The sequence below is a fragment of the Marmota monax genome, unplaced genomic scaffold (genome assembly GCF_021218885.2).
Source record: "Marmota monax isolate L192 unplaced genomic scaffold, Marmota_monax_Labrador192_F-V1.1 WCK01_AAM20220418_F8-fsc00008, whole genome shotgun sequence".
In the NCBI taxonomy this organism is placed as follows: Eukaryota; Metazoa; Chordata; class Mammalia; order Rodentia; family Sciuridae; genus Marmota; species Marmota monax.
This window is the reverse complement of record NW_026694432.1, coordinates 19,587,974-19,801,727: the sequence shown is the minus strand read 5'-3', so window position 1 is coordinate 19,801,727 and position 213,754 is coordinate 19,587,974. Positions and strand designations below refer to the sequence as shown.

The window sequence follows — 213,754 nt, the reverse complement described above, 5'->3', positions numbered from 1 at the left end:
CAACAACAACAATAAAAAAAAAATCCAATGGCTCATCTGGTGGGTACATATAACTGGTGCTAAACTGGCGGTATGTACCACCTCCTGTGACGACTCTGAAGTATAGATAGATTGTCATTGTGAAGAATCCTTCATCTTCACAGATGTTTAAGCTACATTCAATCAAGAGGTCAGCAAACTAGGAGCCAAATATGGTCCCACCTGTTTTTGCATAGCCCACGGACTAAGAATGGTTTTGTCTTTTCTTTTTTGGTTCTGGAGATTGAGCCCAGGGCTGTGCGTGCTGAGCACGTGCTCTACCACTAAGCTACAGCCCCAGCCCTGGGTTTTTACATTTTTTAATGGTTCAACAAAATCAAAGGAAGGATAATATTTCATGACATAAGAAAATTATGTTAAATCCAAATTTCAATGTCCATAAACAAAGTTGCATTGGAACCCAGCCAAGCTCCATTTATGTACCGAGCATGGCTGCTTCGTGTTACCATGACAGAAATGAGGAGCTGCGACCAAGACCGTATGGCAGGCAAAGCCAAAAATATTTACTTTCTGGTCTTTTACAGAAAAAGTTTGCCAAGCCCTGCTGTAGACTTAAGTTTCAGCTCTAAGAGATAAGGGTTTGGGGGAGAAGATAAAAACACTGAGGGAACCATCAGACCCATCTACAGTGGGGAGCACTCTATAAAACAACTGGCTTAGTCAATTTCTTTTCTTTTCTTTTTTTTTTTTTTTTTTTTGTTGGTGGTACTAGGGATTGAACCCAGGGTGCTCTACCACTGAGCTATAGCTCCAGCCCTTTTTATTTTTCATCTTGAGACAGGATCTTACTGAATTGCCCAGGCTGCCCTTAAACTTGTGGTTTTCCTACGTCAGCCTCCTTGCTTGGAATTGTAAGGCAATGCCTACCTGACCTGGTCACTCTAAAAGTAATTGTCATTAAAAAAAAAAAAGGCAGGTGTGGGCGAATGTTTTATATCATAAGAGACATCAAAGAGGCATCAGCACCAAAAGTAATGTGTAAATCTTGATTAGATTGTTTTTGAAAAATCTGGGTGCTGTGGTGCATACCCATAATCTCAGTTATTTAAGAGGCTGAGGCAGGAGGATCACAAGTTCGAGGCCAGCCTTAGAAAATTAGCGAGGCCCTAAGCAATTTAGCAACACCCTGTCTCAAAATAAAAAATAAAAGGGCTGGGATCTAGCAGAGTGTAGAGCATCCCTGGTGCCAAAATGAAAAAAGAAAAAAAAGCAAGACTTTTTTTGGAAAAACACTTAGCTATCATTGTGTATCTTGCTCGTTGTGTTTTTCTTTTCTTTTTCTTTTTTGGTGCTGAGGCTGGGAATGGAACCCAGGGCCTCAAGTATGTTAAACACATGCTGTACCACTGAGCTACACCCCAGCCCCTGTTGATCCATTTTTCTCTCTCCCTCCATGACTAAAAGCTCTACTTCAGCAGTTGTTGTTGTTGTTGTTGTTGTTGTTTTGGTTTTTTGTGGGGGTACCTGGGATTGAACTTAGGGCACTCCACCACTGAACCATATCCCCAGCCCTATTTTGTATTTTATTTAAAGACAGACTCTCACTGAGTTGCTTAGCACCTCACTTTTGCTGAGGTTGGCTTTGAACTCATGATCCTCCTGCCTCAGCCTCCCCAGCCGTTGGGATTACAGGCCACCATGCCTGGAAAGGGCAGGGGTTTTGTTCACGTAACTTACTATAGTTTAACTGTAACTTACAAGAGTCTGACCCTCATGAGGTGTTTGATGAATGTTGAGTGAAAACAGGAAATGAAGGAAGAAAGGCATTTTGTTGGGTTGGGGGACTCCCTTCCCAGAGGAGGGCATATCTAAGTTGATTCTGAAGAACAAATAGCAGGCTCCCCCAGGTGAGATTCAGCTCAGTGGTTCCAATGCCAGGGACAGCACTCATTTTAGGGAGCTCGAGATAGCAGAACTCTGACCAGGAGTGCAGTTTCAAGCAGGCAGACTCTCATCTTAGGAGCAAGCAGAGATCAGTACAGCATGGCTGGTCTCAGGAGATGCCCGGGTGAGCCAGCAAATGGGGACTGACCCATGTATGGTCAAGAAAGGGCCTCCATGGTCATTCACACCATAATGATTTCACCACCAAGCCTTACCCCAAGTCTTCCCACCTGCTGGCCTATCTTTTTGTCCAGATCAGCAATTTGCGGGCAGGAAATATTAAGTATTTTCTCTCTTCCGTAAACCTTGAGCTTTTTTTGGTCTCTGTCACCAGGGGCCCTTTGGTTCCATGTGCCTTTTATGGCCAGGCAACTTTTTTACGCTGGTAAGAGGCAGGATCTCTGACAGACTGTGTAATCTTGAGTGTTTGCCTGTCTCTGAGCCTCTGTTTCTGGATCTATACGAAAACAGGGTGGGAGAGGATGCCTCATGAGAACTTTCCGCCTCTGGATGTCTTGCCTGGAGTGTGGTCCTCTGAACTTCCATAGCACTGAGGAGTTCAAGGGGATGCAGATGGTAATTTAGGCCACTGTCAAAACCCCATGAAAATCTCCCTGGCTCATCACCCAGCAATGCAGAGGGACATGGTGACACTCTTTCCTCCCTCCTTGCCAGAGGCAGCATTGTTCAAATTTGGGGCCCACAAGTTACTAGCTGTGTTACCTTAGGCAAGTGACTTAACCCTGGGCTTTTCTTTCCATATTAATAAAACTAGAACAGCTGGGTACAGTGGTGCACGCCTGTAATCCCAGCCACTTGCGAGGCTGAGGCAGGAGGATCACTAGTTCAAAGCCGGCCTCAGCAACTTAGTGAGGCCCTAAGCAACTTGGTGAGACACTATCTCTAAATAAAATACAAAATAGGGCTGGGGATATGGCTCAGTGGTTAAGCACCCCTGAGTTCAATCGCTGGTACCCCAAAACAAACAAAAACTAGACAATTCCTAAAAGAGAAGTAAAGGAAATGAGGACTTTGAAAATATTTGTGTATAAAAAATTGTACAAAAGGGCTGGGGTTGGGGCTCAGTGGTAGAGAGCTTGCCTAGCATGTGTGAGGCCCTGGGTTAGATTCTCAGCACCACACGTAAGCAAATAAATACATAAAGGTCTATCAATAACTAACAAAAATATTTTTTTTAAAAAAAGTATACAAAAGACTGTCAGGAGCCAGGGCTTAAGGTCTGATCAGAGTTTTGGAATCTCTCCAACATGCCCCAGTTGTAATCACTCTGTTGTCATAAGCTGAAGAATGCAAGAAGAAATAGATTTATGTCTATATCTAAAGCAGGCTAAGTACATAGTAAGTGCTCAATAAACTATCTGTTGAATGAAAGATTCCTTTTATAACTATTATCTCACTTGAGTCTTGAAGAGATACTGACACGGGGAAAGATAAAGGTTATTACCTCTATTTCAAAGGCAAAGCCATTGTGGCTCAGAGAGGGAAAGCAACTTGTTCAAGATAACACAGTAGAGCAAGGCCTGAAACTCAGCTTCTTCCAGTTGCAGAACTCCTCATTAGGACCCCCACCTTTGCCGACCCCTTATAGACAGGGACTTCCTAGGCTGGACCTACACTCTCCTCATATAAGGAAGTGGCCCAGTTGGTGGCACTTTGCCAAACATAAACCTTGGAGATAAGCTCCCCTAGCATGTTCTAGGGGCCCAACTCTGTTCCTAGATGATATAAAGCCCCTTTTGGGTCACTGTGATCCTTGACCAGAGGCAGCTTGACCTTGGTCTGGCTGTCCTTCTCTCTATCAGTAGACCCACTAAGACACAGGGACACAGGACAGTTGACTCAGAGCTACATCACGGGGAACCTGGGCCGGTGCTGGGGCTGAGCCTGTGGGACTGCCTCTGGGGAGTTGACCCAGCCTGGGGGGCCCATGGCAAGAGGGTCTGGCGGGTCAGGAGTGTGCCATGACCCAGAGCCTGGTGCTGTCTACTTTTGGTGATGACTATTGTATTTCTGGTCAGTGGAGCTCTTAGCCCCGGATGAGGGAGGTTTCCTGCGGGGTGGGCTCTGCTTGGCTGAGAGTGCTCTGGGGAAATCTGGGGCCACGTCACAGCCTCATCCCACCAGGAGTGCATGTGTTCCCCCACTAGGCCACCCAAGAGCCCTTGGAGGCCTAGGAAGACATGAAAACCAGCAGGAACTGGATCGGGTACACGTAGGACAGGACTTGGAGTGCATCCTCTCCTCAGGGCAGGACAGGACGTTACAGAAATGTTTGAATATCAGAATGGAGGCAGGATACTGGGAAACAGCTGGAGAATGTTCACAGGGGATGGGTGCGTGGAGCGCTACAATGGGAGTGAGGCCTGAAGTATTAAAGTGAGGTGCAAAGTGTAATGGCGTATTTCAGGGGGACTGGAGTGTTAAAGTTGGAGGAAGCCAGGCGCCATGGTGCACATCAGTAATCCCAGTGACCTGGGAGACTGAGGCAGGAGGATCTCAAGTTCAAAGCAATTGAGAGAGACCCTGTCTCAAAATAAAAAATAAAAAGAGCTATAGCTCAGTGTTAAGTGCCCCTGGGTTCTATCCCCAGTACTGCAAAATAATAAAGTCGGAGAAAATATTTCAAGTTTGAAGCTAGAGTTTTAACAATGGGTATTCTGGCAGGGGCTGGAATACTTCAGAGATGATTAAAGAGTACTGTACTGTGGGGGGCTAAAGAATTCCACTGAAGGCTGTTTTGTTTCAGAAGGTTCTAGAATATTCTGGGGAGTGAGTATTTTAGAAGGAGGCTGGAATATCATAGGGAAATCTGGAGTCTTCCAGGGGTGTCTGGATTACTTCAGAGGGAACAAGAATACTTTGGAGGCACCTGGAGTATGTCACAGGGTGGTCTGGGATGTTTGAGGGGTAAGTGGGAATGCCGGAGGCCTGGCGTATGACCTCAGAGGCTGGGGAGCCCCCTTTAGCCCCGAGTCTGCAGGTCAAGGTCTCTGGAGGTCCCTGGGAGTCCAGATCTGGGCTCTCTCTTGTCCCACAGGATAGGTCAGGCCTGAACCCGTCAGTTCAGTCACAGCAGTCCTTCAGCATGGGCTACAAGGTAATGCCAGTGGCCATGGCCTTGGGGACCAATGTCTGCTGTTGCCTTCAAGTCAGGAAGTCCCCCTGAAAACCAGGAAGCAGCAAGTCCCAGAGCAGAGCATCCTCCTTGAGCTCTGGGGCTTCCTGGAGGATCAATTTGGCCATTATCTACCTCTGGGCAGATTTCCTTTCCCTTCCCCAGAGGTCTCTCCCAAGAGTGGGACATGCAGTGAAGCAGGGTGCATCCCTGGGTCGGCCTGGAGCTGAGTGCAGTCCTCCTGTTTGGTGAGGGCTCACTTACTTCCTGTGGGGGGGAACTCTGTTGGACTTAAAGAGCCTACCTTACCCCACCACAGTGACCACAGTGACCTCCTGCAGCCTGTGAAGACAGGCCCTGGGGGCCAAGAGTGCAATAGAGGGTATCAGTGGGTGGCAGGCGGAGGAGGTGTGAGTTAGCTGTCAGTGGTAGCAGGCCCCTTGGGGACAATCCTGTCCTTTATGCCACATGCAGCTTCAACTATATATTGGGCTCCCTTTCCAACATGTTCCAGCTAAACTGGGTGCAGTGGCGTACACCCATGATCCCAGTGGCTCGGGAGGCTGAGTTAGGAGGATCACAAGTTCGAGGCCAGCCTCAGCAACTTAGCAAGACCCTGTCTCAAAACAAAAAGGGCTGGAGATGGGGCTCAGTGGCAATGTGCCCTTTTTTTCAATTCCTAGTACCAAAACAAACGAACGTTCCAGCTGGACTGGGTCAACTTCTCTAGCTGCTGTCCACACCGTGACATGCCCCCCTCCCTCAGGGTGAGGGGCCCCAGCAGCTTACTCTCCACCAGGATGAGCCCCTTCCTTCCAGATCACCCACCCCTGTGTCCACACACCCAGACAAACACCCTGCAATGAGGCGGCTCAATACTGTGGTTTCTCAGTTCGCATCTGACCCGGGATCAGCCTCCCCGCTCTCAGAGGGGCTGTGAATCCATCAGCAGGAAGACCCTCTCCCCACACCCCAGCAGAGACCCTGCGTGAAAGTGGGAAGCAGGGACTCTCTGCAGCCCCTCTAGGCTTTATCAGCATGGGAGAAGGGAAGACAGTATTGCCAGTGAGACAGCCGGGTCAACTTGGCACCTATCCAGGCCGGGAGTCTAGCAGGGGAGTGAAAGAAGGAAGGGAGGAGGGACATCCTTGTGGAGCACATCCTGTTCTAGGCATTGAACATGAGCATTCTCTCCCTATGAGACAGAATCAGAAAATGAGACCAGAGAGCTCCGGAGACTTGCTCAAGGTCACACAGCTAGCGAAAGTGAAAAGCGGGCTTGGTCCAGGCTCTGATGGAACTAACATTGCCTCTTCTCCATAGCCCTTAAATGGCCTTCTGGACAAATCCTCACTCCTCCTCCTACTGTCAAGACGACATTGCATGAGCTGCTTAAATGAGTTTAAGCCCCTGTCTTCTCACCTGTAAAATGGGCATAGTAATAAAGCCTTATGATCAGTGATGAACTGAGCTGATGCATGGAGAGCGCCTGGTAGATAAGGCGCAGGAACCTTTGATAATACCAACATCTGGAACGATCATGAAGGGACATAGTCCTGCCTCCAATTTAAAGAGATAAAGCTCTGCCTTAAGGGATCCCCCAGTCTGAAGGAGAGATCAAGCTGAGAGGCCAAAATCCTCCCACTTATCATTCACCAGGGCCAGGAGCAAGGGGATCACTATGGAGGGGACCCGAAACTGGAGGATAGGACAGGTCATTTTTGAAAGACTCTCCTGTGGAGTCCAATGCATTGTTCATTTTACAGATGGAGAAACTGAGGTCCAGGGAGACAGAGTGACCCTCGCTAGAAGGTAATGACTCAGCGCCTGGGCAGGTCAAGGCCCTGCACTGGCCATGCAGTCCCCACTGGCTCAGAGTGGAAAGATGCTATTTTGGGCTGCTTTTGTGCCTCCACTCCAGGATGCACTTTGCACAGAAGTCCTCAGCCTGAGGTGCAGAACTGTGTCCCAGAGGACCCTGTGACAGACTTCTCCAGATGCCTGGCCCTCAGCCTCCTGGGGCACTATTACCAGAGCTAAGCAGCAAAGAGGATCTGGGGCTGTCCCGGAAGAGTTTACTCCACAGCTTCCCAGCCCAAGACGGGCCTGGTGGGGCTGACGCTGCTCCTGCACCTATGGGTTTGCCATCTGTCCTCCTCCAGCCTCCCCACATCTTCCCTGCTGCCCATTGTGAGGATCCTCACCATTCAGAGGAAGAAACTGAGGTTCAGAGTGGGGAAGGGCTCACCCAAAGTCACGCTGAGAGAACTCAGCAGAGGCAAATTGGGAAGCAGGGCCAGCTGACTTGAGCCCAAGTCCTTAGTCCTACCCCGCCTTATTTTTAGGCATTAGTCCTCGTCCCAACTCCTGTCTTCTCCCTGGTGAGACCAAAGAGGCTGTGCCTTCCCTGGGGTCACCAGCAGAGCACCAGGCAAGAGCAAGACCTAGGGGCGCTGCCTTGCACATAGGGATGCTTCTGAAGAAGGAGGAGGTTGTCAAGGTTACAGGTGTCAACCCTCCCCTTGCGCAGGTTCATGAGCTCCTACAACTATGCCTGGCTCCCACCACCTAATGGACAGCCCCTGGGAGCTGGCAGCCCTACAGGGCCTGCTAAGGTCCTCTAGACTGGCCAAAGGCAAACCTTTCCTGCCCTGCAGCTGGCCAGCCTGGCTCTGCCCAGAACCCCACACTGGAGACCCCACCATGAGTGCTTACCTCCCCAGCCCCTGGGAACCGACAAAAGATGACATGACTAAAATGAGTGCAGCTGCTGTGAGAGGCCCAGGGAGCTAAGGGAAAACATTCTTCATTTCAGCAAGTATAATTTCAGTTAGATTGCAGAAGGGACTTACTGACAGAAAGGGAGAACTAGCCAGAGGGGAAATTCTTTACCAGAGTCAATAAATGACATAGTGGTCCCTGTAGGCAACTCCACAGGCCGAACCCTGGGAAAGGGGGAAGCCAGGGTGAGGTGGAACCGAGTTTCCCATAGCTCCTGCACAGGGAAACCATTGTCTAATGGAGGAGACTTGTCACACCCTCAGGTCAGCAGCCAAATGTAAAGGTCACTTGGAAAGGAGAGGGGAGAGTCAAGAGAGAAAGGGCCGGACCCCTGAGCGAGGGAGCCAGGCGGTCACGGTCACGTGGGGGGGTACCCCTGGGCGGGCGGTGCTGAGGAGTTGAGGCAGTGTCCCAGGAAGTCTCCTGTGTGCTGAGCGCAAGGCGTCTGAGTCCCCTGCACTAGTTCAACAAATGTTCATTGACTGTGCCAGGCTGCACGCGGGACCAAGGATAGGGCTGTGGACAGACACACACGCCCCGCCCTCTGGGAACGCCAGTGGGAGGGGCCATCAACAGAGGCGCAGGTGGGGTGAGGCAGGCTCAGAGGAAAGCAGGGAAGGGGCTGGAAAGTGTGGGTGGAATCCAGGCTTGGGTTAGTCATCTTTGTCACGGAGACAAAATAGCTGAGAAAATCAACTTGCAGGAGGAAACATTGATTTTGGCTCAGGGTTTTGGAGGTTTCACTTGGCTCTGTTGTTCCTGGGCCTGCGGGGAGGCAGGACATCATGGCCAGGAGCACATGTCCCTCATGGTGGCCCGGAAGGGAAGAGAGGAGGGGAAGACCGAAGGGGAAAAGGAAGAGAGACCCCCACCTCTGAACACTACTGCCTTGGGGACAAACCTTCAACATATGGGCTTCTGGGGGAACATTTCAGATCCAAGCTATAATTTGCTAAGAAATCTTTTTAGGTAAAATATCACCTGCAGAGGTGATATTTAGCCGAGACCTGAATGAGGTGAGGAACAGGCAGTGCAAAGGCCCTGGGGTGCAGGGAGTAGGCCTGTGTGGCCTCTGTGGCTGGAAGAGAATGAGAGGGGAAATGAGCTGAAAGCAACTGGGAGAGGGATGTCCACATCTGGTGAACCTTGTCACAGTAGGGATATTCAATTTTTTTATAAATGGGACAGGAACCACCGGAGGGTTTCTGGGTAGGAAAGTAATACGATATGTGCTTTTAAATAATTTAATTTTTTAATAGATGATACATTCATATGGCTCAAAAAAGAAAAATATTTTTTAAAAAAAGTCTGGAAAATGCAAGGGCTCTGTGAAGTCTTGCTCCCACTTCTCTCTCTCATCTCCTTATTCCCTTCACTTTTCAATCACATCTATTCGTTTCTTGGTTGTGCCTGCAGATTTCTCTATATAAATACAGACATACATTTAACATTTATAGAGCACTTACTGTCAGACCTTGTTCTTTTAAAACACTAACTCATTTAATCTTCATAACCCAACCCTATGAGGTAGGTACTATATCTCTATTTTGCAGATGAGGAAACTGGAGCACAGAAAGGCTCAGTAACTTGGCCAAGACTGCAGAGCTTCCAAGTGGCTTATTAGTTGCCTAGGGCTTCTACAATAAATTATCACAAACTGGGTGACTTACAACAACAGAAATCGATTCGCAGTTCTAGAAGGGAGCAATGCACAATCCAGGCAATGCAAAGCTCATTCTTCTAGAGGCTCCGCGGAGACTGGTCCACGCCTCTCTCCTAGCTTCAGGTAGTGCTGGCAGTCTTGAATGTTCCTTGGCTTGTGGACACTTGACCCCAATCGCTGCTCTTGTCTTCCCATGACATTCTTCACTGTGTCTGCCTCTGGGTCCAAATTTTCTTCTTTACAAGGACATATATATGACGTTGGATTTAGGGCTTACCCTAATCAGGTGTGAGTTCATCTTGACTACACTTGCAAAGACCCTATTTCTAAATTAATGTGACATCCTCAGGTTCTAGATGGATGTGAATTTTGGTGGGACACTATCCAACCCAGTACAGTAGCATGACTCGTATTTGAACTCAACTGAGTTCAAATGTTTATTGACTGTGCCAGGCTGCATGCTGGGACCAAGGACAGGGCTGAGAAGTTAACTCACCCCCTTTACAGATGATGAACCAAGGCTCCAGGAAGGAAAGGAAGCCACTCAGGGTCACGCAGCAAATAAGCAGTTCAGCCAAGCATATCTGTACACTTAATCATTGGCTATGTTTGCTTCAGTCAAAACATGAATATCTATATTTACATGTATATTTTCACACACATATAAATTTCCCCTTCCTTTTCTCAAAAAGATGGAATATTCTGTAAGCATGCTGGGAATCCAGTCCTACCTATGACACATGCACCTGGGTCCAACTTGCTCTGAGGATAAAGCAAGTTCTGATGTGTGGAAAAGGATTAAATGTTTTTGTTTTCTGGGGGGGAAGTGGGATATTTTATATGCTCTTCTGTGCTTTGACTTTTGTGTGTGTGTGTGTGTGTGTGTGTTTTTGTGTGTGTTACTGGGGATGGAACACAGGCCTTGCACATACTAAGGCAAGCTCTCTATCAAAGAGCTGCATCCTCAGTCCTGTGCTTTGACTTTTAAAGTTAATACCCCTTACAGAACTTTCCCTATGGGGACATACAGGTCTCCCTCAATCTTTTTTCACAGCTGCATAGTATCTCATTGTATGGATTTCCTCTGCTCTGTTTAATCTAGCCCCTTACTAATGGAGAGTCTGGTTGTTTCCCAGTCTTTCTCTATTGTAAATAGTGCTGTGGAGAATAACTTTTTATATATAACATTTCCAACTCATGGGAGAATATCTGAAGGATAAATTCCAAGAAGCAGGATATCTGGATACATCTGTAATTTTTTAATACCTTTATTTTATTTATTTTTTTATGTGGTGCTGAGGATTGAGCCCAGTACCCCAGATGTGCTAGGCAAGTGCTTTACCACTGAGCTAAAACCCCAGCCCTACATCTGTAATTTTGATAGATTTTGCCAAATGCCCTTTTGGAAACGTTTACCAATTCATAGTCATACATGTGAGAGAACTCTGTGAGAACATGTGTGAGAGTACTGTTTTCTTACCAAAATGCTCAAACAGAAAATTTTATGACACTTTTATAATTTTTTGCTAGACTAATAAGGAATAAGACCCCGGTGAGTTGGCCTGGTTTGCCTCTCTTTCTTTTTGGTACTGAAGATTAAGCCCAGGGCCTCATGCATGCCAAGCAAGCACTCTAACCACTGAGCCACACCCCATTGGTTTGCATTTTTTTTTTTAATGATTTTTAGGTTCTGTTCATATGTTTAAAGCCATTTGTATTTACATTTCTGGAAACTGTCAGCTCATAGCTTATGCCCACATTTTAGTAGGCTGCTGGTCCTTATTTTTTTTCCCCAGTACTGGGGATTGAATCCAGAGCTGAAGCAAGTTAGGCAAACGCTCTACCACTGAGTGCATCCCCAGACCTTTTTTAAATTTTGAAACAGGGTCTCCTCAAGTTGCCCAGGCTGGCCTTGAATTTTCCATCCTCCTGCCTCAGCCTCCCAAGTATCTGCAATTACACATGTGCATCACTGAGCCCAGCAGTTATTGGGCCTTTTAATCAATTTCCAGGAATTCTTTATAAATTAGACAAATGACCCTTCGACTGTGATCTGAGTTGCAAATGCTTCCCCTAGTTTTTCATTTGCCTTGCGATTTGATTCATAGTGTTTTCCCATGCAGAAGTTTTTGATTTTTACGTCGTTAACCTTATCAATCTTTTTTATGGCTTTTTGATTTTTTGAGTCGTGGTTAGACTTTTCCTACTATGAGCTTGTAAATTCTCCCGTGTTTTCCTCTAGCGCTTTTATGGTTTTATTTTGAGTTTTCCAGCACTTAAATCTTTGATCTCTTTGGAGGTGCTCTGTGTGAGCCCAGATCTATTTTTTCCACCCGGTGGCCACCTAGCTGTCCCAACACCATGTATTAAAAGAGTCCATTCTCTACTTTGAGATGCCACCTTTATCAACGACCAAATTCCCATGTGCAATCGGGTCTATTTCTGGACCTTCTATTCTAGTCTGTTAGTCTGCCTGTCTCTCCTGAACCCAAACCAAGTTATTTTAATTATTGAGACTTTGTTTGTTTGCTCGTAATGCTGGGGACCTCTCACATGCTAGGCAAGCACTCCACACAGAGCCACACCTCCGGCCCTCGACTTTAAATACTGTTATCTAGTATTAGTAGATACTAGAAATAGTAAGATTATCTAGAAATAGTAAGATTAGTGTTGTCAATTTTTTTTTCTCAGAATTTCTGTGGTATTCTTTTCTCTGTCTCGTGGAGGGATGGGGAATCACAGGAGATTTCATGGGGCTTATTCTTCTGTAGGGAAACAGAAAATAATCAATTATATGTCATTTGGGAGTGCTAAGGAAAAAAAAATAAAGCAGGTGAATGGACAGAGGCAACTAAAGAATGGTACCCGGATGAGAAGCGGGGGAAGGCCCTGGATGAGGGGGGAGACCAACTGAGCGAGGGAGGATGGCCGTGTGGATACCTGGGGGAAGGCGGTCTGGCAGGAACAAGGGCAAATTCGAAGGCCCGAGGCAGGAGCATGCTTGGCATGTTGAAAAACAGCCGGTGCAGCTGGAATGAGGTGATCAGAGGGGACAGTGGGAGGCGATGAGGTAGCGCATGCAGGGCCTTGTAGGTCACAGCAAGGACGTTGGCTTTTCCTCTGACACCAGGAGCCATGAGAGGGGGTTGGCAGAAGAGTGACATGTTCTGACCTTCATTTTCACAGGATGGCTGTGGCTGCTGCGTGGAGCCTGTAGGGTGAGGGCAGGGAGAGGGAGGACGATGGGATAGGGGACAGGGGAGTGAACTGCACCTTGGTTTTCTTGTCCAGCTACCCCCACTGAGCTGTGAGCTTTTCAGGGATCGGCACCAAGTTTATTCTGCTTTGTAGGCCCAGGGCAGGGCACAGCGTGGACATGGATACACATTTGTTCAAGGGAGAAGGAAAGGGGGGGCAGATGAGATAGTCCCCTGGGAAATGACTCCACGAAGCCCACAGAAAGCACAATGCGCACACGTGGTGAGAGAGCCCGTTCCCAGTGAGCACCAAGTCCAGAGGGGCTGAAGCTTGGGGGTTGGGCCCCCAACCAAGTGCTTGCTCATCCTAGGAGCTGGGATCCCCTCAAGAACCAGGCTACAGCTGGATGAAGTGACACACACCTGTCATCCCAGTGGCTCAGGAGGCTGAGGCAGGAGGATCAAAAGTTCAAAGCCAGCCTCGGCAACAGCGAGGTGCTAAGCAACCCAGTGAGACCCTGTCTCTAGAGAAAATATTAAAAAGGGCTGGGGGTGTGGCTCAGTGGTCAGGTGCCCCTGAGTTCAATCCCCAGTACCACAAAAAAATAAAAAGAACCAGTCTAGGTGGAGTTTCTGCTGGTGTTGTGACAACGAAGGGGCCCCACGGGAGGGCTCTGTACCCCAAAGTGAGGGCTCAAGGGTGAGCAGCCTTGGGAGCGAGAGGGCAGCTCTGGAATGCTGGCACACTGAGGCCCCACGAGAGGTTAACTCACCCCCTTTACAGGAAGGAAAGGAAGCCACTCAGGGTCACGCAGCAAATAAGCAGTTCAGCCAAGCATCAGGGGCCTGTCACTACAAGTCAGCTCCTTGGCCTCTGCCTAATTTGGCCTGGATCCCTCTGCAGTTTTGGGGAGTGACCAAGTGCAGAAGAAGGGATGACTTCTGGTGGTCAGCCAGCCCCTAGCTGCTGCCAAGGCACAGCTGTCGAATCCTCACCAGGGGTGGGACCCAGCTGAGGGAAACAGGAGCCATGAAACCCTTTAGGATCTGATGATGGTTCAGGCAGAAGGGGCCTGGGAGCAGGGCAGGTAGACAAGAGGCACTAAGCTGAGGGAGCAGAGAGGTCACACTTTTGTTGTTGCATTGCTGGGTTCTAACCCAGGGCCTTATACATGCTAGGCCAGCTCTCTACCACTGAGCTACATCCCAGCCCTTTTCATTTTATTTTGAGATAAGTTCTCACTAAATTGCCCAGATTGGTCTTGAATTTGAAATCCTCCTACCTGAGTCTTCCAGGTAAAGAGAAGTCCTTAAGTGTGCTGCCATACCTGACCTGAGGTCATGCTTTCAAGTTAGGCCTGGCTTCACCACTGTCTCACCATGTGTAACTTTAGGCAAGTAGCACCCATCTAGGAACCTCAGTTTTTGCATCTGTAAAACGGGAATGATGTCTTCTGCCTTAAAGGGTAGGCATGGGCATTGGATGAGGCCAGAGAAGTCCAGTGATATTTGAAAGAGCTTCTTCCTGGCCTTCCCACTGCTACGCTGGGGACCTGGTATCTCTTTCTCCAACAGATACTGATCTGTTGCCCATGGAAGAAAAGAAAATTGGCTGTAATGGTATCTCAAGCCCCAGGCATACAAATGAATCCAGATTGTGAAGAATCTAGCCACTGTTGTCATCTATGAACCCTATTAGGCCCAGGTAGTCCTATATATATCCTCAGGACTAGTAAATAGACCCTGGTTCTATACCACATACCCCAGACAAGAGGTATTCCCTCTGTGCCTTAGCTCCAAGGAAATCTTTTTGGGCTTTGGGTGGGGTGAGGAGGAACTGGAGGCCTTCTAACAAGCAAATGGAGTGGGCTGCTTCAAAAATAGTGAGCTCCTCCAGGCATGGTTGTGTGGGCCTGTAATTCCAGCTACTTGGGAGGCTGAGACAGAAGGATCACAAATTTAAAGGTAGCCTGGGCCACTTTATGAAACTCTCTCAAAATAAAAATAAAAAGGACTGGGGATGTAGCTCAGAGGTAAAACACCTCTGGATTTAATCCCAATTAAAAAAAAAAAGCTTTCTTGCCTCTGGAGGTATGTAAACTGAAACTAGACAAACACAATAGAGACTCATTCATTCAATAAGCATCTATTGAGAATTTACTTGGCCTGTGCACATTTTTACAGACCCTGTGCACATCATTGAAATTGGGGGATACAGTCACAAATAAGTTACCTTCCTGTAAGTTAAATTCTAATAGGGGAGAAAGGCATGAAATCGTGTCAAAATAATGTATTCTGGGGCTGGGGACATAGCTCCGTTCGTAGAGTGCTTGCCTTGTATGCACAAGGCCCTGGGTTCAATCCCCACCACCACACACACACACACACACACACACACACAAAAGTGTATGCTGGATAAGTGGTAGAGGCTGGACATGGAGCCCCTCCCTCCCATCCCCAAGGGAAGTGATTTTTTTTTTTTTTTTGGTGCCAGGAATTGAACCCAGGGACCGATAACCACTGAGCCATATCTCCAGTCCTTTTTATTTTTATTTATTTATTTTAATTTTTTTAGTTGTCAATGAACCTTTTTTTAAAATTATATGTGGTGCTAGGAATTGAACCCCATGCCTCACACATGCCAGGCAAGCGCTCTGTCACTACTCCAGACCCTTTTTTATTTTATTTTATTTATTTATTTTTTAATATTTATTTTTTTTAGTTTTCGGCGGACACAACATCTTTGTATGTGGTGCTGAGGAACCCGGCCGCAAGCATGGCAGGCGAGCGCGCTACCGCTTGAGCCACATCCCCAGCCCCCCTTTTTTATTTTTTATTTTGAGACAGGGTTTCTTGCTAAGTTGCTTAGGGCCTTGCTAAGTTGCTGAAGCTGATTTTGAACTTGTGATCTTCCTGCTTCAGCTTCCTCAGCTGCTGGGATTACAGGCTTATGCCTCATTAGTGGAAGTGATTTTTAAACTAAGTTTTGAAGGCAAGTACAAATTAAATAGGGAAGGGAAGATTGTTTAGGTTTGAGAGAACCGCAGGGGGAAAAGCCCAGAGACAAGAGAGAGTCAGGTATTTTTCAGGGAGCTGGAAGATCAGAAGGCCAGAGGGGAGGAGCAAGAAGAAGAGAGGCTGCACTGGGTGAGGACAGGAATTATTCACCAGTTCTCCAGGGAACAGGGGCCCTTAGGGGTCATCCTGTCCCCTGATGGTCAAGGAGGAGGCAGGTGAAAGGTGAAGGGATGATCCCTGCAGAGGGAAACGTGTGTGCAAATACCTAGAAGAGAGAAAAAAAAGCTGAAAGCAGCTCAATCTGGTCACAGCCTGACTGGGAAAGCAAGAGAGAGAGGAGGGGCTTGGCTGAGAGTGGAGAACCAGGCTGGCCTAGTTGGTCTTGCTGAGTGGCCTAAGGGCACAATAGGGAGCCACAGGAGGGCGTGATCCAACCTCAGTAGAAACAAGGAGAAAAGATGCGGTGGAACGGGTCGTTGAGGTCCCTGCAGACCCTAAGATCTCCAAGAACCTTGGGGAGCCCAACCCTCTTACACACAATCTCGTTAGAGTCATCTCAGGAAGGATGAGGAAACTTATTAGTAAGAGGAACCTCAAAGAACTCAAATGACAAGACTAGGGGTTGGGGGCTGGGGTTGGGGCTCAGTGATAGAACGCTTGCCTAGCAAGCGTGAGGCACTGGGTTCTATCCTCAGCACCTCAAATAAATAAAAGGTATTGTACCTGTTTACAACTAAAAAAAAAAAAAAAGACTAGGGGTTGTAGTGTGGGCAAGGGTGAGGGTTCATGATAGGAGAAAACACGCGGCTCCGCCACAAGGAGGCCAGCTACTCTCAGCTCACCCACAATGACTCCAGAGGTCTTAGCTCCCAGGACCTGGGAATTGGAAGGACCATTTCCCATTCTAGAATGGGAGAAGCGAGTCCCCCACAAGTGAAATTGCACTGTCACAGGCAACAGGATCAGGAAGAAAAACTATTATCTACTGAGCATTTAGTATGTGCAAGGCCAGTGCGGGGTGCTTTGTAAATGACATCCATTAATAAGGTGTTGCTTCATTCATTGTACAGATGACCAGGCTGAGGTCCAGAAGGTGTGCCTCTTGTTCAGGGTCACACACAATTAGCGCTGAGAAAAGGTCTACAGACGCTGGCTACCCTGCTCTTTTGGGACGGAGTTCTGGGTGGGAGGAGAGGCGGTGCGCGTCAGAGATGGGGAGGGTGTGGCTGTGTTTCTGGGACTTTCCTGGTTGAGGTCAGAGCCCCTGAAATAGCGGGCTGCGGTGAGCGCCCGGAGGACTGATCACACTCGCCTCCCCGCCCGTAGCGAGGAGCGGTCCAGCCGCATCGCCAGTCCCCTCCTCTGTCCTATTTTCTCCCAGAACGCGGTGAGCCTCTCGAACCCTTCGGCCCTCACTCTCCACCTCTCGGGCTACTTGATCGTGCCCGGGAGTAACACCAACGCGCTGGGCGCGCTTCCGCTGCACCACCTAGTGCCTCTGCGCTGACGCCTCGCCGCACTCCTCCGCTTCCACCGCAGGGCTCGGACCGCCGCAGCGGTGAGAGGGTCGGTGCCCGCCAATCAGGAAGCAGAGGCTGGTTCTGGGCACGCCCTCTCTGACGTCATACAGCCAGTCCCGGAAGCCCCGCCCAGTGGCCTTGCCTGGGAAAAGAGATGCTGGCCCTGGTGCGAATTTTCCGAGGGTGAAAATAACTCTCAAGTAAATCGCTCGCATTGTAGCTGTCCTAAGAAATATGGGCAGGGAAAATCGGCTCCTTTGCGTGTGTGTGGTACCGGGAAGTGAACCCAGGGGTCCTTTACCACCGAGCTATATACCCAGTTCTTTTTTATTTGGGGGGATGGTCTCACAAAGTTGCTCAGGCTGGTGTCACTTTCCATCCTCCTGCCCTAGCTTCCTGAGTCGCTGAGGTTACAGGCGTGCGCTCCTGCGCCAGGCAAATAGGCTCCTAATTTTAAAAAATGTATTATTCAGCTGGGTGTGGTGGCGCAGTCCTGTAATCTCAGCAACTCGGGAAGCTGAGGCAGAATTGCCAAAGTTGAAGTCAGTTTAAACAACTTAGTGAGGCCCTAAGCAACTGAGCGAGACTCTACTCAAAATTAAAAAAAAAAAAAAAAAAAAAAATTAAAAGGGCTGGGGACTTAATTCAGTGGTAAAGCACCTCCAGGTTCAATCACCAGTACAAAAAAATTTACATGTCTATATATAAGTCTGTGTATGTATAAATATATATACATATAGATATATATGTATATTACTTCTCATCTAATCATTCATCCATGTATCTGTCCATTCACTCAAAGTTATTGGCGGCAGGAGGGGGTGTGTGCTCCTGTGAGCTGTACTAAGTGCTGGAGATAAATAGGAGTCTTGTGTTCTTCAGGGTGCTCATAGGCTGCCAGGAAGCCTGACACCAATTTTTAAAAAAAATTACTTTCATGATCGATTCTAGAAAAGTAAGGTACAGACTGCTGCAATAATGGGGTGTATAATTTAGACTGGGGCTCAGGTCCCTGGAGAAGTTACTTTGAACTGATTTCCTGAAGCATCAACTGTTCCATGCATAAGGAAGAGCTTGTGCAGAGGCATTGAGGTAGGCAGGCACTCAGAGGGAGGGCTCGGGAAGGAAACAGAGGCAATAAAAGAGTTAAGGAAAAGGAACCAAGGTGAGATGAAGCTCTGGAGGTTTGGGAGAGATCACTCAAAATCTTGAAGGTCGTACTAAGGACTTAGGATTTTATTCTAAGTTTGATGGGCAGCCACTGGGTACTTTGTGTTTTAAGTTCTTTCTAGCTCTGGAAAATAGATAAGAATGAGACAGGGGAGCAAGAGTGAACACTGGGAGACCTATTAGGAAGACCTTGTAGTTGCCCTCCAGGCCTGAGGGTAGTGAGCTAGAGGAGAGGGGGACCACATGGGTGGAGAGATTTGAACAGATGCAAGAAGTAATTAGAGGCTACAATCTACAGGCTGGCTGGTTGATGGATTGAATGAGCCAGGTGGGTGAGGTATTGGGAAGTTAATATTAAGTCATCCATTCATTGGACAATTATTTATAGAGTCTGCTGTTGTTGCTAGGCACTGTGCTAAAGAAGCAGACCCTCTGGGATCAAATCTTGGCCCTGTCACTGGCTAGAGGTTTGCCTTAAGGAAGTTATGTAACTTCTGTGTCCCTTGATTTCTTTATCTGTAAAATGGGGATCCTAAGAATGCCCAAGAGGGAAGTTGTAAGGGTTAAATGAGTTAATATATGTAAAACCTTGCATCTGGGCACTGGGAGCTGGATTCTGAGGCTGGGGATTTGAACTTGGGTACTTGGGCTCTGTGCTTAGGTCTTCTTCTTGGAGTATCCAAGGCTTCCATTCTTTCTTCTCTCTCTCTCTCTCTCTCTCTCTCTCTCTCTCTCTCTCTCTCTCTCTCTCTTTAAAGAGAGAGAGTATTTTTTAATATTTATTTTTTAGTTTTCGGCGGACACAACATCTTTGTTTTTTGTATGTGGTGCTGAGGATCGAACCCGGGCCGCACGCATGCCAGGCGAGCACGCTACCGCTTGAGCCACATCCCCAGCCCCTCTTTCTTCTCTCTTTATCTTTTTTTTTTCTTTTTTCTTTCTTTTGGTACTGGGGATTGAACTCAGGGGCACTCAACCACTAAACCACATCCCCAGCCCTATTTTATATTTTATTTAGAGACAGGTCTCACTAAGTTGTTTAGTACCTTGTCTGTTGCTAAAGCTGGCTTTTTGAACTCGGGATTCTCCTGTCTCAGCCTCCTGAGCCACTGGGATTACTACTGCACCCAGACTCGCTGTCTCTTTCTTGTAGAGAAACACTTTATTCATATATAATAAAATACTAGAACATAGCCCCACTTTCTTTCAAACTTGTGTATGAAATTGCACGTAGTAGATGTTTACATAGTGCTCTTTAAATGAGCAAGTTCTCCATTGTAGCCTAATAGAGAATTCAGATAATGATCCAAATGGAATGTTCCAGTGACAAATTAGAAGTACACATATTAGAAGCATCTCTCCATAAAACCTTCACTTGTTGCTTGACCATTATTTATATTGAATTTGCAAAGAGACAGACTCTAACAAGGGATACCATTTCTTTTCTACCCTAATACTAAAACAGGGTGATATGCCAAAGTAGTGGTTTCCACAACTGTCTGCACATTAAAATCACCTGAAGCTTTTTAAATTTAAATTTATTTTCAAAGCTGGGGCTGCACCCAAGAACAATTAGATCACAATCGTTTTTTTTTTTTCTTTTTGGGGGGAGTGGGGAGGGGGATTGAGCCCAGGGTGGTTTACCACTGAGCCACATCCGCAGCCCTTTTATTTTGAAACAGGGTCTCACTAAAGTTGCTTAGGGCCTCACTAAGTTGTTGAGACTAGCCTTGAACTTGCATAGGTCATAATCTTTATGGGCAGTCACAGGTATCAGTATTTTTTGAAACCCCCAGGTGATGTGATTCCATGTGCAGATGTTTGGGAAACACTATGTGGTGAGAAATAAGGAGCCTGCTTTAAAGTAGGTGGTCAGGGAGGACTTCTCTGAGGCAGTGACATTTGAATGGGAACAAAAGAGTGAAGAAAGAGCCATCATTTGGAAATCCTGGGGGAGCCGGGCACAGTGTACATGCCTGTAATTCCAGTGGTTCAGGAGGCTGAGGCAGGAGGATTGCGAGTTCAAAGCCAGCCTCAGCAAAGATGAGGCACTAAGCAATTCAGTGAGATCCTGTCTCTAAATAAAATACAAAATAGGGCTGGGGATGTGGCTCAGTGGTCGAATGAGCCAGTCCCTGGTACCAAAAAAAAGAAAAAAGAAAAAGAAAATCCTGGGGGGAGCCTTTGGGAAGGCATTTAGCCTGGGCCCCTGCATTCCTGAAGGAAACTTTGTTTTAAATGGGGAAGATTGAGAAAGGAAAAGGCTTGGGTTTGTAGTTTCCAAGACCTTGAGTGCATGATCATGACTGAGGGGAGACCCTCTGAACCATGCCACACTCCTGGGAGCAATGAGTGCTGGGAGGTGAACTGTACTGTTCGTTAAGAATTCATGATCACATGGGCTGGAGTTGTAGTGCAGTGGTAGAGCACTTGCCTAGCAGGTGCGAGGCACTGGGTTAGATTCTCAGCATCACATATAAATAAATAAAATAATTTTTAAAAAAATTCATGACTAAGGGCTGGGGCTGGGGCTCAGTGGAAGAGTACTTGCCTAGCATGTGTGAGGCACTGGGCTCAATTCTCAGCACCATGTAAAATAAATAGAAATAAATAAATAAAGGTCCATTGACAACTAAAAAATAAATAATTCATGATCACAGCTGGGCATGGTGGCTCATGTCTGTAATCCCATCAACTCTGGAGGCTAAGGTAAGAGGATAGTATGTTTGAAGCCGGCCTCAGCAATTTAGCAAGGCTGTAAGCAACCTAGTGAGACTCTGTCTAAAAATAAAAATAAAAAATAAAAAGAGCTGGATGTGGCTCTGTGGTTAAGCCCTTGGGTTCAATATCCCCAGTAAAATTCATGATCACATCCATACTCCCAGCAATTTGGGAGGCTGAGGCAAGAGGATCTCAACTTCAAGGCCAGCCTGGGTCTCTTAATGAGAATGTGTCTATAAATAAATAAACAAACAAATAAATAATAAGGCTGGGATGTAGCCCAGTAGGTTCAATCCCCAGTACCCAAACAAAACAATACAATTCACGGTCACCACTTGGAGTACCAGTGGCTACGTCCTTATGTCCATCAAGACATCACCACCACTGCCACTTGCCCCATCCTGCTGTGACCTGTAACTGAGCGGCTCTGGCAGGTATTCTTGCCCACCACTAAGACTTCCTCCTCCTCCTCACACCTGCCTTTTGAGAGAGGCAGGCAAGGGCTGACCACTAGCCAGACAGTGACAGACTTGCTTAGAGTCGTGTAGCAATGCTAAGGGGTAACAGGCCCCACAGCAAGCTCCTGCTTCTCTGTCTGGGGCTGGTTTCAGAATGCTTCGCTGTCTCTGATCCTCCTACTTCTGACCCTACCCTGGAGATGTGGTTCTCCACTGTATGGGACATGGGTCTGTGGAGGCTGGACACCAACCTGGGCAAGCAATTGTGTATGGTTAGACTAAAAACAGTAAAAATTACCCCAGTTTGGGTTTTGTGTTTATTTGCATGGCTGGCCTGGCATTTCCCTTGGTGTTGGCTACAGGGAAAGAGTCAGTCCAGTAAATACATGCTGGGAGAATGATTGGGGACAAGCTGTCCTATGGGGCCATTTGCTCACACAGATAAAGAACCACTGGGCCCCTGCCAACCTCTGACTGGGCACTAGATCCTCCACTGGGAGCTCAAAACTGGGGGTTGGGTTTGGGGGCTTGGTTTTTAAAGGGGGGGGGTATTTATGGATAGGTGCATGGCTTGGTATTTTTTTTCCCCCCTTCCATTTCTGGGGGCTGAACCCAGGGCCTCCTCCATGCTAGGCAAGAGCTCTACCACTGAGCTACACCCCAGCCCTTACGCCTTGCTTTTGGAGTAGCCAAGGCTCCTTTTCTTTACTGATCTATACAGCTGAACCTGTTGCCTGCCCTGACTCTTTTGTGGTTTCATAGCACATGGCTTCACGTGCTTGACCCTGCCTGTCTTCATTGTCTGCTCTGTGGAGATGTCAGAGGGGAAAGGAAAGAGAAAGCTTCTCTTTCTGCATCTCTTCATGGGGCCTTCCTGACACCCCCTTTCTCTCCCCCTAATCTTCCACCCCTCCCCCCAGCCATCTGCTTAAAGGAAGTGGCTCCTCAGTTCTTCACAGGAAATCGCAGGCCTCCTCTGCTTCAGCAACCTCCAGCTGCTGCTGGCCCAGGTCCTCTGCTGGCCCAAGCCCCATTTTAGGCTGGGCCTAGGGACACCCTGTTCCTAGTATCACCCTCTGCTGCCCAGCCAAGAAGAAATATGTGTGTGGAGTGCTCCTGTCATTTCCTTTAAATTCTTCTGACTCAATCTTGGAGCACAGGCTGTGGGGCCTGGAAATGAGACCTGATTGTAGAGAATCCTAAATGCCGTGCTCAGGAGTTTGGCGATTCCTGAATTGTAGGACTCAGGGCCTGGAAGGGAGAGGAAGGGCAGGCTCTGCAGGGATCCTGGGGATGGATTGCTCCTAAGCTTCAGGATCTCCTGCTGCAGAGCAGGGGCCCAGGCAATTCATTTCAGTCCCAGGTGGAGGCTGCCCCAGGGAGGGCTGTTGGTAAATGTGGAGCTGCTCAAGGATAATGAGGGGTGAAGATTCCAGCCTGGGGCTGGACTGCCACCTGGTGGTGATACAAATACATAGCACTGTGAAGTTGTGGGAGCCGTTGAAGAGAGCAGACTTTCAAGGGTATGGGGGCCGGGAAGGCCTTTAAAAGATGAGGAAACTCTCTAGATAAATAATATTTTTGATGTTGGGAATTGAATCCAGGGGTGCTTTAACACTGAGCTGCATCACCAGTCCTTTTAATTTTCTTTTCTTTTTTTTTTTTTTGAGAGAGGGTCTCACTAAGTGGCTTAGGGCCTTGCTGAGATGCTGAGGCTGGCCTTGAACTTGCCATCCTCTTGCCTCAGCTTCCTGAGTTGCTGGGATTACAGATGTGTGATAGATAAAAAATATTTTATTAAAGATCTAAGATCTAGACACCTTTAAGCCAGGCGTGGTGGTGTCTGCCTATAGTCCTAACTATTCAGGAGGTAGAGGCAGCAAGATTGAGACTTAAGTTCTGGCCTGGGAACATAACAAGATCCCACCCCCAATCCCAACCCCAAATAAAAAAGAAAGAAAAGAAAGAGAGAAAGAAAGATATATCTCTAAACTAAGAATTTGGGAAATACATTCTAGATGAGAGAAAAACTCCTTCTGTCCTCCATTTTACAGACCAAGAGACAGATTCAGAGAGATCAGTGAGTGCAGAGGACCTCAATATTGTCATACAGCAAAGCAATCAAAAATGGGGTCTATTTTATTTGGCACTGGGGATCAAACCCAGTGCCACACATGGGAAGCATGTACTCCACCACTGCGCTACACCCCAGCCCTAGGATCTGTTTTTGGATTCATCTTCAGGTATGGTCCCAGAGGGAGGAGCTCCTCTGCTAGTTTCTAGTCAATGCCATTTGTGACCAAACATGGCATCTCTCAGCACCATCACCCACTTTAGTCACCAAAGTTGGCATTACAAGGTGGCTTTTGGCTGCTTCCAAAAATAAAACCCACACTGAGAGGGCCAGGAACCGAGAGGGCTGAGGCAATGCAGAAGTGCGTGCTTCATGCTCAGTAAATGTTTTCAGAGCAGGAAGCTGGAGATGATGGTATTCTACCCCCTGGCTTTAAAGACAGGGGAGCCAGGATTCAAGAGAGCAAGTAACTTGACTAAGGCAACCCAACCTGCAGCTGGGCCAGGGCTCACTGTGTCTCTCTCTAGGGCTGTTGCCAAGCAGGAGTCTATAAGTGTGCTCAGCATCTTTTTTTTTTTTTTTTTTTTGTACCGGAGATTAAACTCAGAAGCATTTGACCACTGAGCCACATCTCCAACCCTATTTTGTATTTTATTTAGAGACAGGGTCTCACTGAGTTGCTTAGCCCCTCACTGTTGCTGAGGCTGGCTTTGAACTCGTATTCCTCCTGCCTCAGCCTCCTGAGCTGCTGGGATTACAAGTGTACACCACTGTGCCCGGCTGTGCTGAGCATATTTTGACCTGCTGTGTTACTCAGTTCTGGTGTGTGTTCCCCATGCTGCCTCATGCTTTGTGGATGGAATGGCTGTGGCCCATGAAGGCTGACAAGGGAGAACATAGATGAAAAGAGATGAGGGTAAGAGGTGGTGACAGGAGGGAGAAGAGGAGTCATGGATGGGCTTTGAACTTCAAGCAGCTAGGGATTGGGTCTCTTTCACTGTGGTGTCCTTCGCAGCTGGCACAGTGCCTGGCACAGATTGGGTGTCCAGTAAATGCCTGTGGAATGAAGGCAAAGAGTTACTCTGCACAGGCCCCAAGGGATCCTGGGGGTGGGTGGAGTCTCCCCTTAAAGGACTGGTCATTTTCAGTGTCATTTAGCCAGAGGACTGCTGAGGCCTGGCATCTACAATGCTGGGGGAAAGAGTTGTCCGTCTCACTTTGGCCTGGATGTGGTCCAAAGGGAATAAAGGGGGGGGGGGCGGAATCCTGAAGGATGGAGCCCTAATTTGGTAGTCACCTTCAGGAGAAAGGAAGAACAAAGATTGTGAGCTCCAGAGAGCAAACCCTGGCTTCAAAGTTAGATTGTCTAATTCCTGGTTGTCCTTTGGCTATTTGGTCTTTGTTATATGCAAGTCCTTAATCACAATGATAACTGACATTTAATAAGTGCTTGCTACGTGCCAGGCACCATGCTAAGCCCTTTCCATGCGGTGCCTCTATGCCTCTGCATGTCTGCCACAAACAATGCTTCTCTAGGGGCCTGGGGCAAACCAGCTGAGGCAAACAATTGCCATCTGCAGAGGCGGCATTGGAACAGGGGACAGGAGCAAGCAGAGTGGGATGAAGAATTACTGGATCAGAAGAGGGACTGGGTTAGGGGAGGCCTGAGGGCACCTGGCTTGGAGTTCCTCCTCACTGAGGTATTCCAGGCCTCTTATAGCTCTTTTGTGACCAGCCTCTTTGATTCACAGACAGCCACCTCCCGGGAGTGCAGGTCTGTCTCCTGAGCAGACCAGACTTGCAGTGAGCCTGGTACGCCCACTCACAGGCCAGGAAGAATCATGATTCTCCTTAGTGCTGAAACCGGTGCCACCTTTGTTGCCATCTTGATCTCCCAGGCCTCTTTGCCCTTCTCCTTCCTTGGTCTAGGCACAGGGGTTCCCCTGAACAGGCCTCCCAAGCTTTAAATCTCCCCAGCAGAGGTTGGATTGTCAGGGCCTTCATATGCACACTATCCATCCATTCCTTAGAGTTCAAAGATGAAAGAGAGGCCTTTGTCAACCCCTCAAAAAAGCCACTTTACACCCTTTCCCCAGGGCAAGGCTCCACCTGAGGGAGTAACTCCAGTGCTTCCTCACAGAGTGGAGTCCTGGCTTCTCCATATTTGCCTAACCAGAGAGAACAACCTGAGCTCTCCCTGCCCCCCTGCCCCCAGCGCTTGAAGTCAAGCCTGGGCATTCCTTGCTCTGACAGGAGGAGGCTCTGCTGGGAAGGAGCCTCAGGGGAGGGGATGTCTGAGCTGGGTTCAGAAGGACAAAAGGGAGTTTTTCAGGCAGGTGAGCTTCAGGGAGACATTCCAGGCAGAGAACATCCTGTGCTACTGAAACAAAATCAACTGGTTTTGTTCCCCGAGCTGTGGTTGACTTGGGAAAATGAGGGTGGGGGTGGCGGGTGTGGATGAGGCAGGCCAGAGCCAGGTCTTATTGGGCTTCTCATTGCAAGGGTGATTCACAGGACAAAGTGTTTTCTGGGAGAAGTTATTCTGTTTTCTCATGTAGGTCATTGGGGAGAGTGACAGAGGAAGTTCTGGATTCCAACTGGAAGAGGGAGGGCAAGGAGGAAGGAGGGAATTCCTGGGAACTTTGGCTAGTCCTCATCCTGGCCTATTCCCCTGGTGGTTTCAAGGTGCATGCAGATGGAGTAGTCCTTGAGGACAAGGCTGCCACCAGCCCTATAAAACAAAGTCACTGGGGCCCAAGCACCAGGCCAGGGAATACAAATGTCTGGAAATCATTGGTCGAGTCCAGCCCTCTGAGTTCCAGATGGAGAAGCAGAGGCCCTGAGAGGGGATGGGACTTTGGCAAAGTGAATCCTATTTCCCTGTGTTACCATCCCAAGTCGAAGATGTGTGTCAAAGATAAAGAAGACAAAAATAATGGTTCCCTCTCTTTATGTCTTGCAATAAAAATGCCATGATATTAATAATGCTAACAACAGCCAACTCTGTGGAGACCTCCCTGTGTGGACTGGGGGTTCACAGTGAGGCATCATTTCAACCTGTCACAGCCCTGTAATGTGGGAAAGGACACCCACCATCTTATAGAACAGGAATGTCCCTAGCCTTGAAATGTCTGGACATTTCACCTCCCACTGTAGGGGCATGGTCCTTCTCTGTCTGCCCACCTGCTCCCTCTGAGAAGAATCCTATCTATCTATGTATTTATTTATGTATTTATTTGTATGTTTTAGTTGTAGATGGACGCGATACTCTTATTTATTTATTTTTATGTGGTGCTGAGGTTGGACCCCAGTTCCTCACACATGTTAAGCAAAGACTCTACCACTGAGCCACAACCCCAGCTCTGAAGAACTCTTTCTTTGGGGCTGATTATTTGGATTTTTGCTGTCCAGATCAAGAGAGGAGGGAGGGATCAAAAACGTCGAATGGGCTGTGCAGGATGCTGTGCACCTGTAGTCACAGCTATTCAGGAGGCTGAGACAGGAGGGGGGACCAGCATTCTTGTAACACAGCAAAACCCTGTCTCAAAAACAAACAAAAACAGAGAGGAGGGGCAGAAGGGGAAGTTTGTTAATTGTGGGTTTTCTCCAGAATTTTGGAGGAAAGAGAGAGAAAAAAAATTTTTTAGATGAGTCACTTTGAGCTCTGTATCTACCCCCTTTGTGGTGCTTTGTGGTACAAAGAAGACCAGGATTGGTGTGGGATTGCTTTGGGGTGCTCACATTTGTTTTCCACTGTCATTTTCTGACATCGCACAGATTCAAACAATATTGCGCTAAGGGTGATCATCCTTATCCACAAATAAAGGAATTGACGTTTGTTGTGATTTGGCCAAAGCATCTGTGGGGCACCTGAGAGGCTAATAGCACGGCTTCTGACATCACATCTACTGGGTTTGAATCCTGCCTCTGGTTCTAAACTAGGTGGGAAAACTTGAGTAAATTACTTAATTCCTCAGTTCTACAGTTTCTCAGTTTCTTATGATGGAAATAATAAGGATACCCACCCCATAGAGTTGAGGTAGGCTGTGAAAATGGCTCCGAAGAGCAAAGAGGACCACCTGGTCTTCACTGCTCTTGCAGATGCTCTTCAGAGTGGCCACAAGTGTGTGGATGCCCCATTCAGCACAGGCAGTCACAGAGCTGGCTGTGATGTTCCTGCCTGAGAATCCTAGTCATGAGCCCTGTTGAAGGGACAGTGCTGAGGGAGAACCCATCCCAGGGACCCCCTTCACCTGCTAAAGCTCTCTACCCTGCAGACCACTTCCTCCATGCAGGCCTGGCACTCCAGAACCCTGAAAACCATCTCTGAGTTTTCTCCTGCCTGTGGCACAGGAGAGAATGCCGAGTGTGTGAGGGGTTCCCTACTTTATGTCTGATACTCAGGAACACTCCCAGAGCGGCGGGGGGGGCACCCCTCTCATTTTTTTTTTCTCAGTATCTCACAACTTTTCACAGGCAACGTGCCTGGCACAAAATAGGCATTGAATAAATTTCAGTAGCATGGAGGAATTGCCAAGAGCAGGGATTTGAACCCTAGACCCTGGCTATAGCAACCCTACGCTGTCTGTTGTTATATCTCCACTAGTGCAGAAGCGGGTCTGGGTCTCTAAAGCAAGGATCCTGAACTCTTCTTTATCCCCTAGGATCCTTACCTGCCTCCACGTCACGCAGGTGGAGTACCAGGTATCACAAGAGCGATACCGCCTTCTGCCGCACGGTGGCGCGCCGCGCGCAAACTGTCGCGGAACCCCGGGATGGAGAGAAGGAGCCTCCCCAGGGCCTTTTTGGAGCCACATCATCTGGGTTGTCTCCTTTTCAGATTTAGAATGAGTCAGTGGGGGGGGGGGGGAAGCGAGGTGCGGTGGGCTGAGGCCAGAACCCCTATCAGGAGCCGCAGGAATTCCGTGTCCTCTCGGCACCCATGGCAGTGGTACTCTGCCCCACCTGGTGGTTGTGAGACTTAAGTGGTACAGGTGCCTGGCACAGGATGACAGCGGTCCATTAGTTTCTGTTAGTGTCATTACCGTGTTTTTCTTTCTCTTGTGATCACTGGCTAAGGGACCTTGGGCAGGATAATGAAATACTTTTCTTCTCTGGGACTCAATTAAGTTTCCCCCAAAATTGGGATATTAATAGAGCCTTTCAGAAGATGGCTATGAATTTAGAAACTGTTGGGCTCTGCATCCTTACCAGTTAGAACAATGTCTGACACATAGAATCTGCTTTACAATATATTTTTTAAAAATACAATTATTTATTTTTTTTGAAGCTGATCATCGAACCTGGGACCTGGAGTATTTTAAGCACATGTTCTACCACCAAGCTACACCCCCAGCCCAAATAAACTTATTCTTACAATGCTTTGAATATCTACAGGAACCACACATTGGCCTCACATCAATTTCCTTTTTCAGAAAGCAAGAACAGAAGGTTAAAGGAGCTTGCCCAAGGTCACACAGCAAACCGGGTAGCCTAGATACATATTCAAGCCTATGAGAATTCAAAACCTGAGCTAGAAATGTAACTCAGTAGAGTGCTTGCAAAGGCCCTGAGTATAACCCCCAGCATCACACACACACACACACACACACACACAATTAAAAACCTAAAAACCTACAGCTGGGGCTGTAGCTCAGTGGCAGAGCGCTTGCCTAGCATATGTGAGGCACTGGGTTCGATCCTCAGCGCCATATAAAAAATAAACAAATAAAATAAAGGCACTCTGTTCATCTACAACTACAAAAAATTAAAAAAAAAAACAACTAAAAACGGAACTCTTTCCCTTATGCCACAAAATAGGAAAGTACATATGTCGCCCAACTCACCTCAAATGTGATCTTTGTCAGCTCAATGTTAATTCTTTGAATTAAAAACAAACAAGCCGGGCTCGGTGGTGCATGCCTGTAATCCCAGCAGGTTGGGAGGATACGAGTTAGGAGGATCACGAGTTCAAAACCAGCCTCAGCAATGACGAGGCACTAAGCAACTCAATGAGACCCTGTCTCTAAATAAAATACAAAAAAGGGCTGGGGATGTAGCTCAGTGGTCAGGTACCCCTGAGCTCAATCCCCTGTAACCCCCAAACAACAAACAAATAAAAACCTTCCACATATGGAGCATTTAGCATTTTATGGCACAAGGTCACTTATACTCATAAAATAGGTACCATTGTTATAAACCATATATTATATATAAGGAAATTGAGATTCTGAAAGACTGGATAATATTCCCAAGGCTGCACAGACAGAAAATGGTAGAGTCAGGATTTAAACCCACAATTGACTGATGTGCATGACCACACTTTCAGCCACCCCTCCAGACGGTTTCATCTATCCTCAAAGATAAGCTCACTATCCAATTAGATCCGACAATAAAGGAGCTTCAGAAATCATCCAGACCTTTTGGGATGTAAGTGGTTTAATCTCTATTTTACAGAGGAAGTAACTGAGATGAAGAGAAGTGACAGGGTTGAGGCCACAGAGAACTGTTGTGACACCTATGAGCTAGGTCTCATGCCTCTTGGAGTTTTGTATTCCATCTCCCTAAAAGCCTCTACCCATCCCTTTAGTTCCAGCTCAGGGAACTAAAGGGACCCAAGGGTGCTGCCTCACTAGTGGTCATCCTGGCTCATAGGGGATGGGGCTCACAGGCAGGCAGCGTGGCTGAGGGTGTTATCTCAGCACCCACACTTCATAGCTGCTGGGTTTACCTTGGAGGAGAGATGAGAAGCCATCTTCCTGCCTGGAGCCCGCTGATACAGGGGCATAGCAGCGAGGAAGCCGCTCTCTGGCTTAAGGCTGGTTTTTTATAATCACATTTGGATCGCCTCCACCCCGCCCTAGGCAGCCAATCCCTGTCAGAGTTTCCATTTCCTGGACTCTGCAGAGTTTTCTGGTCTCCTGTCTTCCAGCTCTGCTCAGTGGCAGCATCTGCGCACTGCCTGCTGGCAGAAAACTGTAATTCAAGCCAGAGACTTTCAGAACAGCCAAGACGATTCAAAGCATGTCACGCCACTGTGGGAGCCACGGCCCTCCTGGGCTTAGTGAACTTGGCCACCAGTTTCCCTTGGGGTAGAGAGGCCTTTTACAATCCAATCCAATTTATACAATTTATACTGATACATACCATTGATTGAGCACATGCTGAACGCCAGGGCCTGCAACGTGCCCTTTGTACATGAGCTCTTTCCAATCCCACAGTGGTCTTGTGATGTACCGTATACTGTTTATAATCCCCATAAAGCTTTGGAAACGAAGTCCTTCCATTCCATTGTTCTCTCAGACTGGCTGCTTGCTTCTGGGTGATGGTCATATGGTAAGAACAGGGAAGCCCATATTCATGTGGCCGTCATCAGACTTTTTTTTTTTGGCCTTAAAGTGGGTCCCCTGGCCCTGGGTAATAGATGGAGCATTTTTTAAAGCCTTTGGATGGTGATACTTGTAGAAGCACCATGGGTAAGCAATGCAACCGCTATTTGGAAAACAGCAGTTCTAGTAGGGATGAAGGGGTCTGATGGAATTGACCTGCCACCAGGGGGCTGGCTGCTCTCTCTGAGCCTATTGCTGCCTCCTTCTGGCAGGTCGGCTATTTGTTGGCAGTTGCTAGATCAGCCTGGATGAGAGGGAGCCCAGGTCATTGGGCCCATTCATAGTCCCCGTTGCTGCCGCCATGGATACTCTTTATTAGGTCTATTGCAAAGCAATAGGGGAGCGAAGTTTAGATGCTGGCTGACATCCACAGGTTGGGACAGCCTGACCATCTGGCTACAGAACCTCCTCTGCAGATGATCTCTGGGTCAGTATCAGTGTGAGACACAGAGATCTACAGGCCTTGTGCCCATTCCTATAGGTCCATCCATATGTCCCCTACCCAGACCTGTGTCTCTCTGATCTTCCAATCTTGCTATTGCCATGTCCTTGACCATCTAGCCAAGCCATTTGCCATTTATTATGTATTTGTGTATGTCTGTACTTAGTCCATCTCTCTCTGCATACAAAGGGGATGACAGTGTATATACTGCTCATAGTTCTACCCCAGGAGGATTTGCCACTGTCCTTCAGCCCCACTGGGGCTGTAATAGAGTAGTCCATTTCCAGCTGGTGTCAAAATATTATATTGACTTATCTGTGAATTGGGTTCAGCTCCTTACCTCCTTTGTCAAAGGTGTGGTGTCAGATCAACAGGTGCCATAGGAATCTAAGACCCCTGTTCACTTGATTTACTCATGCCTTTTTGGATCTCTTTGGTCCAACCATAAATGTACCACTTCCATTGTGTATTGGATTGCGATTGTTATACCCTTCTAATAATATCTAGCTTAAGGGTCGGGGGTGTAGCTCAGTGGTACAGTGCTGGTCTAGTATGTGCAAGGTCCTGGGTTTGATTCCACCCATAGCAGGAGCGTGCGCGCGCACACACACACAATCTAGCTTAATACACATAACCAGCCACTTGGCATACAATAGTCAGATGTTTAGTCACTACTGGGGCCCAGTGATACAGCAGGACCTTTTGGATCACAGTGAGCATAGCCTAACTCCAGAATTCTAGGAGTCTTCATTGCAAACCTCCTCTTTGGACTTTCAGAGACTTCTCACAGATACCCTCCGCAGCAGGATCCTATGATCCCAAGTGACAGATAACTTGTTTTGTGGCCTGAACCTGCTGGACAGCCTTCTCTTGCTCTGGGCACTACTTAAAATTGGCAGCCTCCCAGGCCACCCACTAAAGGACTGGAGAAAGCCAGGTGCAGTGGCACATGCCTGTGATCCCAGCCATTTGGGAAGTTAAAGCAGGTTTGAAGCTGGCATTGGCAACTTAATGAGACACTGTCTCAAAATAAAAAGGACTGAAGATGTAGCTCAGTGGCAAGATGCTTCTGGGTTCAAACCCCAGTACCAAAAAAAAAAAAAAAAGACTGTAAAAATATTTCTACATGTATAAATTCTGCCTCTAAGATTTAAAGAGACCCGCTGCTGGGGATATAGCTGAGTGGTAGAGCATTTGCATTGCATATGCAAGGCCAAAAAAATCCTGAAAAATTAATAAATAGAATTGCTAAAGAGACTCACCAAACACTGTGACCTTTCTAAATGGAGGATATATGAGGTGAGAGAACTTGTAGTTGGCATGCCCTAAATCACTGAACTCCTAAAAATGTTACCAATGTGTTAGGACCATGATTTTTTTTTTTAATGATACCAGGGATTGAACTCAGGGGCACTCAACCACTGAGCCACATCCCCAGCCCTATTTTGTATTTTATTTAGAGACAGGGTCTCACTGAGTTGCTTAGCGCCTCACTTTTTGTTAAGGCTGGCTTGGAACTCATGATTCTCTTGTCTCAGCCTTCCAAGCTGCTGGGATTACAGGCGTGCACCACCACTCCCAGAAGGACCATGACTCTTTATGTAATTTATCTCCCACTCTCTGGAAAACATTGTGCTTACCATTTCCTGTGTTTGTGCAAACAGCATGATGTCATCAATATAGTGGATCAACATGTTATTCAGTAGAATGTCAAGGAGATCAAGGTCTCTGAAGACCACATTGTAACAGAGAAAGTTAGCAATGCCTTGAGAGGAGAGAGTGAAGGTGCTATTGTTGCAATAGTGTGATATAAAAAAGCAAACTGCCTTTGGTCATCTCTTTTTTTGAGGGGAGTGATTGAATCTAGGAGCACTTAACCACTGAGCCACATCCCTGGCCCTTTTATTTTTTATTTCAGACAGGGTCTCACTAAGGTGCTTAGGGCCTTGCTAAGTTGCTGAGGCTAGCTTTGAACTCGTGATCTTCCTACCTCAGCTTCCCAAGCTGCTGGGGTTATATGTGCACCCAGCTGGTCATCTCTTCTTAAACATATTGAACAGAAAATCTTCACCAAACCAATACTGACACCCAGCACTTGAGTGCATGTGATATGTTCCAGTGAAGATACCACATCTAGTAAAGCAGCTTTGATGATTGGGGCTCCCACATGGATAAATTTACAGTTGCCCATCCATCATTCACCATGATCCACCATGATTCAGAGGGCAGTGAATTGAATGGGTATATGTTAGGGAATACAACCACAGCCAAAATACTATGTTAGAAATAGCACTGCAGCCAGGCACAGTGGCACACTCCTATAATTCCAGTGCTCAGGAGGATCGTAAGTTCAAAGCTAGCCTCAGCAACTTAGCAAGGCACTAAGAAACTTAGCAAGAACTTGTCTCAAAATAAAAATAAAATAAAAAGGGCTGGGGATGTGGCTCAGTGTTAAGTGCCCCTGGGTTCAATCCCTGCTTAAAAAAAAAAAAAAAAACTATAAAAAATAAATTGGTAGGGTAGTGTGCTGGTTGATTTCATGTGTTAACTTGACTAGGCCACAGTACCCAGATATTTGATCAAATACCAGTCTAGATGTTGTTGTAAATTATTAACTTATTTATTGCAGTGTTAGGAATGGAACCTGGGGCCTTACATGTGCTAGGCAAGCATTCTTCCACTGTGCTACACCCCCAGCCCTGAAGATTGTTTTTAGATGAGATTAACATTTAAGTCAGTAGGCTCTGAGTAAATGAGGTTATCCTCCATAATGTGAGTGGGCCTCATCCAATCAGTTGAAGGCCTTAAAAGAAAAAAGACTCCCCCAGGAAGAGGGAATTCTGCCAGCAGACGGCCTTTGGACTCAAGCTGCAACATCAACTCTTCCCTGTGTCCCCAGCCTGCCAACCTATGCTGCAAATTTTGGACTTGCCAGCCTCCACAATCGCATGAGCCAATTCCTTAAAATAAACCTTTCTCTTTTTTCTATCTATACATATGTGCGTGTGTGTGTGTGTGTATACACGCATACATATACATTCTATCAGTTCTGTTTCTTTGGAGAAACTAATACAGGCAGTTTCAGAAGCCCTTGCTTGGTTCTTCCTATCATAAGAGCCTTTCCTTCACAAGTCATGAAGTCAATAGAAATTCTCTCAGCGTCTACGAGACCCACTGTACTTAGGCTACATACCATCTGTCTCCTGGCCTCCTTTATCTCCTGTTCTAACTAGGAAACTATGAAGGTCCTTTGTCTCCTAGTTTCCATATCAGCTCAGACTCCAACATTTTAACAGCCTTTGAAGATTCTGAATATTCTTCTTTTCCAATGCACAATTACCCTGGCACACAGCAGCAGATCATCCCTTTTGGGAGGGATTAGAGAGAGGAATATTTATTATATATAATTGTGTTGTCATTGCATAGTTGTTTCCATAAGGGGGCGTGGTTTAGGCTGTAGTTAAGAGGTTAAGTTCTCTGAATTTAGATATATGATCTGGATGGGGAAGTGTGATTTCCCACTATGGTAGCTTATGTCAGTCTTCTGCTTTCCAGCTCTTGACTTTTTAAAATAGAAAAAATCAAAGATCATTTAATCAGCTGTCCATCCATCCCATCCTTATAATGAATCTGCCACAGATTTATCACTGACCAAAGCACCCTCATGGTCTCTCTGGCCTTGGTGGGTATGACAATAATTACATTCACCTGGCCTTGAAGGCCACCTTGGCCATTCTGGAATCCCAATACTTTGATTTTACAGATCCCCAATTCCATGGCAGCATCTCTTTTTCTTAATCTCAGCCTGTTGCAGACAGACATCATCGACTATGCAAAGATGTTGGTGTCCTCTTTATCTGTGAACTCCTTATTGCCCTAGTGGAGAGAAACTTCTGGGCTCTCTGACAGAACCTCCTCTCTGGTCTTTCTTACTTCACTTTAAATACCCTGTCATGTAAGTTCTAGCATTTGACCTCATTTATTGTAGGCCATAATCCTGCCAAGGCTTTAAGAAACCATCCTTGGGCCTAGTTCTGTGGCTCAGGAGGCTGAGGTAGGAGGATCACAAGTTCAAAGCCAGCCTCAGCAAAAGTGAAGGGCTAAGCAACTCAGTGAGACCCTGTTTCTAAATAAAATTCAAAATAGGGTTGGGGATGTGACTCAGTGGTTGAGTGCCTCTGAGTTCAATCCCTGGTACCCCCCCAAAAAAAAAAAATAAAAAAGAAAGAAAAGAAAAAGAAACCATCCTTGCAAACTATCAGACCATATTTTAATAATATATTGCTGAATAAATAAATGGCCCAAACTTACAGACTTATAACAACAGCCTTTTATTTCTCACAATTCTGCAATCTGGGCGAGGCTCAGTTGGGTGTTTGCAACAGCTGAAATGTCCAAGATGTCTTTCTCGCTTCCATAAATGGCAGCTCAGCTGGGATGGAAGCAACACCTGGGGGCTGCTCATGCATCTCTCTTTCGCAACATGGTGTCTCCACATGGCTAGCTCCCACTTCCTCACAGTATGGTGTCTCAGTGTGATTGGATTTCTTCCATGGTGGCTAACATCCAAGAGGGAGGAAATGGAAGCTGCCAGTCTTCTTAAAGGCTAGTCTGGAATTGGGACAGAATGGCTTCTCCCACATTCTGTTGGTTAGGGCAAGTCACAGTCCAGTGCAAAATTAAGGACAGGAGGAAATAGAATCAATCTCTCTCTCTCTCTCTCTCTCTCTCTCTCTCTCTCTCTCTCTCTCTCTCTCTCCTTCTTCTTTTTTTTCCCCAATACTGGGGATTGAACCCGAGGGCACTCTACCACTGAGACTTTTTATTTTGAGACTAAGTCTTGTTAAGCTGCCCAGGTCGGCCTCAAACTTGTGATCCTTCTGTCTCAGCCTCCCAAATAGCTGGGATTACAGGCGTGGGCCACTGTGCTTGGCTAGACTCCATCTTTTGATATGAGGAGTGGCATGTACATTAAGAGAAGGACTTGATTATGACCATCTTTGGAAGCTATCTACCAGACACTAGCTCCAGGCATCCTTGCAAGAATATCAAAGCCTGAGTCACTGAAGAATGGTCTGTTGTCAATGCAGTCTCCCTTAGCTAGTTTTATCTTCTGCCCTGACAGCTCCCCTGCCCTTCCCTGCCATGTCTAAAATCCCCCAGATCACTCCCACATATATCAGCCAGGTCTTTCATTCCTTTGAAGTATAGTGTATTGTTCCCAGGTCAGGACTCAAATTCCCCCCTTCAGGATTTACTAGGAACTGATCCCAGTTTCTTGAGGGAGTGGTGGAAACACTCCCCTTTTTTTTTTTTTTTCATTTGTCTGAAGGAGAACAAATGCCATATTATGAGGCATTTCTTTCTCAGGATTTCATAGTCTCAAGGAAAGAGGAAACTGTTCTTCTGCCATCTAGGAAAACCCAGGAGAATTTGTAAAATAAAGATTCTTATGATTGTCTCCCCTGATATTTCTAGGTTTGTTTCCCCAATCAATGTCCCTGTTCTTGGGATCCTACCAGGGCTTTGATTTGGAATAGGAGACCTACTGATACTGTGTTTTTAGAGTCCTCTTCAACTCTGCTCCTTGTAACCCAATACTGGATTTGATTTTCCACAGAGTCTTTCCTTCACCACAAGTAAAACATTTAACAATTGTGGTGCTCATTGAAGGCCAGGACTATTATCATGCTGCTTACCATCAGCAATGGAGTCCCTATTGCCTTCACTTAGGTGAGAAATTCAACTCCCAAATTATACCCTGAAGATTGCTTTTGATACGAAATGTCAGCCTGTGTTCCCTAGGAAGTACAGGCTGAATCAAAGGTTGGATGCTAATGCTTTCTTGGGGGTTGCAATCCTAAGGTAGCAAAAGTCTGCACTTTGGGATTGTGTTAACTCATTCCACTGAGCTGTTGCTGGGGAAACCAGAGCCTCATAGGTCCAGCTGGGTCAAACTAGAGTATTGAAGCTGCTGCAGTCCCCACTATCATAGGCTTAATAGAGTTCCTGTCAAGACTAGCACTTGCCTCCCAGTGAGGCTGAGGCAGCCAATAATGCTTGATGAGGTTATGTTGGATGCTGGGCCCTTCCACTGGGAAGCATCTATACTGAGTCTGGCACAGTCTGAGTGAGGACTTTGGCATTTACTTAGAATGATATGGGAAGCTACTGGAAGGATTTGAGCAGAGGGAAGACATGTCTGGCGAATTTTAACAGGATTGCTCTATCTGGCCAGCAGAACAGTTAGGAGTCCATTGCCATGACCCAGATGTATTGATCAGGGTTCTATCAGAGAAGCAGGAGCACTAGAAGTCATATAGAATAGGGATTATTATAGAGATTTGACCTAATGCAGTTATGGATGCTGGTTAAACTGTTTATGAACAGCTGTTTTTTGTGCATCTGGTGCCAGAGCTGAAAGAAAACAGGACAAGCAACTGGAAAGGAACAAGGGCTGTGTAGGTGGGGAGGGCAAGGTCAAAATGGAGCAAATGACGATGAACTGGAATCCACCAGAACAAACTAGATCTCCCAAGAGTCTCTCCCCAACTCCAAGCCTCCAATTTATTTATATTTATTTATTTATCCGCAGTGCTGGGGATTGAATCCAGAGCTTTGCACATACTGAGCATGGGCCCTGCTGCTTGGGCACACCCTAGCAGCAAGATGAGCTGCATCCCCAGTCCTCCAAGTCTCAGTTTTGATGATGACCTGCTTCATCAACACGTCCCTAGCCCAGGAATTTGACAGGAATTTGAGAGGCTGAGGCAGAGTTGGGACCACAGCCATTCCAGAGGGTGCTGGGATGACTGTGGGCCCAACTGCTGCCTCACAGCAGCAAGGGAAGCCAGTGGATCAGTGAAAACATGCATGAGGGGCAGCTGTACCTGAACCTGTGCTGGCCTTCCAAGTGTAAATATGCCTATAGCCTCACTTCTGCTTTCTAAATCCTGCCGAATCTCCTTTGAAAAATTATCTCCCCAAAGTACACAGGAAAGGAAATTCTGGGAATAAAAGTTCTAGCTTAATTAAGTTGACACAACATCAAGCATCCCATACCAGGTGAGAAATTAAGATGACTTGGACAAGAGTATTGGCAAAGGGGGTGTGAAAAATACTTTAATTCTGGAGGTATCTTAAATATCACTCACTATCTGAATCTATTTTGTCCCTGGGTTTGGACGGTGAAGTTTTTTTTTTTTTTTCCTCTTCCTGTGGTATTAGGGATTAAAGGCAGGACCTAGAACAGCTAAATAAGTGCTCTACCACTGAGCTACATCCACAGCCTTTTTTGTGTGTGTGTGTGTGAGAGAGAGAGGGTCTCATTAAGTTGTTTAGTCCAACCTCAAACTTGTCATCCTCCTGCCTCAGCCTCCCAAGTAGCTGGGATTACAGGTGTGCACCACCACGCCTGGTTTAGTCAGTAGGTTTTATTGTGATCAGCAGATATGTCAAATTTTGAATTAGTGGAATGAGGAACAGGTGAGCTATATCATAAATAACCCCACATGAAGGGCAAATTTTAAGTAGGCCAAAGGTGATGGTGGACAACTGGGTTTTAAGCGACTTACATCAAGTCTAAAAATGGATGCCAATGTGGCAACTATATTTAACAAGTTTATAGCAAAACCTAATCCCCAGTGGGATATATTAAGAAGTGGGGCCAGCTGCACACAGTGGCACTTGCCTATAATACCAGCTACTCCGGAGGCTGAAGCAGGAGAACCACAAGTTCAAGGCCAGCCTGGGCAACTTAGTAAGAACCTGTCTCAAAATTAAAAAAATAAATGAATAAATTAAAAGGGCTGGGGATGTAGCTCAGTGAATTCAATCCCCAGTAACAAAAAAGAAAAAGTGGCGGAAACTTGGGAGGTGGTTAGGTTATGAGTGAGGAGCTTCATAAACAGGACTAAATGCTCTTATAAAAGCAATCTCAGAATAGCCTCACCCAGTCCCCTGAGAGGTTACAGTGAAAAGCTGCCATCTGTGAGGAAGTGGGCCCTTACCAAAACCATATCTGCTTGTACCTTAAGGTTGGACTTGCTATACTTCAAAATTGTGAGAGATAAATTTTTATTGTTTACAAGCTACCCAATTTATAGTGGTTTGGGGCGAGGGGTGGTAAGTACCAGGGATTGAACTCAGGGACACTCAACCATTGAGCCACACCCCCAGCCCTATTTTGTATTATATTTAGAGACAGGGTCTTACTGAGTTGCTTAGTGCCTCAAAGTTGCTGAGGCTGGCTTTGAACTCACAATCCTCCTGCCTCAGCCTCCTGAGCCGCTGGGATTACAGGTGTATGCCACTGTGCCTCGTTATAGTGTTTTTGGTATAGCAGCCTGAATGGACTATGACAATGAAAGTCTAGCAAAATGATTCACTTTAATGATCATCCTACATAGCTAAGTGTTTTGTGGGTAGGCAAGAAATATTTAAATGAGAAATAAAGTATGTACATAAATAATAAATTATTATATATGTCCCTATAAGAAAAAAAAAAGAAAAGAAAAGAAAAGCAGCCCTGACTTTGAAAGGCACTCACAGGTAGTCCACACTATGAACATAAATGATCTTAGAGAACACCAGTCTCAGAAAAACTCACCCTGAGACCATGAAAAATGAGACAAGGGCCACTTTATATTTTGTCTAAGCACAAATAAGGCCAATGTGCCACCCACAAAATATCAAACACACCCACTCCCTGAGCTCAAATAAATGACTGCTACATACACTACCCTCATGTGAGTCTCCTCTCCCTAAGGGTAAGATTTATTGAGATACTCAGACACAGAATTGCCCCTGCTTTCTGCCATTAAATCTAGAGTGATCCTGTGCATTCTCTGAATCACTCTACCCAAGCCCACATGCTAACAGGTTTATTCTGAGACCCTCTGTGATATCTTATGTGTATTCTCCCTCAGGAAAATGCATAATAAATCCAACTTGTTAACTCCAGGTGTTTTTCTGGCAGTCTTTGGCTATAGAGCATTGACACCAAGAATGCATTTTTCTTGACGGGTTTCAGCAAAATCACTAATATATCATTATAACTGAAATTTTGCACCATTTGTGGTGTGGGTTTTGTTATTGTTATTGTTGTTGTTGTTTTGACAGTAACAATCTAAAGCAGCTGTTGACAAACTATAGCCCTGGGCCAAATCAGAATGGCTGCCTGTTTTGTAAATAAAGTTTTATTGTAACATAGCCACACTCATTCTTTTATATATTCCTATGGCTGCCTTTGACCTGCAATGGGAAACATTCGCTACAAAGAACAAAACAGACTGCAAAGCCTAAAATATTTATTATCTGATCCTTTACAGAAAAAATTTGTCAACTGGGCATAAAATGGCTCATGCCTGTAATCCCAGAGACTCTGGAGTCTAGGCAAGAGGATCACAAGTTGGAGACTAGCCTCAGTAATGTAGCGAGACTCTGTCTCAAAACTAAGAAATTGAAAGGGCTGATGATGTGGCTTAGTGGTAGAGCACCCCTGGGTTTAAACCCCAGTACCAAAAAGAAAAGAAAAGTTTGCCAATCCTTGGCAAAAGAATGAACTCCCAAGTTGGGCATGGTGGTGCACACCTATGTCACAGATATCTGGGAGACTGAGGCAGGAAGTATGCAAGTTTGAGGCCAGCCTCAGCAACTTAGTGAGACACTAAGTCCCCAGTGACACATAAATAAATTAATTAATAAATAGGGCTGGGGATGTAGTTCAATAACAGAGCACTTGTTTAGCTTGCAACAGACCCTAGGTTCTATCCCCAGCACCAGCAAAAAAAAAAAAGCACTAAGAGGCTGAGTGGGGTTTGGGGGTATAGCTCAGTGGTAGAGCAACATAATTAGCATGTATGAAGCCCAGGTTGGATTCCCAGCACCAAAGCCAAAAAAAAAAAAAAAAAAAAAAAACCATGAAAGTGTAATTGTTTTCAAAGTAGACAAAATATGAATATATTTTGGTTAAAAATAAAAACTTAAAATGTTAATTTTGGGTGGGGGGGTACTAGGAATTGAACCTAGGGGTGCTCTACCACTAAGCTGCATCCCCAGTCTTTTTTTAATCTTTTATTTTGAGACAGGGTCTTGGTAAGTTGCTGAGGCTGGCCTCCAACTTTTGATCCTCCTGCCTCAACCTCCTTAGTTGCTGGGATTGCAGGTATATGCCACTGAACCTGACTAAGATTTTAATTTTTTTTTAAGTATCAGGGATTGAACTCAGAGGCACTTGACCACTGAGCCACATCCCCAGCCTTATTTTATAGAGACAGGGTCTCATTGGGTTGCTTAGCACCTCGCCTTTTGCTAAGGCTAACTTTGAACTCGGAATCCTCCTGTCTCAACCCCCTGAGCCACTGGGATTACAGGCGTGTGTCATCGTGTCCAGCTAGGATGTTAAATATTTTTAAAAATTACTCCAAACTATGTAAGATTATCTATTAAAAATAAAGTAAGGGGCTGGGGTTGTGGCTCAGTGGTACAGCGCTTGCCTAGCACATGTGAGTCACTGGGTTTAATCCTCAACACCACATAGAATATAATTAAATTAAATAAAGTTAAAAAAATAAAAAACAAAGCAAGCTAGACCAGGCACAATAGAGCATGCCTGTAATCCCAGCAATCTGGGAGTCTGAGGCAAGAAGAATACAAGTTAGAGACCAATCTGGACAGCTTAGTGAGACCCTGTCTCAAAATAAAAATCAAAAAGGGCTAGGGGGAGCTCAGGGATAGAACATGTACTCAGTATGTGAAAGGGCCTGGGTTCAACTCCAGGACCAAAAATAAAAAGTTCTTAAAACTGACATAGTTTTTTTTTTTTTAGTTGTAGTTGGACACAATATGTTTTATATTTATTTTATATGTGGTACTGAGGATCGAACCCAGGGCCTCACACTTGTTAGGCAAGCACTCTACCACTGAGCCACCCCAGCCCTTGCTTTGTTTTTTAAATTTAATAAAATCCTATTTTTAAAACAAAAATTTCTGACATTTTAGTGTTCAATATCCATCTAAATGCCAATAGAAAGAATTGGTGCCACGCTCCATGTGCTTTACTTCTAGATTTGTACATACACGGATGAGTAATAAGACTTGTTCAGTTGGAAAACATCTCTCAGCAGCCATGTGGACCTGTTGTAAATGCCAAGGTAATCTGTGAATACCTCCAGTTTGGAATACTAATGAAACTGGAAGAGAAGCAAGAAAATGGACCCTGGGCACTACTTGGAAATGATATTTTTGTTATATAAGAAATACTTTCATGTGTGCTATCAGAAAAGGAGGACTTGGCAAGCCAATTAATTTGTCTTTTTCTCTTACCTAAGCTGTCTCGCCTCAGTCTTCCCCAGTCTCCAAAGCAGTGTCTGTCTCTGATGTTGGCAGCGACACAATCTGTAAACCTTTATAAGCCACTGGCACAGTCCACTATTGTTTCCAGGACACAGGGCAAGAAATTTTAGAAGCATTCCCTGGAGCCTGAATGGTCCTGGTCCTAGGGTGGATGTTTATGATTCCTGGTTGTCCTAGACCATAGCAGGCTGCAAGTTCTTAGCAACAGAAGCACTTTCACGATTTATTTATTTATTTTTGGTACGTGTTGTGTTTGTGATATGTAGAGTCCTCTAACACAGAGCCTAAATACTGAAAGATATTTCAAAATTTTTATCTTCATTGCTTTGTTTCTGACTTTGGAAGAAAAGAGTTAAAAAAGTGAGGGCTGTGGGGCTGGGGTGGTGGCTCAGTGATAGAGCGCTTGCCTAGCGCTGGGTTCTATTCTCAGCACCACATATAAATAAATTATTAAATAAAATAAAGGTTCATCGACAATTTAAAAAAATATTACCACCCGTAATCTCGGTGGTTTGGGAGGCTGAGGCAGGAGAATCACGAGTTCAAAGCCAGCCTCAACAACTTCGAGGCACTAAGCAACTCAGTGAGACCCTGTTTCTAAATAAAATACAAAAAAGGGCTGAGGATGTGGCTCAGAGGTTGAGTACCCCCGAGTTCAATCCCCAGTACCAATAATAATAATAATAAATAAATAAATAATTTAAAATATTGAGGGAAGCCTGGCGTTGTGGCTCAGCAGTGGAGTGCTGGTGTGTATGGGGTGCTGGGTTCAATCCTAAGTACCACATAAATAAATAAATAAATAAATAAAATAAAGGTATTGTGTCCAACTACATTTGAAAAAGAAAAATAGTGAGGGATACCTGGTCTTTTGCTAATAGAACCAATAGCACTTACTGACAGACTAGATGTGGAATATGAAGGGAAAAAAAGAGAAGTTAATGATGATACCAAGCTTTCTGCATGATCACCTGGAAAAGTAGAACTGTCATTACTGAAGGAGAGAGGACTACAGAAGAGCTGGGCATTTTTGGACTTATCAAGATTATTTATTTATTTATTTATTTTGCAGTACCGGGGATAGAGGCAGGAGTAGGGTTACTCTACCATAGAGCTACACCCTCAGCCCTTTTACTTTTGACACAGAGTCTTGCTAAATTGATTGCCCAGGCTGGCCCAGAACTTGCAATCCTCCTATCTCAGCCTCCTGAGTGGCTGGGATTACATGTACTTATACTGTGTACCTGGCTGGACTTGTCAAGGTTAAGAGAGTTTCTTGACATCCAAAGAGAGATGTCGAGTTCAGGAGAAGAGTTCAAAATTATCAGTGGTTGAAAACTAAGAACTAAGTGAGATCACCTAGGATGAGGAGAGATAGAGAGAGAAGTCCAAGAGCTTTCTACTTTTTCTCCCAACTGGAGCCCACAGGAACAAGCCTCAAACATTCAGACTGTGAACAAATCAATGGAAGGCTCCTGGTTGCCAGCATGCTTACATGGAGTACAGCCACCAGCTGACCTGAAACACTGGCTCTTAGGCCATTCTACAAGACAAAAAAGTAAAATTGTACTGTTGAAGCCACTGAGTGGTTGTTCATTCTCTTTGTTATAGGAGTCTAGTCTTACCCCAGGTGGCAAAACTCGTGGAAGTTCATTCCCAACAGTGTCCAGGAAGAGAAGAGATGGAACGGTTGTAGAGTGGGATTCCTATGTTTGAGGGGGGCACAGGGAAAAATGTGGAATTGTTTTCTGTAATGGCTTCAGCAAAGCAGGTATGGCAAACAGGAAGAGACCTTGTCCAGATGAGGAGGACCCAGCAGCAAGCCACCTGATTGATGATTGACAATAGATGGAGAAAAAAAAATGTCAATATGGACAGATGATAAAGACCAAATACTCCACACCCTGCTCCATTCCACTTGCTTTTAGTCTAAGAATTCTCAGAACTGAAGCACGACATTAAGAGTGTCAGGGGATCCCCTAAATTATCCTAGCTCAGCCGGGCGCAGGGGCGCATGCCTGTAATCCCGGCGACTTGGGAGGCTGAGGCAGGAGGATTACGAGTTCAAAGTCAGCTTCAGCAGAAGTGAGGGGCTAAGCAACTCAGTGAGACCCTGTCTCCAAATAAAATTCAAAACAGGACTGGAGATGTAACTCAGTGGTTGGGTGCCCCTGAGTTCAATCCCTGGTATATATATATAAATTATCCCTGCTCCTCCTGTTCAAGACCAACTTTCCATTTGTACACTGGGTTCCATCTTCACCCAACTACTGAAAGACTTTTCTCCTGTGAAATTTCTCCTCTTTATCTTGCTTCATCAATTTCTCCCTTTATTTCTGCTTCCCATTGCTATGACCTGATCTACTTTCCTCTACCATTTCCTTTTATCATGATGTTCTTCCTCATCTTGAGCCCAGAGCATTGGAGTGGGCCAACCATGGACTGAACCTCTGAAACTGTGACCCAACATAAAATTTTCCTCAAGTTAAAAAAAAAAAAACTCCCTTACTGTGACAACCTTCATTAAAAAAAGAAAGAAAGAAAGAAAAAAGAAAAACAAACCTTCTTCTGACCCTCACACTCCTTCAACTGTTGTCCGATTATTAGAAAAAAAATACTCTAAATCCTCTATACTCACTGGCTCTACTTCCATACTTTCTATTATCTTTCTTTTTTTCCCCTCTCCTATCTAAGTAGAATTAAATTAGAATTAAAACCTATTCCAACCAGGCTTTTCCTCCTGCCAACTCAGTGAAACCACTCTTATCAAGGTCACCAAACACATCTATCCTGCCAAAGCTCTAAACAGCCTTTAACACAGCCAATAATTTCTTTCTTGAACCCCTTCCTTCTCTTGGCTTCTCAGATCCCAAACTCTCCTAGTTTTTTCCTCTCTCACTGACTATACCTTCTTAGTCTCATATGCTAGATTACTGCCCCTCCCTCTGCCACACTATCCTCATTCCCCAACCTCTTAGTGTCGGGAGTTCCAGCTCTGTCTTTAAAACTCTTCTCCTTTTCTCTCTCCCCCACCTTTTGTTATCCATCCTTCCCTCTGTTTCTTTTCCTTCTCCTCCTTTCCTTCCTCCCTTTCTTTATGAGATAGGGTCTATGTTGCCCTAGCTAATCTCAATCTAATGGACTCAAGCAATCCTCCCATCTCAGCTTCCTGTGTGCACTCTACCACGCCCAACTTGGAACTCTTTCTGCACTCACCCTCCAGGTAATCTCAAGGTTTTTAAATCCATCTATTCATTCATGACTCTAAACTATACTTCCAGCTCTGGCTGCTTTTCTGTATCCCAGGCTTATATCTCTAACTGCTACTAGCTCACAATCATCAAAAAATTATCATGGTCAAAACAGAAGCCTTGTGTTCCCTTCCAAATCAGCTTTACTACTCTTCACATGTCAGTAAACCTCATCGCTGTTTACCTAGCCGCTTATGACAAAAATTTAGGCTGCTTCCTTGATTCCTCTCAGTTGCTCATCCCTCAGCCAGTCATGTAAATTCTAGTCTCAAAATTTTGTCCATCTTCATGATCTTGGATTTGGAAATGGTTTCTTAAACGTTACACACAAAAAACAATGCTAGACATGGTGGTACACACCTGTAATCCCAGCAATTTGGGAGATTGAGGCAGGAGGATCACAAATTCAAGGCCAGTCTCAGCAACTTAGTGAGACTCTGTCTCAAAATAAAATATAAAAAAGGCTAGGGAAGTGGCTCACTGCTAGAGTGCCCCTGGGTTCAATTCCAGTAGCAAAATTAAAAAAGACACCCAAAGCACAGGCAATAAAATAAAATAAACAGGACTCCATAAAAATATAAAATTTTGTGTATTGAAAGAATGAAAAGTCAATTTACAGCCTAGGAGAAAATATCTGCAAATCATCTATCTGATAGTGGATTAATATCCAGAATATATAAAGAACTAATGTAACTCAACAACAAAACTCAAATAGTGTACTTTTAAAAATGGGCAAAGAGCCAGGTGCAGTGGCAGACACCTGTAATCCCAGCTACTCAGGAGGCTGAAGCAGGGACATCAAAAGTTCAAGGTCAGCCTTGGCAACTTAGATAGACTTTGTCTCAAAATTAAATATAATAATAATAATAATAATAATAATAATAATAGGCTGTGGATGTAGTTTAGTGATAAAATGCCCCAGGTTCAGTTAAAAAAGAAAAAAAAATGTGTGTGTGTGTGTGTAGAACTTGAAAAAATTTTTTTCCAAAGAAGATATACAAATTACCAATAAGCCCCCACAAAAAATACCCATCATTATCACTAGGGAATTGTAAATAAAAACCACAATGATATACTACTACACACTAGGATGACTATTATAAAGCAAAACAAAACATCAACAAAAATGAAAAATAAATGCTGGAGAGGATGTGAAGAACTTGGAACCCTCATGTACTCTGATGGCAGCACAAAATGGTACAGTTACTGTGGAAAACAGTCTGCCAGTTTCTCAAGAAGGCAAACGTAGATGGGGCTGGGGCTCAGCGGTAGAGCACTTGCCTCGAGTGTGAGATGCACTGGGTTCGAATCCCAGCACCACATAAAAATAAATAAACAAAGGTAATTTTAAAAAGGAAGAAGAAGAAGGCAAACGTAGAATCACCATATGACCCAGCAATTCTGTTCCTAGGCATATATCCAAAAGAACTGAAAATAAGCCAGGCATGGTGGTGTGAGCCTATAGTCCAGGAGGCAGAAGCAAGAAGATCTCTTGAGCCTTAGAACAAGTGGCATTGTTCACAATAGCCAAAAGGGGGTATTATAGTTTGAATGTGTTCCCTCCAACACTCAGGTGTTTAAGCTTATTGGTCAATGTGATAGTATTAAGAGGCAATTAGGCCAGGTGTGGTGGCATACCTGTAATCCCAGAGGCAGGAGGATTACAAGTTCAAAGCCAGCCTTAGCAAAGTCGAGGTGCTAAGCCATTCAGTGAGACCCTCGACTTTGCTAAGGCTGGCTTTTTCTAAATAAAATATAAAATAGGGCTGGGGATGTGGTTCAGTGATTGAGTGCCCTCAATTTCAATATTATCCGCCCCCCCTTTTTTTCTGTGTTGGGGATAGAACCCGGGGCTTCCACATGCTAGGCAAGCACTCTCTCACTGAGTTACATCTCCAGCCCCTAGACCATTTCTCTTGATGGAAATCAAGACCCTTATAAAAGAGTCTTCAGTTCTCTCTTGCTCTTTAGCCTTCCTCCATGTAAGGACACAGTATTCTTCCCCACCAAAGGATTAACATCAAGGTGCCGTCTTGGAAGCAGAGAACAGCCCTCACTAGACATCCAAACCTGCCAGTGCCTTGATTTCAGACTTCTCAGCCTCCAAAACTGTGAGAAATAAATATTTTTTCTTTATAAATGACTCAGTCTCAGGTATTTTTTATAGCAGCACAAAATGGATGAAAACAGGTAGAAACAATCCAAATAGACATTAACAGATAAATGGATAAAAAAATATGGTATATACCTACAATGGAATATTATTCCAACATAAAAAGTAGTGAAGGTCTGGTTCATGCTACATGGGTGAACTTTGAAAACATTATGTTTAGTGAAATAAGGAGACACAAAAGGACAAATATTAGTGCCTGTTGTTTGAGCTATCTAGAACAGGCAAATTCACAGAGACAGAAAATAAAATAAAGATTATCAGGGGAGCCCAGTGCAGTGGCGCACACCTATAATCCCAATGGCTAGGAAGGATGAGGCAGGAGAATCGCAAGTTCAAAGCCAGCCTCAGCAATGGCAAGGTGCTAAGCAACTCAGTGAGACTCTGTCTCTAAATAAAATTCAAAATAGGGCTGGGGATGTGGCTTGGTGGTTGAGTGCCCTTGGGTTTAATTCCCAGTACCAAAAAATAAAAATAAAAAAGATTATCAGGGGAATAGAGGCAATGTGGAGTTATTGCTAAATGGGTACAGAGTTTCTGTTTGGGATGATGAAAACATTCTGGAAATAGTGATAATGGTTTCACAACATCGTGAATATATTTAATGCACTGAATTATAATAATTAATAATTTAAATTAAATAATAATTTAAAATTATTATCCAATTCCAAGGACTGAAAGCATACTGTTTACTGATCCCAAAGAAAGAACTTTGAGGACTCAACAGAGGGATTTTGGACATTTTGTTTCTCACACATGCCTTGGTGGTGCAGACCAGGATACAATGAAAGGCCACAGCATGCCTACAAGCGGGGGGAATATGTGGACAGGTTTCATGCCCACTGCACAGGTGGATTTCTCCAAATGTTTTATGAGTATAGTCTTTTACTTTACAGCCAAGTTCACTCTGTTTTGAACTTCACCTAAAGATGAGAGATAAGGGAAGTGGCCAGTTTCCCTCTGCATTTCCTTTGTTATTATTCTTTAGAGCCCTTTTTATCACCCTACAAGATTTCCTAGGCACTAATTAACATTTAGCCCAACAATAGCTAAAGTGACAAATTATACATATTTTACTACAGTAAAAGGAATGAGCAGGGGCGCTGGGGTTGTGGCTCAGTGGCAGAGCACTTGCCAAGCAAGTGAGAGGTACTGGGTTTGATCCTCAGCACCACATAAAAATCAATAAATAAAATCAAGGTATTGTGTCCATCTACAACTAAAAAAATTAAAAATAAATAAATAAATAAAAGAAATGAGGGGCTGGGATTGTGGCTCAATGGTAAAGCGCTTGCCTAGCACATGTGAGGCTCTGGGTTTGAACCTCGGCACCACATAAAAATAAAATAAAGATGTTGTGTCCACCGAAAACTAAAAATAAATATTAAAAAATTCTCTCTCTTTAAAAAAATAAAATAAAATAAAATAAAGATTATTGTGTACACCTACAACCCAGAAGCCAGTTATAATTTTAAAAAGAAAGAAGGAAAGAAATGAAAGGGGAGAAAAAAAAGACCTTCTCTCAAATCTGACCACGTTCACCATCTCTACTTTCTCCCAAGTTTCACCCACCATCACATCTGGCTATGTAAATGGTCTTCCTGCTTCTCTTCTCACCTATTTCTTCACTACCCTCCAATTACTTCCTATCATCCTCAGAACAAAATCCTAACTTACCATGGACCACAAAGCTCTGGAGGATTTGTCTTCTGGCTTCTCTAACCTGTCTCCTATCACTGGTCCATTCACTGCTCTAGGCTGCCTACACTGCTCTTGTTACTAAAATGCCTATCTCTGCCAGTCTCAGGCCATTTGTACTTACTATTCCCTCCAACTGGAATATTCTTCCCCATATCTTCATGTGATTGACTCCTTCACTTCATTTATGTGCCACCTTCTCAGGGAAGTCTTCCCTGAACATTCTATCTGACATAGAATCTCTCTCATCAGTCTCCATTCCTTTTCCTTGCTTTATTATTTACTTATTTATTGGGTACTGAGGATTGAACTCAGGGGCACTCAACCACTGAGCCACATCCCCAGCCCTATTTTGTATTTTATTTAGAGACAGGGTCTCACTGAGTTGCTTAGCACCTCACTTTTGCTGAGGCTGGCTTTGAACTTGAGATCCTCCTGCCTCAGCCTCCGGAGCTGCTGGGATTACAGGTGTATGCCATTGCTCCCAGCCTTGCTTTATTTTGTGACTGAGCATTTTGCATTACCTTATTGTATTATACATTGGTTTTCACAGGTATAATTTTCCTCTCCCATTCCTAGAATGGAAGCTGAATGGCAGGGTCTTGGTCACAAACACTTGCTGTACTTAGAGGGCCTAGCAATGTGCCTGATACTTACTAGATGTTACGTGCATATATTTAACTTTTTTTTTTTCAGTGCTGGGGTGCATTATCACTGAACTACATCCCAAACTTGTTTTGTTTTATTTTGGGACACAGTTTCACTAGGATGCCCAGGCTGGACTTGAACTTGCAATTCTCCTGCCTCAGCCTCTTGAGTAGCTGGGGTTAAAGGCATGCACTACTGCACCTAGCTCAATGCATGCTTGTTGAATACATAAATTGGAAACTAAATTCAGGTTTTCAAAATTGTATTTTATTTTCTTATTTCTATGTACTGGGGATTGAACCTAGGACACTTAACCACTAAGCTACATCCTCAGCCCTTTATATTTTTTATTTTGAGACAGGATCTTGCTAAGCTGTTTAGGGCCTCACTAAGTTGCTGAGGCTGGCCTTGACCTTGGCAATCCTCCTGCCTGAGCCTCGTGAGTCACTGGAATTACAGGCATGTGCCACTGTGCCCAGTCTAAATTCAGTTTAAAAAAATTTTTATTGTTGAATTCGTGGACTGAGAATACCTATTTGCAGCAGAAGCCAGTTATAATTTTATATATACACATTTTAGTTGTAGGTGGACACAATACTTTTATATTATTTTTATGTGGTGTTGAGGATTAAACCCAGTAGGTAGGCTCTCTGCCACTGAGCTAAAATCCCAACCCAGAAGCCAGTTATAATTTCTATCAACTCCCTCTTCTTCACTTTGGACCTGTGCTGTCCTCCTTAACGTGAAGATTTTCTGGAGACTGTAAACAAGAAAGGAAAGCAATCACACTTTGAAAGAGGTGACCCTATCGAAGATAAGGGTCCCACTCTGAACTTTCATGATACTCTACACAGCACAATTTATTTGTCCATTATTCTCTCAATGGACAGTTATTTCTTTTTTTTTTTAACATTTTCTTGTGCTACTATGAACAAAATTGCTTTAGAAATACTCTTTTCTCACTGTTCCCTCAGGAGTATGTCTAACTGCAACTGCTAAAGACACTGGAAAGGAAGGACAAGTTTTGACAGGGTACACATGCAGCAAACACAGGAATAAGTTCAGGTCAGTTCAGGAAATAGCAGTTACTGTCCTCGCTTTAGTTCTCCATAGCTGATGACTTTTGTTTGTGTGTGGTACTGAGGATCAAACCCAGGGCCTTGAATGTGCTAGGCAAATGGTCTTCCATTGAGCTACATATCTAATATCTAATATCTCTTGCTTTATTCTTGGACTCTCTGAAACCACTCTTTCCTCTGCATTTTCTTGCTCATAGCCTCTCTGCAGGCAGCCCCTCGACTGGACCTCTAAATTCTGAGTTTCTCTTGCTTCAGGAAGAACATTGCCCTCTCTTCTCTAGGCCTTCAAGATAACATTATCCAGACTCAGGGCATTGAAATTCACATGTATGTTGATAATCCCCTGCTGATATATGCTGATAGATTAAACTCTATCTTTTCTGGGTGCAGTGGTGCATACCTGTGGTCCCAGCCACTTGAAAGCAGGAGGATTGTTTGAGCCCAGGAGTTTGAGCCCAGCCTGGGCAACATAGCAAGATCTCATCTCTGGAAAAAAAGTTTTAAAAACTCACAAAAACCAAACTCTAGCTTCAACCCAGATCTCTAAGAGATATGGAGTTACCTAAATGATGTGTGTCCCTCAGGATGTCCCAGAGGTGTCTGGAACTTAACATGTCAAATAAAACTCTTTTGTCTCTGAAACCTGTCCTACTATTCTTCCCTTTTGCTGGATATGCCACCATGTACACAGCTTTCTTCTTTCCCCTTATCACCTCCCAAATCTAATTCATCCCTACATCCTGTTGATTCCACCTCCAAAATACATTTTGCTTCTGTCCACTTCTCTCCACTGCAACCTTTTAAGCACCACCTCTCATGTAGATGACTGTAATACCCTCCTGAGTGATCCCTCTGCATTTTCTCTGGTCATGGGCAGTCTATTCTTCTCCTAGCAGACAGCCAATCTTTAAAACATATATAAATCTAATCATGTTACTTGCCTGCTTAAAAACTACCTGTGGTTTCTTTCCCATTTCACTTTGAAAAAATCCATATCCAGGGCTGGGGCCATAGCTTAGTGGTAGAGTGCTTGCCTGGCACATGTGAGGCACTGAGTTCGATCCTCAGCACCACATAAAATAAAAATATTGTGTCCATCTACAACTAAAAAAATATTTTAAAAATCCATATCCATATCAGGGTTTACAGGTTAGGCAAATCTGGTCCCTGCCATTCCTGCCGACAACTCTACTTGCCCTCTGGCCCAGCCAGCTAAACTGGATTCTCTGTCTTTCCCTCTCCTCTCTCTCTCTCTCCTCTCTCTCTCTCTTTCATACTGGAGATTAAGCCCAGGGGCACTCTACAACTTGGTCACATCCCCCAATCCTTTTTATTTTTTTTTCTGAGATGGGGTCTAAATTGCCCAAATTGGACTTGAACTTGCAATCCTTTTGCTTCAGCCTCTCAAGTTGCTAGGATAGCAGGTGTATGCCACCATGTTGGGTTTCTCTCTGTTTCTTGACCATTCCAAACTCCACAGCACCTGAAGTTCTTCCCCTTTCCCTCTGCCCAGAATGTTCTTGGTTGTATCACATGGCTAAGTCCTTCTTGACCTTCAGGTTTTGGCACTGTCTCTAAGTGTTTTTCTCTTTCTACCTAAGTGACTCTGACTTCCTCTACCTTCTCCCGTCCACATAGTTGTCTATCCTTGTAGTGTGTTTTTTTTGTGTGTGCTAAAGTTGAACCCAGGGCTTGCAAGTGCTATACCATTAGCCACTTCCCCAGCCCTTTTAAGATTTTAATTTGAGTGGCCGGAAAAGGTGGTGCACTCCTATAATCCCAGTGTCTCAGGAGGCTGAGACAGGAAAATCATGAGTTCAAAGCCAGCCTTAGGAACTCAGTGAGGCCCTAAGCAACTCAGCTAGACCCTGTCTCTAAATAAAATACAAAAAATAAAAAAATAAAAAAGGGCTGAGGATGTGGCTCAGTGGTTAAATGTCCCTGAATTCAATCCCACCCCCCATCAAAAACATAAAAATAAAAATAATAAAGAAAATTAAAAAAAAATTTGAGGCAAAGTCTGGCTAAGTTGCCCCAGGCTGGCCTTGAACTTGCAATCCTCTGCCTCAGCCTCTGGAGTTGCTAGGATTACAGGTGTTTTCCACCTTGCCCAGCCTAGACCATATCTTTTAATGGCTGGGATCAGACTGTCTGTTGTACTCCGGTGTACAACCAGCACCTAAACCAAAGTCAGGCACAGAATAAATACTAAATATTTACTGAGTAAATGGATTAATTAGCCTTGTACTGGGTAAAAGGGATACAGAGGTGACCCATTTACAAGGGAGGATGTATTTACATGACCCAGGACACCAGAATCTTCCTAGAAGAAATGTAGTTTCTTCTAATAACTAACATTTATTAGTACACCAAGTTCAAGATCCATTTGTGTGTGTGTGTGTATATATATATACATACATATATATATTTTTTAAGATGGGGTCTTGTTATATAAGTTACTCAGGCTGGTCTTGAGTTTGTGGGCTTCCCAAGTAGCTGAATTTTCAGGTGTGCACCACCACACTGGGCTTTGTTTTTTTTTGTTGTGGTAGTTGGGAGATGGATCTAAGGTCCTCATGCATGCTAGGTAAGTGCTTTAGCACTGGGCTATACCCCCAACCATCATTTTGTTTTTAATGTGCCCAAAGTCATACAGTTTCTATAAGTGGTAAAGCTGAGATCCAAAATCAGGCAATCTTCCTTCAGAGCCCGAACTTATTTTTTGGGTAGGAGGGATTGAACCTAGGGGCACTTAACCACTGAGCCACATCCCCATCCCCTTTTTTATACTTTATTTAGGGACAAGACTTTGCTAACTTGCTGAGGCTGGCTTTGAACTTGCAATCCTCCTGCCTCAGCCTTCCAGCCGCTGGGATTACAGCTGTGTGATACGGCATCAGGGCTGAGCCTGCACTCTTTTAAAAATAATTTGAGGTGAAAGACACATAACACAAAATTAACCATTTTATCAGGTGTGTGTGTTTGTCGTACTAGAGAATAAACTCAGTCCCTACTGAAAGCTAGGCAAGTGCTCACTAAGCTACCCCCAGATAAAAATTAGCCATTTTATTTTTTATAAAAATATTTTTAGATGTAGATGGTAACAATACGTTTATTTACTTATTTTTCTGTGGTGCTGTGAATCACCACTGAGCCACAACCCCATCCCTTATTTTTAATATTTTTATAGTAGATGAACACAATACCTTTACTTTATTTTTATCTGGTGCTGAGAATCAAACCCAATGCCTCACACGTACTAGGCAAGTGCTCTACCAACTGAGCTATAACCCCAGTTCATCCAAAGTTAGCCATTCTAAATTGAACATTTCAGCAGCAGTTAGCACATCAATATTGTGCAACCATCACCTCTATCTAGTTCCAAAATATTTCCATCAACTCCAAAGCAAAACTCCTACCCCTTAAGCAATTTCCCCCTTCTCTTCTCCATGCACTTTTTGATCTTCACAATAACCCAACTGTATGATTGAGAAAAAGAGGTAAGAGTTTAGTGATAGTTCCAAGGTCACACTGCTAGTAGATATGGAAAAGTGATTCTGACTCCAGTGCCTACACTTTTGGAAGAAACCACAAGGAGGGGGGCTAAATTTCTGTTGGGGCAGGGACCTAGAACTAAGTGCGCCCTCAAGTGTAAAAAGCGCCCTCAAGTGTTGAGGTAAAACTGCAACTAGGACTGTACAGGCGATTGGCAGAGCCAAAAGTAATGCAAGCCTTAGAGCAGTTACAGGTCAGGAATTAGAAATGTCAGCACTGCAGGAAACATTGCAAACACCTCAAGAACAAGTCTGTCACTCTTTGGGCAGCTTCAATAGGCTCCAGTCTGTGAGTCAGAAGAGGCACAGCTAGGTGGGCGTGTTTTGCCTTCATGGGGTCAGGCCCTCCCCGGAAACCCCAGGTGAGTTGCCAGGGTGTATAGATCCCAGAAAAGAGGAGGAAGGAGATCTGAGTCAACAGCATCCCACTCTGAGGGGGGCCTCCAGGACACGGGAACTCCTTGGTATCTGTCTTATACTTCTTGGAGGAGCTGTCATCTCTAGTATCCCTTTCCCGCAACACAGGGGCGCTTTCTGGGGCTCCTCTCGCTCCCCGCCCCTCTCTAGCGATCTCAGATATGAGGCACTTTTCTGAGTTATATTCAGTTTCCTCTTCTCCTTTGAGAGGGCTGGGCGGGCCCATCCTGCTCCGATGAGAAGGCTTCTTTCGCAAGCTCTCTACTTTTTTTCTGACCAGGGTAGTAGCCGAGTTCTAATCAACAATGCCCGGCGCTCAGCCCAATTCCGCCCCAGGTGTTGCCAGAGGCAGCTCCATGGAAACTAAAACATCACAACTTCACGAAAGTATCGCGAGAAGGGCGGTTGCGCCCGCGGCCCAGAAGAGGCGGAGCGAGGGCGGGAACGCTGAGTGAAGGGGGAGGAGCCTGAGCGCTTCCGAGGTCCTGGTCGCGAGACTGTCTCTCCCTAGGCAGCGCCCCCGCGTGACTGCGCTTTACATAATCGCGGCCTCGCGCGTCACAGTGGCGTACTCCAGTTCAGATCGAATCAGAGTGGTGTAAAGCTTCTCATTTCGCCCCCTCCTGCTTGATCGACGTCGAAGTGAACCAGTGAACGGGCGTTCAGCGCCGTGGTGCCCGCCCCGGTTCGCCCAGGCCCGCCCGCGCCGGCCCGCGCCAACCCGCCCTACTGCCGCAGCTAGCAGCCTGCCGCCACCGCCAGGTTGTGCCCCAGACTGTCAGATAAAGCAGCGGGCCGGGCCCGCGGGGCGGTGAGCACGGCCCGGGCCGGACATGGCGGCGCTCTACGCCTGCACCAAGTGCCACCAGCGCTTCCCCTTCGAGGCGCTGTCTCAGGGGCAGCAGCTGTGCAAGGTGCGCGGGCTGGGGCGGCGGCCGGGAACTGGGGACGCAGCAGGCGCGGCCCGGAACTCTCGGTTGTGCGGGACGCCCGGCGAGGTCCCTGAGGCTGGGTGTGGCAGGCCCGCCTAGCTGAGGAGACGCTCCCTCCCCTCAGGGGGCCGGCGGGGCACGTGGGGGAGTCCCAGGCCCAGTCCAGGCCCCCCGCGGCTGGCGTGTCCCGGTGCTTAGCAACCGCGGGGGATTGTTTTCCGAACCCGCGAGGTCGGGGGAGGGGGACGGCGGATCCCCTACTTGCCCCTGACCAACCACTCCGGGGATTCCTTTGGGCTGCCTTCCCCGCCCACGCGGTCCGCCCTGGTTGCCTACTCAGGGACCCCCTGCTCCGCCTGGGTTAAACTTGAGAGTTGGGTGCTGCCAGGGAGGAGTGTCTAGAACTCGGACACCTCACGGGCACTCTTCATCCGGTCTGAGTCGAAGGTGGCAAGGCTCTGTTTAAAAAAGAAAAAAGTCCCCAATGAGGCGCACGAATCAGGATGACTTTTAAACATCTAGTTGATGGCCTTCGGTCCTCGCTTTAACCAGTTTTTACCCCTAAAGTCACGGTGTCTCTAAATTTGCTTCATTCACTGTGCCTATGTCAATGAATAGAAGTGCTGCAGAGCAACAATAAAAGTTACCAAGCCCACTGAAGAGTGATGTTGAGATATCCTTAGATAATCCAGAGTTTGTGTCTCTGATTGGAGTAAGTCACAGTTGTATGTCAAGATTGCCTCAGATGGCCTTGTTTACCAAATCTGAGAGAAGGCAAGCGCTTGAGTGCCCTTTTTAGCCTAAAAATTACATATGATTTAAGGAAGTTTTAAATACATAAATAAAAATGATTTTAATCTAGCACCTTCATTTCACAAGTAAACCTGCTCAAAATCACACAGTAGCACAAGAATCAGAACTAGAATCTAGGATTTCAGATTCTCACTCTGGGTCTTATTCATATATGTTTGTTTTGCAATTTATGACCAGTACCATACAAATTCTTACTCCCACATCAACAGCACAACAGTGATGCAAATATTACAGAGGAGGAAAATAAGGCCCAGAAAGTTAAGTGACTCACTCAAGCATAGTGGCTGTGCTAGGAATAGTGCCCAGGTCTTCTTCCTACTGAAGGCTGTTTCCATTTGTGAGTGCCTTTTAAAATTATATCCTCATTTCATTTCAGGAATGTCGGATTGCACACCCAGTTGTGAAGTGCACCTACTGCAGGACTGAGTACCAGCAGGAGAGGTAGAGTTCTGGTTGACCATGAAAGATGTTATTAGGCTCTTCCCTCTTAAAAAACTGTGTTTGTATTTCATGTGCAGATATGTAATTAATTTCATTGTAATATACAGATCAGTAGTGAATTACATTATTTACAGATTCAACAGTTTCCTGATACATTGAAGGGTGTATAATACATACATTATATCCTAAATTTTATCCATTGATTGCTTTTTTTATTTTTTTCTGTACTAGGAATTGAACCCTTGAACATGCTAGGCAGTGCTGTACCACTAAGCTACATCCCCACCCCTCTAATTCAATTTAATTTTTTAAAATATATATTTATTTTTTAGTTGTAGTTGAACACAATATCTTTATTTATTTATTTTATGTGGTGCTTAAAGATAGAACCCAGGGCCTCACACGTGTGCTAGGCAAGCACTATATGGCTGAGCCACAACCCCAGCCCCCCAATTTAATTTTTATTCTGAGATGGAAGTCTCACTAAGTTGCATAGGCTGTCCTCAATATACAGTCCTCCTGCTTCCGCCTCCCAAATAGCTGGGATTATAGGTATGTACTGCCCTGCCTGGCCATTCCTTTAATTTTTAATTTTTATTTACTTATTTATTTTCTGTGGTGTTGAGGATCAAACCCAGAACCACATACATGCTAGGCAAGCACTCTACCACTGAGCTACATCCCTGATTGCTTACATTTTTAAAGTTACTTAGTTTTCAGGTCCTTGATCATTTTATATAGGGGTTATAATCTTGCAGCCCTAAAGAAACCAACCCCATAGCAGTAAAACATGAGCCTCAAGTTCCAGTATGTATATATACAGAGGATGAAAAATTTATAAGGTCAAAGAAGATACTTTTAGAAATATGACAATCCTGATAAAAGGTTTGTTAGCCCTAGCCACATTTGAAACTCATTTTACACTTTCCTGAATCAATCTCTGCCTGCGCTCTCCTTTTGGTACTAGGATTGAGCCCTAACCCTAAACCCCCCAGCCCTTTTAATTTTTTTGAGACAGATTTTGCTCTCTTGCTAAATTACTGAGGACCTCGCTAAATTGTTGAGGCTGGCCTTGAACTTGAACTTGTGATCCTCCTATCTTTTCCTCCTGAGTTGCTATGATTACTGGCTTGTATCACCACACCTGGCAAAATGCTCAAATCTTAAGTACTTCATTCAAAGAATTTTACAAATAGTAACCCCTAAACCTACAGAATGTTACCCCCATTCCTTTCAGTCCTGTCATGCCTCCTCCTAGTCAATCCTCAACACTCCTTGTTTTCCGTGGGCAACCACTATTCTGTTGATTTCCATTTCTATGATCAATTAACTTTTCCTATTGAACTTCTTATTAATGGATCATACGGATCATACTTAGAGCTGTGTTTTACCTTTCTCATTTAGGCCAATAATTCATCGTGAATTAATTTTTGTGTAATGGTGAGATATGAGCTTTGATCCTTAATTAATCCAAGATCATGAAAAGACATTTTTCTTTTTTTTTAAAAATATTTTTTATTAGTTATTGATAGACCTTTATTTATTTACTTACTTATATGTGGTACTGAGAATAGAGAGCCAGTGACTCACACATGCTAGGCAAGCTCTCTACCACTGAGCCACAACCCTAGCCTAAGGTCATTTTTCTTTGTGTGTGTGTGTGTGTGTGTGTGTGGTTTTTTTTTTTGGGGGGGGGGTACTAGGGATTAAACCCAAGGATCCTTAACCACTGAACCACATCCCCAGCCCTTTTTTACATTTTATCTGGAGACATGGTCTCACTGAGTTGCTTAGTGTCTCTCTAAGTTGCTGAGGCTGACTTTGAATTTGTAATCTTCCTGCCTCAGCCTCTAGAGCTGCAGGGATTGTAGGTATGTGCCACCACACCCATGCATTGTGCTGCTTCACTAATGCTAAGCAAATACTCTACCACTGAACTACATCCCCAGCACCTGCACTTCAATTCTTTACTGTTTTTCTTTTTGGGTGGTACTGGGGATGGAGCCTTGTGCATGCGAGGAAAGTACTTTGCCACTGAGTTACATCCCCAACCTTTTTAATTTTTATTTTGAGACAGGGTCTAAGTTTTCTAAGTTTTCAGCCTCTTAATTAACTGGGATGACATGTGTGTACCACAACACTCAGCTTGAACTGCCTTCTTTAAGTAGCAGAAAATTGCCCTGCCCTGGAAAGTATTTTGTTTGAGTATCTTATTTATTTATTTATTTATTTTCATTTTTGTCAATGCTTATCTCAGAGAAATCAGATTATTTTTTTTTTTAGTACTGGGGATTGAACTCAATTTTGAAACAGAATCTTGCTAAGTTGCTTAGGACTTTGCTAAGTTGCTGAGGCTGGCCTTGGATTTTCTTTTTCTTTTTTTTTAATATTTATTTTTTAGCTGGACACAATATCTTTATTTATTTATTTTTATTTGGTGCTGAGGATTGAACCCAGGGCCTCGCATGTGCTAGGTGAGTGCTCTACCACTGAGCCACAACCCCAGCCCCTGGCCTTGAATTTTCAATCTTCCTGCCTCAGCCTCCCAAGTCACTGATATTATAGGTGTGTGCTAGTGTGCCTGATGAGAAATCAGAAATTTTGATGAAATATTTGGTTTTAAAGTCTATTTCCCCACCTCTGGGATTTTCATATGCTTTTACTTACAGAGGACCTTAGTCTGTCTAAGGTCACCATTGAATAGCAAACACCCAATCACTAAGCTATATTCCCAGCACTCTGAGTTTATTTTCTAAATCCAAATACTTTATTCCTTATCTTAAATTTGTCAGTTATTCATCTGAATTAAAGAGAATTAATTTATTTTCTGCTAGTCCATTTTATTCTAACATAATTTTTTTTATATTGGGGATTAAACCCAGGGGTGCTTAATAACCACTGAGCTACATCCCCAAGTTTTTTTTTATTTTGAGACAAAGTCTTGCTGAGTTGTTGAGGGTCTTGCTAAGTGCTGAGGCTTGCTTCAAACTTGCTATCCTCCTGCCTCAGCCTCCTGAATTGCTAGGATTACAGGCATGTGCCATTGCACCCAGATCTAACATATTTTGAAGGTCTTTTCCATATCTGATAGTTTTATTTATATGGTACTTAAAGATGTCATAATCAGAAATAACTCACTCTTCATATTAAGTGAAGACTTATTTTATTTGAGATGACAAAATTAATAACCACATAATAATTCAAAGAGCTATTGGCCAGATAGATACTTGAAAGTCAGTTAATTAAGTATCCAGACCATATTTTACCTTGCCCTTGAGCAATGAGCAAATAAATTCCTTAGACTTAAGGAGGAATTCATTTACAGATGATCTAAGAAAAACTTGTCTTCTTTTTTCTTTAATAGCAAAACCAATACAATTTGCAAGAAATGTGCTCAGAATGTGCAGTTGTATGGAACGGTAAGTAAGATTTCTCTGTTCCTAACAGTGAGTACCTGGTTCTTTTGGAAATTTTTCTTCTGTAGACTATGAATGTCATTATAACTTTTTTATTAAAACTAGTTATATTAATATATCTAGTATGTCATTTTTGAATCTATTTAATACTTACTATAATGGACTTCTGTGTTTATAGTTACTCTGTCAGGATTGATTATAATTTTCCTTGAGTGGCATTGGTGATCAGTATGAAAAGATGAGGTGAAAGATGAATCCTGTGTCTTGACTTCTTTGTTAATAGTTGACTATTTTGAATAATTATCTTTTTTTTTCTTCTTAATGTTAGTGTTCAGAATACTATTTCTAAGCTAGGTATAGTGGCTCATGCCTGTTATTCCAGAGAATCAGGAGTCTTAAAGCCGGAGGTTGGCAAATTCCAAGCCAGCTTGAGAAACTTAGTGAGACTTCTGTCTCAAAATAAAAAATTAAAAAGGGCTAGGGGTGTTGCTAAGTAGTAAAGTGCCCCTGGGTTCAATCTGCAGTAACCTCCCCACCCCTACAAAAAAAAAGAACATTATCTGTGCAGGCATTCTCCTGATATGTTTATACACTGATGATGGTAAAGTGGCCTTTTCAGAAATTTGGAAGCACTTGCTGGTTTCTCCAAAGAGCTGGTTCTGTTGCATTTCTCATAGAAATCTCATCATACGTACTAATGAGTTTTTGTCATTTGTTCATTTATTTAAGAAATAGTCTTGTGAAGAAAAATGTTTGTATTAAAAATGAGCTTTGGGGACTGGGGTTGTGGCTCAGTGGTAGAGCGCTTACCTAGAATGTGTGAGGCTCTGGGTTTTAATTCTCAGCACGACATATACATAAGTGAATTAAATAAAGGTCCATCAACATCTTTAAAAAAAAAAAAAGAGCAGCATGAGTTCAAAGTCAGCCTCAGCAAAATCGAGGCGCTAAGCAACTCAGTGAGACTCTGTCTCTAATTAAATACAAAATAGGGCTGAGGATGTGGCTCAGTGGTCGAGTGCCCCTGAGTTCAATTCCCAGTACCTCCCCCGCAAATGAGCTTCATTTGATCAACTTAAAAGCAAATTTATAAAGTTGGGAATATATTTTTACTTACTCTGAAGGAATTATTGCTTTACAAAAATGTACTGGTATTTTATCACATGTTTATTTGATGCATTTTTCCCCCTCTTTAAGCCCAAACCTTGTCAGTATTGCAACATAATTGCAGCATTTATTGGCAATAAATGCCAGCGTTGCACAAATTCAGAGAAGAAGTATGGACCACCATATTCTTGTGAGCAGTGCAAGCAGCAGTGTGCGTTTGACAGGAAAGATGATAGAAAGAAGGTAAATATGTATTTTTCTTGATTTTTTTTTCTTTAAGAGAAATTAAAGTGGGCCAATTATATTAAAAAGACATATAACAGTGCTCTATATGTGTAATGTGAAATGAAATGCATTCTGCCATCATGTATAACATATTAGAATAAATAAATAATAAAAAAACTTTAAAAAAGACATATAACAGAGAATTCCTTTCTTGGTTCTCTTCTTGGCCTTGAAGAAGATAATTAGACTGTTTAATTTATCAGATGTAAGCCATTATATTCCAACATTTTACAAGAATCCAAATTACAGGGATCAATATCCCTGTAATTGGAAATATTGTATTCTAGGTAGTAATTGGCAGAAGTCTATAGTAAATTCTGTAGGAAGAGGTTGTGACTTAAAATAGTGCTATTACTAGTATTAATATCTGATATCTGGTTCTTTAATTTAATTTTTTTTTTTTTTGGTATTGGGGATTAGACTCAAGGGTACTTGACCACTGAGCCACATCCCCGTCCCTGTTTTGTATTTTATTTAGAGACAGGGTCTCACTGAGTTGCTTAGCGCCTTGCTGTTTGCTGAGGCTGGCTTTGAACTCGCAATCCTCCTGCCTCGGCCTCCTGAGCTGCTGGGATTACAGGCATGGATCACCGAGCCCAGCTCTTTAAATGTTTTTATATGTTGAAGTTAAAAATCACAAGAAGCAGGGCTGAGTTTGTGGCTCAGCAGTGGAGTGCTTGTCTAGCATATGTGAGGCCCTGGGTTCAATTCTGAGCACCACATAAAAATAAATAAATAAAATGGAGGTGTTGTGTCCAACTACAACTAAAAAAAAATAAGATATTAAAAAAAAATCACAAGAAGCCGGATACGGTGGCACATGTGTGTAATTCCAGCAGCTCAGGAGGCTGAGGCAGGAGGATCAAAGAGTTCAAAGCCAGCCTCAGCAATGTCATGATGCTAAGCAACTCAGTGAAAACCTGTCTCAATAAAAAATACAAAATAGGGCTGGGAATGTGGCTTAGTGATTGAGTGCCCCTGAGTTCAAACCCTGATAACCCCTTCTCCCCCATCAAAAAAAATCACAAGAACATAGTTATTTAGTGTCCTGTTTAAAAATCTCCCATGGTTTCTGGTTATGCTTGAACTAAAACTCAAACTCCTTCCTTACTTGCAAGTCCTGTACCCAGCAGTCAGTCTCATCTTCCGTCATGCTTCCAGTCTCTTCCCTTCTTCCATTCCTACTGGCTGCCTTTCAGTCCTTCAGACATGTTAGTCTCATTTCCTCAACACTGCCACCTTTAAGCTGGCTGTTCTTTTGCCCGATGTGCCCTCTCCACAGTGTTTCAACCCAGATGCTACCTCCTCACAGAGACCTTCTTTTACTACACTCCCACAATTACTCCTTATATCCAATTACTTTCTGTTATTGTCTTCATAGCATGTAACATTGTGAAAAATGATCTTGCTTATAAATAAGTATTTGTCCATTCCTGCTAAAAATTAGCTTTTTTTCCCATCTTATTGTTCCAACTATATATTTCCAAAGGCCTGGCATATGGTATGTAATAAAATAATATTTGTTGACTAGAAGAATATAGTATAGAAATTCTTTTTCAGTGGTCAAAGGTAATTTTCAGAGATGCTTAAGCTTTCAAGAGCTGACTATTGCTAACCAAACATGTTCATTTATTATGAAAGGATATAACTTTCAGTGACCAGAGTACTCCTGCCAACTAGGGTACCTTTCTCTGAGTCAAGATACTGGAGAAGCTGAATTAGTAATCAAGAGGTAGCTTATAACTGTATGCTGCCCAGGTCTAGGCAATACTGCAAGTTTTGCAGTCCCCCACATCTGAGTCCCTTCTTACTCCTGGAGCTAGCTAAATGAACCTGGGAAATTTATTCTAATTATGCATCAATTTCTTTATTTTTTTCAACAGGAATAAAAGTAGATACTTCACTAGGGGCATGGAGATATTTAATGAGATAGTTATATAAAACAATTTTGAGCTGACACGTAATATAACTCAATAAATGGTACCTGTATTAATATTAATTAGTATAGCTAATTTTAAAAATCTGTTTATACTAGAGTTCCTTAAGTTTTTACTTGTTACAATCCTAAGCGTTTGGGATATTTTTAGACATACTCATAAACTTTTGAGACATCTACTGGGCATCATGGCATGGCCTAAGATGGAAACTAAGACTGGAAAATCACAAGCTTAAGAACAGCCTGGGAAACATAGTGAGAACCTATTTCAAAAAAAAAAAAAAGAAAAAATAGAGAAGGCTAAACTCAGGGATTAAGAGAGGGTGCTTTGTGGCTGGGGATGTGATCTATTGATAGAGTACTTGCCTAGCATGCACAAGGCTCTGGGTTTGATCCTCAGCAACACATACACATACAACCACAGAATGGATCATTCAGATTCAGAATGCATTTTGTATTTATTTAGAGACAGGGTCTCACAATTTGTTATATGAAATTGGACAGTTTAATCTATTCGTGCTCCAGTTTTCTTATCTGTAAATGCAGATGATCAGACCTCAGTGGTGTTGGAAAGGATGCATTATTATGTCTGAGTCCCTTAATGGAATCTGATACAGAATTAAGTGCTCAATCAGTGTTTTATATATGTATATTTAGGTGCTGGGAATTGACCCCAGGACCTAGCATATGCTAAGTCAGTGCTCACTGAACTACATCCACAGCCCTTTTCATTTTTTTATTTTGAGACAAAGTCTGGCTAAGTTTCCTAGGCTGTCTTCAAACTTGTTTTTTTTTTTAAGTTTTTTTTTTTTTAAATATTTATTTTTTAATTTTCGGCAGACACAACATCTTTATTTGTATGTGGTGCTGAGGATCGAACCCAGGCCGCACTCATGGCAGGCGAGCGCGCTACCGCTTGAGCCACATCCCCAGCCCTGTCTTCAAACTTGTAATCCTTCTACCTCAACCTCCCAAGTAGCTGGGATTACAGGCATGCACCACCACACCTGACAATAATTTGTTTTTGATATTTTAATTCTCAAGATTATCTTTTATGTTTAAAGTTTAGTTTATTTACTTATTTATTTTGGGGATGCCAGGGCTTGAACTCAGGATCACTTGGCCACCGAGCCACATCCCCAGCCCTATTTTGTATTTTATTTAGAGACAGGATCTCACTGAGTTGCTTAGCGCCTTGCTGTTGCTGAGGCTGGCTTTGAACTCTCAATCCTCCTGTCTCAACCTCTTGAGCTGCTGGGATTATAGGCATGCATCACCATGCCTGGCTTTAAGTTTATTTTTATTTTTTTAATTTTTTTTAAAAAAGAGAGTGAGAGAGAGAGAGAATTTTAATATTTATTTTTTAGTATTTGGCGGACACAATATCTTTGTTTGTATGTGGTGCTGAGGATTGAACCCGGGCAGCATGCTTGCCAGGCGAGCACGCTACCGCTTGAGCCACATCCCCAGCCCCTAAGTTTATTTTTAAAGGAAAGATTTATCTTTGGTTCTCTGTGCAGTTTCTTGTTCAATACTTATTTTCTTTCAGTGGAATTGCATTTTTTTTTTTAATCCTTTGTTGAGGGGGTAGGGTCGTGGCTCAGTGGTAGAGTGTTTGCCTTGCATGTGTGAGGCACTAGGTTCGATCCTCAGTACTACATAAAAATAAATAAAGATATTGTGTCCATCTACAACTAAAATAAAAATTTAAAAAATAATCCTTTGTTAAATTCTTTCCTGGCCAGAGTCTTCTATTGTGTTTTAAAATCAGGCTTTCAGATCATGTCCCATAACTATGGCATAAACTAGATTGAAGTTTTTTTCAAAGTGCATTTGTATATTTATAAACAAATAATTAAATACCTATCATCTACCAGACTCAATTCTAGGTATTGGAAATATACTAATGAACTAAATAAATAAGACCTTATTCTCACAGACTTTATATTCTTTTTTTTAAAGTTTATTTATTTATTTTAGATATAGACGGACACAATACCTTTATTTTATTTTTATGTGGTGCTGAGGATCAAACCCAGTGCTTCATGCATGCTAGCACTCCACTTCTGCGCCACAGACTTTATATTCTTGTGTATCAGAGAGAGATGGATGAAGATAAAGAAGGACATAAATAAACACAAATTTTAGAGTACCTGGTAGAAAGTCAGTGAGGTTTCCACCTAAATTGGGCAATCAGGAGATGACATTTGAGTTGAAACTAAAATGATGAGAAGACAGTAGGCACTCTTGATGCTCTGGAGGGCAAAGGTTCCTGGAAGAGACACCAACTGTGCAAAGACCTTAAAGCAAAAATGAACTTGGCACATGGGGAGAACAGAAGGCAGAGTGAATAAGGGGAAGAAAAGAAAATGAAGTTATTATAGACTAGGTAGAGGCTGCATTTAAATCATATTAGCCATGGTAAAGTTTGGATTTTATAATAGACGAGAAAATCTTGGATTTTAAGGAAAGAGTATGCAGTCACATTTACATTAATGAAGCCCTCATCGGCTGCTATGAAGAAATAGTTCACAAGGCCCCAGGAATAAGAAGTAGGGTGGTCCTTTGGATGGCTCTTGAAATAGTGACAGATGAGAATGGTGTAAAATGGAAGTAGTGGAGTTAGAAGGAAGAGGATAGTTTCAGACTGATGAACTTGCTGATGAGTTAGAGAACAGTGATGTAACAAACCCTTGTTTGAGATGGTGCATATGATCTAATTTTAGCAATTGTAAATGCAGGCTATAAAATTCTATAAAATATCAGCAACCTGAGTAATTACACCCAGCTCTCCACAAAGGGTTTTGCATTCCAAATGCTCCACAAAGGCACCCCAGCTTCAGAGGGTTGTGGAAGTCATTCTGCTTTCCTAGTTTGTGTCTGGCTCTCTGGTGCACAGCTGCTTCTGTTTAAAGGAATCAACATTATCTAGTTTAGACTATGCAATGGAAGGCTGCCACCAGGGACTAGTGTCTGGAAGCTACACATCCATTCGTCTTTCTCTGGGGAAATTATTTCCATCTCAGAGAAGGTATCCAGATGCCATTTTGTGAGCCATTATATAATGTATTAAAACTGAAGTATGGGAGAGTTTGGGTACATGATAGTCTAAGGTTATAAAATTTCATTTAGGGAGAATAAGTTTAAGAGATGTATTGTACAATATGGTGAGTATAGTTAATAATGAGTTGTATTCTTGAAGATTGCTAAGAGAGATTTTTTAGTTTTTGTTTGTGTTTGTCTTTGGTACTGGAGATTGAAACCAGGGGTGCTTTACCACTGAGATACAACCCTAGCCCTTTTTATTTTCTGAGACAGGGCCTCATTAAGTTGCTAAGGGCCATGCTAAGTATCTGAGGCTGGACTTGAACTTTCAATCCTCTTGCCTCAGTCTTCCAACTCATTAGGATTATAGGCATGCGCTACCATGTCCTGCTAGATGTAAGTGTTCTCACACACACGCACACACAAAATGTAAGGTAGCTGGGAGCAGTGGTGCATATCTATAATCCCAGCAGGTTGGGAAGTTGAGACAGGAGGATCTAGAGTTCAAAGCCAGCCTCAGTAAAAGTGAGGCGCTAAGTAATTCAACGAGACTCTGTCTCTAAATAAAATACAAAATTGGGCTGGGGTGTGGCTCAGTTCAATCCCTGGTATGCCCCACACACACACCAAAAAAAAAAAAAGGTAAGGTAAGTCCTGTTAATTAGTTTGATGTAGCCATTTCACAATTTCTGTACATTTCAAGACTATATGTTGGGGCTAGGGATATAGCTCAATTGGTAGAGTGCTTGCCTTGCATGCACAAGGCCTTGCTTCGATCCCCAATATCACAAAAAAAAAAAAAAACTACATGTTATACATTAAAATACATAAAATTTTTATTTGTCCATTTAAAAAGTGAAGTATAAACTTTGTTTCATCTTCTACCTTCTCCCTGCTGAGTTTTCCATAATGAGCACCATGGAAACATCTGTCTTTTGAAGTTCTTGTGGGACCTTTGCTCTGGTCTGTGTTTGCTAAGATGAAGAAAAACAAAATAAGCACGAATAAAATAGAGGCTGTTTTTACTAAACAACTTTTATGTTGGCACCATGCTAAGTGTTTTATGTACATTATGTTACTAAATCCTTGTAGCAGCCCTCTGTGACTTGCCCAAAGTTACACAGCTGACAAGTGGGAGAGCTGGAACTTAACCCAGGGGTTCTAATTCCTAGTGCCCATATTCTCAGTCACTGCACTACATTTCCTGTTCTTTATCTTTGTCTCCTTGTCTTTCAGGTAGATGGGAAATTGCTATGCTGGCTGTGCACACTTTCATACAAACGTGTTCTCCAGAAGACCAAAGAGCAAAGGAAGCACCTGAGCAGCTCTTCTCGTGCAGGCCACCAGGAGAAGGAACATTACAGCCGCCTGAGTGGTGGTAGCCATTATAACAGGTAACCCCAGGTAACCCTTGCAAGAGATAGGACTAAAAGTGCTAGGTAGGTGAGATGTTGGGCAGTCAGGGAAGATATTGTATAAGTTTTCCCATTTTCTCTTTGGTGACAAGCCTGTAGGAAGAATCCCATTTGTCATATTTTATAATTTATAATGTCAATTTTATAATTCCTGTATCTTCCAAGAGCCATGGAGATTGATTGATTTCTTTTTTTCTTTTTTTTTTTTAAAAACAAAAAAAACACTGGCTGGGGATGTGGCTCAAGCGGTAGCACGCTCGCCTGGCATGCGTGTGGCCCGGGTTCGATCTTCAACACCACATACAAACAATGTCCGCCGAAAACTAAAAAATAAATATTAAACATTTTCTCTCTCTCTCTTAAAAACAAAAAACACTAGGGATTGAACCCAGAGCTTCTCTACCACTGAGTTACATCTCCAGCCCTTTTTATATATTTATTGTTTAAGACAGGATCTCGCTGAGTTATCCAGGTTGGCCTTAAAACCTGCAGTCCTCTTGCTTCAGCCTCCTGAGTAGCTAAGATTACAGGTGTGTCCCACTGCATTTGGTGCACTTTAAGGTGTCAGAATTTTCTGACTTTGTATTGTGTCTTAAAGTTTTGTGGAACTTACTCCATGTGTAGTGTTCTTGTCATCCTTTCAATGTTTTTTTTTTTTCTTTAAAAGACATTTCACTTCCTGAGGGACACAGCTTTTAAAATGTGTATTTGGCCAGGAGAGTGATAGATATTCTAGATTTGTTAGAGTGAAATCCAGTCAAAAAAATGTTCTTCCATTGATGCCTTAACCTTCCTGTCAGAGTATCTGTAGTTGTGTTAAGATCTGTGGCTCTGGATTGAATCCTGGCTCTGCCAAGTTTTCTATGGGTATCTTGGGCAAGTTTTCTCATCTGTAAAATAAAAGAAATAATAGTATTACCTCATGGGGTTGTTGTAAAGATAAATTATATAGTGCATGCACAGTGATTAGTTTTATAACTGGCACATAGGAAGTATTCAATATATTTTAGTTATTTTTTATTATTACCATCATGACTTTGTTTATTCAGCAGACATTAAGTACTCTAATGGACCAGGGGTTCTACTGGGCATATAGAGGTGAACAAAAGAGTCATGCTGCTCTCCAAGAGTATGCAGTCTGGTAGAGAAGACAGACTTGTAATCAAATCATTGAAGCCTAATGTGAAGGGCACCACAGTGGGAACATATCAAGATACAAGTATGGGAGGCAGTAATAATTAACCATCTCAGGAAACAAGGCATGGCACGCTTAGAGAAGAGCTGTTAGGTAACTGGATCTCGGGATGAGCTGGATCATCAGATAAGACTGGGCAGTGGCATCCTAGGCTAAAGGAATAGCATTTGCAAAGAATTTGAAGTCCTTTTACTCTGCTGGAGCTTGTGATTGAGAGTTGGGGAATGAAGGAAAAAGGATCATGCAGACCTGATAAAGGAGTGTGAAGTTGGGTTAGTAGGAAGCCACTGAAGGGATCTGTGCATGGGAGAGACTAAATCTGCATTAAAAACAACCTTGATTGGTGGAGAAGCATCAGAAGTAAAAAGGTCTGGGGGCTACTTAAGAAGCTTTTTTGTAAGAGTTAAGATAAGAACCTTATCTGAGCCATGTTGGCACTTGCCTGCAATCCCAGTTACTCTAGAGGATGAAGCAGAATTGCAAGTTCAAGGACAGCCTGGGAATCTTAGGGAGACCTTGTTTCTTTTCTCTTCTTTTGTTTTTGTTTTTGGTACTAGGGATTAAACCCAGGAGTGCTTACTGAACCATATCCCCAGCCCTCTTTTTTTTTTTTTTTTTGAGAGTCTTGTTCAGTTGCTTAGGGTCTCACTTGGCTCATTTGGTTGCTGAGACTTGGCTTAAACTTGTGATCTTCCTGCCTCAACTTCCTGAGGTGCTGAGACTACAGGTGTGCACCATTGGGCCAACTAGGAGACTGTTTCAAAATAAAAGAAGGATCAGGGTTGTAGCTTAATGATAGAGTACTTGCCCAGCATATATGAGGCCTTTGGTTCAATCCCAGAAAGAAAGAAAAAAAAAAGGAAAGAAAGAAAAAGAAAATAAGGTCTTGCACAGAAAAGCTACTATCTTATATTGGTTCAATAGACAGACTTTCATTGTGGTATCTTGTTAATCTTTGATTTCTAACATGTATTTCTCTATTTTTGCCATTAAAAGCCAGAAAACACTTTCTACATCTTCAATTCAAAATGAAATCCCAAAGAAAAAATCCAAGTTTGATTCAATCACAACAAATGGAGACAGGTGAGCCAGTTGGAGTATGTGTGCACACACAATTGAAATGCATACACAGTTCCTAAAACTAGAATATGTTTTAGGTTGTACCTTGGAGCTAGTCTACAGCTGTCAATGAACCATTGAGGGATTAGCTACTTGATAGCTGATATATTTAACAGTACTTATAAACAGCAGTACTGATAACAGTCAAATCTTATTTAAGCATAAGAATGTGTAACTTGTAACTGGATTTAATAGCAGTTGAATTCTGCAGTTCACTAACTAACTGTCCTACACTGATAAACACTGAATGTTTTTCATTGTGGTCTGTGCCTGTAGCCTCCTCTAGGCAGGGTAGGAGTTGGTTTTCAGAGGTAGAGCAGAGACAGGTGGGGTTAACGCAGTGTTGTGTGAGGGGTATTCCATACTTTCATAGCATTCAGAAAGCCAGCCCAGTGCAGATACTGGATCAGAAGAGAATGAGATGCATTTAAATATTTTTGTTTTATTTCCAGCCTGTCTAAATGCATAATTTTATTCCTCACTTTCCTCTCTCCTTCTCAGCGATGCTTCCTCTTACGAGCTGCTTTGTCCTAATATCCAGAGTGCCCCGTCCGTGTTGGTGCAGTGGGCCACTTCCCAACAGAGTCTTGGGGCCAACCATTTTCCTGTTCCTCCAGGCCTGGGCATCTTGAAGTGAGATCACCTGACACAGTCCCTAAGTCCTTGGAATCATCTCCAGTCTGAAAATGTCTCCCATTCACAGTTCTCCCTCCCATTCAGTGGTGGATACAGGAACAGACCCTCAAATAGACTTACCAGGGCTGAATTTATTCATCAGAGTATAAAACATCTGTGAAAATTTACTCTTTCCCACTGTCTTTTTCATTAAATTTATTTCAGACCCTACCAAGATAGTGTCTTTTTACAACTAGTTTAATTGATGTTAAACTTCTTGAATTAAACCTTCTGGAAACATGTAATTAAATGTTCAGATTACATGAGGGAAGGAACCATGAAGACCATCTTTGTGACCAATTTTTCTATTCTCTGAGCAGTCAGCCTGGCCATTCTGAAAGCATGTGAGGCAGATAGTCTATCATCTCTGTCATTGTGCATGACCCTTCAAAAACTACTTAAAGGAATGAAGTTTTCTTTGTTTTTTAGGACACAGGGTCTCACTACATTGCCCAGGCCCAAATGATCCTCTCACCTCTATATATAGAAGCAGGGCATTCAAGCCAAGACCTATACCTGTATTTATTTATTTTTTTTCTTTTTCTAGGTTTTTTTTTTTTTTTTCTTTTTAAAGACCTATACCTTTAGAGTTTTCATTTCTGTTTGTGCTCATTTATAACCCAGGTTGGATTGAATGACCTTGATAAAGCTCTTTCATGTCCTCTAGTTTAATCAAGTAGTCTTTAAGTTTATCATTTAGTAGTTTATTCTGTTCTTGAGATATTGCACTGTTTTTGCTGTCCATTGCCATGGATACACAAAACTAAAAACTCCATCTCTCTGTTCAGACTATTTTATTGCATCTCAGAGTTCAGTCACCAGCAGTGACTGTATTCCTCATGTAGGATGCTGATTCTTGAGGTCTTTTATCCATAGAAGATACTAAAAGATCATTTTCTCCTTAGATGAACATACTGATTGTTTAAAGTATAATTTAATCTCAAAATTGGAAATCTGGAAAAATTTTTTACATACATAAGTTCTATTTGAATATCCTATATTACCAGTCTTAACATTTTATTCCCCTTATTTTTATTTAAAAAAAATTTTTTTGTAGATGTAGATGGTCAGAATGCCTTTTTATTTTACTTATAATTTTTTATGTGGTGCTAAGGACTGAATCCAGTGCTAGGCAAGCACTCTGCCACTGAGCTATAGCCCTAGCCCCCTTATTTGTATTTTTAAAAAAACATTCATAACACAGGATAAATTACATTTTGCTATCCTGTTTACTATTTGTGGGTTTTCTCCTGCTTTTAATTTATTTTTAAAAATAAATGAGAAATGCTGCTTTTAAAAATAAAGGAGAAATGCTGCTTTTAATTTATTTTTAAAATAAATTCTTAGAGGCTGGGATTGTGGCTCAGTGGTGGAGCACTTGCCTTGCAAGTGTGAGGCACTGGGTTTGATTCTCAGCACTGCAAATAAATAAATAAAATAAAGGTCCTTCAACAACTAAAAAAGTTAAAAAAAAAAAAAAAACATTATGAGCTGGGTACAGTTTGCACTCCTGTAACTCAGTAGAATGAGGCAGGAGAATCTCAAGTTTGAGGCCAACTTTAACCCTGTTTCAAAAGATAAGAAGAGGTAGGGATATAACTCAGTGGTAGAATGCCTCTGGGTTCAATCCTTAGTACACAAACAAACAAACAAACCTGAAGCATTCCAATAGTGCTTTGTTTTTTTAAGACTTTTTTAAATCACACAGACTAAAAAATTTTAAATGCATACCTATGTACCAAGTATTATCAGTCAAAATGTCTATTATTTACCTTCCTCTCACTTTTTAATTAATCACAAACCACTTTCCTGTCCCCACCTTTAAAATATTCATATACTTTTAAATTTATGCTCTTACTCTTTAATATTTATTCTTTATGCCTTCTGCAAGTTTGCTCCTTAACTTTTCAATGATCTTTCTATACTGCCACATTCTCCTCTCCTATTTATTTAGTACCAAGGCATATTTTTTTCTTCTCTTATTCTTTATCCATTAGCTTCCTATATTGTACAGACAGAACACATTATCTTAACTTTCTATAATAGTTTCATAATCATAAGACTTGGTCTTTTCTGTTTTTCAAAAATTACAGCCTCACTATTTTTAATTTGTTAAAGTTGTAACAAAACTTTTTAACTTAAGGAAAATCTGAGATAATGGTTATCATTCATTCCTTCCTTGAGAAAATGTACCAGCTACTTTTTGACCATATTTATTTATTATTCCATAGGAAATTTTTAAAAAGCAGTTTTGGGTAGTGAGTGGCATTGAGGCAGGCCTTGTGGCTTATTGTTTCTTAAGATCCTTCTTTTCCTTGTAATTTCATTTTATTCTCCCTCCTGAAAGATAGGACTTCTGTGTGGCATTTGAGGACCAATGTGCAGGGTTATAGGGAGGCAGGTTTGGGTTCAACTTAAGGAAGATTATTATATTAACAGCTTTTGGGAGAGACAAGTTTCATGGATAAGTAATGAGCTCCCTGTCATTGAAGGTATTTGAAAAAAGACTGGCTTTTCTGTCTTGCTAACCTAATCCTCTTTTTTCATTTCCGGCGGTTCTTATTGGACGAAGAGTTAGAGAGTCAGAGAGATAAGCCCCTAACACAGGATAGACAGAACTGATTTTGTCACAATTTATTGGTAGGAGAGGAATCTTCTCTCAAGAAACAGAGGAGAGCATTAGGACCCTTGAGGACAATGATGAGTTACTTATACTACTAGCTCATTACTCTGTCTCATTCATTTCTGTATTTGTGTGTTTATATAGTCTGTTAGGTTGAGAAAAGACAGGTCCTTGGTAGTACTGAAATACATGTAAAGCTGCAGATATAAGGGTACTTCACATTTGAAACTGGGAGAGATTGTCATATGTCTTTTGCATTTACTTTTTGTTATCCAATAATTCTGTACAAGGATCAGTTTGTGAAAGTAATCTGTTCATTCTTCCTCCGACATTCTTCTTACATGCTTCATGTAGACTAGAGTGGGGGACAATGTTCTCATCAATGAAATGTGTCTTCCAATTCTAACCATAGAAATGTTTGGCTTGGTAACTATGAGGAAGTATGTGCTGTGGTCAAGCTAGCTGTTTGGAGTTTCTTCCCATGTAGAGAAGATGGGATGTGATTTAAGATATAAGAAGGAGCTAGGTACAGTATTGCATGCCTGTAATCCTGGCTATTCAGTAGACTGAAGCGGAGGATCTCAGAGTTCAAGGCTAGCCTGGACAACTTAATGAGATCCTGTCTCAAAATAAAATTTTAAAAAAGAGATGAAGATGTAGCTCAGTGGGAGAGCACTTGCTTAGCATGCATGAGGCCTTCCCTGTGTTCGAACCCCAGCACTGAAAACAAAACAAAAAACAGGAAGAACCAACCACAAAGAGAGCTACAAATTCTTACTCTATTGTCATAGCAAGTTGATTTGTTTTACTTTATTTTTTAAGTTATTATTTATTTATTTGGTACTGTGGTTTGAACCAAGGGATGCTTTACCATGGAGCCACATCCCCAACCCTTTGTATTTTTTATTTTGAGACAAGAACTCTCTAAGTTCCTGAGGCTTGTATTAAATTTGTAATTCTCCTGCCTCAGTCTCCCCAGTTTTGTGATTATAGCCATGTAGTACCATGTCCAACCCCTTCCTATTAGTTTTTCACAAAAAGAACTGGTATGAAATGCAGCATCTTCTCAGAAGCCACATCTCTTCATAATATATGCACTTATAATCTATCATCTATCCAGAATTCTAGGGACGTTTTGTAATCACAGATGTTATAGCTCTTTCCGAGGTTCATCTTGGGGACCTTTAGTGAACCTGAAGTAGTATCTGAGGCTCTTAGAATATAGCATTTACTTTAATCCTGAATTTGAGAGAAAATGCTACAGGATGCCACTGTGTTATGGTTTGGGTTGGTGTCATTCTGAGGATCACCTAACCTGTGTAGTTCCAGTTCAGCAAATGCTGTTGAGTCTGTGTATATGAAGCAATGTTCTCAATACTAGTAATTCAAATAGTTACTCCTGCCCTTGAGGAGTTCATAGTCAAGTGGCCTAGGATGCATCCTGAGATAGAGAAAAGTATATATCCATCCAAGTTATGATTTTTCCCCCTCCATTTTTCTATTCAGCTTTTCCCCAGACCTGGCTCTGGATTCACCTGGCACTGACCACTTTGTCATCATTGCTCAGCTGAAAGAAGAGGTAGCTACTCTGAAGAAGATGTTGCATCAAAAGGATCAAATGATCTTAGAGAAAGAAAAAAAGGTATGGTTAGTTAACACTTTTCAGACCAGAATGATGCAAGGGTAAGGTATATGGAACATGATGATAACTCTATTTGAAATTTATTGAGTAATTACTATTGATGCTTTTAGAGAGATCCCATGGCAAGGTGGGATGTCCTAGGGAGAGGCTAACCATTTGCCAGTACTACTCATGGGATGACATTACCTAGATCAATTACCTTAGCCCAGTGGGTTCAAAAAGCTGAGTTTTCTTAGCATTAAGAAGGGAGTTCCATGGCTGGGGTTGTGGCTCAGTGGTAGAGTAGCATGTGTGAGGCCCTGGGTTCGATTCTCAGAACCACATAAAAATAAAGGTATTGTGCCCAACTACAACTAAAACAAAATATTTTAAAAATATATTTTAAAGAAAAAAGGGAGTTCTACTTTTTAGGCAGGACATTTGTTAACCAAGGTAACAGAGATAATGTATAAAACCACAGTGTCTACTTCTTAATTCACAGTGGGACATACAATAGCATTCTACTATTCTCAGCATGAATTACCTTGGATGATTGTAGTCAGAAGATGCTGAATAACCATGGAGTTGGAATAAGAAATAGTGTTTATGTAATTGGAATGTTTAATGCTGTCAGGCTAAAAGAATCTGTTGTCTCCATTTCTGTTATGGGGATGGCTGTATCCATGGTCCAGTAATACTCAGAGTATGAGGCCAAGGCTCCCCACTCCCTGGACAGTGTTCAGGTGAGCCCCTCTCCATGACTCTTGCATCACTTGCTTTGTGTCATTGCTACAGCTCCTTTACTAAGTGACCCACTATAAATACATAAATACCTTATTAATATTTTAAGTGTTAACATTCTATCTGCACATTAGAATATTTTCTATATTCTTATATTTCTAGTATATTTACATTAATATCTTTAGAATGAGACCAGTTTTATTTTGGTCTAAGAGTCATCTGCTTCTTCTCCCTGCCCCCCTTGATACTGGAGATTCAACCCAGGGGTACTTTACACTGAGCTACATTTTGAGCCCTTATATTTTTTTTATTTTGAGACAGGGTCTTGCTAAGTTGCTGAGGCTGATCTTGAACTTGCAATTCTTTTGCCTCAGCCTCCTGAGTCACTGGGATTACATGCATGCACCATCTCCCTCTCTCTTAGATGGAGGGGAGCTTTTGACATTCTTGTTCTAATTTGTTGTTTATTATTATTTTCTTTCTGGGTTCTTAGTATCTCATTTTGTGGGGTTGGGGCAGGAGTACTAAGGAATCAAACCAGGGCCTCATGCATAATAGGCAAGAGCTCTACCACTGAACTACATACCCATACCCTTTTTATATTATTTTGAGACATGGTCTCCATAAGTTGCCCAGGCTGGCCTTGAACTTGCATTTCTCCTGCCTCGGCCTCCTGTGTTGCTGGAATTATAGGCATGTGCCTTTGCACCTGGCTAAGAGTATCTCATTTTTGCCTTCATAACAAAAACTTTTATTGCTGACTTTGTGCCTAGTTCTACTCTAAATGCCTTTATGTATTAACCACCCATATAACAAGTTTTTGAGGCAAAAATTATTATCATAATTTCATATATATATATATATATATATATATATATGTTGTAGATGGACACAATACTTTATTTTGTTCATTTATTTTTATATAGTGCTGAGGATTGAACCCAGTGCCTCACGTGTGCAAAGCAAGTGCTCTACCACTGAGCCACAACCTCAGCCCCTGTTATCATAATTTTATAGGTGAAGAATATCTCTGCTGTTTTTCTTTTAGGGCTCCAGTTACCTCCCTTATGTCTGTTCCTCCCTCCATGGCTATATGTTGTCTTATACCACATTCAGAATGCTGTGATTCATTCTAAGTGACTCACAGACATTTACAATGTTAAATTATCTTTTGCTTTTCCTTTTTTTTTTTTTTTTTTTGAGATGAAGTCTGTTGCCCAGACTGGCCTTGAATTCCTGGGCTTAAGCAATTCTCCTGCCTCCCAAGTACTGAAACTATAGGCATGCACCACTGCATGCATTATTTTCATCTGATTTCTATCTCATTTTATAGATGGGGAGATAGACCTAAAGAGGGTAAATAGTGTGTCATCACACAGCTAGTAAATGGCAGAACAAGGTTATGAATTTATTACCCATTCTGACTCTCTTGTACTTTCTACTGTGTTGGGCTATATCCTGCCAGTAGAGAAGGCACCATCCTGCCAGGTGGATTCATGGGGGGACACCCATATTCTTTCAACTTTACAATGTGACTGACAGATGAAAGTAGACCCAAGTATATTCTCTTCATGGACCAGATCAGAATGGCACATAACAGAACATTTGCAAAACAGACAAACACTTGTTTTTACTGCTTTGCAGAACTGGAGTTTTGAAAGGAGCAAAAACAAATAGACTGTTTCATATAGATTTCAGGATTAAGGACACATTCCCTGGCTTGGGACAAGCTGTTCTGCATCATGCCAGCCTTTTTATTGGTCGGGGATTAAGCCCAGGGGCATTTAACCACTGAGTCACATCCCCAGCCCTTTTTATTTTTTATTTGGCAGAGGGTCTTTCTGAGTTGCTGAGGCTGGCCTTAACTTGCAGTCTTCCTGCCTTAGCCTCCAAGTCCCTGGGATTATGGGCAAGCACCACCATGCCTGGCCTGCCTGCCTTTCTTTAGCCTCCTCTCCTGCCACTATCCAAGTTATCATTCATTCAAATAATCTCTCAATTATCTCACATCTCTCTGCCTGTGTCCACACCATTGCCTTTGCTTAGATATCATTCTTAATTTATGTGCCTCTGTTGCTCCTGTGCCTCTCAAACTCAAAATAATCTTTCTGACTTACATGTCCCTTCTTTGTGCTCCTTGAATAACATTTCAAAATAAAAAGGGCTGGGGATGTAGCTCAGTGATATAGCACTGTCTAGCATGCATGAAGCCCTGGGTTCATTCCCCAGCAGAGCGGGGCAAAACATGAAATCTTAAAAACCTGCTAGTGGTTAATTAACAGAAATACTAATTCAAAGCAGGGCACGGTGACACATACCTATAGTCGCAGCATTCAGGAGACTGAGGCAGGAAGATCATTTCATCTCACTTAAGGGACATCCTGAGGAACAGTGAGAAATCTGTCTCTTAAAAAAGAAAGAAAAGAAATGTTAGTTCGGGATTTTTTATAATTTTCAGGGAAGCTTTAGAAAAAAGTAGGATACTCCCTGGCTTTGACATAGGTATGGATCTGCAGGTCAGCCCTGGATTTGTTAATTTGTTGGACCGCTTAGCTGTCTGATACCAAAACAGTTCTCATTACATAGAAATTTCTTATGGTCACTCTGCCTTTTTTCCTTCAGATTACCGAGTTGAAGGCTGATTTTCAGTACCAGGAATCTCAGATGAGGGCAAAAATGAACCAAATGGAGAAAACGCACAAAGAAGTCACAGAACAATTGCAGGTGACTGCTTATTATGTGGTAACTAGAATACTTGGCTGAGTGTATTTTAATTCATTTTCTCTTAGATTTTTTTTTCTTAAGTATTGACATATTACTAATGTAATATTACATATTACTAATGTAATTACATATTACTAATTAGTCTCCCTTTTGGATACCTTTTGTTTTACTCTTGGATATGTTCTGATCTTTTCCTCTCAGAAAATTTGTAAATGGTTCCTTGATTTTGGAATGTGCCAGATGTGATTCCAGGTGTCTGAATTATGGATTCTGTTTAACTTGCTCATTAAGGCACTGCATAGTTTGTATTACATGGAACATCCTTTTGTAATAGTGGATGCCAAGAGATTAGCAAATACTTTTTTCCTTAAACCAAATCTCAAGCCCTAGAGTTTTCTATTATTTGTTTTTACCTCTAGAATGGTTCATCTCTTCCTGACCCTCTACATTATCTGCCTTCACATCTGCTTGGAAAACTTATCCCATTATTAATTATTATTGTCTATTAATAATTACTCTGCATGGAAAACATATTCTTTCCTGGGCAAACATCCTCTCACACTGATTTATTTGTTTATTTAATTTATAGGCCAAAAATCGAGAACTCCTGAAGCAGGCAGCTGCCTTGTCCAAGAGCAAGAAGTCCGAAAAGTCAGGAGCTATTACCTCTCCATGACAGACTTCAGGAGGCTCTTCAGCAACAGAAGATGGGGTCATCCTGGGTTATGGTTGGAGACCTGGCTGTTCTCTGGGAATTGCAAACTTTCTTAAGAATCTCTATTTTATTACAGTTATCCTTCTTTGTGTGATTGCAGTGAGCTGAATGGAAACATCTAGTTTGTGCTGTGTTATGACTGCATGCTTGAGTGTTTGGGATTTCAGGTTCAATCTCCTCTTTCTCTCACACTACTCCTTCTATGCTTTTCTTCCTCTTCTACCATCTCTTCCTCTTTTCTTCTCTCTCTTCCCTTTTCTTCCTTCTATCCCTTTCTTCCCTTTCCTATTTCTCTATGTATTTTGGTTCTACTCTTTGTTCTTTTGTGGTGGTCACTGCTCAGTGTTATGTGCAGAATGATTTTTTATGTCCATCCTTGCATCCTGCCATACCCATGAGCAAATAGTTTGGCATTAATTGTATATCACTGCCACCCTCTAACTTTAAAAACTGCCACCTTAAGACTTGGTACAATGAGAGAGGCTTTCTCTCTCCAATAAATCTTTTGCTTCAGGGTATACTCTTGGGTTTTTTTCCAGGTATATTATGTATGAACTTTGTACTATGTATAGCCAGAGTTTTATTTATTTTTTAAAAAAAAGAAACTTTTTCTTGATAAAAGAATAATGGTAGCCTAGCTAGTTGTTCTTGTAAAAGCGATGCCTCTTGGGGGAAAAAAAAGTCCTATTCTCTAGCTTTTAGAAAATGCATCAGATATTTTCTTTCTTGTTAACTTTAGAGTCTTAAAAACCGATTACCAAGGTAAAATAATTTCAATGTACATGTATGGAGTTAAGTGCCTTTTAGAGGATTTCTTGGAAGATCATTTAAGGAGATACTTAAGGGAGGTTGCAAAGATTTTGAACAGTCTGTCTTTTTAAGTAAGGGCAGAAAGAAAGGTTGTCCAGGTTGTACTGGACATTTCCCTCCCCCACTTCCTTTATTCTTTTAGGTAATTGATTTTAAATTCTCATACTGCCACTTCTTTTAAAAAAAAAAATACCCTTTACCTATATAAGTTGTTATACTGGGCTATTATTGTCAGAAAACATTTATTATTATTATTTTTTTTTATTAAACGGAGCAGATTCAAAATGGTTCAACTATAGGACATTCTGGGATCAGTACAAACTGCTCAAGTATGGACTATTAGTCCAAATGGGAGAAATAATATCATTGTACTTTCTTCCTATTTCTCTTCACCCACCCCAGCCTGTATACTCCCTGCTTTTAATGGAAAGGTATTGAATACATGTGCTTCTCAGAAGCAGTTTGGCGTCAGCCAGAGATATGTGTGGCCTGTCTTCCCTTCTTATCCCAATAGGCACATGGATTCACTTTTCTAGGAAAGGGATAGACATGTATTTCTAGCTGTACTCTCAGGTACTCTATGTGGTCTTTTTAAAGAAGTTGGGGATGTGTGTAGTATATGCTGTGAAGTAACAAAATCAACAACCCTGGAATTATTAATGCAGGGGGGTACTAGAGTTAAAGGTAATGGTGAGGGCAGATGACATTTGTAGTCTCAGTCTACCAAAATTGTAGCAGTAAATTTAGCTTGTTAAAAGCAGATGTTCTATAATTTGTGATAGCATTCTCACAAGTGGAGCCATGCACATAATTGGACAGAAATGTGGAAAGGGTGGCTTCCTTCTGCTAAGAGATACAGTGGACCATGTGGCTTAGATATCGCCCTGGTAGGGGATGTAATTTTCCCTTCTAAGCAAGGGGAACAGCAGTGCTAAATAGTTTTGTAACTTTTTGAATGAGAAGCTTTTAGGTAAACTGTCAGATAATATTTTTTAGATGTATTTGCATTGGCTATGGGGAAAAGATTGAGAAAAATGACAGTCATTTTTTTTTTAAATTTTAAAGACTGAGAAACTCTGTTATCTGAAGTATGATAATATAAAAACATTTAGTTTTATACTAAATCTTTTTTTAAGGTCTTGGCATTTAATATAAAGCAAACCCACACATTTTCTAACTTTCCATAAGTTCTTAAAAGGGAAAGAAGAATCCTTAGTCTTGAAATTTTAATTTTTAAAAATCATGACACTGTTTTGCCATGAAATTGAGTAGCTAACTTTTGGTAACACCTTTTGTTTCTTTGTATGTTTGTAATAATGGACATTTTAAAACACAGGAATGTTTTGGTTTGTACAGACTTTGACAAATGTGTGTTAATAAAAATTCATATTGACTCAAGTACAATTATTAGTTTTTGTTTCTCGTCCTCTCATCTTCTTCCCCTTTTTCTTCTCCTTCCTCCTTCTCCTCTTCTCCTCTTCTCCTCCTCCTCCTTTCCTTTTTCTTCCCTTTTCTCCTTTTTTCTTCTTTCTCCTCCTCCTCTTTTTTTTTAATCCCTGGCCCTTGAGTTTATTTTTTGCCAGTTCACCATTATCCCCTTCAACCCTGAAAACAGAGTGTCTTGCTTATAGACTAATAGGGAATTTAATATCCATCAGAGGATAAAATCATTCTCTTCTGTGATTTCATTTATATAGCTTAAGTGCTTGCATTACACTATGCAAGGCAACAAGAGTAGCAGTAGCAAAACCAACGAAGTTATTGTCCTCAGGGATTTTACTCAAGTGGAAAATTGGACAACATCACACCATTGTTCCTTGATTTTAACATTTATCATTATTATCCAAAATATAGCTCAGGATAAATTTTCATAAGGCACAAGTCAAAGCTTTTTGAGTTGCCATCTCAAAAGAATGTATCAGTTTGAAGCTCTAGTGTTAATATGTCTTTATATTAGAAGCACCTTTCAGGCATTGTCACTGTCACACTTTGGTTATCTCTACAAATGTATAATTTGTTTTCTCTAAATAGATTGAAAATCATTATATGTGAAATAATTTAACCATTTACTCAGTCTTAAAAACTACTGAAGGGGCTGGGGATGTGGCTCAAGCGGTAGCACACTCGCCTGGCATGCGTGCGGCCCAGGTTCGATCCTCAGCACCACATACAAACAAAGATGTTGTGTCCGCCGAAAACTAAAAAATAAATATTAAAAAAATTCTCTCTCTCTCTCTCTCTCTCTCTCTCTCTCTCTCTCTCTCTCTCTCTCTCTAAAAAAAAAAAACTACTGAAGGTGGAGAATATGGCACAATAAACAAGATATCATCTAGTCCTTTGGAAAGGCCTCAAGAGTAATTTAGCAGGCTTTGACTTAATCCTCTTCAGTTTAAGATCATATGTCGGGCTGAGGATGTGGCTCAGGTAGAGTACTTATATGCACAAAGCCCTGGATTTGACCTCCAGCACCATTTAAAAACAAAGAACCATATGTTACCTGTAGTCTATGCATTTTCATCTGATGGCCTGCTCAAGTGCCTTGGAGGAGAGGCCATTGTCTAGAAGGCTAGAACTGTTAGGAGTCACAGACTGTGCTGGTTAATATCACGGCGGAACAAATTATCCCCAATAAATCCCCAATAATGACTTCGAACAACAATCTTAACATGCCTACAAACCCTGTTTAGTCAAAAAAAACTGGTCAGGGCACTGTGAGGATCTTATCTATTCCACAAAATTGGGTTCTGAGCTTGGAAGATTAAGAAAATGAGGGACACAGGCAAGTGGTGCAGGCCTATAATTCCAGTGGCTGAGGCAGGAGGGTGGCAAGTACAAAGACAGCATCAGCAACTTAGTGAGACCCTGTCTCAAAAAAAAAAAAAAAAAAGGCTGGGGATGTTGCTCAGTGGTTAAGTGCCCCTGTCTTCAATCCCTGGCACCAAAAACAAAAGCTGAGGGACACATGAACAGGGCTAGAATTCCCTCTGAAGGCTTGTTTACTTTTGAAACAGTTTAGTGCTTGGGATGAGTGAAAGTCTAGTGCTGACTAGAGAGCACTTATGTGACCTCTCCATATAGTTTAGCCTTTCCCACCAAGGTAATCAGACCTCTTAGGTGTTGCCAAGAAGTACACGCCCAAGCATAAGGGTCCCAGTGAACAAAGTTGAAGCTGCATTACATCTGACCTGTCCTCAAGGATCACATAACCTGACTTCCACCATACTCTGTTGGTTGAAGCAGTGAGAAGCCCACCTAGACTTAAGGAGAGGACACAAAGATCCTTTCTCTTGATGTCAGGGTAACAAAGTAGTAGTGGGATGGAAGCTATTGTTACCCTTTTATCAAAACAATCTGCATCCCAGGGAGTAGCTTTTGGAACAAAATCAGATCCAAGAAAGCAAGACAGAAGCTGTAATGTCTTTTATGTCCTATCTTCAGACATCACCTTCTATCATTTCTGCAAAAATTTTATTGGTTTTAGAGGTAAAATTACTAATACTATTCAATGTGGGAAGGGATCACCCAGATGTGTTCATTCAAGGAGGCAAGAATCATTGATAGGCATCTTTGTGGCTGGGCTGCCACATTGACCTTTGATTTTTTTTTTTTTTTTTTTTTTTTGGTGGTGCTGGGGATTGAACCTAGGGCCTTGTGCATGCAAGGCAAGCACTCTACCAACTGAGCTACATCCAGCCCGAACACCTGGATTTTGAAGCAGCAATGAAATTACCTTTTTGAGGAAAGTAATTCACATTCCGTAGCAATTATTGGAATAGTGATTACTCTGCCCACAATGAATGGGAATCTCTCTGCAATGCAGTATCAACCATGCTTGAAAAGTGAGATTGCATGTGCCCTAAAATCAGATTGCCCAGCATTGAAATCCTGTCCCCATTTACACTTAGGGTTGTTTTAAGGATTAAACACATGCAGAGGCTTTTAGGATAATGCTTGGCACATAGTAGGCACTTGATTTTGTAAACTATTGTTATCCGTGATTTCTATAGAAGCAACATTTTCTGTTTCTTGAGATGGGAGGTGATAGAGGGATAAATTAGAATGAATGTGTGTTCATTTGTTTTTTTGCTTTACGAGGTCATTTTATTCCAAGATTGCTTTTAGGCCACCAGAACATTCACACAACACAAGTTTTATGCCTCTTTTACAACTCCATATTACCCATCTCATGCATGTCACTTTATTGTACTGATTCCTAAAGTGCTATTTTTTTTTTTAAGTTTATTAATGTAAACCGGCATACTGGGGTTAGGTATGTGGCTTAGTGGTAGAGCACTTGCATAACCATGCTGAGGCCCTGGGTTCAATCCAAGCACCACAAAACCAAACCAAACCTGGGATATAAAATGTATCCATTTTAGGAACAGATAATTGAGTTTTTGATGATTGTATAATCATCACCACAATCAAAATATAGAACATTCTGCCATCCCCAATTGTTCCCTTGTGCCCCTTGGTAATCAATTTTCTTCTCACTCCAGTCCCTAGCAACTGTCAGTCTAATTTCTATTCCTATAGCTTTTCCTTTCCCAGGATGTCATGTATATGGAATCATACCGTATGTAGCCTTTTGTGTCTGACTTCATTCACTTAGTTATATGCTTGTAGTTCATATTGTTGCATGCCTCAGTAATTTATTGCATGTTTTAATAGTTTCTTTTTATAGTTGAATAGTTTTCACCATGCAAATGTACCACAACTTGTTTATTCAGCAGCTGATGGACACTCAATCTGTTTCTAGTTTTGCGTTATTATGAGTAAATCTACCTTCAACATTTGCATACAGGTTTTTTGGAGACACATGTTTTCATTCTTCCTGGGTAAATAACTAGGAGTGGGATTGCTGGGTTGTCTGGTAAATGTATATTGAGCTTAAAAAGAGACTGTCAACCTGCTTTCCCAAGTGACTGGACCTTTTTGCATACTATAAGCATTGTACAATAAGTACTAATTTCTGTGCAGTCTTATTTGCAATCTAAATTAATTTCTTCATTGACCCTTCCCTACCATTCTCCAAGAAGCTTACCATATTGGTGATAATGACACTTCATCTTTAAAATATGAAATTTTTTACTGAAGTATAGCACACATACAGAAGGGGGCACACATCACAAATATAGGACTTGATGAATTTTCACAAAGTAAGCACACCAGTATAATCACTACCCTGAATAAGAAATATTACCCTGGGCTGAGGTTGCAGCTCAGTGGTAGAGAACTTGCCTAGCACATGTGAAACACTGGGTTTGCTCCCCCACACCACATAAATAAATGAACAAGATAAATGTAGAAAAATAAAATATTCCTTAAAAAAATTTTTTAGTTGTTGATGGACCTTTATTTTATTTATTTATATGTGGTGCTGAGAATCTAACCCAGTGCCTCACATGTGCTAGGCAAGTGCTCCATCACTGAATCACAACCCCAGCTCTCAAAGAAAATAGTCTCAAAAAAAGAAAAGAAAAAAGAAAAAGAGGGGCTGGGATTGTGGCTCAGTGGTAGAGTGCTCGCCTAGCATGCATAAAACACGGGGTTCAATCCTCAGAACCACATAAATGTAAAATAAAGATATTGTGTTCACCTAAAACTAAAAAATAAATATTAAAAAAATATATCCTATAGGTTCATCCTATGTACCCATTCCTAGTCGCTCTCTCTTCTTCCTCAAAACTGTATTTTTCCTGACTTTTTCCTTGTGTTAGGGATTAAACTCAAGGATGCTTTACCACTAAGCTACATCCTCAGCCCTTCTTATTATTTATTTATCTTCTTTATTTTTTCCCAAGTTTTGAGATTTTTGCTAAGCTGCAGAGGTTGGCCTTGAACTTGTGATTCTCCTGCCTCTACTTCTGGAGTAGCTGGAATTACAGGTGTGTGCTACCAGGCCAGGCTGTATTATTCTGGTTTTTAAATAACAGCTCCATTTTTCCAGTTTTGAGACTAATAAAAAAAATAGAATGAGACAGATTATACTTTGCCTTCTTTAGCTAAATGTTGTTTGGGAAAGTTCACTCAGGTTGTTTACCTGCACTAGGGCATTTATTTTTATACTCTAATACTACAATTTATTCATCCTACTGTTGATGGATATTCTAGTTGTTTCCAGCTTGGACTTAGTAAAAATAAATGTTTCTATGGACTCTTTCATAATAGCCACAAACTGAAAGCAATCCAAATGTCCATTAATGAAAGGATAGATAATTAAACTGTAGCACACTTACATGCTGAGATTTTTATCATCAATTAAAAAACACCAAACTTGATACATATAACATTATGTATAAATCTCAAGAACATTCTATTAATTGAAATAGGCCAAACACTACAAACTACAGAAGGTACAAAACCCAAGAATAGGCAAAACTAATTGGTAGTGATAGAAAATATCAGAAAGTAATGTCTGGAGATGAGGATAATTGATTGGAAAGGAGCATCAATTGAAGACATTTTCTGGGTGGTGATGAAAATGTTCTCTATCTTAATTTGACTGGTACTTAACATGAGTGTACACAGGTGCCAAAATTCATTGAACTAAACACTTCATATCTATATTCTGTTGCATATCAGCTATAATTTAATAAAAATTAAGCATTGATAAATACTGCTTAGTCCTAAAGATGCTGCTATAAACTATTCCTGGGTTTTGGAACATGTGTATGCAAATCTATTGAATATATAGTTTAGGACCACAGGGTACAGACGAATATGGATTCTGCCTCTTTTTTTTTTTTTTTTTTTGTACCAGGGATTGAACTCAGGGGCACTCGACCACTGAATCATATCCCCAGCCCTATTTTGTATTTTATTTAGAGACAGGGTCTCACTGAGTTGCTTAGCACCTAGCAGTTGCTGGGACCCTTTTGAACCTGTGATCCTTCTGTCTCAGCCTCCCATGCCTCTGGGATTACAGACGTGTGCCACCTTGCCTGCTGGACTCTGTCTCTTAACAGCTGTGTGACATTGGACAAGTACCCATAATCTCTAGTTTCCTTATCTGTACCAAGGAGCTAATCTCACCTTGATGAGGGCAAACCTGGGAAGGCTATTTTTTAAAAAATATTTATTTAGTTATAGATGAACACACATTATCTTTATTTATTTTTATGTGGGGCTGAGGATTGAACCCAGTGCCTCACAAATGGGAGACAAACACTTTACCACTGAGCTACAGCCTCAACCCCGGAAAGCTATTTTTGTTAATTGACAAAAGGACTTAGTGCTGAAGGATCTTATTCTCTAAAATTTTAGATTTTCAGAAAAAATTGCTCTTTGATATATTAGTAAAAACGGAATACTGGGTCAGTGCAGTAGTGCACGCTGTAATAGAATTGGCTCCGGAGGCTGAGGCAGGAGGATTGCTCAAAGCCAGCCTTAGTAATTTAGCTAAGCCCTAAGCAACTCTGCAAGACCTTGTCTCAAAATAAAAAATAAAAAGGGGCTGGGGATGTGACCTGGTGGTTCAGAGCCCCTGGTTTTAATCCTTGGTAAACATACACACACACATATACACACACAAACAAAAATAACACCGAAAACCAAAGAAACAAACAAAACAGAATATTCTATTCTTACTAGAAGAATCTGAGGTTACTTTGATGCAGAGAGGCAGCCTCAATTTTTTTTTTTTTTTTTTTTTGGTACTGAGGATCGAACCCAGTGGTGCTTAACCACTGAGATACATCCCTATCCCCATCCCCCCATTTTTTATTTTGAGACAGGTTCTCTTTAAATAGCTTACAATCTCTCAGAGTTGCTGAGACTGGTTTCAAACTTGTGATCCTTCTGCCTCAGCCTCCTAAATCCCTGGGATTACAGGTCTACTGTGCCTGGTAGTAGACTCAATTTCTAACCCAGGTTCAGAACTTCAGATGAGAGGCTTTCAAATACAATGTTCCACATTTATCTTCATGTTTAGTTTCCAAGGAAACAGGATCCTGAGTCCTGTTGTTAGCTCAGGCCTGATGATAATCCTTTTACACATAGCCTGGTGTGCTTTGAGGCTGCCAAAATACTGCTTGTGGCCTTGGGATGTAGCTCAGAGGTATAGTGCTTGCCTAGAATGCCTAACGCCCCAGGTTTGACCCCCAGGATTGCAAAGACCGAAACCGACAAACAAAAAAATTCTCCTACTTTTAAATTTTACCTCCAGTCCATCTTTCCCCCAAATCCTAAAATAATTCTCCTTCTTCCTGTGTTTGGTGACATGCCCCCATGATTCCTCTAGTGTGCAGTTTATAGCAGTAAGTTAATAAACTTAACTTTGTCAGGCAACAGGTGGTCTTTATCAGATGAACTTTATCTTGGGAACTTCTGATAATGTATACAAAATATGTTCACACCATCTGGTACTACTAGAAATGGTCAAATTATTCATATTATTAATGTATTTATTTAATAAATATTTTTTTGAAATCCACATTTGCAAAGCATAGATTTACTGCTATGAGAGATGTGAAATCACCTTTTTTTTTTAATATGGAGAAAGAAAACAACAATTATATCTTCAATTCTCAGGAGAAAAATACATTTACTGAACTTCACTTGTAGCTCAGTGGCATAGTGCTTGCTTAGCATGCATGAGGTCCTAAGTTCAACCACCAGCACACACATAAAAGAAGTGTCATATGTAAATTTTAAAAATCTCAAGATTATTTTACAGGGAAAAAAAGTACAATTTACATGATTTTCTATAGGATTTGAAAAAAACAAAACTATGGGCTCTATAGAATTAGTAGGGTTTTAATAACACAACAAGAGCCCCAAATGTCATCTGTCCCTCTCTGTGGAGGAAAAAAAAATGCACTCCAAGGAAAAAAAGCTGTAAGGCTGAACATGGGCTCATTCACACATTTTGGGCCCCTCCCACACAAGCAAGCTGCTTCCTCCAAGCATTTTTCAGAGATTACAAAGCAGGCTCCAGTGCGGTTGGGTGGAGAACACAGGAAACCGCCAGTTCCCCTTCACTTCTCATCATCTGGATACTCCCAAAGCAAAATCCTATCCGTGTTTTTCCTTTTACCATACGCTCACAAAATGCGGTCTTCTATGGAAACATTGTGCTTTTACACTCCAAATTAAGGGAATGATTTTTAAATTTTAGGAGTCCAATTCTTCAAGAAATCCTTGCTTTGGATACAGATGAACAGGCTATTTGGAAGAAATTTAGATAGAGAATGGATTTGGAAATAAGGGAATGAGTTTTAGGGAACTAATGAGATGACAAGTCAGTTTAATGTTTGTTTGGGGTTTAGAGTCAAACTTCAATAAAGCGATTAACCTCTCTGGTTTTAATTTTTTCACCTGTAAAAGAAAATAATGTTTAGTTTTTGGAGTTACTTTACGGCAACATTTTAAAAACCGACTGTCCATTATCTATTTTAAAGATAAATACAGACAGAACATTGTCCCTTGCTATGAAAGTGCTTATCAACAAGTGAATCGCAGTGAGTTTTCACACACAGTACGTGCTCAACAAATATAATTATTATTTTATTGTTTAGAAGAGGGAAGGACAGGAGAAATGAAAGTGGTTTGAGAACCATAAAAGTGCTTTGCAAATACTACCAAAGTCGTAAAGGATGAAAGTAAAATGAGGAAAATTTCGGGTTACGGTTTGGTTACGGATCTGTCTCAAAGTTGTTTAATTCTCCCATATTTGGGCCTGAATTCTCAGAATAGAACAGAATAGGATGTAAGGGCTGAGATCATCTGGTACAATTTTATGCCTCCAGTCACACTACGCCCAGGCGAGAAATAACACAGCCACACAAGCTCCTCCAATCGGAGCCCCGACTATCTGATGTCATCGTTCCGCCCCACATCGCCACGCCTTGAGCACTCCAGCGTCTATGCCACCTTCTAACGCTGGTTCCAGCAGCGCTTGCGCACTGCGAAGAGGGGCGGAGCGGACGCGTGCGCGCTGCGTGTGGGCGGGGCTAGTGCGCACGCAGCCTCAGCCCCTTCCCTGCCCTTTCTCTTCCCGGTTTCCCTCTCAGACTGCGGGTACCTTCTGGTGGCTGCTTCCGGTAGGAACGCGGTGCAAGGCGAGCTGGTTTCAGTTCCTCGTCATGTCCTACGGTCCCTTAGACATGTACCGAAACCCGGGGCCCTCGGGGCCCCAGCTCCGGGACTTCAACAGCATCATCCAGACATGCAGCGGCAACATCCAGCGGATCAGCCAAGCCAGTGAGCCAGGGACCCAGCTGGGGGCGGGGGGCGTCCTGGGGACAGGCCTGGGTGAGGTTGCCGCGACGCGGAGCCCGGCTGGGGCCACGACTAAGGCCACATCTGAGATGGTCTCGAGCTTCCCCTCTGGGGGCGGCAGACTGTCATCCCGGCGTCTATCTGGCCCGGGTCCCCCGAGGATCCCTAGCCCAAGATGAAGCTCTAGTTTCTTTTCAGGAGTTCTACCCTCCCAGTGTTGGAATCAACACAACAGACCTAACAGCCTGAGGTTGGAAGTGGGGTGTGTGTCACCGCGAGGGCAATGAGTGCCTTGACTTGGCGCAGTGGTCAGCCAAGTTTTTCCTGTCATTCCGCCCCCCCCCCCCCCCCCGCCCACCTCGCTTTCCTCTTTGGCCTGTTTGAATCAGGGATTGTTTACTGATTGAAGCTTTAGGATGAGCCACTGGCTCCTCAGAAATCAGCAACTTTCAATTAAGGGAAGTGGAGAGTGCATGTGTTTGGGTGACAATATACAGTCTTTCCTGTAATGAATTTGGAAGTCAGACACAATTACTGGTAGTTGGGTGGTGGGTGACTTCTATTTTAATAAAGAGAATTCACTGGAAACATTTCTTTCAATTTATGTTATTTTGTCTTTTGTCATAAAGAATTTGTGTATTTGGGTTTCAAACAGATGAAAAGAGTAACCCTGCAGATCTACTCTTTTGAACAAATTTGATACACACAGAAGCTCAGGGACTTAGCCACAACCACACAGCAAGTAAGAAATGGTTTGGTTGTTGATGGAATTAAGAATGTCATCGCTTATTTAAAAATACTCTCCTCACCATTAAGATCTTGAGTGAGACTGTAGCATAAGAGTCATATATAGGCTGTTTCTTGTGTTTGAAAATTATCTCAGAGCTTTAAAAAGAGGAGGTCTGCCACAGAAACTTTACTTGGAATGAATGATGATCATCAACCTTGTTTATTATTGTGCTTTTTGATCTTGGTTGTACTCTGTTAATAGAACTAGTTGGTCCTCAATTACAATTATTTTCTATATTTTAAAGAATGATCTACGACTTTGATTTTAGATTTACATGTATGTTGTAGAATTTGAGAGGTGGAAAGTTTCTGATGGGAAGGGATTGAACTGGATGATTTGGAAATGGAAAGAATGTGTGGCCTGTTAAGTCCAGAAACTTAAAAAAAATGACTGCTGGTTAGAAGGTATAGTACTTTGTGTTCCAATTTCTTTTTGTGAAGGAGCTGTAATACAGGTTAGCTCAGAAAATTCTGGTTCAAGGCTGAAATTTTTTTGTTGGACTAAATCTTTTTTTTAATGTCTATTTGTGTAATATTCTGTAGTTTTTGAGTATCAAGCTATGGGAATCTGTTGAGAACATTAACAATCAAAATAAGGATGCTATAGAAAGGTTTTAAATAACAATAACATGTAGGTATTCAGGAGAGAGAGAGAGAGAGAGAGAGAGAGAGAGAGAGAGAGAGACCTTTTGAACCAGGTCTGGGACAATGGTAGAAAGAATTTAAACCTTTGAAGGTAAAGAGAAGAATAATATTTCAGGAATCAATAACATGAACAGACATGGCAGTAGGAAAGCATAAGGTATATATAGAAAAGCAGAGTAATTTGGCTAGAGTGATGAACTCCAGAAAGAAGTGGAAAGTAGATTGGAAAGGTAAGTTGGGGCACAAACAAAAAGGACATTAGGGACTTGGATTTAATTCTTTAGGAATGTGTAAACTGAATTGGAAGTGAGAGAGACTGAAATCAGGGATATCAATTAGGGACAATGAAAATGAAAGGAAGGAAAAGATAGGAGAGGTTTCCTTGGTTATAAAATGGGTAAGATTTAGCTTTGATTTGGCTATGGGCTCAGGGGATTATTGATCAACCATTGATAATATTAAATAGCTTTTAAGTACATTCTATTTGCTAGGCAATATGAAAGGTGCTTTTTGGGTAGTATCTTACTTAATTTTATAACAATTCTGTGAAACAGTTACCAACATTATTTCGGTATTATGGATTAGGAAACAAATTGAGAGGGTTAAATAATTTCACAACCAACAATTCAAATTTAGTTGAAATTCAAATTAAGACACTACCTTAATTTGAAACCATGTTAGTCTCCGGTGACTAGCAGTTTACCTTTTTTTGTTTGTTTGTTTGTTATTGGGAGTTGAATCAAGGGGTTTTTGTTTTGTTTTGTTTTGTTTACCACTGAGCTACTTCCCCATACTTAATTTTTTAAATTGACACAAGGTTTCATCAGGGCTTCCCTAAGTTGCTGAGCCTGGCCTGGAACTTGTGATCCTCCTGCCTCAGCCTCCTGAGATGCTGGGATCACAGGCATGAGCCCTGCTAACAATATACCTTTTTATAATTTCTAAAGAGTATTACAGTTCTATAGCAGTTATCACTTTAAGTATACAAGTGACTTGCTTTTCAGTTCTCCAGAGGACACTCTGCAGGGGAATACCTGAAGTTGGGGTGCTGTATTTTCTTGTGATATGCCCCTCTCCTCTGCTAGATTGTTCTCTCTTTTGAGTCAGGGACATGACTTATTCAACTTTATATTTCTAGTACTTATTACATTCCCAAGTATATGATATTCACTCATTCCATATACAACATATAATATATAATATTTTAACTATATTTAGTATTTTATATATATATATATATATATATATATATATATATATATATATTCCACTGAGCTACATCTTCAGACAGGGTCTCACTAAATTGCTCAGGCTGGCCTAAAATTTGTGACCCTCTTCCTTAAGTCTCCTGAGTAGCTGGAAGCAACAAATCTTCTCTAAGCCCCTGCTGTGTCTTGGGGATAGAGCAATGAACAAGTGATAAATTCACTGCCCTGATATCATGTGTGTAGATATATGTATACACACACATATATACTCTTACACATATAAATTGTATCAAGTAATAGTAAGTGCTATGAAGAAAAATAAAGCAGGGTAGAATAGAGAATGAAGGGAGAGGAAGGATGGGTATGCTATTTTAGGTAAGTTGGTCAAGGAAGGTCTCCCTCAGGAGATGGTACATTACTTAGTAGATATCCCAATGAAATGAGGAAAGGAGCTTTGTGAGTAGTAGGGAAAGGCGTTCCAGGTGGACGACAAGGGTAAAGGCTTCAGTATGTTCAAAGAATAGCAAGGAAGCTAGTATGGCTGGACTATAGATAGAGAGGAGAGTGAAATAGGAAATTGGCCAGAGAGGTAGCCAGGGATCAGATCATAGGGTCTTGAAGCTTAAAACTTATATTCAATTGATTTGAATTAATGAGGTTTTTCTACTATTTCAGAACTCTTCTTGCCTCTTTTCCCTTGTACTATGTGGTACCTATCATATCCCAAGTACCCTAGGGATACTTTCGACTCAAAGTCGAAATTCTTCCCTTGGGATTATTTGGGGAGGGACTGGGAATTTAAATTAATTGGATGACATTGGGTATGCCCAGAAAGGCTGGTGCCTATGTTTCAAACCTCCCAGACATAGCCAGCATAATTCATGAAAAATGTAAGTATGCAGACACATACCCATCAGCCCTGCAAGGACCTGTACCCATTGAAAATTTGAGAGAATAGCTGTTTTTTCCAAACTGTTCAACCACACTTGTGTGGGTTTGGAATTGTTGAGCGCATTGTCCTGACATAGGGCAGCCTACTGCGTGGGTTGTTACAGGTACAGCTAAGGTTGGCTGCCTGGTACAAACAGTTGTTATCAGTATGTGTGGGATACAGAGGAAGAATACTTGACTGCTAATTGTGGAATGAAGGGCAGGTGTTGCTGAGGCAGATATGAGGGGGGAAAAAACCCCAGTAGCTTCAAATAAATTAGAAATCAGACAGCATTTCTAATTTATTGTTCTATTTTGTTTACTGATAAATAGTTGAACTTTTAAATGTTCATGAAATTCTGTAGGTTCTTTCAAAGTTATTTTCATATTATTTCTCCCTTTTTATTTCATGGCCTTCTTAAGTCTTCATATTGTCAATATTTGTACTCCAGAAGCATATTTGGTGTGTCTGATTGTAGTCTCAGCCCGTTCTGATTCATTCTGGTGATGCTATTATCAGCATGTCTAAAATCTTCTCTTCATGGTACTCCTCACTTCCTCAAGAACCTTGGTGGCTCTCTGTTATCTACTTCTTAGATCTTGACATTCCATCTTGTTTTCATTCTCTGTGGTCTCAACCCAAATCAGCCATATTTTCTACTCCTCTTCACTCTATGCTACAAGCAGTCTATTTTTCTTAACATCCTGAATTTTTTAAAAAATATATTTTTAGTTGTAGTTGGTCACAATGTCTTTATTTTATTCATTTATTTATTTTATGTAGTGCTGAGGATTGAACCCAGCTCCACGCTCGCTCTAGGCGAGCACTCTACTCTGAGCCACAGCCCCTGAATTTTTTTTCTCCAAGTTTTTGCTCATTTCATTCCTCCTTTCTTTAATATCTTTGTTCTCCCTGTGTTGCTGACCATTTAATGATATAAATCCTTTGAGTTGTACTTAAATCCTGCTCCTTATAACTAAGCCTCCCTTTGCTTTTCAAAGATAAAGTGAGGTCAGAAAGATCATCGGCATATCTGTAAATGAGCCCCTCTTTCTTTATACTGTTAATTTTTTTAAAGTATTTATTTTTTAGTTGTAGTTGGACACAATGCCTTTATTTTATTTACTTATTTTTATGTGGTGCTGAGGATCAAACCCAGAGCCTCCCCCGTGCCAGGTGAGTGCTCTACTGCTGAGCTATAACCCCAGCCCTATACTGTTAATTTTTTTTGAGTCCCCCCTCCCCACTATAGTAGTTAGGTAAGCCCAGGGTCATACTGCCTTGGACTTGAGTTGGTCATATGCTTCTTACTAGCTGTATAAACACGTTGATTCACTTCTTTTATTCAGGTTTCTCATCTATAAACTGGAGTTGATAATACCTACTTCATACAGTTTTTGAGGACCAAATGAGAGAATTATGTAAAGCATTAAAAAAGTGCCTATGGGCTGGGGTTTTAGCTCAGTGGGAGAGCACTTGCCTCGCACATATAAGGCCCTGGGTTCGATCCTCAGCACCACATAAAATAAAGATTCAAAAAACAAAAAACAGTGCCACCATGTAGTAAGTGCTTAAGAAATGTTAACTACCAATTTAGGTTGTTTTTTTTTTTTTCTGTGAATCTGCAAGCAATTTTCTTTTATAGTTTAGCATTTACTTATATTCTGTCTTCTTCATTTTTTTAACATTTATTTTTTAGTTGTAGGTGAACACAATTCATTTATTTTATTTTTATGTAGTATTGAGGATTGAACCCAGTGCCTCACGCATGCTAGGCAAGCGCTCTATCACTGAGCCACAACCCCAGCCCTGTCTTCTTCAATTTTTGACCTTGTTTCTGCAACTGGAGCAATCACTATTAGTTTTGTGAGTTAGATCATGCATTATACATTTCTCTTTAGCTCTAGTGCCTGACACAGCAGTGGATCAGTAGTTTGTGTTCAGTGTGTACTTAATTGATTTTATCATTGCTGAGTACATTTTTTTTGGTCTTGAGTTTGATAAAAATAGCTATCCTTGATTGAGCTTTTATATGCCAGACATTGTTCTATACTTAGCCTCATATTATCTCATTTCATCCTCACAACAACTATGTGAAGGTTCTCTTGTTATTCCCATTTCTTAGGTGAGGAAGCAGACACAGAGGCAAGTTCCCTTTTGCTCAGGATCACTCAGCTAGGAAGTGGTGGAACCAGGAATCAAACATAGGCAGTCTTAATTCGGAGCCTGTGCTCTTAACCACTGCACATTCTGTCACTGGTATGTGAAATGGAAGATTATATCTTTGATATTTTCAACTTAGTTTAGAGCTTTACTATTGTAGTCCAGTGGTTCTTTTTCAGAAGTTAGGTAATTTTTATTGTGGCTATATAGAAATAGAATGTAAGCCTAATTTTCAGAGTAAAACACTGAGATGCCTTCATTGTCATAATCACCCAATAGGCTATTGGCTATCATTTTCTCATTTGGTATAAGTAATATTTTGTTTTTTGTTTTAGTGTAAGTAATGTATTTTTTTCCTCCATTGATTCCCCCAACCCCCCAGTTTTAGGGATTGAATCCAAAGGCACTTTTTTTTACTTTTTTGAGACAGGGTCTTTCTAAGTTGTCTAGGGTGGTCTCAAAATTGTGATCCTCCTGCCTCAGCCTCCTGGGTAGCTAAGATTACATTTGTGTACCACCAAACCCAGCTGAGGTTGTTTTTTTTTTTTGTTGTTCCTTTGTTTGTTTTTAAATTTTTTTTAATTGTAAATGGACACAGTACCTTTATTTTATTTTTATGTGGTGCTAAAAATTGAACCCAATGCCCTCCACATGCGAGGTGAGCACTCTACCACTGAGCTACAATCCCAGCCCTGTTTGTCTGTTTTTAATATACTATACAGCATTAGATTTTATTGAATGAAGAGAAATTTTGTAATGGTAGTTGCTTTCAATATGAGTAGACTTTGATTTGGATTAAGGTTCATTTGGAGATTCAGATTCTGCTGATATCTGCTAAAAAGCACATAAGGAGTATTCAATTTAGATTAGTGTTGACATTAGCTGTATAAAATGTACAATAAATTGATTTGCATTATCCTCTTGAATGTTTTATTGAGGACATAACTTTAAAAGTGAGAGGTCAGTGATAGGAGAAATTGAGGCCTAGTTTTAAAAATAACAAAACTGCTTACATAAAACTAAAGGACTTGGCTTTACATTTGGCCTAGTCATCTGGTTTTCTAGGATTATGTTGCAGTTCATTGGAGATACCCAATTTCATCCAACATGTTATAATATGTTGATCTATAATAAATCATTGACTAAAATGCTCGGAAAAGGAATTTTCTCATTAATAGGGTTGTCCAGAAAAATCTTTTAGATTGAACTCATTTTGATAAAAAATATTTCCAAAAAAGGCCAGGCACCGTGGTATACACCTGTAATCCCAGTGACTCAGGAGACTGAGACATAAGGATCACAAGTTCAAGGCCAGCCTTAGCCACTTAAGTAGGCCCTTAGCAACTTTGTAAGCCCCCGTCTCAAAATAAAACATAAAAAGGCTAGAGATGTATCTCAGTGTTAGAACACTCCTGCTTTCAATCTCCAGTCACTTGCCCTTACTCCCCAAAATAATTCCAAAATGTATCTTGTGTGTGTGTGTGTGTGGTGCTGGGGATTGTGAAACTCAGGGCCTTGTGCATGCACAAGGCCACGTGAGGCAAGCACTCTACCAACTGAGCTATATCCCCAGCCCTTGCTTTATTTTTTAATGTTTTAAGTACAACTGAGTAAGAATTTATTTGTAAACATTTTATTCTTTTTGAAGGATGTAGATCTTAGTTGTAATATCTATGGATATCTATGGATCAAGAAGTCACTTTTTTTAAAAATCCCTGATTGGTAGTGGTTACTGAGGGTAGCATACAAAACATTTTTCTCTGGATTCCTATAAACTAAGACACCGTTGTCCTTGTGATTTGAGTTTTAGGGTATCTAGTACTGCGTCTTGCTGGAAACTTTTTGGAAAATATTTGAAAATATTCAGGAAAGTAGAAATAGTTAATGAAGGCTTAGATTAATTCTGGTGCTTAGCTAGCAGATGATCCCTATAAAGTCTCCAAATGTACTTCCCCGAACCCCACCTTACAAAATCAGGTCTTCTCAACAAACGTAATCAGAAAAGTCTAGATGAAAAATGTTCTCTGTTAATACACAGAAAACAGCTGATTATTTCCCCATATTATATAAAATTCCCATAGCTCTCTAGGGTATTTAATATTTTGATAGATGATTAATAACTTGGTATTTTGATATACCTTTAGGGTTTCAAAGGAGTGCTCTACTTTTTTTTTTAACTTTATTTTATTTATTTATTTTTATGTGGTGCTCAGAATCGGACCCAGTGCCTCACACATGCTAGGCAAACGCTCTACTGCTGAGCCATAACCCCAGCCCCAGGAGTGCTCTACTTTTTAAAGATAATTAATAAGGAGAGAACTCTTGTCTTCACTATTTTTGTTGGATCCACCTTTTTGTTTCACCATGTATTCCACCATTTTCTGGAGGGTCGGGGTATGCGTATATAAAGATGAGTAGAATGCAGTCCCTTCTCTGAAGTAGATCTAGTCCCACTTCTGCCTTGCATTTGCAAAGTTAAGAAAACCACAGTTGGATATTCAAAGCCAAGCTTTTGGAGGGTAAAAAAATTTAGTCGCATAATTCCCCCCTCCCCTTTTTAGTATTGAGGATTGAACCCAGGACCTCATACATGCTAGGGAAGCACCCTGCCTCTGGGCTACATCCTTAGCCCAAGCTATTTCCTTATTATAGAATTTAGAATTGAATAGTGTGGGACTATTTAGAGATCACTTAGTCCTCACATAATTGTAAAGATTTCATGAGAGAAAATACCCCTCCCCACAGATACTAAGTATTTAATAAATGTGAGTTAAATCTGAATATAATCTACAACTGATGAAAAAGAGACCCAGCAAAATGAAATGACTTCCCTGGTGCCGTACATTTAGTTAATGTTCAAGTCTGGCTTAGATTTCAGATCTTTTTATTCCTAATATACCTTAATTCACACCTTCTGCCTTGGAGAGATTGCTAAAATGTCAAAGTGGGGAGGCTAACTCAATTACTTAGTAATTATTTACATTGTACTGGGTGCCTGTCACTCTGCTGGACTCTGATGAGTACAGAGGAATATTCCCATTAGGTGGGAGGGAGTTGGGAAAGGCAACAGGTAAGAGCAAGGACGTCCTGTTTTATTTACATTGTACAAGTGCCTGTCACTCTGCTGGACTCAGGTGAGTACAGAGGAATATTGCCATTAGGTAGGAGGGAGTTGGGAAAGGCAACAGGTAAGAGTAAGGACGCCCTGTCTGATGTTGAGCAGAGAGCTATTAAGTTAGGGTGGTATAAGATAAGAAGGGTGGGGTGAAATGGAACACTGGGAAGTCCAAGCCTGCCTTGTGTGACTACATTCTGTTTCCTTTAAGAGTCAGCCCTTTGAAAGAACATAGTATGACACAAAGAATGTAGCCAGTGGAATTAGCCTTGAGTTTGAATTCTGGTTTTATGACACTGCTCAAAACCTATCAGTTGCTTGCCATTTAATTAAAATTTCAAGTCCTTATAATTGTTAACAAAGTCCTATAAAATCTGACTCCCCACTTTCTCTTTGAGCACTTCTTTTCTCTCTTTCTCATTCTGCTCTAGCCACCCTGGCTCTCTAGCTATTCCTGTACCATGCTCTCTTGCATTGGGAACTTTGTACTGATTACTCTGTTTGTCTGAAATGCTTTTCCCCCAGATAGTTGTGGCATGATCCCACATTTCCTTTAGATCTCTGCTAGGTGTTACCTTATCAGAAAGGTTTCTCTGACCACCATATATAAACTAGTACTCTTTGCCTCCCTCTGTTATTCCAGCCTTCACCTGAGTTTATATTTCTGTGTAGCACTCACCACCAGCTGATGTGTATTTATTACCTATTTTTGAGAATGTAAGCTTCTTGAAGGCAAGTGTATACAGAGTAGAGTACCTAGTATATGAACAAATGAGTTCTGTAAGTCTCATGAGCCTCATTGTGACCATCCATATGCAACACTGGGATACTGATGCTTACTTAAAGCATTGTTGGGGTCAAATAAGATAATACTTATCAAGTACCTAGCCTAGTATCTGGTACATAGTAAATGGTCAGTAAATGCTAATGCCTAATAATTATTTTTGTGGCTTTCAAGTTAATAGCTTTCATGTGGTATCCTTGTTCCCATTAAACTTAGGGAAGAAGAAATCTACATGAAAGTGATGAAGAAAAATGGTTATTTATATTTCATGCTGTCTTAGCAGAATGCAGTAATTGGAATTGTGCTTACATTTTCCTATGGAACATCTATAAGTAACTCCATTTAATAGAACAGTTATATTTTAGGGAAGTTTTGTCAAAAGGCAAATTTTTTAATCAAATGAGTTGTATGTTCCATTATGAAATTGGAGATATATATATATATACACATATTTTTGTACATGGGATTGAACCCAGGGGTACTTAACCACGGAGCCACACCCTCAGCCCTATTTTTTATTTTGAGACAGGGTCTCACTAAGTTGAAAGTATACTTTTGCTAGGAAAACATGGTATCAAAATAAGAAAATCATTATCTGAAGTGCTACAAACCTGTATATTCTTCACTCTGGAAATTTTTGCTTTGCAATACCCATGATGTAATGATTTTGGCTAGGGAGAAATAACTTGTACATACAACTAAGGACTGGATTATTCCATTTCTGTTCAAGAGTGTGGTCACTCAGCAAAGAATTAGAAGATTTTTGTCTAATCATTGCTTATCAGATTTATGGACTGATTAACATGTCAGTGCTATTGTAAAGGTACTGGCACTTAATAAACTTTAGGGTTTTTTTTGTTGTTGTTGCTTTGCTAATTAGGAACAAGATTATAACTATGATCCCAACATTTTGTATTTTAAAGAGTACCATTGGGGCTGGGGATGTGGCTCAAGCGGTAGGCGCTCGCCTGGCATGCGCGGGGCCCTAGGTTCGATCCTCAGCACCACTTAAAAATAAAATAAAGATCTTGTGTCCACTGAAAACTAAAAAAAAATAAATATTAAAAAAAAAAGAGCACCATTAACATAAAGTGAATTTGGAACAATTATTCTTTTTTTTTTTTTTTTGAGAGAGAGAGAGAGAGAGAGAGAGAGAGAGAGAATTTTTTAATGTTTGTTTTTCAGTTTTCGGTGGACACAACATCTTTATTTTATTTTTATGTGGTGCTGAGGATCGAACCCAGTGCCCTGCACAGGCCAGGCGAGCGCGTTACCGCTTGAGCCACATCCCCAGCCCCAAGGAACAATTATTCTTAAACTTCAAAATTCTAATAAGTGAGCATTTTTTCTTTTTGGACATGGAAGATTTGTACATACCTTATCCCTATAACCTTCAGAGATTATACAACATACATTGTTTTTCTCATTTTCTTCTTCTAAGCCTTTTATTTAGCAGTCTGGTATTGCACAAGCGAAACTTTGACATTAATCTAGAAAGGATAGGAGAAGCACCCATAAAGGAGCTTTATAGCTATTTTGTTATCTCTTGAAGTTCTGTTGAAACTTAAAGATAAATATGTTCCTGAGCAAAGAGTACTTGATTAATCTGTTTTGTTCTTCATCTACTTGTAATAAAAGACAATGAATGCTCTTAAAAAGCAGGTAGCACTCTGCTGTCATGTATCTAAAAAGGCAAAAAGGCAAGCAGGGCACAGTGAGAGGCTGAGACAGGAGGATCGAACCTTCAAAGCCAGCCTCAACAACTTAGCAAGGTTCTAAGCAACTTAGTGAGATCCTGTCTCAAAAAAAAAAAAAAATAAGGCTAGGGATGTGGATCAGTGGTGCAGTGCCCCTAGGTTCAATCCCCAGGACAACAACAACAACAAAAAACAGGCAAGTGCTACTACCCACCCTGTAGTCCCAGCTTCTGTGGAGGCTGAGGCAGAAGGATTATGAGTGAGTTCAGCATGGGCAACTTAGTGACACCCTATCTCAGATTTAAAAAAAAAAAAAAAGCACTGGTGGGTGTATGTGGGGGGTACTGAAGATATAACTCATGGTACAGCACTTGCCTACCATGCAAGGCCCTGGTTCAATCCCCAGTAATAAAAAAATTTTAAAAAAGCTAATCATACAACTAACATCCTTTCTGAATAAATTTCCACCACCATCCTCAGCAGTCAGACAAAGAAAATGGAAAGCAAGACACACAAGAAATCATGGACTGTATTCCTGTTGCAGAGATCAGGGGTGGTCACATTCCTAGGCAGACTCGAATTAAGAGTATTCCTTCTTATTTATAAATGGTCAGTTCCCTGGACCTCTACTTTCCTGGTCTAGGATAAGGGGTTAGATGTCCAGGATTCAAACATGACCATTCTAAATCTTAGCAGTACATCTAGGAAAAAGTAAAAAGGATTGAACAAAAGCGTATGATTGACCATGTCATGGCATAGATAGTATAGTTGAAAGAATACTCCATATGCCTATGGTTGAAGTTTTGCCCTGCAACTGATTATGTATGCTTATATAAAATACTTAACCCCTCTAAATATATTTTCCTGTCCACAAAATGAAAGTATACCTACTTCAGTCTATCTGTGAAAATTAATCAGATAATGCATACAAACACATTGAAGTGCTCAATCATTAGTAACCTATTAATAATAATAAATGTGTACACCATCTTTCCAAAATGTTGGCTATAGAAAAATTTGTATATATTAGTGGCTTTAATTTTTTTCCCCCTCTACTGGGAGTTGAACCCAGGGCCACATAAATGTTAGGCAAGTGTTGTTCTACCACTGAGCTCTAATCATCCTACCCTCCCACCCTTTACTCCCCTCCTTAATTTTAATATAGGGGTTAGCTGGGCTGGGGATGTGGCTCAAGTGGTAGCGCGCTTGCCTGGCATGCATGTGGCCCGGGTTTGATCCTCAGCACCACATACAAAACAAAGATGTTGTGTCCGATGAAAACTAAAAAACAAATAAATAAATATTAAAAAAAGAAACCCATAGAACTGACAGTGGGCAGTTGTCTTGTTTAAAATAAAAAAATATAGGGGTTAACTAAATTGCTCAGGCTGGGCTTGAATTTGTGGTTGCTCTGCCCCAGCCTCTGGAGTAACTGAGATTATAGGTATGCACCACTGTACCTGGTTGGATTTAATGTTTTATTGTTGGGGATTGATATTTGGTTATTAAGACCCTTCCAAAGATTTTGTGTGGGGGTTTTGTTGTTGTTTGTTTGCCTAGTACTAGGGATGCAAAGCAGGGGCTTTGGGTATGTTTAGCACCTGCTCTATCACTGAGCTTCCTCATCACTTCTAAAGGTGATTAAATTTTTAATCAATGTCATGGGAGATCTGGAAAAATTACTTATTTCTTTGAGGATGATAAATAAAGCCACCACATACTGCTTAGTGACATATTTACTCCATAGGTAAAAGGTAATTGGTTTTTGGAGGAATGTATATGGTAAGATTTTGATCATAACATGATTTCTTATCCAGGATGTGGATAGACCAGTGATCTGAGAAGTAGGGTGCTCATGATGAATGTATTTTTCTTTTAAGTAAATCTTTTTCCCTCCCTTTCCCCAGCTGCTCAGATAAAGAATTTGATGAGCCAACTAGGAACTAAGCAGGACTCAAGCAAGCTACAGGAAAATCTGTGAGTAGCTTCCTAACAAGGTTGTGATTTGTGAGGGCACTTTGAAGACATTAGTGTCCTTGCTGTGTGGCAGCTTAGGTTTCAGGTCTGTGAAGTCAGAATGAGATCAGGAGGTAATAGCTGGATTTAGAAAGGGGCAACAAAGTATATTAATGAATCCAGATTTCCACTGCTTCTCAAAGGCCTTGAACTACTTACTTTCTTCCTTTGGTCAGTATAATAGGACAATTTAGGCACATAGAGAAGGGAACTCCTATCTCTCTCTTAAATTGTATTCTGCTCACAACTCTGCCTAATGAGCCACTTTGTTGGCATAGTACTCCTAATCTTCTAGTCTAGATGGATTTTCAACTATATATGATATTAGAAAAATTTATTCAGAATGACCCAAAGGGAGCTTGAAGGAGAGAATAGTGGAACTTCTGATCTTCTTCTTTTTTTTAATCATATTCTTTTTGACCCCATTCCAGCTTTTATTTATTTATTTTTAAAATATTTTTTATTTTTATTTTATTTATTTATATTTTTTTTAGAGAGAGAGGAGAGAAAGAATTTTTTTTTTTTTTAAATCAACATTTATTTTTTAGTTTTCAGCGGACACAACATCTTTGTTTGTATGTGGTGCTGAGGAGCGAACCCGGGCCCCACGCATGCCAGGCGAGCACGCTACCGCTTGAGCCACATCCCCAGCCCCAAGAATTTTTTTTTAATATTTATTTTTTAGTTTTCGGCAGACACAACATCTTTGTTTGTATGTGGTGCTGAGGATTGAACCCAGGCCGCATGCATGCCAGGCAAGCGCGCTACCGCTTGAGCTACAACCCCAGCCCCTAAAATATTTTTTTAATTGTGGATGGACAATATATTTATTTATTTTTATGTGGTGCTGAGGATTGAACCCAGTGCCCCACATGTGTGAGGCTGATGCTCTGCCACTGAGCTACAGCTCCAGCCCATCCATTCCTGCTTTTAGAAGTTTAGTTCTTTATCTTTAAAATATATTAAGCAGTATTCCTGTTTCCTCTCCTAAACATTCTGAAGTGAACATGACTATTATTACTGTGAGCTTTTTCCAGGGAGAGATGAAATCTCTCTATCTTAGTGCTGTCTGGGATGTTCTCACTCCTGTTTGACTCTCTTTTGTTTTTCATTCCTGTGTTTTTTAATCCTGGAGACCCATTTGCAGTGAAAAAAACATTAATAGTAGTATGCTGTCTTAGTCCATTCAGGCTGCTATAACAAAACACTATAAACCAGTTAGTTTATAAACAACAGAAATTTATTTCTCATAGTTCTGGAGACTGGGAAGTTCAAGATCCAGACGTGGCAGATACAGTGTCTGGGGAGGAACTGCCTTTTCAGGTGATGCCTTCTCACTTGTGTTTTCACTTAGTGAAAGAGGCAAAGCAGTTCTCTAGGGCCTCTTTTTTAAGGGACTAACCATTCATGACCAAGCCACTCTCATGATCTAATCACCTCCCAGTACGATTTCCTAATATTATCACCTTGTGGGGTTAGGATTTCAACATATGAGTTTGGGGGGCGCATACATTCAGGCCATAGCGTGTGGTTTCTCTGTCCTCCCTAAAACCTTTGCAGAAATGAGCAGATAGTAGAGGAAACCATAAATCAAAGGAACTTTTTTTTATTTATCCACTACTTTCTAATCTCACTTAATATATTATATATTTTTGCCTCTTTAATGTCCTTTCTTCCTACTCCTTTTATTTTGGGGGGGGGGTTGTTTTTTGAGACAGGGTTCACTATGTTGCCCAGGCTGGCCTAGAACTCCCAGGCTTGTGATCCTAGTGCCTCAGCCTTTTGAGTAGCTGGGACTACAGGCATGTGCCACCACGCCCACCACCCAGCTTCCCCCAACCCCCACCTTCTTTTATTGGTGCATTATAGTTGTACATAATGGTGGGATTTGTTTTTATATATCATGCACACAATATAATAATATAATTTGGCCAGTATCCTTCCCCCAGCTTCATATATACCACTGGGTTATGCTCCTAACCCCTTACTTATATATTTTTAAATAGTATAGGGCTTCTTTGTTTTGAAGGGAGAAGTAAAGTCAAGCATAAAGAGCAAGAAGGCATCCAAAGATAAATCTGAGAAAGAATCAGCCTTTAAGCAAGAATGAGGGAATAGATCTTTGAAGGTTGTTCCCTAGGGTAGGTGCGAAGCTATGCTTTTAATGCATATTTCATTCAACCACCTATGCCTAGACTCTAGTCGGTGGACTGTGACAGATACTGACCATGCAGAACTCCTGGGTAATTCAATATGAGAATTTTATGAGGAAGTTCAGGGTGTTAAAACCATGAGATTTAGGTGTGGGCAGTAATTGCTCTTTCTCTTGTTTCTGTCAGAATTGCTGATGTGTTTTTCTCCCCAAAGAGTTAAAATTCCTGATTGTGCTTCTTCAGCAGGTGTCTTGAGGCAGGTTCTTTTTGCTTAATGTGACTGCTTCAATAATGTGAAGATGTCTTGAAGTGGGTTTGCCTGGGTAATAGTAATGACATTTTTTTATGAATATGGGCATTGAGGTGCCCTTTTTCTTCAAACAGTCCTTCATTCCCTGCATTGTGAGACATTCTGAGAACAAAGTAATACTCAGTATGATAGCTCTCAAGAAGAGTCAGCATCTTGAAATATATCTTTTTTCTCTTAGGCAGCAGTTGCAGCACTCCACAAATCAGCTTGCCAAGGAAACAAATGAATTGCTGAAGGAATTAGGGTCCTTACCCCTTCCCTTATCTACGTCAGAACAGGTTGGTATTTCTGTTTTGCTTTATTACTAAGAAAGCACTTTGTTTTAGTAGAAAGGCAGTATGGTGGAACAAAAATTGGTCTTTGGTGCTAGATAGACTTTCTCTGAACCTTAGTTTCCTTATATGTAAAGTGGGGTATGTGACTATTGTGGCATTAGAGAGAAAGAACGCACCAGATGTAGCAAAGTGCTTGACATTCAGTAGGTATTCAATATGGGGTAGTGCTATTTATTATTAATATGTTAATAAAATGGATTTTGCTGAATTAGAATTTCAGTGTTTGCGTCTCTTTAGGATTTGGCTAGCAGCCACATGTTGGCAGGCTTAGACCTAGTTTGTTTGGGATCCACTATCTACAAATTTCCATTGAACATCTTTCTTTCATATTTTGTGTCCCATCAAGGGTTATTCATAGGTCTCAGGTTAAGGAAATATTCAGGGAAGATTTTTTTTCCTAAGTAATTTTACTCAAAGGACATTTAAATTCTTTAAATGAACACACTTTTTACTTGGATTCATTGTTCCCTAAATGTCTTCTTTCATTCTGGAAGCCAGATGTGTCCCCTCCTTCATCATGGTTTAACTCTTTTATCTCTTATTCATGGTCTACCTTAAGGGAAAAACTTCTCCATCTGCCTTAGCTTATTGTGATTCTATTTTGTTTTAGCTTCTATTCCACTCATGGGGCACTTGACTTATATGACTTTTTATTATTGAACTTTTAAAATTATGATATCCTATCTCAGATAGCTCTGAAGACAAAGCCTTCAACTTCCCTATCCTGGGTTGTTTTTAAATTTGTGGCTTGCTGGGCTATGGTCCACACCTGTAATCCTAGCAACTCAGGGGGTTAAGGCAGGAGGATCACAAGTTCAAAGCCAGCCTAGGAAACTTATTGATATCCTGTCCCAAAATAAAAGAGGCTGGGAATGTAGCTCAGTTGTAGAGTGCTCCTGGGTTCAATCCCCAGTACTGAAAGATAACAACAAATAAAACGGTGACTTGTGGGTCTGGGGATATAGCTCAGATGGTAGAGTGCTTGCCTCTCATGCACAAGGCCCTGGGTTCAATCCCTGGCACCACACACACAAAAAAGAACTGTGGCTTTCAAAAACCAAACTAGAGTAGAAATATCAGTTTTTACTGTGTAATAAGGGTAAATATCATTATATAAAACTTTAGTTTGATACATATATGTGTGAACAGTACTGGGTCATGAGGTCAAATTCATACTGTGGGTCTCCAAAAACTTGAAAAGCACCAGTTTAACCTGGCAAGCTGTTTAATGTAGCAATGTTCAGTCCAGAGTTTTGGAGCTCTTTGCACAAAAGAGGATCCAAGACTAGAAGCTTTGTCTTCCTGCTACAAAATACTTTTGATAAACAGTAAGATTATCCATATATGAGTTGTTTTAGTTGTTACTCGTGTTGATGTTTCTGTTATGGGACAGTGCCCCCTTACCATCCAAAATATCTCCAGCTTGTTCCCAAATTATCTGTTTCTTCCTCCCAGCTATGCACTTAGGGAATATACATTTGTAGATAGCTTTCAAAGCAATAATAAAGGAGTCTAAGGATTTGATATAGACAGAGTATTGCATGTACTTAAGGTTTAAATAGTAAAGTCTAAGCAAAATATAAATAGAAAGCTAAATCTGCTACCCCCAGAATCATCTAATGTATTCAAAAACCAAACAGAAGTTATTTTTGGATAATGCATGCTATTGTTTACTTCCATTAGCTTGGATCATTAAGAACATGAAATAGATCTACAAACATATTCTCTTTGATGAAATATAACTCCTTGATTCCCTTTCTCCTATTGTGATGATTACCTTTTTGTCTTTCTACACTTGTCTTATTTAATCTTAGCCCTATTGCCCATCTTTTCACTGCCACCTTGGGCATAAAACATACATTCTATTTTCAGTTTCCCCATACATTCTATAGGTATGGGGATAACTACATACTGTTATCAGTGGTCTTCTAGTTGCCAACTGGACAAATCCAGTGGCCTCTTTTGAGTTTTTATTCACTTTTCCTCTCTTGTTTTCTTTGGTCCACTAGTGTTGTTTTGTTTTGTCACTGAACTTTCTTTTTTTCCACGATTCTCTTTCATTCTTTCCCCCAACTCTGGTTGACTTTCAGTCTCCTTCCTTGATAATATATCGTCCTAGAAGTAGGCATGCCCCAAGGCTCTGCCATTGACCCTCTAGTTTTTCACTCAATACTTTCTCCCTCAGGAGTCTTATTTATGTTTATGACCACCCTGTCACCTTTAGGATCAACCACTTCCAAATATTTTTCCAACCCTAGCCCTTTAGCCTTCCATACTTGGCCCATATTGCCAGTTCTGTTCTCATATCTCCTCTTGAAATATACTACCTGCATAAAAAATTTAATGGGGTATTGGGCTGGGGTTGTAGCTCAGTGGAGAAGAGCTTGCCTGGCATGTGTGAGTCACTGAGTTCAATCCTCAGCACCACATATAAATAAATAAAATAAAGGTATCGTGCCCATCTGCAACTAAAAATATATACATTTTTTAAATTTAATGTGGTATATTATATGGAATTCCTCATTCAGACTCCTCAAATAGGGCTGGGTTGTGGCTCAGTGGTAGAGTGTTTGTCTAGCTTGTGTGAGGCACTGGGTTCAATTCTCAGTACCACATAAAAATAAATGAATAAAATAAAGGTCCATCAACAACTAAAAAATATATATATATAAAAAACTTAAATAAGTTGAGTTTGTGCCTTTTAACCTAATATTCCCACTCATACAGATTTGTCCTAAGGAAAAATATTCTGAAGGGAAATAAGTATAAGTACTCACAAGCTAAATATAAATATTAGCTGTTACAGTGGGGCTCACTTGAGCTTTATTTTTAATAGTTAAAAACGAGAACAATCTAGAAGGAATGTTTACATAAAATTTACTAGATTAGCTTGATGGGATATCTGAAACAAAGATTATCATTTTTTTTGGAAGATTATAATTGCGAATATTATGGTACCATGGAACATGTTTATGATATATTGAAAAGATAGCATTTGGGGGCTGGAGGTATAGCTTAGTGATGGAGTGCTTACTGAAAACCCACTTTTTTGGGGAATGAGCAAAGCCCCTTGGGTTCTCTCCTAGCACCAAAAAAAAAAAAAAAAAGAAGAAGAAGAAGAGAAGGTAGTATTTTTGGATGGTAAGTTGGGGAGTAATTTCCCCATTATTGCTATAATGTTGTTTATGCAAAAATAAAGATCCCAGAAAGGGGAAAACAATGTTCTCACCTAAATTTGCTTTCTGTATTTGAAGTTTGGGTCATTCTTTACTTTATCTCTCTTCTTCCACCTCCAGTCACTAAGTCAGTGTTTTTTAAATTTATTTCTTTGTGAGCCAATTACTGATACTGTGTCCTCCTAAACTTAAACTACTGCAATGGTAAAAAGTCTAAAAACATTTCTTTATGACTTTCTGGGGTTCAAACCCAGGCCCTTGTGCATGCTAGACAAGTGCTCTGTTACAGAGCTATGTCCTCTGCACTGTTGCAGAATTTTTTTTTTTTTTACTTGTTTCTTCTTTCCATTTCACTTGGCATGTTCACAGCTGATTTTTCTAAGTTACTCCTTTGTCCCTGTCATATTCCCAGATGAAAAATCTTCATTGCTCTTTGTTCATTAGGAGTTAAGTCCCAGATTTATTAGCTTGACATTTAAAACCCACTTTTATCTTTTAGCTTCTATTATGAATAAATCTTGGTTTCAGCCAGACCATCTCCTTAATAGATCCAGTTTTCTTCCACCAGCCTCTGCTTACACTGTTCTCTTGGTTGGATTTGTTCTACCCTGTCTTTCTGCTTATTCTGTTCACTATTTCTTTACTGTCCACATTTTCTTGAGGCCTTTCTTGACCACCTAAGTTCTTACTGATTGATTGTCCTGGGTCTGAACTTCTATAGTACAAGGTGGATATAGCCAATTTTTATGACTTTGTCACTTGTGTGTACATATTCTGTATCTCTAAATAGATGATGAGCTATTTGAGATTATTTCTGTGTGCTTAGTATGGGGCGCTTGGTATGTATTTTTTGAGATGTAGAAGTAGCAAGCCTAATAAAGATAGCCTGTAGATAAATGAAATATTTATCAAGTTCTTAAAGGTTGTAAACCTTACTTTTATTTTTTTTTTTAAGATAGAGAATTTTAATATTTATTTTTTAGTTTTTCGGCAGACACAACATCTTTGTTTGTATGTGGTGCTGAGGATCGAACCCGGGCCGCACGCATGCCAGGCAAGCTCGCTACTGCTTGAGCCACATCCCCAGTCCATAAACCTTACTTTTAAAATAAAGCCTATAGATGAAAATGGTTATGATTTTCTGGGAAACTGCGAACTTAATATACATGAATATAGTTTCAACATTTTTGTAAAAATCAATCTCTATTTGGGTCCAATCTGAGTCTAAAGATAGTATTATTCTTTCAGATTCTCCAGGGAACAAAAATTCTGAATTTCAAAAAATAAAAAAAAAATTAAAGATTCTGAATTGCATTTTCTTCTGATATTATAAGATAAATGATATCCAGTTCTCAGGCTTGTCAGAATGAAAGAGAAAATTCTGATTTGATCTGTATTGTATTAACTGGGAATTTGAGCTAGCAAGGAGTGAATTAATTAATTTAAAGAAGATTCTATTTTGTAATAATTTTCCTTGTTGGAAATCTCCAAGAGTTATAGTTTTATCTGTAATAGGAATTAAAGCTATATGACTCTGGGTTAATATAAAATCTCAAATTCTTTCTTTAATTTCCTTAGCGCCAGCAGAAACTTCAGAAAGAACGCCTCATGAATGACTTCTCTGCAGCCTTAAATAATTTCCAGGCTGTTCAGAGAAGGGTATCTGAAAAGGAAAAGGAGAGTATTGCCAGAGCAAGAGCTGGATCTCGTCTTTCTGTAAGTTGATTCTTAAAAGCAAATTTTCAATTTCAGGATGTTCTTTTCTAAAATTTTTTTTCCTTTCTTTTCTCCTTGACCATCAGCCTTTGTTTGTTATCACTCCAAATAATAAACATATACATCAGCTGTTATAAAAATGTCAGATTGGCCAGGTGCAGTGGCACATGCCTATAATCCCAGTGGCTCATGCCTGTAAACCCAGGGGCTCAAGAGGCTGAAGCAGGAAGATTTCCAAGTTCAAAGCCAGCCTCAGAAACTTAGTGAGGCACTAAGCAACTTGGGGATACCCTGTCTCAAAATAAAATATAAAAAAGGGCTGGGGATGTGTCTCAGTGGTTAAGCACCCCTGGGTTTAATCCCTGGTACCAAAAAAAAAAAAAGTCAGATTGGTATAGCCTAGGTTAAAAAAAAAAAAAAGTGTATGCATGTTGGGAAAGACATGGAATGTGCATAAAGGTTAAGAAAAAGTAGAATTATGTATAATTTTCATTTTGTTATATTAATCTATGTTAAAAACAAAGGATAAGTCTTGTTTTCTAGAATATAGCAGGCTAGGTTGTTTTGAAAAGAATTTTCAAACACTGAGATTTAAAAACTCAACTTCTCAAAAGTAGCAAATAGCCATGAAAATAAATATTAAGGTCAAAATCTAAGAGAGGTAAGCAGAGCATTGAAAATGCTTTTTGCACTGAGTACATTTACTGAAGGCAAACTTGAACTTCAGTTTTGATGTCCTCATGGCATAAAGAGGATAAAAGTCAAAGCTCAGGGTCCATGCATAGTAGAGAATATAAAAGGTGTTCTTAATATTAAACAGGACCCTAAAAGACTATATTCTTAGGATTTGAGAAAGCCAAAATAAGCCTTCCTTCAAAAGCACTGAACTAATCAGGTGGTAGAGAGGGGTAAGAGGGAGAGAAGATCCAGACATTAAGTTCTGTCACAAAGAAATCTTCAGGCACATTTACTGCCCAAATTTATACTACCTCTGTGTTCCAAAACTTCAAGCTGCAAGTGGTTCTGGACTGGTAAAATACCTATGCGCCAAGCAGAAGCAAATCCAAATCTACTTTGTGGAGACACCTTTATCCTGGCCTAGAAAGAATATCCTCAGGCTGGGGTTGTGGTTCAGTGGTATAGTGCTCACCTTGCATGCACAAGGCACTGGGTTCAATCCTCAGTGCCACATAGATTAAAATAAAGATATTGTATCCACATAAAACTAAGAGATAAATATTTTTTTAAAAAAGAATATCCTCAAATACATTTCAAGCGCTAGGTTAAAAATAACCAAGCACACAAAGAAACAAGTTATCCTATATAAGAACTACTAGAAACAACAGTAAAATGAAACATATCTGTAAAGACTATATTGGAATTATAAGACAGCCATACTTACTGTGTTGAAAGAAATAAATGAAAAACTTGAAAACATCTACAGGAATCAGAAAACTACAAAAAGTTTTGAAAAAGATTCAAAAAAAATTCTAAAATTGGAAAATATAATAAGGAAATAAAAAACTTAATAGGTAGGTGGTTTAACTAGAAAATTGGTTAGATTTTTTTTTCACAGCATGTAGCACAGGGGGTTAAGAAGCTAAATATGGAAGAAAGATTACGAGAAATGGCCAGGTGTGGTGGTGTACACCTGTAATCTAAGTGGCTCCGGAGGCTGAGGCAGAAGGATTGCAAGTTCATAACCAGCCTCATCAACTTTAGTGAGGATCTAAGCAACTTAGTGGGATAGTGGGACTCTGTCTCAAAATAAAACATAAAAGAAAAGGGCTGGGGATGTGGCTCAGTGGTTAAACACCCCTGGTTTTGTGAGTTACAGAATGAAAGCAGAGCAAATATAGAACAGAATTAATATTTGAAGAGATAATGTTCCAGAAATGATATAATGACACTAATCTTTCCTTCCTTCCTTCTTTCCTTCCTCCCTTCCTCCCTTCCCCCTTCCCCCTCCCCCCCCCTCCCCTCCCCTTCCCCCTTCCCCCTCCCCCCCCTCCCCTTCCCCCTTCCCCCTCCCCCCCCTCCCCTCCCCTTCCCTTCCCTTCCCTTCTGGGAATTGAACTCAGGGGCACTAAACCACTGAGCCACATCCCCAGCCCTATTTTGTATTTTATTTAGAGACAGTCTCACTGAGTTGCTTAGTGCCTTGCTAAGTTGCTGAGGCTGACTTTGAACTCATGTCTCATCCCCTGAGCTGCTTGACAAGCATGTGCCACCATGCCCAGTTCTAATCTATGGTTTCTAGAAGCCTAACAAATTCCAAGTAAGATAAATTAAAAAAAAAAAAAAATTTATCAGAACACCAAAGACAGAGAAAATTGCTAAAATCACTGGAGAAATAGTAGAATACCGTAAAGACACAATAGTTGGATTGACAGTTAACTTCTCAGTAGTAACAATGGAAACCATTAGAATGCTATCCATTTTGCGGGGAGCAAGGGTACCAGGAATTGAACCCAAGGGCCCTTAACCACTGAGCTTCATCCCTAGTTGCTTTTTTATATTTTATTTAGAGACAGGGAGCTTATGGCCTCAATAAATTGTTGAGGCTGCTTTGAACTTGTGATTCTCCTGCCTCAGCCTCTGGAGCTGCTGGGATTATAGGCGTGTGCCACCACACCCTGCTAGAATGCTATCTTGAATGTTAATGAGGGAGAGTAACTGCCTACATAGCACTTTAAACCCAGTAAAAATATATATCCACAGTGAGGTCTAATTAAAGACATTTTCAGTTCCTGCCAGGCATGATGGTGAAAGCCTATAATCCTAGCTACATGGGAGGCTGAGGCAGGAGGATTGCAAATTTGAGGCCAGCCTCAGCAGTTTAGCAAGACCCTGTCTCAAAAGTAAAAAAGAGCTGAGGATGTAGCTCAGTGGTAGAGTGACCTTGGGTTCATACTTTGTTTAAGGAAATTCTCAAGGAAAATGATCCCCAAAGAAAAGTCTGAAGAGCAGAAAGGAATGAAGAGCAAAGAAAGTAGTAAATATGTGGAAAGATAAGCCACAAATAGAAAGAAGGTATTACTATATGTGAACAAAGGAGTAGAATTTGAATATTTTGTACAAAGAATTCCCCACGAGTCAATGTGAAAAAAAGTACAACCAATAGAACATTTCTTTTTTCTTTTTTTGGTACAGGAGATTGCACCCAGGGGTCCAATTTTTATTTTATATTTTGAGACAGGGTCTCACCAAATTGCCTAGATAGGCCTCTTGCTTCTGCCTCCCAAATGGCTAGGATTATAGGCTTGTACCACCAGTCCTGAGAGTTCTCAAACTTTTGATCTCAGGACCCCATACACTTTTTTTTAAAAAATATATTTTAGTTTTTAATGGACTTTATTTATTTATATGTGGTGTTGAGAATCAAACCCAGTGCCTTGCACATGCTAGGCAGGCACTCTACCATTGAGCCACCACCCCAGGTCCTGAGTTTTTTTTTTTAATAGTGAACCCAGGGGCATTTTACCACTGAGTTACTTGTGTGTTTATAAAAAGTTTTGTAAAGGGCTGGGACTCTAGCTCAGTGGTAGAGTGCTTTCCTTGCATGTATGAGGCACTGGGTTTGATCCTCAGCACCACATAAAAATAAATTAATAAACAAAGATATTGTGTCCATCTACAACTAAAAAATATTTTTTAAAAAGTTTTATAAACTTTTAAATATATTATTATAAAATCATATTGAAACTAGGCACAGTGGCACATACCCGTAATCTCAAGAGACTCAGGTGGCTGAGGCAGGAGGATCACAAGTTCCAGGCCAGCCTCAGCAAAGTAGTGAGACCCTGTCTCAAATTTTTAAAAATCTTAAAAAAGGGCTGGGATGTAACTTGGTGATAAAGCCACCCCTGGGTTCAATGTCCAGTATCCCACTACTCCTACTCCTTACAAAAAAAAAAAAAATTGAATAAATAAAAATGTGTCGTTCCCTAATTCAGCCTGCAACTGAACTATGCCAATGCTTTTCTTAGAGATAAACATCGTGTTTCAGTATGCAACACAAGTATGTTATATATACTTAACATTTTGTCCTACAGGGTATTAAAAAGTTGTATTTCAAGGGGTAGAGATTTAATTAATAATTTGTATGGCTTTATCAAAGATAAACTGTGTTTTTTAAAAAAAACAGTGCCTGATGATGAAGAAGACAGTATTTGGTGCCACTGCATTGAGCCATTTTATCCACCATTGCTTTTACTTCACGAGTATAAATGTCAACACATTGAAAAAGGCAAACAAATATGTTGGTATTATTTTGAATAATGATCCAACAAATGAAGGGGTACTTAGCCTCTTTAGTTAGTCATGGATTTTCTGATTAAAACAACAATGAAATACTATTTCTTGTCTACCAGAAGGGCAGACATTTTAAATTCTGTGAACACTGCGGGTGGCTGTTAGATATGATGGAGCAGGAACTCTCCTATCTGGCCCAGGAGCAACCATTTTGGAAAACATTTTAGCTCCTTCTTCAGAACATATACATACCTTATGACTCAGCAGTTCTACCGTAGAGGAACCTGCATACATATACCAGGATGTATATTCAAGAATGTTCAGAGCAGCATTATTTGTAGTAGTCAAAAACTGTAAACATTGAGGCTGGGGGTGAAGCACAGTGGCAGAGTGCTAGCTTAGTGTGGATGAGGCCCTGGGTTCAATCCCCAGCACCACAAAAAGAATTAAAAACAACCAGATGTCCTTCAGCAGTAGAGGATACAGCTAAAATGTTTTTCAAAGTGGTGGTGGTGGTGGTGGTGATGATGGTGATGAAGAAGAGGAGAATAATCCCTCTCTCCTACCCATGTTCTTCTGGTCCTCTTTAGTATGGTTTCTGTTCTGGGCCCCAGCTGAAATGCTGATTTGCTTTTAGCTACTTCACACTCATTTCTTAGTTGAGACAGATTGCCAGCATCCTCTTGTCGTCTTACAGATCCTGTTGGAGCCAGGGATGTTAATTCTTTATACTATAACTAAGCAAACCCTTGTTTTATGTGTCTGTGACATGTTTCTGGATGACAGCAATAATAATGCCATCTGCTTTCTAGGCAGAAGAGAGACAAAGAGAGGAGCAGCTTGTTTCATTTGACAGGTAAAGAATTATTTATCCAACCTGATGTATAGTTGATGGGAGTCCCTATTTATCTAATCTGTCTGTATGTCTATCTATTAAATTCTTTCTATGGTACTAGGGAATTGAACCTCAGGGTGGTCTACTACTGAGTTACATCCCCAGCCCTTGTTATTTTTGGTTTTGAGACAGGGACTCACTAAGTTTCTGAAGCCTCCCAATTTGCCATCGTCCTGTCTCAGTTTCCTGAGTAGCTGGGATTACAGGCATATGCCACTGTTCCTGTCTGTCTGTATTTATTTACTTATTTTTTGGGTACCAGGGATTGAACTCAGGGGCACTCGACCATTGAGCCATCCCCAACCCTATTTTATGTTTTATTTAAAGACAGGATCTCACTGCGTTGCTTAGTGCCTCACCATTGCTGAGGCTGGCTTTGAATTCGAGGTCCTCCTATCTCAGCCTCCCGAGCTGCTGGGATTAAAGGTGTGCGCCACTATGCCCAGCTGTATTTATTTTTAATATAAAAAATGAGGGCTGGGAAAATGAGAAATTATATCCCATCTTTGTATGATATATCAAAGTGCATAAATGCATTCTATTGTTATGTATAACTAATTAAAACAAATTTAAAAATTTTTAAAAATAATCCACATTTTCCAGCAAAAAACAAACAGGGCTGGGGATGTGGCTCAAGTGGTAGCGCACTCGTGTGAGGCACTGGGTTTGATCCTCGACACCACATAAAGATAAAATAAAGATATGTGTCCACCTAAAACAAAAAAACAAAAAAATGGGGACTGGGGTAGTAGCCCAGTGATAGAGCACTTGCCTAGTATGTATGAGGCACTGAGTTCGATCCTCAGCACCACATAAATAAATAAATAAATACAATAAAAATATTGTGTTCATCTACAACTAAAAAAAAAAATTTTTGAATGAATGAGAGGGACTGGGGTTGTGGCTCAGTGGTAGAGTGCTTGCCTAGCATGCATGGGGCACTGGGTTCGATCCTCAGAACCACATAAATGTAAAATAAAGATATTATGTCCACCTAAAACTAAAAAAAAAATAAAGATTTAAAAAAAAAAAGAAGGGCTACAACTATAGCTCAGTGGCAGAGTACTTGCTTAGCATGTGTGAAGCACTGGGTTTGATCCTTAGCACTGCATAAAAATAAAGGCATTCTGTTCATCTACAATTACAAAAATAAAAATAAATTTTAAAAAATGAATGAGAAGCCATGTGTGGTGGCACATGCCTATAATCCCAGCAACTCAGGAAACTGAGGGAGGAAGATTACACGTTTAAGGACAGCCTCAGCAACTTAGCAATACCTTGTCTCAGAATTTTTTTTTAAAAAAAGGGGATCACTCCTCAGTTGTGGCTCAGTGCTAGAGTGAGGCCCTGGGTTCGATCCTCAGCATCACATAAAGTAAATAAATAAATAAAAATACAGATATTGTGTTCATTATAACTAAAAAGATACTTTTTAAAAAATGGGTCTGGGATCTGGGGGTTGAAGCTCAGTGGTGGAATGCCTTTGGGTTAAATCTTCATTGCCACCAAACAAAAATGAAACAAAAACAAAATAATGAGAAAAAAGTACAAAATAAAGGGAAGACATGGGCTTTTCTAAGATCTTTGAATTAAAGGAGGAATAATTTCAAGGTAAATAAAAAATTTCAAGAAACCCCTGATACCCTTTTGTGGGGATGAAGCTTGACTCATGGGAATAAATATGAACCCACAAATCTACAGATTAGGAGGTCTCAGTCATCTTATCTCTAATTCAGATTTAAGTTTGCCAGTGTTATTAGGTCTCTGTTTACTCACCTCTGAAAAGGAGGCAACTCATCCTTTTAGGAACATGAAGAGAAAAAGCAGATAACTTGTATCTGAAAGATGTCTCTTCTCTAAGCTAATCTCAGATATGTATTCATGGCATTAGAATTTAAAAATGTTTATCCTGTATCCATTTCCCCTACTACACTATGAACATCTTAAAGGCATGGAGGACTCCTGACTTATTCAGTTTGTATCTCCAAGTCATGGAGGACATTCTTTAAATATGTGGAAATGAAGTATGATTCATACGTACTGTTTAAAAATGCATATCACTACATTTTCAAAGTGTTCTGTATCTAGTATAATAATTTCTTCTAAATACTTTCAGAATTTATAATATTTCATTATAAATTTTGGTTTTACTTTGGTTTTCTGTTACGAGGTATATAACACAAAAACATAACCTTAGGGAAATTTTTGAAAACCAGGCGGTTTGATTCTGTTAAATGAATTGGTGAAGCACTGGTAGGTTACTTAGCCTGCTATCCTCCACCCAAAGTACCAATACAGCTTGCACTTAGAGAGTGCCCTGGGAGAGGATGAGTCAGAGAAATTCATTGAGTTCAGCTCTTGGGTTATTTTCCTTGTCTACCAAGTCCTAACAAGATTACAGAGTATATCCCTAAATGAAAAAATCAAGGAATCTCATCCCCAATAATTTTGCTTCATCTCAGTTTTGCCCAGAGGCTGAGACTGTTTTCTTGGTATTACCAGCTCTTTTCCTCTGGTATGAAGCTTGTGGTCCTTGGGGACTTTATAGTGGTAACAGAGGAGTTGGTGCCCCAGTTATTCTTTACATAGGTTCTGCTGGCAACAGAGGAATTGTAGGTATGTCTCATCACACCTAAAGAAGGAGGATTCATCTAGAGTGCTTGTCTCCCTGCAGCCATGAAGAGTGGAACCAGATGCAGAGCCAGGAGGATGAGGCAGCCATCACTGAGCAGGATCTGGAACTCATTAAAGAGAGGGAAACGGCTATTCGGCAGCTGGAGGTGAGAGCCAGGTCATGTTTTTTGTTTTGACTCAGTGTATCTGCAGGTATTTGAGATTTTAAGCCTGAAGTTTCTCAGTTGTTATGAAAAAGCATAAAATGAGTCATGTGGTTTGCACATTATCTGTCACAATTTAGTCATGGTGGATTTTAACTGCTGCTACTAAGTTGCTGTGATGGTATTGGCCTTGGCATTTAGCAGTCCCCAAATCCTTTTCTCTAATACCACATCTTACCTGGTCTCCTTGAGAAATACACAGAGAACAGAGCAAGACAAACGAATATTTTTTTTTTATTAGGACTTTACCCCTAAATCTCAATAGCCACCTCTAGACTGGGCATGACTCTATGGAGAGCCCCTTTGTTAGTCTGATTAGCACAGTATATAGGCAGGCCAAAAGTCTTATTCCATTTTTGTGTTAATTCTAGAGTCCAAATCCAAGTTGTAGATATTATTATTTCACTGGGTCAGAGAAATGGAAATAGTTTATGAAGTAGAGGTTTGGAGTGTTGGGGGGTCTGTAGACCTTTCTTAAATAACTGAGCTCCATCTTGAACTTTACATAGTAAACAGTAATATATCTTTAAATAAGTTGATTTTCTTCTCCATGGATGTAGATGACTGCCATCTCTGGGGTGGGAACAATAGCGGAGAAACTTGGAGTGCCTCCTTGACCTTCATCTATAGCAGTGGTTTTGAACCCAGTTTATGCATATTAGATTCACCTGGGGAAGATTTTTTTTTTTTTAAATGCCTGAGTTCTCCTGAACCATCAATTACGTGAAATTCCTTTTTTAGGTTAAAAATGGGCAAATATCCACATTTTTATAAGGCTCAGCCTAATAAATCATAATTACTAGTGATGCCTATGTTTTTTAATTTCTTTCTTTTTTTTTTTTTTAGAGAGAGAGAGAGAGAATTTTTTAATATTTATTTTTTAGTTTTCGGCGGACACAACATCTTTGTTTGTATGTGGTGCTGAGGATCGAACCCGGGCTGCACGCATGCCAGGCGAGCGCCCTACCGCTTGAGCCACATTTCCAGCTAAATCATAATTACTAGTTATGAGGCCCTGGATATTTTATAATCCCCAGATGGTTATAATATGTAGCCAAAATTGAGACCCACTGCTTGAGGGGCCGTCAGTGTCTGTTTTATTTTATTTATTTAGGCAGGGGTGGGTACTGGGGATTGAATCCAGAGATGCTTTACCACTTACTACATGTACCCCAGCCCCCCCCCCCTTTTTTTTTTTTTTTTTGAGACAGGGTCTTGCTAAGCTGCTTAGGGCCTTGCTAAGTTGCTACGGCTGGTCTCAAACTTGAAATCCTCCTGTCTCAGTCTGTCAAGCTGCTGAGATTACAGGTGTGTACCACCATGCCTGGCCAATGTCTGTTTTTAGATGAGACAGTTTATCCTCAAGTTATGCCTACTTTATTTTCTTCAAATGTGTCATTTTTTTAAATATTTATTTTTTAGTTGTAGTTGGACACAAACCTTTATCTTATTTATTTGTTTTTATGTGGTGCTGAGGATTGAACCCAGGCCCTCGCACATATTAGGTGAGCGCTCTACCACTGAGCCACAACCCCAGCCCTATCACATCTCTTTTATAATTATGTCAAAATGAATCCTAACATTATATATAACTAAAAAGAACTAATAAAAAGCAAACATACAAACAAAAATATGTTATATCTTTCCCTTTACTTTTTTTAAAAAAATTCTTTTTTATTTAATTTTTTTTTTTTAGTAGTAGATGGACGTAATACCTTTATTTTGTTTATTATGTGGTGATGAGGATCCAACCTAGTGCCTCACACTTGCACTACCACTGAGCCACAACCCCAATCCCTCCTTTACTCTTTTTCACTTGCTAATCATTGACTTGGTTCTCTAACGTTAGAAATGTGAACAGGGAGCAGAGGGAGACATATGGAGTTAAGGAAAGGAATGTAATGTAATGAATGTCAGGAATGGGGATCACTTCACATTTGACAGAGTCCCTTGGGATCAACTTTCATATCCAGTCATTTCTTTTTTGGGGGAACAGGGTCTGAACTTAAGGGCACTCGACCACTGAGCACATCCCCAGCCCTCTTTTGTATTTTATTTAGAGACAGGGTCTCACTGAGTTGCTTAGCACATTGCTTTTGCTGAGGTTGGCTTTGAACTCGTGATTTTCCTGCCTTAGCCTCCCAAACTGCTGGGATTACAGGCGTGTGCCAACGAGCCTAGTCAGTCGACTGTTTCTTATCTTAGCATACAAACCTTATGTTATAGCCAAATTAGTCTATTTGCTTCCAAGATTATATGAGATCAGGCACATTCAGGGTGGTTTGGGTATAACTATTTGCTCTTTAACTCACTTCCTTTCTGTTTATATGGCCTTTTCTTTGCTTTAAGGCACAACTCAAGGACTGTCTCTTCTGCAGTCTTCCTCTTTTGCACACCTTTCTGTACCACTCATTAGTCATTTCCTCTATATCACCCTTTTTATTTATCTTATCATGTACTTATTTCCCCAGTGGCACTAGGGAACTGCCCAAATGGCAGTAGAAACAAAAGAATCAGTCCTGGGGGAAAAGAGGCTTCCTTCCTGTGAGTATCCCCTCCTCCTTGCATTTACCAGGTAGCAAGATCCCATATAAACCATTTAAATTTTCTAATCCAAAGTCACAGTACTCATTGTTGTTTGTTGGCATTCACAAGCTTTTGCCATAAGGCCCCATTTAGGCTCCATCTATAGCTATCACACCAAGAATTTATCCATCCCAGCAATCCAGCTTCTATTCTATAACCTTTTGGCTTGGGTGATCACACTGGTTCCCATATAGCACATTCAACTAATATTGCTTGACAGATGGGTTTACATGCCTTCCATTTTATGCTATTAGGTAAATAGTGATAGATTATTTTCTGTTATAGAGAAATCATGTTTTATAGAGTTTTAAAAACATATTTGGGAAGCCAGACACAGTGATACACACCTGTAATCCCAGTAACTTGGGAGACTGAGGCAGGGATATCACAAATTCAAGGCCAACATCAGCAGTGTAGCAAGACTTTCAAAGTAAAAAAGGACTGGGCATGTAGCTCAGTGATAAAGGGCCCTGGGATCAAAACCCAGTACCAAAAAACCACATGTGGGACTGGGAGTATAGATCAGTGGTGGAGCACTTGCCTAGCATGAATGAGGCACTGGGTTCAATCCACTATAAATAAAACAAAGCAGCCAAAAACAAGACAAAATAAACAAACAACAAAAAAGCTAAAACTTTAACTAGAAGAAAGGAATCATCTAACATGTTGCTTAATGTTAGTTGTTTTTTGTCTCCCTTAGGCTGACATTTTGGATGTCAATCAGATATTTAAAGATTTGGCCATGATGATCCATGACCAAGGTGATCTGATTGGTATGTATTATTGATACCTTTAATATCAAGGTGAGTTGAAAGTATTTGTGTGCCAAGAAGTCAGTAAGATGTGTCAAATATAGAACTAAAGTTTGGGATTATAATTTTAAAATTACTAAATTCATTTTCTTAGTAATATTCATATATTGTCAAATGTGGAAGGTAAAGAGAGGCCTTTGTGAATAATTAGCCCTATTCACTTGCCATAGCTTCTTGGGAAGTCTTTGCTTAAACAAATAGCTATCAGCTTCCCAGCTTTTCTCTCCAGATACTTGCACAATTATGGGATTCATGACTTTTTAAAAACTTTTTATGTGAAATTAATCTTAAGTTTATAAAAAGTTTTTAAAAATACAGGGAACTTGGGCTGGGGATATAGCTCAGTTGGTAGAGTGTTTGCCTTGCATGCACAAAGCCATGGGTTCAATCCCCAGCACCACCAAAAAAAAAAAAAAAAACAACCAAAAAAACAAGGAACTCCTTTATACCCTTTACTCAAATTTACATCTTGTTATCATTCTGCCCCATTGACTTTGTTTGTACTCTCACTCTGTGTGTGTACATGTATGTGTCTGTGTTGTGTATATATCCAAACAGGATATTGGATTTTCACTTTGGAATTGCCATCCACAAACCAAGCAGCTCTTTGTTGGTCAGTGGAAAACTGCGCTACACACACAGAATGTTTTTATGTATTTTTTTTCTGAACCATTTAGTCACATAGTTCTTAAATCCTTATCCCTAAATACTTCAGTGTTTATTTCCAAAGAATAGGGTTATTCTCTTACTGAGGTAGTAACTTTTGATTTCATGACTGGTGATAGCAAATCCAGGACTCATAATATCCAAGTGTGCTAAAATTTCCCCTGTCCTTTTTGCAGATAGCATAGAAGCCAATGTGGAAAGCTCAGAGGTGCATGTTGAAAGAGCCACTGATCAGTTACAGCGAGCTGCTTACTATCAGGTAAAAGTAGATACCAAAGAAGGTCATTCTGTATTGCACACTTTATAGGCCATCAGGGTACATTGACACATTAAACAGCTGCAGCCTCTTCTTTAGGCTTAAGCTGGAGGCAAGTAGTCATAATTGTTTTGCTGGTTCTGTTTTAGTATTTTCCTTTACCTGGTCGAATCTTGAATAAATTTATACAAAACCCTCTTAGCTGCAAAGCTAACCCCATAAGCTAGCCATAATAGCTGAACCTAGAATGAGAATAATCTTATATCCTAAGCAGCTGAAATGTATTTGAGTTAGGATAGTAAGAGGTACAGGTAAAGTGGGGTTTCATAGATACTGGCTATAGAAGATGGACATAGAATCAACTATAATAGCTACTTATATGTGAATAAATAAGGCTTAATTATTATTAAGCTATGCCTATAAAGTGAAATTCTTCCACTTATTAGTTGAGACTCTGGTTTTATGAATTTTTGGTCTTTATTTCAATGTACAAATATTGTAAATAAGTCCTTCTTATTTCCCTTCAATTTAGGTTGCACGTTTTTTGTTTGTTTTTTTTTAATAAATAAATAGCATTTCAGTCACTTTCCAGAAAATACTTTTCAGGGTATATTTTATCTGGGAATGCTCTATAAAAACTAGGTGATGGCTTTAGTGTCCATTACATATATACCCACTTGATGTTGTATGATGTTTAAATTAAGAGATGTTTATGAAGAGTTTATAATAACAAAAATGTTGATGATAAACATTGAGAAAAATATCAAAATCATACAGTATGATCCCAATTATGTTGGACAACAATATGCATATGTAAGAGATAAGAATGCAGTCAGTTGTTTTATCAGTGGGTGATTTTCTCTTTTTGCTTTTTTTTTTTCAATACAATGAACATAAAATTTTATAATAGGTATAAAACTGTTACTAAAATACATGTACAAATCACTTACTGCAAATAATGCCTAACAGCATAGGTATATGCAAAACTATTTGGGAACAATTAAAATCTGTATTACTGCCTGCTGGTGGTAACTTAGAGATTTTGGGGAAGTCTCTTCATATTTGTGCATGGGTAGAGTTGATTTTGAATTATAAGGAGGCAAATTTATGAAGCACTCTTGGAGTCTAATTAGATATAGAAAATTTTACTTGTTTCATGAGTGTCTTCATTTCTTTCCTCAGAAAAAATCTCGCAAGAAGATGTGTATCCTGGTACTTGTCCTGTCAGTGATTATTGGAGTCTTGATAGTTATTATCTGGCAAGTTTCTAAATGAAGTGTGACTGCCTCAGAGCCTTCTGCTGAGTTGTTTTCAAAAGCAAGTGCTTGTTGGAGTCTTGCGAGAACAAACTGATCACAAGAAGAGAGCATACACCAGAATGTCCTGTAATAATTTAGTTAGAAACTAACTACTAACTAGTCCTTGGAATTAGTGACCTATGGAGACAGTATTTATCAATTTATGTATACAATTTATTGATTTCTCAAATTAGGAATTAACTTATATGAATCTTGCTTTCTCTTGTTTTCTGATTGCCCTTCATTCCAGGTGTTTACTGAAAATTCCATTCTACATATTCTTTTTGACAGACGACACTACAGTCTCATTATATTGTCTTTTTATGTATATATAAAATTTACCTTTTTACTAGCAACTGAGATGAATTACTTTCTGGGACCCAGCATATTGGAGTCTGTCAGAAACTGTACAATATGCCAGCAATTTTTATTATTTAACATTCTAATTTGAATTTATAAGAAGTTTATTACCTGTTTTGCAAAATTTTGGCACTATATTTAACTGGAGAATACCTGTGATTTAAATTGAATGAGATGAGAAGTTATCTGTTTGAACTGGCTGGTTGCTAGGTATGTGTTTTAATTGAGTTTGAAGTTTACTTTATCTGCTAGTGTCATCCACAGCAGTTCATCCTCATATACACTAAGCCATCTTGCTTCCTTTTCAAAGAGGTTAATTTAATCAATATTAATGTACTCTATGGGTCCTTCTCCCACCTGTCTGCAAAGAAAGGGAGAATTAGACATAGCATGCTTTTGGAAAGCAAATAGGAATTGTTTGGAATGATTTAATCTTTCTGTTGTTGTTGTTCACTTGTGGTTTTACATTCCTGGTGAATGATGAATTTGCTGTCAAAAGGCTGCCCCTACCCTGTAAGGGTTTCTGGGCATTTGATGGCAGAGAGATTTTAAAAGTTAAACTGAAGTGGATTTAAAACTTAGTCCTGTGAACCTGGTGATAAAGCAAAGGTTCATTTTTGTAAATAATACTGGTTTGGTATAGTGATGTTAGACTCATTCTAATTTATGAGTAAATAAAACTCCATGCATAGTTTTAGACAAAAAAGATTCAATAAAAGATTGCTGTCCTGTAATATAAATGTTGTCCACTTCCCTTTTTCACAGGCCTAGGTACATAAATGTGGACAGGGCCAACAATTATAGTTCATCCTTTAGTGAATTTAAAGATTTGGCTACTTAACATATATTTATGTTCATTTCTTTCAGATGCCCTTAATGCTAATTAATTTTCTTGTACTAAATTAATGTGAAAAGCAGGGAAACAAGAGCCTAAATGCATAAGTTTCTTTGCACTTTTGCACCATTCTACCTATTTAATACAAATAAACATTTGAAAAGCTTTTGTAGTGAGTTTTTTAAAATGTTTTTTTAATTGTAGTTGTATACAATACCTTTATTTTATTTATTTATTTATTTTTTATTAATAAACAATTTTTTATGAACTATTACAACAAAGAACTTCAGCAAGAAGGAAAATGAAGTTTATGATCTTTGAGTAAACATTTTTAGCGTAACAGTCTCTGTGACCAGATATTGGAAGAGAAAAATCAAGCTTATAAAACACCATTTCTCTATCAACTGGAATACACTAAAAATAGGATAATGGAAATACATGTTCTTAAAGCATTTCCACAGGAAATGTCCATAATTATGACATTCTAAATCATTTAGCAATTGTATATGCTACATTAACTAAAACAAAGGTATTCCTTATTGCACGTTTTAAAGTTGGAAGGATACTCTAGCTTAAGTGGGGGATATTTAGGGGGAAAATATTTTGGCTCAAAATGTGTACTGCACCAAGGCAGCTTCATTCTAAAAACATAAACCATTTAAAATAAACTTTTATATTTTGAAGCCAATAATCCTTTAACACAATGAATAGTTCATAATCCACTTTCTGACTAAGTGTCAGAGGTTAATTTTATGGGCCCAGTTTTAAGGCCTGTGAACAGCCCTCACTACTCTGAGAATCAGGTGTAGGTGGAGGTTCATCTTTAAAGCCTGAAGGCATTAAGTCTTTTGCAACAGGTGGTGGCCCATAGTCTTGGGGACCATGAGTTGGAGGTGGTAATGGGGCACCAGGAATGAAGTACTCTCTTGGGCCAAATGAGCCTAAAGGTCTAAATGGTGCGGGTCCTGGAAAAAAAACACGAGGGTCAAAAGGCAAATCCCGATTTCCAGGTGGAACACCTGGTGCATATTCTCTGAAGCCTATTGGTGGACGCATACCAGGACCAAATGGTGGAGGAATTGGCCGAGGCCCAAAAGGCCCATCGAACTGAAGTGGCGGTCCATACCAAATGGGAGGTGGTGGAGGCCGTCCCATAGGGGGTCCCATCAGGGGGCCCATGAAGGGTACCCCTGAGAAAGGAGGGGGCCCTTTCATAGCCATATTAACCTTGCCCTCATCTGTCACCTTAGCTGGAGAAGAACTTCTGGAGCTGCTGTTCATGTGAGCTGGACCACATCCTGGGTCAAATCCATTTATAGGCATATCTCTTCGATTAAGGGTAGCAGAAGGAGGTCTCCCAGCTGGCTCTGCTGTCAGTGGAGGGGAACATTCTCCACCACTCACGGGGGATGGACCAAAAGAGCCATTCTGGCTCAGGGGACCTCTCCGAGGAGGATTTTGTAAATTTGGTCTTCCTGGCATTGGTTTTACAATCACAGGTTCTTCTTGCCGCATTGCCATCTTTTGGGCCATTTCCAATAGTTTCTGTCTCAAATTAGCAGCTTCCCTTTTCTCTTCAGCTATAGCTCTTTCTGCAGAACGAGCTTTGAGCCAATTATCATGAGCTTTCTTCTCTTGCATACAATCTGGTTTTTAAATGAGCGCTCGGTTTTCTGTAATTCTTCTTCCATCTCTTCAATTCTCCGCTTGTAATTTTTAACTTCCTCTACAGTGGAAACCACCTTTTCTTCTGCAGCTGACAGCCGCTGCTCTTTTTCTAGTCTCTCATATTCTTCTTGACTCAGTTTCTTTTGTAGTGCCATCTCATTTTGCTGGTAGAGTTCATTTAAAATCTCCACTTTCTGCCTTAGAGTTTTACATTCCTCTTCCAGTCCAACTTTAGAAGACTGTAGTGAACTGCAGTTACTTTCTAATTTCTTTATTTGGTCTTCTAGATTACAGTTTGTGGACATCGAGGCTCTTAGCTTAAGTTGTAAAAGTTTTAGATCCTCTTCAACTACTGATATTGTAGTTTGTGTCCGAGAGACATCCATCATCTGCTTAATTTGATCTTTGATCTTCTTATTCCGATCACCTGCTACCTCTCCATTGGTTAATTCATCTGACTCATCTTCTCTATTTTGATCCTCAGATTCAGATTCACATTGTAACCAATTCAACTGTGTGATACAATTAGTCAAAGCATTAATAGTATCTTCTTTGTGACTAAGAGCTACTTGTAAATCTTTCTGGGACTTCTCAAATGATTTGATTTGTTCACTGAGCTCAGCATGTGATGTACTCCAGTCTTTGACTTCCTGCTGCAACTGCTCTTTCTTCTTCTTAAGCATGGTATTTTCTTTCTGAAGCCGACAGCATTCCAACTTCACCTTCTATTCACGAAGCTTAGCTTCATTAAGGACAATTTGAAGCTCTGAAAGTTCAGAAGTATTCACTGAAATGACCTCTTTAAGCTTCTCTATCAATTTCTTATTTTCCATTATCAAGTCCTGATTCTTAGCTTTCTGTTCTCTCTCAGATTCTAACATAACATGAAGACTTTTAGCTCTCTCATCCAGAAGTTCTTTAACTTTTTCAAGAAGCTTCATTTTATCCTTATATTTAGTTGCTTCATCAGAAAGAATCATATTTTGCTTCATGATTTCTTTGACCTGTTCCTTCATCTTCTGTTCATAATTTGACAATTTCTGCTTCAGTTCTTCATTTTCTTTCGTGAAATTGTTCACCTTTTGGGAAATTTGCTGTTCATTGACTTGATATACTCTATCTTTTACAACAAGAATAGTTTTCCAAAAGAAAACGACAAAGGATACAAATCCAAACAAAACAGTGAAAACTACAGGCTTCCATGGTAGTCCATAAAAATCAGGCCCAGGTTGAGTATCATCAGGCAATGTAATAAACAGCGTCTTAGAGAAATAAAGCAAGAATGAATATAACAAGAAAAGTATGTTGTCCAAAAGGGTGGCATCTGCTGGCTCTTCCACCTTTATCTCTAGATGGTTTTCTGTATCAGCAGCATCAACAGGAGTACCTTCTGTTATAAGTAGCTCTAAAAGCAGAAGTGAGAAAAGATGATTGAAGGTATCTCAACATCCCTCTTTTTTTTTTCACTGAGAGGTTAAGATTTCTGTTGCAATAGCTAGGGATTGCATTGTCATTTCAGATGAATCTCAAGTCTGCAGTTAGGAGAGGATTAAGGGTTATTTCAGCTAGCTCCTTCTGAATTCTTTTAGCACTAGTGGATAACTTAGCAGTGGTTTTGCTAGAGAGTTTGGTGCTCTTCTTCTGCTGGGTGGCAGAAGGTTCTTTCTTCATGATCTTCAGGCTCTGGAGCAGCAGGGTCTTCCTGGTCCGAATTTGAACTGCCACTGCTGGTGCTGGGGCTGTCATCATCGGACATTTGCTTATCACTGGCCATTTGATGAAGTTATCACTTGGAAAACTCGCGGGAATAACGAAGCCGCGAACGAGGCGGTGGCGGCGGCGGCGGCCGCAGGCACCCTGGCTGCCACCCCCACGCCGACGCCGACGCCGACCTATTTATTTATTTTTATGTGGTTCTGAGGATCAAACCTAGTGCCTCGCATGTGCTAGGCAAGTGCTCTACCACTGAGCCACAACCCCAGGCCTGTAATAAGTTTTTATGAGTTAACATCCTAATGAGATAGATACTAAAGAAACATGCTGTCATGAGAAAAATTGAGACTTGCAAGACTGGAGACCTGATGAAGGTCCAGCGCGGGTGGAAGTAAGTTGAAAGAGGATAGAGCTGTTGGAGTGGCACAGTGGCACAGTTCTGGTTCACTGCCTTTCTGCTCCAAATTACCGTTGGACTTGGATATATCATTTGTAAACATTCCAGAAAAGGAAAAGTTTTGATTGTGGAAAACTAGTTGAATCTAGGTAAAATAAAGTGACCATAGTTCTATTCTGTAGTACTGTGTGATCAGTGGTGGTTGTAATGATGGTCACAGTGAGCAAATATGAACTTTGCCTAGGATTTGTGGCAGGTGCCAAAGGACTTGCTAGATGGGCCTAATAAACTTATTCACAGAGTCCTCCTTCCCTCTGCCTTTCTTCTCTTTGGAACCACTATGATCTGGGACAGTGGTTCTTAACTATGACTTTTAATTAAAACTTTAAAAAATACTGATACCTTAGCCTCCCCACCCCAAGATTCTAATTCCATTAGTCTGGACAATGGTTTGGGCATGGGAATTTTTTAAAGCTCCGGGTAATTCTTATGTGTAGTCATGGTGAGAACCATTGGCGTGGAGGTCAAAAAGTAGACTGGATTACAAAAGACCTGTAGAATTTTAGCTCTGCCATTAACTTACTGAGGCTACTTGGACAGATCACTTAACCCATAGGCCCCAAATTTCTCAATAGTTCTTTCCAGCTATAAAATTGACTAGAAAGATGATGGGTTTAGTATGAACATACAAATTGTATGTTTGCCTTTCTACTCCCTTTTCCTCTTCTCATATCCTATTCTACCTTCCTTTACTGAAATGTTCTAGGAGCATCCTCTCTTTAAATGAATTAAAACTTGTACGAGTAAAGTAGAAATGTCATTCTGGCCACTTCATCTGGGGATGTTTTAGAACAAGAACTTGCTAAATGATAAGACTGATGCTCCCAGAGGGTGTGTGTGTGTGTGTGTGTGTGTGTGTGTGTGTGTGATTTCTGTAAGGACTGGAAATGGGAGTGTTCACCCACTGCAATGCACAATCTAGCTCTCAAACCAAACTTTTACTGTCTTGCATCATTGGGCAAAAACATTAAAATGAGTTTATTCTGTCCGTGCAAAGCAAAACACTCAGCCTCTTGCATTCAGTTTTTCTTTCTATTCACAGACTTAGTCATGATTGTGAAAAACTAGTTGAATCTAGGTAAAATAAAATGACCATAGTTATGGAAATGCAACTTTTGCTTTTGATCACTAAGTGCAGAGCAGAGCTTCACTTATGTCTCAGTCTAGCATCCTGTTCCATAAGCTAGGAATCACCTGCTTCTTCTCTGCTTTTCCAAGCATATTGAATGTATCCTTAAGCTTCAAAGGATTTTTTCAGTTTTACTTTTCAGTACCACAAAATAGAATTACTTTAGAATCTCCATTTAACCAAGATATGGTTGAAAGATTTTGATTCTTAGCCCATGATCTACTTTTGGACCAACTGAGTTGCTCATTTGAATACCTCATCTAAATGAAATTTGATTCACAATATATCACTAATTTGTGTGTGAGTGTGTGGGGGGGTATTGAACCTAGGGTCTCCTGCACACTAGGCAAGCACTCTATCACTGAGCTATATCCCTAATCTAATGTTTAAGAAATAAATTTGCAATAATACAGTCTTTAGTGTTGGTTTATGATCAAGGATCAAGTTTATAACAGTCCATGGAGAAACGAGAAAAATGAAGTGGTGGCCTTACCCACCCCCACCTCCAAGTTTCTGGGAATCCAATCTCGGTCCTCACACATGCTAGATAAGTCTCTACTACTAAGCTAACATCCCTATTGTCTTCCAACTTTTAAAAAAGGCTGGGGGTAAATTGGTAAAGCTCAATATGTGCAAGGCCCCAGTTTCAATCCCCAGCAACATACACACACAGAGTGTTTTAATATTATTGAAGTAAAATGCTGGTGATATTAAGTGGCAGACTTCATTTTTAAAAATCTAATTGGCAAAATAAAAAAATGCTACCCTGTATTGCATTATATTGACTGGTCCATGACATCTCTAAAGTCCTGAATTATCCATGTAGACTAGCCTCATTATTTTACAGTGAAAGGCCTGAGGCAGGAATAGCAGTCTAATAAGGAATTGAAAGGCTTGAGAGGATGCTCGGTATGTGAATGGTCATTTGTGGAATATTTTAACCCTAATGGCAAGATACTATGCTAAATGTTTTATATTTATTTTATTAACTTACAAAGCTATGTGACGACTCCCTTTTTAATGGCTCAGAAAGCTGAAGTATAGTAAGTTATCTGCCTATAGTCATACAGCTTACAAGTGACAGAGCCAGGATTTAATTAAGTACTCAGGCTTCAAAACTACACCTTTAGACACTGTATACTGTCTCCATGCATCGCTAATAAATAGATCTTTTGATGTCCTGCTTGCCATCTCTTCCACAAAGCTTTCCCTAAAATTGTGGGGTTTTTTTGTTTTGTTACAGGAAGGGGAATGGGGATTGAACCCAGCAGGTTTAACCACCGAGCCATATTCCCATCCCTTTTTATTTTTTACTTTTGAGATAGGGTCTTACTAATTGCTTAGGGCCTTGCTAAATTGCTGAATCTGTCTTTGAACTTGCCTCAGCCTCCTGAATTGCTGGGATTATAGGTATGCACCACCATGCTTGTAAGTCCCTAAAAATCTGAGGAAATGATCATTTCTACCCAACTTCTCATGAACATTCTTTCTTATGTCAGCACGTTGTGCACTTCTTTTCATTTACCACCCTATTAAATGAAGCTTCCAGCTTATATTGTCTACACATACAATTTTTCAAATGGATTATACTCCATTTGATCATTCATAAGTCATATCAAAGATGCTTTAAAGTTTTTTGACACTGATATGTTCCTAATGTCTTTAGATTCTAGTCCACTCTTTGTTACCAAAATCCAAAGGCAGTTAGTTCAACAGTCTCCATTTTAAAAGGTGAAAGGCCTGCATTACTGTCCTCCAGTTTGCTGGTCTGTACTGACATCATTGGCGACCAAACAAAGAGCATTTTGCTTTATAAGGACCTGGGTAAATGTAAGGTCCCATTACATCAGAGGCCAGTGTGAATATCAGCTTAGCTGGAAATGGGGAACATGGCCAAGGAGTAAAGAATTATAAGGGTAAGATTATAACTTTTAGGGTTCTTGGCTGTATGGATTATACTGGAAGGACCATGTGAAGAAGCTGAGAAATTGAAAGGCAAAGTTGAAATAAGATTTTGTCAGGTCATTGATAGCTAGAAATGGCTTCAACATCACCTCATCCCTGAAAGGGGCATGAACCTCAAAGGCCCATATAATCACTGTAGATAAAAAGTATGTTATTCTTTTCTGTTACAAATCAGAACATGTTTGAGACTATTTCCTTCTTTCTAAAGAATCGTATCCTTGTGCTTAAAGGAGGGAGCCATAGGAGTACTTGTTTTCTTTTGTTTGGTGCTGGGGATTGAACCCAGGGCCCTGTGCATGCAAGGTAAGCACTCTACCAACTGAGCTATATCCCCAGCCCTAGAATTACTTCTTTCCTTGAAATTAAGTTTAGGAATAGGATTTTTCCTATCTGCCTGGTCTTAATTTGGAATCACCAGACTGAAAAGGGGGATATGAATTCATTAATTACCAAATTCTTAATTATGTATTTCAACAAAATTAACAACAGATGCATCAGTTTCCCATAGGTTAGAAATTATAATCTAGAGCTTGTACGTCCTTTACATATTTTTTCAAACACTAACCATTCACCTATTACTTTTCTCAAAAGAAAATATCTCCAATAACATAATTATTTCAAAGTTACCATAAGTAGCATATTTGTTGCCCAAGTTTTTATAGGTGTTCTACATCTGGAACAATGGGACAAAATGGGTTTACAGGCCATTTGATAAGTGATCTGATTATCTGGATGAGTTTATTGTGCTTTGAAGACCAGAGTTAAAAGTGATTCTTTAACCTACCTAGGAGTTTATCATTTTAAATTTCAAGTTAATATTGCAGTTAAATCTTGAGTACCAGAGACTTCACTACAGGCAAAATCTTCTGAATAGGCTGATTTTCTACATATGATCTATACAGTACCAGCAGAAGGGAATCAATAAAGGAAACTTCCATCATACAAAGATGATTCCATATTTTGTTGAGCAACACCTGTTTCTGGGTAATGATAATGATGCAATTCATTTCTTTAAAATAAAAACTGCAGGTTTGATAATTCTCTGACTTCCGGCAAAAGTAAAAAATGGGCCATCTGTTGCATACCAATAAATATTATAACAAAATAAAAGTATGAGAGATGGTAGTTATTAATGAGCATTTGGCATTAAGTAGACTCAGGGATCATAATAATCCTTATCTCAAAGAGTGTTGTATTGCCAGGGCCAGTTACAAACGCTTATAATCCCAGCAACTCAGGAGGCTGAGGCAGGAGGTGGTTGCAAGGCCAGCCTCAGCAATTTAGCAAAGCCCTAAGCAACTTAGGGAGACCCTGTCTTAAAAATTTCAAAAAATAGGGATGGGGTAGGCGCTGGGGATGTAGCTCAGGGATAAAGCACCACCTCTGGGTTCAACCCCAGTACCAAAAAAAAAAAAAAGTGTTATGAGGCTTAAATGAAAGATTCATATAAAATACATACTTGGCCCTTGGCCCAGGTAACTACTTAGTTACTCAATACACATAGCTATTACAACCAAAGGCCCTGTAGTTGATCTCCTTCAGTCAGCTGGTGGCCTACCGCAAGACTGCAATTCTAATGCTTTCTTGCACAGTATGAGCATTATGACCAAAAGAAAAAAATCCCAGTGGGTTACAACTTGATTAACCATTTGAGTCATGTACAGTCAAGATACAGACGCCTGCCTTCTGACTGGATCTGCTCCAGCTTGTCCAGTTTTCATAAACATACTAATACAAATTCCCAGATAATCTACAGAAGCCCTCAAGGCCCACACGTAGGGCAAGTGGGTAGGATGTAGCTTTCCGGAAAAGGGCCGGAAGACGAGAAACAGAATGAATAAGCACTCTGCTCTCTGAATATTGCCCTCTAGTCTTTCTCTAAATTGAGGGCAAGCCCTAGGGGACCACGCAGTCGCTAGATTTATAGAGCTCGTGAGCATCTGCAGGAGGATGTAGACAGAGACTGACTCTCCACCCTTAAGCCCGTTTTCCACTGACAGCGCAGCCTACCGGTACAGAAGCCCAGAGGTCAACTCTGAAAAGATCTCAAAATCAGCTTAGTACCACTAGAGGCGCCGCCTCGCGTGCGTGCGTGCGTGTGTGCGCGCGCGTGCGTGCGCGCAGGCTGCTGGGAAGCCGCCTCTTCCCTCCCGGTCTTCCAGTTTCCCGGCGTGCTTCGGGCCCGCCAAATGGGAGGGGGAGACGCAAGATGGCGGCAGCCGCGAACTCCGGCTCCAGCCTCCCGCTGTTCGACTGTCCGACCTGGTGAGTGGCGGGGCGGCTGGGGCCGGAGTGTCCTGGCCCCAGCAATACTGGGCAGGAAAGGAGGTTGGTTTTCTTTGGCGGCGAACCGAACGGCTCAAAACCCCTGGAATGGTTAAGGGAAAACTGTCCGCTGTGAGGGGCCGGGCGACGTGTGGAGGAACCGGGAACATGAAGCTCGGGCCCAAGAACTGAGGAAACCTGGGATTGGGGACTCAAAGGAGCTCACTTAGGCAGTCCTTTGGGTGTTGAGCCGCTCGCCTGTGAGGTTTGGGGCCTTGGCCCCGAACTTACCCCTAACTCCTGACTGAGTGCCTGGTGCTCTTGTGGAGCGCTGTACCTGATCCCCCTCCTGTACATCCGGAGCGCGCACGAGCCAGCTTCCCGACCCCAACCCAGCCTCAGAGCCCTATATCCTTCTGTCCTTGCTGCATCCAGTGTGCAAAACTCTAATGTCTTCCATAGACTGGGAGCTTCCCGAGGGCAGGGATGGCGCTGACCAATCCCCTTGTTCTCAGTGGTCCTCATGAAGCCTGGTACAAAAAGCATCAGTAATTGTGGAAATGAATGCTTTTCATCCCATGGAAAGTTTTGGAAAATAATGGGATAATTAAGCCTTTGGGTAGGGTACAAGATGAATGAATAATTGCTTTGCCAGGAGACGCTTCCCAGTTAGAGCTTTCTCTCCTGTAGCTCATCACAGTGTATTATTAACGTCTTATCCCTCTGTCTCCTGTTATAGTGAGATCTTCAAGGGCAGAGACTGATGGGTCTTTGTATTCTCAGCTCCTAAACATGAGTCAGACACATAGTAGGACTTAAGAAAGTATGTTTTGGATTTAACATTCCTTTCCCTGTTTTCTGGTCAAAATGGGCTTTTGTTCAGTGCATTGTTCTTTTAATTATTGCCATAGAGAAGTTGGGATAGGACTATGAGATGACTATGTTGCATCTTCAGTTTTAGATAGGATACATTTTTCATGTTCAAATGTAGGGCCTCTGGTAAGATTGTTCTTTAAACATCAAATGATTAAATCCAAGAAGCAAGTGAATGTGTGGATATTTTATGGATTCCTTTACACTTTTGTAACATCCAGTTGCTTTCAGTCTACAAATTATGTGTCCATTTTGATCTATGGCTGCATTGATTTCAAATGCAAACATAGTTAGAAGAGATTCTTTTAGATCACCTACCATTTTATCAGGATCTGTTACGTACCAGGCATTGTGTTAAGTACTTTGACATATGTATGTCCCCCTTGAATGGTATGGTGAAGTGTAGAACTTTGCATTATCATGTTGTTGTAGAAAGACTTGTTCAAGAGTAACACACCTCCTGTTTTGGTACCTGGTTTTGTGGGCATGATTCTGAATTGCCCTAGTTCCCTAATGATGCATCTCTGATTTGTTCTTAGAGCTCAGAACAATATCTTCTGCTTATTCTATGATGAGACTAATCTTGACCAGCACCAAGCAACAACTAATTATTCTACCTTTGTATATTAGGGTAGTAGCAAGTCTTAAGATTCAAACTCTGGGTGACCAGACTACCCTAGGTGTAGTACTTCCGGCCTCTTTGCTGCTTTCTCTTTGAAGTGACTATCCAATGTTAAAATATAGGTTTCTTTAGTGCTGCTCTAAATACAGAGCCACTAAAATCTGTTTTAGAGCAAATTGAATCTCTTGGGAAATAAGTGTCAAATGTAGAAAGGAGCTGTAACAGTTAAGTAGATGACATTTTGCCTGAACATGAACTAATTATAGGCTGGTAAGGGAGCTGCAATATTGAATGGAACAATAATTGTAAATAACATTTATGAACTCATCCTGAAAATTATTTTTACATCTTTTTTTCAGGGCAGGTAAACCCCCACCTGGTTTACATCTGGATGTAGTCAAAGGAGACAAACTAATTGAGGTATGAAAATATATGTCTCCCTGCCCCCTCCCCATTCTAAAGATTTTTGCCAGTGACTCACTATTCCACCCCCTCTCCTGTGCTTTGTTTTCCAGCAATGCTACTTTCGTTCATCCTGAAATTTTTTTCTATTAAAAGCTTATGACGATATTACACATTCAAAGCTCATATCTCCCACAGACACTCAGTTTTTTGTGACTTCTCTCACCTTCCAAATGAAGAGTTTTAATAGGTCATGGGCCTGTAGGCCCCAATCAAACTGGAAGCCTTCTTGGTGAATTCCTTCTCTCTGAGTACATGGAATTGTGTGGAAGGCACAAGGTATGCAATAACCGAAGAAGAAAATGAATGGTATAGACTGAGTTTAACTTTTGAGTTGCTTCTATGAGATTCAGGCCCAACACCTTCAAAGAAGTATAGTAAACTAAGCCACTTTCTCAACATAGGATGACAGTAAAATTCATTCATTCAAAACATTTATTGGGTGTTTACTATGTGCGTGTCACTGAGTTAGCAGAAGAGACTACAAAAGAGGACAGAACAAAAGTTTTCTGTCCTCTAATTACTCTTTAGAGAGAATCACGTAAAAAATTGCATAATTATAATTGAAATAAGTACAATAAAGAAAAAGTTGAGCTGAATTTCAGCTTTATACAAGTCTCTAGAGTGAATACCACATAGATTTTCAAGAAAACAAGTTAGCTGTTAGATTGTGTAAGTTTTTTTAAAATCCATATTGTGTTATTTACTAAGAAGTGGAGATTAAGCATACTGGTTATTCAGCTATAATTTAGGTTCAAGGCCCTAATACTGAATGCGGTTGGTTGGTTTTTTTTTTTTTTTTTTTTGTGTGTGTGTGTGTGTGTATGTGGTGCTGGTAATTGAACCCAGGGCCTTGTGCATGCAAGGCAAGTACTCTACCAACTGAGCTAAATCCCCAGCCGTTTTTCTTTCTTCCTTTTTTAAAAATATCTATTTTTTTTTAATTATAGTTGGACACAATACCTTTATTTTATTTATTTATTTTTATGTGGTGCTGAGGATTGAACCCACGTGTGAGGTTCACGTGTGAAGGCGAGCACTCCACTGCTGAGCCATAACCCCAGCCCCATGAAGTTTTTCTTCAATGTATAGAATAAAAACATTGTAATTCCATGGTTGATAGCTTGAAAAGCTAATGGTCTTCTGAAGGATGCTCTGCAAATGTATTGTCACTTTCAAGATGTTGTGGCAATAACTAGATACTTTGCAAAATATGAAAGCATCTATGGGTTACAGTGAATTCTCCTATTATTAATTCTTCTAGCTCTCAGCCAGACACATAGATCCCTTTGGTTAAATGTCAAGAATACTCAAGAAAATAATTTAACTAAAATAGCTGTAAAATCTCTTTTACTATAGGTGGTTCCACAGATAGAAAATATATCTGTTGCTAAGTAGGATAACTTGAAGCTTGAAGGTATATAAAAATCTATTTTGTTACAAGAATTTACTAAATCTTTTTTTCTGCCTGTTTGCAATAGGAACAAAGAGGCCTAGCCTTAATGATAACATCATATTCTTTTGTGAAATAATTTATATTTTCAAAGCACTGTAATTTGTCCACTACCCCTATGATTACTGGTTTCCATTTGCTGATAATGTTCTCTTTCAGTGCTCTTAGGTATACTGAGTTGCCACGCAGTTATCAAGTTACAATCCATAGACATCTCTGTATTGTTCTTGGTAGGAATAGACCTAAGAAATGTGTTTTGCAGTGCTGGGAAACAAACCCAGGGCCTCATTCATGCTAGGCAAGTGCTCTACCACTGAGCTACATCCCTAGCCCAGAGGTGTTTAAGGATTTAGATTTTCATCAGCACTTGATACTAACCGAGCTGTCTATATCCTAGCCTTGTGTCAAAGGCTTGTGATATGCTGTGGTAGCTGGGTTGAAGAAGTGCAATATTAAAATAAAGCCATGAGTCTTTTAAGCCCAGTGTGTAAAGATACACTCTGAGTTATAACTCAAAGGCACAACTGAATAGTGACGTTGGTCATAGCTGGTCAAGGAGTTATGGACTTAATGAGTATGGAAAAACTAATTTATTATTTCATTCACCTTTTAACATATTTTCTTGATTGTAAGAAATACTGTTTTCCACTAAAGTTCCATACATTTGAACATTTCTGCAATTGGGATGCCTCTGGTAGTGAATATATACATTTAATTAAGGGCCTCTTCTTTTTGCTTCAAACAGATCTCTTAATCTCTGGTATGTCTGTGGCACCCTACAAATATAAAATTTGGACATTGTTATTCCAGAATCCAAGAGTTGGTGGTCTTATATATTCCTTATGACCCACTGTGAACATTGTGGGCATTTTTAAACTTATGAGAACATAATCTGTATGCATATTGAAATGAATGAAAAATGTATTAAGGTTCAGACTGAATAAATATTACCTAGAAAAAAGAGGTTGAAATTTCAGGGCTTTCTTAATTCTTTTTTTTTTTTTTTAAGAATTTATTAGCCTTTATTTCTCTTTTTTTTTTTAATAACTTTATTTTATTTATTTTTATGTGGTGCTGAGAATCGAACCCAGGGCCTTGCACATGCAAGGCAAGCGCTCTACCACTGAGCCATAACCCCAGCCCAGGGCTTTCTTAATTCTAAAGCAATATCTTATTTTTTAAGAATTTTTTTCACAATTTTTATTGGATCAAACCCAGTGCCTCACACATGCTAGGTAAGCACTCTACCACTGAGCTACAACTCCAGCCCTGCAATGTATTATTTTTAACCCAAATCTTAAAACTTAGGCCAAAGCAGACACAAGGGTGACTATCTAATTGAATCGTTAAGTCCTGGTGCTCTGTAGTAGTATGGCCCTGGAATGAGTGCTACCAGCAGTAGATGGACACTGTTGGAAATGGATTTCCTAGAGGTGACTCACATATCCAAGCTAGCTTGAACTCATTGAAACTTCAAGCTAAAGTTTGAAATAAACTGGGTAAGTGGTTATTTAAAGAAAAATAATGTGACCCACAGTACTTATTCACTCCTGAAAATATTCCTTGTTATGTGGTACATCTTTTGATGTTAGGAATGAGGAAAATATTAATATGGTTAAAAGAGTCTAGACACCGGGGCTGGGGCTGGGGCTGGGGCTGGGGCTATAGCTGTAACTAAGTGGCAAAGCACTTGCCTAGCACGTGTGAGATACTGGGTTCAAACCTTAGCATCACATAAAAATAAATAAAGACATGCTGTTCAAATAAAAAATTGAAAGAAAAAAAAAGAACCTAGACACTAAGGTCTCAATTTTTAACCCACCCCACAAATACCTAGCTGCATGAAGTTGAGTATGTTAATTTATGTCTCAGATTTTTTATCTATAAAAATAGGAAGCATAGTATCTACTCACCTTATAAGATGCTGTCCTCACCTAAAATGACAACGTAAAACTTTCATAACACAGCATGTGACACATAAATGTTCAGCAGTTATTGCTGTTATCAGTGCTGAGAGTCTCTTTGCATGAGGTACAGTGACACTAAAGGCATAGGGGAGAACAGTAACTCACTGACTTCAAGAAATTAGCTAGGAATAAATACAACTTCTTGATTCCTAGTCTAGTACTAACTTGACTATACTTCTCAGCTTTGTGCTGTCTTTTCTCAAGAGATTATAGAAAGAGTTAATGTGAAATGTAAACTAGAGCTTTACTTTGTATTTAGAGGAAAAAGGTGCCAGGCATATGTCTGTAAGCCCAGAAACTTGGGATACTGAGGCAGGAGGATCTCAAGTTTGAGGTCATTCTCAGCAATTTAGCAAGACAGCGTCTCAATAAAAAAAAGGCTGGAGGGGCTGGGGATGTGGCTCAAGCGGTAGTGCGCTCACCTGGCATGCGTGTGGCCCGGGTTCGATCCTCAGCACCACATACAAACAAAAATGTTGTGTCCGCTGAAAAACTAAAAAATAAATATTAAAAAAAAAGGCTGGAGATGTAGCTCAGTGGTAGAGTATCCCTGGGTTTATTCCCCAGTACCAAAAATAAATAAAATACAGCATATATGAATGAGGGATGTTCTTCAGTGGTCAGACTAGATTACTGGACCACTAGCAATGTTCTGGACTGCTAGAATTGGAAAAAGTGCTAATAAAAATTCACCCTGGAACCCTTCCTCTGTTATAATTTGGTTTACACCAATCTGTGGCAAAGGATTTATTGATCAGGATTAAAAGAAATATAAAAACAAAAGTGGGGTGAGTTTTTTATAAAGTTAAATTCAGCTCAAAGAATGATCCTTCATCCTTGCCCTTCCTTCTCATCTTCTGATAAAGTGACCCTTCTTGTATAAAATGATGATGATACTGGGCCATGACAGTTAAATGCTGTGGAGGTGTAGCTTAGTGGTAGAGTACTTGCCTAGCATTCCCAAGCCCCTGGTTTCAGTCCCCAGCACCTCCTTCCACCACACACATACACACACACACACACACACACACGCACCCTTATTTGACAAAATAAAAGGTAAACATGTCAGCATTTTCCCCAGTTTTTCTTTCTTTTTGTACTGGGAATCAAACCCATTGCCCCACAGTGTTTTAATAATAGCTTGCTAGTCCATGAAATTCTGCTTTCTGCTGTTATATTATAGCAGCTGAAACATTGTAGAGTTCTTCTCAGAATTGCTCCAGACCCATGGCACATTGTTTAGGATATTAGTATTACAAATCGGTCGTACCTGGGTTTAAGTCCCACCTTTGCTGCATACTTACCCAACCACATTAGATGACTTCATCTCTGACTCTGTTCTCTCATCATTAATAATAAAGGTGATAGTTGCAGGCTGGGGATATAGCTCAGTTGGTAGAGTTCTTTCCTTGCAAGTACAAGGCCCTGGATTCAATTCCCTGCATCACAAAAAAAAAAAAAAAAAAAGAAAGTGATAGTTGCTTCACAGAGTTGAGGATTAGATGAGATAGTGTTTAAAATGCCTAGCAGTAATAGTCCTTCAGTAAATGTTAATTCTCATACTGTCTTCCCCCAAACTTGGAAAGTCTTTGCTACTTAAGGAAGTTCACATTTAGACATAGTAAATACTCATTAGAATTGACTCTATATAATACTTTTTTGTAGCCAGAGTAAAATGAGACGTAAGTTGGATTTGGGCATTCATACAGTGATGTCTAATGTAATTCCAGTATCTAAAGAAAGTTCCAGAGGGCTGGGGATGTGGCTCAAGCGGTAGCGCGCTCACCTGGCATGCGTGCGGCCTGGGTTCGATCCTCGGCACCACATACAAACAAAGATATTGTATCTGCCGAAAACTAAGAAATAAATATTAAAAAAAAAAAAAAAGAAAGTTCCAGAAATTCTTGGGGGATATGGCTGCATGATTAAAATATACCCCATTCCTTTTCCAATCAAGTGATGATCTTCGTTTGAATGTATACTTTCTGAAGAGCAATCTGTTTTTTTGGGGGGGATGTACCAGGGATTGAACTCAGGGACACTCACCACTGAGCCACATTCCCCAGCCCAATTTTGTAGTTTATTAGAGACAGAATCACACTAGAGTTGCTCAGCGCCTCTGAACTCGTGATGTGATCCTCCTGCCTCAGCCTCCCAAGCCTCTGGGATTATAGGCATGTGCCACTGCATCCAGTTGAAGAGCAGTCTTATTACTTCATGGACATATTTTGCACTTCTTATTTCCTATTTGAACTAAATTTAATAACCAAGAAAATTTCCAATAGGCAGAAGAATTTTTTATCTCTTGGAGACAGACTTATTGCCTCTAGGAGAATTAGGAAAAGCTATTTTCATCCCAACACTAGACAATTAAACACTGCATTTGGGTAGGTTAATTAACATTCCTCCATTCCATAATGTCTTAGTAAATTATTCTTTATGTTAAGGAATAATGGGCATACCAAGGTGCAGCAGTCTATGGGTGAAGCATTCTTGGTCATCTACACCCTCTGGCTTGGAAAAAATGGTTAATGACATGCTTATGGAATGGACAGAGACATTTTCCCATTCAGTAACCCCCTGACCTCAGTTCTCCCAACAATTTCGCCACAAAAGAGTTTCTGCTGAATTTGGATAAATCCAGTGCCCTAGGAAAAAATCATTCAAGATATTGATGACACATTTTTGTAATAGTAGTAAGTCTTCCAGGAGCCAGTAGGTGAAATAATGTATCAAAATACTTTTTCTCTTGCCCAGAGGCGAAGATACTGGATACTGATCATTTAGGAACTAATGTAATGAATGTGAAGGATCATCCCCATTCAGTATCTTACGTGACTGATTAGACCTTGATGATTGCTTAGGAGAACACTGTGGGAAAGACTGGGGGGGATCTCATTGGGTGGGGGTGGGGAATGAACTGATTTTATTGTGCTCTGGAGTTTAAAAAAAAAAAAAGCAGGGCACTGTGGCATAAGTCTGTTAGCTTGGGATACTGAGTCAGGATTGCAGGTTCAAGGCCTGCATCAATTTAGCAAGGCCCTAAGCAACTTAGTGAGACCCTGTCTCAAAGTAAAAAATAAAAAGGGCTAGAAATGTGGCTCAGTGGTAATTGCCCCTGAGTTAAATCCCCAGTACCAAAAAAATAAACAAGCAATGGGAATTTATTTTTTTCTCCTTAGCAAGAAATTGTATCAACTCAAAATCCCTATTTACTTGATTTGGAGTTTTTGGTAAACCTTGTTGTAACAAGATTTAAGTAATATTTAATTTAATATTTATTTAGAAACTCATTATTGATGAGAAGAAGTATTACTTATTTGGGAGAAACCCTGATTTGTGTGACTTTACCATTGACCATCAATCTTGCTCTCGGGTCCATGCTGCATTGGTCTACCACAAGCATCTGAAGAGAGTTTTCCTGATAGATCTCAACAGTAGTGAGTATCTCTCCCACTTTACATATTCCCTGTGGGCAGTGTAAAAATGCTTTTTGGGGTTTTTAGTTAGGAAAACATGTTTTATTGTTCATCGAGGAAAAAGTTTATTTGGTTTTTAAATCCTTCTCTATTTCAGTGGTTCTGTTTTCCTGAAGTAATGACTAGGGAGAGAAGAGGACTTTTATAGAATTGTCCTAAGGAAGTCACAATGTATACATAGCAAACAAAAATGGCACCAAGGAATTAGGGAGTATTGATATTTGAGTATTATAAGTCCCTGATAAATTGAAGTTCAATTTAAGCAGAAACCATGATTAACTGCATTAATGTAGGAAAGCAACAATATATAAGACATTTAAAAAATACAGTGACTCAGGGGCTGGGGTAATGGCTCAGTGGTAGAGCGCTCGCCTAGCATGTGCGAGGCACTGGGTTCGATCCTTGGCACCACATAAAAATAAATAAATAAAACAAAGGTATTTTTAAAAGAAAGAAGGCTTTAAAAAAAAATGCAGTGGCTCAGGAGGATCACAAGTTTGAGGCCAGCCTCAAGAACTTAGTGAGACCCTGTCTCAGAAACTTTTAAAAGGGCTGCAGATGTTGCTCAGTAGTAGAGCACCCCTGGGTTCAATCTCCAGTACCACCAACAAACAAAAAAACTTGAGCAAATTGAGTTATTTATATTAGGTTCTTTATCCCAAGTACATTTTGGCTTTGTTAGTTTGTTTTTTTCTCCCAGTTCTGGGGATTGAACCCAGGGGTACTCTACCACTGATATACATCTCCAGATTTATTTATTTATTCATGCATTCATTTATTCATTCATTCTTACAATATTGAGACAGGGTCTGCTAAGTTGCTCAGGCTGAACTCAAAACTTTGATCCTTCTGTTTCTACCTCTTGAGTACCTGGGCATGTACCACCACAACCAGCTACTTTTTGCTTTGACTGTGATTACATCAGTTTTAATTTCAACTAGTAAGACTTTAAACCTTTACTAAGATAAGCCACAGAAGTACAAATAAGGCTTCACTGTGTGGGACCCTGAAGTTTGTTCATTTTGCCTGTATATGAATATGATGTGAAGTGTAAATGGTCCTGCTGCTTCCTGTAAGGCTCATCATTGTGTTTGACTCCTCTTCCCCAACTCCTAAACCACATAGACACATATCTTATGCAAGGTACTTGGTCACCTTGTCTCACAAGAACATTTCTCTGCATTAATCACATGCAAAATGGTGACATGGAAAATTATTTAGAATCTCTAGTAGGATTTTGGCTTGCCTTGGCATTGACAGTGCACCTATTTTGGCCAGGCCCCTTTCTGGTCTTATGGGGAATTGCAAGGCCAGCAATTTTTGTGTTCCTTATGCTTGAAGCTGGAGAGGATATAGACCACAGCAATGCCTATCTCATGCCTTGGTGGCTTCTGTTGGGTTGGAGCCATTCCTACTGGACCCAAAGGAGCCAAGCCTGTCTGACAGCAGAAAAAAGGCAGTAGTATTTATTATGTGGATGAACAACAGGTCTGAAGATGTGTAAGAAATCCACTGAAGAAACTGGACATACTGGTGCATGCCTGTAGTCCCAGTCACTTGGGTGGTAAAGCAGGAAAATAATAAGTTTGAGGCCAGCCTCAACAACTTAGTGACACCCCATCTCAGAAAAATAAATCTATTGAAGAGATTGAAGGCTTAGTGAAGAAGTTTTCCTTCTCGATATAAGACATATCAGAGGATGCAATAGATCCAGTACCATTTTCACTTTAAAAGACTTGTTCTCTGACCATAATCTTGAATGTGGGCATTTTTTTTTTTTTTTTTTTTTTAATAAACGGAAAAAAGCAAAACTGATGTTCTGGGAGAAGCTGATTTGATACGAGTCAAAGATGATGCTCTCCCTTCTAAACTCAGGCTTTTTTTGGTTTCTCCTCTTACATTTCTGATTTGGTTATTCCCAGCACATGGCACTTTCTTAGGTCACATTCGGTTGGAACCTCACAAGCCACAACAAATTCCCATCGATTCCACAGTCTCATTTGGCGCTTCCACAAGGGCATACACTCTGCGCGAGAAGCCTCAGACGTTGCCATCAGCTGTCAAAGGAGATGAAAAGATGAGTGGAGAGGATGATGAACTCAAGGGCCTGTTGGGGCTTCCAGAGGAAGAAACTGAGCTTGATGTAATTCCATATTTATGTCATTGTTTTGTCTTTTGGGACACTGGTTTTTGGAGTATATAGCTGTTCTGTGTAGCTTTTAATGCCAGTGGCTTAGCAGCAGGAGGTTTTCTTGAGCCAAATAATGAGTTTTGGCAATGTTGTGTGAGTCTCCTGCCACTAGACCTCCTCTTAGGGGTCTTGTGCGCCTTCACTGGCTATTAGAAGCCAAGACTGCAAATTATATTTTTCTGTCTCTGGGACTGCTTAGAGCTATGTTGTTCGATGCAGTAGTTACTTAACCACATTTCAAATAATCAGTCACATATAACTAGTGGATACCATAATTGGATAGTGCAAATAGAGTCAACCCTTCACATCAGCAGGTTCTGCATTTTTTGATTCAACCAACAGCAGATAAGTTGTTCACTGAGGGAAATTGCTTCTATATAGAACATATACAGACGTTTCTTTTCATTATTTCCTAAAAAATACAGTATAATAACTTTAGAGAGCATTTACGTTGTATTAGATATTATTCGTGATCCAGAATGATTTGAAATACATAGGAAGATGTGCATAGGTTATATGAATTTTTTTTTTGAGGGACCAGAGTGTCTGTAGATTTTGATATCCATGGGGAAGGGAGTCCTGGAACCAGTCTTCTTCAGATACCTAAAGGTAATTCTTTCCATCACTGCAAAAAGGTTGACAGCATTAATTTAGCAACTGACACTTTCATTCATTTACGTAGCTTTTTTTGGTAGTATCTGAACAGCCCAGGAGTCTTCTGACTAGAATTAGACTGCTTTTGTTCTTATGGGCCTGGATGCCCTGAAGGCTGGAAGTTTTTTGTCATTGTTTTGGCACTGGGATTGAACCCAGAGCCTTGTACATGCTAAGCATGCGCTATACCACTGAGCTATATTCCCAGCCCAAGTTTTCCTTTTCTAGAGGCTGACACTAGTAGCCTTCACGTGTGTCACTGCACTGATGTAACTTGTCTGTTCAGTTAGACCAAATGAAAGCATGTCCTTAACTACCCACATGTATTTACTCTTCCTATACACCAAGGCAGTTTCCTAGTCTTTAGGAAGAAAAATACAATAGAAATCTTATAATTTAGAAGTCATTGTAAGGCTATTGCAGTGGTTATGCTTGCTCTTTTTCCCTACAGGCTGCTTTCCTCTGTTTTTTTTGTTCTTGTTCTTGTTCTTGTTTTGTGTCTTACAATACCAGGGGATTGAACCCAGAGCCTCTCATAATCTAGAAAGATTGTCTACTACTTACCTACATCCCCAGCCTGTTTGCCTATATTTTAGTTCAGTATTTTAGGTGTTCTCTAGGTCTTCATTCTAATATATCAAACTGCATTGCAGATTGGAATAAGTCCAGTGGACTGAGAAGGAGACAGGCAACAGTGCTAAGGCCAGGTTAATCATCAAGATTAGTTGATGGATGCTTATGAATATAAGTGGGGCCAAACGTAAGAAGGAGGGTGACAAAATATTAATGCCAAAAATTAAGTGCACTGATAATGTCCTTAAGAATTTTGAAGGCGAGAGCTATTGAAAAGAACAGTCAGTTGTCCTTTTTCATCTGTTTAGTTACTTTAAAACAGTTCTTGGAGTCCTCCCAGACACATTTTAATTCTCAGCATGAAAATATGATAGCCTTCCTTTTAAAGAAAAAGAAAAAAAACCCCTCAACTGAAGGGTATTCGTATTCGTACAGATTATGACCTATTCTCAGTGTTCTTTACGTCCTTTTTTGAATAGTATTCCCACACTAGTCAATGTGGATGTTCCACTTTCTTTCAAATGAGACTTGTTAGTATTAGCAGTCTAAGGATAGTATGAATCTTCCCTAAATGCAGAAGAGAGTCTTGGAGGTCTGATTAAGCCCCTACTGCCTTTCTGCCCTTTATTACTGTTTTTCCATCAAAGTCCCTGTACTGACTCTTGTCTTTTCTGTGTGAATCCTGGCCTAGAATCTGACAGAGTTCAACACTGCCCACAACAAACGGATTTCTACCCTCACCATTGAGGAAGGAAATCTGGACATTCAGAGACCAAAGAGGAAGAGGAAGAACTCACGGGTGACTTTCAGCGAAGATGATGAGATCATCAACCCAGGTGAGATCTTTTCCTGGTTTCTTCTGTTGAAATGTTGTGATCTCAGAGACTAGTGTGTACAACCGACAGGTCAATTGGAATGTTTCTCAACAAAGATTAGGATTAGAGGCAACATAGGTGGAGTACCCTAAACATCCAAGAATTATCCAGGTACAGTGACAAAGAAAGAATTAAAAGGGGGCTGAAGTTGTGGCTCAGTGGTAGAGCGCTGGCCTAGCATGTGTGAGACCCTGGTTTGGTCCTCAGCACCACATAAAAATAAAAAAAAAACAAAATAAAGATACTGTGCCCATGTATAACTAAAAAAAAAAAATTAAAAAGAAAAGATTAAAAGGGTCTTGGGGGCTGGGGATATGGCTCAAGCGGTAGTGCACTCGCCTGGCATGCGTGTGGCCTGGGTTTGATCCTTAGCACCACATACAAACAAAGATGTTATGTCCGCCGAAAACTTAAATAAATAAATATTAAAATTCTCTCTCTCTCTCTCTCTCTCTCTCTCTCTCTCTCAGTCTTCCATTGACCATTTTTTTAAAAAAGGGTCTTTGATATTAAATAATAAGGCTATAATTATTCTTTGCTGACCCAGCATTTCCCTATCATAGTGGAAGTTTAACTGAAATATGGGTATTTATCTTTACCTTACAATAAAATGTTATTGTCTTTATGACGTTCTGAGTAGGATTGGTAGCTCCAAGGTTGGAATACCTTCTGCCATCATTAATCACATTGAAATCTTGTTTGTCTCTAAGGAAGTCACTTACAGGTAATTGAATAGGGTTCAAGCTTCAGTTTGTAGGGATGGCCACAATAAAATTGCCAATTTATTATATCATTCAGGTGCTCTGGCAGATGGCTGACATGGGGGTAGGAGTATATATAGTTAATATAATGGTGATAGGCCTGGGTTTTTTGTTTTCTTTTTTAAACCTTATTTGGAATAAAATTAATGGATATGAAAATGAAAAATACAGCCTAACAAGTTGCTTTTACTTCCTAGATTGAAATGCTATGAGAATAACTTTCAGGTTCTGCAATTAAGTTTTAAGTTATTCAAATGGATACCTGTTCCACTGATGGCCCAAGGAGTTGGGGCAGGGAGATCTAGGGATTTTAGTTAATTGAAATGCAGTCTGAGTCATCAGGGGATATAGAAACAAATCAAGTGCAATTCAAGATTGCATTAACAATAGACTGGTGGGGACAGTAACCCTACTAGTCTGTGTTCTGAATAGAACTACCCCTAAAATGTGTAGTCCTGAGGGAGGAAGGCTTTTGGAGTGAGTACCCTGGTTGCCAAGAATTTAAGGGGAGAAGTGGGGAGCATGGAATGGTCAGAAAGGAATGGGACAAATTCAGAACTAGTGGGTACCAAGTATTTGGTGCAGCATAAGAAAAAGGGGAAACCAGCAAATTCCCGACTTATATTTAGAAGAATTAAAGATTCACATGAAAGAGATCAGGGCATATATAAATGTACCAAAGGGAATTTCTCCTTTATTATATGTAGAAAGTACCAATCAATCAAAAATAAATAAAGGGCTGGAGTTGTAACTCATGATAGAGTGTTTACCTAGTCATTTGAGGCACTAGCTTTGATCCTCAGCACCACATAAAAATAAATAAATAAAGCTATTGTATCTGTCTACAACTTAAAAAAGTTTTTTTAAATAAAGAAGTGAAAGGAATATCTGTTAAGTAGAGGAGGGAATAAAAAGGGAGGGGGAGTGGGGATTGAAATCAAATTCCTTGTTTGTATAAATTTTGTCAGAAGGAACCCAACTACTGTATATAATTATAATGCTCTAATTTTTAAAAAATATGGGTTCATTAGGAAAAAAAGATGAGGGCGCTCTTTCTAGTGACTACAAATTCACTTTCTGATGGTATATGAAGTGGAGTAGATTCCTTCTCAAAGGAGTAAGTGTGCAAGAGAAGTTTCAGACAGGGACTAGACCGATCTGAAAAGCCAATTTCTGGGCCCCAGACCTATTGAATAAGAGTTTCCATGGGCTAGACCTAGATTCTTTTTTTCTAAGCTAAGGATTGAACCCAAGACCTTGTATATGCTAGGCAAGTACTCTACCACTGAGCTATGCTTCTAACCCCCTAGAATTTTGTTTTAAGCTAACCTCTGGCTAGGCACTGTGGCTTATCCCTTTAATCCCAGAATTTGGGGATGCTGAGGCAGGAGGATCCTGAGTTCAAGGCCAGCTTTCGAAACTTAGCAAGATCCTGTCTCAAAAAAGGGCTCGGGGGGCTGGGGATGTGGCTCAAGTGGTAGCGCGCTCGCCTGGCATGCATGCGGCCGGGGTTCGATCCTCAGCACCACATACAAACAAAGATGTTGTGTCCGCCAAGAACTAAAATATAAATATTAAAATTCTCTCTCTCTTAAAAAAAAAAAGGGGGGGGATGGGGATATAGCTCAGTGGTAGAGCACCTTGGGTTGTTTCCCCAACACCAAAACCAAAAAAAAAAAAAAAAACCACTTTGTGTTTATACTAATAAACAGCCAGCAGTTTGAAAAATATTTAGATCATCTCCAAAGTCTCTTGGTAGTCATGGCATGCGCTGCTGTTTTCTCCTTGAAAATTAGCACCCTGGAGCTTTATTAATATAATGTGGTTAAGAGCAGAGTTTTGAAATCAGGGGACCTGAGTCTGAAATCCACCTTTCCACTTAGTAACGTGTAACCTGGCCAAGTGATTTAACAGGCTAATGACCTCACAGGATTATCAGGAAGATTAAATTAGTATATTGAAAAATATTTGGGGCTGGGGTTGTGGCTCAGTGGTAGAGCACTTGCCTAGCATGCAGGAAGCATTGAGTTCGATCCTCAGTAACACATAAAAATAAAATCAAGGTATTGTGTCCACGTACAACTAAAAATATATACATTAAAAAATACTTAAGGATACTTGGTATAAAATTCTCAATAAATGCTAACTGGTATCACCATCATCATCATCATCTGTCTTTCACCTATGCCAGAGGTAAAGTTAGCAAGGAGTTTTGTGTGTAGGTCTTCAGAAGCACAGATATACTGGAACAGTGTATCCTTTCTAGAACTAGAATGGCTGGAAAAAAAGGAGCAGAGGGTAAAACCCTGAGCACTTTTGGGGATGTCTGGAGGGCAGAACTCCACTAATTGCTTTTTTATTTATTTTTTAATCCTTGAGGTAGGAGCTCTCTGAGTTGCCAAGGCTGGCCTTGCACTTACAATATCCCTTCCTGCCTCCAGGGTAGCTGGGATTCCAGTTGTGTACCAGTGCATCTGGCTTCCTTTGCTCTTGTGCTTCATTTAGCCCTCCTTGCTTAAAAGGTGATTGGAATAGCACTCCTATAGCAATAAGAGAAAAGTTAGAGCACCTTTGGAAGGACTTTGTCTCTTTCCTAATGACCCTAGATCTTTTCCTTTTTTTTCTTCGAAGTAGAAGCCATTCATTGAACAAAGACTGGTTGTGACTTTGATACCAGGTTCTATTCTTAGAGGCATTCTAATATGTGAAAAACTACACTTAAATAAATCAGAAACAAATTATTCAAATTAAATTCGGAATTCTGTTTTTTTCCATCGGGATTCATAGGAATGTTTTTTCAATAGCAGACAACTTCGGTGCATTTAAAATAGACATATATAGGAATAGGAAAGATAGTAGAATGAATCAAACATAACCTTTCTAAGTGATGTTGGGCGGCTTCCCATCTCATACCTGAAGAGGACTTTTTTTTTTTTTTTTAAGAGAGAATTTTAATATTTATTTTTTAGTTTTCGGTGGACACAACATCTTTGTTTGTATGTGGTACTGAGGATCGAACCCGGGTGAGCGCGCTACCACTTGAGCCACATCCCCAGCCCTAAAAATAAATTTTAAAAAAATGTACAGCTGGGCATGGTAGCGCATGCCAGTGAGGCTGAGGCAGGAAAATCATGAGCTCAAATCAAGCCTCAGCAATTTATCAAGGCCCTAACCAACTTAGTGAAACCCTGTCTCAAAATAAAATACAAAAAGGGCTGGTCCTGGTAGTGTACACCTATAATCCAAGCAGCTTGGTAGGCTGAGACAGGAGGATTGTGAATTTAAACCAGCCTCAGCAACAGTGAGGCATCAAGCAACTCAGTGAGACCCTGTCTCTAAATTAGAAATACAAAATGGGGCTGGGAATGTGGCTCAGTTATAAAGCACCCTGATTTTAGTCCCCAGTACTGAAAAGAAAAGAAAAATAAGATGTGCAACATCTGTTAGGGAAAGAATTCCTTCTCTGCCACAATAATAAGCTAAAAGGGGTTTAATAGTTTTCAGTAGTAGTGATGGGTCCGTGCCTGCTCTTTTCTACATGCTCAGTCTTTTTTTATGTGGTGCTGAGGATCAAACCCAGGGCCTCGCACGTGCTAGGCGAGCGCTCTACCACTGAGCCACAATCCCAGCCCTGTTTTGCACTTCTTTTGAAGCATCTCTGTTGTGTTGTAACCTCTCTGGTTCTGTTATTGTGCACTCCTCAGTCTTGCTCTTTATTTCCATACCTGGTGATCAGTACATGAGACTTGAGAGAGTAAGTGATTGAAGAGCAACAACCTGAGTCTAGTGCCTTCTCCCTGCAGAGTGAATAAATCCAGAAGGTTTGTAGGGCACAGTGATATATGTATAAGCAATTCAAAGGGAGCCATTCTCCCATCTTATCTGGACAGGAGGCTTCAGATACATACATGTATATTGATATGCATATATGTGTACTGATTTTATAAAGTTCAAGTTATTCAAGTCAAAAATCCAGGGTAAATTTTTGAAGCTCTGAGTCTGGGTCCTAAATCTGTTCTTCACTAATGAGCAGGTATTGGCAAGATCTGTTGTATGTGACCTCTTGTCATTGTTTTAACACTAATGTGAGATTGATAATATCTATTCGTTTTCTCCCCTTAAAAGAGGGAAATGCATGGAATGGGAAAGATCTTGGGGAAGGCAATGCAGCATTGTGGTGTAGAGCATAGATGTGTTTCTGGTTACTTGGACTGAAGTCCCAGCTTCTCTCCTCCAGTGGGGAAACTGGGCCAGTCCCTTTACTCCTCTCAGCCTCAGTCTGTTTTCTCATCTACCTAATGCTGATTGCAGTAGTGCCTACCTCATGGGTTGTGGGAGGATTTATCACAGTGTCCAGTGCACAGTGAACACTTCCAGTGTTGGCTGAATTTGACCGTTTGTTTGAATTGTGGTTTAGTGTGCAGTCAGCCCTGTACCGTTATTCCTTCCAGCAGAGTACCAACCCAACCCTGCCCTCATCTCTTTTTGCAGAGGATGTGGATCCCTCAGTTGGTCGCTTCCGGAACATGGTGCAAACTGCAGTAGTCCCAGTAAAGGTAGGAAGCACATTTTAACAGTGTTTGAAATCACATGTGATCTGGAGTCAAAAACCCATTCTAGAGGGTGGAAATGTAGCTAGCATGTGTGTTTTGCAGATATGAGGCCCTGGGTTTGAACCCCAATACTATATGCATTATTTTTTGTTTGTTTTTCCCCCCTCTATACTGGGGATTGAACCCAGGGCCTTATACATGCAAGTGCTCTACCATTGAGAGCCTCTATCCCTAACCCTAGTGAGTAACTTTAAAACACATTCTGTGTTCCTCTCATATTTTTCATTCTGTGGAAGTACTTTGTGTGGGGGTGGGAGTGCTGGGGATTGAACCCAGGGCCTCATGCATGTAAGGCAAGCATTCTACCAACTGAGCTATATCTCCAACCCTGTGGAAGTACTTTTACCCCTGTTTATGTGTAGGGAATCCTGGAACACCACAGAAGGGATACAGGTGACCAGTCAGTTTGATGTGAAACATATAAATTATGTGCTAATGTGAATCTATAAATTTAAGTTTTAGAAGGGTGCAGAGAGACCCATCTTCCTGTGGCCATTCCCTTCTGACTCAAAGTAAGCTTTTATGTGAGGGAAAAACATTATTGCAGTACTGCAAGGCACCTGTGTTTTTTGCCATGCCATTATTTTGTACACAGGAATGGCACAGATAGGAAGGTTAGTTCAGTCTGGAAATAGGTTTAAAGATTAGATATTTTGAAGAACTAAGAAGTGAAAGTTATGATAGCACATACCTATAATTCCAGCCACTCAGGAGGCTGAATCAGGAGGATTACAAGTTTAAGGCCAACCTTAGCAACTTAGACCCTGTCTCAGAATAAATAAAAAAAGAACTGGGCTCGGGCTGGGGCTTGGGCTGGGGCTTAGTGGTGGAGCGCTCACCTAGCATGTGTGAGGCCCTGGGTTCAATCCTCACCACCACCTAAAAATAAACAAATAAAATAAAGGTATTGTGTCCAACTACAACTAAAAAATATTAAAAAAAAAACAAAAAACTAAGCTCACATGCACAAGGCCCTGAGTTCAATCCCCAGCACCAAAACAAACAAACAACAATAACAACAACAACAACAAAAACCATGGGGATGTGGTTCTATGGTAGGGAACCTCTGGGTTCCCAGTACCAAAAAAAAATCCTTCATGTACTTCTTCTTGTACCTCTACAGTATGGGCATTGAACCCAGGGGTGCTTAACCCCTGAGCTACATCCTCAGCCCTTTGCAATCTTACTTTTTTGTTTGTTTGGGGGCAGAGGTTAATACTGGGGATTGAACCCTAGGGCGCTTAACCACTGAGCCACATTCCCAGCACTTTTTATTTTTTATTTTGATACAGTTTCTCACTAGGTTGCTGAGGCTGCCCTCATGTCCTCCTGCCTCAGCCTCCCAAGTTGCTGGGATTGTAAAATGAGCCACTACACCCAGCTTTTATCTTATTTTTGACACAGGATCTCAGTAAGTTTCCTAGGCTGGCCTTGAACTTCCCAAACCTCATGCCTCAGCCTCCTGAGGTAGCTGGGATTATAGGTGTACACCACTGTGCCCAGCACCTTCTTGTCCCTTTACAACCATTCCCCTCCTACTCAACCCCAGGCCACCAGTAGACTACTTTCTCCACTGCAGATTTGTTTTGCTTTCAGATTAATGTTTAAAAAATGGCAATCAGTCTGGTGCACACCCATGATCTTAGTGGCTCGGGAGGCTGAGGCAGGAGAATTGCCAATTTAAAGCCAGCCTCAGCAAACTTATTGAGACCCTGACTCTAAATAAATAAATAAATACCATAGATAGATAGATAGATAGATAGATAGATAGATAGATAGATAGATAGATAGATAGGGATGTGGCTTGGTTGCCTGAGAGGGAATAGATTGGCTTGGTCAGAGGTCAGAACTCCTGTGCTGATTAGTAATAGAATCATGCCTATAAATAGTCACTACAATCCTGCCTGTGAACATAGTAAGACCCTGTCTCTTATTAAAAAATAAACTGAATAAAGAATTAGGCACCCAATATGGAAATGCTACCTTTGTATTTACCCCCTTCCAAAGAAAATAGTTGAATTATCACCTCCATGTCCTAATGGGGTGTTTTTACATTAATAAGAGAGGAAGGGTTGACTCTAAATAGAGAGTAGTCATTTAAATTGAATAAGTTTTACTTCCTGTAAAACTCATAACACTATTCTCATTTTTCTGATTACATAGAATAGTGAAAACTTTACTGTAGGGCAACATTGGGAGCCACTGTATTAGATGACAGCTGTGAGGTCTCTTCAAACTGTAACATTTCAGGACCATGGAATAGGTTGTCTGGGAAATAAAATAAGCTGGAAGTTAGGAACTTTTCCCAAAGGCTGGAATGGAAGAAAAAGTTACAATCTGTTTCACCTCTTGTCTCCTCTCTGTTCTTTCCCTCTCTTCATGGCAAACCACAGAAGAAGCGGGTGGAGGGCCCTGGCTCCCTGGGCCTGGAGGAATCAGGGAGCAGGCGCATGCAGAACTTTGCCTTCAGTGGAGGACTCTACGGGGGCCTGCCCCCCACACACAGTGAAGCAGGCTCCCAGCCGCATGGCATTCATGGGACAGCACTCATCGGTGGCTTGCCCATGCCATACCCGAACCTCGCCCCTGATGTGGACTTGACTCCCGTCGTACCATCAGCAGTGAACATGAACCCCACACCAAATCCTGCAGTCTATAACCCTGAAGCTGTTAATGAACCCAAGAAGAAGAAATATGCAAAAGAGGCTTGGCCGGGCAAGAAGCCCACACCTTCCTTACTGATTTGATATTTTTGGTCATGGAGAAGGGTGGGATTGGGTGGGAATGGGGTGGAAGGGTGATGGGGCACTAATGAACTAGGGAGAAAAACGTTCCATGTGTGCAGTATCGTCTTTCAGAATGTCTCCTGGGGTCCTAACCATGTAATATTAAGACTGGGGGTGGGGCTCAAATATACCATAAAGACCTGTATTCAGAACACTTTCTATGTAGAGAAAGGTTTCATAGGTCCTTTAAGTAGACTGCCCTGGCTCTTTCCCAGGCCTTTTATTGCCTCTTTCTTCCTTCTCCTTTCTAGGATCATTTTTATGTGATGTCACATAACCTAGGTTGAATCCAGAGCTGTGGAGGTAGCAGTAGCCTCACCAGTCTCCGGGTCCCCACAGCCTCATTTACTGTCTTTGCAAGTCCCAGGTAGCAAAAGGGTTGCCATGGATCCCAGGATGATCAAAAAGGTTTAGTATTCTTCGGTTAAGCTAAAGTTTAAACTCAGAAGTGTTTTCTTGGGTCTTTGGTTTTGAGGTCCAATGGTTAGGCTTTTCTCTTCGATCCTTTCTGTTGGAATGAGACTCCCCTTTGTCTGTGACCAGTGCCAGAGGCACAGGTTTATAGTTTTAACTTACAGTATTGTGTGAACTTTTCTTGTCAAACCTGAGCACTCCAGTTGCCTATGTTTCTCATTTATTTTCAGAGTACTGTCCTCTACTCTCCAAGGCATTACTTTTCTTTTTGAGTGTGTTATGAGGCAATTTTTAAAGGATATGATTAGTTAGGGCAACTAAGATTAAAAATGAAAAGATTTACTTTGCAAGTAACTGAAGTCTATTAAGAGGACGTTTTTAGCTGTTGGTTTGGAGGCCTTCCCCCCCCCCCCCCCCCCGTTTGAGAGCTCTGGTTGCTCAGAGCAAGACTAGACCTGGCTAACAAACAGGAGACAAAGGTAGGAAACATTGATATGAGCTTTGTACAGAGATTTGTACATTTGTGTAATAGGCCTTTTCACGCTTTATGTGTAGCTTTTTACCTGTAACCTTTATTACATTGTAAATTAAATGTAACTTTTGTCATTCTGGTGCAGTCTAGAGTCTGTCCTCACCATCACTGATTCCCACTGCGATCAGAGTACATTTATGTCAGAGGTATGATGTTGGCTTGGGAGGTGATGACTTGTCCCCTTTTATTACCACAAATGAAGATAGTCTCAGAAAACTGGAACTTCTAATTGGGGATTCCAGTCCCCAGACTGAGGCCTCACAAAGAAAAGTGGGTTAAGAGGTGACTGTTGCTCTTTATTGGGGAACAGAACAAGGAATCTTGTAAGGGGAGACTTTGGCATTTGTCCTGGGATGGGCATGATTTAAACCTAGTCACCCACTCTCTGCATTTGTGCTACAGCTCTGTGGCTGTTCCTTCAAAACAAATACCCAGCTTCTTTTCTCTCCTGGGTATTTGTTTTGAAGGAACCAAAAGAAGCTAAAGTTGTGTGACTTTAGAAGGGATTTCAGCAGGAGTTTGGATGGAATGGATGTTTTCTGCACACTGGAATCTCACAGTAGGCACGTGTAGTGAGATGCATTTTCACACCTGACACTGTGATGGAGATGCCAGTTAGGTTACGAATCCTAGGGGTTGTGGACTCACAGCAGGAGCAGCCTTCTAGAAAACAGATCCATGCAATCACAGATTTTCAAAAAGTTGACTCCACAGGTTCTAATGAAGAGTCCTTGCCAGGCTCAGGGGCACATGACTAATCCCAGCAGCCCAGGAGACTGAGATAGGAGGATCATAAGTTCAAAGTCAGCTTCTGCAATTTAGCAAAACCCTGTGTCAAAATTTAAAAATGGGCTGGGGATGTGGCTACGGTTAAGCACAGCTGGGTTCAATCCCTGGTACCGAGAAAGTCATCTTATGAGGCTAATATCTTCCTCATTATAGCAAAGGCTAGTGGTAATGTACTTTCACTCTGAGCACGTACCTACCACCTAACCATTTAGAATATGTCATTTAATTCTTGTGGCCCTAAAAGGTGTCTTTATGCCCGTTTTACAGGTAAGAAAATTGAGGATCGGAGACAAAATCATTTGCCTATATGCCCACTATAATAAAAAGTTTGGAGTGAATTTTTTTTTTGCGGGGGGAACATACCAGGGATTGAGCTCAGGGGCACTCAACTACAAAGCCACATCCCCAGCCCTATTTTGTATTTTATTTAGAGACAGGGTCTCACTGAGTTGCTTATCACCTCACTTTTGCTGAGGCTGGCTTTGAACTTGTGATCCTCCTGTCTCAGCCTCCTGAGCTGCTGGGATTACAGACGTGTGCCACCGCACCTGACATCTGGAGTGAAGTTTCTGAATCCAGCACCTTAGGTTTATGTGGCTTGTGGTTAGCACTCTGTTATGCATGGCTGTAGCTAGATTTTCTCTCCTGGGTATTTGTTTTGAAGTTAAAAATGTCCAAACTGAACAATTCCTGAAATTAAAGGATTTAGAATATATCCTTCTTGGTAAGAGGAACTATGCCATGCATTTTGGTTTCAGAATACCTACTAAACAGACCTGTCAGTGCCTGGGGTCCCTGCTCAGGATTGGCTGTTTGAAGACTGCTTGCTTATCAAAAGCAAGTTGGGATTCCAGGGTCAAAAGTAACTCAGGAGATCTGTCCAGATTCCTCATTTTGGTGGTGAGCAAACCTTGCTAGTGTGGACTCACTGCATTCAACTGCCAAGGATGAATGTCTGAGCTGGGCATATGCAAGTGTAATACCCCTGCCCACAAGAAGCCCACGTTCTAGAAAGAAAGAGCCACTCCCCACCGACGGTGTCATCTAGACAGCTGAGAGCTCTAATGCAGGAATAGATAAGGTGAGAGTGAGAACAGCAAGCCCCTGACCAAGACCTGGGGAGTCAGGGAGGCATCCAGGGAGATGACACTGAGATGAGCATGGAAGAACAAGTAGGAACTTGGCAGCCGAGGAGTGTGGACCAGAGTCCCAGGTGGAGGGACCACTGTGAAGCATGGAAGGAGGACATGACATGGGAATGCAGCATTTCAGAGGAGGGAGGAGAGTACCCTGTAAGCCCTCTGGGAATTTGAAAGTACCAGGAAGAAATTTTTTCCTTTATTTAAAAAATTCAAGGACTGGGGACCTGGGGATATAGTTCAGTGGTAGAGTGTTTACCTAGAAAGTTGGAGGCCCTAGGTTCATTCACCAGCACTACAAAACAGAAAATCGGGGGAAAAAAAAAAATGCTTGTATAGCTATTTTAGAAAAAACACATTTCCCAACCCACCTTCCTCACCCAGAGTTGAGAGGAGATTTCCCTGGGGAAATTTCAGGTATTTTAGGCAAGGATGGTAAGTGGTTGGGTTCAGATACTAGAAAATACCCCTGCCTGGCCTCTAGAACACTCAGGAAGGTGTTCTAGTTCTCTCTCTTTCTCTCCTCTCTATATTCACTTTAGCAAATCTACAAACAAGTCCAAGTGTTGCATGTTCCCATTAATTCTGATTGTGGCTAACAGCATTATGGGTATCTTCAAAAAGGGCCATGTCTCCAAGTGATGGAGGGGAGGCCACTCCAAACAGGGGCAATTAAAGAAGTAAAGATGGGGCAGAATGGGTTGAAGCCCCTGGCGTGTGATGGGATGATGGGAAGTCCCTTGAATACCTCCAGAGTTCTCTTTTTGCTAAGGAATAAAATCATTGCCTTTTCCCTGGAGGTGGTTGGAGTCAGGCATTCCTCTGGGCTCAGAGGTGCAGTTCCAGAGTTCACCAGCAGGTGGGGGCCTGCACCCACTCTTGGAACCACTATGGAAACCAGCTAGGACCTCTAGGGCTGCAGGGCAGGAGTTGGGCAAACAGGGACGGGAACTAATCTGACTTATTGTGACTTATTGTTGGTCACTCTGCCAGGCATTTTGTGTTGTCTGCCTGCACTGAGTGGGGGTGGTGGTGGTAGTATCCTCATTTTACAGATGGAGAACTTGAGGCTCAGAGCATCTAGACAAGGTCATACTGCAGGCATAGGATAAAGCAGGAGTTGGTGCCTGGCCCTGATGTGTTGGACTGTGAATAGCACAGGGCAGCTCCTGACAGGGCTGTTGCCCTGTCTGTTCTGGAGTCCAAGAGTGCTCTGGATTTAGGTCTCTTTCTGATTTTTCTCTTACTCAGTTTCCTACTCCTTCTTTTTTTGTGTTGCTGGGGATTGAACCCAGGGCCTTGTGCATGCCAGGCAAGCACTCTACCAACTGAGCCATATCCCCAGTCCAGTTTCCTATCCCTTTTACTGCCATCTCTGGTCCCTTTGTGGTAAATGGGGCTTGAAGTATTAAGTCTCTAAACCTAGGCCAGGCTAGGGCTAGGGAGCTCTTCATAGACACTTGCTCTCACTGCCTGGGGACAAGGTTCCCAACAGGAAGTGCAAGTGAGATGCCAAAGGTGCCCATTAGAAGAGAACATCCCAGGTTGGCTGCCTTGGCCTCCCCGTCTCACTACTGTGACTCTGTACAGCCTGTCCTCCCTCACCCACAACACGGTCCATGACTACTTCTCCTCCAGGCCATTCACAGCAGCATTAAGACTTGCCAATATTCCTACCATAATGAAAGACAAAGATGCCTGGCACGGGCGCAGCACACCTATAACCGGCAACTGGGAAGGCTGAGGCAGGAGGCTCACAAGTTCCAGGTCAGTCTGGAACAAAAAGGGTTAGGTTGTGGCTCAGTGGTGGAGCGTTTGCCTTGCAGGTGTGAGGCAATGGATTCAATCCTCAGCACCACATATAAATAAATAAACAAACAGGGCTAAGGATGTAGCTCAGTTGTAGAGAGACTTGGGTTCAATCCCCCAGTGCTGCAAAAACAAATAAATTAGAAAACAATAGAGACAGAGGCCCCAGCACAGACAGCAGCAGCAGTACTCTCGAATCAGAACCACCTGTAGGTGGCGACAGCAACCTGGCCCAGGGACTCAAACCTCCTCACCCCTTTTATTCTGAGAAAGCACAGGACTGGGGCCATTGTGGGTGGTCACTAGAGAATATCCAAACCACGGTCATCCTTGCATGCTTACAGCGGGACTGCAGGGCAAGCACTACAGGCTTGTCACGATGACCCCCAGCTACCTCCACCCCTCAGACCCTGACCAGAGCTGAAAGCAGCCTTGCCCAGGCAACAGGGGTGAGCACCTTCACCCAGACACTGTGGGCTTCCTCCCTCACCCTCAGCTCCACCTCCTGCAAGCCTCTCCCATCTGCCACAGGCTGGGCCCCACCCCGTCTCCCTCTCCCTGCCTGCCAAACCAGACTCTTCTACACCTAGACCAGAATCTTGGTAAAATGCAATTCACATCACATCACTCTCCAAAATTTCTGGGACAAAGGCCAAACTCATTCCTGACCCCCACGTGACCAGTCCCTCCCTGCCTCCCACTCAATTTCTTTCAGTTCTGCAATGTGCTCTCCTCCGTTTCTCTGCCCCTTGTCTTCCACTCACCCTCAGTCACCCTCAGTCACCCAGCACTTCCTCTGGGCAGTCTTCACTGGTCCCCAGGCTGCAGAAGGAAGGGCTGCTTGAGTAATTCTCACCCACTCTGTTTCCTGGCAACCTCATGCAGACCCTAAATAGATGGGCCAGAAATAGGGGCATGCCTGAGAGGGGACCTTCTCCTTCCTCCCCGGCAGGTCCCTGGATCCCTCCCCACCAGTGGGCAGCTAACAGCTAGAAAGAACAGCTTAAGTTCAGAGCTGTGGCCCTTCATCTGTGCCACCCATGTGGTCTCAGCCCTGAACCCAGGGACTCAGGAGTGCTGGAGGAGACAGTGCCACACTAAGTTTCAAGGAAAGTCAGAAACCCCTAGGGGAAGTAGAAGCCCTGAGGAGACAGAGTGAGAAGTTTCTGTGGAGCTCAGAGGTCTGAGAAAGGGAACTTGCCCAAAGCATCTTTCTGCACTGAGCTGCAGGGCAGGGTGGGGGGTGGGGGTGGGGGAGGGGGTTCTCACTGGTTCTCATTCTTTTCCTGGCCGAGAGCTTCAGGCACACATCTTCCTCTCCAGGTGGCAGCTTTCCTGTCTGTAAAATGGAAAGGAGAAAACTTGCATCTCATGGTGTTACAAGCTTAGAGCCAGCCAGGTTTCCCTCCCCACTCCCCAGGGTCCCAGGCCTTCTCACCAGCCCCAGATACAGGAAGACTCAAGTTTGTGTCGTGTCCAGGCTAGGGATGGTGAGGACAGACTAACTAGAAGGGACAGATGACATCAGAGCAGGCATGCTGCTATGGGCCTTGAGATAGGGACCAGGAAATCCTAAGAAACAGAGGAAGAGGACTTCTGACCTTCAATTTCAATCTCTTTTCTTTGTAGCTAGGAAAAATGAAGCTTAAGAGAGAGTCACAGCTATTGTCTGAGTGTTATTTGGACACTAGTTTGTTCTGCAGCCCTGGGAAGGGACTGTGACCGAGACCAACCAGGTACTCAGGCTCTGAACTTCCCAGGGAATGTCTCTCTACCTGAGAGGAAGGGGTCATGCTCATGGACCTGGAGGAAAGTGTGGCTACAGAAGCAAGGTGAGACCCCACATTCCAGAATCTTCCAGTTAACTACTCAACAAATGCCAGGCTCTGTAGAGACAAATGAAAAAGAGACATGCCTGGCTTTCATGGGACTTAGGCTGACTGGGGAAGAGATATTAAGAAGAGAAACCATGGAGCCAGGCATGGTGGCACATGCTTGTAATCGCAGCAATTTGGGAGGCTGAGGCAGGAGGATCATGAGTTCAAGGCCAGACTCAGCAATTTGGTGGGACCCTGTCTCAAAAATTAAAAGGGCTGGGATGTAGCTCAGTTCAATCCTCAGTACCAGAGAGAGGAGAGAGAGAGAGAGAGCGCACATTTGATCATTTTACGCAGTATGCTCAGTGAGGCTTTTGGAGGGTGTAATGCTTGAATTGAAACAGTAAGCATGAATATGTTTACCCAGAAGGGTGGTATATATTCTAGTGGAGGAAGTACATATGCAAATATCCCACAATAGGAAGGAGCACAGCACAATTTAGAAGGCCAAAGTTTGCCTTCTCAAGAGGGCAGTTTCTTTCCCTTTTTTCCACCCAAATCACCCCCACACAGGAAGAAAATAAGAAACAGGAACTCCATTTTCTAGGAAGACTTTTTGTTCTGCCTTGGGGATTACCATCTCCAGGCTGGCCTTGAATTCTTGGGCTCAAGTGGTCCTCTACCTCAGCCTCCCAAGCTCTGGGACTATACGCATGCTCCACCGTACCCCAACCAAGGGAGGTGTTTCTGGCCTTAAACTACAATATTGCAGAAAAATGTTAAGTGCTCCCAATTCCATTTTGTTTAAATAATGAAATTATTAAATATTGTGGCCTTTTATCTGGTTCTAAACCTTTTTTATATTTATTTTTTAGTTGGACACAATATCTTTATTTTATTTATTTATTTTTATGTGGTGCTGAGGACCAAACCCAGGGCCTTGCACATGCTAACCGAGTGCTCTCCCGCTGAGCCACAACCCCAGCCCTGGTTCTAAACTTTGACCTCTTCAGTTCTGCTCTTTTCTTTCTTTCTTTCTTTCTTTCTATTTGTACTTTTTAATTATACATGACAGTAGAATGTATTTTTTTAATATTTTTTTAGTTGTCAATGGACCTTTATTTTATTTACTTTTATGTGGTGCTAAGGATCAAACCCAGGGCCTCACCCATGCTAGGCAAGTGCTCAACCACTGAGCCACAATCCCAGCCACAGTAGAATGTATTTTGAGATATCTTATATACTTGAAGAATAACTTCCCCTTCTTGTGGTTGTCCATGATGTGGAGTTACACTGGTGGTGTATTCATATGCACAAAGGAAGGTTCTGTCCCACTCATTCCACTGTCTTTCCCATTCCCATTCCCCTCCCTTCCCTTCATCCCCCTTTGTCTAATCCAGTGAACTTCTATTCTTCCTTCCCCACCCCATTTATTATGTGTTAGCATCCTCATATCAGAGAGAACTTTAGCAGGCCTGCAAACAGATGCAAGGCCAATTCCTGGCTCTGGGAATGAAAATATTTCTTGTTAATAACTACTTCAAAAAACAGCCTCAGGGCTGGGGATGTGGCTTAAGCCGTAGCGCGCTCGCCTGGCATGCGTGCAGCCCGGGTTCGATCCTCAGCACCACATACCAACAAAGATGTTGTGTCCACCGAAAACTGGAAAATAAATATTAAAAAATTCTCTCTCTCTCTCTCTATAAAAAAAAAACCAACAAAAAACAGCCTCATAAAGAGGAAAATGAACTGTCCTTTCTCCTCTGAAGCCACAGAAACAGAAATATTTGTTATTCTCCATCCCCAAAATGAGTTTAATGGCTGGGGGTAGACAGGGCAGGGGTAGCTCAGTGGTAGAGCACTTACCCAGCATACAGGAGGCCTTGAGATCAATTTCCAACACCAGGAAAGGAAGGAAGGAAGGAAGGAAGGAGGGAAGGAGGGAAGGAAGGAGAAAAAGAATGAGAGCCAGGCACAGTGGCTCATACCTGTAATGCTAGCAGCTTGGGAGGCTGAGGCGGGAGGATCATTAGTTCAAAGCCAGCCTCAGTAACTTAACAATGCACTAAGCAACTCAGCGAGACCCTGTCTCTAAATAAAATTCAAAAAAGGGCTGGGGATGTGGCTCAGTGGTTAAGTGCCCCCTGGGTTCAATTCCCAGTACCAAAAAAAAAAAAAAAAAAGGAAGAAAGCTGTTTAAAACTCAGATAAAATAAGGATCAAAACAGGAACTTCACAAGAGAATCAATCTTGTTTTCCTGATCAGTGTGGCAATGTGCAAGATTATTGATAAAAAAGAGAGCCCTATTGGGCCGGGGTTGTGGCTCAGAGGTAGAGTGCTCACCTAGCATGTGTGAGGTCCTGGATCTGATCCTCAGCACCTCAAAAAAATAAAATAAATATATTGTGTCCACCTATAACTAAAAAAGAAATATTTAAAAAGAGAGAGAGCCCTGTTACTATACATCTGTTCCAGAAAGACCTGTTTATACAAGAGTCCTAAAAGACAACCAGGTTCCAGATTCCCCATTGCTCTGCTCCCTGTGGGAGTAACTGTTACATTCCAGAAATTAAGTCTGTGATGACAACTGGCTCTTAACCAGTTGAGCCATGAAAATTTGAGCCATGTTAAATTGACATCTCTTAATAACTTTTAAGCTTTTTTCTTTGGAAGGGTGAGTCAAAGCAAAAGATTTTTGGCAACTTCCTTCTCCTACATGATATATGACAAGCATGAAATAACAGCGTGCACTTATCAGAGGAACTTTAAAGAAGTTCCTGGAAATGAAAAATAGAGAAAGCAGGGCTTGGGTTGTGGCTCAGTGGTAGAGCACTCGCCTCGCATGTGCAAGACCCTGGGTTCGAATCTCAGCACCACATAAAAATAAATGAGTGAAATAAAGGTATTGTGTCCAACTACAACTAAAAAAATAAACGTTTAAAAAAAAAAAAAAAGAGAAAGCAGGAAATTTTTTAAATGATGGAATTTTAACAGGGGTTAACTTTGTGCTTTGAACATAACCCTTAATGCTCTGCCACTGTGGCTTGTTTTACTTACTTATTTATTTACTTTTGGTGCCAGGGATTGAACCCAGGGGCATTAACCACTGAGCCACATCTCCAGCCCTTTTTTAAGTTTTATTTTGAGACAGGGTCTCGCTGAGTTGCTTAGGGCCTTGCTAGGTTGTTGAGACTGGCTTTGGACTTGCAATCCTCCTGCCTCAGCCTCCCAAGTGGCTGGGTTTTCAGGCATGTGCCACCATGTGTGACTCACTATGGCTTATTTTAAAACTGACTCCCCCCCCCCTTCCTCTTCTCTTCTTCCACTTCCTAATCATGAGGGAAGCAAGACTGGCCTTCTTCCCATCCTAGGCCAAGTTATCTGTCCTTGAACTCACAGACCTCAAGAATGAAAGAGTCCAGACTTGGGAGTATGCACCTGTAGAAGCAAGACCATCTCATGAGAATACAAATGAATCTCCAGTCCCACACTGCAGAGCTGAAGTTGAGCCTTTGAATCACCTCTTTAAAAGCCTACTGACAGAATCATAGCCTCTGGGATAGGAGTTCCCTGTGTCTCCTTTGCTAACAAAGCAATAAAATATTTTTTTTCTTTTTCTCAAAACCTTGTCCTCCTTATTGGATTGGCATCAGGGACAAGGACCAAGCTTCCAGTATCAGAATGATTAGATGAAGTCTAGTCAGGCCCAGAAAGACAAACCCTACGTGTTCTCACATGTGGAAGCTAAAGATGATCACAAAGAAGAAGAGAATAGTGGTCACCAGACCCCGGGAAGGGTATGGGACAGCCAGGGACCACCGTGAAGACAGAGGGTGGTGGCCCCCTGAGGCTGTTACCCACTACAAAGAGGGTATGTGTTCTTCCCTTCTGGCTCCCTCTCCCAAACAATCTTATCAACCCCCAAAACAAGCTGCCCCGTGAAAACCAGGGTGCCTTCACGAGCACGACTCCAAGAATAAACTAAATAAGAAAATGAAACTGTTGGGGTCACCACAAAAAGACAGAAGACAAACTCCTGGACCCTTGACCTGTTACTCACTAAAGCATGGTATAAGCTGGGCACAGTGGTGCTCACCTGTAATCCCAGTGAATCCAGAGGCTGAGGCAGGAGAATCACAAGTTCAAGGCCAGACTCAACAACTTAGTGAGACCCTGTCTCAAAATTAAAAGAAAAAAAAAAAAAAACAGGCTTAGAATGTGGCTCAGTGGTTGAAACATGATGGGTTCAATCCCTGGGATGGATGGATGGTTGGATAGATAGATAGATAGATAGATAGATAGATAGATAGATAGATAGATAATAGATCGATAGATAAATGTGTTCTCTGGGCAGCTATCACAGCCCAACCAACTAGAGATGGAGATGGTGCTGGATGGCAGCTGCAGTGGAAGAAATACAGCAGTTCCTAGGATAAATTTAATGTCCAGTTTCATGAGGGCAGGAACCAGGATGTTTGCACAAGAAAAACAATCCAGGCATGGTGGCCCATGCCTGTAATCCCAGCAGCTGGGGAGACTGAGACAGGAGGATGGTTAGTTCAAAACCAGCTTCAGCAATTTAGCAAGGCCCTAAGCAGCTCAGTGGGACCCTGTCTTTAAATAAAATACAAAATAGGGCTGGACATGTGGCTCAGTGGTCAAGTGCCCCTGAGTTCAATCCCCAGTAGCCCCCCCTACCTCCCCGCTAAAAAAAGAAAAAGAAAAAAACATCTTTTGAAGCCCTACCCTTGGACAATGAAAAATTACCAAATCAGTCCACCCAGACAATCAATAAAAGCTTACATCTCCCTGTGTTCAGGAACAGTGTGGTTCCCCTCTTGATTAGTGCTGTGTCCTTTGGCTGAAACTCCAATTAGAGCCTGGCCGTAGGTGTTCAGCCTCTTTTCTGTCATTGCCATAACAAAAGATCTCACCTCCATGGACTGGGGTTGTAGTTCAGTGCTTACCTCTCACGCGTGAGGCACCACATTAAAAAAATAAAGATTGTGTCCATCTACAACCAAAAAAATTTAAAAAAAAAATCCCACCTCTAGCAACAAGTGTGAGGTGGGAAGGATGGAGAGAAGATGGTTAGTGGGTACCATAGCATGAATGGATGGGAAGAATAACTTCTGTTCTCTAGCACAGTAAGGTATCTATGGTTGGCAATAATGACTTGACTGTTTTTTGTTTTTTTTTAAATCCTGGTACTGGGGATGAAACCCAGGGGTGCGCTTCCACTCAACTATGTCCCCAGTCCTTTTCAGTTTTTGTTTCGAGACAGTATCTCCCTAAATTCTGAGCCTGACCTCAAACCTGTGATCCTCCTGCCTCAGCCTCCTGAGTAGCCAGTATTATAGGTGTGTGTGTTACTGTGGCTGGCTTTAATTGATTATTTCAAAACAGCAGAGAGGATTTGAACATTCTCAACTCAAAGAAATAAATTTTGTCTGAAGTGATAGATACACCCGTTACCCTAATCTGATCATTACATATTATAAACTTGTATCAAAATGCCACACTGTATTCCATAAATATGTGCAATTACTATGTGTCAATTAAAAATATATTAATATAAAAAAGAAGATGAAATCTACCAAATCTTGTAGAAAGTAGAACAAAAGGGTGAAGAGATAAAGAATTGATCCAGAAGATCCAACATTTGACTAAAAGGAGCTCCTGAAAGAAATAATAAAAACAAAGAATCACAGATGTTTCCAGAATCAAGGAGCCTGAGTTCCCAGATTTAAAAAATCCACAAAAGCCTGGGAGTAAGAATGAAAGCCCTGCAGACGAGTGAGCACATGAAATATCAGAGCCCTAGGGACAAGCAAGAAGTCCCCCAAAGTGGGCACAGTGTTGCACACTATAATTTCAGCAGCTGAGGCAAGTTCAAGGCCAGACTCAGCAACTTCCTGAACCCTGTCTCAAAAAAAAAAAAAAAAAAAAACCCGCGGTGGGGAGTGGCTGGGGATGTAGCTCAGTGGTAAAGCACCCCTGGGTCCCTGGGTTTAATCCCCCTTACAAAAAAAGAAGAAGAAGAAGGAGAAGGCTATTTGACTTCCCACAGGCTAGCACGCTACCACGGACATGGAGCTACACTCCCACACTCTGGGGAACATAGTTTTCAACCTGACACTTGGTACTAGCCAGACTACTGTTGAAGAATAAATAACTGCACATTGGTCTTAGGTTTACGAACAGTTTGAGAAAACTGTAAAACACACACCCAGGGCCTGGCAAAATGTCCCATCTAAGCTCTTGCCAAGTGTACAGTTCAGTAGTATTAGGCACGTTCATACAGCTGTACAACAGTTAGCAGAGAGGGTTTGAACATTCCCAACTCAAAGAAAAGATTTTTGTCTGAAGTGATAGATACACCCGTTACTCTAATCTGAGCATTACACATTATATACTTGGATCAAAATGCTGTACAACAGATCTCCAGATCTTTTTTTTTTTTTTTTTTTGCAATGCTGGGGATTGAACTCAGGACCTTGTGCATGTGAGGCAAGCACTCTACCAACTGAGCTACATCCCCAGCCCTCCAAATAATCTTCATCCTGCAAAACTCCAACTTTTACCCATTAAACGACTCTCCATTTCCTTCTTCCTTTGTCCCCAGGTTACCTTTATTCTACTCCCTGTCTTAGTCTATGAGTGCTTTAGGTTCCGCAGATGAGTAAAATCACATGGCATTTATCTTTTGTGACAGCTCACTGAGCATAACTTCCTCAAGTTTCATCCATGTTGTAGCATGTGCCAGAATCCCCCTCCTTTTATTTATTTTTAGGTACTGGGAATTGAACCTAAGCCATATCTCCAGACCTTTTTACGTTATATTTAGAGACAGGGTCTTGCAAGGTTGCTTGGGGTGTTGCTGAATTACTGAGGCTGGCTGAATTTAGTGAGCCTCCTGCCTCAGCCTCTCCAGCTGCTTGGATTACAGGCATTTCTCACTGCAACCAGCTTCCCCCTACCTTTTTTTTTTTTTTTTTTTTTGGTAGTTGTAGTTGTAGATGGACAGAATGCCTTTATTTTATTTTTATGTGGTGCTGAGGATGGAACCCAGACCCTCACACATGCTAGGCAAGTGCTCTGTCACTGAGCTACAGCCCCAACCCAGCTTCCCCCTCCTTTTAATAACAGAATTATCTAACATTGCATGTATTTCACTATGTTTTGGGGGAAGGGGGTACCGGGGCTTGAACTCAGGGGCGCTCAACTGCTGAGCCACACAACCCCAGCCCTATTTGGTATTTTATTTAGAGACAAGGTTTCACTGAATTGCTTAGCACCTCAATTTTGCTGAGGCTGGCTTTGAACTCATGATCCTCCTGCCTCAGCCTCCAGAGCTGCTGGGATTACAGGCATGTGCCACCATGCCCAGCGTATTTCACTGTATTTTGCTCATTCATTCATCTATTGACAGACATAAGTTAGTTCTGCTATTGGCTTCTGTGAACACAAGGTAGAGATATCTGCTTTGAACATCTATTTGAGGTGCTACTTTCAATTCTTTTGGGTATCCGCCCAGAAATGGAAATGCTGAATCATAATGGCAATTGCATATTTTTTCATTCAGAAGTTTTTTTTTTTTTTTAGTCAGGGGGTTACCGGGGATTGAACTCAGGGGTGCTCAACCACTGAGCCATATCCCCAGCCCTATTTTGTATTTAGAGGCAGGGTCTCACTGAGTTGCTTAGTGCCTTGCCATTGCTGAGGGTGGCTTTGAACTCAAGATACTTCTGTCTCAGCCTCTGGAGCCACTGGGATTATAGGCCTATGCCGCCATGCCCAGCGAGAAGTTTAAAAAAAAAGAAAGTTTAAGCATTTTTAATTTTTTGACAAAGAGATAACTTTTTACTTAACCTTTGCTGAAAGGGAGATAATGGCCCCAGCTGCTGCCCTAATACTCAGAAATCGCACAGATGTTTTTATAGTGTTAGAACAAAACTCCCAGAGACTGGCCAAGTCTCTGCTCTCTGGTTCAGGGCTGTGATCCCTCAGAGAGATGTATCTGACACAAGGGAGCAGGACTGCAGCTGCCAGTCAGTCCCAGTTAGGAAGAGACAGGGGCAAAATGCTCTTTGTGGTGTCTTGGGAATGTAGCCCAGTGGTTGAACACTTGTCTCGCGCTTGAACCTCCAAAAAATGGGAAGAAAAAGAAAGAAAGGAAGCAAGACTTCTGTGCTCCACGCCACTTCCCCAGGTCCAAGTTTGCAAGTTTCACTTAAGGCTCTGCCTGCACCAGCTGCCACCCTCTCTGCTCAGCCCCTGCCTCCCCAATTACTGCTCCTGCAACATCTGTCTATGAACCCCACGTTTACTGAACCAGGCTTGCTCTGCAGGCTGCACAGTATACCAACCAGGAGAACGAGTGTAGAAACAGAGCATGGTTCAAATCTGCCTCCTGGAGGGGACTTGAGAATATTTCTGGGCCCAGATGCATGGAAAGGTGGTTGGAAGTTAGGAAGTAATCAGTGGTTTGAGCATGCTTGATCAGACTTCAGCTGTCACCACCGTGGCCCACAGGTGGGAGGTGTTAGCTTTACCTGTAACACTGGTGATTTTCCTCACTGCTGGTACTAGGGATTGAACCCAGAGCTGCTTCACCACTGAGCCACATCTCCAGCCCTTTTTAGTTTTTATTTTGAGACAGGGTCCCACTAAGTTGCTTAGGGCCTTGTGAAGTTGCTGGGGCTGGCATTGAATTTGCAATCCTCCTCTGTCTCAGCCTCCCAAATTGCTGGGATTGTATTTCTGTTACATTTGTTAATATAAAAGTACTCAAACTAACACTTGTGGTTTTTTCATTTAATATTTATTTATTTTAACACTGGTAACTTTTAAAGTCAACTAAAAGCAAGCAAGCTCAACAGTAGGATGCATGGTTAACATGTGTGACGCCCTGGGTTCCACCTTAGTACTGCAAAAAAGAAAAAAAAAATTAAAGTAAATCATGTCGGGCACAGTGGCACATGCCTGTAATCCCATGTAATCCCAGCATTTTGAGAGGCTGAGGCAGGAGGATCGCAAGTTTAAGACCACCCTCAGTGAGGCCCTAGGCAATTTAGTGAGACCCTGTCACAAAGTAAAAAATAAAAAGGGCTGGGGATATGGCTCAGTGGTTAAGTGTCCTTGGGTTCAATCCCTGGTACCAAAAATAAAAAAAAAAAAATTAAAAAAAAGGAGTCATTAAGGGGGGCAAAGTGGGCTAAGTCTAGAGAGTTTATTCCTGTTTTCCCTTTTTTTCTCCATCTCCTTAGGGTATCCCTGCATCTGCATCTGGCCCTGGGGCTGGACTGAGGCCCTTCTCAGGCCCTCCCCTCCTCCCTCCTCTCTTCACCCCTCCCACCTCTCCTCCCCACCTCCCCTCACCTTCACCCTGCCCAGAGGCTCTGAAGGTCCTCTTCTGTCCCCTGTCCATATAGTCAGGGAACCAGGAGGGGCTGAGGCTCTATTAAGGGTCACAGCTAGTTGAGGGGACACACCCACACTGAGCATCTCTTTCCAAGAGTGACCAGTTTCCCTGGGGAGCATCTGTGTGGGGAGGGAGCACACTCCCAGACAGTCCCCTCGACATCTCGGTGGAGAGTATTTCTGTTTCATTCGTTAATATAAAAGTACTCAAACCATGTTATGGAGAAATCGAGGAAACAAATGAAAGCTTACAGATGGCCTTTTGTAACCATCGTTCCCGGCATTTGCGTTTCTGTTTCTGTTCCTCCATCGACATGTTGTGCAACCGCAAGAAAAGTTTCCCACTCAGTCTCACTTTCTGAAATAGGAAGTGAGGTGACAGGAGGAGTGAGATGAGATCTCATCTAAGATGTGTCAGAGATACGCAGGCCCTTGGCAATGACATCAAGAGCTTGGCATGTGCTAGTGCCTGTATTGCAGTAGCCTTTCTGCTGACAGTCCCCATTGTACAGAAGAGACTGAGGCTCAGAGAGCTAAGGAACTTGCCAAGGTCATTCAGCCAAGAGTTGGTGCAGCCAGGATTTGAGCCCGGTTTTGTTGTTTGTTTGCGTGATTGTTTGTTTGTTTGTTTTAAGTCTTCACCCTCTACTGCAATTCTGGGCTAAGCAGAAATCCATGAGGCTTCCACAGTTGGCTGATACACGTGGAAAAGACGTGAGAAGCTGCTGTTTTCTTTGGTCTGCAGGAGAAGCCTAGAGAGCTGGGCTAAAAGAGTCACACAAATAAATAAATAGCTACACATTATTTTTATTATTTTTGTGGTGCTAAAGAGTGAACCCAAGGGTGCTTGTTGACCACAGAGCTATACCTCCAGCCCTTTTTTATTTTTTTGAGTTAGAGCCTCCTTAAATAGTTGAGGGTCTTTGCTAAGTTGCTGAAGCTGGCCTTGAACTCGTGATCCTTCTGCCTCAGCCTTCTGCAAGCAGCTGGGATTACAGGTGTGTGTCTCCATGTCTAGCCAACAACTATATTTTCTAGAACATGGGAAAATGCTCAAGAGATGAAGGCAAGGCAAAATAGGGAATCTGAAATCTGTTGAATGTTAACAGCCAGGTGCCTCTCCTAGAAGGTTAGGACTGCATCTAAGTTCAGCTGAGTCCTGGGGTAAGTTGTGGTGACCATAAATGTTTATTCAAGGAAAAAAAAAGACAAACAAAAATAATAGACAATCCAGTGGCCAGGGACACTTCCAGCATCCAGATCTTGGTTTATCTGATGGAAAGAATAGACTCTGGGAAGAAATGACTGATCTTAGGGCAGGGGCCCTGGAAGGTTTTGATTATTATCCTATTTTAATTTTTTTAATTGTAGTTGGACACAATATCTTTATTTTATTTTTTAATTTTTATGTGGTGCCGAAGATCAAACCCAGGGCCTCGCACATGCCAGACAAGTGCTCCACCACTGAGCCACAACCCCAGCCCTATCCTATTTTAAAGATAGGGTAGCTTCAGGTGTGGTGGTGCAGGCCTGTAATCCCAGCAGCTCAGGAGGCTGAGGCAGGAAGATCACAAGTTCAAAGCCAGCCTCAGCAATGGTGAGGCATTAAGCAACTCAGTGAGACCCTCTCTCTAAATAAAATACAAAATAGGGCTGGGGATGTGGCTCAGAGGTTGAGTGCCCCTGAGTTCAATCCCTGGTACTCCCCCCCCCCACACAAAAAAAATACAGTGGTGCTAGGATTCAGGGGCCACTCTGAAGGAACTTCCAAAGCTGGGAATTAGAGTGACGAAATAAATATTACATTATCAGATTATTAGTCTAACCATAAAATAAATATTCATGCATCTCTACTGATATAAGTAAATAATTGAGTGAATGAATGAATAAATAAGTAAATGAGGAGAAAGAGACAAGTCTTCCCTAGAGAATTCCAAATAGCTTATTGGATGCTTCCCCTCTATGTTTCCCCTGAGTGTGAGCTTGTTAGTGACTTGTTTCCAAAGGACAGGGGTCGGAAAGGGAAAGCAGAGATGTTAACATGGAGAAACCTGGAAACGCCAGCTCAACCAAATCATCAAGGTCACCATCATCAGTGATAATCATGGGTATATCACATGCTCCCCGATAACGATGTCACTTCAGCTCTGCAGTAGTCTCCCCTAAATCCATAACCCAAAGGTCAAAAGTGGAACAAAGAGAGACAGAAACATTCATGATAGGAGCTCTGTAAATTTCTGGAGGAGAAGGACATTAATAGGAAAACAGTTAAGATCCCTGTAGGTCTGCAGTTTAGTTGCTGCCATGTAATGCTTTTTTGATTTGAAAACTGCACCCTGGTAATGTGAGATGGAAAGGGAAACTGAAATTAGGTGTGTGATATTTTTAAAATCTGTACTATTTTTGCAGCTTTACAATAAACAAAAAAATCCAGGGGGTGGAGGGCGTAGTTCAGCGGTAGAGCACTTGGCTAGCATGTGTGAAACCCTGGGTTCAATTCCCAGCACTGCAAGAAAAGAAAGAACAACTGAGAGGCCAAGGGGGGTGCCACATGTCTGTAACCTCGGAAACTAGGGAAGTTGAGGCAGGAGGATGGCAAGTTTGACGTCAGCTCAGCAAGTTAGTCAAAAACAGCAAAATGCTGCTATGTTTGGGTGATAGGAAAAGAAAAACAGGTTTTTGGTAAATGTTCCTTAATTCAGACTTATTCCTTGTATTGAAAATGTTTATTATTTCAGATTAGAGGTCTTCTAGTAGGCCAAAATTGATGATGCACACCTGTAGTTCCAGCTATTGGGGAGACAAAGGCAAGAGGATCACAAGTTCCAGGCCAACCTCAGCAATTTAGTGAGAACTTGTCTCAAAAGTTATAAAGGGTTGAGGATGCAACTTAGTGATAGAATGGGGTCCCTGAGTCCCATCCCTAGTACTGAAAACAAGGCTCATATCAGTTTTATAGTTAACAACAACAAGAACAACAAAAACTAAATAAAGCATTTTGCACAATGCCTATCCTATATCAGCTCATTTAATCCTCACAAACAGCTAAGATTCTTTCCCTGTCTTCCAGATGAGGATACCGAGGTTCAGAAAATCAGGATGATTCACCTAAGGACCTATAACATACCAGAGGAGGATCTGGGATTTGAACCTGTGTTGGTCTGAGTCCAGAGGGATGCAGAAATGGCAAAGCTTTAGGCTGTCTCTGGAATCAGAAGTAGGTGGTCTCTCTCCCAATCAGATTTCTCTTTAGTCCAAGGAAGAATTTTTAACTAGAATTGTCCAAAGAATATGGGCATCCTGAAAAGGGAATGAGTTCCCTGTCACTAATGATGTCCAAATAGAGGACCACTGAGTGTCCTGGAGGGGGGTCAAGGAGAACTGACACTATACCTTCTTCCTCAGACCTAACTGGCAGGACTGTCTCTCCTTGGAGACCCAGAGCTACACAAGATAGGCTATGATGTCTCATTGGATCGCTGGCACCCTGGAGGTGAATGTCTGGGGCTTCTCCATCTTAGTCTTCACCATTGCCCCATCTAGAGGGGGTACATCACTGTCACACTGGAGAGGAGGGGACAGCTTTTAGTCACCTTCCAGTGTCAAGTCCTGATTTAGATGCTCTAAATCGTGAGACCTTATGACAGAATTTGATTTCACTTATTCATTTATTTTGGTACTGGGATTAAACCCAGGAGAGCTCTACCACTGAGCTACCACCAACCGGGCACGATGGCACATGCCTGTAATCCCAGCAGTTTGGGAGACTGCGCCAGGAGGATCCCAGGTTCAAGACCAGCCTCAGCAACTTAAGGAGACCCTGACTCAAAATAAAAAATAAAAAGGACTGAGGATGTGGCTTAGTGGTTAAGCGCCCCTGGCATGTAATACATATAAAATATATAAATATATAAACATATAAGTATGTATTTATACAAATATAAAAATGTGAATATATATGTACATATGTATTTAATTATTTACTTCTTTGTTTTCTTAAGACAGGATTTTGCTAAATTGCCCAGGCCGGCCTCGAATTTGCGATCCTCCTGTTCAGCCTCCCGAGGAGCTGAGATTTCAGACGTGCGTCATTGGAGCCTGGTCCTATTTCAGAGAGACTGAAATCTCTGAGAGATTCTCTGAGAGACCAGGAGAAGGAAGTGACTACACCAAGGGCGCCAGGTCCGTCCTCTCGAGACCCGGCTCCTACCGTGCCAGCCTCGGTGGGGGCGGGGCTTCGAGTGGGCGGGGCCGTGGGTGTCCCGGGGAGGCACCGCCCGGTTCTCCCGGGTTGGCGGGCTGGGGCCATTTGGTCTGCGCGCAAAGAGCCGCGGGGACCATGGAGCCGGTGCCGCTGCAGGACTTCGTGCGCTCCGTGGACACCGCCTCCCTCCCGCGCGTGCTGCGGGTCTACTCCGGAGTCTATTTGGAGGGTGAGTGGCCGGGCTCTCCCCAGGTGTGCGGCGAGGGCGTTGTAACCTAGGGACGCTTCAGCCGGGGTTCCAATGCTGACGTCTCCACAGCCCAGGGTTGGTGGTTTGGGGCCACAATCAACCCCTCTGCACCTCAGCTTTTGCTTTCGTGGAATCGGGGCCCGCTGACCTGTCTTGCAGGTGGTGCTGAGAAGTCAGTGAGTTCGGCACGGGAGGTGGGTGGAAGCGAGCCAAGACCTGGTGGAACCACGGTTTGCATACTGTGCGTTTTTTTTTTTTTTAATTTTTATTTTTAGTTGTAGATGGACACAATGTCTTTATTTTTATTTGTTTATTTTTATGTGGTGCTGAGGATCGAACCCAGGGCCTCACTTGTGCGAGGCAAGCGCTCTACCACTGAGCTACGATCTCAGCCCCATATACTGTGCTTTTGGAGAAGCCGGGACTGTGCCCAGGGAGCGGCATCAGGACGCTCTGGAGCGTTGCTGTTGTTTGACCATTTGTAGTGCTGGGGATTAGGGCTTGAACCCAACAGGCAAGTGCTTCTTTACTGAGCTACATCTCAGCCCCCAATGCTTAAGTGACAGGTCTGTCCTCCCATCTCTGCCATACACTCCTCCCTACTCTGTCTTCCCTCTGCTTCGTCTCGTCTTGGCCCTTCGCTAGATGGTGGGCAGTACCTGATCTGACCGGTCTTCAGTTTTCAACTTAAATGGCTCTTACTCCGGGAAGACCTCCCCGCTCTTTGCTCCTTGGCTCACCTGCACATTGCTCTCTGCCCACAGCCCACCTGCAGAGGCACAGTGATAATTTATTGCCTGAAAGAACTAGAGGGATTGACAGGCAGTGGATGGAAAGCTAGGCTGCTCTGTGGGGAGGGAGAAACTTTGGGCCAAAGTGGAAGAAGGGGAGGTGGAGGAGGAAGGGAGCTGAGAGTGCTGGGGGTGGGGTGCAGGCTCCTGACTTGTGCGCAGTTCTTCTGCAGAAGTGCCCTGCGCCATCCTGCTCCCTCTCTGGAGGAGCACTTTCTGGGCCACGGCCATTTCCTGCAGTGTTCTGAGGACCCAAATGGGATCCTAGGCTAAAACTGAGACACACAGAGGACCACCCAAGGCTGGCCTGAGGCTCGAGGGGCACCACCTCATGCTGGGTCTCTCCAAATCCATTTGGGAATCTGAAGGATTTGAGTTCAAGTTCTGACTTCACCTCTGGGGGCTTCCTGCAGACAGGCACCTGGGATCTGTTTGTTTTTCTCCCCAGCCTGGAACCAAGCTCCTCTTACCTCCCAGCTCTCTTGCCTGCCCATGTCACAATATCTGAGTTTCCTCATTCTGCCTGACTTAGGGTGGTGGGAAATGGCGGAAGTCAGAGTGACGTGATTAGAGAAGAGCTTGACAGGGTGTGAGTGTGCAGATGGGATGAGTGTGGAGGAGGGTCAGTTGGCTATTCTGATAGGGGCAGACACAGGGCAGGGGACTCTGGACTAGTTGACTATGTAGTTAGGAGCACTGGTTTTGGAGGCAGCTACCTTGGGCTTGATCCCTGTTCAGCCTTCTGTTACCAGATCATCTGATGAGTGCACTCAACCTCTTCAGTCTAAGTCATTATTTAAGAATGAGAAACTGCTCCTTTCTCCAGGGCACGCCTAGGTTTAAAATGCAATGATGCATGTGTAGCACTTAACAGAGGGTCAGGTATATGTAGCTCTGCAGCTGCTGCTCTCACCGGCTGGGGGCGGTCCACATCCTCACGTTGTAGACAGAATGTGGTGAGCCCGTGGGCATTTTCCTGGGGTAAGAATAAAGCTCTCATTGAAGAAGACCTTAGAAGATGGAAAGATCTCCCATGTTCTTGGATAGGCAGAATTAATATTGTCAAAATGGCCTTACTACCAAAAGGGCTATAAGACTTAATGCCATTCCTTTTAAAATTCCAGTGATATTCTTTATAAAAATAGAAAAAGCAGTCATGAAATTCATTTGGAAAAATAAGAGGCCCAGAAGAGCCAAAGCAATCCTTAGCAAGAAAAGTGAAGCAGGAGGCATCGTGATACCAGAACTTAAATTATACTATAGAACTGTAGTAACAAAAACAGCATGGTATTGGCACCAAAACGGACCCAAAGACCAGTGGAAACAGAATAGAAGTCAGAAACCCATATAAATACAGTTATCTAGACAAAGGTGCCATAAGCATACATTGGAGAAAAGATAGCCTCTTCAACAAATGATGCTGGGAAAACTGGGAATCCATATGTAGTAGATTGAAATCCCATCCTGCACAAAACTCAACTCAAAGTGGATCAAGGACCTAGGCATTAGACCAGAGACTACACCTATTAGAAGAAAATGTAGGCCCAATTCTCCATCATGTCAGCTTAGGAACCAAATTCCTCAATAAGACTTCTAAAGCACAAGAAGTAAAATCAAGAATCAATAAATGGGATGGTATCAAACTAAAAAGCTTCTTCACTGCAAAGGAAACAAGTATGTGAAGAGAGAGCCTATAAAAAGGGAAACAATCTTTGCCACCTGCACCTCAGACAGATAAAAAGAACTCAAAAAACTTAACACCAAAAAAATGAATAACCCAATCAATATCAAATTTTTCTTTTTTGGTGGTGCTGGGGATTGAACCTAGGGTCTTGTGTATGCTAGGCAAGCACTCTACCAACTGAGATATAATCCCCTGCCCCCTTTAAAATATATCAAAATTTTTTCTTTGTTTTTAACCCAATCAATAAATGGGCAAAGGAACTGAACAGGGACTTCTCAGAAGAAGAAATACAGATGGACAACAAATATATGAAAAAATGTTCAACATCTCTGGCAATTAGAGAAATGCAAATTAAAACTACACTGAAATTCCATCTTACTCCAGTCAGAAAGGCAATTATTAAGAATACAAGTAGGGACTGGGGATATAGCTTAGTTGGTAGAGTGCTTGTTTAGCGTGTACAAGGCCCTCCCTGGGTTCAATTCCCAGCACTTGTACAGAAAAAAGAAAAAAAAAAAAGAATACAAATAACAACAATTGTTGGTGAGGACTACAATTATTGTTGGCTGGTGGGACTACAAGTTAGTGCAACCACTCTGGAAAGCAGTATGGAGATTCCTTAGAAAACTTGGAATGGAACTACTGTTTGACCCAGTTATCCCACTCCTTGATATATACCCAAAGGACTTAAAATCAGCATATTACAGTGACACAGCCACATCAATGTTTTTAGTAGCTCAATTCACAATAACTAAGCTATGGAATCAACCTAGGTGCCCTTCAACAGATGATTGGATAAAGAAAGTGTGGTATATATACACAACGGAATATTACTCAAAGAAGACTGAAATTATGGCATTTGCTGGTAAATGAATGGAAATGGAGATTTCCATGCTAAGTGAAATAAGCCAATACCAAAAAAAAAAAAAAAAAAAAAAAACAGAGGCCAAATGTTCTCTCTGATATGTGGATGCTAACACACAATAAGGGAGTAGAGGGAAGAATAGAAGTTCAGTGGATTAGACAAAGGGGAATGGAGGGAAGGAGAAATATGGAGGGGGGATGGGAATAGAAAACACTGTAGAATGAATCGACATAGCTTTCCTATGTTCATATGTGAATACACTACTAGTGAAACTCCACATCATGTACAATCACAAGAGTGGGATCCTAATTAGAATAGTTATACTCCATGTATGTAGAATATATCAAAATACACTCTACTGTTATGTATATCTAAGAAGAACAAATTTTAAAATGAACCTAAAAAAATGAGTAAAGTTCTCTGAGCCAGTGTGAGGGATTCTCCTGGGGGTTCCCTGGGAATAGGGTGGGGTCAGGTGGCCCCAAGGCCTTCCACCTGCAGTTTTCTGTCTGCCATCAGTTGGATGGGGAGCCTGTGTATTCTATGCGGTGAGAGATCTCTACTGTGCATCTTCTAAGTTCTCTGCATGGCTTTAGCAATTTAAAACAGGAAAGCAGAGCTGCCAAGCTTGTAGGTGGCACCCAGAACCTTGGCCAATGGGCCTTAAGTGGCCTCCACTGTCTACTGTGCTTCCTTTAAAAGCCTCTCATCAGGATAAGCGTGGTAGTGCATTTCTTTAGTCCTAGAGATTCAGGAGGCTGAGGCAGGAGGATCAAGGATCATGAGTTCAAAGCTGTCCTAAGCAATTCATGATACCCTATCTCTAAATAAAATATTTTTAAAAAAGGCTGGGGATGTGGCTCAGTGGTTATGTGCTCCTGGATTCAATCCCCAGTACCAAAACTAATTAATTAATTAATTAATTAAAAAATAAAAGCAACTCATCTGTCCTGGAGTGGTGGTGCATGCTTGTAATCCCAGCAACTCAGGAGGCTGAGGCAGGAGGATTGCAAGTTTGAGGTCAGTCTCATCAACTTAGCAAGGCTCTAAGCAAGACTCAGTCTCAAAAAATAAAAAAAAAAAGGGATAGGGATGTGGCTCAGTGGCACAGCACCCCTGGGTTAAATCCCTGAAACAAGAAAAAAAAAAAAAAAGCATTTGAAGCAGAAAACAAGGTGTTAGGAGAGTCTGGCGGCTACCTGTGTGACCTGCAGGAACCACTGATTCTCTCTGAGTCTGTACAGTCAGGGAGTTGAGGGTCACTGGATTTTTTACTCATGTTTTTAACATATAGTCAGAGCCAGGCCATGCTGGCTGCAGTGATGCTGAGATGGACCAGTCCTACCTGAGAGCTCATGCTAGGAGGCACGGCCATGTGAAAAAGGCCAGAGAAGGCAGCACTAACGCTAAGAGAAAGCAATGACAGGGTTGTCCTGAGGATGGCTGAGCCAGCTGGCAGAGGAGGGGTGGCCAGGGAAGGGCATTCTAGGCAGCAATTTATGCAAAGGTACAGCAGAGCAGAGTCCGTGGGGAACAGGGCACAGGCCACCCAGGGCTTGGCCCTTGCCAACTGAGGAAACTGAGTCCTTGTCTCCACAGGCTCCATCTACGAGATCGATGGGAATGAGTGCTGCCTCTCCACAGGGGACCTGATCAAGGTCATCCAGGTTTGCCTCCAGAAGGTGATCTGTGAGGATCCAGGGACAGGTCAGACCTTGGAGCTCCCTCCCAACTTTCAAGGTAAGGACACCTTTGCCTCCCCTGGCACCCTCCAGGCATGCCAGTGGGTCACTTGTGGGTGTGTTTGCTGATCCTAGTACCTACTCCTACCCCTCTGGCTTTACACACAAGGTTCTCACATCCACCGCTATCCAGCCTCAAGGCCAAGGATGAATGACTTCAGAGCAGTCTGACACTCTGATCGCGTCTGCTTCTGTTCCAAGCCTTTGCCAGGTGCCAGTCTCTGTGCTCACTCACATATTCACTCATCAAACATCTGCCAACACCCATATGTGACAGGCCTTAGCAGGGGCAGGAGTGTGGAACTCAGGATGAACTAGGTGCTTCCAGGGTGGCAGTGAGGGGTGGACAACAGCTGAATAGGCACATACTTTAGAGAGGACTCTGGGTGCAGAAACCTGCCCTGCCAGTGCTCCGTAAGGCTTGCTGGAAGCAGTGGCTCTCAAGCTAGAAGAAGGATCCCAGCTTGAAATGCACATGTATATGTGGTGTTTAAAAAACCCCAAGGCACCCAGTGATCACACGAGACCTGTACCATGGTGGACCATGGCCCAGACCTTGAACAGCAGCCTGGATGGGAATCCCAGATCTGCTATTATCTCTTGACCACCACAAGTTCCTGTGGTCTCACTAGGCCATAGCTTCCTCCTCTGTAGTGAGGGCATTAGGCTTGATGTGAGGATTAAAGGAGCTGGGTGTGTGATGTGGAACAGGGCTGGCACACCGCAAGCACACTCTGAGGACTTGCTCTAGGCTGATGTGAAAGGGTGTGGATTCCAGGTGAGGGGAAGTTGAGAGAGGTGAGCAGGAGCCAGACCACCTGAGGCTGTGAGGTGGGCTCAGCACAGTTTGGTCTCTTATTCTTTATTTACTTTTATGTGGTGCTGAGGATCAAACCCAGGGCCTCACACGTGTTAGGTGAGCTCTCTACTGCCGAGCCACACCCCAGCTCCTGGTCTTTTATTCTTTCTTTCTTTCTTTTTTCAGTACCAGGGATTGAACCCAGGGGCACTTTATCACTGAGCTACACTTTCAGGTCGTTTTATTTTTTATTTTGAAACAGTCTTAATAAGTCACTTATAGCCTCACTGAATTGCAGAGGCTGGCCTTGAATTTGGGATCCTCTTGCCTCCTGGGTTTCTGGGGTTACAGGGGTGGGCCACTACACTGGACTTGGTCTCCGTTTTGAAGGTGCTGAGCGGTCAGTGAGGTTTTTAAATACGCAAGTGACATTTTGTTTGTTGTTTCTGGAACTGGGAATTGAACTGTACAAGCTTCTTTTATTTTTTATTCTGAGGCAGTGCCTCACTACACTGCCCAGGTTGGCCTACAACTTGACATTCTCCTGTCTCCGCTTCCCAAGTATCTGGGATTACAGGCCTGTGCCCAGCCTGTCCTATTTTTTTAGTCTCCTTCAGGTTAGCATATCTCCTCAGACTTCCTTTGTTTTGATGTGGACATTTCAAAGACTCCAGATCAGCACTTTTTTTTTTTTTTCTTTTTGGTGCTGGGGATCAAACCCAGGACCTTGCAAATGCTAAGTACACGCTCCACCGCTGGCCCCTAGACCAGTACTTTTGTAGAATGTCCCTCAGTCCAGGCTTTGTGATGTTTCCTTGGTTAGATTTGAGTTGTGGGTTTGGTGCAGGAAACATCGCTTTTGGAGATGGGCATTTAGGCCACTATGGCAGATGAATGGTTGTTGGCTGGGGGTGCAGCGGAGGAGCAGTCAGAAAGCGCTAGCAGACAGGACAAGGGGTAGGGTGGTGACCTGAAAACACTTTAGCCAGTAATTCCTGGAGTTTTGGAGAGAGGGAGAATGGCACTACCCCTGGTGTGGAGTGGGGGGACAACAGGTTTTGGATGTGTGGGGTTGGAGCTGCGGTGTGGCATCAGGTAGAAATGACAAGTTGGCACAGTAAGAGGCAGGGAGGTCTTGAAGGGGGAAACTGGAAGTCGTCTGTGTCTTCTGGGGAAGGGGACACTGTTCTGTTCTCTGCCTCTGGTGACAGTCCCCTTCTGTCACCACTTCTGACCCTTACTATCCATTCACACTGTCATTGTGCCTTCTGTCCCTCAATTCTGCAGCCTGGATGTCCAGATGTAGGCCCACCCTCAGGGTATTCTGGCTGGGTTGTCTGCAGGGCCAGACCAGGCCCTGGATCCAATAAGATCTGTACCCATCCTGACTTTCCCTCCCTCTGAATCCCACAGGTCACTTCAGTCCTCTCACCAGCCCCCACAGCTTCAGAACCCTAGAGGAGCTTGTCTGTGATACAACTCAGAGCTCCATACAGTTGCCCATTTACTTCACGTCAACCCACAGCATTGTCACAAAGAACAGGGTGGTGACTGAGAACCAGCCCCTCATGCTTGAGGCTGTGGAAATGCATCATGGGACCCACTGTGCACGCTGTGTCTTGGTGTCAGGAGCCCAGCAGGTTGTCCTGCACCTGCCCCTGTCCCAGAAGGGGCCCTTCTGGAGATGGAAGCCTGGCACCCCCCAAACCCTGCTCCAGGTTCTGCAGGACCCAGCCTATAAGGATGGCATGTTTACCTGTCCAAGCCTTCCCTGGAACTCCCTGATCCTAAGGCCCCAGTATGAGGTCCAAGCCATCATGCACAGTGAGTAGCCTGGGCGGGGGTGGTGGGGGGTGGATGTGGGGGGATAGAGGGCCCTGGGGAGCTGGTCTGATGGAAGACATCATCCCTCCATGGGGCGATGTCTCCCCTACTCTTAGGGGTACCAGGTGGCTTGCCCAGTATATACAATATATCAAATAAAAGTGCCCAAGTGGGGAATTTGGTGTAAAAGGAAGTAAGAAAATGGGATAAACATGAGTGCTTTGTAGAACTGGCAGAAGTTGGGTTCTGAGCTTGCTAGCAGCTGGTACAAAGAGACACTTCCTCTCCAGGAACTGCAGTTGTTGCCAAGCGAAAAGCTGACCAGTTGTTTGGGAGGAACATTTCCTGACTTGGGGAGAGCAGGATTGCTCCTGAAGGCCCCCTCTGTCGAATGACCAGAGGGTACGATCAGTGAACCCCCAGCTGTTTCTCCTTGTTTCTTGGTATATTTCTCAGGCTGGTGGCAGCATGCAAATCAGGGTTGAGGAAACAGGCAGAACCTGGCCAAAGCTGGTTAGTGAGAGGCTAAGGCTGAGCTGAGGTAGAATGGGGGCCTGGGCCTCTTTCCTGGAGCACAGATTATTTGCAGCTCAGCTCTCTGGCATTTACCTGCAGAGCAGTTCAGGCTGACTGCAAACCATAGTGCCAAGTGTGATTCTTTAATCTTTTTAAAAGGTGGTGACGGGCTGGGGTTGTGGCTCATCAGTACAGCACACGCCTAATACATGTGCAGTGCTGGGTTTGATCCTCAGCACCACATAAAAATAAATAAATAAAATAAAGGTATTATGTCCAACTACAACTAAAAAAAAAATTTTTTTTTAAAGGTGGTGCTAATGATAGAACCCAGGGTCTCGCACATGCTAGGCAAGCATTCTAACACTGAGCTGCACTCCAAGCCCTAAATTTTTTTACAGTGGAAAAATTCAAACATATTAAAGCAGGGGGGAAGTAAAAGGAGCCCCATGACCTGCCAGCCAGCATCACAGTGACCACTCATAATCCTCCTTGTTTCATTTCTGCCCATTCCTACTCCACCTGATTATTTCAAGACAGACCCCAGATATCTTTTCTTTTTTTTTGGTACTGGAAATTGAACTCAGAGATTCTACCACTGAGCCACATCCCCAGATCTTTTTATTTTTTTATTTTGAGACAGGCTCTTACTAAATTGCCAAGGCTGGCTGCAAACTTGTAATCCTCTTGCCTCAGCCTCCTGAGTCGCTGGGATTACAGGTGCATGCCACCGCTTCAGGCTCCTGAATCTTTTTGACAGACCGTATGGGGTTGAACAGATTTTCTTGCTCTCTGGTATAAGGTGTTTTAGACTCCTTTTGAACACTTCCTGTCGAGGAACTGAAGTTGTTTCCCAGGATGCCCTGAAACCACTCTGGGAAATGGTAGTAAGAGACCATAGTCTGGGGATCCAGGGACTTGAGTGGTGGCTGAGGCTTGGCAGGCTTCCCCGAATAACAAGGCAACTCAGGTTACTATTCTGAAGAAAAAGAACAGTATAACAAATGCCCCATATGAACATCTCCCAGCTTCAACCAATTATCAGTTCCTCTGGTGTGGAGCAAAAGTCCCAAGTCACCACCCTCTAAGCCTCAGTGTCCTCACTTGTAAAATGGGCAGAGTATTCTCTGCCCTATCTTTCATGTGTTGTGATCAAACCATACAGTGATGGGCCAGTTTGCTTCATAGTCTTTTAGAGCCACTTCTTGAGTTTATCCATCAGGATGCAAATCAGTGCCTGGTGAAGAAATAAGTTGCCCAAAGTGTTTTTTCTTCAATAGTTTTTATCTTTCTGTTTAAATTCAGAAAGGATTGGGACAGGAAGTTTTATGAAATTGTATTTAAAATTAAAATTTAAGAAGAGGTTGGACTGGGCTGGGGTTGTGGCTCAGTAGTCTAGTGCTTCCCTAGCATTTGTGAGGCACTGGGTTCGATCTCAGCATGCATATAAATAAATATAATTTTTTAAAAAAGAGAAAAAAGTGGTTGAACTGATTGGCTATTAGGATATTAAGGAATTATCAAACAATTATTTAGAAGCAGTGATGGCATTTTTTAAAAATTATTTTTCTTTAGTTGTAGATAGAAACATTTATTTATTTTTATGTGGTGCTGAGAATCGAACCCAGTGCCTCATACATGCTAAGCAAACACTCAACCACTAAGCCACAACCTCAGCCCAGTGATGGCATTTTAAAAATTGTAATTATCCCCCTTTTTAGAGAAAACACTGAAATAGGCACCCATGGCATGACGTGATTATTCTGAGTCAGAACCTAGTGGGGGGGAGTAGCTAGGGATACAGACAGAAGCATATGGGCCATGAGTTAAAAGTTGAAGCTGGATATTGGGTACATTAAACTATTCTATTAATGTTTAAAAATAGTGGTTTTGTTAAAAAAAAAAAAAAAAAGAGGCTTAAGGAAAGGAGAGGGCAAAGAATCTAGTACAAGAGGAAAATGCTGGTAGGAAAGAAAAGCCACAAATAGGAAGGAGGCCCTAGTACTGACAATGCTCTTTGCTGGGGTGGGGTCCATCACTGGGTCTGTGTGGTGCACCCCTGAGCTGACCTCCCCCCACAGTGCGCAAGACCATCGTCAAGATCCCCTCCACGCTGGAGGTCGATGTTCAGGACGTCACCGCCTCCTCCCAGAATGTCCACTTCATCAAACCACTGCTGCTGAGTGAGGCCCTGGCCCAGGGGGGCCCCTTCCCCCTCTCCACAGAGATCCTGGAAGTTCCAGAGGCACCCCCTATCTTCCTCAGCCCGTGGGTGGGCTCTCTGCGCAAAGGCCAGAAGCTCTGCATCTATGGCCTGGCCTCACCACCGTGGCGGGTCCTGGCCTCAAGCAAGGGCCGGAAGGTGCCCAGACACTTTATGCTCTCTGGGGCCTACCAGGGCAAGCTGCGGCTCCGGCCAAGGGAGTTCCCCACAGCCTATGACCTCCTGGGTGCTCTCCGGCCAGGCCAGCCCCTCCGGGTGGTGGTCACAAAAGACTGTGAGGGGGAAAAGGAGGAATATCCCGAGTTCTCTTCTCTGGCTGTGGGTGACCGGCTGGAGGTGTTAGGGTCTGGCCAAGTCTATGGGGCCCAAGGCCAGGACATAGATGTCTTGGTTTGTCAGCGGCTGAATGACCAGTCTGGGGAGGAAAATGAAGAGTATGAAGAGGTGGAAGACCAAGAACGGCTTCTGCTGCCCCTCTACATGCCTGGTGGCTTTGTGGAGGAGAGGAACGACAGCCGGCGCTACAGCCTGGCAGATCTGACTGCCCAGTTCTCCCTGCCCTGTGAGGTCAAGGTGGTGGCTAAGGACTCCAGCAACCCTGCTGATCCCCTGGTCTCCTTCCCTGGCTTGCGGCTAGAGGAGAAGATCACAGAGCCGTTCTTGGTGGTGGGCCTGGACTCCAAGCCAGGGACATACTTCGAGATCCCTCCCCGCTGGCTGGACCTGACTGTGGTAGAGACCGAAAGGCAGCCAGAGCCGCCGGCTGGGCCACTGCCGGTGGCTACGGTGGAGGAGCTGTCAGAGGCCTTCTACTACAACCTTCGGAAGCTACCACTCTGTGAGAACCAGGAACCCCCACCCAGGCCCCCGAAAAGCCAGAACCTCAACGAGCAGAAAGCAAGCAGCAAGGAGGAAAGCACCGAGGTACTAATTTACAGCAGGGAGGGGTCGCTTCTCAGGCTCCTCAGGGGCTCTTCCGTCACTTCTTTGCCAGGTTTCTCTAACTTGTAGTTTGCCCCACTACTCACCTTCAGTCCTCGCCATCCTAGGGTTGGTGTGATTATCCATATGATTGATAACTGAGGCCCTGAGACTCACCCAAAGTCCAATTAGTAAGTGGGAGGCCTAAACTTGAGCATAACCATGCTGATTCCAAGTTTATGGTTCTTTTCCTTTCTCTGCCACCTGCTGTCACTCTGGACTTTGAGCCTCAGCATTGTTCACTTACACTGTTCCAGCAGCCTCATTGAGCCTTCCTGGATAGCTGTCAGAAGCCTCCCCAATCCTTCTCTGGTTATTGCTAGGCCTTGACTCCATGAACTCCACATGGCATCAGTGTCCTCTGAGTTAACTCTAGTCTGGCCTTCCTGAGCCATTTCCCACAACCCATTCTGCAATCCCCACTCCACCCACCGAGGACTCCTGAAGCCTCACACAGGGGGCCAGGACTCCTAGTGGCAATGTGCACATACCCACATACCCTGCCTTTGGCCAGCATCGTTCTTCCATGGGGTGAAGTGAGGCTCAGAGTCCCCTGGTGTTTCAGTTATGCTCCAGGCTCTGTGGCTAGAGAGCTGGGGGTGGGGCGGGGCAGGAACTCCACCAGCTGCAGGGCCAGTGAGCTCCACTGAACTGAACCACAGGGAATCGGGTGTGACAAAAGACCCAAGCATAGGCACAAGACCAGGCTTACATTCCAGACATTACATTACCAGGTTTACATTTCACCACCAGCACAAGCCACTCCTCCACATGTGCTGGTGAGGCCATCTCAGGTCTACCCTGAGGTGGCCTCACCAGCACTGCTGCTGCTGTTAGCTGCCTTCCAGGGGAGCGCCTACTCCATGGCAGTCTTCTGTAGCACTAGCTCACCTACTCTCAGTACACCTGAGGTAGGAACCAATTCTTTTATTTTTTTTTTCCCCTGTGGTGCTGGGTGTTAAGTTTTTAATCACTATGACCAAAATACCTGACAACCTAAGATGGGGAAAAGTTTATTTTGGACATATGGTTTCAGAGAGGTTAAGTCCATAGCTGGTAACTCCTACTGCTCTGGGTTCAAGGTGAGGCAGAACATCATGGCAGGAGAGGTTGATGGAGAGCTACTCAGTTCATGGTGACCAGGAAGCAGAGAAATCAAGGAGCCCAGGACAAAATTCAACCCATAAGGCTATGCCCCAGTGCCTTACTTCCTCCAAGCACACACCACTTGCCTACAGTTAGCACCCAGTAATCCATTTAAATTATTAATCCAGGGGTGGGGTTGTGGCTCAGTGGGAGAGTGCTTGCCTACATGTGTAAGGTACTGGGTTTGAACCTCAGCATTGCATACAAATAAATGAATAAAATAAAAGCCCATCAACTACTAAAAAAATAAAAAATAATTAATCTATCAAAGGATTAATCCACTGATTAGGTTATAGTTCCTATTAATCTATTTCACTTCTGAACATTCTTACACTAAATACAGGAGGGAGCTGTTCCAGGGTAAACCATTTACCCTGGGGATAGAACTTAATGCCTCATACATGCTAGGCAAGACTCTACCAGACCTCCATCCCCAGATTTTTTTCTTAATTTTGAGGCAGGGTCTCACCAGGATGCCCAGATTGGCCTTGAATTTGCAATTCTCCTGCTTCTACTTCCAGAGTAGTTGGGACTATAGGCATGTGCCGCCATGCCCAGCAGAATCCAATATTCTTTTTTCTCATTGAGAAAATAGGCACAGAAAGGCAAGTTCAACATGAGCTCACAGAGTGGCAGGGCTAAGTTTAAAAACAGGTGTGACTGTACAGCCTGTGCACCTAACTACTACTGCTCTGCCTAGAAAATGAGCAGAGAGCTATAAAACAAATGCTTTGCAAACTAACAAGCATGCTGTTTTGGATCTTGGGACTGTACTTAGTACCATGTTGGTAGCTATATAGCAGTGAAAATTATGAAGATTAGTACTGAGTGGTCTTGTCCTCACATCTGTGGGCAGGGGTGAGACAGTCATTTTTTGACAGGCTAGACTGGGGTCCCTGAAACAGGCATATGACTGTGCTGGAAAGAATACTGTACAAAGGACAGAGAGCCCTCAGTCCCAGCCTTGACTCCACAAGGAATCACTGCTATGGTCCTTGAACAGCACCTGCTCCTCTCTAGACACCAGGCTCTCCCTTTCTGATCAGGAGACTGGGATGTGGTGAAAAGGCCACTGGCTTCATAGGTCACCGATGTGGTGCTGGGTCCAATCCTTGGCCCCACTTAGGACCTCTGCCCTGTGGGGATAGCTGACAAGGCACAACTCTTCCTTCATTTGTAAATTGAAAACTGAAACAGACCCTATTCAGAGGGTTACTTGAGGATTCAGTGTGCACACATATATGGCCCATGGTAGTTCAGTGAAAGTCCTCTTGGAGCCCTCAGACCAGCAGCTTTGTTCTGAAGCTTTGTGATTATCTTCTCATGGTCTCTCCACTTTGTCTCTCCCCACCCTCCAACCACAGATTTAAAGGCCATTCACTGGCTCCCTATGTGGAGAATCCCAGGGATACCCTGCCTCTAGTCCCCAACCCTATATTTCCTACCCCACCAAGTATTTTATGTGCTTGTACCAAAAACAAGCTTCCTGGGAAGTCTTAACTTGTAAAGCAAGTAGAGAGAAGTGACCATTGTTGGTAAATTATACTTCATGGACTCTATTGCCATTCCTTGCAACCTTGTTAATTTCTGTTTTTTCTCCCAAAGTCTTCTAAAGTCTCAAAACCAAAGCATCCCAAGATCTCTCTGCTGCCCAAACTAAAGGCGAAGACCTTGCCAGAGTTTTTCAAGGACAAATCAGATATGTACAGCAAGGTTACCACCCGAAAGGGCATCAGGCCCACTGAGTCCCAAACAGAGAATCCAGGTGAGTCCCTTATATGCCTGCCCACCTTGTCCTTGCTTCTCCCCTTCCTACCCTGTTTCTCTGCTGCTCAGTACATCAGGAAAATGCACTGTTCTCACCTCCGTGGTCCCAATTTGAGGGCTGAGCCAGGAAGGTCCCTTGTCTCTCTCCCATTGGGCTGAAGAACCCTGGCAAAGAAACTAGTTCAATCCCCAACACACTACCCTCCCCATGGCACACAGGACAAACCAAGTAGCTGAGGTGTTCAAAGAACAAATTGTGGTTTCTTGGCTACCAAGGACCCAGAACACCCAGGCCAATTTCTTCCCTATTCAAGTGAGGAAACTGTAGAGGGGAAGGAACTTGCTTAATGCCAAAGATTCTCACTGACTTGGAATGCTTTTGCAGATACCGATGAACATGATTATGAAGAAATAGTTGAGCACTTTCGGAAAACCCTGTAGGTGCTGGAGAAGCTGAGCCTCCTAACTGCTGCATCTTGGGGAATAAGGACACCAACCAACCCTTGAAAGCCTCCAGCATCTGGCACAAGGTCTCAGAGAAATCATTCAGGCAGAGAATGGAACTCAACAGCAGACACAGCACCAGCTCCTTGCTTGTGGATCCCTCAGCCTGAGCTTTGGTATCCAGAGGAGCTAGCTGGGCTCTACTCAGTCTTGTGTCCGTCCCTACCAGTTGTCTCACTGGTGGATGCAGAGAAGTCAGAAAGGCCACCAACCTTCACTGAGTAAAGGGGACTTCTTTGACCACACTGCATTGAGGGCCCTTCATGTTTGTCACCCCTCCCAGGTTTCTCGCCCCTCAGAGGCTAGGACTGTGTCATCCTCATCTTGATAGCACCTGGCACATGATCAGCACTTGCTAAATGGGATTTGTATGAATGTGTGTGGATCTGGCTTCAAGAACAAAATCTTAGGGCCTTGGTTCTCAAGAACTAGGGGAGCCAATTCAAAAAGAATCTAAGGGAGGGGCTGGGAATATAGCTCAGTTGGTAGAGCACTGCCTAGCATGCATGAAGCCCTGGATCCAATTCCCAGCAAAACACACATGAAAAAACTTTGTGGAGACCCAAAGCTGTGGAAGACTAACAGGTTTCAATAGGTGGTGCTGACATTGTTAAAGCTATAAGTGACTATTAATATTGTTTCTTCTAAAAACATGTAATAAAAGTAACATCTGGATTTTTTTTTTTTTTTTAAGTGCTATGGATTGAACCCAGGAGCACATTTTATTTTTTGAGACAGGGTCTAAATTGCTTAGGGACACACTAAGTTGCTGAGACTGGCCTTGAACTTGTGATCCTCCTGCCTAAGCCTCTGGAGTTGCTGGGATTACAGGCATGCACCACCACACCTGGCTGGATTTCTACATGAGTATCTTTTATCTTTTCTTAACTTCTGCCTGTACGCCAGACCCTTTACAAACCATATCCAATTCCTTAACTCCTAGAGGCAGACAATGGCTTGATTTTTAAAGATTAGGAGAAAGATTGATCAAGAGCCTCAGGAGGAAGATTAATGCAGTCAGTAAATAAGGGTGAATTCCCCAAAAGCAAGAGCCTATGTTAGGATCCCAGCTTGCCACCTACTAGCTTTAGCTATCAACAAGTTATTGTAACCTCTTTAAGCTTCAGTTTGTTTGCCTTCTGATACCAGGGATTGAAGTTCCAGGATGTTCTATCATGGAGTACATTCCTCTCCTTTTTAAAAATTTTGAGAGGGTCTTGCTAACTTGCTGAAGTTGGCCTCAGTTAGTGATCCTCCTGCCTCAGCCTCCAGTGGTACTGGGATTACAGACATGCACAACCACACCCAGTTAAGTTTATTTCTTGACACATAAAACTAATAGTTATTTACCTAACAATACTGTTTTAAAGATCAAGTGAGATATCTTTACAAAGCATTTAGCACAGTATCTGGCACACAGTAAATACTCACTAAACATGTTAATAGTAGCATTGTTGACCAAGATCATGTAGCTGTGTCTGTCTCTAATATGTACTCTTCCCACATGTGTACACTGTTTTCTAGTAATGAAATTCATACCATGTTTAAAATATGTCATTTCCAGAACTTAAATTAGCATTATCTGCTTCTATACCTAGAAGACCCAAAAAGTTCCACCAGAAAACTTCTAGAACTAGATAAATGAATTCAGCAAAGTAGCAGGATATAAAATCAACACTCATAAAATACTTGGGAATCAACTTAAAGAAAGAGGTGAAAGATCTATACAATGAAAACTACAGAACCCTAAAGAAAGAAATCAAGAAGACCTTAGATGATGGAAAGATCTACCTTGCTCTTGGACGGGCAGAATTAACATTATCAAAATGACCATACTACCAAAAGCACTATACAGATTTAATGCAATTTCAATCAAAATCCCAATGGCATTCCTCATAGAAAAAGAAAAAGCAGGCATTAAAGTCATCTGGAAAAATAAGAGACCCAGAATAGCTAAAGCAATCCTTAGCAGGAAGAGTAAAGCAGGTGGCATTACTATATCAGACCTTAAGCAACAGTGAAAAAAAAAAAAAAAAAAAAACCAGCATGGTACTGGCACCAAAACAGACTGGTAGATCAATGGTACAGAATACAGACTAACCCACAAAATTACAATTATATTAGGCAAAGGTTCAAAAACATACATTGGAGAAAAGATAGCCTTTTCAAAAAATGGTGCTGGGAAAATTGGAAGTCCATATGCAACAAAATGAAATTAAACCCCTATCTCTCACCATGCACAAAACTCAACTCAAAGTGGATCAAGAACCTAGGAATTAAACCAGAGACCCTGTAGCTAATAGAAGAAAAAGTAGGCCCAAATCTTCATCATGTTGGATTAGGCCCCAACTTCCTTAATCAAGAATCAATAAATGGGATGGACTCAAATTAAAAAGTTTCTTCTCAGCAAAAGAAACCATCTGTGAGGTGACTAGAGAGCCTACATCTTGGGAGCAAATTTTTACCCCTCACACATCAGATAGAGCACTAATCTCTAAGGTATATAAAGAACTCAAAAAGCTAAACACCAAAATAAATAAATAAATAACCCAATCAATAAATGGGCCAAGGACCTGAACAGACACTTCTCAGAAGATGATATACAATCAATCAACAAATATATGAAAAAATGTTCATTATCTCTAGCAATTAGAGAAATGCAAATCAAAACTACTCTAAGATTTCATCTCACTCCTGTCAGAATGGAAGCTATTATGAATACAAACAACAATAAGTATTGGCGAGGATGTGGGGAAAAAGGCACACTCATACATTGCTGGTGGGACTGCAAATTGGTGCAGCCAATTTGGAAAGCAGTATGGAGAATCCTTGGAAAAACTAGGAATGGAACCACCATTTGACCCAGCTATCCCTCTTCTTGATCTATACCTAAAAGACTTAAAAAACAGAATACTACAGGGACACAGCCACATCAATGTTTATAGCAGGTAAATGGATGGAATTGGAGAAGATAGTGCTAAGTGAAGTCAGCCAATCCCAACAAAACAAATGCTGAATGGTTTCGCTGATACAAGGAGGCTGATTCATAGTGGGGAAGGAAGGCGGAGAATGGGAGGAAAAGACAAAGTCCAGATAGGGCAAAGTGGTGGGAGGGGAAAGGAGTGGGCAGGGGGTTAGAAATGTTGGTGGAATGTGATGGACATCATTATCCAAAGTACATGTATGAAGACAAAGTGTTGTGAATATACTTTGTATACAACCAGAGATATGAAAAAATGTGTTCTATATGTGTAATATGAATTGTAATGCATTCTGCAGTCATATTTAAAAAATTTTAAAAAATGTCATTCCCAACCAACATGGCTTTAATATGATACATGGCTTTAATCCCAGTGAATTGGAAGGCTGAGAGTCAAAAGCTTGAGGCCAGCCTCAGCAACTTAGGCCCTTCCTCAAAGTAAAAAATGAAAAGGGATGGGGATGGAGATAATGGTGGGGCATCCCTGGTTCAATACCCACTATCAAAAGAAAAAAAAAAAAAAAGCTGGGCGCAGTGGCTCATGCCTATAATTCCAGCAGCTTAGGAGGCTAAGGCAGGAGGATCATGAGTTCAAAGCCAGCCTCAGCAATGGTGAGGCACTCAGCAACCCAGTGAGACCCTGTCTCTAAATAAAATACAAAATAGGGCTGAGAATGTGAGTCAGTGGTTGAGTGGCCCTGGGTTCAATCTCCAGTACAAAAAAAAAAAAAAAAAAAAAAAGGGCCCTACACTACAGAGCCAATATGCTGGCTGGAGAGCCTCCCCTATCCAGTGCAGTAGAGATAAAGTAACAAATACCAATTCTTGTTTTTGCAGAGATTACCTCAGCTTCCAAGTTCAACATGTTTGTTAAGTAAGGCCACCATTTCCTGAAAGTGCTGAAACTTTGGTTACCTGGTATTCATGGAATTAAACATTAGGTCAGTAGTGAAGACAGACATAAAAGATATTCTGAGTCTCCAACTGAGGGAGGACCTGAGAAGATCAGAGTTCTAGCTCTGGATTCAAGGCACTGCGCTTTATGTGTCCTCTTTTGCCTGCTCCTTGCTGGGCTGTCTGGACCTCCTTCACTTCACAGGTCTTCCTGGCACCATACTCCTGTATGGAGTTCTCTAGGTGACTTCTGACTGGCTCTTTTAGGCTACTACAGTCCTAGCATTGGCATCCCAAACTCATCTACCCATCAGTTCCCATGCTCTCCTCCAGAGAGATTAATCTACACTGCATAGGACCCTCAGGAAGAGAGTATCATGGGAGAAGTTATAAGACTGAGACAAAAAGTGCCTTCTTGGCACTGAACCCTTGGCCAAATGCCAGTTTTCATTCCCATGTTTGCATTCAATCTTGGCATAAAATTGAGCAAGATAAATATCAAAGCCACAATAGGAGGGCAGACAGTTCTTACAAAACGGGCTTTTTGAGTAACCAAATGCTGCAGTGTGGAGAAAAGAAGCAATTTTTCATTACCAAAGCACTGCTTAAAAAGAAAACTTACTTATTATATTTCCCTTTATATTTCTTTTTCTTCTTCTTTTTTTTGGTTGGTACCAGAGATTGAACCCAAGGGCATTTAATGACTAAGCTACATTCTCCAGCCCTCATTTTTAATGCTTTATAATGTATTGACATATTAATGTAAATAATTTCTAAGTACATTAACATAAATATAAAAATCTTCCCCTTGGTACTAGGTATTGAACCCAAGGGTGCTCTACAACTGAGCTACAACCCCAGCCATTTTTTTTTTATTCTAAGGGTAGTTAAGTTGCCCTATCTGGCTTCAAATTTGCAAACTTCCTGCCTTAGCTTCCCAAGTTGCTAGGATTATAGGCATGTGTCACTGTGCCCGGCTGGCTCAAAAATTTTTAATTACCAAGTTTTAAAATCCTACCCCCAACTGTTTTTATCTTTTTCTTCATGGGGCCTCATTTCCCACCTGTAGACCTAAAGGATTCTCCTAAGAGTAGGATGGACCCATTGCTAGGCTGACACTGGGTGGTTTCTAAGAAATGCTGTTCCTTCTGTGCAAAAGTCAGACATTATCAGGGGACCACAAATGCCCAAGATGCAAGTTTTTCCTGCTTGCACAGAGCAGAAGCAAGAAGGCTTAAGTTCTATTCTGCTGAGGAATGGCCTGGCTCGCTCTCCAGACTGCTTAGCCCCACAGGCCCCTGTAGTGTTCAGAAATCACACAACTCACTGGGTGTACAACTGTAATCCTAGAAGCTCGGGGGGATGAGGCAGGAGGATCTTGAATTCAAAGCCAGCCTCAGCAAAAGTGAGGCACTAAGCAACTCAGTGAGACCCTGTCTCTAAATAAAATATAAAATAGGGCTGGGGATGTGACTCAGTGGTCAAGTGCCCCTGAGTTCAATCCCCAGTACCAAATAAGAAAATAAAGAAATCACACAACTCCTGGTATACTGTCGAATGCCAAAGTGGCAGGGAGGTCAGTATTACTGTGAGGCTATTCTCTGCTCTTGGGAATGCTGCCCCAGTAAGTCCCATGACACCAACCTCTTTTTTACTGGAGGAGGGAGGGTATTGAGGATCGAATCCAGGGGTACTTTACCATTGAGCTACATCCCCACCCCTTTTAATTTTTCACTTTGAGACAGCTTAGCAAAACCCTTTTTGCTTAGCTTCCCAGGCCAGTCTTGAACTTGTGGTCATCCTGCCTCAGCCTTCCAAGTCACTGAGATTATAGGCCTGCATCATCATGCCAGCTTATACCAATCTCTTATTGTGCTTTATATTCCCTAGTTGACACAGCTGGTATCCAACACTTACTCAATTAATGAGCAAGTTCTTTTGATTGCTAAGTCATCATCTAAATTCTGAGAGGTTGAGGCAGGAATATCACAAGTTTGATGCCAGCCTGGGAAACTTAGTAAATAATAAGGACAGGGTGTCTACCTCAGTGGTAGAGAATCCCTGGGTTCAATCACAGTACCAAAAACAAATAAACAAAAAAATCCAAAAGTGTGGAGGGTTTTAGCTGGCTTGAAACTTACTGACTGCTTTTCTGTTTCTAGGAGTACTTCTGCACTCTTAGAATCACAGCCTTGGGCTGGGGTCGTGGCTTAGGGGTAGAGTGCTCGCCTCGCACGTGTGAGACCCTGGGTTCGATCCTCAGCACCACATAAAAATAAATAAGTGAAATAAAAGTATTGTGTCCAACTACAGGTAAAAAATAAATATAAAAAAATTATTAAAAAAAAAAAAAAAGAATCACAGCCATAACTTTGCCCATCTGAAAGGGAAGCCTGATAGCCTAATAACTAGAAAGAGAAGTTGTTCACCCATTCAAGTAGCCTATCATATGTTACAAATTCAAATTTTTTTAACCTGTCTTTAGCCACGGTTCTTTCTTCGTTTTCCAAGAATGGACACATTTACAAATATCACAGTGGATGACCGAGCTTTAAGCATTTGCATAACTACTCAAACGGGAACTACTATGCACATACAGAAAATAACTGGATGTTCACCCTTAGAAGCCAGGGGTAGAGTCTTCTCTAAACAGTTGTTAAATCTCATTTAGAAAGAGTTAAAGCAGATATAAAGTTTTTTTTTTAAATTTTTTTAGTTGTCATTGATACGTTTATTGATACGTGGTGCTAAGAATTGAACCCTGTGTCTACACATGCTAGGCAAGCGCTCTGCCACTGGGCCAAACCCCAGCCCATAAAGTTCTTATTTGCATGTTATACTTCATAAACGTTGTCTTAAATCTCTAAGATAACAGTTTTCTCTCCATAAAAGGGGAAATGAAGGATTACATGCCTGTAATCCCAGCGGCTCCAGAAGCTGAGGCAAGAGGATCATGAGTTCAAGGTCAGCCTCAGCAACTCAGGGAGATCCTGTCTCAAAATATTAAAAATTGGGGCTGGAGATGTGGCTCAGTGGTTAAGTATTCCTGGGTTCAATCCCCAGTAACCCCCCCCCAAAAAGGAACAAAATCCTTACTAAAATGTGGGAGCCAAGATTCAAGTTTTACTATGCTAACTGCCTCCAATGATAAAGTAGCATTATAGCAGATTAGAATAAAAACAACATTTTCATAAGCCACTGCAATAACAGAACTGTTTTATTTAACATTTCTTCTCCTCCTCCGTCCTATAATGCTAGCATGCTAAATCTCATTTTCATATAAACCCACCTTCAGCAGCAGACAAGGCAAGAAGGGGAACAAAAGTGCAATTTTGAAGGTAACCATAAACCAGAGTGGGAAACAAAAATAGACAGAGGGCAGTGGGTTCCTTGGTTGGTGCTCTGCCCACAGACCCTCATCCTGCTCATTTGAACAGAAAAACTTCAAGAACAGAAACTCCCAGGTGTTAGGTAAATGCCCAACTCTCTTGGTAGCGCATCTCTTCTAATCCCATCTATCCTGATATCCTAATGAGCTTACTTGAAACTTGAGAAATTCCATCCTGGTTTACATCCCTGTCAACTGTCCATCTCCCTTTGAGCTTCAAAACCACAAGATACAAAAACAGAAAAGCAGTCAGTAAGTTTCAAGCCAGCTAAAACTCTTTACAGATGAATCTCCTTCTTTGAAGTCACTTGACCATATATATACAGAGATGGAGGCAATGGACTGTGCAAACAGATCCAGCTGGAAATATCTCAGGTACCCAATGAAATCCAGTTATTCTGCATCTGTGGATTTAAAGTGATCATCATCCACAGTAGAATAGATGTGTCCCTCGTTGCTAAGAAAATCCACAGCTTGCCTAGAAAGAGAAAAAAAAAAAAGGGGGGGGGGATCATTTTCAAACCAGTGTAATAGAAAGGAAATTGCCTGCTGGGTGTGGTGGCACACACCTGTATTCCCAGTGATCGGGTAGGAGGATTGTGAGTTCAAAGCCAGCCTTAGCAACTTAGCGTCTAAGCAACTCAGAGAGACCCTGTCTCTAAATAAAATATAAAAGAGGGTTGGGAATGTGGTCAGTGTTAAGTGCCCCTTGGTTCAATCCCTGGTACAAAAAAAAAAAAAGAAAGAAAGAAAGAAAGGAAACTGCCTTTGGATATGGCCAAATATGCAAACATTACCTACTTCTGCACTTTCTATCTTTGATAAGAAAAATTCACAGCCATTCTGCTCATACAAGGCTCTTGCAGGGAGAATGTCAGTAATATTGTAAACCATACAGCTATTAGGGCTGCCTTGGATCCCTCTGCCAAACTGTGGAAAGGCAAAAAAAAATAGAGTCTCACTTAAATATCAGTCTAAGCAAAGTGGAACAAGATTCTAAAACTGTAGTACAGCTTGCACATTAACTCTTATTAGTATACACGTCAGTCTTTCTCTCTTTTTGATATTACGGAGTGAACCCAGGAGCAATTTACCATTGAGCTCCATCCCCAGACCTTTTTATTTTGAGAAAGGGTCTTGCTAAGTTGCTTGGGGCCTTGAGAAGTAGCTGTGACTAATCTCAAACTTGCAATTCTCCTGCCTCAGCTGCCCTGAGTTGCTGGTCATCACACCCAGCACATCAGCATTTTTAACCTCAGCCTGGAGTATCAATTGATCTATAGTAACAACTATTACAAACACCATCACACTCCATTTGTTCTATTAGCTCATTATGCTGGAATTAGGAGACTGCTTATCTAAAATGGAATCAGGTCAAGGGTGTAGGAAGGACTGTCTAATGGCTTCATGTCCTAATAGCTTAATGCACTCACATGTCTATCGTGGGGACAGGAACACCAAACGCACTGAATGTGTACCTGATGACCAGGAGCTAAGATTCTTTCAGACTAAACCCCAAAAAACATTAGATCAATTTTTGCTCAGAATTATATCCCTCATATGTAATACACCTTAGTATTTGTGGAATGAGCAAATGAATCAGTGATGTGATGGGTAGTGCTATCTTTTTGAGTTCTTTTTTAGTTTTTCCTGGGTTGAACCATTTTCCTTCTGTCAATAGGTCACAACTCTACTTTTTAAACTCACTTCTCATTACCAGGAAATACTAGAGAGGTGAAATGATATGATTCTGGTGTCCTAGCTCATGGTGACCAATACTCACTTGATTGAAGCTACAGGCATGTGTTGGAGCTGAGTCCTGAGATCCTGAAAGTTCAACCCTTCGGGTCTTGGGCAAGCCTTTATCAAATTCAGCACCTAACAATTCAAATTAAAAATATATTACTAAAAACTCAAACAAGTTTCCCTTTGGAAACCTGAGTCTGTTTATAGGTGAAAAAGAAAAACAAAACAAACGAACAACAACAACAAAAAAAGACACTAAGGTAACATTAGTATATTAAGAAAATAACAGGATTTGTCTGTGTTTCACATTTCTGGAGCCCCTCAGGGAGTTTACCTGGTTTTGGACCACAGTGAGGCCATTTGTTGGCATGAAGTTATTCCCACTGAAGTTTCCTGCTTCCCCCATTCCTGGATTGCTGATAGATGCTCTCCCTACTGAGGGCTGAATTAAAAAGTAAGTTCACAACATTAGAAAATTCACAAAGTTAAATATGCTATCTCGGGGCTGGGGATGTGGCTCAAGCGGTAACGCGCTTGCCCGGCATGCGCAAGGCCTGGGTTCGATCCTCAGCACCACATAAAAATAAAATAAAGATGTTGTGTCCACCGAAAACTGAAAAAATAAATATTAAAAAGTTCTCTCTCTCTCCCCCCCCTTAAAAAAACCAACAACAACAACAACAACAAAAAAAAAAAAAAACCCATGCTATCTCACATAATTTGTTTATAAGTAGCACTTCAAGAATTTTCTTAAATGTACTGGACACAGTGGCGCAAGCCTATAATCCATTGGCTTGGGCGGCGCGGGCGTGTTCTGAGGCAGGAGAATCTCGAGTTCAAAGCCAGCCTCAGCAAAAATGAAGTGCTAAGCAACTCAGTGAGACTCCTTCCCTAAATAAAATACCAAACAGAGCTGGGGATGTGGTTCAGTGGTCGAGGCCCCAGAGTTCAATCCCTGATACTGCCCTGCCCCTGGACAAAACAAAGTTTTCCTAGTTAACAACCACTCACATTTATATGGGAAGGGACAGCTATTATCTAAAGAATACTTCATAGGATGCAAAAGTAACCCTCTTACACATATGGTATCAAAAAGAGGAAGATATTCTGGCTCCTCCTTTTCTTTCTCATGTGAGAGGAACCAGAGGAAAAGAAACACCAAGAAGAAAATTACTCAAGAGATTTGCTGTAATGGTCTCCTCAGGGCTCAGTCATTCAATAATTTATGGATTGTCATGAAGCAGGGAGAGAAAAGAAGACATAGTCCCCATCATCCTCCTTCCTTTTTTTTTTCAACCATCAAACTTCTCAAACAAGTAGTCTATAATAGTTGCTTTCATTTTCCTTCTCCTTATTTACTCCTCAGCCCACCACTATTTGGGTTCTCCCAAATATATACCTCAGAAACCATTCCCACCAAAGTCACCAGTGACTTTTCAACCAACTAGCCACGGCTCAGTCCTCACAACACCTGATCGCTCAAGAAGCAGAGACTGCTGACCTCAGTCCTCTTGAAATGTGTTCTTCCCTAGGCTGCCTGACACCATATCCTTCTGGTTCTCCATTTACCTCTTAAACTGCAACTGCTCAGTATCCCTCATTAGCCTCCTCTTCTACATGTCTCCCCCAAAAGCTAACAGTTCCACCAAGTGTTTCCTCTCAAGCCTCCTAAGGTCATAAATTCTCACTGCCAGCCACCTACCTATAAGATGCAGCCACCTATATATCTCAGATATTACAAAAAAAAAAAAATTACTTTTCTCTCCAAATCAGGTTGCCCTGCTATATGCCACCTCTATTGCAAATCCAAGCCCAAATCCAATCCTGTGGACCTGAGCTATCTACAAGTGTCCATGCTCTTACCTTCCCACAATGTCATGAGAGCCTATTGATCCTCCTTAGCCTAGACTCGTGACTGGAACCTCTCATCCTCTATCAAGTCTCTCAAACTCCAATCAACCTTCTCCATTGCTACAAGTCTTGAGCTCCTGTGATCAACTCATTCCTCCACTTAAAAAGCTTTCAAGTAGCTCCCTCTGCCTGTGAAAATACGAAACACCTATATATTCAAGACACCACAAAAGAAATCATAATCTGTATTTTATTCTTATTCATGATTTCTCAACACATTTTACTCCCCAGTTGCACCTGGGATTCTTGCCATCCTGAAACATCTCTGTCCTAAACATGTTGTGTCCTGCCTTGGATGCTCTTCCCCTTATCTACCTGCTAAACACTCCTCATCCTTCAAAGTCCAACTTAATTCCTGCCTCTGTAAAGCCTTCACTGACATTCCCCAAGCCAAGTTAGCTATTTTCCTTCTTGGCTTCAACCCCTGGTTCCTCTACTATGATAGAACCCATTGCACTCTTTGCATGTCACTTTCCTATACAAGTCAGTTCATCTTGTTATTTGCACAGGCCTGGTTGATATGAGATTGCTGTCTATATTTCATCTATTGAACTGAAAAAATAAGACTGACAGAGAGTCTAAAATATTACATACTCACCACAGCAGATATAAGAGCAATGTGGAACCATATCACAAGAAATCCTATCCAAACAGGAGGCTCCTTAATACAATAAACATCCACTGTATATTTGTTATTTTAAGCAAAATCCAATTATCATTCCTTGTTTTCAAGCTAAATGCCTTCACACTGCCTCCTGGTAAGGAGGCTTACATTTTACAATCCAGCAGTTCTAAATTGCAGGCTGTTTCTTATCCAAATACCTTTGTGGAATACACCTTACTTCCTGCTTCAGGTGGCTCATCTTTCTATTTAGTCATTTGTGGTGCTGGGGAATCAAACCCCGGGCCTCATGCATGTTAGGCAAGTGCTTCATCACTGAGCTACATGCCTAATCCTAGGCGGGGGGGCTTTCCTTTTTAAAAAAAATATGTATTTTTTTTTGTTGATGGACCTAATATTCCATCAATCTACTTGTCTTTATGCCAGTGCCACACTATTTTTGACTCCTGTAGCTTTGAAATACTTTTTTAAAAATATTTTTTTTTTAGTTATACATGGACACAATATCTTTATTTTGTTTATTTATTTACATGTGGTACTGAGAACTGAACCCAGTGCCTCACACATGCTAGGCGAGCACTCTACCACTGAGCCACAACCCCAGCCCCCACTAGGGGGGCTTTCTTAATGTCCACACTGAGATCTGAAATCCTTCTCTGTGGTCTCATGTGCTTGCCATTTATCAATGCTTTCATGGAGATAAAGGATCTAAACTTCTACTATAATCTTCAATATTATTGTTACGCTCAAGTTTTATTCCCTAACCACTCATTCTCACTTTAAAACCATTTTTACCATATCTGACACTTTAAAATTTAGTTTCTACTCAATCCCAATTTCTTTAACCCACTTTCCCCATTATTTACGAAAGCCCCTCTTTTGAAAATCCACATTTCTAATTCCCACAGTAACCTCTTTCATTATCTTACTTGACTTCAGGCAGCATTCTACAATTTATCTCTACTCCCTCTTCCTTTTTGATACTGGAGATTGAATTCAGGGGTGCTTAACCATTAAGCCATATCCCCAGACCTTTTTTATTCTGTGACAAGGTCTCACCAAGTTGCTTAAGGCCTCACTAACTTGCTGAGACTGGCATTGAACTTGTAATCCTCCCGCCTCAGCCTCCAGGTTGTTGGGATTATAGAAATGCCACTGTGTCCAGCTACTTCTTGAAATACTTTTTTCATAACATTCTCCAAAGCCAGGTATGGTGATGCACATTTATAGTATATACCTCAGAAAACTACTCAGGAGACTGAGGCAGGAGGATCACTTCAGCCCAAGAATTCAGGGCCAGACTTTGATGACTTTCAGTAATTGCTATTCTGCTTCCAGATTTCTTAAGGCTTATGTATTCCAAAGCTCAGATCTCTGGCCTCTGAACTCCCTAGCTTTCTTGTAATTCAAGACTTGAAATGTTACCTACATGATGATGGCCCTCAAGGCTGAATCTCTAGCCTCGAAACTCTTCCTTGAGTCCAGACCTTATATATTCAACTGCCCACTTAGATATCTAACAGGCATCTCATACATGGCAAGTCCAAAACAGAGCTCTGGATTTTACCTTCTAAATATGCTTTCTCCATCTACCTCCTCAAGCCCGAATCTTAGGAATAATTTTTTAACACTTCCTTTTCTTTTCCTCTTTCCTTCCCTTCTCACTTCCTTTTCCCTCTTTTTTGCAATACTGAGGATTGAATCTGTTGAGCCATATCCCCAGCCCTACACGATGTGGGTCTTGCATCCTTGCCTATATCCTTCTTCCATTCCACTTGTCATTCACTTCATTCCACATACTCTGATCCACCTTCCTTGTATGTCTCAAGACATAGCAAGCTTGCTTCACACTTGGAGCTCTTGAACTTCCTATTTCCTTAGAATGTTCTTCACCTATTGAAAATTGTACCATCTTGTTCTTGCCATCTCTGTCTTCTATTCTGCTTTACTTCAGAGCACCTAACTACCTAAAACTACATACTAGTTTTGTTTACTGCCTGCTTCTCTGCCAGAGGGCAGATACTTTATCCATCTGTTCACAGCTATATTCCAAGGGTCTAGAGTCATGATCGGTGTTTAGTAGGCTTAATAAATATTTTTCCAAAAAAGGAATGAATGAGTTTCTCTGCCTCCTTAACAGTGCTTAACAGTGTTTGGCATAGAGGAGAAGAAATAGCATCTTTCTTTCCCCTTTATTTTTATTTTTAAAATTTTTTAGTTGTAGGTGGACATAGTATCTTTATTTCATTTTTTATGTGGTGCTGAGGATCGAACCCAGTGCCCCACGTGTACTAGGCGAGCATTCTACCACTGAGCCATAACCCCAGCCCCTGCAATAACGTCTTTAATAGCTTCTCAGTTCTCCAGTTTCTCCTACCATAACCAATCCTACACCTTGCCAACTCAAATCATCAGAGGATTTTCTAATATTAGAATAACAAACCCTTTGAGTGGTCCTAAAGAGACTCACCAAAGTGAATTCATACAACAAAAAATAATATGGAGATATTTCAACACGAACCAAGACATAGGATTTCAGGGAAAAAATAACAATGCATAGTTTTCCCTACTCGAGCAATAGGGTGAAAGATAAGCAGCAAAATGCTATCATATTTGGGATTTTTCTCTGAATACAAACTGACAATCTGGGAGCTAAGAGCTCAGTCTATAACTATTTTCTACCTGAGGATTGTCTTAGGCCTCAATCATCAAAGGCTGGAGGGGACAGAGTAACTCATAATTCTGAAAACATGAATGATTCATCTGGAATAAAATACAACAGCAAAAGTCATGGAGGAAATGTTAGGAATTGAGAGATGCCTTTCTTCTGGCTCAACCTTCAAAATGTCAAGGAAATCAAAGCCAGAGCACTAAAGTATTCTATGTTCTTTCAGGGAAGGAAAAAATGCAAAGAGTGAAGCTGCTCACCTGGCTGTTGGATTTGCTCAGCACCATGTGCGCATTGACTACTTCCAGGATATGTGTGGTAAATTCATTCATATCCTCCAGGGGCATGATCTTAAAGGCTACCAGGCTCTTTTTGTTCTATTAGAATAAAGTGGAAAAATGTAAGTAAAGGATGAGCAGACTCAACTTAATTTCTGATTAAAACATTGTGGCCTTTTTCTTGCTTATAAAATTTTGCCAATATGAAGAAAATAACTGTTATATCCTTAAAATTTTTTACTCAGGGTAATCCAAATATAGTCAATAATGAATACACAAACAAAACTAGCTCAGAGATATTCACATCTTGCTCAGGACTGCAAAACCAGGGCTGAGGTTGTAGCTCTGTAGTAGAGCACTTGCCAAGCATGTGGGAGGCACTGGGTTCGATCCTCAGCACCTCATATAAATAAATAAAACAAAGATATTATGTTCATCTACAAGTTATATGTATATTACATATATAAAAAAAGACAGTTTATAGTCTCCTGGCTCCAAATCTAGTGTTTTCCCTTCTACACTAATGGACACCATAACTGACAATTGTAGGCAGAGATTCTGTTCTCTACCGTTGTTACTTGTGTATTAAAGTGAAAAAGTTATTTCCTCTTGAAGAAGAAAATAATAAAATAACTTCCCATTAATTAGGGAGACTTATTATTAAGTATTCTAAACCCATATATGAATCCAGAAATTATTTCATGCAAATACATTTAAATCGCCACTTTATTATGACCTTACCTGAAAGGATCTCAGGTGGCCAGCCACTTTCACATATGTTTCTGGAGGAACTACAGTATTTTCACCACTGGTGTCCTAACAGATAAAATACAAACAAATCACCAAGGTTTTGATGATGTTGGTGAAAGCGTCTCTAAAATTTCTAACATATACAGAAAAAAGAAAATTATAAAGTAAAAGAGCTAAATCCTCAAATGGCATTAACCAGTTGTCCTGCCTTTCAGAACTTAAATTTTTGTAAAACTCAAAAACTTGAATAAAATATCTAAGGGTAATTTCCAGTTTCAAAGTTCTATCATACCCATCATAAAAAAAACAGACAGCTGGGCGAGTGGTGTGTGCCTATAATCAGTGGCTCAGGAAGCTGAGACAGGATTGTGAGATCAAAGCCAGCTTCAGCAAAAGCAAGGTGCTAAGCAATTCAGTGAGACCCTGTCTCTAAATAAAATACAAAATAGGGCTGGGGATATCGCTCAGTGGTTTGCCCCTGAGTTCAATCCCAGGTACCCCCAGGCCACCCCCCTCCAAAAAAACAAACAAAAAAAAAGCAAACGACTGCCAGGAGTGGTGTTGCACACCTGTAATCCCAGTGACTCAGGAGTCTGAGGTACAAGAAGATAGCAAGTTCAAGGCCAGCCTTAGCAACTTTGCAAGGCCCTAAGCAACTTAATGAGATCCTGTCTCAAAATAAAATTAAAAGGACTGAGGGGCTGGGGTTGGTGGCTTGGCAGCAGAGAACTCGCTTAGCACATGCAAGTGCTGGGTTCCATCCTCAGCACCACATAAAAATAAATAAATAAAATAAAGGTATCGTGTCCAACTACAACTAAAATAAATAAACCAGCTGTGATACTCTTCTAGTACTCACTGCTCTCAGGCACATAGTTTTCTGGTGGATACTTTTCAGCAAGGCAATTTTACTTTAAGGAGTTTAAGGAAATAATTTAAAACATGCAGTAAGTTTTAAATTCATCATATTTAAAATATTGAAAAATATGATGGTTATAGTGGTGCACACCTGTAATCCCAGCGGCTTGGCAGGCTGAGACAGGAGGATGGCAAGTTCAAAGCCAGCCTCAGCAATGGCGAGGCACTAAGCAACTCAGTGAGATCCTGTCTCTAAATAAAATACAAAACAGGGCTGAGGATGTAGCTCAGTGGTTGGGAGCCCCTGAGTTCAATCCCTGGTACCCTCCCCCAAAAAACTATTGAAAAATTTAAAACATCCTAAATATCAAACCAAAACTATGCAACTTTTATTTTGAATTTTAAACAATCCTTTTAATTTGCTACTGGGCTAAAAGGCAGGAATGGTAACTACAGCAGTTTCAGAGATTGAAAGTATGCACTTAATACTTCACATTACTGAAAGCAGTAAGACAGAATTCTATTCACTGTCTAGGAAGAACAGTGGCAACAAATGGATAAAAGCTGACTTCTCTAGAGGGGGAAAATATACACTAAAAATATTAACAATGGCCAACTGGGACAATTACAAATGATTTTACTATCTTTTTTTTCTTTCTTTTTTCTTTTTTAGTACTGGGGATTGAACCCAGGTGCATTCTACCAATGAGCTACATCTCTAGCCCTTTTTATTTTTTGAGACGGGTTATCAGTAAATTGCTGAGGCTGGCCTTGAATTTGCGATTCTCCTGCCCTAGTCTTCCAAGTCATGGGGATTACAGGTATGTGCCACTAGGCCTGGCAAACTATTTCTTTTTGAGTTTCCTAGAAGATGTACATATTACTTATAAGGAAACTATATTAGCTAACTTTTGAAGCCAGGGTACTTAACCACTGAGCCAAATCCTCTGCTCTTTTTTGTATTTTATTTAGACACAAGGTCTCAGAGTTGTTTAGGGCCTTGTTAAGATGCTGAGGCTGGCTTTGAACTTTCGATCTTCCTGAGTCTCCCAAATCACTGGGAATTACAGGAATGTACCACAGTGCCTGGCTCCACAGATAGCATTTTAAAACCGGGTAGGAAAAGGACAACTGGATCTCTACATCTCTCCTTTTACTAAAATTGTATTCCATATTTAAATCTAATTATAAAAGAGAAGAAACCACAAAAATAACAGAAGGAAATATGGATAATTAAAATATAACACTTTGGGGTTGTAGCTCAGTGGCAGAATATCTGCCTAATCTCTACCATTACCAATAACAAAAACACTACAGAAGTGGTTTGCAATTATGCTAAAAAACTCATAAACAAAAAATCTTGGGCTGAGGATGTGGCTCAAGTGGTAGTGGTAGTGCGCTTGCCTAGCATGTGTGAGGCACTGGTTTCGATTCTCAGCACCACATGGAAGTGAAATAAAGACATTATGTCCACCTAAAACTAAAAAATAAATATTAAAAAAAAAAATCTTGCTAAAGCCAAAGAAATACAAATAAGAATGAGAAAATTCTCATAGAAAAGACAATTTTTTAAAACTATCATACTGGTAAAAATATAAGATTCATAAAACTATTAGAAAGGAGTGCAGAAAAAAAAAAACGGTGTGGAGATTAACTGGGCACTCTCATGTACTACTGAAGAGTGAATTGGTACATTTATGGAAGGCAGTAAAAAAAAAAAAAAAAAGTATTATTTCCCCCTAGAAAACCTGATTTTAGGAATTCATCTTAAGGAGAATACTTTGTTATCATTAAGAAATTTATATAAAAATACTCATGGGGGCTAGGCTGGGGATATAGCTCAGTTGGTAGAGTGCTTGCCTTATATGCACAAGGCCCTGGGATAGATCCCCCCCCCGCCCACACACACACACACAAAAAAAACCAACTCATGGGTGGGGCTGGGGATATAATTCAGTTATAAAACATCTCCCTAACACATGTGAGGGCCCTAGGTTCAGATCCCCAGCACCACAAAAGCAAAACAAAACACCTCACTGGGACATTGTCTACCACAGTAAATGATTAGAAACAAGATAAATGTTTCCTAATAGTGTCATTGTTACAGGACAATATATTCTCACTATGATATAGGCAGTAATTAAAAAATGATGCAAATTTATATTTTTTATTATTTGTTTACTGATACCAGGTATTGAACCCAGAGGTATTTAACCACTAAGCCACATCCCCACCCCTGTTTGGTTTTTTATTTAGAGACAGGGTCTCACTAGGATTACAGGAATGTACCACAGTGCCTGGCTCTTAGGGCCTTGCTAAGTTGTTGAGGCTGGCTTTGAACTTGATATCCTCCTGCTTCAGCCTCCCAAATTGCTGGTAGGATTACATGCGTGTGCCACTGTGCCCAGCTTCTATCTATTATTTAAAAAATCAGTTTCATGGGGCTGGGGTTGTAGCTCAGTGGTAGAGCACTTGCCTAGCACGTATTGGGCCCTGGGTTCAATCCCCAGTACCACATAAAACTAAATGAACAAAATAAAGGTATGGTGCTCACCTAAGAGAAAAAAAAAAAAAGCCAGTTTCACAACATAGTTTTGCATGAAGAGAAGATTACAAAACAGTTGCATAACCTATCTGGTAAAAAATATATGTGTACAACTCTATGTACAGACCTTTGAGACAGATGTATGAAAAGCTAGTTACCAAAAATGTGTTATAATAGTAGTCAGCTCTATTTTTAGTTGTAGATGGACACATGCCTTTATTTTATATTTATTTTATGTGGTGCTGAGAATTGAACCTAGTGCCTCATGTGTGCTAGGCAAGTGCTCTACCACTAAGCCACAACCCCAGCCCCCAGGTGATTTTTAAAATGTTTTTATTTTGTGTTTGTGGTGCTGGGGATCATATATGTAGCACTAAGCTACATCTCCAGCCCTTAAAAAATGTTTTATAAGTAAGCATGGCATGTTTTGTATGAGAATGTATTATTAGGTATCTGTAGTAACCACCTCCCCACTTGATGGCGGGGACTGTATCTTTTGATCTTTGTATATCTGGACAAAGCTCAGTTTGGTTCACAACTGGCATTTCAATAATAACAATTAAATAAACTTCTATTTTTCTGGAAAGTAAAAGATAAACCATAACTATCAAGTTATATATCCACAGACGACTTGGGGTTTTTGAAGTGAAAACAGCTTTTAAAAGTGTCTATTCCAAATATGCTATAATGAATACATTTTAAAACCCACAAAACTGGGTGAGGTGGCACACACCTACAGTCACAGCTATTGGAGAAACTAAGGCAGGAGGATCACTTGAGCTCAGGAATTTGTTTATCCTGTGCAACACAGCAAGATCCCCACCTCAAAAAACCCTGAGACAATGAAAAAATAATAAAATGAAAAGGATAAAAAAGCATGTGTTCGGGCCAGGGTTGTGGCTCAGTGGTAGAGTGCTTGCCTAGCATTCGTAAGGCACTGGGTTTCATCCCCCGCACCACATAAAAAAATAAACAAAATAAAGGTATTGTGTCCATCTACAACTTAAAAAAAAAAAAAGTATTCTTTTTCATTCTTTTCTCCATTTTTATATGCTCATGTTACTTTATAACAACGCAGCCAAATTATGCATACTATCTTGTAACATATTTTTTTCCTCAACAATTTATGGAGCACATTTCTTTTTGACAACATATATTTCTAAATCATTTGCAGTATTTTTTTTTTCCTGGTACCAGAGATTGAGCCCAGGGACATTTTATATTGAGTTACATCCTAGTTCTTTTCTTTTTTTTTTTTTTTACCCAGTGGCTTGGGAGGTTGAGGCAGGAGGGTCATGAGTTCAAAGCCAGCCTCAGCAACAGTGAGGAGCTAAGCAATGCAGTGAGACCCTGTCTCTAAATAAAATACAAAAAAGGGCTGGGAGGCTGGGGCTGCAGCTCAGTGGTAAGGCACTTGCCTCACAGGTGTGAGACACTGGGTTCAATCCTCAGCACCACATAAAAAGAAAGAAAGATATTGTGACCATCTACAACCAAAAAGGGGTGGGGGGCTGGAGATGTGACTCAGTGGTCAAGTGCCCCTGAATTTAATACCTGGTACCAAAAATAAAACAAAACAAAACAAAACCTCACTTAGTTGCCAAGGCTGGCCTCAAACTTATGATCCTCCTACCTCAGCCTCCCAAATAGTGAGATTACAGGCCTAGACCACCATGCGAAAATATGATCAACATTCTTTTTTTTTTTTTTTTAATATTTTATTTTAGTTTTCGGCAGACACAACATCTTTGTTTTTTTTTTTTTTTGTATGTGGTGCTGAGGATCGAACCCGGGCCGCACGCATGCCAGGCAAGCGCGCTACCGCTTGAGCCACATCCCCAGCCCTGATCAACATTCTTAAACTGAATCTTTGTACGTGTCTTGAATTATTTCCTTAATGGCATTCAAGGTCAACATTTTTTATGATTGATTATTCTGATACAGGCTTATTTTTGAGAAAAGTTATACCAGTTTATACTCATACTCTCAAGACTGTATGGCATCCATTTCCTTAGAAAAACAATGACAAATCAATTATTGTTTAAGTGCCTTC

The 213,754-nt window shown here is 41.7% G+C and overlaps 6 protein-coding genes, 1 non-coding gene and 1 pseudogene across 12 annotated transcripts in view; 5 read left to right on the top strand and 3 right to left on the bottom strand.

Annotated features, from left to right (window-relative positions):
- Nucleotides 1-56,373: 56,373 nt before the first annotated feature.
- Nucleotides 56,374-82,674, top strand: Fam76a (family with sequence similarity 76 member A). 3 transcript variants are annotated; one of them, XM_046468463.2, is made up of 10 exons: nucleotides 56,376-56,577; nucleotides 57,785-57,849; nucleotides 61,214-61,268; nucleotides 62,463-62,615; nucleotides 68,875-69,032; nucleotides 71,245-71,331; nucleotides 71,869-72,000; nucleotides 76,172-76,307; nucleotides 79,650-79,751; nucleotides 80,341-82,674. In XM_046468463.2, exons 1-10 carry the CDS (start codon nucleotides 56,497-56,499, stop codon nucleotides 80,425-80,427), a joined length of 1,056 nt encoding a protein of 351 aa, XP_046324419.1. In that variant the 5' UTR covers nucleotides 56,376-56,496; the 3' UTR covers nucleotides 80,428-82,674. The 3 variants fall into 3 exon arrangements, with proteins under 3 accessions (XP_046324421.1, XP_046324419.1, XP_046324420.1); XM_046468465.2 differs by lacking the exon at nucleotides 62,463-62,615 and having other exon boundaries at nucleotides 56,374-56,577; XM_046468464.2 differs by lacking the exon at nucleotides 71,869-72,000 and having other exon boundaries at nucleotides 56,378-56,577.
- An 8,562-nt stretch (nucleotides 82,675-91,236) lies between these two features.
- Nucleotides 91,237-127,500, top strand: Stx12 (syntaxin 12). Its single transcript, XM_046468462.2, has 9 exons — nucleotides 91,237-91,479; nucleotides 104,737-104,806; nucleotides 107,487-107,586; nucleotides 112,398-112,535; nucleotides 117,602-117,645; nucleotides 120,359-120,464; nucleotides 123,808-123,880; nucleotides 124,762-124,844; nucleotides 126,024-127,500. The coding sequence occupies exons 1-9, from the start codon at nucleotides 91,362-91,364 to the stop codon at nucleotides 126,114-126,116; spliced, it is 825 nt and encodes a 274-aa protein (XP_046324418.1). The 5' UTR covers nucleotides 91,237-91,361; the 3' UTR covers nucleotides 126,117-127,500.
- A 119-nt stretch (nucleotides 127,501-127,619) lies between these two features.
- LOC124109701 (transport and Golgi organization protein 1 homolog) lies at nucleotides 127,620-130,420 on the bottom strand (the record flags this gene model as incomplete). The annotated part of the gene is given in 2 exon segments (XM_046468369.2): nucleotides 127,620-128,974; nucleotides 128,977-130,420. Coding segments are annotated over 2 exon segments (2,334 nt in total), but the record flags the coding sequence as incomplete, so codon positions are not given.
- Nucleotides 130,237-136,349, bottom strand: LOC124109700 (ubiquitin-conjugating enzyme E2 E3-like; annotated as a pseudogene).
- A 40-nt stretch (nucleotides 136,350-136,389) lies between these two features.
- Ppp1r8 (protein phosphatase 1 regulatory subunit 8) lies at nucleotides 136,390-158,860 on the top strand. 3 transcript variants are annotated; one of them, XM_046469411.2, is made up of 8 exons: nucleotides 136,474-136,531; nucleotides 138,386-138,446; nucleotides 138,542-138,767; nucleotides 145,195-145,348; nucleotides 147,310-147,530; nucleotides 149,497-149,641; nucleotides 154,933-154,997; nucleotides 157,448-158,860. In XM_046469411.2, the coding sequence occupies exons 3-8, from the start codon at nucleotides 138,744-138,746 to the stop codon at nucleotides 157,799-157,801; spliced, it is 963 nt and encodes a 320-aa protein (XP_046325367.1). In that variant the 5' UTR covers nucleotides 136,474-136,531; nucleotides 138,386-138,446; nucleotides 138,542-138,743; the 3' UTR covers nucleotides 157,802-158,860. The 3 variants fall into 3 exon arrangements, with proteins under 3 accessions (XP_046325366.1, XP_046325368.1, XP_046325367.1); XM_046469410.2 differs by lacking the exon at nucleotides 138,542-138,767 and having other exon boundaries at nucleotides 136,390-136,531; XM_046469412.2 differs by lacking the exons at nucleotides 138,542-138,767; nucleotides 145,195-145,348 and having other exon boundaries at nucleotides 136,464-136,531.
- LOC124075467 (small Cajal body-specific RNA 1) lies at nucleotides 140,303-140,467 on the top strand. The gene has a single exon (XR_006846078.1). It is a non-coding gene; the product is annotated as a small Cajal body-specific RNA 1 (non-coding RNA).
- Nucleotides 158,861-178,046: 19,186 nt separating the features above from the next.
- On the top strand, nucleotides 178,047-193,736 carry Themis2 (thymocyte selection associated family member 2). Its single transcript, XM_046469473.2, has 6 exons — nucleotides 178,047-178,197; nucleotides 183,158-183,298; nucleotides 185,513-185,923; nucleotides 188,521-189,587; nucleotides 192,396-192,555; nucleotides 192,943-193,736. Exons 1-6 carry the CDS (start codon nucleotides 178,104-178,106, stop codon nucleotides 192,996-192,998), a joined length of 1,929 nt encoding a protein of 642 aa, XP_046325429.1. The 5' UTR covers nucleotides 178,047-178,103; the 3' UTR covers nucleotides 192,999-193,736.
- A 6,398-nt stretch (nucleotides 193,737-200,134) lies between these two features.
- The window catches only part of Rpa2 (replication protein A2), a 19,628-nt gene continuing 6,008 nt past the window's right edge, over nucleotides 200,135-213,754 (bottom strand). For both annotated transcript variants that reach the window (XM_058571028.1, XM_046469448.2), the window contains 5 exons: nucleotides 208,290-208,364; nucleotides 207,531-207,647; nucleotides 202,404-202,511; nucleotides 202,107-202,201; nucleotides 200,135-200,801 (listed from right to left, as the gene is read on the bottom strand). In XM_058571028.1, the coding sequence (XP_058427011.1) occupies nucleotides 200,717-200,801; nucleotides 202,107-202,201; nucleotides 202,404-202,511; nucleotides 207,531-207,647; nucleotides 208,290-208,364 (480 nt within the window). In that variant the 3' untranslated portion in view covers nucleotides 200,135-200,716. The remainder of the gene's footprint in view (nucleotides 200,802-202,106; nucleotides 202,202-202,403; nucleotides 202,512-207,530; nucleotides 207,648-208,289; nucleotides 208,365-213,754) is intronic.

Excerpts from the sequence above, each read along its gene's own strand:
- Themis2 (XM_046469473.2), top strand. The coding sequence starts at position 178,104 with ATGGAGCCGGTGCCGCTGCAGGACTTCGTGCGCTCCGTGGACACCGCC. Across the intron at positions 183,299-185,512 it reads GCTCCCTCCCAACTTTCAAG|GTCACTTCAGTCCTCTCACC; the intron begins GTAAGGACACCT and ends TGAATCCCACAG. Across the intron at positions 185,924-188,520 it reads GGTCCAAGCCATCATGCACA|TGCGCAAGACCATCGTCAAG; the intron begins GTGAGTAGCCTG and ends CTCCCCCCACAG.
- Stx12 (XM_046468462.2), top strand. The coding sequence starts at position 91,362 with ATGTCCTACGGTCCCTTAGACATGTACCGAAACCCGGGGCCCTCGGGG. Across the intron at positions 120,465-123,807 it reads CGGCTATTCGGCAGCTGGAG|GCTGACATTTTGGATGTCAA; the intron begins GTGAGAGCCAGG and ends TGTCTCCCTTAG. Across the intron at positions 123,881-124,761 it reads TGACCAAGGTGATCTGATTG|ATAGCATAGAAGCCAATGTG; the intron begins GTATGTATTATT and ends TCCTTTTTGCAG.
- Fam76a (XM_046468463.2), top strand. The coding sequence starts at position 56,497 with ATGGCGGCGCTCTACGCCTGCACCAAGTGCCACCAGCGCTTCCCCTTC. Across the intron at positions 57,850-61,213 it reads ACTGAGTACCAGCAGGAGAG|CAAAACCAATACAATTTGCA; the intron begins GTAGAGTTCTGG and ends TTTCTTTAATAG. Across the intron at positions 61,269-62,462 it reads ATGTGCAGTTGTATGGAACG|CCCAAACCTTGTCAGTATTG; the intron begins GTAAGTAAGATT and ends CCCCTCTTTAAG.
- Ppp1r8 (XM_046469410.2), top strand. The coding sequence starts at position 136,476 with ATGGCGGCAGCCGCGAACTCCGGCTCCAGCCTCCCGCTGTTCGACTGT. Across the intron at positions 136,532-138,385 it reads CTGTTCGACTGTCCGACCTG|GGCAGGTAAACCCCCACCTG; the intron begins GTGAGTGGCGGG and ends TCTTTTTTTCAG. Across the intron at positions 147,531-149,496 it reads AGGAAGAAACTGAGCTTGAT|AATCTGACAGAGTTCAACAC; the intron begins GTAATTCCATAT and ends ATCCTGGCCTAG.